This window comes from Perna viridis, chromosome 1, assembly GCF_037379345.1.
Source record: "Perna viridis isolate PV_CMFRI_1.1 ecotype Kerala chromosome 1, ASM3737934v1, whole genome shotgun sequence".
In the NCBI taxonomy this organism is placed as follows: domain Eukaryota; kingdom Metazoa; phylum Mollusca; class Bivalvia; order Mytilida; family Mytilidae; genus Perna; species Perna viridis.
The window spans coordinates 65,374,238-65,613,087 of NC_142445.1; the positions used below are offsets into that span (position 1 = coordinate 65,374,238).

General features: G+C 32.4%; 7 protein-coding genes across 31 annotated transcripts; 4 read left to right on the top strand and 3 right to left on the bottom strand.

Annotated features, from left to right (window-relative positions):
- Window positions 1-32,956: 32,956 nt before the first annotated feature.
- LOC148629884 (proto-oncogene tyrosine-protein kinase Yrk-like) lies at window positions 32,957-73,233 on the bottom strand. Of its 9 annotated transcripts, XM_088559076.1 has the most exons (13): window positions 73,122-73,231; window positions 59,854-59,892; window positions 52,498-52,759; window positions 51,454-51,477; window positions 48,918-49,017; window positions 42,770-42,883; window positions 41,089-41,192; window positions 39,926-40,078; window positions 39,077-39,241; window positions 38,337-38,596; window positions 37,493-37,646; window positions 37,056-37,187; window positions 32,957-36,536 (listed from the first exon to the last, which is right to left on the bottom strand). In XM_088559076.1, exons 3-13 carry the CDS (start codon window positions 52,664-52,666, stop codon window positions 36,328-36,330), a joined length of 1,584 nt encoding a protein of 527 aa, XP_088415202.1. In that variant the 5' UTR covers window positions 52,667-52,759; window positions 59,854-59,892; window positions 73,122-73,231; the 3' UTR covers window positions 32,957-36,327. The 9 variants fall into 9 exon arrangements, with proteins under 9 accessions (XP_088415202.1, XP_088415219.1, XP_088415236.1 ...); XM_088559093.1 differs by lacking the exon at window positions 59,854-59,892 and having other exon boundaries at window positions 73,122-73,233; XM_088559110.1 differs by lacking the exon at window positions 51,454-51,477.
- A 4,311-nt stretch (window positions 73,234-77,544) lies between these two features.
- LOC148629885 (guanine nucleotide exchange factor subunit RIC1-like) lies at window positions 77,545-124,848 on the bottom strand. The gene is made up of 32 exons (XM_088559026.1): window positions 124,641-124,848; window positions 114,849-114,956; window positions 113,007-113,095; window positions 108,711-108,818; window positions 107,541-107,683; window positions 106,950-107,083; window positions 106,294-106,385; window positions 105,829-105,917; window positions 103,333-103,477; window positions 102,837-102,885; window positions 101,560-101,706; window positions 101,030-101,197; window positions 100,597-100,707; window positions 100,136-100,225; window positions 98,674-98,839; window positions 98,219-98,326; window positions 97,665-97,795; window positions 97,249-97,377; window positions 96,907-97,003; window positions 96,313-96,437; window positions 95,479-95,525; window positions 95,125-95,249; window positions 94,011-94,153; window positions 92,269-92,355; window positions 91,775-91,859; window positions 91,287-91,542; window positions 90,646-90,825; window positions 89,227-89,345; window positions 87,470-87,649; window positions 86,457-86,628; window positions 85,051-85,239; window positions 77,545-83,581 (listed from the first exon to the last, which is right to left on the bottom strand). The coding sequence occupies exons 1-32, from the start codon at window positions 124,779-124,781 to the stop codon at window positions 83,344-83,346; spliced, it is 4,191 nt and encodes a 1,396-aa protein (XP_088415152.1). The 5' UTR covers window positions 124,782-124,848; the 3' UTR covers window positions 77,545-83,343.
- A 257-nt stretch (window positions 124,849-125,105) lies between these two features.
- Window positions 125,106-140,579, top strand: LOC148629886 (dynein light chain Tctex-type 5-B-like). Of its 11 annotated transcripts, none has more exons than XM_088559209.1 (5): window positions 125,106-125,260; window positions 131,571-131,689; window positions 133,469-133,483; window positions 137,444-137,654; window positions 138,268-140,579. In XM_088559209.1, exons 2-5 carry the CDS (start codon window positions 131,589-131,591, stop codon window positions 138,469-138,471), a joined length of 531 nt encoding a protein of 176 aa, XP_088415335.1. In that variant the 5' UTR covers window positions 125,106-125,260; window positions 131,571-131,588; the 3' UTR covers window positions 138,472-140,579. The 11 variants fall into 11 exon arrangements, with proteins under 11 accessions (XP_088415335.1, XP_088415302.1, XP_088415362.1 ...); XM_088559176.1 differs by lacking the exon at window positions 133,469-133,483 and adding an exon at window positions 136,103-136,141; XM_088559192.1 differs by lacking the exon at window positions 133,469-133,483 and adding an exon at window positions 136,103-136,141 and having other exon boundaries at window positions 125,162-125,260; window positions 131,574-131,689.
- A 537-nt stretch (window positions 140,580-141,116) lies between these two features.
- LOC148629887 (sorting nexin-30-like) lies at window positions 141,117-178,225 on the bottom strand. 4 transcript variants are annotated; one of them, XM_088559157.1, is made up of 11 exons: window positions 178,081-178,225; window positions 157,235-157,426; window positions 156,834-156,944; window positions 156,156-156,317; window positions 155,656-155,851; window positions 154,212-154,342; window positions 152,625-152,693; window positions 152,116-152,202; window positions 150,861-150,965; window positions 145,929-146,081; window positions 141,117-145,228 (listed from the first exon to the last, which is right to left on the bottom strand). In XM_088559157.1, the coding sequence occupies exons 2-11, from the start codon at window positions 157,424-157,426 to the stop codon at window positions 145,124-145,126; spliced, it is 1,311 nt and encodes a 436-aa protein (XP_088415283.1). In that variant the 5' UTR covers window positions 178,081-178,225; the 3' UTR covers window positions 141,117-145,123. The 4 variants fall into 4 exon arrangements, with proteins under 4 accessions (XP_088415283.1, XP_088415290.1, XP_088415270.1 ...); XM_088559164.1 differs by having other exon boundaries at window positions 178,077-178,219; XM_088559144.1 differs by lacking the exon at window positions 178,081-178,225 and adding an exon at window positions 166,225-166,381.
- Window positions 166,469-172,473, top strand: LOC148629888 (SOSS complex subunit C-like). Its single transcript, XM_088559279.1, has 5 exons — window positions 166,469-166,546; window positions 169,226-169,322; window positions 170,026-170,071; window positions 171,334-171,390; window positions 171,739-172,473. The coding sequence occupies exons 1-5, from the start codon at window positions 166,531-166,533 to the stop codon at window positions 171,832-171,834; spliced, it is 312 nt and encodes a 103-aa protein (XP_088415405.1). The 5' UTR covers window positions 166,469-166,530; the 3' UTR covers window positions 171,835-172,473.
- LOC148629889 (putative amine oxidase [copper-containing]) lies at window positions 177,562-194,533 on the top strand. 4 transcript variants are annotated; one of them, XM_088559048.1, is made up of 6 exons: window positions 177,586-177,710; window positions 182,504-182,661; window positions 188,921-189,043; window positions 190,228-190,277; window positions 190,955-193,080; window positions 193,980-194,533. In XM_088559048.1, the coding sequence occupies exons 4-6, from the start codon at window positions 190,250-190,252 to the stop codon at window positions 194,277-194,279; spliced, it is 2,454 nt and encodes an 817-aa protein (XP_088415174.1). In that variant the 5' UTR covers window positions 177,586-177,710; window positions 182,504-182,661; window positions 188,921-189,043; window positions 190,228-190,249; the 3' UTR covers window positions 194,280-194,533. The 4 variants fall into 4 exon arrangements, with proteins under 4 accessions (XP_088415164.1, XP_088415192.1, XP_088415184.1 ...); XM_088559038.1 differs by lacking the exon at window positions 182,504-182,661 and having other exon boundaries at window positions 177,562-177,710; XM_088559066.1 differs by lacking the exon at window positions 182,504-182,661 and having other exon boundaries at window positions 177,562-177,710; window positions 188,921-189,037.
- A 4,944-nt stretch (window positions 194,534-199,477) lies between these two features.
- LOC148629890 (ferric reductase 1-like) lies at window positions 199,478-224,984 on the top strand. The gene is made up of 16 exons (XM_088559290.1): window positions 199,478-199,597; window positions 212,693-212,886; window positions 213,402-213,535; window positions 213,841-213,938; window positions 214,180-214,396; window positions 215,568-215,762; window positions 216,062-216,157; window positions 217,079-217,250; window positions 217,600-217,728; window positions 218,724-218,839; window positions 219,347-219,433; window positions 219,926-220,006; window positions 220,621-220,720; window positions 221,131-221,277; window positions 221,394-221,479; window positions 222,877-224,984. Exons 2-16 carry the CDS (start codon window positions 212,697-212,699, stop codon window positions 222,967-222,969), a joined length of 1,941 nt encoding a protein of 646 aa, XP_088415416.1. The 5' UTR covers window positions 199,478-199,597; window positions 212,693-212,696; the 3' UTR covers window positions 222,970-224,984.
- The last annotated feature ends 13,866 nt before the right edge of the window (window positions 224,985-238,850 follow it).

Genomic DNA, 238,850 nt, shown 5'->3' on the forward strand with positions numbered 1-238,850 from the left:
GATAACTTACTGTCCCTTTTTGTGTGTGAAAAGACTAAATGCTAAAATGATTTTGTTTTTAGTTCCAATGTTTTGTATAAATATTTACAACTATAAAAATCACTATATTTAATAATTTTGGCGATTTGAGTTCAAGACGGAAAAAGTGTCGCCGATTTCTGTTCAAAAATCCCCCATAATTTCGTTTCCACAGATTTAGGCACAAACGCGTAATTATTTTATCGACAAAGTAGCGTTTTAGATTCCACAGAAGTTGTGCATTCATCTCCATACATAGACATGAAAACAAAACAAAAAACCCTAACAAAGCACGTTCTTTCGAAGAAGTGAAAATGTTAAACTGCAAAAATAAAATTAACAAAAACGAAACAAAATTTAAAAAAAAAAAAAAACTTTATTTTTCTGTGCGCTAAACCACTTCGGAAAGTCAACCCGATAGTGTAAAAAAACCAACTCGACTCGCTGATTTTATGTTCAAAACACAATCGGATCTACTCGATCTTTTTCGCTTCACTAAAAAGAAGGGAGAAATTTACCGGAATTGTATACATACGCGAGTCAAAATAGTTCTATCCACAAGATGGCACTTAAAAAATAGTTAGATATCACCAGAACAATAATTCTTTCCATAATTTGTGGCGCGAAGCTAGGAGCTAAGACAAAAAAAGGTAATGGTAAAACAGTTTAATTCGGTCAAATGCCGGACAGATTATTCCGCCTAGTGCCTCCTAGGTTTTTCTTTTGTGCAACGAGAACGTCTTAGGAATTCCGATTGACCCAAAACATAAATATATCGAGATAACGATATAATTATATCGATATAACAAAATAAATATATCGAGATAACGATATAATTATATCGATATAACGAAATAATTATATTTCGATAATGATATTATATCGAGATAACGATATAAATATATTGAAATAACAATTTAATTATATCGAAATAACGGTAAATATATCGAGATAACGATATAATTTTATTTTTAGATCCCCTGTGGACTTCCGTATAATCGAGATAGAAGTGACCGTGAAGAAAAAAAAATATGAGTTCAGGTATATCGCATTGTTTGTGGTTATATTTTATAATCTCGCCTTTATTAAGATAGTTACCTGAGTCACTTGGGGCACCGATGGTTCCAATAGAGAATCGTAATTTCTGTATGATTCGTTAACCTGAATGAAAAATTGATCGACGAATCAGACAGAAATAATGGTTATCGGGAAAGTTTGGGTGGTCAGAACCAAGGGTGCCCCAATCCCCGGAGATTGTTATTCCCTTCATCCGCACTCTTGTAACTTGGAGCAAATAACACAATCTGTTATTGAATATTTCGTTGCAACAAACACTAAACGAAAAGTCTGAGTAGTTAGCGATAAGCAACTTTAAAATTAAAAATAATGTAATTTATGATTGTATACAATACGGTATCAAATTAACAACAAAACAGAAATAGGTAAAAGCACATCAAAATAATCTATGTCTGCACACATAAAAGAATCATCATGTGAGATTTCAAATGCATGGTGTAATCACATTTTCAAAGGTCAGTGTTTCGATTCAATGTTTGAAGAAGCGAATATAGACTCAAATTATAATATATATATTTTTGACATACATACAAACAAAAGCAGATCTGAGTTTTAGATGATTAACAACATTAAAATGTAAGAATTACGAAAATATAAGATTGTAAACAATATAACACCGCAGTAACAAAAGGAAATTGACAAAAGCATATATGTATCGAAAAAATCGTTTTAAAGGTTAATTATGGCTGCATACGTTAAAGAATCATCATGTTAGAGATTCGAATAGTGTTAAGACCTTTTTAAGTCAGTATTTTGAGTCAATGTTTGAAGAAGCTATTGTAGACTCATAATTTTGACTTGAGTTAACATTGTTGTCATCATTTCTACAACACTGCACACGACTGGTTGTCAGGTTTGCAATAGCAACAAGCAAACCCTGTGATCCACACAGTATTGTGAAGACGTACTCGAGCCATTCAAACTCTAAATAGGCAGCGAGAATTCCTGTTATCCAAAAGCAACCCGACAAAACAAGAATTCGAAGGAAGATTTTTGCCTCTGAGAAAGTTGTCGTCCTGCGCATGTTCCCTTTTGACATTTTCGCCATGTGGATTCTGATGATAATTTGTACAAGACATACGGAATTAATAAGGATTGCGATCATAACAGGACCGGTAAAGAAAATAAGGTTTCCTGGAAATTGAGTTGGGAAGCATAATGACTTCCCGTAGCCAGGAGAATACAGTTTTGGTCCTTTTTTATCTATATAAATAGCAGGTCCAACGAAAAAGAGGGGTATTGTGAGCCCTAAACCTGTCAGCAGACATCTTTTCCTGGTATTGCGGAGATTGGATCCGACATTTCTAGCCTTTAGTTTTAGGAGAATTCTGACTATCTGAAAGACTGCCAGAGTAGTAAAGGAAAACACTGCCAGCCATGAATAGTGCAAGGCAATGCTCATACCATAACAGTACAAATTATCGCTATAGGCATTTGTAGTAACTGTTCCAACCATAAAAAGAAGGTTCGCTAGAACCATAGATACAGCAACATTTTCTAGGTTTGCGAACGGGATCTCTACATGGAAATTTTGTCGTCTGTTTACTGCTACCAGTATGATTAGAGAAAGAAAGGAAATGCTTGATAATATGTATGTTAAAACTGAAAGAATCGATACCATCTTTAAACTCAACAATTTAGGTTTGCAGTCTATAGAAGTGACATTCAGTGACCCATTGTCCTCCCTGCTCACTGAAATTGCAAGATCTTCACAAAATTCGGAGATTTTTTCTTCTGGTATTGTCACGTTGAAAATTGAGAGGTAATATTCGATACCCTCTACAACAAGGTTTTCTGTATAGAACAAAGTTGTAACATTTGGTGAAATTTTGCTGTATTGTTTGTTGGTTTCAAATTTTCGGCCATTCAAATTTGTTTCAATAATTGAAATTTTCTGGTTATTCATGAACTCTTTGATGCTACGAACTTCATGACTGAAGGCTTTCTTTAGTATTGTTGATTTACTGTGGACTTTCAAAACCATGGAGTTGTTATCAATTTTCATTATGACTTCTCCTAAAGTTGTAAAGTTAGCCACATTTTTCACCCAAATGGTTAAAAGACCCGTCTGGATAACTTCAACTTCTGTCGATTTTTCTGGTAGATTGATATTAAAATCTAAATCGAAATCTGCGAGAGAAAACACCGGTAGATGACCACATATTTGATCATTCTGAAATATAAAAAAAAATGATGATGAATATAAATGCTAGATATGGCTGTTACGGGGCGTCGAATGGGACGTGATCTTTTTGTAATCAAAATCAATTTTGTGTACACAAATTGAATTCCGTCATAACAAAATTTTATTTGTCGTACAAAACTCTGTGACACATACTTATTTTATCATCACTTCAATTTTGTAATGACGAAATTCATTTTTTTAGACATGAGACATATTTTAATTTTGTGAGACAAAATTCAATTTTGTGTCAAAAAAGTTAATTCTGTGTCACAAAAGTCAATTCGAATCTGTGTCAAAAATTCAATTATGTGAGATCAAATTCACTTTTGTGTCACAAAAGTCAATTTTGTATCAAAAAAGTGAATTCTTTGTCACAAAAGTCAGTTCGAATCTGTGTCAAAAATTCAACTATGTGAGATAAAATTCAATTTTGTGTCACAAAAGTCAGTTCGAATCTGTGTCAAAAATTCAACTATGTGAGATAAAATTCAATTTTGTGTCACAAAAGTCAATTTTGTATGCAAGTTAGTTTACAGAATCCTTAGGATATGCAAATGTGCAGCATAATGTACACGTGTATAACAAACTTAAAGCATTCACTGCAATACACTGGATAAGGTACGAATGTGCATGATTATACTAAAACCGGTAAGTGAAAGAAATATCGTATAACCCACTTAATCTTGAATCTAAAGATAGACCATTTTAGCGTTTGTAAACAGAAGGGAAAGTTAGACACGTACTATGTTGGTTTCTGTCCCCCGCGAAGCGTCGCTAGGGGATATGGAAATGCCGGGCGTCCGTCCGTCGGTCCGTCAGTCCTCGTTTTCCGCACTTTTTTTGTTATGCTTTCACCAAGTGAGTTTGTTTTTGGTATGTGGCCTTATTATGGATACAGATAACAGATTAAGTTCTACTTTGTTACGGTTGAATGATTTTTACGGAAGTTATGGCCCTTGGACTTAGAAAATTTCTGTGTTTTCCGCCTTTTTTTGTGATGCTTTTTCCAGTTGGATTTATATTTTGTATGTAGTCTTACTATGAGAAGTTACAGATTAATTTCGACTTTGATTACGACTGAATGATTTTTACGGAAGTTACGGCCCTTGGACTTAGAAAATTCCAGTGAATTTACAGTTTTCCGAACTTTTTTGTAATACTTTTATCAGTTGATTTTATCTTTTGCATGTAGCCTTAGTATAAGTTACAGATTAAGTTCAACTTTGGTTACGGTTGATTGATTTTTATGGATGTTATCTCCCTTAGACTTAGAAAATTTCAGTGAATTTTAAGTTTTCCACACTACTTTTTTTTTTCGCGGGGGACATTGGAACGCTGTTCTTTTATTCATCTTGCCCGGCCTGTTCCACTCAACCAAATTGCTTGTGGCATATATCAATAGAATTGGAATGAAATAAGGAATATATCTGTATCTGGCAAAAAAACATGAGGACTAGTGGACCAAAATAATCTTTTGCCGACTTTGACAGATTAACAAGTTTCACCGCACAACATATTTCTAATGATTTTATTGGCTAATCTGACAATTTATTTCTTTTTTCAGCAAAGTTTGGGAGAAATACAATAATATAAATTATCTTGTCAAATTTTAACAAATTTGGTTGCGATTAACAGGTCGGGCAAAATCATTTTATAGTTGAGTTGAAAGGTGTCAGGAAATAATCAAGTGATTCACCAGGGAAAATCCCAATAAATCGAAAGTAGAAATTTAGTATTTTAAAACCTGTTTTATCAAACAAACCTTACAGAATACGTATAATAGCAATTTTAGTCATTTCAAAACAGTTTTATTGTAGAATGCAACTTAAAAGATTTTTTTAAAATTTCACTTAAAACGGCCTTAACCGTCCTGCGTTGCTCGAAGTAATCGGAAACCTGCGTCTGCGAGACCCGCGCTTACTATGTCCAATGAGAAACCTTACAAAATCGTGATGCGAGAATTGATTTGCATATCCAAACTAATTTGCATACAAAATTGACTTTTGTGACACAAAATTGAAAACTTGTAGTATGTTATAAATTTTGCTAATTTGAATTCATTTTTGTTGAACAAAATTCACTTTTGTGTGTACAGAATTGAATTTTGAGTACAAAACCACAAGAGTCCCATTCAGCGCCCCGTAGCTGTCGACTTACCGCTAGTTAGTTTTAGAATGATTGTTTCTTGTCATTGATATAGAATTAAATGTTTTTTCTACTTCCGTTAATACCCATATATCAGAACCTCATATTATTCTCATAATAATAATAACAAGAAATAGTAAAGTGCAATGCCACACGACAGAACCGATGGCCGGTTTAATTACCATTTAATAATATACATGTATTACATATACAGACTCATAAACATCTTTATAATGTCCTCATATAAATATCTAAATATTCCAATGAACGCAAACACTTATGTAAAGCGACCAAATCTCTTAATGCATGATACAAAATCTCAAATAACAAGTATCTAAAAAAATTAACGTGACCGATCGAGTAGACCCTGTCGTGCCGAATGATTTAACTACCAAATCACATAAAACACATAACCTAAAAACGCCATCTATGGGCAGACAATTCAGAAGAAAATAATTTCATTCTAATTCTTAAAATCAATCCATCGAAATAATATGAATATCCATGAAGGATAATAATAAATGCAAAGACTAAACAACTACATTGTAAAAATTTTAGGCTTAGTCCACGGCCAAATCTCTTTGGGATTCGGCGCTTGAGAATTTTTGTTTTGTTTTGATGGCGGTGGTCTGAGCTCATTTTATAGACCCTTTTGTGGTAAGTTGGTGAGCATGCTCAATATACACTTCCGCGAGGTAGAGCTTTGGTAGAACAAAAGAAATTTCCTCGCGGAAGTATATATTGAGCATGCTCTACGACTACCCCAACGTTAGGGATATATGTGTGCATGTAAGATAAAATACACTGCACAAGCAATGTTCTTTAAAAATGTTTTATAGCCATAGTGATGTCAGATGATGTTTTCCTTAGAATATTCAATAGACATTGATTTTGAATTGCAGTAAGATTTACTGCATATGGTTATCGAAGTAGAGTAACAACATGCACTCAATCAACAAATGCAGGCATTGATATACAACTACTGTAACATGTATGTTAAAAACAAAAACATTTTTGATTATTTTTGTTAAGTATTAAAAACAAATGTCTTCTCTTTTCTTTTCTTATATTTGCAGATAGACAAATATGGATGAATCGTTTTATTTAGTATCAAGACATTAATATTACACACGTAGAAATAAGTTTTATTAAATTGTGAAGATTTACAGGATTTAATGAAATAGAGATTCTAAAGAAAAGTCAATGACAGTGTTTTGAAATGCTGAAGGTTACAGACCACCAATTCAACCAATGAGCATTTGGAACGTAGGCAAAAATAGTCCTACGCAGAAATTACCCCTGTTCCTCATAGTGCTGTGAAAAAAGTTCTCATCTTATTTTAAAAATTTAAACAGTTTCTGAAAGGAAAAACATTTCTGTACATTTTATAGGTGCAGTTTGCTTCTTGTGATGTGAAGCCTAATCTCCATAATGATTTTTAAATATACCCCTATCTTGTGAAAACACTGGGATTTCCCATGCTATTTATAGACCCTTCACTTCCGGTGACCAGTACTGCACTGCAAGTCTGCTAACCCCACATGCCATTCTGAGGATTGTGAGCTGACATATGTAGAATCATGCTGATATATAGTCATCTGCAGGTTAAAGTTAAGGTAAAGTCCAGAGAAGCCATTGAATATTGTGAAATTAGCATAGAAGCCTATGGGAAGTGGAATTAGTGGTTTTTAGCCTGAATGGACATACATGTTACGTTGATCTGAAACAAAACGATACTGGCAGTGCCTCTGTATATATTTTATACAGCTGCAAAACAAGTACTATAGTACACAGTTTTTGTCCAGGAAACATTTTTCAGACTACAAATGTATATAACTATTTAGAAGTTGATTAAAATTGTTTGATTCAAGATTTAGTTGAAATATTGATTTTTAAAGTGTAACTGTGAGCCAGCATCAATTTAGTCTTTAAGTCTTCATATACCGGTATTGTAATTTTGTTTTATAAGAATTTCGATTGTTATCTGTTGAGTTCATGACTGTAAGTGGGAATTTTTTTTCCATTATGCAGTTTTATTCTCTTTTGCTAGAGAAATGTTTAATTAGGACTAATGTTAAAACAAAGACCTTATAAATGTAAGTTCTTAGCAAATCTCACACTACCAAGTTGGTCCTAAGGAAGAGTAATTGACAGGCTTTTTAGGGAATTGAAAATGGAGCATTCCCAAACCATGTATATTGGTATGGTGCTGACAGCGGCGTCACCATCGGCGGCGTCCGTGTCGTCGTCTATATTAACTTGGTTTTCGTGGTATGACTTTATAGTTATGGTTGATCAATTGTTATGAAATTTTGATAGACATGTACTAAAGAAATACTCTTATTTGATTTTGAGTTTATGGCCCCTACCATTTTAAAATAAAGGCCGTCCATGTGACTGACAAATACCACACTGTAGGTTTCTGTCAATCTAAAAAAAACTAAAAGTCCAGAATTTTATCAAGCTAACCTGTATAAAGTGAAATGGCCAATCCTTAGAATGACATAGCAAGTTCAACACATCCACGCAAGTACACCTTCAAGGAAGAAGCATTGTAATATGTATATGACTTGTCTTATGTCAATCCATAGTGGAATTTGTTCCTCATTTAAATGTTTAGTAACAGATCTTAATTGATATTTATCAACATGTGAATAATTCAATTATTGATATCAATAAATGGAGAAGTTTTCTAGAAAATGCAAACACGTTCAAGACAAATCGTATGTATGTTCAAATTTGCTTTTCGGGCAATAGCAGTCTGCGTCCATACTTGTCCCTCAATAATGCCAATCTGTGTCCACACTTGTTCCCCCCAAAAAAATGAAATAATAAAGATCAACTGTATATCCAAGACAAGACAAAGACAAATACTTTATTTAACCTCACACACATGCGAGTACAAGAATACAAACATATGAAATACATTTAGATTTCAACTGTATGCCTATACAAAATTAATGATAATACATAATCATCATTTATCAATTTATTCAAGAACATAATCATTTCTTTTCGTTTTACGATAATTTCCATAGGAAATCTTCCTAATTCACCGTATACCATAAAATTTGGTGTACTGTTGCGTACTTTTAAAATTCTTTTACAAATCTGGAGGTGCATTTCTTTTCAATTTTATCTTCAAAATATCTCAAAATCCCAAACCCCAGGTTCATAAAATAAAATAGGTGTTACAAGTGAATTAAAAAGCTTTAGTTGCAGATCAACCGGGAGCTGATGTTATGGATATTCTATATAATGCATGTAAGGATTTTTGTGTTTGACCAGAATTTTTTTTCTTGCAGTGCAAAAACTTCCGTTATAATTTAATACAATCCCGAGATAATAATATGAATCGATACTTTATATCAAATCATGAACCCGTTTGAACTTTCTCTTTCTAAAAATTACAATTTTAGTCTTTTTTGTATTGATTTTTAGTGTCCATATATCACAATATTGTTTAAAAGATTCCAGGGTTCCTTAATGCATAAATAAGAAATGGCTCTTGACATAAATAGTTTATTGTTTCTAAATTTTCTATATTTTGTTCTCTAAACAAATCTCCAGATTATTGAAAAACAAAGGAAACAAAAAAGCGACAAATTTTCCTCATATAACACAGCTGAAAAATGAAATCTGGCTGTGTGTTATATTTTTTTCACGCATGTCTTTAAATTTTGAAACGTTATGCAATTTTCCTTTTATCTTATATTTCTGCATTTTTTTCATAGCCCTGACCTCCATACTGTGTAGAATGTACTTTTAAACTCTACAAATGTGCAAAAGGCTGCTTTTCTAAGAGAAATGTAAATTGTTATTAATGCATGTAGAATATGTCAACCGTAAAAAAACCTTCTGAAACCAGCTTGTGTCTTAGATATAAGGTCAACGTGGTCTGTGTATAATTATTTAGTCTATTAATATCAAAGTAGCAGAAAAAAATTTGCTGAAACTAGAATTAAGCGTTAATCAACTACGATTGTATCTTAATCACGTTCTTCTACCCTTGCCCTTATCATCACCTATTCTAGAATTTGCAATGCAAAGATCAACTTTTTACAAATATTCAACAGTTTGTGACCATAAGAGTTTGGCTTAGACGCGCACTCTGTTGCTCTTTGTAATGAGATATTATATTGTCTCAAACTATCATAGTCGTATATATATATTCTAGGATAACACTATCACAATCTAGATAAAAATATTTCCACCAGGAACAACAAAAACAGACAGTAAACCTGTTTTTGAATTAAAAATCTTCAACTAAAGCAGTACTGCAAGTACATCAATTCAGATTCTACATCATCGAAAGCTTCAATTGACGAGTACTTTGTATTTTCAGTAATATATATATATATATATATATATAGAGAGAGAGAGAGAGAGAGAGAGAGAGAGAGAGAGGCTCAAATAGAACTTGATATTTGAAACAACTGAATAAATTCACTTTCGGTGGTATGAAATTTTATATTTTTCTCTAAAGATTGCTTATATATATACTAATTCCCCCGGAAACCTTCTTACGATTTCGCTGAACTTAGTTATAATACTCGCTGTAAAAAAGCTTTAGCGTCTGTTTTTATTATTAATTCAATTGCATTCTGGTGGAATAAATATAATATTTTAAAAAGTTATATTGTGTAAATGAAACGTTATATACACACATAAAACATAATGATAGTTTGTATAGTATTGATTGATAATGTATGGATGAATCTTGTACACTGGTACATACATACCTCTTGGCTCCATTCCTGGCATTGCAAATCAGTCGTTTGTGATTCTTTTTCTTCCTGTCTGAATGTAAACAATATAGTCAATTTAGCCAATTTTATGTGTAGGCCGGTGGTGTGACCATGTAGCCACATGAGGAGAGCCAAACACATTTCGCCATATTGGTGTGATGTCAAATTCTTATAACACGACCAGTTCCTAAAAAGCTTGTTTTCGTGATTAAATACCGGGTTAATGTATCGTCTACATTCAGAATGTTCATTTTGAATAAGTCCGGTAATACAGTACCTCGCATTAACACCCTCTGGAATTATAAGACGATATGCAAAATTATCATGAAGGTAGTGGAGGAGATCTTTTTTAGACATATGCGTAAGGTCAAGAACTGTTCCAGAAGAGGGTTGTGTTTTCGAAATAAAGACGATATCCATTGGATCAGCGTTCATTCCATTACATATGGCACAATATATATTTCTGTAAATGCGTTTTGTAGCACTGGCTTCGACTGCAGGAGTACCGGTATCTTTCATATGACCGTCTGTGCATTTTTCAATTACGGTTTTATTTCGGTAAAAAGCTGGACAATTTGATATTGTATGGACCCCCCAAATATATATTGTACCAGTGAAAATGCTGACACAAGTGTATTCGATATCAAAACTATTCTCTGTAAAGTTGTAACCCTGGCAGCAATCTTTGTATCGTTCGCATTCTTCGTCACATTGGCAATACCAATTTGGGACATAAGCCGAGTCGCACCTTCCATACAAAACACAGCGGTCAACATGGAGTGACAAAGCTGTGTCTTTAGAGACACGTCTTGTATTTCCGTCGATAGTGGAAGTTTCTAATCCTCCTTTACTACACCGAGACTTCGTTTTTTCAAATGACCTGTTCAAGTCTTTTGTCACCTCGTGAGTGATATTCAATTTTGACATCGTGGTAACAGAATATTGTAAATATGATTTCATAAAAGATGTATCTCTGTCATCAATTGGTTCCTTGCTTGTTAGTTCTTTTTCTGTTTTTGTCATTCTGTCTGTATCCTCAAGTGCCCCGGTTTCCGTATCCCCGTTTTTTGATTGCATACCGAATGTATATATGGACAGTTCCAAACAAAAATAAATATACATAACCATTGCATTCAATTTCATGATGGTGTGCAGGTATCAGATAGAAGTGTTATCAGTATTTATACTATTTGTTTTTACTTACTGTATATAAATTTTATCAATTAAAAAGTCAGTATGAGTAAAATGTATCAGTAAAATGATTGGTTCATAAGAAGCGAATGAAGATCAATAAGGATGAGATAGTTTAAGGTAATTTGTTATGACTCTTCTCAAAATACACTCTAAGCGAATGTAGAATAAGAAAATCTGTTGAAAAAACAATAATGACAAGTAATATTTTTTTTTCTTTCTGAAATGCATAAAGTCGGCTTTGTTCGATTGATTACGCTGAGATAAGATCACCGACAAAACATACCTCAGTGCAACCAGTTAAAGATATGGAAAATCATTCATATTTCTCCATAACAGACGCACATTTTCATACATTATTACATTGCTTTAATGATTGATTGTTGGTATACAACGCTCAAGAAACAATATTTCAGCTCTATCCAGGCGATATATATATAAAATGGATGATAAAATGTACGTGAAATGATGATGAAATGAGAATAGGATGGGACACAAGGAAAATATGGTCGGCGAATTTTGGCTGCCACTGGAAAGGGTGAGGGGGTATGGTCACAGCAAAGTTCTTTTTTCGTGCGAGGAACGTGTCATCTTTCCAAACACGTTGATACGGGGCGTCGAAAGGGACTCTGGTGGTTTGTACTCAAAATTCAATTTTGTACAGACAAAAGTGAATTTTGTTCAACAAAAATGAATTCAGATTAACAAAGTTTATTACATACTACAAATTTTCAATTTCGTGTCTCAAAATTCAATTTTGTGAGACAAAAAGTCTATTTTGTGTCTCAAAAGTCAATTTTGTATGCAAATTAGTTAACAGAATCCTTTGAATATGCAAACTAATTCTTTCATCACGATTTTGTAAGAAGGTTTCTCATTGGATATAGTAACCCCATGTTTCCGATTACTTCGAGCAACGCAGGACGTTTAAGGCCGTTTTTTCAGTGAAACTAAAAAATATCTTATCAACAGATGGTCGACGTTCCATACTTGCTGACCTATTTCTTCACTATGTTCAGATTGATTTCATTGCTTTTATAATTGAAATAAAAGAAACATCGTTCAGCGATATCCTTTAATCTCAGTTTCCGCTTTATAGATAAATTGTCTTTAAACACTTCTGGATTCGAGGCTTTTATTCGTCGCATTTAAGAACTTGCGATTAAGGACACTACAGATACGATTAAGTCAGTATTATATCTTGACCTACTCCTAGAGATTGATGAAAAACGTACACTCATGACCAAACTATACGACCAACGCGATGACTTCTCATTCCGTATAGTCGACTTCCTTTACCACCAATGAATGGAGTTTTATGACACAACTCCTACGTTATGCCAGAGCTTACCGAAACTAAATAGTTGACGATACATTTTTTCGACATTATTGTTCTAAATTGGACACTTAAGTTGGGAGTTTCCAAAAAAATAAAAAAAACAAAAACAAAAACAAAAACAAAAATGGGTCAAAAACCCAAGATTTTTATGACTCGCTTGTTTGAGCGTCTAAGCCTTCCTGTGAGAGCACGTTTGAACAAACTAAACACATTCAGGTATCATCGTATAGCCCAATGTCCCAGCTTTACAATTGTACCAAGAAGGTTGCAGTAACCCTTAGCAACACGTTGGTTGTTTCGAGAAAAGTACAGGATGCCTACCCTACCTGTGCACCTAGTCCAAACTCCAAATTATTGTGGAGTCCTGGTTGCTCTACGTGCCTGTTATTTTGATTATCTTATGTCCTTTGTTAGGCGTGTCTATCTATTTGTATGCCTTCTTGTTATCCCTGATTAGTTTTTGATTACTGTTTCTGGTTCCCTTAATTATCCTTTCATGTGATAAGCTCAACACAACAGAAATCATTTTGGACTTTTTAGGGCAATGCTTCATGTAAGGAATCGTCACATAACCTGAACACTAAGACGACCATTGTAAGCCTTGTCATAGTGATCATTCAACAACAGTTTCTATGAGGATCATTTCAACTATTGAAAGTGTATTTCTATTCATTATGGTTTTCAAGATTTAAACTAAAAAAACACACAAATCGTAATTTTTTACCTTATAAGGGCAATAAGGAGAGGCATACATCATATTCAGACTCTTCAGGCTGAAGAAAGAAATTTATATTCCAGTATCTTCTATAGTCTACTTTAAAATATATGTAGATATTGGTTAGAAATATCAATGACACCCATGTTTATGCTTGATTTACATCATCGACACAGTTTTTAAAATGATGCCTTAATACCCTTCGGATGCTGGTGGCCAATTTTTATCCACTCAGAATATATTCTTAAGAGAAGCTAACTACGACAACGGACGCAAATTAATGAGAACTGCTCATATGTGAGCTAAACATTAACAATGAGAATAACTTGTTTAGCCTTTTCATCTCCAGTTCCTCTAGTAATCATGTATTTATCTATCAACACCATGAAAATTGATTTATTCAACGGGTCATAGTTTCCCTTTCCTCGTTTGTCTACCCCGGACTTGACTTTTTATGAGCAACTCGGCGGGTGTTTCTAGAAAAGCAGAGGACGCTTACTCTACCGGTCCACCGTGGTCCTTAATCCCAGTTTTTAGTGGAGTCCGAGTTGCTCATTTGCTTTTGTTACTTTGTATGTATGATTTTAGTTACTTTATGTTCCTTGTTGTGTATGTCTGTTTTCCATTTGTAGTCTTTGTCCCTGAATTACATTCTTTGGATTACCGCTATAACCTTGGTTCCCTTGATTACTCTTCTACATTGTCGCGATGTCGACTGATGACATTAATGATTCCTTTCAGAGACGCCCCTTCAATGACGCTAATCCGGACGTGACAGATACAACATTGCAGTACTGGAAACGTTGATATGTGTTGCAGGACTTTTGTTTTCTTGTTATCTTAGAACTTTTTAGTTCCAGTGAATCGTAAACATATGTTTTTCAACGTAATCACCATATTTGATTTGAGCAACCGTAGACGAAATCCTTGACTTAGGCAATAAAAGTATCTTATATGTTTTTTCTTCAATCAGTTAATTCGTGTTCACAGGTTGCAAACGTGTAATTTCTGTAGAAAGAAGAAGTTCGTAGAATAAAAAACTTTACAAAGTTCTTTCGAAGAAATAAATTGTTTAACTGCAAAACAAAAACAAAAACATTTGTATTTTGATGAGCTCTTATCGGTTAAACTTAACCCAATGACGTTGAAAATTCCGGTTCAACTCTTGGATTTGAAAAAGTCTTTGCATATGTTTCGCATTCCTACTTGGCTGTTTCTTATAAGATATATAAAAAAATCTGAGTTTACTAAAGAAAAACTAAACGAAACTGTCTTTTCCCATTACACATTCGTTTCAACAAAAAATGTCCACTTGTAGTCATACTTAACATATGCACGTACATGTATTAACAAATTAGACAGAAATAATGATTTCTTGAAAAAAGGGGTGGTCGGAACCATCCTTGCCCCAAGTGCTGGTGATCGTTATTGACTTAATTCAGACTCTTCTAACTTTTGACAAAAAATATGTCACACACACGCACACGCAATAAATTTTCGGTGATAAACAACATTGACATTTATGAATAACGAAACTATAAACAATACATACTACCGAAATAATAAAAAGAAAATGACAAAAACATACATGTATCTAGAAAATGGTTAAAGGTTAATTGTTTCTGTACATGTTAAATAATCACCATGTAAATTATCGCCTTTTAAAAGTCAGTGTTGTGAATCATTGTTTGAAGAAGCTATTGTAGATCCATAGTTCTGAATTGTGTTGACATTGTTGTTATCATTTATACAACACTGCACACGACTGGTTGTCAGGTTTGCAATAGCATCAAGCAAACCCTGTGATCCACACAGTATTGTGAAGACGTACTCAAGCCATTCAAACTCTAAATAGGCAGCGAGAATTCCTGTTATCCAAAGGCAACCCGACAAAACAAGAATTCGAAGGAAGATTTTTGCCTCTGAGAAAGTCCTGCATATGTTTCCTTTTGACATTATCGCCATGTGGATTCTGATGATAATTTGTACAAGACATACGGACTTTCCGTAGCCAGGACAGTACTGACTTGGTCCGTTTTTATCTATATAGATAGCTGGCCCGACAAACAAAAGAGGTATTGTGAGACCTAAACCTGTTAGTAGACATTTTTTCCTGGTATTGCATAGATTGGATCCGGCATTTCTAGCCTTTAGTTGAAGGAGAATTTTGACTATCTGAAAAACTACCAGAGTAGTAAAGGAAAACACTGCCAGCCATGTATAGTGCAAGGCAATGCTTATACCATAGCAGAACAAATTATTACTGTAGGCCATAGATACAGCAACATTTTCTATGTTGGCGAAAGGGATCTCTACATGGAAATTGTGTCTTCTGTTAACTGCTACCAGTATGATGAGAGAAAGAGAGGATATGCTTGATAATATGTATGTTAAAATAGAAAGAATCGATACCATTTTTAAACTTTCAAATTTAGGTTTACAGTCTAAAGAAGTTACATTCAGTGACCCATTGTCTTCCCTGCTCACTGAAATTGCAAGATCTTCACAAAATTCGGAGATTTTTTCTTCGGGTATTGTTACGTTGAATATTGAGAGGTAATATTCGATACCCTCTACAACAAGGTTTTCTGTATAGAACAAAGTTGTAACATTTTGGAGAAATTTTGCTATATTGTTTTTTGGTTTCGAATCGTCGACTAGTCAAATTTTTTTCAATGATAAAAATTTTCTGGTTATTCATGGATTGTTTGATGCTACGAACTTTATGACTGAAGGCTTTCTTTAGTATTGTTGATTTACTGTGGACTTTTAAAACCATGGAGTTGTTATCAATTTTCATTATGACTTCTCCTATGGTTGTAAAGTTAGCCACATTTTTCACTCAAATGCTTAAAAGACCCGCCTGGATAACTTCAACTTCTGACGAATTTTCTGGCAAACTGACATCAAAGTCTAAGTCAAAATTTGTGTAAGAAAACACCGGTAGATGACCACATATTTGATCATTCTGAAATAAAAAAAAAATAATTGTTTGATAAAAATAATGAATTAAAAAATATGGTTTCATGTCATCAATGTAGGGACTAATTCAAATTCAATGTTTTGAATATCCATACAAGATATTTTCAGCGAGTACAATAGTTAATTATAGCTCCGGGGAAAAGTGTTCCTCTTCCCTTGATTCTATGAACGTTACACAATGAGATGTCTCCCAAAATTAATTGGATATATACACACGGAATGAGAGAAAGTTTAAACCTTCTTGTCTAATCAGGAAGAGTGTTGCATCAGAAAATAATTGTCCCATAAAAATAAAACCATGAATATGCAGAACTGTCACGATAGATAAAAAAACCCATGATACATACCTCATGACTCCATTCTTGGCATTGTAAATTAGTTGTTTGTGATTTTTCTTCCGGTGTGAATGTAAACAGTATGGTGAATTTAGCCAACATTATTTGTACGTGGGTTAGGTGACCATGTTGCCACATTTCACCATCTTGGTGTGTTGTCAACTCCTTATAACACGGCCAGTTCCTAAATAGCTTGTTTTCGTGATCAAGTACCGGGTTAATGTATCGTCCACATTCAGAATGTTCATTTTGAATTAGTCCGGTAATACAGTACCTCGCATTAACACCCTCTGGAATTGTAAGGCGGTATGCAAAATTATCATGAAGGTAGTGGAGAAGATCTTTTTTAGACATACGAGTTATGAGTACGGTCAAGAACTGTTCCAGAAGAATGCTGTGTTTTCGAAATAAAGACGATATCCATTGGATCAGCCTTTACTCCATTACATATGGCACAATATATATTTCTGTAAATGCGTTTTGTAGAACTGACATCGACTGCAGGAATACCAGTTTCTTTCATATGACTGTTTGTGCATTTTTCAATTATGGTTTTATTTCTGTAAGAAGCAGGACAATTTGATATTATATGGACTCCCCAAATGTTATTTTCTTTATAGGTAAAAATGTTAACACAAGTGTATTCAATGTCAAATTTTTTCTCTGTAAAGTTGTAACCCTAATCTTTGTATCGTTCGCATACTTCGTCACATTGGCAATACCAATTTGGGACATAAGCCGAGTCACACCTTCCAAACAAAACACAGCAGTCGACATGAAGTTCATGATTGGCATGTGATTCCTTTATTCTACCGTTAGGTTCATTTTCGTTAGATGCACTTGTTGTATTTACTTGGATGATGGAAGTCTCTAGTTCTTCTTCTCTAAAACGAGACTCCAATTTTTCAAATGAAATGTTCAAGTTTTTTATAAACACGTTAGTGATATTTAATTTTTGCGTTTTTGTAGCAGAATGTTGTATACATGATTTCATAAATGTGGTATCTCCATCATAAAATGGTTCCGTGTTTGTAAATTCTTTTTCTATTTTTGCCGTTCCGTCTGTATCCTCAAGTGCCCCGGTGTTGGTATCACCATTGTTTGATTGCCTAGTGAAATATGGTCAGTTTCAAGAAAAAATAAATATGCATAACCATTGCATTCAATTTCATGATGTTGTGCAGGTATCAAATAGAAGTATTTTCCGTATTTATACCCTTTGTTTTTATAAAAAGATCATAAATAAAATGATTGGTTCAAAAGAAGCGGATAATATAGTTTATAAAAATTCGAAAAGCTTGGGTTCAAAATAAAGGAAAGCTTCAGTCGAGAGTTAAAGAAAAACATTTTCTTCCCAATTCCCAAAAACATAGAACACCAAGTAAGTTTTTTCCGCCTTTTGAATGAATAAATAGGCTCTGTTCGATTGATTATGCGAAGTAGGACTGTCAGATATCTCTAAATTATGAGGCACTCATTTTATTATTTGTATAGAATGATAGAATTACAAAGTTTCAAAGCATAAATAAGGTACTATCCAGAAGGTTGGCGGATATGTAGGTTCAACATTTCTAAATGCAGGAATTTTTCATTTTCTCCATAATAGAAGTTGTGCATCTACAACATGTGCACATAGATATGTGCTAAGTTTGAGTAGTGGTGGTTTAATACTTTTTGAGTTAAAGATTCTAAGTTCGGTGCTACCCAAACGTGACGAACAGAGACGGACTAAGTCAAGTAGACGAAGATAAAATAACAGGTAATCAGCAGAGTAAAGAGTAAAGGTTTATTCCTGATTCTTCTGAAATATTCATAGCTCTTATTGTCTCATACAAAAACAAATTATTGTCCCAAATGTATTGTAGGATAGAAAATTGTAAAATGAACAAGTAACTTAATGTTTACATAAAAGCTTAGGTGAAAATTTTGTCTTGCCAATTAATAAAAGTAAATCGAATGTTTAAAGTTTTTGTTCCTTTATATCACAGCATTTACAATAAAATGTATTAACATAAATTTTTAAAAATTAATGTACCTCTAAAATATATATTATTACCAGCAAATAGAAATGATTTTAGCTTTTGTTAAAATGATTAGTACATTTACATGTAAATGTGTATATCTCTGTGAATGGACCCCAAAAGAATAAGAAATATATATCCAATAAAGAGAAACTTGTACATCCACAAGAAATTATTAATTCTACCCTGAGGATCTGTTTGGAAACTTTTGAGAAAAGAGGATGAAAATACACCTGAAGCATATGCATGGCATTTGGATAGACATCTCATGAAACAACAGGAGGAAGTCAAACATGTCATCCCAGTATGAAACATTTGGACAAATCAGTCCTTATCTTTGGTCTGATTTTTCTTGATACCATACCTGTCGTTCAGTTCTCAGAGTAGCAGAATCTCTTCATATTTATCATTTTTTTAAAAATCATTCAGGAAGTATTTAGGGCAGCCCTGTTCATTTACCTTTAGCTTAGAATTATTATCAATCATAACAAAGGGAAGTTATCTGCAATTAAAATATCAGTGTTAATACATACCGAGTTATTTGAAACTTACTGCTCTGTTTTTTGGATCATTTACTTTACTCTCTGACTATTTATTCTTGTTATTGCACAAGATTATCGTCATATAACAACCTTATTTATCGTAATTAAAGAAATGTGAGCTCAAAAATTTGATCTGAATACATTTCAATGATACTATAACAATAAGGAAAACGTAATTAAGTAAATTTCACTTATTTCCTACGTATGAAGAAAATTGAAGTATAGATCTATTGAACTTGGCAGCAGGGTGTAAAAGGTAACAATATACTAGGCCAATTTCTTAAGTCATTTTCATTTGAATGTTTTTGTTTGTTTGTTTGTTTGTTTGTTTATTTTGTTTTTTTTTTTTGTTTTGTTTGTACTTGTGGGAATGGTTGGAATAGAAGCTCTATACTGGACAAAATGAAAACATACTGAAAAGTATAATAGCCCTTTAAATTCTATAATAAACATATCATTCAAACTCTTTGACTGTGGTTAAATGTTTAAAACATCAATGAAACATATTTTGAATTAAAATTTGAAGTTAAGGTAAAACTATTAAGGAAATGCTTGTTTTCACCATTCCAGATAGGTGAGGACCAAACCACTTAAAAAACTTCTTACTGCAGTATGGATACTTGTTGCTTAGCATCATCGCGATTGATTCACTTTTTCACAAGTTGTTGCCCAGATGCTTAGAAAATATTTTGACCCTAATTCCATCTCAGTGAAAGTCACAACCCACAAATTGATCATAGACTCTTTTGTGTGAACCCTTATGTTGCAATGTCTTTTAAAGAGATTTTAAAGAGTAATCAAGGGAACCAAGATTCTAGCGAAAATCAAAAGAACGCAATAAAAGGACAAAGACCACACACAACAAGGAATATAAAATAACCAACATAATATGTACATAAAAACGAAAGTAAATGAGCAACTCCGACTCCACTAAAAACTGGGAGCACGGACCAGGTGATATGGTAGGGTAAGCGTTTTCTGCTTTACTAAAAACAACCACATCTGATACATTACATATATTGTTAATTTAAGTTTTTTTAAGAAGCTTGCTTTTGGTCCCTTTTTGCCTACTTAATACCAAATCAATCAAGACTTTCTTTTGTCTAAATAAATGAATAAATAAATAAATCTTGTATTATAATTTCACACAGATCTATCCAATTTCTTGTCTATTTATGTCGTTTGTTTACTTTAAAAAAAATTAATCTGTTTTTAATTAGGCTTAATAGATCGTAACAAGCAAACTGCCATGGAGTATATATTTTCGTTGGTTATATATTTTTTTCAAATAACTACATCAAATCTTTATTCCCATTTCCTCAAATACTGTGTATGCATCTACAGGAAGGACAGCTTTGGAGCCACTTGAAGTTTTTCCTTCACGAAATCTGTACACCGATTATGATACATCAATTGGCTAGAAATATCCAGTTCATGACCTACAGCAATGTCATTGGCTTGTAGACACCAACGATTCTGCTCGATGGTTCACACCTTTAATGAATTCACGCACTAATCCTTGTAAGCATTTGGTATGTATTTGGTCCCAATGTTTAAGTGACGAGTATGAGATACATATACATTTTGTATCAACACTCGGATAGTTATTTAAAGGTGTATTATATGCTTTAACGCTTTCCGATCTTCATCATGTAGGGAATACAAAAATCGAAATATCTTATGCTGGGAATATGAAGAGGTTGTTGTACAGAAAGTTATGTAGTTATATCCATCCAGGACTTGACGACAATGGATATGGCATTAGTAAGATGCATCGATGCATTAATTTTAAAATGGTTGAACAGTGGTACGTCATGGCTTATCAATTTGTACCGTTGGTCGTACCGTTTCTTAGTTATATTCATTTCCTTAACGATTCTCAAATATATCACATGTTTATTTCTGCCATAAAAATATATTTGGTGCCGTATTTCGATTAAAAAAACGCTTGATTCTACTTTTAAGATTCCGAATGTGTTTCTAAACAATCATATTTATAGTGTCAAGAACTTAATATTACATGAAGATGGAGATGATTTGAATACGTAATTTGATGAGCTTGTCGCTACCGCTGCATTTGTATCTAAAACTCGTTCCAAGAACGAAACTCTAAACAAATCGTCTCATAATAAACCCGCCGCTCAGCAAAACAGTTTCATTTACTAGTATTTACTGGTATTGTAATGATTCCCACAGTTCCGTGAACTGGTTTGGTGAGAACTCACCAGTCTTTTCTTACAACGACGCAGTGAAATCTTGTTTAGGGCTGGTCATCTATATAAATATTCTTTTGATCTATTACAGTTTCCTTGATATTGGCTGATATTGGCTAATAATACTCATTTTTCATTCGTCCTACAACTTGGACCCTTGGAAACTGTAGTATGCCTTATCATGAGGATATTTATTTAACAGTTAGAAATTTATCTATTAAGGTTTTCAATGTGTTTACTGAAAACTAAAAAAAAAAAACTATATTTTTTCGCATGTAAAGCACATTAACTCAAACATGTCGTCCTGTAACTTCGGTCAAATGGAGACTTGATCTTATCATATGGATCATTTCAACAACTGAACGTTTCTTCCTATCTACTACGGGGTTTTAGTCATAACACAAAAAGAACATTTCAAATATCCTGATTGCCTTTGAAGGGCAATAACTCTAATAAGTAGTGATCACTCAACTTGCACTTGGATACTATAATGACTTCTTATGAGCCCCATTTGAACCATTGAATATTTCTATCTATGCGGAGCAGAGTTTTCGGAACTATGCGGATTTTTCGTACCTTGCTAGATTTCTTACAATTAGAAGCAGCAAAGGCTTACTCTACCGGTGCACTTGGTCAATAGTTTTGTTGAGTCTGGGATTTTTGTTAGTATTTGTTTGTTATTTTGGATATTTAATGTTTTTGTTGCGTATGTCGTTATCACTGGATTCTGTAAATTTTGATTACAGTTTGAATCTTGAACCCTTGATTTACCTTTTAATTAATAAGCTAAACACCACAAAATTTGTTATTTCAGGTCTTCCAAGGGCAATATCTATTATAAGGAGTCGTCATACAAATTTGACACTGTGGCGACTTTTGTAGGTCTTGTCATAAGGATCATTTCAACAACTTATCTATTTTCAAGTTAAGAACAGCTCTGCCTTAATTCCAGGCAGAAGATTAAATTAATGATTCAGGTATATCCTAAATTAAAATTTCTTTGGATTGGAAATTTTTTATTAGCCCTCATACATAATTTTATTCGACAATAAGAGCACAAATGTTGATCTCTGGGGATATTAACAATTTGAATTCAGTTACATCCTACTTTAGAAAAGTGCGGGAAAATTTCCGGCCAAAATTTTTATACTACAGCCAGTCAAAAAGCATACCACAATATAAAGCAGATCCATGACCAAGCTTATCATTGACTAAATTGAAATTATATTTTCGAAATCCTCTATGTAATCAAACATTTTCGATGTTTTCGCAAGGTCGTCTGATGACAAATGAAGGACAATAAAATAACTACCGAACTGATAAACTTAAAGCAAAATAAAAAAGCTAGTGTAACAAATAACAATATTAGGGTAAAAACCGGAAATTTTGAAACCCCTGCAATTATCCTGATTTGGTATAGACATTTCCGAAGTGAAATACTGGGTTTAAACAAGTTTTATAGCGATTACACCCATTACGAATATTTTCTGGTGTATTACAATAAAAGGGTAGCAATAAATTGCCATCGGATAAAATTGGTTTAATCAGTAGTCAAAACAGAAAATGTAAACAATCAATAAGTAAAATAAAAGGAACAAAATACAATTAAAATGCAAAGAAGACATCAAGCACAAAATTTCTCATGAACTTTGCGGATAAGACGTGTCAAGATTAAGATGAAAATAAGATACAAGTAAAAAGTACGGATATTATGACAATCTATCATCTATTATCTGTTCGTCAGAAAAGAATGTTTTTCAATGAAAGCTGGATATTGGAAATAAAACTATGAGCCGTAGTTTAATAACCTTGGTACAAAAGTCTGTTACACAGGCTTTGGTGCATTTAGATCTCAAAATAGTGACTACTAGCTCTGGTATATATATATATACAAACGTCTCAGAATGTGACGACTCTATTCGCTACACTGCTCCATCGGATCAAATTGATACAGGGAAGATATGTAAACGTATAAAAAGATCTGAAAATCATCGTGTACTAAGTAACAGCCCTAGATTAATCCTACGAAGAGGAATGACTCGGCCAGCGAAAGCTATATTTTTATAGCCTAGCTGGCCGAGTGGTATAGGGCGCTGGACTTGGTGCAGGCGGTGTTGCCATAGATGTCACAGCGGTACGAGTTCGAGTCCCGCGGAGGGAACGACCAAAACTTTGCATCGCAAATTTGACAGTTCTAACATTGTTGGGAATTTTTCAGACCTTTATATATATATATATATATGTGGCAACATCCCTTTAGCACCTGCGTTTGGAGTGTTCATATCACAACTCATACGTTATGCCAGAGCTTGCCGAGACTACGTTACGATGACGTATTATCTTTAAACAATCCTAATTTCGGGGATTTGATACATCGCATCTACCCAAAAGAACTTGAGATAAAGGATACTACAGACACTGTGAAGTCAAACGTGATGACTTTTCATTCAGAATTGTTAACTTTCCTTTCATCTGTGGCAACATCCCTTCGTCTCCTGCGTATGGAGTGTTCATATCACAACTCATACGTCATGCCAAAGCTTGCCGAAACTACGCAGACTTTTTGTATCGCGCTAGAACTCTAACAAATAGGCTTCTGGAACGGGGTTATGTTGCTACAAGATTGAAGTCATCACTACAGAAGTTTTATGGTCGTCATCATGAACTCTTGGATCGTTATGGTGTATCCATCAGCACCATGAAAACTGATGTATTCAACGGGTCATAGTTTCCCTTTCCTCGTGTATCTACCCCGGACGACTTTTTATGGGCAACTCGGCGGGTGTTTCTAGAAAAGCAGAGGACGCTTACCCTACCGGTGCACCTGGTCCATGCTCCCAGTTTTTAGTGGAGTCCGAGTTGCTCATTTACTTTGTTACTTTGTATGTATGATTTTAGTTACTTTATGTTCTTTGTTGTGAATGTCTGTTTTCCATGTCTGGTCTTTGTCCCTGGATTACATTCTTTTGATTACCGCTATAATCTTGGTTCCTTTGATTACTCTTCCATTTGTGGTCTTTGTCCCTGAATTACATTCTTTTGATTATTGCTATAACCTTGGTTCCCTTTATTACTCTTTCACAATTTCGGCGATTTGAGCAACAGTAGTTGAACTCGTTCATTTAAGGGCTAAAAGTTTGTAAAAAATAAATTCGTCGAGACCAATATCACCGATTAAAATATTTCAGTTCGAACCCTTGTTAAACTCACAATAGTTTCGCTTCCACAGGTATTTTTGCAAACCCGTTATTATCTTATTGAAGGTTAACGTTTTTAAATGAGTTTTAGGTTCTACAAAATGTTGTGTTTTTTTCATCTCGATACATATACATGAAGCAAACAACTTTTATTTGTTTTATCCACTAGCAATATCGGTGATTTCAGAATCAACTCTCTGATTCTAAATGATGATTACAGGCACTTTGGGCAGGGATGATTCCTTACTTTTCTGGAGAATCATTATTTCCGAGTTAATTATTAATGAACGAATCAAACAGAATGAATGGTTCTCCAGAGAAGGTAATGGTCAGAAGCAACCGTGCCCCAAATACCAGTGATCGTTAGGAGACGACCATTAGATTCTTAAGGGGTTGGTTGGTATTTATTTTATCAGGTCAGAAATTTTATTTCCAGCCTGGTGCAAGTCATCATAATCCTGGCTAGAATATTTATTTTCCATTTATTTCTATGTGCATATCCGGGTTACCAAAATATGTGGTATCAAAGCATTTGTTACTTTTTATGTTTATTATTAAAGACATTATTAAATGTTTCTCATTCTGTATAATATAATGCATAGTCTCTACTGTGTCCGACAAGTGGCATTCATGGACCTGATATTTCCCAAATTTAGCGGGAAATGTTGAGAGGAACTTTTTAGGGGACAGACTCGCATATCTATGTGTAAGTATGAAATCTTCATTGGCAATATTCAACTACACATTACCCCAGTAAAGCCATCTATGTACACAAGATTCCAGTTAATTGCATACCTGATTATTGCATATTTCTGTTAATTACATAGCATTTTCAGAGAACCAAATCATTTCCCATCTCTTTCAAGTTAAAAGTTCCTCTTAACTGCATAGGTCTAAACAGATATTTCTGTTTATTGCATATTTTTCCCAAAATGTAATAAAAAATGACACTTTCTGGCCTTAACGATGCATTTTAACAATACTCAATTAAAATGTGTAGCTAATTCAACTATTTGATATTATGTTGTTATATCAAAATTAGTCAAAAAGTCATATAACTTTATTTCTTTGTTTTTAATTACATTATGTTGGTTTAATCAATGTCATTACTCCATACCAAATTCCTGTTAATTGCATATTTCTTTTCGTACAAAATAGGAGTCCAGTGTATTTAATATCGCCAACTGAGACTATTAGGGTGTTGTATACAACTTATGGAGTATTTAAACATGTATATTTTCTAATTCATGAAACCATGGCGAACGTAGCGAGCAAAATTTTTTGATAGGTTTTCCGAAGGTCAGAATATTTATTTTCTAGCAATTTGCAGTCGTCAGGTATGATGAGACCAGATTATTTATTTCCTACATGATCAGAGACAGGTTATTTATTTTCAAAATCTGAAAGCCCCCCCCCCCCTTTAGAATCTACTGTCCCCTTACTGCCTTTTACCAGACTCTTGTAACTAGCAAGCTATGTTAATAATATTTCATTGCACACACACACACACACACACACACCCTTGAGTATTTGGTGATGAATAAAAATAACTTAATATATAATGTTAAGATATAATTGTAAACATTATGACACCGAAATAACAAAAGAGAAATGGACAATCTAAGCACACCAAGATTTTTTTTAAAAAATTGATAATGACTGCACACGTACAAGAATCACTATGTAAGACTTCGAATGTTCCCTTTTGACATTTTCGCCATGTGGATTCTGATGATAATTTGTACAAGACATACGGAATTAATAGGATTGCGATCATGACAGGACCGGTAAAGAAAATAAGGTTTCCTGGAAATTGAGTTGGGAAGCATAATGACTTTCTATAGCCAGGAGAATACAGTCTTGGCCCATTTTTATCTATATAAATAGCAGGCCCAACAAAAAAGAGAGGTACTATGAGCCCTAAACCTGTCAGTAGACATCTTTTCCTGGTATTGTGTAGATTTTTCTACATTTCTAGCCTTTAGTTGAAGGAGAATTTTGACTATCTGAAAGACTGCCAGAGTAGTAAAGGAAAACACTGCCACCCATGAGTAGTGCAAGGCAATGCTCATATAATAGCAGAACAAATTATCGCTGTAGGTATTTGTTGTAACTGTTCCAACCATAAAAAGAAGGTTCGCTAGAACCATAGATACAGCAATATTTTCTAGGTTTGCGAACGGGATTTCTACATGGAAATTTTGTCTTCTGTTAACTGATATCAGTATGATAAGAGAAAGAGAAGAAATACTTGATAATATGTATGTTAAAATAGAAATGATCGATACCTTCTTAAAATTTTCAAATTTAGGTTTACAGTTCAAGGAAGTGACATTCAGTGACCCCATGTTCTCTCGACTCACTGAAATTTCAAGATCTTCACAAAACTTGGAGATTTTTTCTTCGGGTATTGTCACGTTGAACGTTGAGAGGTAATATTCGATACCTTCTATGTTTTCTGTGTGGAACATAGTTGTAATATTTGGTCATGTTTTCCTATATTGTTTGTTAGTTTCGAATCGTCGGCCATTTAAATTATTTTCTAGAATAGAAATTTTCTGGTTATTCATGGATTGTTTGATGCTGCGAATTTCATGACTGAAGGCTTTCTTCAGTATTGTTAATTTACTGTGAACTTTTAAAACCATAGCGTTGTTATCAATCTTCATTATGACTTCTTCTAACGTTGTAAAGTTAGCCACATTTTTCACCCAAATGGTTAAAAGACCCGCCTGGATAACTTCAGCTTCTGTCGATTTTTCTGGCAGATTGATATCAAAATCGAAATCGAAATCTGCGTGAGAAAACAATGGTAGATGACCACCCATATGATTATTCTGAATATAACAAAATATGATATGACTGTCGGCTTACCGCTAGATGATAAAAATGTCTTCAATTTAGGATAAATTCAAATTCATGTTTTGAATACTCATATACCAGTTTTATTGCGAGTAGCATAGTTTACTTCCTGGAATCGTGATAATCTTTCCTTTATTGAAATATCATGACTTGGTGAAATATTTTAGATATATTTTTGTCATTTTGTTTATTTTTCAATATTCATAAGGTAAGGTTCCTTCAGCAAGGGGTATTCAAGTTAATCACGTTACTTGTTGTAAGAACCCTTATCACCTGTTTTTGATATTCATTTAAACTGGATTTTCGTGTATTAAATATGACTTTTCAAAACTCGGAATACCATGTTTTCCATTTTTTTTTGTATAATGCTAAATCATTTTTATATTGAAAAAGGTCTTAATAAACTATTTTCATGATTCTATTAGTTAAGATACTCCTGACATGCTTTAAGCATAAAAATGAAATCTTTGGATATGCATAACTGTCAAAAAAGCTAGAAGAACTCTTGGTACATACCTCTTGGCTCCATTCCTGGCATTGCAAATCAGTCGTTTGTGATTCTTTTTCTGTCTGAAAGTAAACAATATAGTCAATTTACCCAACAATATTTCTACGTCGGTGGTGTGACCATGTAACCACATGACTAGAGCCAAACACATTTCTTCACCTTGCTGTGTTGTCATATTTTTATAACACGACCAGTTCCTAAAAAGCTTTTTTTCGTGATCAAATATCGGGTTGATGTATCTTCTACATTTAGAGTGTTCGTTTTGAATTAGTCCGGTAACACAGTATCTCGCACTAACACCCTCTGGAATTATAAGACGGTATGCAAAATTATCATGCAGGTAATAGAGTAGATCTTTTTTAGACATACGAATTAAGTTATAAACTGCTTCTGGAGACTGTTGTGCATTTGCAATAAAGATGATTTCCATCGGATCAGCGTTTATTTCATTGCATATGGCACAATATGCATTCCTGTAAATGCGTTTTGTTGAACTCATATCGACTACGGGAGGACCGGTTTCCTTCATGTGACTGTTTGTGCATTTTTTAATTATGGTTTTATTTCTGTAAGAAGATGGACAATTTGATATTGTATGTACTCCCCAAATGTAATTTTTTCTGCCAGTGAAAATGCTGACACAAGTGTATTCGATGTCAAAACTATTCTCTGTGAAGTTGTAACCCTGGCAACAATCTTTGTATCGTTCGCATACTTCGTCACATTGGCAATACCAATTTGGGACATAAGCCGAGTCGCACCTTCCATACAAAACACAGCGGTCGACTTGGAGTTTATTATTGACATGTCATTCCTTTATTCTACCGTTAGGTTCAGACAAATCATTGTTTTTATATAAATTTATTGTATTTCCTTCGATAGTGGAGGTTTGTAGGCCTCCTCCACTAAAACCAGACTCCGTTTTTTCAATTGCCTCGTTTAAGACGTTTGTCATCTCCTCAGCGATCTTTAATTTTTGCGTCGTAGTAATAGAAAATTTTAGATATGACTTCGTTAAAGTGGTATCTCCATCATTAAATGGGTCCGTGTTCGTTAGTTCTTTTTCTGGTTGTGTCGTTCCGCCTGTATACTCCCATACCTCTGTTTTGGTGTCCCAATTGTTTGATTGTCTTTCGGTTGCAAAAATAGACATTGCAAAGCAAAAATAAATACACATAACCATTGCCTTCAGTTCCATGATGATGTAAAGGTATCAAATAGAAGTATGTAATCTCCGTATTTATAGTATTTGTTGCTACTAATAGAAATTTAAAAAAGACAATATAAATAGAATGAAAGGCTCAAAAGTAACGTATGTGGAATACTAAGGATGAGAAAGTTTATGACAATTTGTTTTGCTTCTTTTCAAAATAAGGAAACACCCAGGGTGGTTGTAGAAGAAAAACTATTTCTTAAAACTGTAAATCTGTTTAAAAAAAAACATGGAATGACAAGTAAGATTTTTTCCCTTTTTAAATGAAAAAATAGCTCAGTTCCCGAGGAAAAATGTCAATTTTGTCCACAACAGGAGGCGCACATTTTTATTGTCTATACAAATACAGTACTAAGTTTTGTATATACTATCAAGAAGGTAAAGCGGCGAAAAATGTTTAAGTGCCACATTTTTATCATGTCAAAAATGAACGAAAAAAATATCAAATTTATCCATAATAAGGGATGCACATCTTCAACATGAGCACATAAAAACCACCCTACGAATAGTAGCGCTTAAAGATTATAAGATCGGAACATCCTCAAACGTGACGAACAGACATGAGGGTGGAGTGTGGTCGATAAGTAACTAGGCCTGCTTTTACCGCTTGTAACATATGTATAATACTTTTTATGTTACTAAATTTATCCATTTGAATTTTTAGTTGAATTTTGATGATCAAACCAAGAGGAAATGAACGAACAGTGTCCAAAACTAAGAATTTGAAGTGGATGTCATCCATGAGTATATCAGCAATATAGAGATGGTAAAGATAATGTGTGCAGTGCTGTGCTTACCACAGGAACTTTTGTGTCCTATTTTTCTTAAATTATATCAGTTTGATTCTTTATCTTATGAAAAATTACATTTTTGTTAGTTTCCATACCCATTTCGTCAAACTTTCTCACAAATGTACATTATGTCACTCACTAATGATACTACCACAAAGGGTAGAAAAGTATATAATAGTCTATCATTTTTTAGAAGGCGATATGATGTATTATAAATTAAACAGGTATACTGGTTGTCGAGAAAAATGTTTGGTAGTGATCGGAACCATTCATATGCCCAAAGTTCCTTTGTTTTAATTGGAAACAACGGGCGGTTATCGCGGCATGTGTTTCAGAAAATTCTGTGTATAGACGACAGACACACTGGCATTTGTTTCAAAAATATATATTTATATTATCATCCAACTAGTTTACTGTAACTTGTGAATTTTTATTGCTGAAGCATGTGCATTACCTGTAGATAAAGACCTCAAGGAGCAACAATCTACAGTAAAACATCCCAGAACCAATCAGTCGTCACTTTGGGTCTGTTATTCTGTCATATCTTTCACGTGGTAGCAGCATTTCTGCATATTTTATCATCTTTATAGAAATCGTTCAAAAAATATTCTGGGAAGCCCTAGTTATTCGTTTACATTTGGCTTAGAATTAATCAACAATTATTACAACAGGAATGTCATCCATTGTCAATATATACGGAGTTAATTGAAACTTGCAGCTCTGTTTTAGGACAATTTTCTCTACACTTTTACTATTTATTCATGTTATTTGATTTGACTCATATTACAACCTTATCTATCATAAACAACAACATTGTAATTACATTGCTAATAGAAGAAAAAATTAATCCAAATAAATTTTGATTATATTTTAACAATAATGAAAACTAAATGAAGTAAAGAAGTAATTAAATGTATTTTTCAATATTTGGTCTTATTAAAGTACATTGTAGCAAGGTGTAAACTGTCCATTTCTTAAATCATTTTCATTGAAATCACAGAAATGTTTTATTGTATTCATTTTTTTACGGGAGTGGATGGAATGTAAGCTCTAAACAAAGTAAAATGAAAACATTCTGGAACCATAATAACGTTTAAATCTGTTATAGCCACCACAGCATTCAAACTCTTTGACTGCGGTTAACACAGCACTGAAAATGGTCAACAGACTTTTAAATTGTCAATTAAGGTAAAAGTACATGTAATAAAATTGTGAAATTGCTTATTTATTCCAGAATGGTTAGGACCAAAACCCTCTTGAATACTTCTTATTGTAGTATGGAGCCTTGTAGCTCAGCTTCATAGAGATTCATTCATTTTACACAAGTTATTGCCCAGATGCCAAGAACGTGATTTTGGCTCCAAAACCCATACAGTGAATGTCAATCATGATTTTGGTATGAAACCATATGAAACCACTAAACTTTAACCTCCCACTAAAATCAACCAAATCAAGAAAAATAACTCTTGCAATGTGCTAACTTTATGTACAATCTATATGAATTTTATCTCAAAAGCACAAAAACCAAATGAAAAACTGAGACTGGTTATGTGATCTATAACGGTTTCTGAACAAGATATAAAACTGAATTTTGTGGGTTTTTGACATGCATGAATCACCTTCTCACTGATTTTTAGAAAGACAGCTTCGTAAGTTATACTATTTTGTTAAGATTTAATGCTTGCTTTTAGCCCCTATTTGCATACCTAATGTCAAAATAAATTGAAACCTTTCTTTCGTGGTGTTAAATCTTGTAATACAATTTCACAAAAACATTTAGCTGAAGCAATAATCCCAACATTTAACTGAAGCAAACATCCCTAAATCAAAATAAAACACTTGTATTTTCCGGCCAAAGTTAGGTCACAAACCCCAAAACAGTATCTAAATCTTCCTTTTGAGGCATGGAACCTGTGGTACAATTTCATCAATATCTATACACTAATACTTAAGATCTCTCATGTAGAAACCAGTCAGATTCTTATTATGATGTACAAGAGAAGAGGGCTTTTTAAATATCAAAAGACAATGATTCAGAATATGATAAAAATTCCCCAAAAATCAACAAAATTATGTACAGATTTTAAGAGTTTTTTCCCCTAATCTTAAGATTTCTCGTATTTTTTGTAATTTCTTTCAATCTTACTATTTTAATAAATCAAAAACCAATGTTCCGTATTTATTTTAATTTTTTTTTTAGAAAACATGAGTTTGTGGTCTCTAATGAACGAAAATATTTTGGAAAAAAAAATTAGTATGTGCCACCAACTGCTTGGGTCTTCTGCAGAAGTAGTCTTTATTTTATAAACTGCATTATTGGTCCCTACTTTTTTGAAAGTTGAGACCATAATCCTTACATGTAAGTCATTGCACAAAAAAGAAGTGACTACGTGTCATTGAATGGCTTCACACCAAATAGCACCATACCATTATAGAATTCATATTAAATTGCAGTAATACAAAAAAAAATAAAATAAAAAAACATCTTTTATCACAGATATATGTTTTGCCTGCTGTACATGGTTATTGTTATTGAAAATTTGCTAGTGACATTTTTACTAATTTTATAGGTTATGGACGTATTATACTAAGTATCTGTGATAAAGTGATGTTTAAGTAAAATATAAAACATAAAATTTCAGGCAAGAGGAATTGTGATGGTTATACTAATGAGGGCTCCAACCACATACCAAGTATAATTAACCTAGCACAATTAATTCATACAGAACTGATGTAATCTTAAAACATAGAAATTTTAATGCATGGATATTGAAACCATTGCCAATGCTACAAAATACCTCAGTGCCGCCTCCTTTGATATATTAACAGGGGAGACAAAAACAGTAATACTTGGCTGTAACAAAAAATATTGAACACATTTATGAATTTTATATATTTTATACAATATAAGAAAGAATATACTGTTAATATAAGCACTTGTAATGAAAAAAAAATAAATAACAATTCTCAATAATTAAGTGATAAACAAGACAATATTGTTATCCTCTTTGTTTTATTCTTTATTTGGTAAGTAGAACTAAATATCTCAGGCCTGACAGAAAAAGTTTCTTCGATAATGACATTGGAGGAATCACACATAATGGCAAAATATTGCATTTCAAATTAAATATTCAATACTGAATGTAAATTCACCTCATTTTTTTCAAATAAGTTTGTTTGAATATAACCTGACAGAAATCTTTCAATTGTAGTTATAATTAACTACCAAATATTGAAGCCTCCATTGGCTTAAAGTTCTGAATTATATCAAAAATACACCAAGTAAATTGCTGCTAATTATAAATATTTCAGAATTCCTACTTTTTATTTTTATATTTCAACAGATAATGATTTAAGACTGATGTGTATCATTAAATTGGTTAATTGCTCATTACAGTATCATACTGAAAAAATAATTACTGATGTCATACCAATGGGTTTGCAAATATTTACTAAGTAGCAGAATGTCTTTCAAAATAACAGTCACTGGTAGTCAATATCAAAAAAAGGTCTTTTTTTTTAAAGTGGAAAAATTGGCATAAGATATGACGTCAAAATTCAATTTTCTTATGAAGTCATTATTTATGTTTTTTCTCTACACTTACAACTTTTTTTTTGTAGAATTGAGTACAGATTTTACACAGGAAGAATGCCAAAAGTTTCATGTTGTAAATTTTATTTTCATTAGTCACAGTAAAAAAGATTCAAAAGGTCTCAATATTAACTTTAACATTATTCACATAATTGCGGAGATAGGTCTTATGTTTTTTTTTTTTTTAGAATAACAGTAAATTCAGATATTGCAACATTTACATCAAACATGAATCATCCGTTGATTTGTGATAATTACAAAAAAAAACCTTTTGATTTGTAAGTTTCTGTCTCAAAGAGATTTGTACACAGAATTGATTGCAATATTTGAGAGAAAAAAAATTTTAATAGCATGAGTAATGTTATATTTTTGTTTTATCTAATAATTGCAATCCAAAAGTTCTTCAATAAAATCACACTATAAAATGCATTCAATAATTTCTGAATTTTCAGCAATGATATGAACAGTATGATTGTCCCTATCAACATACAATAAAACCTCAAATACAACAACAACAATTTAAATCGAAATTTCTGCAAAAATAAAATTCTCAAAATTTGATGTGTATAATACAATAACAGTGCTATCAAAATCTTCTCTATAAAAACACATTTCATGTCACAAAATGTTCTTGCAATAAAGTTGTTGGTGTCTTGGACACTGGGTATTAACACAAGCACACTTCAAATGCATCCAGCAGTGAGCACAAAGTGTACAGGAATGAGCTGACATGTTTTAAACTGACATAAAAGAACATTATAGAAAAGAAGAATAGGTGAAAAACATCCAATTGCGGTGGTCCATTTCAGAAAAAAATATGAAATTGATTATTCACCTGCTTGGCTCAGAAAAAAATTGCACTATCATCCAAACTTTTCAGTAGATTCTATAACTACCAAAAGACCATCGTCAACATAAATATATCAATAAAAACATTGACTTATTACTAATGCCTAGTTCACACATACATAGAATGCACATTCAATGCAACATAAAATGTGAATTCAAATCCACAAATGCATTCACACAGACTGAAGATTTTTAACATCAATGGATTTGAATAAAAGTAATACACATTCTAATTCACATTGAGAAGCACATTCTATAGCAGTCTGAACGTAGTATACTGAATCACCAGCTCCTGGTAATTTATCATCATTACTCAGTATCATGATGTGATGTGAATACTACAAATAGAATTTTTATCATGTGTAATAGAAGGGTTAGTCTTAATTTTCACTAATTTGGAAAGGACAAGATGTGTCATGGTATAGGAGCTGGACTTTGTGAGTACTATTTGTTGCATCGTTTTGTACCAAAGGGAAAAAAATAGGTACACCAATTTAAAAAATCCAAGTTTACAGTACTTATACATGTAATTAGAAATGAGACTCTAGTTTAATCATGGTTTGGAATGCATTAAAATCTTCTTTTCTATGTACAACATATTATAAAAACCATCACTTCTTAAAGTTAAAAAAAACAATAAGGCAACTATCAAATATAATGACAATAAATCGTACAAAAATATTCTTCTATAAAGCCGTTTCGATGTAAATTATGCTAAGACGAATGTAAATACACGTAAGTTTATAAACTGTGATTAAAATTTGATCATTGCATAGACAAACAATTAAAATAACAATGAACTACTTACAAATGAAGATTTAAAACAATTAGAGAAAGTGCTGTAGAAAATCATTATAAACCTGCATGATAAAAGGCAAAACTATTTGTGTCCATATTTGCACTAATGTTAAGCTTCCATTTGCACATTAGAGGGATCAGTGGAACGTTTCTTTTAGTTACATCCCCTTCAAAGAAAATGAAACATATCAATGAAAAACAGCCATTAACTTTAGTGTGTACAAATGATTAATTAAGGTACTGTTCAAGGTCATCATATAATATGTAACTTCATCCATGAGAAGATTTTTTTGTAAAGGAAAACTACCCAACTGGTAAGAATGACAGGACAACTCTAGCACATTATAAGGGACTAATACATAAACAAAAGTGAAAAGGGTGATAACCAGCCAACCTAACAATGCTCCATAACATCAATGATTTTAATTCCAAACAGTAACATTTATATGATAGCCATCAGCCAACTAAAATATCAGTTATAAGTTCATCTGCCTTAGAAAATACATAATTTGATATCTTTAGTTACGTCATGATAATGGTTGTTGTAACCCCTAATTGACTAACATTTATGGGTGATCAGGGACTTTTGTATGGAGTACATACATCTATTTCAGAGCCGAGACACTAAAAGTTTCGTTTAAACATACTCTCCTTTAAAGTAAGGTTTTTACTATATAACATTTGGTCTTTGATGCATTCTACAATGACGAAGTTGATCTAAAATACATTATCCTAAATGCCTAGATAAAGGCAGTAGACCAACTTTGTAGAAAGATTATCACTGTTACAATTAGGATTAATCATTGTTGAAGTAATTGGTCTTTTAAAAAAGAACAAAATGTGACTTGGTTTGCCCTATTTTACACTAATGACAAAATCCATTTGTGATTTTAACATAAACCGAACTGTGTTGTTCAAGATGACCACATATTATGGATTTACATCAAATTGGCTAAGTTGCAATGAATACTGAATGTACATAAATGGTCTTGTCTACCCAAACACACTAATAGTCATCACTTTCTTTATAATTTGGTTCTGCAGATACGAAATAGTCATCGAAAAAGTTAAATAAGTATTCAAATGTCGGTCTGTTTGCCGGCACTTTATCCCAACATTTCTTCATCATGTCATACATAGTTTCAGGACATTTGCCTGGTTTTGGTTGTCTGTATCCCCTCTCGATCTGCTCCAATACCTCTCTGTTTTGCATACCTGAATGTGAAAAATAAAATATTCAAATTTTTAAGCCTTACAAATTTACAACCAGTAGTTATACTCTGTACAATGTGCAGATGGGGCAAAGATGGTCTTGGCACTATCAAGTCAGAATTTCAAAATGACATATATAGTGTGGAGAAATCATTCAGTACTGTGTTAGTTCCCATTTCTCTGATTTTCGAGGGAAATGAAAAGACCCTTATATCATATGTACCAGTACTTAAAAAAAATTGTAAAAGATGTGAGATTTTATATGCTTCTCCATATATCTGAAATAAAACACTGCCTGAAGCCTTATGAACTTATAAATTCTCTCCCTTTCTCTTCTAAACTGAATTCCTATAACTTTACCAGAGGTCTGAGCACATGCTGTGTTAATCAAAATTCTCTCAAACACAAAAATTATTCAGATCATAAATTAAATATCAAAATCCAGCTGACAGTTCAGGAGAAGCTCATTGCATGTGAATAATGGATTGTAAATCACTAAATACAGCCAGCTTGTCTACTTACCAGGATATGGTATTTGTCCATGTGTAACCAGTTCTACCAGCAATATACCATATGACCAGACATCAGATTTAATGGTAAACTTTCCATACAAAGCAGCCTCAGGGGCAGTCCATTTTATTGGGAACTTTGAACCTGCAAAATCAGATCATTTTCTTTCATCATTTTATTGGTTACCTTTCATTGATTAAAATCAGATAAATGGAATTAATTTCTTAAATAATCTATACTGTAGTAATGGAATGATTTATTTCTCCTTTAATCGAAATTGGGAAAGCAAAACAAAAAAATCTTCTTTACAATGCACCTTACTAGTACTCCCAGGTTCCCAACACGTTTATTGTCTGTACCTGAATCCTGCCTTTTTATTTAAAATTTGATTCAAACCAACCACCAATAAAAATGAAATTGACTCCTTAAATGTTTCTAAGAAATCTTACCATGTTTTGGGTTATACTCATCATCTTCTATAATTTTAGCTAATCCAAAATCGGCTACTTTAGCTACATTATTATCACCAATCAAAATATTCCTAGCAGCTAAATCTCTATGTATAAATTTCTTGGACTCCAAGTATGCCATTCCACTAGCAATCTATAAAAAGATAATGCAAATTTTTACCCTAATGGTGCACCTGGTCCATGCTCCCAGGTTTTAGTGGAGTCCGAGTTGCTCATTTACTTTTGTTACTTTGTATGTATGATTTACGTTACTTTATGTTCTTTGTCCCTGGATTACATTCTTTTGGTTCCCTGGAATACTCTTTCACAAGTGTCTAATTATTTTTCTATTTGCGTATGCATGAAACAGAATAAAAACACAAAGACAGTTTTAAAAAAAGTCTACGGGACAAAAATAAAATGGTCTAAAAATTAGAAAGTACACATCAATGTATGCAAGTTAACACCTGTAAAGAAAAAAAATGTATTAGTTAAAACATAAGACCTGCAACAGATTAATTGATTAAAGCTCAAAACGAGACTACATCATATATCCTGGTACCCATCTTCCTTATTTTCTGGGTCACGGACGTGTTTTTTGTTGTTGGTTTATCATATAAACAGGGTCATTTTACTTGAAAAATCCTTCTTACACACCTCATTATCCAAAATAAAATATGACATACCGCATTTTTACTGTACTTCTAAGTTTTTTTGTTTTTTTGTTTTTTAAATTTTAAATCAGTGATTAATTTAAATGATATTTCCTGTTTCCAGTTTAAGTGTTCACAAAATGTCCTTATAATCGATTCCACAAATCACCATGGTAACATATCAAAAATACCTGTGCTGCTATATCAACTAATTGTGGGAATTTTAGAGTTGCTCCTTCATCTGATCTCAGATATTCCAGTAAACTTCCTTTGGACATGAGTTCAGTAACAATATAAATAGGTTCTTCATCAGAACACACTGCATATAGTCTCACTAATTTGTCGTGTTTGCATTGTTTCATGATTTGAGCTTCTGCCAAGAAAGCATCAGTGGACATTGTTCCTGGTTTTAGTGTTTTAATGGCAACTGGTGTAGTCCTGTTCCAAGTACCTATAAATTTATTAAATAAATAAAATAATTTTACTTGTCCACCTCAATTAAGAGTAAATAACCATACATTGCAATAAACATTGGATACATTTATTACTGTTTTCATTTCACAATTATTGGACAAACCTTTTGATACAGTTTTCTATATCAGCCTGTAGTAGTGAGAACAGAAGTGGTTGCTATAGCCTTGTTTTTAATCTACACATAAAAGTGAAATTTAGTTTTGAAAGAAAAATTTTAACTATTACTTATTTTAAACATATATATTTCATCAAATTTAAATAATATACTATGTAGACTGTACTTACACAGAATTAAAGGAAGAGGAAAACAATCTCAATTTTGCTGATATATGGTGTATTGCTGATACATGGTGTATTGCTGATATATGGTGTACTAAAGGATCAAATAGTCAGTATTTCTATCTCCAAAAAAACAAAACAATGAGCTTAAAATATTTTTTTATAATCTATTAACTACCTTTCCAGACTTCACCAAACTGTCCGGCACCAAGTTTATTTTCTAGAGTAATTGTTTTTCTTGATATTTCCCAGGCATCTTTGGTATCTCTGGACAAATCGTCCATTACAGGTTTTGGTTTCTGACATGGTGCAACTAACTGTCTACATAGACCATCAGCACTCTCTGGAATAAAAAAAAACAACACTTAGTTGAAAACATTAGACATTAGACCACAGAAATCCCCTGCATTAAATAACCAAAATCAAGACTGATGCATTTTATGAACACAAGCATTGTGTAAAATCTTAATTTAACAGGTTGGTTCATTAATAATCATCTGAAAATGAAAAGATGAAAATCAAAATACTAGTACATTGTAAAGACATATAGATACCAGAAAGCAATAAATCTACTCCATTCTACTATTTTCAAATTCATGTACATTTTTACAAACATCATCCAAATGGTCTTTTAACACAGAATTTGTAAATTTGACTTCTGTTTAAAAATGGCCTATGGTTAAATTTTAAAATGTTTTTTTTTTTATTATTGCTAATAAAATTATTCATACTTTAGAAATATATTAAGAAAGTTGTAAATAATAGTTCCCACAAAGTCATACAATGACAACATGACATCTACTGTTTTATTCATTATTTCTACAGTTTATATGCAGATATTGTTTCAATCAGTGGAGGATCAAGAAACCTCCAGAAAAGGGGTGTCACTAACTGACCTTAAGATTTGGGGGGGGGGGGGACAATCCAGTTATTTCTGATTTTTTTTCTATATAATGAACCAAACTTTTATAGCATAAGAAGGGGTCTAAGCCCTCTGAGGCCCCTTGTTTCACCTATGACAACTTACGTGAATAATGATTGACAAGATCAGGTAATGAGTTCATCACACGTCTAGCAGCAATATAGAATCCTGCATTATTATCCATGTTACGGATCTTGTAATGCTTGACTGTTGGCCCTTTAACCTCATCATTGTCTCTAACAGAGAGTACATAATTCCCTGTAAAATAGACCAACATTTCAATAATGATTCCATAATAATAAATTATTTATCTAAGACAGAAGAGCTTAATCTCACCCATCAAAGGGTATTATTTAATTTGTTTCCTGGCTATGCTGAGTAAGAAAACACTGAAGCCTTACTTGAGGATAACTAAAATTTCCTGGTTTTGCAATTTAGAGTGGTGTTTGATTTCTTTTCTCCATTTTAAAATGAATTATGTTGTATTAAGTATGTAAATAATAAAAAAAAAAAACTAGCTTGCTGCTAGTTGTCAAAAACATTCCATTATGATTTCACTAATGTTGCATGTTTTATCTCACCATGGATGAGAGATTTAGAATCCAATAGTACTGAGAAATATCAAATACCCAAGTGTAGGTTATAAGTTCAATAACAAGGCTCTGTCAGAGGGTCTCCTAGTCTTGCATTATCTAGCAGATTCTTTTTCTTACTTCTTATATTAGTTATGTAATTAGAATACTTGTTTCTTAAAGAGAAATAAATATTTTTGTCGCAAAAGTGGGAAATGCAGAACTTTCATACTTTCTCACTATAAATTGTCAAAGGGAAGGTGTTTATATCTAGTTGAAGGGAACTTCAAATATATATTGCACTTTGCTTTTCATTTCATTCATTGACTTTTATGTACTGTGGCAGAGCTATTGACTGTTAGGTACCAAGTCTTGTGGGTTCCACTGTTCAGTTACTATTTTCATTCAAAACTTTGATGCACAAGAGGAAGTAGTAAAAGTTACTAGAAATCCAAAAATCAAAGAAATTTTTGCAAACCATGAAATCTAAAATTCACGAACAAAGTGACCTTCACAGTAACACTGCTTTGCATTTATCTTGGGTACTTATCAAAATAATTCAGTCAGGTCAAAATTTGTTTTGAAAGTTCTGTGCAAAATTCTGAAAAAAAAAACAAAATATATATGACATCTGCTACTTACAGACAGAAAATTTTTTTAAACTGAATATGTTAGAGCACTATATTCACAAATTACCTGGGCTAGTTTCACTTTCTCGAATGAGGTATGAACCTCCATCATTTTCTCTACTACAAAGCAACCTTTCTGTTTCCTTCCTAGAGAAAGCACCCATAAACCATCTGAAAAAAAGATATTAACTATAAACCCTCTCTAGAAAAAGCTCCTATAAACCATCTGAAAATGAAGATATTAACAACAGACCCTCCCTTGAGGAAGCTCCCATAAACCATCCAGAAATAAAGATATTAACTATAGACCCTCCCTAGAGAAAGCTCCCCCATAAACCATCTGAAAATAGAGATGTTATCTATAAACCCTCCCTAGAAAAAGCTCCCATAAACCATCTGAAAATTGACAAGCTTTACTGTAAGAAAATGAGATTGACTATAATTGGGCTGATGGTCAGAGGGCAAGAACCAAGAAATAAGGGGTGCATGGACGTAGGAGTGAGTGGGTTTGGAAGTGGATTTTAGGAGAGGGGATTGAGGAAAAGAGTGAGTGGGTTTGGAAGTGGATTTTAGGAGAGGGGATTGAGGAGCAGAGTGGGTGGGATTGGAAGTGGATTTTAGGAGAGGGGATTGAGGGGCAGAGTAGGGGGATTGGAAGTGGATTTTAGGAGAGGGGATTGAGGAACAGAGTGGGTGGGATTGGAAGTGGATTTTAGGAGAGGGAATAGAGGAAAAGAGTGGGTGGGATTTTCTTACTGCCTTTTTTTAAGTTGTTTAAATTCACCAAGTAAAGGATGGAAGTTTGAATAACAGGTAGAAAAGGTATGAATCACTGTAAGACTCTGAAAATTTACATAATGGACCCTGTCAGTGTAATATCAATTTAAGGAAAGATTGTCAATTGAGACACCCCAATGGGCACTACTTAAACAAAAGCAATACTACATACTGGAAAAACTACTCTCTTATACTTATAAAAAGAAGAGTAAAATGAAGAGCTGACAAAAACATTGAAATCTATAATAGAAGCTAATTTCCTTATTTACATTACACTAAATCTAGTTTCACTTTCATTATAAAATTAAGAATTCAAAACCAACTAAAAATTTCAGTCATCATATTCTAATCCCTATATTTATTTAATATTTTACTTCCTGGTCTGCCATTTTGTAAACATTATAGAAAACATATATATTGGTATTACTCCACTACTAAACATGTATAATATGCTGACAATGTCCCTGTCATGAATTTTTTTATCTTAAAGATTAGCCCTACATCTTCCAATTTAGGGTTCTTAACATTTGAAAGCCATTACATCTGTTGAAGCTAAGCTTACATTCTATGTATTTTTTTTTAATTCAAGAAGCTGAACAAATCCATAGATTTATTAAAGAATAATCAAGGGAACCAATTTTATAGCAGTATTAAATAATGAGATCATCTTTAGCTGTATATGTATGCCTTAATAATTTACAGTTAGGTAGTTAAATAGTCAATTTATAAAGAGAGCACAAGGGATACTTCAAGATTATAATTTCTGAATTGAAATAAGCATTATTGTTCCCTAGAAATTATGAAAACTGAAGTAAATTTCCATTATAGTACATAATCATCATTTTATCTGTCTTCTGAGCTTCAAAGTCTACACAATTCTTGTTCACAACTGGTGTTAACTTGATTTACTGGGTTAACTGACAAATTACCATAACATTTGACCTTGTATCATTCTGGCATCTACAACTTACTCATAAGCATACAAGGAGTCTTCTTTTGCTACATAATTCCTTGGTACATATCCTTCAGCTTTTGTGTTGTTGTATCGCGAGTCAGAGTGTCGGGCAAACCACCAATCAGCATCACTAAAATACAAGACAATATAACAATAATATATCAGGAGTGAAACGGCTACTAAAATACAAGAAAATAAGTCATAGTATAAATTATAAACAGGGGAATAATTCTACTGCAGACTTATAAGTGTAAGGTCTCACTAACCACTTTCAGGTCAAATGGCCACCCCCTATGTAGTACAAAACACACTGAACCTAGACCTATGGATTGTAAGTGCATTTGTGTGTATTCTGATCAAAAGTAGTCAAAATTAAGCTGAAAATATGTACTTTAAAATCATATTTGTAATTTACTTCAAAAGTGTAGGAATATTGATAAAATATTTGAGTAATTTGCCTCCATGCTGTCAGTTAACAGAAAAAGTAAAAATGGGGCTTTTCAGTATTTCTTATTGAAGTCATAATATAACCATGAGTAGGTACTGATAGACATATGTATTCAAATTGCTTGTTAGGTTGTTATAATGGTTAAGATATAGGATCTTGGTAGAAATCATTTCAAATAAAAATAAGGAAATAGCCAAGGATAGCCTTGACATTCCTGCTTTACATTATTGCATTATTTAAAGAAGTTTAATGGTAAAATTGCATGTTTCTAATTTTAGGATATTTCTAAAGAAATTATATACAATAGAACCAAACAGCCAGAAAAGGTTCATTTAAATTCAACTGCATTTGGCAATTTAATTTTCTTCAACAGAAAAAAATCTGAGTCACTTGAAAGGCTGACTGGATAAGACTTCAAAAATATAAAAACAAATTTACAAGCAATCAATTTTTTTTTATATTTTAGTCCCCTACCAACTTAAAGTCACATTTTGCAACAAACTGAACACAGTATTAATATTTCCTGATTTTAAATAAGCAGCCTTAGAAAAAATGTCATAGTAAAGTGTGAAGTGAAGTAATTTTGGCAGCTCTGTTTTGTGATTAACTACCATTACAAAATGTTCTCTAGATTGTCATATTAAACCTTCAATTTACATCAAATCAGAGAATAAAACAAGACAAATAAAACAGAAAGGAAAACTACCTATGGTTTCATGGTATATTTATTTGTGAATATCAATGTGTTTTATTGTTCTTTTACTTTCAATGCATTTGGCTTGTCCTGGCCATAGTATTTTTTAAATGCAAAAAATGCTGAAACATTCAATGTGAGGAATATATTTGTAGATCAATGATCATTGGTGAAGCTACTTCCCTTAAAAATGCAATATCAAAATTTAAATATTTAGGTACATAAATGAAAATAAAACAAAGTAAGCAAAAATAAGCACAAAGAAACTTACAGTTTCGATAACCTATCCCTGATTTTTTGAAACTTTGTATTAAGTTTCATCATGACAATTTCTTTTGAACGTTTTCTTTTTCATTCTATCCATTCCATTTTGAAACGACATTCAATTAATTCTCAAAGTCCTGTTTTGTTAATATCAGATTATTAATTGGATTAATGGCCAGAAATATCTACATACGGATACATAATATTAAAGTAACACCTACAAGTACACTTGACTTACCGTAATTATTATCAATCAACATAATCATAATCAATCAACGACATTACTCATTGACATCATGTACATTTCAGACTTACGTGCAGATTTAAAAAAAAAGTGACTCATCTGACCTGGTCACTTTGATTTTTACACAGTTTTAGTATTCATTTTTATTTTTAATATAAAATATAATAAATTGGATAATTTTAAAAAGTTTCCTTTTTCAGTGCAAAAGACTTATTATAAAGATTTGTTTTTGTGAATTTTAATAAACTAATGTAAGAGAGAACTATCAACATATAATTGGATTTTCGCTTAATATTTTCTAAAATGAAAGCAATTCCATCAAAAAATTAAATAGTCTTCAATTTTAAGCCATAATAAAATAAAAATAATAACAGTACTTTTCAAAATACTTTTATTATTATTATTTTTTTTTTTTTTTTTTTTTTTTAGTTTATGGCAGAGGAGACATTTTTTGAAACTACTTCTTCCAATAAAAACTGAACAATATAATCAACTAACTAATGACAAAAATATCCCACTCTTAACACTCAAAATAAAGCCTTAACCACACAGTCTCAATTTAACACAAATGTTATTTGGTCATATATACTTTTAAAATTTTATTTATGAACCCTGCTACCTAAATTTGGGCAAGTTTTTTAAAATAAAAAACATTAGAAATGATGATTTTTTTTCTTCTCTGTCCCAGAATTTTACTTATCATTATATTTCATAACTGCATGCAGTAATCAAAATTTATGTTTGGGTGACAGTTGTTGAACATTGCTTTTAAAATTCAAACTTGTCAAGACAGAAAAGGTCTCATGGTGAAAAAAAAAAGATATACAGAATGTATGAACTTTGAATGAAAAATATTAACAACAGTTGAGTTTTCTTTTCTGTCTCCTACCAATAGGTTTTGTCAAAAAAATTTGTAAAACGAAAAATATATTAAATATGGCCTAATCCATGATAACTTTTTAAAACCCAATGCATCAAGGTATATTTGTACCTATGTTAATGAATGCATGATAAGAAATTTGTATAAGTGATTTAAAGACAGATGCATTCAATTTACAATTACATTGTACAAACAAGTGCAAAGTGCATTGCCAACACCTTAAAAATGGTACACATTTTAAAGGTCAATGATAAAACAGCCATAAATTCAAACAATAGTTTAAATACTGGGGTATTCAAAGATAAATAAATTTACATGTACCTGTATATCACTTAAAATTGAGGAAGTAAAATTTCTATTCATGTTTGAATCAAGGAGAAGAAATGAATTAAAATCTGGAAAGCAACGACATTAACTAGGGTTTTGATAGCTTATGAAACCAGATATAAACCACCTTTTTACAGCTAGATTAAGGAAAAAAGAAAGCTACAGTCACAATTTAAACAGGAACTATTTTTATTACAAAAAATAAATGTGCTCAACTAAAAACTAAGCTTTAATTTTTTCCTTTTCCTAAATTAGGACATTTGAATCTATTGACCTTACATTAAAATAACATCACACTGAGTATATATTATCAAACCAGTAATGAAATAAAATTATATCAAACAATTCAGATCATCAAAACTTATAAACTATTCTGAAATTTTACTTATCATATACAAGTCCCGATTTGCTCTGACCCTCAAACCCTCTTCTGTTTTATATGGATACTGATGTATCAGGTGACAAATCAATATCCACTTGAAATAGCGGAGGGCTGCAGGGTCTGAGAAAATTTCGACTAATCATACATATTTTCATATGTGCATGTACTTTCATGATTTCCATCATGGAGTAAAATATTAGCTATCATCTACCACTAATTGCCAAAAAATGTTCAGTTTAAAGCCCTAATGTTACTATCAAAGTTTCCCATTAAAACCTTGGTCAAAGAAAGTCAAAAAGCATGAGTGGAGACCTGAATTGTGATTCTGAAATCCACCTAACTAGATCTGATTATTATAGTACTCAACATTTTGTGTAAAGACTGAAAAAAAAATCCTTTTAATTTATCACATTTCAAAATTAAAAGAGGTATCAGGGGACAGACTGAAAGACAAAGAGAAAAACATTTGTCAATTTTGAGGATGCTTACCCTACCGGAGCACCTGGTCCATGCTCACAGTTTTCAGTGGAGTCCGAGTTGCTCATTTGCTTTTGTTACTTTGTATGTATGATTTTAGTTACTTTATGTTCTTTGTTGTGTATGTCAGTTTTCCATGTCTGGTCTTTGTCCCCGGATTACATTCTTTTGATTACCGCTATAACCTTGGTTCCCTTGATTACTCTTTCAATACCAGTAATACATGTTGGTATCACAATATAATAGTAAGGTTTAAAAACTAGTCAAATTCAATTCCCTGTTGGAGCATAAATCTAATGTCATGGAGTTCTCATATAGATTTAATCCAAACTTATCTTCAACAAAATATGTCAATAATTTTATTTGTTTGAACAATGATATGGGTAGATTAGTCTGAAGACTAGAAAAGAAAAAAAACTCCAATCCTCATAAATGTACATGTTTATGTCTCTTAAACAGACATATAGAAATTGTATTAAACCATAGTAACAAGAACATGGAACAAATTGACTGAAATTATACAACAATATCAACTAAAACAGTTATAATGGTTAAAATGAGACAAAATGTTTTCCTGTTTAAAACTAAGGTACATATAAAGCCTAAAATAACTAATGAATTACAAAAAAAATGGAAAAAAATCTTTTCTTCCATAGTAAAAATATTGTATTAAATGGATCATAAAGTTATAAATTTCTCCAAAATGAAAAAAATAAACTTCAGTTTACCTTACTCTAAACATAAACAATTATTTATGCAATATTAAAATATGCTGGACTTGGTGTCGGCGGTGTTGCCATAGATGTCACAGAGGTACGAGTTCAAGTCCAGAGGGAGCAACCAAAAATTTGCTTTGCAAATTTGACAGTTTTAAACAAATAGGAGGGCACACAAAAATAATCTTCCAGTGCAAACTTATTTCTTATTATTGTTATAAAAATGAAGGAAAATATTCTATAGTTTTAATTACATTTGCCTTTGGATAACTTCTAAGCTTGCCAGGCTTAATAACAGTATGTGACAAATGCTCAATCTTTACTTCCAAAACAAAAACTGTACCTGTAGTTTTTGTGTATTAAAAAACACTTTTCAAAACACCTTTACACATAGACATACACCTATCCTATACATGTAATGGGATTTCCCCTTTCTGATAACACCAGTAGAACTGTCATATCAATATTCAAGATAAAATTTGACAGATATGCTTCAAAATATAAATCTAAAAAAATCAATATGAAATCATTCAGCAGTATTTAAGCAAAAAGTAGGATAAGCTTCTTTGTACCTAGGAACATCCCTCCACCAGAATTACTTATCATATTACCCTCTAATATCTTAATAGTGTTCCCTGCAGATATTGAAAAGGGCAGGGTAATCAAGGTTAAATAAAAGGCACCTTAGCATGTTAGAGGCAAATTTTAAGGCACATCACCCTTTGGGAAAAATTGACAGAAAAAGGCACTGCACTTATAAAATCCATCAAATAGGGCAGATGACCCATGTTCCCCCAAACCAACTGCAGGGAACATAGGACAGGGGCCCATGCCCTCCTAAAACCAACTGTATGGAACATAGTACAGGGGCCTCCAAAAACCAACTGTAGGGAACATAGGGTAGACCACCCATGCCCTCCCAAAACCAACTGTAGGGAACATAGGGCAGACCACCCATGCCCTCCCAAAATCAACTGTAGGGAACATATGACAGATCACCCATGCCCTCCCAAAACCAACTGTAGGGTACATAGGGCAGACCACCCTTGCCCTCCCAAAACCAACTGTAGGGAACATAAGGCAGATCACCCAAGCCCTCCCAAAACCAACTGTAGGGAACATACGACAGAGGATCTATGCTCTCCCAAAACCAACTGTAAGGAACACTATTTAAACACGGAGAATGTCAAAACTTCATTACACTTCACTGGACTTAATAAAGCAGAATATGATTTTAAACAAACTACCTTTATTATTGTGGGGTTGAGTGATAGCTATTGTTATCCTGTGTATTCTCGCTTTCCTCATATTCAGAATATTCATAATTAGCACAAAATATCTTTTTCAACTTCATCTTGGGCAATATTCTTCCTTTGTGTGGTAATATAATATACAACCCTCAACTGCAGGTAGTATGTGTATAATGACATAAAGTAACTTTAAAGTGATTCTAAATTCAATATAATCTAAAAATATCCTTATTTCACAAATGCTTTAATTTTTTATACAAATTCATGGGATGTTCTTTTTTTTTTATAAAAAAAACATTCATTAAGCAGTCATTTTTCTACTTAACCATAATTATATTTTTTGTAATAAATAAACCTATATGCATATGGAAGATGTTTTTCTAAATAGCAGCTTTTTTCATAGAATTTTGTGTTTTCAGCTGTTATAAAGTATAGCTTCCTTGTTAGTGATTGTGGATTATCATTTATTACTACAACTATACCTGTCATCCAGTAATAACAACAAGTCTCCTTTCTTGAAAGACAAGTCATCTTCAGCTCTGGCATCATAATCATACAAGGCTCTTAATGTCCCCTTGGTTCCTTCAAAGACAGAAATCATTCAACATTATACATGTAAATAAGTTTTTCCCAGGTTGGCTAGCCCAAAATTTCTAAAAATGATTAAGTCTGTTTCCAATGTAAAACTTTAACTATTGTTTATTACTTTATTACCCTTGTTGAAAAGCTCATTGTGACCTTTGTAAGTATTTACAATTTTGGATTCAAGCTTTATGCTGGTGCATTTGTTATGTTTCACAATGTCTGTTCTACTGTCCAAAGGACAAACTCTAGCTGCTCTGTACATTTTTACTAAGGGAGCTCATGTCTTTTGTCAAGAACCAATATCTAACACTGATAAAAATATATTTGTCATCCAAAATAAAATTGGTCACAGTTCTCATCAGTATTAAAGAAATATCAATCTCAGCCCAGCGATTGTATGATGCTTTGATTAGATACCAGAATTATGTCAACCCTTTTAAACTCATGTCTTTTGTTCAGTATCAAACACCTTTTCATCTAAAAATATTATGCAATAAAATTCATATTGGTATTTTAAAACTATAAATGTTTTGTTGGTTTTTCTATGGGGAAACACAATTACTAAATCCCTGTAGGATTCTACTATAGATGTCAGCAAGGTAACAACTGGCATAGAAGTCACTAACCAGTTCCAAGGGCAACATACATAGAGGACTCCTTATGTACATGTACATTGGAAATTAATTGCAATGTTTCAGTTATTGCAAAAAAATGTGAAAGGGGTCGTAAATGCAATAAAATACGTCCTTTTAAATATGACTGAAACAGGGTTTCATTAATATTGCATAAATAAAAATCATATTATTTTTTTAAATGTGTGGTTTTTTACCATCAATAACATAAAAATGAAAAAAAATAATTAAAGTTTTGACATAAAAAAGGAACAGAAAATTGGTAACCAGTCTGAACTAAATTGACATAATCATAGAGAAAAATGTAGAAACAGGAAATACGTAAAACAAACAACAACAATAAAACTGTGAAAAAAATAGCATTCTGTTGGCGTTCAATTCATGAACAAATTTCTGAATTTACACCAGGTATTTACTTGTATCCCACATGTTGACCTTATTACATATAAAAAGTTCAAACTACATGTACTATAATAAAAAAAATATAAATGTTCAACAATATATTTCAAACAAGTGTCACAACATATCACCTATGGTAAAAGGAGGGGTCACAAAAATTTCAATTTAGTATTTTATTTCAGACTTATATACTGTATATTTTTACAACATATTTTGGTAGATGTATTAACAGTGGGATGAGGTACAAGTGGCAAGCTTAAACAGTACCATGTTCATCACTTCCTGTACTACTTAACCAACAGATGACGAGGAGAAAACTAAGTGTCATCATGCTAAATATCTGGCAACTATATATGTGAATAAAATTTTTTTAAAATGTGAAAACTTGTCAAAATCTATTTTCAGCACTATATATGTACTAAATTAAACTAATACTAAGTTGTTTTCACTATTCAAAACTGAACAATATTAACATTTTGTGTCTTTTTCTTCCCTTTGGTATTAAGACTGATTGAAAATCTCACAAAAAAAAGACTAGATAGTTTATATCTATATTTTTCGGTTTTTGTAATCAATGGTCAAGATAAAATAACTTGAGAGATATCAAAAGGTTAAGATGGAAAGCACAATTTCTTTCCAAAGAACTTCAAAATGTTCTAATTACAATATTTTTTTTTCAATTTAACACATCATTAATATAATGAATCTCAAAAAAATAGAAGTAGTAGAAAAAACATTCTGTTATGAAAGAGGAAGTAGAAAAGGGGAGAAAGAGACACAAAAACAGGGGAAATAGTAAGAGTGAAAAGAAAAAAAGTAAAAAAAACTTCTGAGGAATTCAGAATGCAAATAATCCAAGAAACAAAACTTAGAAACAAAAATACTTGATTCTGAGAATATATTTAACTTCCATGGTGGCTTCAATCAAAATCTTCTATATTGGTAATATCACAAACAGTTATGAATATTCTCAGACTTGAGTAATTTTTCAAGTTTTGTGGCACTAGGGCCTGAAATGCAGGTTTCAACTCTAAAGTAGAGAACAGGTTAGGGAGAGGAAAATAGGTAAAAGATTTAAATATTCAAATTATAGAGGTACAAGACTGAGAGGACATTTATCTCAACCAGGAAGAGTATATATATAGATGGGATCAAAGGTCAATATTATTCCTAGTTACATAGCACCCTTCCCATAAGCATTGCACTCTATAAAAAACTGTTTACAAACACTATCAACTATATGAAGGTTTGTCCACAGGTATAAAACAACATGTACTGCCTGCAGGGTGTGAAAATAAAAGCGTTCAACTGACTAATATTATTTATAAGCAAATACAAAATAATAAAGTTTAACTCTAAAGCTTTTTAAGCATACATATATTTCTGAAGATGTTACCCCTACCTTTATCATCCTGGCCTGTAGCACCTACAGTATTATGAGAATTTTTATCTTGATCAACAGCTGCTCCATTTGTAACAGTTACTTTCTGAGAAGAATTTTTTTTCTTTTTTTTCTCCTCCTTTGGTCTCTGCTTTGATTTTGAACTTTTGTTTCCCATTTTAAAATGACACAAAACTGATACAACTTGTCTACTTCCTTATTTGTGTATTGAAAATTACATGTACAACTACATATTAATTTAAGTGTGTGTGTAGTCAACAATGACCAGTTACAATTTAAGTTATTAATAGCATCCAAGGTGGTTTAAAATAAGTAGTTTGGAAATTTTACATGGATGTAGATTTTACTTGTCATAATTCAGGATATATAAGAAATATACTACATTGGAGAAGAAATGTTTTACATCTTGATGCTTAAAAGTAAATTTGTACAGGTTCTTAGTAATTGGTCTATTCATGTTGTAAGTTGTTCTTACAATTACACCTTGCTTATTCTTCAACATTCGAGATTTAAAACCTTTTCGTGAAATTAAACCCTTATAGAGATAAATAAAAAAAGGAAAAAAAGGTTCATGACTTCTTGATCCCAATTCAAAGGTAAATTATATACAAAATTCAGATAAAAAGGGATGAAGAAATATAACATTAAAATCTGAAATAACAAAACCAATTATATACTATTAATTTTTTCTAATGAATAATAAAGGAAAATGCTAATTTCTCATACAAAACCCCCTTTGATAATTACCTTCTTATAATGTTACCTTCATCAGTAAACTCCAACTTCATGAAAGTTTAAAACAAACCTAAATTCAGTGAATTCCACCTAATTGCATACCTGTTTATTGCTTAATTTTGTCGATCTTTGCAAGCCAAGGGTTGTGGTACAGAGGACATGACCAGAACCCTTGTCTAGTGAAGATGAATTTTGTCAGACAAACAGGGTATGTGATTATATGCCATTACGGAGAAATCCTCCGTATATAATAGTGAGCACACTCCAAACAAAGCCAAATAAATAGATTAAATGACATATAATACCAACCAGCAAGTTGGGAGTCTCCAGCAGCTGTATTATTCCTTGGTATCGTTGGATCCTGTGTGTATCGCTTGTTTTCTTTCTTCTGTGTGTTGTCAGTGGTACCACTTTTACCAGAAATGTCATTGAAGGACACAGAGGTATCTTCTTTAGGTTTTGAACAACAAATTCCCATGTTCTTTTCAGTTCACATTAGAATTCCTTTGTTATATAAGAATGTATCAACACAGGATTTATAGTACATGTACTATCTTTTAAGTTTCGGCATCTGAAACCATAACAAATGACAAAATTATTAATAAATTATACAATAAAAAGAAGGAGAGAGTGACACAAGCACTTTCCCAATAAAGATGCAAAGTGAATATAAGTTATAATAAAGATATACACCACCATACTCTCATTTTTTATGGGGCATTTTGAGCAAACAATTATTTCAGATAGCATGCCAAGGATTGTGTGCCAAAATAAATCGAAGTTCTGAGTTTGTTGTTCTGGAAAAAAATAATTATTAAAAAAAAAACTAACCAAATTTCACTGCCAGTAAGGATATAAAGAAGTTTGTTCAATATAGGCTCATCAATAGAGAAAGAGGTCATAGGTCAATAATTTTGGTCAACTTTCTAAATAACCTCATTTCTTTAAGCACCAATAAGGTTGAATAAAGAGCTGCGCTTTAATACCATGATACGCCTGTTGCCATTTTAACTTGTTCTTATGCTTTTAATGAAGTTATATGATCAACTAGAAATACTGTGAGCCCTGTCAAATACCCTCCCCTCACCCCACCCCCCCCTTCCCCCCCAAAAAAAGTAGTTAAACAAATGGACAAAAAATCTGGCACTATCATAACAAATGGTCCGTTCTCAACAATTTTTCAATAAATAAATTTCCTTGGCCCTTTTTTAAAGAGTGAAATTTCATAACACGGAAAAGTAAAACTTGATATTTGTAAAAATCAGAAGGGAACTTACTTCAATAAATATGAACAACTCACCAAAGTTTCATTAAAGTAGGTGAAAGTGTTTTTGAGTTATTGTCTGAAAACTTGAAAATCCCCCTTTTCTTAAGTAAAAAAATTCATAATATGGAAACGATACATCTGAAATTTATAAAATCGAAAGGGAGCTTAAGTCAATAGATATGAACAATTCATCAAAGTTTCATAAAAGTTGGTTAATGCGTTTTCGAGTTATTGTCTGAAAACTTGAAAATCCCCCTTTTTTTAAGCAAAAAAAAATCATAACATGGAAAAAAATATCTGAAATTTATAAAAATTGAAAGGGAGCTTACGTCTATAGATATGAACAATTCACCAACGTTTCATGAAAGTTAGTGAAAGTGTTTTTGAGTTTTTGTCGAAAGTGTAGATGACGGACCAACAGAGGGACAACAGTATACCATAATACGTCCCGTCTCTAAGATGGGCATATAAAAAGTTGTGAACTAAGTCAAAACAGTGCCATATTAATTAAGTTGACAAACTTTTCTTCACCACTTTTGTACTTCAAAAAAACAAGATTCAGTAATCATCAATTTCAAACAAAATTGGTTTGGACCATTGTAGTTATGTACATATTTGGTACGGACCATTGGGGTATGTACATGTTTGGTTTGGACCATTGTAGTTATGTACATGTATGGTTCGGACCATTGTAGTTATGTACATGTCATCTTGCTAAACCATTTGAGTACCTGTTTTTTTTTTTAAATTGTAAATTGACTCAAAATTATTCACATTTTAAAAATTGATTTTTACTTGGACATTAATGAAAATGATTTTCTCAAAAGCAAATATCAATACATTTTACAGATAGATGTGGAATTAGGATCGATTACAAAAACAGTATACTTAAGATGGACAATTAAGCAAAAACATGCTTAAATATATCTCTTATTCCGTTTATAAGACTTTCATAATTCCCAACAAATATTAAATTAAGTTCTATTTAAAAATACATAACAGTAAACATTTTGTAAAATCTGAAGGAAATGATTAGACACTGATTTCAACTCAAGGTTAATTTAAAAAAAAAAAAAATTTGTTCCAGACTGTCCACAGACTTCAAATATCTGTAAAGTTTCACAAAAAAACATGTTAAACCAATTTCACATCAAAGCAATGTTTAAGCCACCGATTCCATGACACAAAAAATACTTAAAAATCTTCAAAGACAGGAAATATGCAAGGTCCATTTTGTACACCAAAAATTTGCCTAGTACAAAATACATGTTTCAAAACACACTTAAGATTTAAATTTACTTCTCTGTTGGAAGAAAGACTTACACATGATGTACCAAATAAAAGCTAGAACACTTTAACATCATACCAACCAAACCTTAATATTTGTGTTAAGTGCTTGAGACGTTTATTCATACTACTTTAGGCATTTTGTACTAAAACAAAGAGAACATTACATGCATGGTTTCTCAACTACTTTAGAGAAACACACATAACATGTTGTAAGTGCATGTTATATATAAAACATGTACAAAATGTTTATAGATATAACAAAATGATTAGACATCAGATTGTTAGTTTGACTGATGGTTAAAATAATGTATACTTATTCTGTCAACGTAATGTAGCTTTTGAAAAAATAGTTTGCATATCTTTTAAGGTTAGAAGTACATGGTATAAATTGATTTTCACATTATATAAATTAATTCTATCAACCAGCATGCATGCTGGTATTTGAAGGAATTTCAGTGACACAAAAAGTCAAAACTAAGATTTGACAAATTTTTTAATCGCATCAATCCTCAGGCCAAGAAAAATACAACTTACTCCTAGTCTGTCTAGTTCAACTTGTTGCCTAGACCATCCCTAAAAACATTTTGTTTATTGACCCAATAAAATTTTAATTTTTTTCTGCAAAATTCTTTCAAGATAAGGTCCATTTAGGCCTCCTTCAGTTCTAAAGTTCTTCTTCCAAAACTGCACGTAGATAAATTTAAGAATCTTAAATAAGATGCTTTGCTGAGCACAGCTACATCCACAGAGGTTACACTCAGAACAGACGTGGGCAAATTATATGATCACAAAATCCAAACTTGAGACAGCTTTTGATTAGGATTTAATGTATAATATGGGACCAGAAAGGAAGCAGTCAAGTAACTTAAAATACATTTTTTCTTGCAACAAGACTTTTAAAGGATAAGATGAACAGACAGACGGATGGACGAAGTGCTTTCTATAATTTTCAGAATTTGTTTCTGTAGGATATAATAAATAGAAATCAAAAGCCAAAATAAACAAAAGGCTCCAAAGAGCCTGAATCACTCAACTGGTTAAATGTTTGCCTCTCAAGGGCAAGAACTCTTATAAAGAGTTGTCCAACAATTCTGACTTGAAGAAAACTTTGGTAGGACTTATCATAAGGATCATTTCAGCAATTGAAAGTTTCTTTCTTTCTTAATATAGTTATCAAGATATTGGTTGAAAACAATTAAAATCATAATTTTTTGCCTTGTAAGAATTATTGTCCTTGAAAGATGGAAAATGATGCTTTTTTTTTACAGTTTTTTGCTAATATCTTGAAAAAATAAATAAATTACTGATTAACTTAGTTGGGAATACTGTGTATATAAGAAGGCATTGCTCAACAGCTCATACATAATGTTAGGCCAAATGAACAGTATTATTTACTAATTCATTCAGTTATATTCCTGAACTTTACCATCTTCCTTTAACATGGAGTATGTTTTTGCAGAGTACACTTTTCTACTTCTAAAATAATTCATGATTTTGAAGTATACTATCTTTATTTTTCATAACGGTCTCTAGTTGGCCATTACCTAATAACAGGTCTGATGTTTATATATGTTTTATTTCCTCTATTCCACAAATGTAACAAAAGCTATCAAAATCTCAAAAGATGTGCAGGCCATTGAAAAAAATCACTTTCTTTCTAAATAATATATTTATCATTGTTGCAAACCAAACTAAGATCTAGAGCAGTAAAATGAAATATTGATATCATTAAATGTAATAATGAATTAAAACTGACAAATTTTAAATAATGGAAATCTACCCATAAATAAAACAGAAAACAGAAAAAGGATGGCGGAAAATACTTCCTAATACATTAGCAAACCCATAGAGATCAAATTTCAGTTGTTTTATTTTCAATCTTTATACATAAACTTTGCAATATACATCACTGCACTTAAGTTCTTTTTCTAAAAGTAAAACATTACTTAAACAACACCAAAGTCACACAATAAAGTAAGACAACAATAACATGTAAGAGAAAATATACAAAACAAAACTCCAGAAACGAAACTAACACCTATCTCTAATATTAAGTAGATCACGTAAGTACATTGTAAAAAAGTATATTTGTAAATGTAACCAAAATCTTGTTTAATTCTAAATAATTCACCTTAAGCCTAAATTTCCAAAGAAAAAGACCTACCACTAAAAAGTTATCAATCCAAAATTACCTCAATGAAAACCATGCACCCAATGGTGACCTCCTTCATACCAGGAAGTATATAAAGATAGGAGTTTAACCAAATGATAATGAGACACCAAACACTAAGTATTTTACATCCTATACCAGATAAAACAGAGGATTTGTATTTAGTTCTCTAAGTACATGTATGTACCACAGGAATAGTGGTTTAAGGGAGGCTGGCACATGGAGTGAATATACATGTACCATTTAAAATATATACCAAAAATCATATCAAATAAATTTGGCAAATTTCCAATCACATGTGTGTGTGTATATATATATATATAAGTCTAAATTGTACAACGATAGCGATAAAGATGTTAACACACTATAATAAAGTATATAATGGGCAAAATTTTCAGTCAACAAATGACCTTCTTCAGTACCTTAAATAAACTGAGTGTGTATGTATATATATATATGTGTGGTAAATCAATATGGTCCCCTTTAAAGTGATTCATTGACAATAATTAATTCAGCTGAAGACATACATGTACTAGTATAATTATAGAAGAATTTACAAAATATACCAAAGCATTAAAACATTAGAACATTTCTGAGGCATTAAAATCCAAATATATAGCAAAAATGTTAAACTTTTAAAACCATTAGTTCTTATATGGAATCATTTGGGATTTTCATAGGCCTTGCTTTAAAGATCATTTAACCATTTTAAATTCATTTCCGCCTAAAATGGTTTTCAAGTTTAAAGCTAAACACTATAAAATATATCATTTTTGGTCTTTCAAAAGCATTTACTCTAAAAAGGAGTAGTCACCCAACCTGGACCTTACAAAATTTGCATAGGCCTTCTCATAAGGATCATTTCAACAATTTGTAGTTTCGTCCAAACTATTATGGTTTTCAAGTTATAAGCCAAAAACCACAAAAATTGTCGACCTTCAAAAGGCAATAAGTAGTAGTTATACAACTTCAACATTCAAAAGAAAATCTTTAAGCCTTGTCATAAGGATCAGTGATAGATCATTTATATCTAAATGGTTTTAAAGTTATAAGTTAAAGATGACAAAATTTGTCATTTTTGGTCTTTCAAGGGCAATACCTCTCATAAAGAGTTTTCAAACAACTTTAACCAAATTTAGACTTTTTTTGGCCTTGTCATCAGGGTCATTTCAACAATAGAAAATTTATTTTTCAAGTCAAAAGCTAAAAACCAACAAATTTGTCCATTTTTGGTCTTCAAAGGCAGTAACTCTAATAAGGTTTATCATATTTCATCAAATCTATTAAATATATTTTAAGTTATAAGCTAAAAATCACAAAATTGGCATTCATGACCTTCCAGGGGCAATAAAGTGTTGCCATACAACTTAAACCACATATTGACTTCTGTAGACAAAGAACAAACACATTTATTTTCCAGAATCACTAATAGTTTTTGAGAAAAAGACATTTTGTATATACATGTAAATATTGGTGACTTGACCCCTGTGGTCTAAAAATATATTTTACACATAATCTACATAATGGAAATTAAAAATTTAAAGCTGAATTAGCTGTCATTTTCATAAATTTTTGTTTCTGTTGAAACATACCTTAATTATAAACTATTTCTACTAAATTATACTTTTCCTGTATAATTTCATTTGATATCCACAAGTAAAATGCATTAAACACATGAAATAGGAGTCCACATATTTATTGCAATACAAAAAATTCACCTAGACAAATTTGTATGCACGTGACTTTTGGTGACCTTGATCTACGCATGTGCTGTAAGGGTTACTTCTTTAATAACAAATCTGACTGCAAAGCAAGGAAGACTGAGGGACTCAAGCCGTAAAAGAAAAAAGTTTGAATATAATGCAAGGATTGTGATATAATTGTGATATAATGTTGCTCAAATATGGTCATTATTTATTTGAAAACTAATCAAGAAATAGATGAAATTAAATGATAACAAGACATGTGCTTACACGCATATCCCTTATTGTTTTTTTTTACCAAGGTTAAAGTATTTTTAACCCAGGTGAATGTCCTGTCAACAGTCTTCAGAAGTAATGGCAAAAAACAAGAGGCTCCCAGGAGCCTGATTTTGCCTTTCAAAGGCAATAAATTTAACAAAAAATTGTCCAACAATTTTGACTCAAAAAGTCTCTGGTAGGGCTTATCATAGGAATCATTTCAACAATTGAAAGTTTCTTTTAATCTATCACTGTTTTCAAGATATTGACTGAAAACTGTTAAAAAAAAAGTCATTTTTCCCCTTTCAAGGAGTCAGGTCTCACTAACCACTTCTGGGTCAAATGGCCAGACCCCCTTCCCATGTAGTACCAAAAACACAATGAACCTAGAAATATGCATTGTAAGTGCATTATTTGTGTTTACTCTGATCAAAAGTAGTTAAAATAAAGCTGAGAATGTGTACTTTAAATTCATTTTTGTAATTTACTACAAAAGTGTATGAATATTATGTACATGTGTGAGTGATTTGCCTCCATGCTGTCGGCAGAAAAGGTAACGAGAGGCTCCCAGGAGCCTGAATCGCTCACCTGGTTGAATTTTGCCTTTCAAGGGCAATAAGTTGTCCAACAATTTTGACTCAAGAAAATTTTGATAAGACTTATCATAAGGATCATTTCAGGAAATGAAAGTCTAAATCTATCATAGTTTTCAAGACATTTTCCCCCCATCAAGGGCAATAACTCTTATAAGAAGGTGTCTGACAAATTTTATGCCTGAAGACTTTTGTAGGCCTAAGAATAAGGATCATATCAGCAAGGAAAGAATTTGGCTAAACCTAACCGTTTTGGAGATACATGCGAAAAACTACTGTCTGACCCCTATGTTCTATTTTAGTAACAGCGTCCATGTTTTTCGACAGATAAAAAATCCCCATACTAGTTCTATGCAGCATACCCCAAGCAACATTCATACCTACCAAGTTTGGTTCCAATTGGTCAAGTAGTGGAGAAGACTTCTGAAAGAAATAACATAAAAATAGCAAGAATCGTTGAAAAAGGGCAATAACTCCAACACGGCTTAATAGATTAAAATAAAAAAATTGACAGCATATAGATCTCATCATGCTGAACACTTTTACCCCTGTGTCCGAATTTGACTAAACCTAACCGTTTTGGAGATATATGCGAAAAACTACTGTTTGACCCCTATGTTCTATTTTTAGTAACGGCAGCCATGCTTTTCGATGGATCAAAAATCCCCACATCAGTTCTATGCAGGATACCCCAAGGAACATTCATACCAAGTTTGCTTTCAATTGCTCAATGTTTTTCGACAGATCAAAAATCCCCACATCAGTTCTGTGCAGGATACCCAACAGAACATTCATACCAAGTTTGCTTTCAATTGCTCAAGTAGTGTCAGAGGAGAAGATTTTTGAAAGAAATAACATTAAAAATAGCAAAGATCATTGAAAAAGGACAATAACTCCAACATGGCTTAATGGATTAAAACCATAATTTGACCACAGATAGATATTATCATGCTGAACACTTTTACCCAATCAAAGTTTTGTAAAACCTAACCGTTTTGGAGATATATGTGAAAAACTACTGTCTGACCCCTATGTTCTATTTTTAGTAACAGCGGCCATGTTTTTCGACGAATCAAAAATCCCCACATCAGTTCTATGCAGAATACCACAAGGAACATTTATACCAAGTTTAGTTCTAATCAGTCAAGTAGTTTCAGAGGAGAAGAGTTTTGTACAATTGTTGACGACGATGATGGACGATGATGACGACTGACATCAAGTGATGGCAATAGCTCACATGGCCTTTGGCAAGGTGAGCTAATAATTTGATCAGAGCTATCGATCTTCTCTGATTAAAAAAAAAAAAACATTGTTTTCACAATATTCTGTAGGTATTATCAACATTTAATGCTTCAGCTGCATTACTACAAACTTGTGACATTGAATCAGCAAAATTCAGTAGAATCAAAACTGAACAAATTTGGCAGCTAATGCAGCTTTAAAAAGATACCTAACAGATGCTGGTGAGCAAATTTAAATCCACAAAATAGTTTTGATGAAAAGATATTTAAAGAAAAGTTAACAATAGATGATGACAGACTCAAAAGAATAATCAAGGGAACCAAGGTTATAGTGGTAATCAAAAGAATGTAATACACAACAAAGAACATGAAGTAACTAAAATCATACATACAAAGTAACAAAAGCAAATGACCAACTCAGACTCCACTAAAAACTGGGAGCATGGACCAGGTGCACCAGTAGGGTAAGAAGTGATGACAATAGCTCACTATTGGGTTTCTGTTCTAGGTATTTAAATCAGTACAATTGGAAGAAGAAACAAACCTTGGTGGTGCAGTGGTCACATAATTGACTTGAGTATCTAGCCACACCCAACATCCATGTTTTTAAACAGAAGGCTCCCAGGAGCCTGAATCGCTCAGCTGGTTCAATGTTTGCCTTTAAAGGGAAATAACTCTTAACAAGAAGCTGTTTGACAATTTTGACTCATGGAAGACTCTGGTCTTATCATAATGATCATTTCAGCAATTAAAAGTTCTTTCTATCTATCATAGTTTTCAAAATATTGGCTGAAAACTGTAAAAAAAAATATCATTTTTCACTTTTCAAGGGCATTAATTCTATCAAGAAGTCATTCAAAAATTTTGATCAATTGTCAGCATTTGTAGGCCTTAAAGTAAGGATCATTTTGAAATTGAAAGAATTTGGCTAAAACTAACAGTTTTGGAGATATATGAGAAAATTTCTTACTGACCCTTTTGTTCTATTGTTAATAAAACAGTGGCTATGTTTTTCAAAATATCTAAAATCTTCACTTCAGATATATGCAAAATACCCTATGGAATATTTGTAACAAGTTTGTGCCTAATTGGTCTGGTAATTTCAGAGTTCAAGAATTTTGAAAGAATTAACATTAAAAATCAGAAAAAATGTCGAAAAAGAGCAATAGTTCCATCATGGCTAAACTGATTAAAACGAAAATTTGACATGAGATAGATCTCATCATGCTTAACACTTATACTTTGATGTCAGAATTTCACTAAACTCATGGATTTATGAGATACATGTACATGCGAAAAAAAATTCTGTCTCCTTTGTTCTATTTTTATTAATGACAGCCATGTTTTTCAACGGTTCTGTCTCCTTTGTTCTATTTTTATTAATGACAGCAATGTTTTTCAACGGATCTAAGTTTATTTAGAATACCCTAAGAATCATTCATACCAAATTTGATTAAAATTGGTCAAGTAATGACAGAGGAAAAGATTTTTGAAAGGAAAAATTTTAAAAAGAGCAAAAAAGGTCGAATAAGGGCAATAACTCCAACCTGGTATAACAGATTAAAACAAAAATGTATCTACAGACAGATCTCATCATGCTGAACACTTTTACAGAATTTGGCCAAACCTACAGTTTTGGAGATATATGTCTTCTGCCTGACTCCTATGTTCTATTATTAATAAAGGTAGCCAGATGTAAGAGTTAACTCAGCCTTAAAGAATAAAAAGACTGAAAACATTCCAAATTTATTGAGTGAAATCAAAATCCTTTACAAATGAATTATACTGATGACGGAAAATCCTATGTTTATCACAGTGGCAATGAAAATATAGCTCAAGAACTCTAGAACCCCTATTATTTGAAATTTTTGTTAGATTAATAGTCCAAGCAACTATGGAAAGGGAAACAGGAAGTTTTGTTGAAAAGTGCAGGTGGTAATAAAAACAATTCATAGGAAATCTCATCAAATTTTAGTCAATGCAGCTGTGTTTGACAGACAGAGAAACAGTTGGTTCAAAATGTATGAAAGTTATTCAGCAGGCAAAAATAGTGGACATTGGCGCCAGGGGGTATCCAAATAGGGGTCACCTGGGCCAGGGAGTATCCTAACAGGGGTCACCTGGGTCAGGGGGTACCCAAATAGGGGTCACCTGGGCAAGAGGGTACCCAAATAGGGGTCACCTGGGCCAGGGAGTATCATAACAGAGGTCACTAGGGCCAGGGAGTATCCTAACAGTGGTCACCTGGGCCAGGGGGTACCCATATAGGGGTCACCAGGGCTACAGGTACCAAAATAGGGGTCATATGGGCCAGGGAGTATCCTAATAGGGGTCACCTGGGCTACGGGTACCAAAATAGGGGTCATATGGGCCAAGGACTATCCTAATAGGGGTCACCTGGGCAGGGGGTACCCAAATAGGGGTCACCTGGGCAAGAGGGTATCCAAATAAGGGTCACCTCGACCAGGGGGTATCCAAATAGGGGTCACCTGGGCAAGAAGGTACCCAAATAGGGTCACCTGGGCAAGAGAGTACCCAAATAGGGGTCACCTGGGCCAGGGATACCCAAATAGGGGTCACCTGGGCCAGGGTGTATCCAAATAGGGGTCACTTGGGCCAGGGTGTATCCAAATTGGGGTCACCAAGGCAATAGGATATCCAACTAGGGGTCACCTGGTCAAAAGGATACCCAATTAGGGGTCACCTGGGCCAGGGGTATCCAAATAGGGGTCATCTGGGCAAGAGGGTACCCAAATAGTGGTTACCAAACCAAGGGGATACCCAAATGTCACTAAGTTTTTCCACAATGTCTTTGACTTAACATTCTCTTTCTTGTGTGCAAACACACCTTCTAGCAGAGGTGAATAACCATGCCAAGTTTTATTGCTTAACTCCAAAAGATGTTAAATAAAAGAGTGAATAAGATATTGAGACTGACAAACAGACACATGGACAGAAAAACTTATTACTATAGTAGGGCTCTTGACAATATTACTAGTAGTTGGGCTAGCTTTAATGAAACAATTTCTAGAGTAGAATAAAGAATTCAAATATAACATTTAACAACTTTATTTGTTCACAAGGAGTTGAAAACACAGAGACCTTGTTATTAAGCTGCTGTTTTCTATTTAATTTATGTTCACTGTATATTTTAGCCTAAAAATAAAATTTTTAAGACAATTACTATGATTGGTTGTATATTTCAAATTATACCAGTAACTTAACACATCATAGACATAGAGAATAAATAATAGAAATGCCTTTCTAAATAGTTTCAATATAATCTTAAGATTGAATTCAAAATGACATTTCATGTACTAGCAGATTTCAATCAAATTAAAATTAGACTTATCAGTCACTGTAACACTCCATTCTACTTTCTATTCAAATGAGATTTCTGGTCAGCCAATCAGAATTCATGTCATGATTTTTAAAGCATCATTCAAAGAAAAAAACGAGGATTCTGAAAAGGTCGTCTGAACAGAAAGTAAAATAAAGTGCTGTTATATCCTACATGCAGTGACTGAATGGAACAATTGATAGGTCTAATTTTTATTAGATTGTAGCAGATGATGTAGTGGGGATGATGGCAGGGCTCTTGAATTTCTACTTTCCCTCGGGGAAAATTGCATTTGTATTAGTTGGTTTTCATGCCAAATTTTGTGTGGAAATCAGAAAATTACTGAAATGATAGAGCAATGCAAGGACAATAAAGTCAGAACAAAGAATCATTTTACAATCTTGGATGGCTGAATTCAAAACATCTCACACCCAAAATGTCACAAGATCTTCCCAAACTTCAGAAAAGAAAATTTCACACTGCTTAAAATAGATTTTTGGTCTCAAGAATAAGAAATCCTAAAAAAAAGACTTAAATCTTCTCACAATATTAATATAAGTTCTTTAAGAATATAAACATCTTAAGGTTAATTTGAATGTAAGAGTACTTAACAATAATTTGCCCAATGAAAAGGATGTAAGTGATGTTTCATGTCTTCCTTTTAGGTACAATTAAGTAGTTAAACCTCACACAAAAAAATTCTTAGTATCAATGTTAAAAAAAACCCAGAGGTATAGCCCCTAGTACCACAGGTGCTGTTAGAGCAGTACCAATAATTTGCATCTGTATGGCATGCACTATACAACATTTCTGTAAAAAACTATACTAACATGACATTTAATGATTCTGCAGTACCATGCAATAAATTTTGGGCTACTACATCTCTGAAACAAGCTATGTAAACTGAAAAAAAACGAGAGCAGTTCTCCGTCCCCTGGCTTACAGCAAATATTGTACTTCTTAAAACTTACCCCTAATTACTTGAAACAACTTAGCTTCCTTGAAGAAGTAATCAAGGGAACCAAGGTTATAGCAGTAATCAAAAGAATGTAATCCAGCGACAAAGACAAGACATGGAAAACAGACATACACAACAAAGAACATAAAGTAACTAAAATCATACATACAAGGTAACAAAAGTAAATGAGCAACTCGGGCTCCACTAAAAACTGGGAGCATGGACCAGGTGCACCGGTAGGGTAAGCGTCCTCTGCTTTTCTAGAAACACCCGCCGAGTTGCTCATAAAAAGTTAAGTCCGGGGTAGACAAACGAGGAAAGGAAAACTATGACCCATTGAATAAATCAGTTTTCATGGTGCTGATGGATACACCATAACGATCCACGAGTTCATGATGACGACCATAAAACTTCTCTAGTGATGACTTCAATCTTGTAGCAACATAACCCTGTTCCAGAAGCCTATTTGTTAGAGTTCTAGCACGATACTAAAAGTCTGCGTAGTTTCGGCATTAAAGCGCATTATCACATATGACCTTGAACTTTCACCTACTGACCCCAAAATCAATAGGTATCTTCACAGCCCTATTGTGATTAAATGGTATAATTTTCGTGACAAAGCAAGAAGCCTCCAAAAAATATGCCAAGGAACCATATTACAAAGAACAAATTGTATTTCTTAAAGTGCATATGACCTCAAACTATGACCTACTGACCCTAAAATCAATAGATATCTTCTTAACCCTCTAGTGATTAACAAGATAAGTATCATAATGAAGAACAGAATCTTCCAAAAGTTATGACCAGGAAACCATGTTTCAAAGAATAAATTGTATTTCTTTTAAATGTGCATATGACCTTGATCTAACTACTGACCTCAAAATCAATATGTATCTTCCTAATCATTTAGTGGTTAACAGGTATATAAATAATTTTCATGATAAAGAACAAAAGTTTCCAGAAAGTATGCCCAGGAAACCATATTTAAAAGAATAAAATGTGTTTCTTAAAGAGCAATTAAGGTAACAAAGATTCTAGCAATAGGATAAGCATCCTCTGCTTTTCTAGACTTGTTCATTAAAAGTCAAGTCCAGAAGATGAGAAGAAAACTATTACATGTTGAACAAATCATTTTTTTATGATGCAGATGGATACACCATAATGATCAAAAGTTATGACGACCATAAAATTTCTGTAGTGATGACTACAATCTTGTGGCAACATAACCCTGTTCTAGAAATCTAATTGTAAGAAGTCTAGTGCGATACAAAAAGTCTGTGTAGTTACGGCAAACTCTGACATAACGTATGAGTTATGATATGAAAACTTCAAAACTCTTAAAGGGCATATGACCTTGAACTTTGACCTACTGACCCCAAATACAAAAGTGTCAAGGGTATGATGTGTAAGGACAAATACCACTGGATATGCTAAAGCTGCTCACCAATGGGTAGAGCAAGAAACCCTGTTAACCAAACTAAAATATTTACTTCCTCAAAACTCCTTATGATCACTATAACGGTTAAATGTGAAAGCACCTACAAATGTATCATAGATTTTGCTTAGTATACTTCAGGTCATTTATGATTAACAAATTAAGCAAAACATAGAAAGTCCCTTATTTGTTTAAATTTCATGCATTCTAAGCTCTTATTTCTATAGCCATAATCAAAATCAACTGTCATCAAATATCTTTGTTTCTACTAAACATTAATTCTACAGAAAACTGTGCTGAAAAGTAGCAAAAATAGCAAAAATCACTAGTTTCCTTAAAAAGTCCCTAATTATAGCATCATCATTCCACAGTCCCAGATAATATAAAATGTATAGCCAATTGGATAGTGAAAGTTACACAAGAAAAATTCAGGAAAGCACATACTGTTTCTCCATGTTTTACTGGCAATACACCTTTTTAATAGATTTTGGCATTAAACTAGTTATAACAAGAGCACAAACAAATGCCTAGATTTTGAAATCATGAATCACCAGTACTTACATTTTAAACAAGGAAGTTTTACATTCATATGAACGTGATGGTGACAGAATCTACTTTATTAAACATAAAAAAACCCAAACAATTTATATTTTATGAATCTGTAACAAGGATCAATGGAATTTATAACTTGATAAGGAAATATATCATATAGAATATCAACATGTTTATCATTCTCAAGAGATGTGCATCATTATTGTAAAGGGTCAGGTATATTTAACAGAAGTCTTATTCTCTTGTAAATGGACTTTTAAAGTAAATAATGACCAGTGTTAGATGAGGTCATTTGCTCTCGTCTTTACTCAAAATAAGGGCATTGGCAACAACACAAGCAGTTTATAATTTTGCAAGGTCTCACCCCTTCTATAGTTTCCATTGATTTACATGTTAAAATAGTTATTTTCTATGTGTCACTGAGATATCTCAGGACAAATGATGTCTTCAAGTTACATACCATTGCGAAGCTTGAAAAAATAAGACTTTCAAAATCATTTTACCAATGGTACAATGACCACACAAGTGAACAATATTTATACACTTTTGCAGTATATTAAAAATGTTAAGAACACATTCTCAGCTTTGTTTTGACTCTTTTTGATCAACATGCACTTACAATGATTAAAGCTAGGTTCAGTGTGTTTTCAGTACTACAGTGGCCAATTTACCCAGAAGTGGTTAGTGACACCCAATGTTTTGTCATAAAGACAATTGTGGAAACTGATCGAGGCATTCTCCCTGGCTATAGGTAGATTGCCTACTCAAAAACAGCATTTTGCCTAAGAAATGGGTATTTACACTTGTCCCTTATAAAACTGAGATTTTGAACACTAATAACAAAAATCATCATTCCTTCTCTCTTTCCCTTAAACTTCAGACAACAGATGGAATTTCTGAATACTAATGTAAGAAATCCAAGGTCTTCCTTTGGAACTTGTGCAAGAACCTATTATTCTACGTTGTTCAGTTTTTGATATATTCAGTATCACAACACAGTGACTTAAATATTATAACTGGAACAAATTCAATGTATTATACCGATCTTTGAGGGTAGAAATATCATAATGTTATACCAGATACAGATCTAAGTAGGTATATCCTCCCCCTAGAATGGGAAAAAATATTATATATAGATATGATTTTCTATCATTTTGGAATTTCCATTTTTTTATGGTATTGCAAACAGTAATACAAAATATTTTGGAGTCACCTACCCACTACAACAATGCTTGAATCTATAGCAGTAACAGGGAGAAGACAAAAGAAATGTGAATCAATGCCAGTAGTACTGAGCTAGGCAATGGTGTTCTGGAGGGGGCTAGGCAATGGTGTACTGGAGGGGGCTAGGCAATGGTATACTGGAGGAGGCTAGGCAATGGTGTACTGGAGAAGGCTAAGCAATGGTGAACTGGAGGAGGCTAGGCAATTGTGTACTGAAGGAGGTTAGGCAATGGTGTACTGAAGGAGGCTAGGCAAGTGTGTACTGGAGGAGGCTAGGCAATGGTGTACTGAAGGAGGATAGGCAATGGTGAACTGAAGGAGGCTAGTCAAGGGTGTCCAGGGGGAGGCTACTCAACGGTGTCCTGAAGGAGGCAAGGAAATGGTGTACTGGAGGAGGTTGGGCAATGGTGTCCTGGAAGAGGATAGGCAATGGTGTACCGGAGGAGGCTAGGCAAGAGTGTCCTGAAGGAGGCTGGGCAATGGTGTACAGGATGAAGTTGGGCAATGGTGTACTGGAGGAGGCTAGGCAATGGTGTACTGGGGGAGGCTGGGCAATGGTGTACTGGAGGAGGTAACGTAATTCACCAATCTAAGAAGTGTCTCTGACACACTCGAAGATGAAGACAAGGACATTAAAATGAGGATAGAGAAAGCCAAAACAGCCTTCAACAGAAATATATCTTTAGTTCAGAAGTGTTTTCAATGTATTTAAACACTAAGCAAATTAAAAAAAACTACAGTATGGGTTTTAAATTTTCATCTATAAGGTCATCATAAAAAAATTCCAAGATTTCCATCCAACATTTTTTTCAAATTAGGGACAGGGGGACAAAATTCACTTTTTAAATTTTTTTTATCCATTTAAGTGAAAAGAATTGTACTAAATTGGGGGCAAATCGAAATAAGATTTTTTGGGGAAAGTGAAAAATTTGGGTCAGGAGGGGATGAGAATCTACTGAGTGGGATTGTCTACCTTGCATAACAGAGTTGGTAAGGTGAATGGATGATAAATACTAATATAATTTGTTAAAAAAAAATGCTTTGTTAAATCACTGTCACAACAAAGCTTTATAATATATATTTACTAGTGTTTATAATTATCATACAGGATGTGATTTGTGCATGTCAAAACCAACAAAATTACATTTATTTAGACTGTATAACTAGTCTTAGTTTATTATTGTGTGGTTGCATACACACTGTATAGTTTGTGTGTGAAATTGGCATTTTGTTAACAAGAATTAATGTTCTTGATTGGTTTTTGTAGTTTTCTAAAAAAAAATAAATATCCACATACAGAAAAGATATAGATACTAAATAAGCACAAGAAGACAGAAAAAAACATTGGTGGTTTTTCTATACCACAATCCTCCTCTACCATTTGCAGTATCTGAATTTAATATGAATTTGTACTTAAATCCATATCAAGTAATTGACTGTTCAAATATTAAGTTTTTAGATATTATCCCAATATGAAAATTAATCATTATTCACAAAATACATCGGGTACATTTGTTTAAGAGTACAACAGTCATTCTTCCTTTCAAGTGATAAAATGAAAATAAGTTTGATGTGGAGAGGACTATGCATCTTTAACTTTTATTGGTTTACTTTGGTAGTTACATCTCCTTTTGTACAATACATGTACAATTCCAGTATTTGATGTTTCAACAAACTCCTTTTGCAATATTTCAACCATATGGATCTAAATTTCATCCTTTATATAATTACTTTGTTTCACAAGCATGGTATCACGTTGTTTCACCCTAGTAAAAGATTCTACTTGAGTTCGTTCACCTTCCAACATCGATAAACAGATCTTTATGAAAATTTCGGCATAGGTATATCTCACCAGGCTGATCAATTTTACCCCGCATAAAATTGGGCTACACTCTGGTTTTTGAGATATTTCCACAAATCCACAATTTTTAGTAATGATAGCCAGAGTGTCCTGGAATTTCCTTATTTGCTCTCAAATGTCCAAATTTATAGTTAAATGTCATATTCAAACGGCAACCGCCTCATTGGTCCCATGGTAGCATGCTTACCTTGAGTAAGAAAGGTTGTGGGTTCCATCCATAGCTGAGACACACCAAAGATTTTAAAATTGGCAGTCACACAGTGTGGTGTATATCTATGTCAGGGATAAGTCATGGTACAGGGGGTATACCTTGGTACTGTATACTTTATATTTTGACAAAACATGAATTGAAATTCTCATAGAAGTTAAGGTGTCCTGTGGATATTACTGTATGGATGATAAATTTTAATTCAATATTACCAATTGTGTGTGTCTTACATAAACATTACTCTATTTAAGAAAATATTAACTCACATAAATTTTGGGAAATTTGTAATTCATTCTAGTTGAGGCAATTAGATTATTGTTCTCTTTTGGTCTTATACTTCACTAGAAAGTTTTAAAATTAAAATTTCTTTTTGTCAGTCAGTCACAATCCCAATAAATGGACAACATATAGATCTTATTCTACCTTGAATCATAGAACTGGAAAATTCAAAGATAGAAGGAAAGGACTAAGGAGGAAAACAAAAATCACATTTTTAGATAGTAAAATCTTTCAAAATGGACAATATGTTTACGTGATGCATTTAATGAAGTTTTAGATTTTAAGTGTAAGTATTTTAAGAATCAGGCAAAATGGAAAAAATCAGAAACATGCATATCAAGAGCCCACTGATCTGACAATGTAATATCACTCAATGATGCTTTTTTTAATTGAAAAAAAAAAATTTGATCTCTGCATCAATGGCTTTGCGCAAAAATAGTCCAATGGAATCTTAGAAAAATGAGATTTTTGACAGAGTTAACTGCCCTAAAAAATGTTCATTTTCAGTGCATTTTAATGAAATAGTAACTCAAAGGTCCAGCATGATATGGAAAATCTTGCATGTTTTCCCTGATTCTGATCATGCAAATAGTAAATTTACACTATCTGAATAAGATTGATCAATCATGTACCCTATTCAGATGAAAGGAAGTAGAACTTTGAAAGGACAGATTGGTGTACTGACAAAGTTTGTAATGATGATTTTTCTCTCTCAGATTCTTAAAGGATTAAAGTTTTAAAAAAAATTAAGTTCAATTTTTTATCCTTAAAATGCATAGTTTATAAAATTTTAAAAAGACTGTATATTACAAAGGAGTGCAAAACCAAAAAAAATTCGAAACTACTGGTACCTTCAAACTTTTGATGATGGTTGAAAGAAAAGATGGTCAACCCCTATTGCCATGGTGATTTTTTGATCTCTGAATGAAAGTACTGCAACAAAAAATGGTTTTTGAGTCCTAGTTTTAACAGAAATTACTGAAAAACTTGAAATGGTTAGTATTGTCGGCTATGGAAAAATAAATACTACCATTTTCCCAATAGACTTTTAAATAATAGACACTTATCCTTATAAGAAATACGAAAAACTTCACTTGTTTTAATTGACTATGTGCCAACAAATGTGAGATATTTATCAATTATGGACTTTTAACAAAGTAAATATGTTGTATATGGACCGGTTCAGATTATATTGACCAAGGAAGAACACAGATTGTATAGAGCACAAGCATCCTATTGTTGTATATGGACCGGTTCAGATTATATTGACCAAGGAAGAACACAGATTGTATAGAGCACAAGCATCCTATTGTTGTATATGGACCGGTTCAGATTATATTGACCAAGGAAGAACACAGATTGTATAGAGCACAAGCATCCTATTGTTGTATATGGACCTGTTCAGATTATATTGACCAAGGAAGAACTCAGATTGTATAGAGCACAAGCATCCTATTGTTGTATATGGACCTGTTCAGATTATATTGACCAAGGAAGAACTCAGATTGTATAGAGCACAAGCATCCTATTGTTGTATATGGACCGGTTCAGATTATATTGACCAAGGAAGAACTCAGATTGTATAGAGCACAAGCATCCTATTGTTGTATATGGACCGGTTCAGATTATATTGACCAAGGAAGAACTCAGATTGTATAGAGCACAAGCATCCTATTGCACCTGTTAGACCCAGTCCAGGAACTGTGGTTCTTCTGGGGCCTTGATGAAGAGGTAAGGTAAGATATAGGGTGAATGGACCAATTTCAAGATCAAACATTTCAAAATCAAATTAATTGCATAAAAATCTATCAACTTATTTGTGCTTCTGAATTTTATCAATAGATAAAGGGAGGGACAGAGATCAAGGGACATTAATATATCGTGATTCCTATCCATGTAATTTTATATGTACCCCTTAACCTAATCCCTTATAAGATTTGGTGCTGGAGATATTGTTTTGTGGTGGTCAAAACAAAAAATATCTCCAGCGCCGAATCCCAAGAGGGATCGATTACCCCTTAACCCATTTTTGCAAAGATTGCACATTACAAAAAAGTAAAGTAAAATGACTACCAATAATTCAGATAAAAACTGGATGTTAAATTTGACTGCAAACATCTCTTTGTCGGAAAGATTATATACAAGTATGTGACAAAAGCTTGACTACCAGGCGCGTAGCTGCCGTTAGGCAAAAAAGCTTTTGTCTGCACTTATTTTTGCCAATTTTTTTTTTTTTTTTTTTGGAGATAAAATACATCCAGGAGAGGCATAAATGATGCTCTAAAACGCTATCTCCGCAGATCTTCGGTTGGGGGAGGGGCTTCGCCCCCTGGACCTGCTGGGGATCTTAAGCGGCCCCAAGACCCCCTGCCGTAATTTTGCCTACACTTCAATTTGGCCTCAGCTAAGCGCCTGACTACAAGTACATGTATTGTAGTTTCTGTTTCAGGACTCCGACGACTGGCCGCATAATTTCGCATTCTCAAAATTCGGGATTAGATGTTCTGCATTTTAATGTTAGATACTTTTCCTAGTAATTTCTAAGACAACTTACCATTCATATAACAGCAGATATTATCTTCCAGACAAGAGATTGCGAGCAGGAAGTTTTGTAAAGTGGGCGACTTTAACTAGGAAGTAAACACAACGAAGGGGAGATAAGCCACATTTTCCCGCCACCGAACACAATAAGTCATATGAAAACATTTGAAATCTTGTTTTTGAAGGTTATCACTCAAGAACAAAGGATATGAGCAATAAAATAATCATTTATTTTTCTTGTCAAATGTTCCCGGTTATGTCTACAACTAACTAAGAATTAAACATTCCCAAATGATAACTAATGGATTTATTATCGAATTCAACAATATTTTTAAACATATCATAGACTTGTAATTAAATTAATTTAATCATATGTCTTTGATATCATATATTAGATTCAAATATACTTTTTTGTATATACATTATGAGTGATTGTTTAAACCCAATATCGTTCACCTTGCATCTCACCCTTATTTCTCACCCCTTTACCCTATACTGCACCCCTACACAGACAGGGGCGTAGCTAGGCCTGTTTTAGTTGTACTCAAAATTACGGCGGGGGGTGGGGGGTCGCTCAAGGCCACCAGTGAGTCCGGCAAGGCAAAGTCCTGAGGGAAACTCCTGAATTTTAACGATTTTGGAGCCAGTTTTTCAGAGCCTATACTACGTTCATGGTATGCATATGTGATAAATTTTGGGATATGGAAAATCAAATTTACTTTTCAATTGGGGAAAATACGGTCAGTACACAAATAGAGACTTGAAAAAAAAAACAACATTATGTATTAAAAAGGATTTGTCATTGCATAAAACTTTTATTTCATCTGTAAAATGTGTGTTTTTATTTTTGCTACTTTTCCGAAAGTACGCAACTGCGTATTTGCGTATAGGCAGCTACGCCCCTGACAGAACACACTTGAAGTATAGTTGAAATATGATACACTGAACATGACATCAAAATCTGCATCAAATGCTCTATCAACCCTCGACCGATATTCCCCACAGGCCGGTGGCCCTTGGGATGGTATAGGAGTCTCATGTTGATACAGAATTCAGTATACATCATATGATAAGTGTTTGTTTTTCACATCATTTTTACTTGTGATCTTTGTAATATTGAGGAGCACTATATGTTAGTTTTAAGAGCACATAGTTTGCCATGATATAATGTAAATATCTGAAGTACATTTTTAAGATTTTATTTGTGTTTAAGAGAACGGCCTTGCTCCCACTATCAACTATGCAGTCCCACAGGTATATAACACGAAAAGGGTGATCCCAGATTTGGGGGTGCCTTGCTTCAACTCATTTTTTTAAAATTAAAATCTAATATATTACTATTTACTGCTGAGCAATAACTTGACAAATGATGAATCTAATAAATAAACACAAGTATCACCATCAAATACTTATAATCAAATCAATACAAGGATTTATACATCCATAACTCTACAATTGTTTGGACTGGGGAGTTGAAGTTTAAAAACGAAACATTCAACAAAAAATGTCAAAAGAAGACAATAACTCCCACAGGAGTCAACCTATTGTCACGAAAATATCTCCCTAGTTAGATTACATCATACAGAATACGTAAACCCGAGGCAGAATTTGTACAAACCAAACTTTTTTTAAATTGCAAAAATTTGCTGCTTTATCCCTACTGTCGATTTTAAGTAATGACAATCGTTTTCAAAGGATCAAAAATCTCAATATCAGTTATGTGCACAATACTCTAAGAAACATGTTTACAAAGTTTAGTAAGAATCTTTTTAAGAGGATGTCCATGTAAAATTTAGGCAGTTCCTATGTTATTGTTGGCACAGGGTAAATTTTATCCCACTGAATTTTTTGTTCCAATGTAATGGATATATCATATGTATGTCAAATAGTATTAAGGTTGTTTTAATCAACAATGGATGGTTCAGAAATTTATTTTAAAGTTCTCTAACAAAGCAACCAAATTTTTCTTCAATTTCTCTTTTTAATCATTGCCAGTAAATCAAAAATTAAACATTCAACTTTTAGAAAGGATGCATTTGTGATATAATATGGAGGAAAATTTTTGAAAACAAAATTTGCCATGTGCCACCCACCAACTGTTTTTGTATGGTCTCCCTTTTAATACTTTCAACACAAAAATAGCAAATAAACATCAAAAGGGGCAATAACTCCAACATTGGTCAACAGTATTTACACATGGACAATTTCACCACAGAGTTACATCCTGCTGAACAATTTCACTCACCTAGTCAATTATAGTCTGTTTAGCCTTCTAAAGCTGGACTTTTGACCCTGCAGTACTTTGCACAAGAATCATTTAATCAAAAGAGGGCATCTTAGTTATCCACCCAGTTTTTATATTATAAAATGAATCTATCATATTTTTTTTTACTCTTCAAGGGCAATACCTCTAACATAGATCAATAGATCTTTATGTAAATTTCAACTATTGGTCTGTCTCACCGTGCTGATCAATTTTATCCCATGAAAATTTGGCTTAACTCATTAGTTTTTGAGTTATTACCACAGGAGAAATTATGGCCTTGTCTGTCAACAGATAAAAAATCTCCACACATAGATTAAGGATATCCTAACAAACACTCATGCCATGTTTGGTTACAACCTATCCTGTAGTTTCAGAGGAGAAGATTTTCGATATTGGAAATGTAAAGTTTGGATAAAATCCATTTCAGGACCTATAACTCAAACATCTGTCAACAGATCTTTCTAAACATTTCAGCACAGGTCCATTCCCCTATGCTAAACAATATTACCAACTGCCAGATTTTAGCTAAACCCAACTCTCTTTGAGTTATTTGCAATATTGTGGAATTTGGCCATTTGGTTTATTTTTAGTAACAGCAACCATTTTTTACGCAAGATAAAAAATCTCCATGTTACGATTGTTAAAAATGTTTTAAGGAACATTCAAGCTAAGTTTTGTTTCAATCTATTCTGTGGTTTCAGAGGAGATGTTTGAAAAAATGAATGGATGATGATGACGATGACGGATAGTGATGGAAATAGTCCACATATCCCTACAGTCCAGGTTAGCTAAATATGTCCTTTTTTTGCTTCTTAAGGGCAATAACTCTAAAAATGTTAAAAATTGCTATTTCAGGGGCCATAACTGCATTAAATGCAATTCAATTTTAATTAAAATTCTGACAAATGAAAGGTCATTTCCTCTTTATAATGGAGAAATAACCTTCAAGCCAACTGCTATACTTTTCAAGTTAATATGCAAAAGAATATGGTAAGAAAAGGGAGAAGTACTTTTAACTGGGTCATAAGATTTACGTGTAATTTGCAGGGAAGATAGGTCTCATCTGGCTGAAGAGCCCAAGAAATCGTAGTGTTCTTTTATTTGTTACAGTTTTTGAAAGAAGAGGCTCCCAGGAGCCTGAATTGCTAACCTTATTAAATTTTTGTCTTTCAAGGTTAGTAAATTTAAGAAGTCGTACAACATTTTTGACTCAAGAAGACTTTTTTTTATCTTTCAAGGGCAATAACTCTTACAAAGAATTGTCTGACAAATTTGATCCCTGGAGACTTTGTAGGCCTTACACTAAGGATCATTTCAGCAATTGAAAGAATTTGGCTAAACCTAACGGTTTTGAAGATATATGCAAAAAACTACAGTCTGTCCCCTATGTTCTATTTTTTTTGACGGATCAAAAATCCCCACACCTGTTCTATGCTGGATAACCCAAGAAACATTCATACCAAGTTTGGTTCCAATTGGTCAAGTAGTGTTAGAGGAGAAGATTTTTTAAAGAAATAACATTAAAAATAGCAAAATGTCAAAAAAGGGCAATACTCCAATATGGCTTAACAGATTAAAACGAAAATTTGACCACAGATAGATCTCATCATGCTGAACACTTTTAACCATGTCAGAATTAGCTTAACCTAACAGTTTTTGGACATATATGAGAAAAACTACTGTCTGACCCCTATGTTCTATTTTTAGTTAAGGTGGCCATGTTTTTTGACGAATCAAAAATCCCTAAATCAGTTCTATGCAGAAGACCCCAAGGAACATTGGTACAAAGTTTGCTTCCAATTGGTCAAGTAATGTCAGAGAAGAAGTCTTTTGAAAAATTATTAACAACGATGACGACCAACACTTAGTGATGGCAATAGTTCACATGGCCTTTGGCCAGGTGAGCTAGTAAAGGGAAAAAAACTGGTGACAGACCCCTAAGGTCTATTTTAAGAAACAGCAGCCATGTTTGTCAACTGATCAGAAATCTCCATTTCAGTCCTAGACAAAATACCCTAAGGAACATTCAAACCAAGTTCAGAGGAGAATTTTAACAAAGATGGACGCCAAATGCCAAACACACAAATGGACAGACAGATGAACAGATATGAGGATCAATATACACCCCTAATCCTGACTTTTCAGGCATGGATAGAATAACAAGTAAAGACTTTTTCATACATTTATTATTTGTTGGTCACATTACAATTCACAAACATTTTTATGAATGAATCAATGAGTGGAAATGCATTTTCTGTGATGAAGATAAATTTTAATAAATGAAAGCCCAGTCTATTTTGCATTTACAATACAAACTAAAATATTTGGCTAAGTTTGACATCTCAATGATGCAATAAAAATGAATAATACACAAAAATAATATACAACAATAAAGTAAGACATGTAGTGATACTTGTATTACCCTGTCAATAACAACCTTACTTTGATCCATTAACTAACTGCATGTATGTACATATGAATAGTTTTGGTTTATGTAAGTACATTTTCATAATGGTAAAACAAAGAACATAGCTCAGCAATACTGTAATAAAAGTGCTTTTGATGACATACAAACTTTTCAAATTTTAACGGTGGACAGAAAAAGCATAAAATATTCCAAAATAGGCTCATTTAATAGTAAGAGTGAAAGTAAAGTAACCATGAAAATTAAGTTATACTCCAATTTTGCTATTTGAGCATCCAAAATGCAATGACAGTATATTTAATTGATGATGTACTGTCACTGACTGTATGTAACTCATTATTATTTAACTATGGTAAGACCAAATCTATCCCATGAACATGTTCATTGTACACATTATATCTAATGAATTCAAATCTATTCCATGAACATGTTCACTGTACACATTATATCTAATGAATTCAAATCTATCCCATGAACATGTTCACTGTACACACCTAACGACAAGGGTAATAATCTTCAAGGTACTAATCTTCAAGTTTTGCCAAAGGGTCAAAACCAAAAATATAGTTTCTAAAAAGAAATGTGGAACTTTGTTGAAAAATCAATACTGGTAATAAAAAAGCTCCATAGAATTAAAAAGAATTAAAAAAAAATTGTGTTAACTTTACTGTTTACAAAGATTAAAACCAGTACAGTATACATATCCAGTATTTAGATTTTTACATGGAGGTAGGTATTGCTTGTTGCATTTGTTTTTTTTTTCTTCCTTTAAAAATCCATAAAAGAAAGTTAAAGCTTGCTAAGAAAGAAAAGAAATAGTTTCAATAGATTTACCAATCAATAACTACCCTTTCATTTCCTCTACACTATTGTCATAATATCATATGGTGGGCATAAAATGTGGTAATTTTTAGGCAAAAAAGTAATTTTGGAATATCTTATTTTGGAAAATGCCAAGTGGTTGACTAAGTACTTAAGCCCAGAGTAAAATTTGGCAGAATTTATTTTGGTGTTTTCAGACAGACTGCTAATATGCCTAAATTAGCTGCTATAAGGCAACCTGATGTTTAGTTGCACAAAAATCATGTAGCCGCCATGTAATTGCTTGTCAGATTTCTGAGTAGGTCATGCTTTTGGGTGACAATTTAAAAAGACAGTTTTTAAAGCAGTCTTTGGTTTCCAGCAATTCTTTCATTCAAGTAAATGAGTAAAATTGTTGGAAACTCTGTTATTTCTAAATATAATGGCAAACTTAAATGAAAATTTTACATGTTGAAAGAAAAAATTTCAAATTGAACTGTTATTCTATCAATGTTCAATAAATGTTCCATTACTAAAAAAAAATGTCTTTAGCCTTAAAACTAAGTATCACATTCTCTATATACAAATAACCTCACTATTCTAACATTTAAGGGCAGATGAAAGCTCTTTTATGTTCTGATTACATATTATACCAAATGTAAATACTGGATAAGTTATTTTCATCATTTAGATCACTTGTAAACTACACCCCATTCTGAATGAACAATCTCTTCAGGTGTTTGGTTTAAAATACATTGAACCTGATATGAAGGAACTTTAAACCAGTTTCTGTTTAAATCATAAATGGGGTTAGATAGGTTACACCCTATAATGTCCTTAAGACTGGAAATAAACTTTACCAAAAATATCCATCATGAAGGGGCAGACAATTCTGTGGTCCAACCAGGAAGTAAGAACAGAGAGTATCATTCTAGGAATAATTTCAAAGGGTATGATTATTAAACATTTTAGGTAAAAATAATTATATTCAATTGGAATATAACTTTTTTTCGGTTTAAGGAAGCTAATCATAGTAAACTAGCTAAAACAGATTTTTTTAAATCAAGGAAAGTTATGAGAGAAATAATTCTTCATAGTCTTCTAAATGGCAGATATATATATACCGGTATCAAAATAAAGGGGGCACTGCACCCTTCCCATCTTAATTAAGGTTAACTTGGACACTGAACCCTTCCCTTCTAAATTTAGACTAACAATGGCACTACACCCCTCCCTTCTAAATTTATGTTACCTGGGTCACTGCACCCTTCCCTTCTTAAGTCAGGGTAACTGGGACACTGTACCCTTCCCTTCTTAATTTATATCAACTGGACCTGTCCTTCTAATTTTAGATTAACCCAGGCACTGCACCCTTCCCTTCTAAATCAACACTAACTAGGACACTGTACCCTTCCCTTCTTAATTTATATTAACTAGGACACTGCACCCTTCCCTTCCAAATTTCAACTTTATTGGGACACTGCACCCTTCCCTTCTAAATTAAGATTAATTGGGGCACTGCACACTTCCCTTCTAAATTAAGATTAATTGGGGCACTGCACCCTTCCCTTTTAAATTAAGATTAATTGGGGCACTGCACCCTTCCCTTCCAAATTTTAAATTAATTGGGGCACTGCACCCTTCCCTTCTAAATTAAGATTAATTGGGGCACTGCACACTTCCCTTCTAAATTAAGATTAATTGGGGCACTGCACCCTTCCCTTCTAAATTAAGATTAATTGGGGCACTGCACACTTCCCTTCCAAATTTTAAATTAATTGGGACACTGCACCCTTCCCTTCCAAATTAAGATTAATTGGAGCACTGCACCCTTCCCTTCTAAATTAAGATTAATTGGGGCACTGCACCCTTCCCTTCTAAATTAAGATTAATTGGGGCACCTTCCCTTCTAAATTAAGATTAATTGGGGCACTGCACCCTTCCCTTCCAAATTAAGATTAATTGGGGCACTGCACCCTTCCCTTCTAAACTAAGATTAATTGGGGCACTGCACCCTTCCCTTCTAAATTAAGATTAATTGGGGCACTGCACACTTCCCTTCTAAATTAAGATTAATTGGGGCACTGCACCCTTCCCTTTTAAATTAAGATTAATTGGGGCACTGCACCCTTCCCTTCCAAATTTTAAATTAATTGGGGCACTGCACCCTTCCCTTCTAAATTAAGATTAATTGGGGCACTGCACACTTCCCTTCTAAATTAAGATTAATTGGGGCACTGCACCCTTCCCTTCTAAATTAAGATTAATTGGGGCACTGCACACTTCCCTTCCAAATTTTAAATTAATTGGGACACTGCACCCTTCCCTTCCAAATTAAGATTAATTGGAGCACTGCACCCTTCCCTTCTAAATTAAGATTAATTGGGGCACTGCACCCTTCCCTTCTAAATTAAGATTAATTGGGGCACCTTCCCTTCTAAATTAAGATTAATTGGGGCACTGCACCCTTCCCTTCTAAATTAAGATTAATTGGGGCACTGCACCCTTCCCTTCTAAACTAAGATTAATTGGGGCACTGCACCCTTCCCTTCTAAATTAAGATTAATTGGGGCACTGCACACTTCCCTTCTAAATTAAGATGAACTAGGACACTGCTTTGTTTAATTGCAATACTGACGTGTAGCGGTGTTTATTTGCAAAACTTATAAACAAAAATTAGAACCCATGAAACTTAAATCTGACAACACTCTTTACAAAAAACAACTATCCAGTTTTGATACTTCCAACATACATATCTTTTATAAAAGGCAATAACATAATCCTTTCATGTGAAATATTATAAATAAACGTTTTCTTTGAAATGTGAACATAATTTTATGTCTACCAGATCAAATGGAAAATGATGTGACAAGGAAATAAATCCTAGTTAAAGATAAATACTGCATTATAGTTATTCTTCTTCAAACATACTAATATCCACAACATGTGTGATGCCAAAGTAAATAGTCATATCTTTAACAACTTTTCATTAGTTCCTGACAAGATGCACACTTCCAAATAATGATCTAACACTTGATAAAAAAATGCAGACAATGCAAAATGAAGTCCACAACCAAATTTTCATAAAAGATTGTCAAAATCCTGGTAAATTGTAAATTTTGATGTTTTGATCTAACACTTCATCAAGTTTCATAAGAATCCAGTAAGTTATAAAGGATTATTTGTCAGACAGGCTGACTTGACTAGACTTGCTTCAAGTCCCTCTGCATTAATACTTTACAAGTGGTATATATCTACTCACTTTTCACTATCCATCTGCTTCATACAAACTTTGTTTGTTGTTGGTTTAATGATGCATTGTTTTGATATTTCATATTAAATAGTCTAAAACATATTCATAGAGGATAAGAAACACACTGAATTTATGTCAACTACTAGTAACCACGTATGTGAAATTGGCTGTAAATTTCTTTTTCAATTTACAGATGTGGTAGAAAATCCCTTCAACCATGTCTTGATCTAATTTTTATCTCAACTATTTGGTAAAATAAACATTTTAACAAGGTCTCCAAAGCTTCCAAAATTGAAAACTGAAATTTACCCATTTCAATGAAAATCATTTAAACAACTTCTCAATATTTAATAATTAGTTTTAAAAGCCAATACGAAAGTGAAAGTTTAAAGTAAAAAATCATAAAATCATAAAAAATACAACTAAACTTTGAGGTATTGAATGTCAAACTTAATAATACCATTGACAGCCAGAAGTCAGATATCAGTCATGGACACTTTATGAGTTACAATCAATGACTATTGTTTAAAAGCACTTACAAATGCAATGTCAAAAACAATGAAAGGCTGTGAGTCAATTTGAGCAACCATTCTATGAATTAATAAATAAATGATAACAAATCCATTCTTGGAAATCATAATACATGTCACTAAGTACTCAAAGATAACATATTTTCCATCTTTGATATTTGTTCATATCAATAAAAACACACTTAATAAATAAAAATAACATATTACAATTTTGTTTTAATATGTACTGTCAAAATAAATATTACAGCGATAGGCTTTTTCCACTGATTGTGCACATTTTATATTCCAATATTCTTACTATTTTTTAAACAGAAAAAATATAAAATCACACAACATAAAAATTAAGGGTTGACCATAAAAATAGTTGCCCAAATCAGCTTAGCTAACCTACATAGTACCATTAAAAAGTCTTCATTCTGAAGACAAATATATAAATCTTAAAGAAAATACACACATTAGAAATATCACAGACAATAAGTAATGGTCCTTACATCTTCCATATCACTTTAACACAGCTAAAATCACACATCATGTTCATCCTCAATTCATACATTTGGATATCTAAAAATCATTGAATGCTATTCAAGTTTCAACTTCCTTATATCTTCAGTAACTTTTTATCTTGAATTATAACACTGATTGATTACTCAATTCTTTCAAAATTGGAGTTTGTTGACTAATAGAAACATTATAGCACAAGACTTTTTTAGCTTTCAAGCACAGTTGATATCAAACAGCATAGCACTATATTGTCCTGGAGGACAACACTGAAGTAACATCAAATTTTGACTGAATTTTCTCATTCATACATTTATAACAGTATCTGAAAACAATGTGCCCCATTTCTGACCTCAGCTTTTACCTAAAAATTGTTTCAATGAATTTATCACATTCTGACTTAATTTGTCATGGAAGTACTTGGTCCATAAACCATAAATAATAAAAAAATATAAACAAAAGCTATGATACGGCACATTCGCTTGGTTTGGCCTCTTTCAGCTTTTCTAAATCCCTTTCTGGGGATTCTTTGTCTGAAGTTCGTATTTCCTGTGGAATAGGTGATAATTGTTCATCACTAATAGGAGAGGTGTCAATAGGAGTTGGGTTTAACTGTAATGTCGGTGGAGTTTGTTCTACCAGCTTTGAAAGTACTTGAATTTGTCCTCTGATGGCATGGAAAAATGGTTTGTATCCCACACTGTAAAAATCCAATACAACATATAAACAGGAAGTCAATTATTTAATTTATTTTTTTATTTTTTTTAACAAACTTCATGTTAATGTTAAATGTTTAATTTAATATAAATATATAAACAGGAAGTTATTTTTTCATATTTGTTCTTTTATCAACTACAAGGAGAGAAAAAAAAATTCTGACATTTTTTAAGGAAAATGAAATCCTACATGGATTACTCCTACACAGACTACTTGATATGACCATGACATATTTAAAGATATGTTGATGCATGTCATACAAAAATGACTTTATCTAAAATAAAAAAAAATCTGCATCTGCAACTTTTGACTTCCTCATCAAATTGAATAAAACAATTATGTATGTACCACAATAAGAGGTCTCCAGCTACTTGAGAAAAACAGGGAAAGTTAACTTCTTCCTCTGATAGACACTAGATTTTAAAGTTTTTGACAAATTATTTTAGTACTCGAACACACACCATTTTGGTTTGATTTATAACTTTAAGAGTAATCAAGGGAACCAAGATTCTAGCCGAAATTAAAAGAATGCAATTAAGGGAACAAGACCAGACATGCAAAACAGACATACACAACAAAGAAAAATAAAATTACCAAATTAATACATACAAAATAATAAAAATAAATGAGCAACTTGGACTCCACTAAACACTGGGAACATGGACCAGGTGCATCGGTAGGGTGAGCGGCCTCTGCTTTTCTAGAAACATCAGCCGAGTTGTTCATAAAAAGTCAAGTCCGGGGTAGTCGAAAGAGGAAAGGAAAACTATGACACGTTGAACAAAATTTGTGTAGTGATGATTTCAATCCTGTAGCAACCTTACCATGTTCAAGAAACCTAATTGTAAGAAGTCTAGTGTGATACAAAAAGTTTGGGTAGTTACGGCAAACTCTGACATAATGTATGATCAGATTTCTCTGGTATACCTGTTTACCTCAGACAGTGGGTACATGATTGTGGGAGATTTCCCACATTTCAACTATTTTATATGGGAGATTTTGTGTGATCAATAAATGAGTTACAAGCAGGTGGAAACCACAACAATAACTTTACTCAAAAAAGTATTCATGAATTATTGTGCATTTAAGGAAATGCAGTCACACTTGTTCATTTTCAAAAGGCCTTTTCCTAGGAGATTTTCCATTTTTATATTGCCGTATATAATGCATGGTATATTTTTTAATGCTGGACTTTTTAGCCTCCTGTGTGGCAGACACATTCTTGAGGAAGAGGGGGTTCAAATCCAGGAGTCTTTCACAAAATACAGGTGGGCAAATATGCATGACTGGTAAAATACCACAAAAATTTTTCCCAGTGACCTAGTAGAATGAGCACTGACGTTACTAAATGCTGATGCTTGTTTACAAATTTTCATGAGTGAATAGTAGGATTCTTTGCAAAAGCCAGTACAGTTGACCAGTGATTTCTAAATGCTATCATTGCAGACTCACCATTCTGTATCCGACCAAAGTTCCAAGTAAGACAAGCCTTCTCTCATTCTCCCAACAATCTCTAATGGTGTATCTGTCATACTGGCTGTATTTACTGTCCTTACAACAGCTAAGGCATCTCTTATCACTATTGATATCAACAATCCCCACTCTAAACAACCTGCTTCCAACATTATCTGTAGTAAGTACCTGTACAAAGAGCATTAATTTTATTTTAATCATAACATGGGATTTTTTCTATGTACACAGACAAGAATATAACTACTCAAACAATGCTACTGTGTAATACAAAATGCTTATTATTGAGAAAATTAAAAACATGCACACATTATATGTACCCCCCTCCACTCGTACAGGAAGTTAATATCAGACAGCATCAAAAATTGTTATAATGTATTCCCCATCTAAAAAAGCCACATACCAAATTTGAAAAAAAACATCAATTGGGAGCAATTAGAAATTTGAATGGAAGGAAGGAATGAAGACAGACATGGTGATAATTCATTGAGTGGGAATGTAAAAATGTCCATACCAATTTTTCATCAATGAAGTTTCAAAAATGTTCATGATGTTATTTGATAAAACCACTGTATAATAATGAACTTACTTGTAGTATATGTCAGTATCCAGATTATCACCAGTGGTTGGGAAGAAATAATGAGCAAGGACCATTTAAAATTTTTCCTTAGAAATCAAAATAATAAAAAAAAAATCTTTAGGGCTAATCTCTATGATTTCACATAGCATCTTTAAATCTCAAGGAGCCAATTTGATTCCATTTGTTGAAAGAGTAATCAAGGGAACCAAGATTCTAGCAGAAATCAAAAGAATGTAATCCAGGGACAAAGACCCGACATGGAAGACAGACATACACAACAAAGAACAAAAGATAATACATACAAAGTAACAAAACAAAATGAGCGACTCAGACTCCACTAAAAAATGGGAGTATGGACCAATTGCACTGGTATGGGAAGCGTCTCCCCCTTTTTAGGAACACCTGCCGAGTTGCCCATAAAAGTCAAGTCCAGGGTAGACAAAAGAAGAAAAGAAAACTATGACACGTTGAACAAATCAGTTGATGGTGCTGATGGATACATCGTAATGATCAATTATGTCCATACAACTTCTGTAGTGATGACTTTAATCTTGTGGCAACATAACCCTGTTCTAGAAGTCTAATTGTAAGAAGTCTAGTGATACAAAAAGTCTGTGTAGTTACGGCAAACTCTGGTATAATGTATGAGTTGTGATATGAAAAGTCCATACGCAAGTGCTAAAGGGATGTTGCCACAGATCATGTCAGATCCCAGAAACTAGGATTGTTTTTCAAGAACATAGTAAAGTCTGTGGTCCCTAGCCAAACAAATTGCTGGTATGTACCCTACTGCAGGATGATTCATTACCTTAACTCTAGTTCAGACTGATGTGGACCTTTGTTGGCTATTTCTTGAGATAATAATTCTAGTTCAGGTGACAGAGATTCCGACTGTGAACTATTTTCAGTCATGTAGTCAAATTCTCCCAGCAAGGAACCATTGTCAGATATCTCCATAGTTGCTAGACTACTGTCTTCAGCTAAAATAGAAAATTTTACCTCCACACAATTTCAAAATATGTAAAGCTGTAACTCATTATAATCAAAAATCAAATGGCAACAAGAGAATCAATTCTTTCCATTGAACAACTGTTCATTTTTGGTACCTACAACAATGATTTAGAGCTCTTTAAAAATTAAAGACTAAACAATGCATTTTTAATCATTGATAGCAATTTAGTATTCTAATTTTCTTACTTTGCACCAATTCCTTTATTCTAAGATGTGCATAATAGAGAAACAAATGAGCAAAAAACTTGTATGTGCTCACTTCTCCCATTTGTCTTTGACAGGGAGAAGTTCTCATTATTGATAAGATACAATGTAGACAAAAATGTCAAAGTTGTATTTTTTTAACAGAAAAACTTCTCCTTGACAATGTACCAATGATTAGGTCCTGATATTTAACAAGTTCTAAATGGACAGTATACAATTATCTAAAATATTGTCAAATTTGAACTACAACCATTCTAGTGAGCATTCAAAAAGCACTGACTTTTATCTATAAATAATCTACTGTATTAAAACACAGACCTAACATTTTTTTTAAGTTTAAATTGTATCACAATATTTTGTTTTCTGCCATTAAATCATTTTTTTTAATTCTTATATTTCAATGTAAGACAACAACATAATGCTGAATTGACAAGGTTGCCACAGCATCACATTTTCCCTTGGTTCTAAGCCCTATCCATATTTCCTGTTTTATGTTAAGTCAGGAATTAGAGACATACTTCAAATAGAAGAAGATTTTAAAAGTATAATTATTCAAAGTCAAAATTTACAGAACAAACCACGAGCAGCTCGCCTTAAATGACCTACTTTTTGACATTTGTGGTTTGAGGAAGATATCATCAGATAGAGACTGAGAGATATTAGGGTCACTACACTGTGACTTCAGCCTGCCTGGCGATGATGTGATTAATCCTGTCGTCTTTGTTTCATCTGCTGTCGACACATCATCATCTAACAGTGATAATGATCCTAAACTTGACATGGATACTGAAATGAAAATTAGCACAGGGTCTGGTTTCATAAAACATCTCAAATTGAGATTTCCTTCAATTCTTCCTCAACTAAAATTTCAACCTATCAGATCATTTGAAAGTGAAGATTTGAGGAAATTCTGACCTAGAGATTTTTTTTATGTAACACAGGCCAGGTCTAGTATCTAATAAATTTCTAATTCGCTGAATTTATCAAGAAAAGCTAACTGACCTGTGTGAATATAATTTAAATTCACTATTTCACTAAATTAAACGTTTACTAAAACATGCATCATAAAGTATTAAACACACTACAATTACCATCACATACTCCTCAGATCTAGTTGGAAATTTTTGCACTGAAATTGGCAAATTTTAAAAACTATTTATTGAGATCTTTTTGATTTAGGATATTTGGTATTTATAACATCTAGTACAATTAGACCAAATGTTTTACACATGTAAAGATAATCATACAGACAGGCCTATGGAATGTTTCTTACTTACCCCTACAGACAGGCCTATGGAATGTTTCTTACTTACCCCCTACAGACAGGCCTATGGAATGTTTCTTACTTACCCCTACAGACAGGCCTATGGAATGTTTCTTACTTACCCCTACAGACAGGCCTATGGAATATTTCTTACTTATCCCTACAGACAGGCCTATGGAATGTTTCTTACTTACCCCCTACAGACAGGCCTATGGAATGTTTCTTACTTACCCCTACAGACAGGCCTATGGAATGTTTCTTACTTACTACTACAGACAGGCCTATGGAATGTTTCTTACTTACCCCTACAGACAGGCCTATGGAATGTTTCTTACTTACCCCTACAGACAGGCCTATGGAATGTTTCTTACTTACCCCTACAGACAGGCCTATGGAATGTTTCTTACTTACTGCTACAGACAGGCCAATTGAATGTTTCTCACCCGTATAGACTGACAAATTTAATGTTTCTTACTTACCCTTACATACAGGCAAATCAAATGTTTCTTACTTACATCCTACATACAGGCCAATTGAATGTTTCTTATTAACCCTTATACACAGGCCAATTGAATGTTTCTTATTTACCCCTACAGACAGGCCAATTGAATATTTCTTACTTATCCTTACAGACATGCTAATTGAATGTTTCTTACTTACAATATACAGACAGGCCAACTGAATGTTACTGAATTACATCTTAACGACAGTCATATTGAATGATTCTTACTTACCCCTACAGACATGCAATTGAATGATTCTTACTTACTCCAGTAGACAGGCCGATTGACTGTTTCTTACTTACTCCTGTAGACAGGCCAATTGAATGATTCTTACTTACTCCTGTAGACAGGCCAGTGAAATGATTCACACATTTTTCACATCAAAAGCATTTTGACAAACAGATAAAATCATTCACTTTTTTCAGACATTCAAGATTGCTGGAAGTTCAGAGAGGGCTGTCTTAAACATGTATGATTGAGTTTCATCAAATATCAGAGCTTGGTAGTCTAAGATTGTTGGTTATGCTTGATAAACATGTATAACAATAATTATCAAAAAAATCTCTTAAAATGGCATGTAAAAAGAGAAAACTTACTGTTTTTGAATTTCATTTGTTGGAACTGGGCATATGATAATACAGGTAATGGCCATTGGAACTGATGATGTAAATCTCGTAATGCTGATACAAAATCTTCTACTTTTCCCATCTTTAATCTGAAATAAATTGATATCAATATTGTTTCTACAGATTTATGAATTACAACATATCAATTTGCATTACTAATTTGTGAAAAATAATTGGATTCTCATTTTGCAGTACAACTTTAAAGATTTTAGATTTTTATATTAATATATATTTACACTTATATAATTATTATAAGGGCAACTGATCAAAGGGGTAAACCCTAAATATGATTACAAGTGCTGGAGAACACCAAGATCAAACAAGTGCAGGGAAATTGTTCTGTTCACAAGTAATTATACTTTCTGCTCATACACAATAATCCATTGATTGTTCTATTAGAAAGATTTTTTCACAAATTAATTGTAATTTTCAATTAAATGTTTAATTTTATGATTGTCAGATTGATATTCCAAATAATCAGCAATGTCTAATAAACTAAATGTCACAAGAAAAAAAGTGTTGTGACATTTTGTCAGTAAAAGTTCAAGAATGAAAATACAGAATTTCTTCCATGTGTGAATCATTGAAATATATTACAGAGGAATGTTTGATAAATCACTCCAATCAATATAATAATAGACAATATCTTGAACAGTTCACTTTTCCATACATTTAATGTTCTACATTTGCATTTGAACAGAAAAGAAATCAGTTGCAAGTCAACTTTGTGCATGGAGAATAAAGAGCTGCACTTTAAGAGCATGATACTCCGTTGCCGTATTAACTTGTCCTTATGTTTTAATAAAGTTATATGATCAACTAGGAATACTGTAAGCCCTGTCAAATACCCTCCCACCCACCACCCACCCCCCAAATAAAAGTAAATAAAAAATGCACAAAAAATTTGGCACTATCATAACAAGTGGTCTGTTTTCAATGATTTTTCAACAAAAAAATTTTATTGGCTGTTTCTGCCATTTTTTTAAAGAGTAAAACTTCATAACACGGTAACATAAAATTTGACATTTATACAAATCGGATGGAAGCTTATTTCAAAAGATATGAACAAGTTAGTGAAAGTGTTTTTGAGTTATTGTACGAAAACTAGAAAATCCCCCTTTTTCAAGTATAAAAATTCATAACACAGAAACAATAAATCAGAAATTTATAAAAATGGGAGCTTATGTCAATAGATATGAACAATTCATCAAAGTTTCATAAAATTTGGTGGAAGTAATTTTGAGTTAATGTCCGAAGTGTTCACGATGGACAGACAGGTGGACAACAGTATACCATAATATGTCCATTTTAGACGAACGTATAAAAATGTTCTTTTTGAGCATTAATTCACAAAATACAAATGGATTTTAGGAAATAGAATGAAACTACCTCTCTTGTTTCAACCAGGCCACAAAATGGAATCCTTCAATATTAGCAGCAAAGAACCCAAGGTCTCTGAGTCTGTTTTCTTCTAGTAATCTCCTAGCATGCCTACACAATAAGGCATCTATGTACATCTGCTCCTGACCAGGGGCTGGCTCTTCTTTAGACTTAGGTGGGGGGCGAAGGCTGTAAATAAATCAAAAGAAGTCGTAAAAATTCTGAATACAATGGTCTTTAAAAAGGCACACTGCATTAAATCTTTTCCCTTATAAAAAGTCAGAATCTCAAATTATTTCTGGTTTTTAGACGATTCTAATTTGGCAGAGTTATTCATCAATAGTTTAATATGTTGATTAAAACTGTAACCAAATCTAAAAATCAAATAACACATAAGAAATATATTCTTTATATACAAGTTAATTTACAATCAATGCACATGACATGAATGTCTAATCGATAACAAACTACTGCTGAATACATGTGGTAACTAACAAGACGACTTACAGTATACAGAATTCTGAAATATTTAGTGTATTGGATATAACAGATTTTACTGTAATTTTACATATATTTAGATACATAACTTCCCCCTAATTCATTTAACACATCTTTTCATAATTACGTTCATTTACATTTTTTACTCTTACCCTCTGAACAATGGGTTATCTGACATGGTATGTTTCAGCTTCTCTTTGCCTTTAGGTACATTCTGTACTTCAGATCCAGTGACACTTGAACTCCTCACTCGATTCAAGTTGCTGACATTGCTCACACTACTAAAGCTAAAACCATCTGTATCAGGAGGTGTGATTGGCGGACTAGAATAACCAGAAGGATAGGAGGAGCCACTGTTTACACGACTAAGAGAACCAGACAATTGGAATGATTCAACTTCTTGAGGGTCTGAAATAGCAAAGGTTAAATGCACAAAGAACACACTATATAGAAACCTTATGTAAAGTGGAGATATCTCATGTAGAATATTGTTAAACCAAAAACTTTTCAAAAACTATTAGTTACATAAGTCAACAGTTCATCAACATTTTCAATTTAAAATTAGTGTTTTCTAAATAAAAAACTTAATATATAGTTAAAACTGGGACTCTTGACAATAAATAATCATTAATATTCTTACCAATTGCTTTAAGAAATCTAACAATATCTCTGGCAAGCTCCCATTTACCATTTTCTAAAGATGAATCTAACAACAAAGTGGCATGCTAAAAATTGAAATAGACATGTTATTATATACTTGTTCATTCCTTTAAAATCGTTTTAAAAAATTTATAAAATGAGTGAGTTTCGGATACTCATTTTTATAAATTGAAGCCCATCAGAAATAATCTTTACCAAGGAATCAACAAAAGAGAATGCCTTTCAACCTACTAATAGTTTTTAAGTTCTGTTTTTATAAGATAAAATTAATTGATTGATTGGTATTTGTTAATACTCCTGAGGTCGATTTCACAAGATGTTGTATGAAAATGTAAAATTGTAAAATTAATACAAAGTGCATAATTGATGATAGTATTGTGACGTCATTACTTTTTTTTTTGTGGAAAGCACAGTACCACTACTAAACCACCAAGATGGTTGCTAACATTTCAGAGAAAGCAAAAGGCTACCTACCTGTTTACTGACCATAGGTCTTTCTAAGTTCTGTAATATTATAAGATAGGAAGCAGCTGTTTCTAATTGATTTTCTACCAAGCACATCTGCAAGGAAAGTTACAGGAGAAAATTGTTATTTTTAAAATAAAAAGAAAAGTTGGAAACAGCAGTCAATGACTTCAAGAAACATATTATGCTTACATTCAACAATGGAGAGTTGGATTATATTCCTGTACTCAACAAACTACACAAAATTTACAAATTAATACTTTCACTCTGTAATAATTGCAAAGAGTAATCCAAAGCAGAAAGATGTTATGACAAAGACAAGATATGTTAATAAGAGAACTAGTTTATCACAGGAGCCCCCGCCTCATTTGTTAGTAGTGTTTTTTATTTTTGGAATTCAAATGTGTCTGTAATACAGTAATGATGCCCCGCTCGCTAGATTTGCCAAATTAGGAACATGTTTATTTTTGTATGAAAACATGGTTTGCCGATTCAGAAATCCTTCCAAGACTTGTGTTATTCATGGTCTGGGGATCAATTTGGGGATCAGAATTCCTAAATGTATGCATATTTACATATTGTATCCTGGCTATATAGTATCATGAAATTCTGTTTGGTATTGTCAGACTAGTTGCAATGAGAAAAAGAGGACCGATGGACGTATTAATGGACACATAAAAAATGTTAATACCCCCATAACAAACCCCTCACTTCGTTGCTTGGGATATATTTCTGACAAAAATAACAAAGTCTAACTATCACCCAGTTCCATAATATTTCAAGATCCCATGACCTTGCACACCATCATTATGTGTAGAAACATCCTGCAAAAAATATTTTAGATGTAGTTCAAAAACTACAGAAAGAGATAGCCATACAAACCATATAGCCCTAATTTTTGAGGAAATTAAGTAAGTTTAGCTTTCACAAATTTCTGTAATATTTCATGAAAATCAAAATTCTTTGACCCTGCACTCCTTCATCATGTGTGAAATATCCTGTACAATATTTTAGACATAGTTCAAAAAATGTATGAGGAGATAGCCGGACAAGCCATGATCCATATATTTCTGAGTAAAATGACAAAGTGTAACTATCACCAATTTCCCTAACATTTCACAAACATCAAAATCCTTTGGCCCTGCACACCTTCATCATGTGTAGAAATATCTTGTAAAATATTTTAGATGTAGTTCAAAAACTGTATGAGGAGATACTGGACAAAGCCCTGTTTCTGAGTAAAATGACAAGTGAAACTATCCCCAATTTCCGTAAAATTTCACGAAAATCAAAATCCTTTGACCCTACACACCTTCAGCATTTGTATAAATATGCTGTAAAATAGTTTAGATGTAGTTCAAAAACTGTACAAGGAGTTCGCCATACAAGCTATATAGCCCTATTTCTGAGTAAAATGACTTAGTGTAACTATCCCCAATTTCCGTAATATTTCACGAAAATCAAATTCCCTTGGCCCTGCACACCTTCATCATGTGTAGAAATATCTTGTAAAATATTTTTGATGTAGTTCAAAAACTGTATGTGGAGATAGCTGGACAAGCCATGATCCATATATTTCTGAGTAAAATGACTAAGTGTAACTATCACCAATTTCCGTATTATTTCACGAAAATCAAAATCCTTTGGACGGACAGACAGCACGACAGATGGACCAACGGACAAACGGATGGACAGGGGTAAATTAATATGCCCCCACATTTTGTTGCGGGGGCATAAAAATGAAAACTGACCTCAAATAGATCTTTGGGATTACCGACAGTGGAGAATAGATAAGGCCACAAGGCTATCTCTGTTTTCCTGGCACAGTGTACAACAGTCTGTAGATATTCAGGGAACTCCTGGATAAATGCTACAACTCTAGGGAGTAGTGGATCTGGAAAAGATAACAATACGCATACTGAAATGGCATGACACGTTTACTTTCGAGACATAGGAGGTCTCTAAATAGTGTAAAACCCTGCACAATCAATGTAATGAACAAGTCACTTTTCATTGCATTCATTGATTGTAAGCGTTCACTAATTATGACACCAACATAGTCAATACTACTTCTTAAGAAACGCCTCTATTTTATAATGGACTTAGAGTACTACATATGAAATATGTTCGGTTATTCTATCGACACTCCAAAGTAATGTGTTGTTATCTTCGTTGAAGATGGGTTTAATCATGAATTTTTAAATTATAAAACAATTTACTATAAAGAGGAATTGAATTGAGAACCTGATATATCCCATTTCTGATGAATGTGTTCAAAGTACCAAAAATATCAGTTGGCTGTATGATGCATGTAAAATGGTTGTTCCACAGTGATTTCGGCAAAGCATTGAAGGACATGATCATGCTAGCAAATCTACACTGAAATGTCATTCACAAAGAATGAATAGTGTTTCAGTGGACCATGATTTGTCCATATTTTGTTAGACTAACCTTAGTGACCTATTTCAGCATTTCTACCATGATTAAAAGACCTATATCTACATCAATGATGTTATATCATGACACGATTCCGTTGGTTTGTTTATTTGTAAATGCGGTTCAATTTTGGTTTTCCAATTATAAACATTACTTCATTTTATAAACAATACATATATTTAAAAATATCATTGTTAAAACAGTTGAAACAACTATACCTTATTGTAAAAAAATAATATGGGGAGGTAATTGGCAGAGCCAAATATTTGGTTTTCCTAAGGAATGCTTCACTGACAAAAATGACTCTTTCGTTCTGTACAAAGAAATAACTCCTGGTTTAACATGGATAGCCACTATATTTGTCAAGATTTTACACCTAATTAATGCTCACAATACAGTTGATTAAAGAAACATCAAACTAACACTTACCAGGAATAGGATCTTTAGATGTAGCCTCAGCCTCTAATACCTCATGTAACAATAGCTCTAATACATGGGCAAAATATGGCAACTCTGTACAACATCGGGCAATGTCTAATGCATTCACTCCAAGACTGAAACATTACACAAATTAGCAAATGTGATCACAAAAATTAATCTGCCTTTTTGGTAGTAAGTGTACTACAATCTGCTAAATATTGTTTAAGTGCTTCATCCTTCATACACAAAAAAAAACTTCAATATGTCATCTCTTCCTATTTATTTTATAACAACTGAACTTGACTGAAACAAAAAAAAAACACTTTAAAGCAACAAATATAGATGATTAGATATGATACTTACTTTCTTCTTAACAACTGCCTTAACACATGGTGTAAATAAATCTGGCTCTGAATGAAAAGAAAGGCATAATAAATGTGTAATGAAATTACAGTAATGGGACAATTCAAAGTTAATTTATAGGTTCCAACACCATTTCACATGGAAATCAATGAGGGTAGGAGCAGTTTCTTTTTAATGTTAAAACAAGTGACAAGAGACCTTTTTATTGTGTTCAGTCTGACAAAATGATGAGGAAGGTGTTTTCTTTCGTCTTTCTTGTTTTTATTTCATTTATATGGTTAGTAACCGTATTTTTAATCCAGTCTGTGGTGGAGAATGAGAGGTTTATATACATGGCTTTTTATATGGTAACTATATATTTGGTCAAAGTCTGTGGAAGAGAATGGGAATTTTTGCTCATTTACATTTGTTACTTTGTATGTGTTAATTTATGTTACTTATGTTCTATGTTGTGTTTGTTTTCCATGTCTGGTCTTAGTCCCTGGATAACATTCTTTTGATATCTGCTAGAATCTTGGTTCCCATGGTTACTCTTTATATACATGGCTTGTGCTATTTTTCATTGAGATTTGTCATATATATTTTTGGTTTTCTCTATGGTGGAGAATGAGAGGTTATGCATGGTATATACTGTTCCCCTTGAGATTAGTGGTTTACCACATACTTACAGTTCTCTCTATGGAGGAGAATGAGGTTATGCATGGTATATACTGTTCCCCCTGAGATTAGTGGTTTACCACATACTTACAGTTCTCTCTATGGTGGAGAATAAGAAGTTATGCATGGTATATATTTTTCTCTGAGATCCATATTAGTGGTTTACCACATACTTACAGTTCTCTCAATGGTGGAGAATGGGAGGTTATGCATGGCTTGTCCTGGTTCCCCTGGAGATTTATATTGGTATGTAACTGCATCTGTAGCAGCTCCTAATATCACAGCATCTTCAAATAATACAGCTGTAACATAAAATTCAAACAATTCAAATAAACCAAAGCTGTGAATCATTTTCAGTATATATTTGGTATGACTAAAAGACATGAAAAAATCACATGCTTCATTAAAAAATTGATGATTATAAGGTGTTATTATTGGAACAGTACAAGTTCTCAATTTATATTCATTGCCTTTTCCAGTAAAAATGTAACAAATGAAGGCTGATAAATGATCAAGCACTAATCTTGTCCAAGAGCTGAGTATGATGTATACAAGTTCATCAAATAAATAGAGCCTCCATTTCCTAAAGCCTATTCTTGTAATATCATATGTGTTGTAAACAATTAGCCACCAGTCCAATGCATTATTATTTAGACAGATAAAATTTGGCCAAAACACTGTAGTGTCATTTAAAGGAATATTTAAAACAGGACTGTTGGACTGGTAGAAAATATGTTTTAAGAGTACTTGTAGACTCATATATATAGTTACCTAAAGGATAAATATCTACTCTAAATGGTAGCATGATCCTCTTTGACATAAAGTTATGAGTTTTTGATTCATCTCTGGGATATAATGGTAACCAAACCTGCAAAAAAAGAGAAATATTTTAAACAATAATTTTTGGAATTAATGAATCAGTTTTCAATCAACAGCACTAGTTATAATGACCTTGTACTTGTCATCAAAATTTGCTGTCTCAAACTATATGTAACTTAAATTATTTTTTAAAAAAGTTTGAAACTCTATCCTCAATACATGAATTATTTTTACAGCAACTTGGAATGCTTTCACCAAAAAATGACAGTGTCTGAATAAGCAAGCTAATCCTACCTTCATTCCCTGTGCACCACAACCTAACCATAATGCTTCCATCAATTGTATTTTACCCTGGTTAGCACGTGACGTTGTCCACATGTTTTCAACATTAGTGGCAACCATAGCTGGTGGGCTGAATGGTAACTGCAAAAATTTTAAAAAATAAATGACAAAAAAATAAAAATGAAAAACTTTTCAATCAATCTGAATGATATTCCTACTTAACCAGCTACCCACTTCTTGTAGACCACTGGTGGGTTCAATGGTAACTGTAAAAATAAAAAAAAAACAAAAAAAACAAATGACAAAAAAATAAAACTGAAAAACTTTTCAATCAATGTGAATGATATTCCTCCTTAAGCAGCTACCAACTTCTCGTCCAACTAAAACAATATCCACTCGTTTCAATACTTTAACTACATGTAACTTACAGATTTATGTTTAGGTTGATTACTTTCTTTGATTCGAGGACCACTGTTGTCACGTGGAAACATTAGTAACTTTCCAGCAACATTCAATAATAAACTTTCTGCTTCTTTGGCAATCTGATGATTTTTAGCACCTAGAACATCAAGGTAATAAAACTTTAATGATCTACAAAACCCAGTTACACATTGTATGTCAGTCAGTTTTAACTGTCAGTTTAGTTTTACTTTAGAATCACAACTACCATCCAGTTTAGTAAAAGATCTGGGTCCAGGACTAAAGTACCATACTAGATTTTGGAGTGAAGAACTCATTCTATTCAGACTGCTTAGAAAGATTAAAGATGAATCAAAATCATTCTATTTAACAAAAGTATGAAGCAAATATTAACATATAAGCATTAACTTCCAAGAGCAAAATATTTGTTTTGTATAGAAACTGTAGATCTCTGATCAGGTCATACAAGTATACAACACATTTTCTTCTTTCCGGAAAGGGAATATAATGCAACAAGGGATAAGTAGTTAATATTAGTTTTAAACATGTATTATTTACTTACCATACTCTGTTTTGAGAGAGGATAAAGCCAACCCAGTAACACAAACAGGGTGAGGGACATAGTTGTTCAGAGAAACTTCCTGCTTTTTGTTTATGTCAACTGCAGGATCTGTAAGACAGAAAGTCATTACACTGACCAATTAAGTAATGTTTAACAAGCATAATAAGATTGTAATAGTCTATCATTTTATAGCAAAGTATTTTAGAGGAATAATATATTCATGCACTGGTTTTACAAAATGAAAATTAAACAATCTATGTATTTTTAGAGAATAATATATTCTTGTACTGGAAAAATAAAATTAAATTTCACATCTTTGAACTAAATGTAATGTCCTATTGAATATAGCTGAACTGTTTAACATACTCTAAAACACAGAAGTTTCTTCTTACAAGTTTACATGCATTTAATTTGATATATAAATAAACAGTGGAGTAAATACTGTTGGTACTTACTTGACTGAGTATTCTTTCTTTCCAGATTAAATAACATTATATGAGAGTCTATACAGAAAACTATGAGTATATCCCTGAAAATGTTTAATAATAGAATCTGTGATGGCACCTTCACTGATGTGGAGAATGTGTTGTCAAGTTTACAACTCCTTGGGTAGCACCTTATCTGTTAATATAATAAATAGAAATTAAAGAAGTTTAGTGAGCACCTCCATGCATCCACATATTGGACTGAAAAAAAAACATATATAAAAAAAAACTCACACACCAAAAATTAGCTTAATATCAGCAAAAGTTCAGAAAAAATGTGTGGAAAGCTGTCATTCCTAAGTCTGAGGGCTATAATGTCCATATAAAACAGCAGAGCTGAATAAAACAAACTTTATCTGTAACAGTGGGAGACTTTCCATAAATCAGCTTAATATCTAGTGTGCAGAAAACTTATGTTGGACTAATGGACATGGGTCAAAAACAGTATATTCTTCACAATTTTGTTGAGGGGTTCAATAAAAATTAGTGGTTCTTAGACTTGATTTTCGAGACTTGAGAGTTAGGAATTCCATGAAAACTGATTTGTTCAACGTGTCATAGTGTTCCTTTCCTCCTTTGTCTACCCTGGACTTGACTTCTTATGTGCAACTTGGTAGGTGTTTCTGGTAAAGCAGACCCTACCGCAGCACCTCTTCCATGCTCCCAGTTTTTAGTGGAGTCCGAGTTGCTCATCTATGTTTGTTACTTTTTATGTATTATTTTGGTTAATTAATGTTCTTCATTGCGTGTGTCTGTTTTCCATGTCTGGTCTTTGTCCCTGGATTACAATTTTTTGAGTTTTACTACATTCTTTCAATCTCCATTAAAAGCTTGGTTCCATTGATTACGCTTTCATGAGTGTAGCACAACAAAATTTGTGAAAAGATAATGCACTCCTCTAAAGAGTGTTTTTGAAGTATTTTTTTTTTAAAAAAACACTGATTTTACAGGTTGTCTACGTATAGTGTAGGAGACAATCTTCATTATTACCCACAACTGTTACTATGTTAACACAAGTGTATATTCATATCAACTATGACAACTTCGAATGTGGTCACATACAATGTAAGTTTAATCACATGCAAAGATCTGCCATTGGTCATCTTCACATCTGCGATTTCCAGAACAGTAAATGTTGAATAAAATCTTAAAGTCAAGATTTTTTTTTTATATTTTACTATCTTTATTTAATAACCAATTTTACAGTAATGTCACATAATTTATATTTTGAACTTTAATGGTACACATGTAAACACTTCTTTTTTTCTTCATCCAAATATAAAGGTAAAGCCATTGTTCTGGACAGTGTCTTCGAGCAATCACTTGTTTTACAGAGAAAAAAAACCATATAAGATATTTCAAACAAACTCTGATTGAATGGAAATATTGAAGTGATAAATAAAACAAAAAGTTAGAAAAAGGAGAATCTTACTTCATCTCTTTGTCCCACAATGTTATAACAGGCAACACATATAAAATCTTTCCACCACGACATTCCACCAGATACAACCAAATCTCTCTCCTAAAAATACATAGAGAATAACTTTAGTTCTCATTTTCTCACTATCAGTAGAAATAAAAATGTTAACTCACTAATGTTTTTGTGCAATGCTACACTATGAAAATATTTTCCAAAGTAGGCAAAATATCTTCAAATCTCACTAAATTCACCAAAATTTCAACTTGAATTATTCTATTAAACCTTAATAAAAGTGAAAAGAACCAGCAAACAACCCCATGTTGACCTTTTTCGTACTCTTAAAAGGCACATTACACATCCTACTTCTGTTTTTCTTTTTTACAAAATTCCTGTAAAATGATTAAAAAATGATATTTTATTCAATATCATATTTTCTACCAAAATGAAATATGCTTGTATAAAAGACAGCTTACCTGAGTCTCATTGCCAAATAGTTTCCATTTCCTATTAGAACATGTATAGTGTGCCAGTCCTGTCTTCCCAGCCACAGCTACACACTGACCAGACTTATCTACTGAGGCATACTGAAATATTACAGAGGTTTTTCCTTTTCATGAATTGGATCAGTATATTTCTTTGTTTACTACCAGTAAGTATTTTTCTATCTATAATATTTACAAAAAGCCAGAAGAAATTTTATATCCAATTACTGGTTTTTCAATCAATGCTTTTTATTAATGTTCATAACCATAACTATGAGGCAGTTGCTGTTTTGTAATTAATCTATTGATATGGCAATATGGGTAGCAATAGGGTCTGAGAACCCAGAAATTATTAAAAGTTGGCCTAATGAATTACAAATTACTAAAAAACAAAATTGAAAATCTATTAATATGTGTAACTTACCCGTATGGGCCAATTTGTGGCAAGATAGCTGTGTGATATAGGTATCATTTGCCACAGTTTATTGCCAACAGAAACATGAGATTCAAAATGACTAGACTTCTGTGAGGTATCTCCTATATTTATGTATATTTTATCCTCTCCTTGTAAAAACACATGTTCGTGGTTTGCCTATAAGTAAAAACAATTATTATATTCAGGTTTTACACAAGCTCTATGGATATGATGTGGCAAATTGAGTTAACTGTCCACGCATTAGCAGAGCTATAATCAGGTATTTGCCACAGTCAATTTAACAATGACACCATCAAACCTTCAAACACAAGTAAGTTATCTCCATCCTAATGCAACAGTCAAACATATCAGTTAAAATTACCCTTTAATTCTTAACATCTGTGCAAGCCTAAAAAAATTACCACAATCATGGTCTTAGTAGATGAAACAAGAGGATGGTTAGCATTTTCCATTTTCAATCAAAGACTTTGAAAGATAATTTAGAAAGAAATGACAGAAATGGATAAACTGAATCTTACTGAACAAGGATTAACAGTGAGAGCACTTTTGACAAAGTGAATCTGCATAACATGTGAACACTCTGTGTTGTCGTTGTAATCAGCATGTTGAACTTCCTTACGATTTTTACACACCATCCATAGCTGGTATCCTTCCAGACCCCATTCCTTAAATATATTAAAATACATATACAGTAGGTGTATTAGTGGAGAAGTGGAAAACATTATGTATGTAGTGAACAAAAGGATAGGAAAAAGCTGCAATAAAGTACATATTATTTGTGTCTCCAATTATTTATAGCAATATAGTCTTACGGTATTGTAAGGCATGAGGATAAATCAGTACACAGACAGACAGACTATACACCGTTATAAATGTAAATCATATATTAAACAAAAGATGTATAAGGTGTGTATTAACTTTAGCAGAGTTTATCAAGCCAACAGCTGGCTACTGCTATCTTTATAAAGATGAATTGATACTATATATTCCATGAATAGTTTTCAAGCATACAATGTCAATTTAATACATGGAAAATATTTTTTTTTCTCCTGGAATTATATATCTTTAAAAAATATATGAATAAGTTATTTCTATTATCAGCTAAGAATACAAAAGAAACTGATTTTTATCACATTTGATATTTTTTACAAACATATCAAGAGTATTTCAACCATCATAGTATAAATAAAGTATAATTCATAGGCTTTATTTCATATGAAGAGATATTTGACATCATTCTTCTTGTCTCTACACAATAAAATCTATTATTTGGATGCTTGCTTCTCTTAAACAGAACACACAGAAAAACCAAATGACTAACCTGGGTACTGAACTTTACATGAATTAATTTTTGTTACAAGTAAGCACAGTACAATGCAGCCTTCACCATCAAGAATTATTAGAAAGTGGGTGCATCTAAGTCCCCCCCCCAAAAAAAATAAAATCATTTCTACCAAGTATGGTTACCAGTGGTCAAGTATTAGCAGAGTAAAGTTGACAAACAAATCAGACCCTGCTTTGTATGGCAGGCAAACTGAGACATAAACATCGACACAAAAGTTGGTTGAAATGACAGCATATAAAAAAAGTAGAAAGATATTTACTGTACCAAAATTTAACAGCAACTACAAACTATGTTTGCAGGTCATTACATTCAAACTGTTAAAACTTTAAAAGTTCACTTGTGTGCCAAAGCAACATAACACATATATAGTGTAACCTACAAGTATGTTAGAAACATCCTTCTTTCTAAAAATATACACAAAACTGGTTTTTGATACACATATACTCTTACCATTGCTTTCACTGGTGGAGGAAATAAATGCTGACTGTTGAAGGGGAAACTGCAAATGAAAATGATTCAAAATTTTATTTATTCATATATGTCTGAATACGAAAAACGATAATACAATTAGAAAAAAATAAGCTATGGTAAAAAAATTCATGTACAATGTACAATGAATCAAAGGTTATAATCTTTTGAATGTACTTTTCTCTCACAAGTTTTGGTTCAACAGTGGGTTAATTATATAAATTGGATTCAGTCCTTAAAATTCGATGTATCATTAGCAGCCATTTTTAGGTGTTACAGTCTGGATTTGAGAGGGACATACCCAATATAATTTGTAATATCAGTGGTGATACTATTGTTGTAGAATTTGAAATTCAGTTCATTATACAGTGTCAGTATCTTAAGACAAAAGTACCATATAATATGTCTTTTTAACGTTATCAGAGAACATTCATTGTAGAAGTATTAATAATAAATGGCTTCAATAATATTCACATACCTATATTCCCCAGCCAATGAACACACTAACAATGAACCAAAAACACTCCAAAGTGAGTAGCCACCATTTTTCCAACACATTGCCAATGCAGTGCCATCTGGTGTCCATTTCATACAGTGAACAGAACCAGCTGTTTGTGCTGCATCTACAAAATAGAAAATCTGTGAAATAATGCTTACAAAAGATATCCCATTTCCCAATCTTTAGTAAATTGAAAAATCTGTGTAATCAGACAGGAAGTTTAGTAGCTAAACCTGAAGTCAAATCTCATGTGGTATACTTATATAAAAGTTATATTAAAATATCAAGCGGTTGTGACAAGTGGTAGCAGTGAAAACTGTGTGATGGACAGATGGTTGCACAAGAGTAACACAGTATACTGTAAACATTCATTTTCAGGGGTTACTACTTTTTTAGGATTATGTCAAAGGAACATTATTACAGTATCAATTTTTGCAGTTTCAAAAAATTAATAGCACTTGATAAGGCTAAAAATCCATTTACATGTATAATTTTTCATGCTAATCTGTCAACCAAACACATATAGGAAATTAGAACACTGCAATTATTATTTTAACAGTAACCCCTTACTTCTAAAGGGGGACAAAAAAGGAAACATAAATTTAATAACTTTCATGTCACAATAAAATCATTTTCTTAACTACTGACTCATATAAAAATGTGACTTCTGAGATTTCTGAAATAATGTTATGTATTTTTTTTTATAAGTTTTTTATTTTCTTCCTTTGAGAAGAATACTACCTGAAAATATCTAACCTTGACCTTTGAACAATGCATAACACTTGGATTTGTGTTTTTATTGTAATAATTATACTCTCTGCACTGTAACATATCTAGCTACTGGGGTGCATTGAATGCATTTCAAGAAAAAATAAATTCTGCAAATATATATGCTGAACAAAAGGAAAGTTTAATTGCCCTATTCCTCAGTTTCCAAAAATGGAATACATACTATGGCAACTTTTAATATATAAAGACAATATCAGGGCTTAAGAGTTTCTACCTCACAATTTTTATAATGTTGACTTTTCAATTTGACCTTAGGACCTAAAATCATTTGATATCTTCCTTGTCACTCAAGCTTTTATCTGTACAAGCATCATTTAAATCAACTGAGGCCAAAAAGTACATGTAATATATATACTAATGGTTCATCTGACAGTTGTAGATGAGTTTGGTACACAAAGTAATATGGAAAAACTGACATTCAAGCTGAGTGGATCTTAAAACAGATCCCATGTCATTGTTTGGAATTGTGATATTTTAAGACTTTCTTTCTTCATGTAGAAAATGATTAAACACATCAAAATAATATAATACAAAACATTATGACTGACAGCAAAACATTACAATAATTTCAACACTAGAACATCTGTTTAACAAAATCAATTGTAAAACTTCTACTTTTTTCTCTTGTAATTGATAAAACTGTTTTGTAGATATTCATTGGACTAATAATATGTCACATATGTTTGATCTTCATTCAATTAACTTGATTTTTTTTTAAATGTACAAGCTGACTTAAGCATTGATATTGAACAACTTTATATGAAGTGTAATATGTGTTTCTTGTTTTGTACATACAGTCAGGAGGCCAAATTATATAGCTGCTTTAGACATTTGTTACTATTTTGTTGTAAAATAGTAAAATTTTAAACAGAATTTTCTGAAAGGCAGTTGGATATACGGACTTTATCCTGTGTCCAGCGAACTAAACTTTACCAGAAGTTACATTGCTATAACCATCCTACCACAGGGCAGGCTACAGCTGGCCCCAAAACATCATCATACACAGGTATTCTATACCAGTAGTAATACTGCTATAACCATCCTACTACAGGGCAGGCTGCAGCTGGCCCCAAACATCATACACAGGTAATCTATACCAGTAGTAATATTGCTATAGCCATCCTACCACAGGGCAGGCTACAGCTGGCCACAAAACATCATCATACACAGGAAATCTATACCAGTGGTAATATTGCTATAACCATCCTACCACAGGGCAGGCTACAGCTGGCCCCAAAACATCATCATACACAGGTATTCAATACCAGTAGTAATACTGCTATAACCATCCTACCACAGGGCAGGCTGCAGCTGGCCCAAAAACATCATCATACACAGGTAATCTATACCAGTAGTAATATTGCTATAACCATCCTACCACAGGGCAGGCTACAGCTGGCCCCAAAACATCATCATACACAGGTATTCAATACCAGTAGTAATACTGCTATAACCATCCTACCACAGGGCAGGCTGCAGCTGGCCCCAAACATCATACACAGGTAATCTATACCAGTAGTAATATTGCTATAACCATCATACTTAATAGGTCATACCAAATCACAATTAACAATGCACAACAAAAACAAATAAAGGATAGAAATCAGCATAAATTCCTATATATTCTCTGATCCCTCTTTTCTGATATTTGTAAATTACTACACTGTATTATGTACATCAACTTACCAGGATAATCTTTACTGGATACCAGTAAGTTATAGGATATTTCAAGGGTACCTTCTACTTCATTGACAACATATACAACACCAGCACCACTGTCAAAATACACACAAATTCTGATATTCAAATGTATGATATATCTTTAAGAAAATATTAAGTTACCATGTTCCAGAAAAGTTCACTTTCAGATAAATTTGAAAGTAATGTAATACATTGTGGAACTGTGTTCAAAATATATGGTGATTAATAAATAATTATGCAGATTGCTTACAGTATCATAACTGGATTAACACCAATAAAATAAACAACTAGACTAAAATACAAACTAAATTGGGTAAAAGACAAAAACAGGTTTTAACGAGAGACTACTGTCTTAAGTTTCATCTAAACAAGACCTTGTGTGTGTCTGTGTGTGTGTGTGTTATAATATATATATATATATATATATATATACTGTATGTTATTTATTACCTATTACAACCAAAAGCCATGAGTCTATATCTATGGTTAACTGCTAGACATACAGCATCCTTCAGATCCTTTACCCATACACCTTGAGCTTGCTGAAATACAAATACCAACAGTAGTTTAAAAACAGGCAAGAATTTAAACAATGGCTACATAAAAATAATGCTAAAATAAGTTATATCTCTTTGGCCAGAAACATGGAAGTTATTTCATCATTTATTGTCCTTACCACATGAAATTATTGTGACAAAAAATGATGCTGAGACATTCATAATAATGACATTGTAATTTATGGTTACAGAAACTGATTTCACAAACAATGTCTTGGTTCAATGATAAAACATTACACAAGATATGACATAAAATATAGCAATTCCAATCACACCACTTCTAGTACAAATGAAGCCCTACAGTGATTTACCCTGGCTGAAGGAAGAAATTAAATTGGCCATTCTATCACATAGCCTGAAAACAATACATCAACTTACAGTGTTCTCTACCAGGAATAGTAGAGGTATGAAAAAAAGTATGAAATTATATCCCCTTTATGATAAAACCCTATGATAGATGTGCTTTTAGACATCTTAGCCTTGGGTTAAGGCAGTATTACATGTATAGATCTTCAACCATATATCCTTTATAATAAGTGAAGTACTTACAGAGTTCTCTACCCTGGATGATGGAGGTATCACAAACATAGCCCTTCCTGATGATAAGACCATAACATAACCTCCTATTATAGGACTATACTCCATGTGAATTACATAACCATCTGATTCAGTGAGTTTGGCAGCTGGAAATAAAAAAAAGATGAGTATACAGAGAAAAATTTCAATGAATACCCCTATCTGTTCAGAAATCTTTGATAATCAATTATAATTCAGTTTAGTATAAAGCATATGGAATAACTCTTGTACAATCAGTTAAAAAAAAAATATGGGAAATAACCATCTACAGCCTCTTTGTGACACTGACTGTCTACCTAATATTTGTAGGATTTATCACCCATTTGAAGTTTCATTTTCTTTGTAGCAGGCTTGTGAAGATTATACATGTATTTTTGAAAAAATTCCCTCAGATAGTGCTAGACAATTTTTTTTAAGTGGCATACTCCCTATGTCTTAGAAATTATGCTGCGGCTTTCAGGCAGATATATTTTAGAAGAAAATAATGAAAGGTTCATCGATAAATCCAACAAAGGGGATGTAACTCTGTAATAATGATATTCCAAGAATGTGCTATTATCCTACCTTTGGTATGTTGGAAGTCTATAGATACAGGTATATCCCTGACATACAGTGAATTTTTCTCACTCTTGGTCCCATTCCATTTAATTCTGTTTAAATGCCCATCTGAAGTAGCAATGACTAGATCTTCTCGCACACATAAACAACTAAAAAACACAACAATATTATTGTATGGCAAAGATATACAATTATATCTTGCAATATTGTTTTGTAATGTCAGAAGTGTTTCTAATATTTTTTTAGTATTATTGAAGAATATCTTGCTCTTCAGTAAATGTTATTGTATAAAAAATTATGAATACCTTCACTCAATTAAAGGATGAAGTACACTAAAGGATGTTTATGAATGTACCAGAGATACATGACAGAAAAATAAATACTGGTAACCTCAAAATATATTACTAAATGACCCAGTTCTTATATTGTGTTTAACTACAACCTCCAAGAAGGGACAAAAATTCATCCTTTGTCACCAGTGATAATTTCTATATTTAATTTTTCTTCTTTTTTAAGTATTCATATCTTAACTTTTGTTGCAGTATATTCTTACAACATAATCAATTCATTAAAAAATGTAAGAAATTATTCCATAAGTGAATGAAAAGAGTATTTCATAAGTCTACCTATTTGATGTAATACACATGTGCATAAATGTACATACATGAATGAACAAGATTTTAGAAATATTATGTATAATTCTACAACTTGTGGAATAAAACAACACATCTTTATCCAAATTGCACAAAATATATCTACAGGTATACAGTCAATTGACAAAGTTTATTAGTATTATATAATACTTAGTTAACAACTGCTGACATATTATTTTCCAATTACATTCAGGTATTGTTTTCATTACTGAAATTCATATGAACAGTTGGGTTGTGCTTGTCATGTAATAACGTGACCATGGAGTGTCATTGTAAATTAAGACCTGAGCTTTTAAAACAGAACAAATGCCATGTCACAAAGGGTACATGGTTTAGTATTAATTTTACTCTCCATACATCAGTTTTCATTCTTTTAAATTAGAATCTGAGAAAAAGCAGTATTTGTTGTACTTATAAACTTGAAACAAAAATATATATACCAATATAATTGAGTTATTTTGATCAAAAGTATTTTCATTTTTTCTCTTATTTGTGATACTTTGGTAAAGATTATCTCCCTTACCATGTAATACAGGCCTCTAGTTTGAGCTGAGAACATGGTCCTATCTTGATGGCTGGTACACTGTCACTATCTGGTATACCATTTATATCTTTCTTTGTATTTAAAAATCTAAAACATAGATATCAATATGCCTCTTAAAGTAGCAAAACTACAACAATTAAAGACTAAAGGAAGCCTGAACCCCTCACTTCTATTCAAAATAAAAACTGCCTTAAAAAAAAAACTGTCAGAGAGAAGTAACTTTTATTAGGAGTCTTCATGTAACATAAAAAATATGTTAGAGACTTTAGTGAGTTTGATTTGGATAAAAGTTAATGACCAAAGGGAAATAATCAAAAACACCACAATTTATAGCTAAATATTTACATACATGGAAAAAAGCAACCATTTCCATGCAACTATACAACTTTTTGTGCAATAAGAGAAGACTGTGAAATTCCTGTGTTTTATATATTTTGTAGCAAATGCATGCATGCAGTATCATTTGTGAACATAAGCATTAAAGTCTTAACACTATATCCTGCATAACTCCGGTAATTGGAAATTTCAACATGTATCAGTAGGTAGATTTAATCAAGCAGACCTCCAAAGAATGATTTCACAGAGAGGTTAGTATTTTTGGAGGGATAGCAGAAATGTCCATACATGTAAACTAGTATAGGGGCACCAGAACATGCAAAGTAAATGTAAAAGATATAAAGAAATTTACATCTACAATTCAATAGTGGTATATTCAGAGGGAAGGCTAGGTGAGTTGTTGTCTCTCTGACATATTCACCATACCTATTCTCCCCTAAATATGGAAAATCTGAATATATTTGCATACAATATTGATATACACAAGGTTACCACTCAAATCCTAGTACCCAGTATTAAAAATGTGCATTTTGTAAATGAATTTGTGATTTTTCCAAAGATTTATCCAATAACATTTTAAGCCTTGCTCCACTGGCCAATTGATTATGTAAACATTCCCTTTAATCTGAAATCTCTTGGGTCTACCCTGATCATTTGGATGATTTTATTAATAGATAGACAATGGTATACCATAATTAACACACAAATGACAGGCACATAAAAATTCAAAAATTCTAACACGGAGAGTGAAAAGTCATGTCAATCCATACTAAACATAAATGTGGAGGTAGATAGAATAATTAGGTAGTGTAGAATATACTGGGTAAACACAATGATATCTGATGAAATCATGTTACATGACAGACATGTTTCAATCCTAATACTTCATACTAAAATACATCTCAACATCTTTCCTCATGTTAAAAACTAAGACTATTTTATTTTGCTTAGCTGTGAATTATTTAACAGAACCCTTTATCAGTCTGTGCTAAGCTGAACCAGTCATAAATATTTTTTCCTTGTTAACAAATATTTACATTATTTCAGATGCCCCATCCAAATAAATTTTCACAAGACTCATACATAGAGTTAAAGAGTTAGTGGCAGACCATTTATAAAAAGGGTACACATGATATAAGATTGTTGCATTTTGAACAAAAATAAAGTAGTACATGTAAATTCAAATATGAAAGTTTCATTAAAAATGTTTTATGCATACAAAAATATATTAATAAACATTTGAAGAATTAGATCAAATGACAACACATAAAGTACAGTATGTCACATGAAAGTCTGTACTTTTCTTTAAAAAAAATCTCCCATTCAATCATGTAATAACATGCATGTAACAAGCCAAGAGTATTTGCAACACTCTCATGGCAATGCCAAACTTGCCAATTTCTGAGAATAAAATGGAATAGATAAATTGTTTTTATCAATTGTTGCAGTGCATGTGTACCAAATTCCATGTCAATTTGATGACCATTTGCCTTATCAATGAATCTTTCCCAGAACAATCCAATCTTAATGCAGTAAACATGTATTAGTTACATGTATATTTTTTATATTTTATGGTAGGTAAAAATCTCCATTTTCATTTACTTGCCTGACAGAACAAAAGCCAACAAGGTTTATGGACTCTCTGATTTCATGTACATACAATACATTTAGAGTCTACATGCAAAATAAAGGGTAAGGTAGGGAGGAATCCCATGCAGACAAGCAATTAACAGCCTAAGCACCAAGCATCTACCATTAAAAATGCATGTAATTGTAAAGGATATATCAATTACAAAAATATTTAAGTGGTCAGGTGTATTTGAAAAAAAAGGCACACCAAAACACTTTAAAGATCAATTTTGATAGAAGTTTCTTAAAATGATCTTGTAATCAATATCAGATGTGGTTTTATGGAGCCAACCAAAAAAGTGGAAATTGCTGAAGCTGAAGAAAATATCAGGTCTGCAATAATTATTACTTTCTCCACTAAAAAATATTATGTGGTCTGAATATAGCTGAAATATTGCTGCTCGGACGTTAAACCCCAACAAACAAACTAAAAAATATAAATGACAGACATAATTCTAGAATTACAAGAGATGACAAAAATTTATCAAAATAATGAAGGGAGTAAAAAAACAGACAAACAATGTGAATTAATTTAAAAAACTAAAACTTCTAAAACAATATAGCAATGCCAGTTGTTGTGTACATGTAACTCCATAAATAAAAATCAATGTATTATCCACATATTATCATTTCATAGCCGTAAACATTAAATTACACTTAGCAGGTTTCTATCGATTTAAGGATTATTTACATACTTAGACAAAGGGGTAAACTTTTCACAATCTAGCCAAGCACCTTGATTCCATAAGTTTTACCTGAACAAACGTTTGAGGATCTTCTTTCTAAAATGCATGACTATCAACAGGTCTTACATGTACATGTACTAATACTAAAGTACTCTTTATAAACTTAACATAAAAAATATCTGTAACAAAAACTTTTAAATTCTTCAGTCTGCTCTAGCACACTGCGATAAGCCACTAGCTTGATAGAGAGATTATGATTGAAAAAAAAAGGAAATTTTGATTGCTTACATTAAAAATTATTGTTACAAAAGTTGAAACATGCTTTTAGTAATAACATCAGTTTGCTTAAGCCGTAAAGCTCTTTAATATTTCTAGTTTACATTACACCCAAAATGCTCTCATTTAACCCAAAACACACTGGAGCAAATTGATGATCCATGATGCATGTTAACTTCAGATAATCTTAGTTACAGGCAATAAGAAGTAAACAAGAACTTTCATTAATGTAAATAACCACCTGTACATGGAGTGAAAAATATTAACAAAACAACCATAAGAATTTACATGCTATGAAGTTCTATATTGGTATTAAACCATGTAGACTCCTCTCTGTTAACTGCCTGGGAGTAGATGAGCATGTTTACTTTTTTTTATTTCCACCAGGAAAATTCTTTAGTTCTACTCCAAATCCAACCTCACAGAAATGCATGTTATGCATGCTCATTGACTATTCCAGTTACAATAGAAGGGTCTGTTGTGGAAGGCAAAATATCTTAGATTAGTACTTCACATTCCAATTAAACAGAAAAGCACCAAAGGAAAATGTTTTTATTTTCTAAAAGTAGGGCATTAATGGAACATTAAGTGATGCCCCACCACATAATGGTGATAAAAGGGGGATGACAAAATGTTTAAAATGATCTAACTCAAAAAGAAGATTTTGGATTTTGATGAGTTTAGAGACAGTAGATAACAGAATTCCAACAATCCTAGTTTTCTAAAGGGAATGGAGTTCATAAATACAATATACTAGTATACCATAATTACAATATACTAGTATACCATAATTACAATATACTAGTATACCATAATTAAACAAAGCTGCAAATAGCAAAGTTGTACAGGATGAAAAGACATTAGTCTTCAGCTATACCAAAAGAAGGCATCCAGTGGTGGGGAGGGGGATGTTGGCATCCCTCTTTTTAATTGGAAAATTTGTCATATACATGTGTAAAATTGATAAAAAAATGGTAAATATTGTCCTAGCATCCCCCCTTTTCCTGAGGGACTCTGGCTGGTAACCTTAAATTTCAAAGTGTCTGGGTCCACTCCTGGGCCATTATGGTGGAGGGATTTAAAAGTGAACTTATCTTGAAATCATTAAGTCAGACATGACTCAGGATTCCAGCTAGAGGTCTTCATGGAACCTCAAAAATACACCCCAAAAACAAAACAGGTCTTACTATGGCAAGCAATGGTATGAAGTGCACCTTTAATAATCTTTACCATAAATACTCGAGTTACCACTCTTCACCAAAAATACTCAAGTTACCACTCTTCACCAAAAATACTAGAGTTACTACTCCTCACCAAAAATACTGAAGTTATAGTATTGTCAACTTACCTGCCATCTTGTTGTACATATAAACAATGATGATTTGGTACAGATATGTCTAAATCTACACGGAAAAATATCACATGGTGTTTGCTGGTCTGAAAAAGAATAAAAAGAATTTAAAGAATTTAGCATGAAGTATGTGTGTACCAATTTAATGATGATATTTCTGCATTCCCCCTTTAAAATAAATTGCTCCAAAACAATAAAACTAGATTATATAAAAAGCCTGAATCACTCACCTAGCTTGATAAGCAACATTCTGTAAAAGTGGCCATGTTTTTTCAATGATAAAACATCTAAACTGTCATTTTGTGCCTATCATAAGGATCATTTCAGCAAAAAGAAAGTTTCATTCTATCCATCAGTTTTCAAGATATTGGCTAAAAACTGAAAAAAAAACCTTTATTTTTCACCTTTCAAGGGCAATAACTCTTACAAGGAGTCATCTAACAACTTTGGTAGTTGCAGATTTTTGTAGGCCTTGTAATAAGGATTATTTCAGTTATTGAAAAAATTTGGCTAAACCTAATGGTTTTGGAGATATATGCAAAACAACTACTGTATGATCTCTATGTTATATTTATAGTAACGGTAGCCATGTTTTTCAACGGATCAAAAATCCTCACATCAGTTCTATGCAGGATACCCCATGAAACATTCAGACCAAGTTTAATTCCAGTTGGTCAAGTAGTGTCGAGATTGAGGTTGAAAAATTTTTAACGACCAGGTGAGCTAAAAACATAATCCTGGAATAAAGACCAGACATGGAAAACAAAGACACACCAAACAACATAAAACAACCAATATAATACATGTATATACAAAGTAACAAGTGGCTACCATGAGCCTGAATCACTTACCTGGTAAGTCTTTCAAGGGCAACAAATTTAACAATGAGTTGTCCAAAATATTATGATGGCATAAGCTTACTTGGATACAAAGAAAAACCTTAAAATGGTAAAAAACCTTTGATCAAATTTACACAGACGATATTTTCCATGATATTGAACATTTAAACATTAATCATCATTCTACTTATGTTAACTGAATAACAAGTGCAAAAAATATGCAATCAACAGATTTTTCCCAAATTTGCACCAATCATAGACCTTAAAATACTTTCACATATATATATATTTTCTTTAATTTACATTAATTATCAATTTTCTATTGTAATGTTAACAACATATGCACCAAAAATAGATATTGAAATACTGAACATTTTATTAATATAAATTTATCATCATTCTGCTTTTATTTCCTAAATAACAGGCAAAAACTGTCAAACAAGGTAAAATTGGCTATAAATGACAATAACTCCATAATTAATAAATTGATTATCTTGAGATTTTCAGGAAGACAGATTTCTTGGAGCCAAAAAGCCTAAAATTTCACAGATTTCTGCTCACTGTTATGATTTTTGAGATACAAACAAAAACATAAGGTGATACCCTTCATTCTATTTCCAGTAAAAGCAGCCATGTTTTGTGGTGAGGGACCATAACCGATATAACTTCGGGAGTAGACATGCCAAGGATGATTGTCACCAAGTTTTATTAAATTCTGTACAGTCGTTCCAGAAGAGAAGATTTTGAAAGAAAAGTTAACGATGGACAATGACAACGATGACAATGGACGCCAAGTGAGCTAATAAAAAGCGTACATCTTCAAAATTTATTTAAATACTAGCAAACTTTTAATAATATGCAGGTACCCCAAACCTTGTAAACAGATGGACGGATGAACAGACTGATGACTGACAAAGTCTAGCAGATGTACAGAGTACTAGACATTTTTTCATTATTGGATATCCAGGTGAAATTTAAGGGGTCTGAAAAACAAGCATACCATGACAGCTATCATGGAAGAATCTGGCTTCCATTCTGCTAATGTGTAGGCACCAAGTCTGTCTAAATCTTCCTGTGATTGAGTGTAATTCACAATCTGAACTGGCGGCTGCAAAAAAGATGTACAAAATATTTCTTCCCATCAATGTTGATCAATATAACTAAGTTCCATGTGGGCCCAAATGTTCATAATTCATACTTTTTTTATATTTATTTATTTATCTATACAATGTAATGGTAAGCAAGTTAAAATGCACTGGTCAACTGTAAACATTAATTTTAATTCTACTTTTATAGTTAACATACAAAGAAACAATTTTCTTAACTCCTATAAACTATGCAACTGAAGTTACAATTTCCTCCTGATTCTTTTAGTTATCTTTTCTACCCAAAAAAATAGTTCTCAACCAAAAGTTAAATTTTATAAAGGAAAATTGAGATATGACTAAAGCAAAAGTGTTCCTCAAGAATATAAGTACCTGGTATGTGTCAAAATTACAAGATTTAAGAGAATTGATTTTAAACAGTTTAACCTTTGAACCTTTGATGATGTTTATTTTAGTTGATAATCACAAAGGAGTACATATATGTTCAGAAAATATTAAAATCAGCTCCAACAAAAGTGCTTCCAATAAATTTGAAAAATTGCATAATTCACTAGTTGAATATGTGAATTCTTTAAGAACAAAGTCTCATTGCTTTTAATGCATGTGTTGCACTAAAATTGTAGATGAAAATAAAGCAGAAAAAGAAAATTTAGCCGCATTGTGTTAAAATAGCTTATTTCAATAGATATTTTTGTGTAGAAATATAGAGCACATTTACCAACTCTGATATTTATACAGAAAAAGCTTCCTGTACCATTACAACTCCTGACAAAGTTTTTGTTGTTCACAACTTGCATTCTATATTTTTGGAATAAAAAATATCCTTAATCCTCCCATTTTTTGAACAATCCTTTGAAAGTAGTGTAGAAGCACAATTCTGTGCCCACCTTGCGACTACATTATGACACAACGGCTTGTATTTCCTGTATATTAGTACTCAGGTAATACTTAAGCTTTAAACAAGGCTAATAGAAAATTTCAAAGTAAGTTGAAACTTCGGCAATATAGTAAGCCCGAAACTAGTGTCAGAAAATGTCCCGTAAAAATTGTATTTTTACAGGTAAAAGTTTTTCATCAAAGGAACTCAATAAGCTACACATATGATGACAATTCATAAAAAAAATCATTCCTAGCAAAATTATGCAATAAACTGCAATATAGAAGAGTTGGAACCAATTAAAAATCCTACATACATATAATACAGAATAGAAATACTAGAGAAAGGATACAAGGAGAGGAAATCTATAACACAATTTGTAGCCAGTAGCTCTAATTACATGTTAATGAATGTGGTAACTTGATAAGGAAAAGACTTAAAAAACAAGTGGTTATCAAATCACTTTTTCAAGTTAACATGTCAGTATGACAAAGTATGTAATAAACATCTATCTTTTTAACACATTTATCTAAGGTTCAAACAGTTGTTTTAAAAATTTATATATACTTCCTTTCTTTATTGTTTATGAGCACATGTTATATTTTCTGCCAACAATATCAAAAGTAGGCAGTGAATCACTGATTTCACGACATGCAGTGTTTCCCTATCTTGAGCTGTTCAGTAGTATCACAGTTTTCATGCACTGCAACAACAATTCAATAAAATTGAACTCCTCAAAGCAGAATTTTGTTTAAAGTTATTAGAAAATGTCAGTTTAAATTCTGACGACACCACATGTAAATCAATGCATGAAACAGTGCAAAACATGAGGTCTCAGAAATGACAAATGAACCATTCAAAAATGAAATGTCTGCTCATAATTTTGAAACAGTACAGATCAAAAGGGTTTTACTTTCAACAAAAACAAAGCATTGTGCTCTAATATTATTCTTACCAAATTTCATTGCATAAAACATTAAACCTTGTATAAAGCACTGGATAGCAATGTGAGATAATTGTCAGGGAAGATACTGACATATATGTATGTCTAAGTAACCCTGCCTAAAGAAGGTGTTCAATTTCAAAAACTTCTACTGAGTCAGCAGAAACTTGAGTTAAAAATTAATTCATTTCTAAACAACTTTTCTGACAATATACTGTACATCTTAATTTCACAAACATTTCTCTTTTGATAAAAAGCATGATATATCTACACACTAGAAAAAAAAAACATTTCTATCTGTCAAAGACAATGTAAAGCAATCAATCATATAGTGATATAGGTGACTACTATAGTTTTAGCCATGTATAGTTTGGTAAAACACATTACTACACTATGGATATTCATACTGTTACTACAATAAGCATGGATCATTACAATAGCAATTTTTTTTATGATATTTCAAACTATGCACCAAATGTTGTACAAGCATTGATTAAAACAGCTGGTATTATCTAAATTCCAACACTTTCATTTTAAGGGAGGTAAAGGATTAAAAATCAGGTTACTTTCATATATATTCTGCATAAATTTGATAACATAACTCAGTTGTTATAAAGCAGTTAAAAGGTCCACACACACTTAGCTTAAAGACCTGCAGTTTAAGCTTTTTCAGAGAATAAAATAGAGTTAAAAAATGAGAAACAGAAGTACTGTGGATGATCTTAAGTACTGACACATATACCTACATGTGGATTCTTAGACCTTTTCCTACTGATACAATTGTATGTGAATGCAATACATCATTCATGTAATTTTCCCAGTTTGACATTACTTTATACTCATCAGTCAAGTACAAACAAAGGATAACTAAAGAACCATAAAACATTTATTCATCCACAATACAGCTCAATAACGAAATTTCATCTAAAATAAAATCAATATACTTTATTCAAAACTAATGAAAAGAAAAGTTATTAAGGACCAATTAACATCTCCACAATGAAAATTGTTCCTTCTCATTTACATATAAAGTAAAAACAACAATTCTGGCCTTGAAACAGAACTCACTAACATAAAACATTTTAATGAAAATAAAAATGTCATAACCTGAATCCTGGTTCAAACTATGTACATCTTTATTGTATTATGTAACTAAGGTTAATTTACTACCAGTCCTCCTTTAGGCATAATACTCTATAATGTGTAGGGATATTCCCTCAAGTAAAACATAATGTCTTGCATGTATATATAGGATATCCTGTGGTAAAAGCCAGGACAATAGTCTTTTTCGAAAAATACCTGTATGGCAACAATCAAACTACATGTAGCAAATTGTGACTTAGAGGTGTACATGTACTACTGCACTTATTGTGACTTAGAGGTGTACATGTACTACTGCACTTATTGTGACTTAGAGGTGTACATGTACTACTGCACTTATTGCTTACATAGGCACAGTCACTAAAAACAGCTCTCAGTAAAAAGCTAAGTATATCCAATATATACCAAGTATCAAAAAAACTCCATAATTAAAAGCAAAATACAAGCCTCAAAGAAACAAAGTCAATAACATGATGTCATATGATAGGGAACAATACCTGATAAATGCAAATCAACTCCTCGACAAAGAAAAATCAATAAATTCAAAATCCTACCGGAGTTCAGTTAAAAAACTCAAAGGTGAATACAAAGTCCAAAACATTCCTTCCCTATTAAACAATACAGATGAATTCATAGTAAATGAAAAAGAAAAGGCAAATCTGCTAAACGAATTCTTCTGTTCGATATCTAACATAGACAATTCATACCATGATCCACCACATTTTGGAACTCGATGTGTAAATAATCTAGATATTGATCAAATTAACCCCAATGAAGTTCAAGATGTTCTTGACACGTTACAGTTAGGCAAAGCAACTGGCAATGATTATATCAGCCATCATATGTTAAAATATACTGCTTCAACTGTATGTTATCCCTGTGTATTATATTCAACAAATCACTAAGGGATGGTAAATATCTGTGTACCTGGAAATCTGCTAATGTACTAGCTCTTTTCAGGTTCAAAATAAGGTCCAACTAATTATAGACCAATTTCATTATTAAGTTGCGTTGGTAAAGTCTTCGAATGTGTTATTTACAAATATATGTATAACTTTCTGTTAGATAATTCCTTAATTTACAGGTTCCAATCTGGATTTATGCATGGACACTCTACAGTTCATTTATCATAATATTAGTCTAGCTCTTGAAAAGAAACATGTGCATTGTTTTTTGTGATATATCAAAAGCATTTGAGCGTGTTTGGCACAAAGGCTTAATTCAAAAGAAAATGGCATATGGTATTTCTGGAAATTTATTAAAATGGATTGAAAATTATACAGCAAACACGAACCAAAAGGTATTGATAGGAAATTGTCTATCAGATATAGGCACTATTAAAGGAGGTGTTCCTCAACGGTCAGTGCTAGAGCCGCTTTTTTTCTTATTGTACATAAATGACATTGCTGACAATACCACAAGTCTATCCAAGTTATTTGCTGATGATACATCACTGTCATATGCCTACGGAAATATAAATCAAATTGAGGAAAACATTAAGTCAGATTTAGAAAAAATAAATAACTGGTCAAAAAAACTGGCTAGTAAATTTTAATTCCCCTCAAAAAAACAGAATATTTGTTATTTTCTACAAATTGGCAACTGGATGGACCATGTACTAGATTCAATGATCATTTGATTGAATGTGTTAAAAATCATAAACACTTAGGTGTTACATTTCATTCAAATTGTAAATGGACTTATCATATTCAAAATATAGTAAAAAGCGCTTCCAATCAACTTTCCATGATGCGTAAATTTAAATTTACTCCTAGTAAACAGAACCTGGAAAAAATTTACTTTGCCTCTATGGTACCCTTATTGGAATATCCCTGTGAACTTTGGGATGGTTGTACACAAGATAATATGAACAAAATTGAACGAGTGCAACATGAGGCTGCAAGAATTGTTACTTGTCTTCCAAAATATGCAAATATATACTCCTTATATTCTGAAACTGGTTAGAAAACCCTTCAATCTAGAAGAAAAAGAAGGAAACTTAGTTTGTTTTATAAAATTCACCATCAAGTTAGTCCATCTTATCTTAATGACTGTTTATCACCATATCAACAAGATGTAAGGCAAAGAAACTTGCAAACTGATTCTGACTATCGGCAACCATTTATAAGATTACAGTTATTTTCAAACTCTTTTTTCCCTTTCGCGATTAGACTTTGGAACAATTTGGAATCAAATATACGTATTCTTCCAACCATTTCAAGATTCAAAAAAGCAAACCGATTTGAAATATATAATAAACCTCCTTCTTATTATTTCACAGGTTGTAGATTATATAACATTCTACACATGCAACTTCGACATAGGTGTAGTGCCTTGAATTCAGATCTATTCCGTGTTAATTTTGTAAATGATCCGGGTTGTGTCATCCAAGCCCAAAATCAAATCCCACAATATGACACCTCTATAATAAAGTTTGTGTCAAAATAATACATTAAGTGGTGATGACAAATACAAAACTGTTACAAACAAAAGGCTCCCAGGAGCCTGAATCGCTCACCTAGTTGAATTTTGCATTTCAAAGGGAACAAATTTAACAACTGAAAGTTTCTTTCTATCTATCATAGTTTTCAAGATGTTGGCTGAAAACTAAAAAAAAAAAAAAAAAAAAAAAAAAAATCATTTTTCATCTTCCAAGGATAATAACTCTTACAAGGAGTCATCTGACAACTTTTATCCCTGATGACTTTTGTAGGCCTTATAATAATAATCATTACAGCAGCAAAAAGAATTTGGCTGAACCTAATGGTTTTGGAGATATATGCCAAAAAGTATTGTTTGACCCCTGTGTTCTATTTTTAGTACCAGTGGCCATGTCAAATCAAATATCTCCACATCCATTATATGCAGGATACCCCAAGGATCATTCATACCAAGTTTGGTTCCAAATGATCAAGTAGTGTCAGAGGAGAAGATTTTTGAAAGAAATAACATTAAAAATAGTAAAAAAAATGTCGGAAAAGGGCAGTAACTCCAACATGGCTTAATGGATTACAGTGAAAATTTGACCACAGATAGATCTTGTCATGCTAAACACTTCTACACACATCAGAATTTGGCTAAACCTAACGGTTTTGGATATATATGTGAAAAACTACTGTCTGACTGTTTAGTTCCAATTTGTCAAGTAGTGTCAGAGGAGAAGAGTTTTGAAAAATTGTTAACTATGGACAATGACGACCTTTAGCCAAGTGAGCTAAAAATACATGGCAGGCAGGCAGACTGATGAATAGATAGACACATAAGGGTAAAACAATTTCCCCCATAATTTTGCATTTGCTTATTAAGAAATTATTTATACCATTAAACAACCAATAGCACAAATGTAATAGAGGAAAATGGTGACACAAAGGACTATCTTTGCTTTGTCAGAATGCTGTAATGCTGTATATCTGTAGGTTTTTAAGATCATAGTACAATGTTTATTCAAAATCTATTTTTAATAACACACTGATACATTTGCAAACTTCATTTTGTCCATAATTTTTTTTTTTATTTTAAATCTAATATTAAAATTTTATATGTAGCTTTATATTGTGTATATTAATAAATGTACATATCTAAAAGGTACATGTAACTTTATGAAGATGACCTTGGTAAAACATTTCAAGAAACACAAAATATATTATCAATGGTGTGGTTGAAACTATATAATGAAGATTGCTTGTTAAAATCTTGCTGTGATGAAGCTTTAAGTCATATAAAGTACATACAGGGTTCATAAGGTGATGCAGGATGTGATACATATTTTGACATGTGATACATGTAGTTAGTATATATGTACCTTGCATTAAAAGAGCACAAAATAACACTAATCTGTTTTTATATGACAGAATGAAACATTAGACTCTAGTTACAGAATCTTCAACATGCACATGAATGATTGAAATGATGGTCCAAACACAGTTTTTTTTTCAACTGCACAAAATGTCATAACAATGAGATGTGAACTGCAAGTATAAACAATTAAATTTACTACGTAATGAGTCTTCTGATTGGTCCATACATGTTAATTATAGTGGGTAAAATTAATTAGGATTAATTACTGTGACAGCATTAATGTTGATTATTCTGTAATCTGAAATTCAAATAGTGTAATCCCGAACTAACTACAATGTTTTGTTTTAGAATCAACTCTTTATTTTGACTGTCTTTTAATTGTAGACCATATCCTGCTTGTATAACAAAGTTTGGAACAATTAAAACTTGTTCCTTAAAGGCATCATAAACAGCCTAGAGATAGTTATACTGCATAACTTGGTAAAAACTGAAAACAATCCCTTTATATATACATTTACTAATGAATACTAATATACATGTACATTTCGACTTTGCAATTTTCATGTCACGAAGCAAAACAATGTTTTAATATTCATTCTTAATTATGGAAATTTTTTTAATGGTATCCAGATCTTGAAACCTTATATCTAAACACTAATGTGAATCAATAATAATCCATCATATACATGTATGTGTACTGTCAGAAAACACTTCTTGTCATTTACTTAAAAAAAAAAACATTTCTTTCTCATGTACTCAATTATTATTTTTTATATCAAAGTACTCATGTACTGAATCAATTTATATCGAATGTTTGAATTTTTACGTCTCAAATAATCATCAAATTGCATTCTGATTACAAAGGACATTACAAAAAGAACACACCAATTGCATAATGCATTGATGCAGTGTGCCACTTTACGTAACATTCAGGTTTGATGACGGTAAATACATGGAACAACTAGATAAATGAACACAAAACTCTCCAATATACTACGTAATTGAACTACACACTACTAGTTGGCCTTTTCCAGTTTCTAAATATTTTCAAGTCGAATTTTAATTTATCGTCCTCCAGGTCGAAACAGTCTTTCGAATCATCCAAACTTAAGCCCCCACAATCATTGAAATAAATCATGTTCTAAGATACATGTCCCTCTCCACTAGCTACATTCCTCAGTTGATGAGCTTTATAGCTCTAGTGCTACAAGTTATCGCATAGACATCTATGTGTCATTTAAAGTGCTTAGTTTCTTAGGCATCTAGTTCCAGACACACGTACATTAACATAAACGCCAAAGTCTAAGAATACAATTTCAACAATTATGTATGTTGCAGACAACTCTAGACATGCACTGGAGCACCGACAGCTCTATAATCTTGCTCCATTTACACATGGCCAAAATAGCCAAACAGAAGGATTATTAAAAGAAGCAATATCACCAGGCCACAGACTGACCCCATTCCTGATAAATTCATCATCGAAATTCCTATGCCATCATTTAAGCAAAATTTAATTTTTTATTTGTCATCTCTGGGCTTCCGATGTCACGAGGCGGAAACCGTAATAAAAATACATGATACTGTGCATAATGGTTTCGGTGATTATGCTACTCTTTTGTAAAACACTTGGCAAAAAAATGAGTGGCAAATGATAGCATGGAACCCCTTTCATTATATAAGTTTCTTGATCGGAACTACTGCCCTCTTTTTGTAAGTATATTTGAATCCCAGGGTCTGGATGAAATTTCAGAATGTAGCACCAACATTTCGACTATTTATAGTCTCGCAGGGTGTTCATTTCTATCTATAGTATGCGTCTAAAAATAAATAGAAAACTTGAATATATTGACAGTGAACAACTGATTGCATAGGAATAAATAGATACTGATAAGAGATTAGAGGTCAACTATTTTTAATTGGATCGCTGTTAATACATATGTACAATCCTAATTAATCAGCATAGTTAAGTTCGCAGAAAAAGTTGTTTATCGAGTTTGTTTATTGGCGTAAATATCATGGAATTAAATTTTATATATTAGAAATACCTATAAAATGGACCTATCTATCTGCATTTGAACATAACTGGGGTATGCCTATGGGACTATTTTATTGCAGTAGTGAAAGATAATTGCAGATGCTATCAGGCTTTACAAATCTAAAGGCTCTGGTGACTGCTATATCAATTCTGATCTTCGATCTTAATTGATAATAACTATTCTTGGTGTTATATGGTTGCACCAACATCAACCTAAAGGTTGAAATACATTTACAAATGAAATTGGCCCCTTATTTTCGTGAAAACTGATGTTTGAGTCAAAGTAAACTTTCACTTGCTGAACCAAAGTGTAAAGTTTAATAGCCTATATTTATAGCTTATTTGTACTGCACATTTTGGTCAAAACCATTGGTCAAATTAGGTGTTTCTTTCTGATTTGTTGGGTCTAATATTTGTGCAGGTATTACAAATTATACAAAAATTTAGCTATTATTGCAAAAACTTGAGTTTTCAGCTTGTAATTACTCAACCAGAACTAACTAAAATAAAAAAAATGAAATAATATATCTAAATGAAACATTTTACAGAACCAAAATTGGATATAAAATAAAAAAGTTTTGAAAATTGGGATTCTAATCATGAAATTGTCAATTGTTTATTTAGTTATTTATTTGCCAACCAATTTGACACTTAATGATATGCAAATTAGTGAATATTACATCAATAATGAGACTGGCGAACTCCCCTGGAGTGTAGATGATAATAAGAGCAGTCATTTAACTGGTGTGTATTGACTGTAAGGGTCACTCAAGAGTTGAAGAGAAATTTATTTCATAAACTGTTCCTGTCAGTATCACAGGGTTTTTGACCCTGTAATACATAGTAATCATATACCATTTAAAATACAATGAATATGAAATAGCTAAATATGTGCCTGTGACAAGTTTTTTCTTCAATACATTGTTTACCTTGCAGTACCAAATACTGACGGTATCCTCACAAATAATGGCAAAAAGCATCCTATCGCAACTACTGATGATATACTGAAGAGGAGGAGAGTCATGTTGAGATTCTTTCAGATACTTTGGCCAACCGATAGGAAAATACATGATTTTTTTCTTCAACTTGATTCATCCAAGCAAGCGACGTCACTTTTCTGAAGCCATCTTTGACAGTCTAAAAACGAAAGTAAAAGAGGAAATGATTGGTGGATATGGGAATTCTCTATCCAATTGGAAAATAGTTTACAAATGGGTGTCATAAATAGCACAGGGGTGTTTCCCAAAATATGTGACATGAACGTTAAAAAATAACCGTTTACGCACATACATATAAATTGTATAATCGCACAGTATATTAACATTACAGTTGAATAGAAGTGGCCATTATGTCTTGAAAAGATACGGTCTTTTATTTTTGATGCTATTTTTTCTTTTATGTACAAATTTTATGAATTTATACGTAAACGGGCACCTGTTAAAATTCGGAATTCATTTTCTAAACCATTCGTGTCTCATTAAAAGCATCACAGTCACTTGGCAACTCTTTGATACATGTGAATTTGAGTGAATATTTTTTGTTTGTTTATGTAAGTAGACTATTACATTAGAAATTATTTTTGATGTCTTGCTTATGCAGAAGGTATTTTATAACTGTATGCTGTTTAACACATGGATAAGAATTACTAAACTCTTAGTATATTCACCGACACCGGCCTGATTAGCAGATTACCGAGTTTCTGACAGTTTGTTTTTCAGGTTTGTCATAGATAAATATTTTTTTTGCATGGCAAGTTTAAGGAAGTTCAGAAATGCATCTGTAATGCATATACATACACTCAAGGAGTTAGGCTATATATAAATCCTTGATTGTATACATTGTACATGTACATGTAAAAATAAAATGGGGATATAAAGACGGTTTACTTGTAATTATATTTAGCACTAAAGTTATACATATGTTCAGGGACGTTATATTACTCTATTCTAATTAATATTCCCTGATTTGTGTGAAATTTTTAAAAAAAATGTATTTCAGAAAAAAATCTTGACTTAAATTCAGAAGTACAGTTTTTATATATAACCTAGCTGGCCGAGTGGTCTAGGGCACTGGACTTTGTGCAGGCAGTGTTGCCATAGTTGTCACAGTGGTACGAGTTCACGTCCCGCGAAGGGAACAACAAAAAATTTGCTTTGCAAATTTGACAGTTCTAACATTGTTGTGAATTTTTCAGACCCTTCTATGCTTACATTATCTTCCTTGTATCAATTTGATCCGATGGAGCCGTGTAGTGAATTGAGTTGTCACATTCTGCGATGTTTTTATATTTGCTACACTGCTCCACTGGATCATATAATTCAAACCTCTTTACAGAGCTTGAGGTTGCCTTGAGAACACGAAGAACCTTTAGTATAGGAAAGTTCTTCGTGATGTAATTTGGTTTTGGTTGGCAAAAAACCATTGAGTGGCATGGGGCATCAACTATAAATCATGATAACTTTTTCATTTTTTAAGATTATTGAAAAATTATTTTGGTTCCCTTCACTGCCAATAAAACTCTTTATCCATGAAATTTTTAAATAAATAATCGGTAATTAGACTACATGAGCATACAATTTTAAAAATTATTTTATATGAATATAGAGGTTAACATATAAATATCATTTCAAAATTATTTTTCAAGTAAAAGAGTTATAAATTCACATACAAAATATGAATTATTTGATCTAAATGAAACAATTTACAGAACCAAAATTGGATATAAGATAAAAAGATATAAAGTTTTGAAAATTGGAACTCTAATCATGAAATTGTCAGTTGTTTATTCAGTAGTTTATTTGCCAACCAATTTGACACTTAATGATATGCAATTTAGTGAATATGACATCACTAATGATATTGGTGAACTGTCCTATAAAACACACATCATGTGTGTTTCATCCTAATGGTTCTTCATATGAAATGTATTCACCCCCACTTTGAGAAGACATCCCGACATTTTGTACCAAATTCCTTAGTTAGGAATGTTTATATAGTACCTACCTACATTTTCACAAAAAATCCCTTTTAAAATATCTTATGTTAATTCAGGCCGAATTTCCTGAAGCTGTATATTATTTGTACCCAGATTAGAGTAAATTGTGTGGGATATTTTTTATCACATTAATTACCAGGGTTTGTTTCAATAATATGAAGATTAAAATGCATCTATTTTAGAAACATTTAGGCTCCTTCATTGAATCCCTTTCTGTCAGTCATTATAAGTTCTATGATTAACACGTTCATTAATAGATGTACAACTTCCAATGAATGTATGTAAAGCTTTCTATATATGTATATACACATATACATGTCATGTAAATAATGAACAAAATGTACATGGGTTACATCACATGTTTAGTTAATCAAAAAAACACATGTTCAATGTAATTTCTTACCAATACTAGGAGAGGTGGGACTCTAAAGCTTATGAAGAAACTATATGTACATGCAGGACATAAACATACTTCACCTGTGTATAATTAACATTTGATTGTCTACCTTGTAGACATTGGTACCTTATTTCTGGTTCACATCCAGGGAACTTGTATTACATTGTATCCTATTTTATTTTTTTCCCCAATATTTAACCCATGCCAAATAGTACATGATATTAACTTGAAACTGATAGCTGACATCATATTTGGATGGTAAAGTGATGGGGTCTGTAAAGAATATAAGTAGAATTGATTTGGCAAAAGACAACTTCAAAAATGTCAGCTCAAGGCCACCCATGGGATTTCAATGAATAAGGAGGAAACCCTCACACCACTGGGCGTACTGCAGCTTGCCCCAAAACCACAATATACATAGGTACAGCAATATAGTTGCCTGTACAAATGTACATGTATATACTCCAGTAACATAAAGTAAACCAAAAGTAAAGACAAAACAGAAAATCCTGACTTGGAACAAGTGCAAAAAAAATTAATGGGGTTAAAGTACTTTGGTGTGATCACAACCTTTCTTTTAAAACAGGCCACTGTGGAAAAAATATTACACAATGAAACATACCAAAAAATAGTTCTAAAAGGACTGAGTCTCTTGTTAAAAGATTTAAGAAAGAAACTGATTATATGTTATATTAATGCTCAAACAAAGGACTACTAGCAGTTAACTGACATGCAAACTCCAGACCAGTTTAAATCTACAAAAAGTTATTGTCCTCATTGTATGTAATAACCATCCCATTTCTTCCCCTGCAGGGTTGAGAACCATGGTACATCATAAGTCATGAAGTAAGGACACAACCCAGTTAATGCAGAAAACTACTTTTGAATATATAGTGTGTTAATTTCTTGGTAAAGACCCTATGAGCAAATCAATGTTAATACCAAGAAATGTTGTCTGTAACAATTTGTAAACAATATCATAACTACATGTATATGTATGTCCATTACGAATTGGCCTATTCAACAGTATATTCAACTAATTCCATGCTATGTGAAGAATATTGCCATGAAATATAGGGTGGGAGATATCTGCACATATAACATATAATTGTTTAAAAGTACACATTAAATACATGTAAATACATATACATGTACATGTAGTCCCTAAAAATCTTGCATGGAAAATAACTAAAAGCAAGAAAAACAAAATTTAAGAATCATTCAGTCATTGGTGAAGATTGTATATAAATAATGGTTTTGGAAATGCATACCCAAAGAACAGACAGTCATTTTCATATAGGGGTGCACGAATGCAAATGTGACTCACTTTTTACAGTGAGAGTACAACAAAAATTTTGAAAATTTTGACAAATAAATTTAGAATAAAAAGATTGAACGCTGAATGTAAATAACTCTTAAAAACTACCGAATATACTTATTTTGAAGTTTTGTCATTGACAACTTCTAAAGAAAGATAAATCTGTTGCAATAGTAAATATTTGTTTTCCTTATGCTTATTGATTTACAGTCCTGAGCTGTTTGTTTATTCTACAAGACACTTAGTATTTAATGTTACTATATAGTAATAAATATTTTCCTATTCAAATCAATAGAAAACAAAGCATGCAATATATCCCGGTATTTGCATGCAAACTTTCATTCGTATCTGGAAAAATTCAGAGACTTTCTGAATACATTTTTAAATTTATTGCACTGTCGTCTGCTAAAAAATGGCAGAATGGGATATTGACAGGTTGTAATAAAAATGGCAATGACCTCTTTATTTGGGTCAACATATTTCCATTTTTGGTGACAGTTATTGTGATTCCATTTTTCTTTCAAATAATACAAACAAAAAATCCTTTCAATTTTACTACAATTGATCAAACATTCATAAATTCATATTGCACTAGTTCATATATTTATTATGCATCATATTTTGAACTAGTGCAATAAAACACATATAACATTGTGGAAATTTCCCCGTGCAGGTCCGGGTGTCAAAAGAATAGGCCTGCAGCAGCGCTAAGCTTGTCGTAAAAGGCAACTAAATAGTGCTCAGAACCATAGCCAGGGGTTAGGGCGCTTTGCCCACAGAGCAACTGGGTTGTGTGCCCCAGGTGGTGGAATGGGGTACCCCTGGCGTGTTAAATGCTGGGGTTGTCAGGCTATAATACAAAAAACCTGCCGCAAACCATATTGGTGCACCGTGTTGGGAAAGATGCCACGTTCCTCACACGTTAAAGAAACCTACTTTGGTATTCTCCCGGAGTAGGAACCATAGGACTCTGCCACAGGAGGCTAAATTGCCCGACCTTACCCACCTCTCCCTATTTCCAGTGGCAATCAAAATTTGTCGACCCCATTGTCCTTGTGTCCCATCACTTTTTCATTTCATCATCATTTCATGTTCATTTTGTCATCAATTTCATGTTCATTTTGTCATCAATTTCATGTTCATCGTCTGAATATAGCTGAAATATTGCTGCTCGGACGTTAAACCCCAACAAACAACAAACAAACATTGTCAAATGCATTATATCCAACAAATTAGTATAATGTTAACTGAAATATTTATTACTATATAATAAAAGGGTTATTGCATGAATACTGGTGAATATTGTCCCTTGCAGAATATTATATGGCACTCGCAAGCTCATGCAATATAATATTCTGCTCGGGACAATATTCACCAGTATTCATGCAATAACCCTATATACTTTTACTATACAGAATATATTTTACAAGTAACAAGGAGGGTATAATCTATTAGAATAACTTGTTAAAATAAATTGGTTTAAAACACAAGAAGACTTATTGTAGTGGCAATGTTGGGGACATTTTTCATGACCTTATAAACTGAGCTATAGGTGACCATTTAAATTTACATGGTAAGTACTAAGGGACCCTTTGAGTGTATGAAAGTATTTTAACAGGTTGATAAAATCTTGCACAGTAAACATGAGATGTATTTGTTTGATCATAAACTAATTTAGGTCCAGTTATTCAAAATATTTATCTAGCTGAGTAAAGTTCCAGAATGAATAAGTGCTATGTATTTTGTATTTGCTAGATTAAGTTTTGAACACTCAGTTTTTTATCTTAATTTATTGTATCTGAGTTATTAAAGCTGATATTCATAACTAGGCAATGATTAGGACAGGGCTTACCATAAAATACATGTGTACATAGAGCTTTATACAAATATGATATAAAATTGGCTTTTAAATTGTACTTTTTCAAAATTATCAACCTGATAACTCAGATGTGCAACTTAATGTTCTGTAAAATAACTCCACAAAATATATTGAAAAATGTTTAATCATTGACTTTAAAAAATAGTTTGAGCTTCATGTGCTTTAATTATTTTGTTAGGATTTACCTTAAAAACTGCCAAATGTACATGTAATTGACATCTCTGAAATTACTGAATTCTTACATGTAAGAAAAGTAAACCGTTTTTAAGTAGTAATTGATAGTCAGGGATATTATCAATTCTATTTGTACTTAGTATTTTATAAAGACATTAAAAGTAACAAGAATTTCTAATTTCATGACACGAAATTAAATTCTTCACATAAAATGATTCCCAAACCCAATCTGCCTCTACAGGTTATGTTTTCATTAGAAATTAATATAAAACTGAAGCAAGTTAAAACACATTTGAGATTTATACTGCTGTTAGTTTACATGGGTTGGTAACTTACAATATTGGGAGGTTTAAATTTTCATAGTTGTAATTTTGAATTTCATAGTTAATCTTTGTGGGAGTATTTCAAGATAGAATTTGTAGCTGCTCTTTTTAACAGTAAGTTACAACTCTTATTACATAGCAGATTATTTATAATCAATTTTATCAATTTATACAGACCATATACATGTAGTAGAAGATAGGTTTTTTTTATTAATGACATACATGTATTTCCTATATAATTTGATTTATAGTCACTGGATTGTTGCCTGATTAAAGTATTACTTAAGGTACATCTTTATATAAATGAGTTTTAATTCTTTGATATTACCCTCAAAGAGGTGTTGCATTTTGATTGATTGACTGTGGTTTAATATCAATAAAAAAAGGAACAGATATGGTGGTAGATATATTTTAGGGTGGTGTGATTAAATTTTGCTTCTGTTTTTAGTCTCAATGGCAGATTTTCGTTGTTTTTGTATATAAACTTAATTTGTAATTTAAAACCAGGCCCTGGATTCTTGCCTGGGTTTCTACTATTCTAGTTCAAGGAAGCAAGATATTATCTGTCAGACACAATTAGATAATATTCAACCAACTAGCAGTAACTTTTTCTTCTGAGTTCTCTCCTTTAGGGGAGAAGAAGTGCTTACCAATAAAAAAGAAAAAAAAAATTATTTAACTTCAACCCAGGTGTGCACACTTGTCTTATAACCGAGAGATTTGGAATTCAGTTGAATTATATTAAAAGTGTAATCCATCTGTTTATATTTCAGTAGTATCCTTTCTAAAAAATGACTGAGACAGCCCAGTCAAAAGCAGCAAGACTGCTGAGGAAACAAGGATCAGTGTCCTCTCTTTCGAGTAGTGATGTCTACAAAGTACACAAAGTTGGGTAAGGTTTGCTACATTGACTTCTGTTCAATTAATCTCTGAGGGTACATATGATTTTTATAAAGGAGAACAATTAATGTAGTCTTTTTTCAATATTAGGTTGCATTGGATTGCTTTTATTATATCACCATATTTTTTTTTCATGTTATATGTACCATTGTAGAAGATAACTCTTGATTTTTTTTTAGTGTACATATCTTTCTGAAATGTCTTACTCTAAACACTAAAATGTTGAAGAAATTGCCCAGTAGACAAAGACCATACAACTAACTTCTGATTAATAAAAAAACGAATTGGACACAGTGTTGCCTTCAGTATGAAAAAATAGTTCTATCAACATGTGGTTATTTTTAGTTATAAATGTAACTAAGGCTGCAACTTGTTATATTGACTGATGGCTTATATAGAACCATTAAAACAAACAGAAAAAACAAGACAACAGATCTATTTATAGCAGCATTACCATTTACCAATAACAATCTACTATTGTGTAGTTCCATAGTTTACAGTGAAATCTGTCTAAATCGAACCCTGAATGAACTGGAATTCTCTCCCGTTTTTGTAATTTTAAATGCAATTTGAACCTCTTTAAACTTAAAATTTGGACAAAACCTTGAAATGGTTTGGTTTAGACAGGTTGTACTGTACTTTATTTGATCCTATTTTATTTTTTATACAAATATATACATATATGTCTATAGGTAAAACATTGTGTTTACCCCCTGTATCAATAACAGGATATGTTTGATAAAGTTCCATTTTACTGTTTAAATATGTTTAGTGCATTCAATTTACCATGTATAATTTCAGCATTGTTATGTAAGGAAATCACCACTCAGATTTCACACTCTCAATGAATATAAGCACTCATATTTATATAAGTATTAATGGTTTCAAAGTACTTTCACATTTACTCTATAATGAAGTTTTTAGCATTCATTTAAAAAGTACTCCAGAATGAATGAAAAATCCAGTTGTATTTCCTATGTAAATTTTTCTTGGTGGGCTTCATCAGTAAATGCATTTGTAGTCAAAGTTCTTTGTTGATCAAAAGGGTTTGTCATTAAACTTGGTAAACAAAGAGTTTAATAAAATGGTCATTATGGAAAGTAAATTGCAGTATAATTTCTAGTACATATTATTCATCTATTATTTAAAAAGACCTAAGGATTTAAGCATTTACTGATAGAATGAACAGTGGTAGTCACTCACATTATATAAAAGCATTTTTATTAAAAAACCTTTATGTTCAAATAAAAAAAAATAATACAAAGCTTCTTACATCAATAAGACTTTGTCAAAGCACAAAATTATACCCACAAAAACTAGTTTCACAATACCGTTCAAAGAATAAGAGTGGAGCTTTCATTTAGATATTAGAAATTGTACAAAAACTGACTGTGTTTACCATTGAAGAAATGGAATAACATGGATTCTAAGTACATGTAGTATAAAATAATGAGGTATAAAGAATATTTATTATTGAAAGGATTGTTTTCACAATGTGTCCAAGATTCACAAAATAACCAACTTTAGGCCAGCTACAAAGCAGGTTATTAACATGGATAAAATTGTGTCATAGTTGGTTATACAAGCATGACTTAGCAAAACATTAAAAACAATTCATATTATTTTCTTCCTATAATCAGAACCAACTTAAAATTGATCCTAAATCAAATAATTTTGAATCACAAAATAACCTTGATGTACAAAGAGATCCAACCAATCAGAATGCTTGTTACAAATCAAATAATATTCTATTGGTTTATTTTGTAAATAGTGGAAGCCCTAGGAGGTAATCGAGTACACCTTTTTACCACGATTAATTTTTTTTCTTCATATTTCTTATATCACTTTAAAGTCACAATATATATTTTATGTACATGTGCAATAACTAAAACATGGAATCAAAATAACTTTGCTATACCTTGTAGAATTAAGTCCTCAATTGCATTTAATAAAATTATATTTTAGAATTCTAGAAGTTACCAATATTTTGTGTTTGTAGGTACCTGTATATACTCTCTGTCATTGAATCATATATCACAATATACTATGTATCAAACTTTTTTTTAGTATAAAGTGTATTATTGAGGTTTGTAACTTATTTCTGAAAATTATAATCTAATTAAAAGTGAATCTTCAGTATCAAGCCACTTTAATATTGTACTCAGTAATGTGGATCTGGTAACATCCTGTCACTGAGGTCACATCAGATGTAAATATTTTGTACTCAGTGGATCTGGTAACATCGTGTCACTGAGGTCACATCAGATGTAAATATTTTGCATTTTCATACATTTTAGAATCTCTTGACCTCTTTCTAAATAATTCAGGATTTTAAAGACAGCCATTTGATTAGTCAATTTGTTTTATCCTGGTACAACCTCAACAGGATTTGTTAGTATGGGAGGGATCATAATTGAAGATTTAATTTTATTTAGACTATTATTCAAAGCATTTTTGACATTATACTTACATTTAATTCTGTAATTAAAATTTGGAATAATGTTTGTTGTTTGAAATTGATTTTGGTTAAGTTTTAGTGTAATTTGTATGTAGCCTTTATTTGAGTTGTTGTTGGCATTTTTTGCTTATTACCTATTTGTTTTGTTTTGTTTAACCATAGAATTCAGTCCGTAGTTATTTCACACAATGCACCAGTATCAGATAGTCAGGAAATGGTGGAGAAGTATGATATTTATTGTTTGTGGGAGAAGGAGACAGATCAACTGATAGATGTCATTTTTTCTTTAGTAAAGTCACAGGCTATTGAGTCAAGGATTGATTTTTTTTCTGCATGTATATTACATCAATACAGCCTTTTGTGTACATTTATACATCTGCACATATAGTAACCATTTTTGTTTTAATGTAATTTGGCATATTTTAGCTCACCTGGGCCTAAGGACCATGTTAGCTAAAGCCATTACTTAGCAACCCTTGTCCTAGCATTGTCTTTGTCCGTAACATTTTCTTCAAACATCAATTTCTCAAAGTTGGGTTAAAGTTGTAGAACCATTTCTAGTTAGCATTATTGCCCTTGAAAGGCAAAAAAAAAAACCAGTTAATTCATAAAGGCTCCTTGGAGCCATTGGTTTATTATATATTTTTTTATTCAATATATTTTAAAGAGATATAGGAAATATTTGTGTGTCTACAGAAAACTGCTTTACTGTTGTTTTTATAAATATTACTATCTTGTACTCAAGAGCCTGTGGACAAATGGTTTGCTTTGGAATTTTTTGATATAGTTACAGATCATTTTATTTTGAAAGGATTTAGAATTTAGTTATCATATTTTATAGTGGCAATGTAGGATTAAAGAAGTCTAAGGAACTTGTACAAGGGTAAATGGGGTACCAGGTGCATGGACTGGATTACTAATACAGTAGATTTAGATACTAAAGTATGTGTCTTCTTCATAATCCTGTAAAAAAGACTCCTCAGTAAAACATAATTTTAATCATTAAAGCTTGCATGAAACATACCATTTATTACTGAAATGGCCCCTTGAATGGAAAATGACATCAATGGAAATATTTGAATAAGAAATATTCTTAGATGGTTATTACATGTATTTATATAATTATATACATATATCTGGTCTGTAATTTCTTTTAATGATGATAGGTTTATTTTGATAAACATACATTTTAAGATTTTTTAAATTTTTTTTATGAATGTTTAAAATAGAATATTAGAACCAATAGATTATTGTGATTTAATTTGTCCTTAGTGGCATTAAATTTCTACCTTGGATACAAAAATCATAAATTATGATATTTGAAAACAACAGATTTTGGATATTGAATGTCCTAAACCAGACTCAAAATAAAAACATTTTTGTTTATAAAGAAGCAGAAGTTGTGCTTGCATCTGTATTACCTTCATTGCATGGATAATGTGATTATAATAGCCTACATCAAATAAGACAAAATCTCAAGGTAAACATTTTTTGTTGTGTCTACTATCAATAACATGCATAAAAACTTCAACTTAAGAGTAAAGTAATTTTTTATTATATACAACTAAAGAATTATCTCCCCTATATATATTTAAGGAATATGGTATTTGATTCAAACTGCTAATTTCTTTTTTGATAAATAATTGTACTTTATGCCAATTATTATCCTTGACCTAGAGTGTCTCCGACCACTGTGTTTTAAAAAAAAGTTTTTAGAAAAATACTTTTACAGGAAAAAGGTGGTTGGTTTAATTGAACTAGATTTCTTTCAGGTTCTGTATGGATATGTCTGATTTTCTTTGACTAACTAATGGTCTCCTTTCTCTATCCAATGTCATTACCTTGTTTCCAAAGATTAATACAAATCAGCAACTGAAAACAAAATGATGCTTGTATATCTCTTTGAAGCCCAACATCATGCTTAATATTTATCTCAATTATTTTCAGATCAGCAGAAGGAGGCAAAAAAATTCAAAATTCTAATTTGTATGTAAAAGATTATTTGTGTGCTGTTAAAATGTTTGCTAGTATAGCTTAAAAAACCATGCTAGCCTTCCTTAACTTATCCCCCCTCCCATTTCTTATTCTATATGATCACAAAAAATGTTGGTTAGTGTAATGTCATAGGCGTGGGAGTCTGTTGACATTAATTTGATGTATCAGCCCTAGATTTGTGTCACAGCATCATCATGACGCTGATATATCATCAACGTGATATGAATTTTCTAAAATGTGTATATTATTCATAGGTATATTTGTGTTAATACCAACAATATTCTTTATCCCATATATATATATATATATATGTATATTGCTCCCTCTATTTTTACTACATAGCTTTCAACCCTTATTCATGAAATTGTACCAGCTGGCTATAACTATCAACCTTACTAAATACATGTATCTGCAATATGTAAAAAAAATCTTTAAATGACATGTAATTTAATCAAACACCAATTGATGTGGTTCAAATTACTGTTATAAAATTTTAAATAAAGGTTGGAAGTTTTAGTGTTGTGCAAAAATCAATCATATCTAATGAGGAATGCAGTAGTTTTCTCTCTGGTGGTATTCTCTATTTAAAGTAAGTTACTGTTTATCTTTAAGAAGCTTTAGATAATAGAATTATAAAACTTATAAAATATGCTAGTCCTGGTCTTGTTAGTCAATAGAGTAGGAATTTACAGCCAGTTAAACAGTTAACTTCAAGGAATAAAGTGCGTCTTCTCTTGATTGAATTTACTCATTGAAATATCTTAATTAACCTGAAGATTTTAAATTGCAATTATTTGATAGGTTTTTCCAGTCTCGGTGTGTTAAAAAGTTTAAATATCCCTCAATTTCCCCGTTAACCCTTATGGGAATTAATCAGATGATACATGTATTGTCATTTATCCAAAGGAAGACCAACTCAATTCCATGAACATTATCATCGTTTGTGTTGTGTTGTAACTGTTAACAAGTTAAAATACTGTCGTTTTCCTTCCTTTTTCCTCATGATCATTCCACCATTTGTTATCATTTATAAATCCATGCAGAATGTTTTACATACTACCTCAACCAATATATGAATACAGCATTTGTTACCTAGCAGAATCAAGCGTCAAGTTTATTAATTAACTTTTGTGTATATTGTTTATTTCATCATTCATTACACAATGCATTTAGTTGTTTTATTTACATTTTCCATGTTTTTTTCATATTTCTGTTATTATCTTTCCTGACCTGGACTTATTATTTTTACTTTACTCGGAGTTAGTTTTTTTATCTTTTATCTCTATTCTGTAGGTCTATGAGTACTGTATCTTTTATGGATGACCCAACACATGATGACCACAGACCCACAATGAAATTTGAAAACACATACCAGATGGCCCCTGGGAAAAAATTTCCATCTGGAAAAGTAAAAAATATAATCAAAGATGTCTTGGAAGGCTACCTTGCTGAGGAAAAATATGAGCCGGAACTGTGCAAACAGATGTCTAAAACAATATCAGAAGTAAGTTGACAAGTAACAATTTGATTTCCGAATACATGTATCTAAACATAAGCATGTTACCTGTGAAACATTCTGTGGTTTAAACCACTGGTTCAAAGCCAAGGACAAAAAGATGAATTGAACTTGTGAAGTGTTGAATTTTGCAACCTTATTTACACTTTCACTTTACATTTTCAGATTAGTTGAAATCTATCAAACACACTGTTAACTGAAAACATTTTTTTTTTTTGGTTAAAACATAAAAAGTAAAAGTGTTACTGGATAAAAGTATTTATGTGTTACAATCATTACTTATACATTACTTCATTACTTATACAGTTCATAGGACAGTTGTATAATGAATGGGAATGAAAAAAGTTATATGAATTAGCAAAGGTTAAGAAAAACTCTTGAACTTCATACACCTGATTTTCATGGATAAAAAGGAAAATTAGAGCTTACTGGCTTATAAACCATGTCAACTATGTAAGTCCTATATTGGCTGATATTATACAGGTGTTAGTTTTCATTGGAAAGGAAAATGACTAAAGTCCTTGTTTTATTATCAGAATTGTTGAAATTTACATTTATCAAAGATATTTCAGTTAAAATAATCAATACCTTTTCTTTTCAGGTAATCAAAGCCAGAGTAAAAGAATTGATGATTCCACGATTCAAGATCATTTGTATCGTAGATATTGGACAGTCCAATAACCAGGCATTACTGATGGGTTCCAGGTGCTTATGGGACTCTACTAATGATACATATTCATCAGCAGAATTCAGAAACAATTCACTGTTTGCCATAGCCCAGGTTTATGGTGTCTATTATGAGTGAAGATTGCAAGATTCTCTAAATAGTTTTGAATGAATTCATTTCTGAGGATACAGAGCTTATTTATTTTTACCTTATTTTGTGCTTAAGTATGGGGTTAAAAAGAAAGACCAGACGTTTACATATTGATAATATGCAATTATTGGAAACAGATATTATGTCTTCTTATTTATACATGTTTTGTTTACATGTACCATGTATATTTTTTGGTGTATCATTGTAATTTGATATCATTTATTTTTATTTATTTCTGTCTGAAGTGCTATTTTCTGTCATGTGTTTAAATAAGTGTGATATTTTGGACACATATCTTCTATGTTATTTATTTAATCTTTAAAACCAGTTATCCTGAATTATTTTATGGAATCAGTTCTCACTTGACTGCACTTTTTTTCCTTGCACTCACTGCCAAGTTCATGTGTCAAAAATCACTTATTTGTCAAAGTTAGTGCTCCAGCCATTTTATACATTTTTTGGTTCTCTTCTTTTACACACACTTGTTAAACATATCAGTGTTCAATTTCACAAAAAGTCTTTATCGTAAAATCAATTGTAAGTTATGACATCACATCATAATTTACTATTATGACATCAAATCTTACAATTAGAACACTTTCGAATTTTTGTGTAATTGTCCTGTCTTGATGTTTTCATGAATGAATGCATTTTCTTTATTGGATTGGGTAACTATGTTTCATTTTATGTATGCATTTACTCCAACAATCTTTATACTGTAACAAGAAACAATTACTCATTATTTACTAGTGAAAAGTTTTATGCATGTAAACAATATCCAACACCTATTTTTAAAGAAAATTGTTCTGTGGAATATGAATTTTCATTTTACATTTTCTTTCCTTTATACAGCTCTTGATACCTTACATTGCATTTTATTTTACAGCGAGTGAAATAGTAAACTTGATTTGGTCTTCCCTTGAATGACCATTACCTGATAAAATGGCTTGGTAGTCAACAGGACAATGGACAAGGAGATATAAATTTTCCATATGTATTTCATTCTGTGTCTGATAAAAAGTTATACCTCATTGCCAATTGTACTATCTAAGATTATAGTCATTTTATAAAACTCTATTTCCTGAATTAAACTATTTTACTTGTGGTAACATTGAAACAGTGTTTCAAATATCTATACCTAGGTTACCTTCATTTTATTTATCCAATAACAAGAAAAACTTTGCAATAAATTCATGACAATCTTTATTCTTTTATTTAGTATATGCTGTGCACTGGTTTATATATGTGTATTCTTACATCATCAATTTTTATATCATGTTCATATATACTAGTTTTTTTTAAACAAGATTTGTGCAATTATGATTGTGTATTATAAAATGCAGTTTGTTTAGGGTATAATATGAAGTTTATAATTTAAATATTAAAAGGCTTAAGTGATACAAATAAGATATTAAGTCATTTCAGGAATTAATGGTCTTCAAAATAATCAAAGAATTATTAAAATAATGATTACAAATTTTTTTTAAGGTTGTCAGTTTTTTTTCTTAAAATATATAACTTTGTCACAGACTGCAAAAACTGCTAGTTTTATTTAATAAAGCCTGTCATTACTAATACTAGGATGTCTATCAGAAATATATGTGAATATAATTTTTATTGGGAGTCAGAAAATTTTGTATTGTTTGTGATTTTGAAATTGTTGATGCTTTGTCCACAGAAAGTTATTTTGGGAGTAATTCATGATAAAAATTCAGACTTATCTTTCCGTCCATAAAGAAGTCTGATACTGTGATATTGCTTGTTGTAAGAATCCGTCCACAGTATTATGAGTGCCTTTTTAGGAAACTGCTGAAATTTGCAATACATGTACTTCATTGATTCATTGGAGTATACATTGTATTAATTTTGTGGTACATGTGTGATTGTAAAACATATTTTAAAATTTTGTTTTGATTTTGAAAGATTGAAGGTGAAATTCTTTCTCCTGCTTGTGATCATGAAAACAGTTTTTATGATTTTTATAAGGAAATTGTAAATGTATTTTGAACAGGAGCTCTGAGGATGTCAACAAAAAGTTGTTAATGATTTCACACCAAGAAATTACTCCACTAATTAAAAAAAATTACAAATCATGATTGCCTGTTTTTATTTGCTTATTATAACTGAAAGTCATAAATCTCTTTAATATAATCACTCATATAGTATGATACCTACTACACATATACCATTAGGTTTCTGAATAGATTAATTGAAATCTTACATAACAAGAAACTTCTAAGAAATCAAACTTACTGGAGTTGACAGACCTCCAATTCAATATTATTGAAATGGAAAAGGGCAATAACTCATGAAATGTATCTTGTATATTTTTTATTCAAAGCATTGTGTTGAAAACAGATTTTGATGTGAGGTAAAAACTTTTTGAATTATTTTCCACAAGATTATGTGATGTTATCAATGTAGAAAATTTGATTAAAGGGTTTGTCCTGGTTTGAACATATCACAAAAAGGTATCCTGTGGGATACAATAACTCTCCCATTATCTAATACAATATGCAGTCTAATGTCAATATTTCTGGATAGACAGACAGTGTGATTAAAAAAACATTTTAATACAATATGGACTGATTCCATCTAACTCTGTATAGTAGTCAAACAAGACCAAACCTAGGTAAAATTCTGACACTTTATTGTCAAACTGTGTATTTGATAACAGATAAATAGGATTATACACTAGATTGAGACAGCTAACATTGATAGAAATTTTACCATTGTATCATTTTAAATCAGTTTTCATATTCATAGAGAATATAAGTATATAATCTATTAATAACTTACTGAAAGTAAATTACTTCCTGTTTTCTGATATGTCTTGTATATGATCTGATAAAAATTTGTTTATTCATCACACGAAAGTGTCCTGAAATCTTGAACTTTCAAATGCACAAGTGTCACATTGGTTAGCTAACTAGATACAATGTCTTTCAAAGTATAACTGTCCCTTGAATTAAAAAAAATTCAGTCTCTATAACCATTATTCTGCTTGGAAGAGAACATTCACAGGAGGTCATTCCAAATGAACAGGTTTTTTTGTGACATATCAGAAAACTGACAGGAATATTAAACTAACTATGTGATTGTTGGTTTACAAGCAATACATAAGGTTCTCTACAAGACTTATTACCACACATTTACTAAGATTTTGGCAATTAGTAGTGTAGATTGAACATATTATATGGATCAGGACTGTTTCAGTTAAGATCAATAGACTTCTGGTACTCGTAAAATCAGCAGACAACAGCTTAATATGAAGGTTCAACAGTTATCATCAGAGACAAAATACATGAACATGAAAACAAAATGACTAGGACCAGTATCTGGTACGTAATGTTTTTTTACATAAATGTCTCAGAATGTGACATTGTAGCAATGGCATGACTCAAGACAGTAGATTTGAAACTTTTCACTGAAGTATTTGAACATGGCAATAATTACCAGTGAAGGAATATCTCGCACCAAATTTATGGAAATTTTCTTACATCACAATATCTTAAAAATAGCTGTGCAGTATACATGAGACATTAACTGAGTATTCAGTAATAATTCAACAGAAAAAAACATAAAATAAAACAAAATTACATTTAATATAAAATGCTAACTAACATCCTGACCTGACTAAATGAAACTCATAACTGTGTTTTGAACAGCTTGTAGACAGACTGACAGACCTACAGACAGTGCCATAACATAATAAATCTGTTAAAAAAACAGATATAAAAACAATGAGATTTAAGATTACACAAAGTCAATCATAAATAAAATGTCCTTTAAAGGCAAGTGAAACAGAATGATAATTTTTAACAATTACAATGAATACTATCGAATTAACAATAACAGCATGATACATATACATATATAGTTACTCTGTTTTACAGTTATAATTGCACTTTGCCCAAATTCATCTTCGTACAGAATAATCAGAAAGAAATGAGTTCATTTTTTTTTATTTGTCTTCCTTGAAAGACTTCATTTACTCTTCATAAATACCTTTGACCCGTTTTGGAAGTTTCAATATCTAAGTGTTATAATCAACATAAATGGAAATCTGAAAGTTGAAAAATCAGTCTCATTACAATTAGATAAAACTCCAATCAGCGAGAATAAATGTATTTTCCCCCCTTTCTTTCATTTTGATGCCAATTTTGAATTGTATGAAATAAAAAACAAGAAACATGACCCATACTGTGTCTGGACCTGCATCACCATTATATCATGTTTGTCAGCACATATTATCAATACACATGTATGCACAAACACAGTTTGAATTAAACATGTTCTTATGATGGTATATACTGCTGAAAAAATGGCTCAATAAGCAAAAATCATTAAATATTTGGTAAATCCATCCATGATCAAAGGTGCATATCTTCAAGATTACACAAAAAAGGTACTGTATATGACATAGAGTGGCAAAAAAATGGCAAAGTTAATGCATGAATATATTGACCATATTTCCCCATAATAAAAAGATGTACATCTTCAATATATTTATACTCAAATGTGCGAAGTTTGAATAATTCTGGGCCCAATCTTTTGAGTTACACTTAGTACCCTCTTAGCATGACAGACAGAGCAGTTACTAGATTGCTTTCAGCATTGGTGATGCAGGTAAAAACTGGCCATCTAGTCAGACTTTAAATGACTCTAAAAAAACTGTTAATCTAAAATATTGGTGCAATTGTTGTCATATGAAAATACATAACATGATCAAGAATGAGATTAATATCAGTACATTGTACTAACTATTTAGTAATGCAACTTACATATCCTTAATTGTCATGGATTTGAGATCTGACAAGCACATAAGAAATAAATTTATTTTCAAGTATAAAATAATCTTTAAGAGTTGTTTCCAAATAAATAACACTTCTGTTTAAATTGTTTGAAAAATGAAGTATACTAATGCTGATTTCATTTTAAAATGCTGCGGCGAGCAAAATTGCAAACTATTTACGTAAATGTATAATGCAATATTGACTGACTGAAGTGCCTATCTGATTGCCATGCATACAAAACATTTACTCTATTCCAGTATTTAATGATTGTAAAACCGGTTAACTCAGTCAATTTTTTTTAATAAAAATCATCTAATATTTTCTCCTTTTTTGTCTACCACACATGCAACTCCTATCCTATAATGAATATTTTTCGGACTGTTTCCCAGTCTATTTTTGTTGGTCCCTATTTCTTTATTCTAATCACAAGACACCAGTTAATACGCTAACATAAAATTTACTTTAAAATTTGAAAACAAAATCTTTGATTAAAAAACAAGTGAAAAATGTCTACACTTTGAATCTTTAAATGTTTTTTTTTTATTATTATTATTCAAAACCTTAAAAAATGTTCACAGTTGAACAACTTGACCCGATTATTTATATAGACTATCAACAAAAATACCTCTACTCTACACAAATCTATAAAAGTATAAATGGGTGATATGTGAACAACATTTTCAAACAACACAACCTATGTAGCAGTGATACTTGTCTCGTATTACTAAGAAAACTTATGACATTTACATCAGAATCTGCATACACAAAGGCATCCAATCATTCTTAAAATGTCAGGCATTGTAGCTGGCTAGATATATCCACAAAGATATACAATACTTACTGAGACCTAAACCTCAAACATTGACAAGAACCAATTTATTTTCTAACATGAACATTTACATCTTAACAAAAAAAAATTTCTCTTTGACAAAATAATTTGTTCTCTATAAGTGGATGTTCATTTTCCACAAATTCAAAATAAATAGAACATGAAATGAAAATCTAATATGGACAAGTATTTAATCTTTGTCCACTTAGGTTTTACTGTGTGAAAATAAGTAGGTTTTCAGTGAAATTTCTAATAATTTATAGTTATATTCCACAATTAATGTGGCATAATGTATCACTTTTTTTACAAAAAAACAAAAATCACATACTATAACAATTCAAATGGAATGTACATTACAACAAAAGTCTCAAATGACTTATCAAGAAATCTCAAAAAGGTGAAGGATACTAAAAACTTAATTACTGTGACCTATATCTGTACCCGTGAGTCACCTTTGACCTTTATGACACAAAAAAATTCAAATTAAGAACAATTTTATCAAGTATAAGTCCTCCAAAATAAAAGAGTGGATAGCTATTGATTGAAATGTTTTGACTATCATAACTAAAGGTGGGATAAATAATAATTGATGCCTGCTCTGTACAGATTCATCATCATTGTTGAAATAATTGGTTCTTACAGTAACTTCTATTTAGAATTTGCTGCTTTTAACTTTACAATGCAACAAAAACCCATGATCAATTTTCTTCTTAGGCTAAATATTAATGTACAAAATAAGCCTACACTCTTTTCATTTAAAAATAAAACTAAATTTAGCATGATTGCAAAAAAAAAAACAAACAGGTGTTGGTCCTAATTTTCATACTTATCACAACAAATTAAAAAGTTCTGGAAGAAAAATTTCTACATGTACACTGGAAGTTTGATTAACAGCACACTCATCATGAAAATCACTAAAATCATGATTGTTTCTTTGTGAATCATGATTAACATTAGTATCACTGGTTTGACTAGAAATGGTTTCTACAATGATTGTAATTGTTTCCATAATTGACTAGGAATCTTCAGGCTGAGGTGGAGGATCAGGAACTTCTGTCGTTAAATATTCAAAATCTTTTGCTTGGATCTTTCTTATTGCAGCTTCCCATGATTTGAGACACTATAAAAAAAAAACAAAAAAAAAACAATTCAATAAACAAACTTTTAGAATGGACTTAATATAAGAAAACACTTTTTTTCACAAATAGTGGATATTTGGCATTAAAATGTTACTTCTTCACCTTTAGAATGCTTTACATTATTAGTTTTGACATTTCATTTGATACAATGTAAATTGAATTTTGTATCAGCTATACATCAAGGAACCATGCTCAAAGACTTCACAATTATAAGCTAGATATAACATATACATTGTGGGTTTCAATCACCTTCAGAAATTCTGAGTATTTGATTTTCTTTCTATATTTGTTTGTCATTTCAACTGTATAATTAAGGATTATAGAGTTTTTGCATGAACATTTTGGAGTATTATCCAAAGTAGTATTTCATACTATATGAGTTTATTGGTGACAAGGGACAATATTCTCAAATATTCATGCAATAATCCTTTCTTGTATAGCACAGCTTAAAATTTTGTTTTACTGCTTTTTGTAATCCATAGTCAAGAATTTTAAGCTATATTTCCACTAGTGCAATATGGAAAATAATTGGTTACTTTCAATAGTAAATATCACCATGACATACACAGATAACAACTGATTAATGTGTGAATGACCCTTGATATACACACCTTTATAACATCCTATAACATGTAAATCCTCATGAACTGCAAAGGAATACCATTACATGTTACTACTAACCTTTTCATAATATGTGATTTGTCTATCACATTGTGACATGAATAACTCTTTGAGATCTTTTTGTTTATTTTTATGCCACCTTTCCATGTCAGCTCGAAGGTCTGTGTCAGAGCATACGGTCTTATCATTTAGTTCCTCCATTTTCTTTGTTAACTGAAAAATAAAATTGGTGTTCATTATTTCAACTTTAAGGTCTAGAGCAACTGTTAAACTCATTGTTTGACCTCAAATAATACACGGTCAACTTATTTTGTACCATGCAGCAGGTTCTACTGCCAATTTTTCTTATTTATTCTGTGAAGAAAGATTTAAATAAAAGCTTTTTACATATCTCACAATTCATTTAAATGTATACAAAAATTAGTAACCTTTCATTTTTAGGCTCAGATAAACTTGCAAATATAGGGAAAATGAAAACCAGGTGTTAATTATTGGATTTGTGGTTCATTGTACACATCCTTTTGTATTGGACAAAACTGATTTAAAAACACCCAATATATGATAATAAAAATTGACTATAATATACTTCTACACAATAATAGGATGAGAATATAACAATTAAGACTTAACAGAATATTTTTACCATTTGAACCATTAAATGAAAAGAAATAAATGTCATTACTATACAGATACAGTATCAGGGACATTACTACATAGATACAGTATCAGGGACATACTATACAGATATAGTATACAGATACAGTATCAGGGACATTATTATATAGATACAGTATCAGGGACATTATTATACAGATATAGTATACAGATACAGTATCAGGGACATTTCTATATAGATACAGTATCAGGGACATTATTATATAGATACAGTATCAGGGACATTATTATATAGATACAGTGTCAGGGACATTATTATATAGATACAGTGTCAGGGACATTATTATATAGATACAGTGTCAGGGACATTACTATACAGATACAGTATATAGATACAGTATCAGGGACATACTATACAGATACAGTATATAGATACAGTATCAGGGACATTATTATATAGATACAGTATCAGGGACATTATTATATAGATACAGTATCAGGGACATTATTGTATAGATACAGTATCAGGGACATTACTACATAGATACAGTATCAGGGACATTATTGTATAGATACAGTATCAGGGACATTATTATATAGATATAGTATATAGATACAGTATCAGGGACATTTCTATATAGATACAGTATCAGGGACATTATTGTATAGATACAGTATCAGGGACATTATTATATAGATACAGTATATAGATACAGTGTCAGGGACATTATTATATAGATACAATATCAGGGACATTACTATACAGATATAGTATATAGATACAGTATCAGGGACATTACTATACAGATACAGTATATAGACACAGTATCAGGGACATTACTATACAGATACAGTATATAGACACAGTGTCAGGGACATTACTATACAGATATAGTATATAGATACAGTATCAGGGACATTATTATATAGATACAGTATCAGGGACATTATTATATAGATACAGTGTCAGGGACATTATTATATAGATACAGTATCGGGGACATTTCTATATAGATACAGTATCAGGGACATTACTATACAGATACAGTATCAGGGACATTTCTATATAGATACAGTATCAGGGACATTATTATATAGATATAGTATATAGATACAGTATCAGGGACATTATTATATAGATACAGTATCAGGGACATTATTATATAGATACAGTGTCAGGGACATTATTATATAGATACAGTATCAGGGACATTATTATACAGATACAGTATCAGGGACATTACTATACAGATACAGTATCAGGGACATTTCTATATAGATACAGTATCAGGGACATTATTATACAGATACAGTATCAGGGACATTTCTATATAGATACAGTATCAGGGACATTTCTATATAGATACAGTATCAGGGACATTATTATACAGATACAGTATCAGGGACATTTCTATATAGATACAGTATCAGGGACATTTCTATATAGATACAGTATCAGGGACATTACTATACAGATACAGTATCAGGGACATTTCTATACAGATACAGTATCAGGGACATTTCTATATAGATACAGTATCAGGGACATTTCTATATAGATACAGTATCAGGGACATTACTATACAGATACAGTATCAGGGACATTATTATATAGATACAGTATCAGGGACATTACTATATAGATACAGTATCAGGGACATTTCTATATAGATACAGTATCAGGGACATTATTATACAGATACAGTATCAGGGACATTATTATACAGATACAGTATCAGGGACATTTCTATATAGATACAGTATCAGGGACATTATTATACAGATACAGTATCAGGGACATTATTATACAGATACAGTATCAGGGACATTTCTATATAGATACAGTATCAGGGACATTATTATATAGATACAGTATCAGGGACATTATTGTATAGATACAGTATCAGGGACATTATTGTATAGATACAGTATCAGGGACATTACTACATAGATACAGTATCAGGGACATTACTACATAGATACAGTATCAGGGATTTTTCAGTTGTTCCATATGTAAACAATTTTGATTATTCCTTCGTAAAATAATTTCTATAAATTCACTTCTGAACTTTCACCAAAACATCACAACACAAAAATCAACATAAATCCGCCAATCACAAAATTTTAAATTTATGTAGATAGGTTACTAATTACTTATTGTGAATTATCACGGTATACTTACCCATGCCAAGAACACTTGAAGACTTAACTCGTTCACTGAACAAGTTCCACACACTTCTTTAAATCAAGATGTTCTATGGCACTCATGATCATATTTCAGTTTTTCACATTTTCCAATTAATTATACTATTAATATTGTAATATCTCAAAATCAACAAGACATTGCATGCTACGTTGTGCTAAGAATACCCCCATTCAAACATTTATGTCAAATTTAGCATCCAAGAACTACATGTATACAATAATTGTAAGACTAGCAAAAATATTGTAGATAATTTTCTTTAAAAAAATCAAGAAAGTGTCTATCATGCTATGTGCAAGTCATCAAGCAAAAGCAATGTATTAAATATCTAAGAATTCCCTCCAATAGGAGCTGAGTAATCTGTTGTGAAAATTTCCTTAGGTATAATCTGAAAAATTACCAAGTTGATCGGTGAAAAGGAAGTAGAACAAAAGGCTCCCAGGAGCCTGAATCGCTCACCTTTTTAAATTTTTGCCTTTTAAGGACAAAAACTCTAACAAGGAGTTTTCAGACAATTTTGAATCTATTTGATTCATTGGACACATTTGTAAGCCTTATAATAAGAATTATTTCAGCAATTGAAACTATTGCCTAAACCTAACAGATTTGGAGATGTATGCAAAAATCTGCTGTCTGACCCATTGTTCTATTTTTAGAAATGGCAGCCATGTTTTTTCAGCGATCAAAAATCTGTCATTTCGTTAAGGATACTCTATAAAACAAAAATGCCAACTTTCATTGAATTTAGCAGAATGGTTTCTGAGGAGCAGATTTTTTAAAGTAATAACATCAAAAACAGCAAAAAATGTCCTAAAACGGCAATAATTCCAACATGGGTCAACGAATTTTCACCAAAATTTGACCACAGATACATCTCTTCTGCTGAATAATTTTACCCCAATCAGATTTTGGTTAAACCTAACTGTTTAGGAGATATATGCAAAAAACTATGTTCTATTTTTAGTAACTGCGGCCATGTTTTTCAATGGATCAAAAATCCCCATATCAATTCTATGCACAATACCCCAAGGAACATTCAAAGTAAGTTTGGTTCCAATGGGTCAAGTGGTGTCAGAGGAAAAGAGTTTGGAAAGAAATAACATTAGAAATAGCAAAAAACGTCAAAAAGGGGTAATAACTCCAACATGGCTTAATAGATTAAAATGAAAATTCGACCACAGACGAGTCTCATTATGCTGAACACTTTTACCCCTGTCAGAATTTGGCTAAACCTAACTGTTTCGGAGATATATGCAAAAACTATTGTTATTGTCTGACCCCTAACAGTGGCCATGTTTTTCAATGGATCAAAAATCCCCACATCAGTTCTATGCAGGATACCCCAAGGAACATTCATACCAAGTTTGGTTCCAATTGGTCAAGTAGTTTCAGAGGAAAAGAGTTTTGAAAAATTGTTAATGATGTCGGACGACGACGACGGATGACGACGGACACCAAGTGATGGCAATAGCTCTCATGGCCTTCGGCCAGGTGAAAAAGGGAGACAAATCATCATGCAAAAGCAATTTGCTAAATATCTAAGCATTCCCTCCAATAGAAGCTAAAGAAGAAATGGATGAGCAAGAAATCTGAAAACATGGAGACATGGTGCAAGTCATCATGCAAATGTGATATATTAAATATTTAAGCATTCCCTCCATCAAAAGCTGAGAAATCTGTTACAAAACATGTAACAGACAGACGGAAAAGATGACTGCAATGAAATAAAGCCCTCACTCATTAGAGTGGGAGTACAATAATAATAATGAGTGGGCTAATAAAAAAATTATCAAAACCAAACATTACCAATTAGAATAAAAAGCACACTTTGTGTTGTGCAGACTTCTATGAGTATCAGTATATGGTCAGATTATATTTTGACAGGCAATTTTCAGAATTGAGACTTAAAAATTGTTCACAAAAACAAACAAATGGCTGTGTTATTAAAGCAGCTGCTACAAATAAATATGGGGAAAAAAGAACACACTAACAGGTATATATAAAATAAGTTTAAATACAATGTAACTTTACATTTTAAGATGACATTTGTTATGTACTCATCAGTAAATAGGGTGAACCTGGTGTAACATACAACCTGAACAAAGTGGACAGACAGACAGTTAAACAGATAACCAACAGAAATACAGGAGTTTTTTTCTACTTTAGGTGATTACTTCATTTATAGTTTGTTCCATTTTATCTTGCTTCTGTTGCTTGACATCTTCAGGATCTTTACCAAGGAATGCACCAATAGAATAAGTCTGGTCTGATATCTTCAGCTGTAAACATTAAAAATTCTTTTTTGTAAGAAGCGGAAGAAATGTGTCAATAAGACATAAATTTCCAGCCAAAATACAAAGCAGACCTTCAATCAGGACACAAGTTTCAGACACAGTACAACTAATAATGCTGAGGAAGCCTGAGGCTGCACACCAAATTTGAAATCATTTCCACAAATAGTTTCCAAGATTAAGCTAACAAACAATAACAAAACATTAATACACTTAGAGAGAAACCCAAAAAACAAACCCTGTTGAAAGTCTAAGACAAGTATCATCATTGCATACCACATTCAAAATCATTTATATGAACAATCTCAAAGGTTAAGCTGATAGGCAGTCAAGCATAAGGCCAGCAACAAAAACTAATGTCCCTAATGCCTAAAGACAGGAACACAAAAAATGTCTCCCCTTTCCAACTATGGGAAACCCAATACAGTAAAACCGAAAACAAAATTGATCTTTTACATCTAACTGTTAAACTGGATGACTGAGTAAGGTTTTAGTCTGATCTGATTGGTAACTATAGTATAGGGGAAATAGTGAGCATGAACATTATGACAAACAGACTGACAAAGTATGCTCTCCAAAGAAAAAAGAGCAACATAAAATTCATGCTTGTACTTTTTGAATGCAAACTAAAAGTACATTATATGTAATTGTACATGCAGTGAAAAAATAGATTTTTCAAAATTAAAAAAAATTCTACAGCAAAATAATATTTCTGCATACTTGGCTTAAGCTGATAATACATATCATCAAAGAATTAAAACTGCATAAGAATGTATTTAAACACCATTCTTCTCCTCAGATAAACACCAATCTAATTAAAATTATATATTGTTCCGTTCAGTCACTTCATGAATGGAACATTTGATGGATATAATTTTAATTCAATTGATAAAAACACTGACATGACAATGAGACAAACAAATAAACAGGAATTCTGCTATACACAAAAAGGCAGTTGAAATTGTATTTTAAAGGAAATAAAGTTTATGTATAAAGAGAAGAGAAATACTGATAGCTTTATTTCATACTTTATATTCTAAATAACATTTAATTAAAAAATACTTCAAAAACCTTTAAAATTTAAGCTTGTTGGATGCCTATAATAATAACAACTGAAGTTAAACTTTCTATTAAGTACCTGTTCACGTTCATCCTTTCTTTTGTTCAATTCATCAAGAGTGGCATCATACTCCATCTGTATTGCATCCCGTCGTCTTAACACAGCCTGATACATAAAAATTTGGAATGATGATATGGGGTTATTGTTTGAAAAGTTGAATATTATTGCCAAGTAGATTTTAAAATTTTAAGTTCTTGAAGTGCAATGTACATGTATACCATATATTATATTATATTTCAAACTTTTCATGCATTGACTATTTTATTGTAAAGCCAATCTTTAAAGCCTGTGAATTTGACATTTCAGATCAAATGACATTTGACATTATTCTTGTTATTTTCAAATACAATTACATATTTAGTCATCTCATGATTGTAGAATTTGGATTTGAGTATTTTTCCCAACATGCAAATCTTTTCACATGTAATATTATTACAACTTTGTTTAGACATAAACAAACCAAAAAACATTTGTCGGAAGATGCTGAATAAAAATGCAAAATCCAATATACAGTCAGTAATTCAAACCTTGATTGCATCTGTAAAGAGTATATATTCTTTTAAAGGTTGGGCATAATCATCTTCATTAGCATCAATCTGGAAGTTGAAATATTGAAATACATATTTAGCTTTAAAATAAGTCAATAATGATAAAATTCTCACAAACTGTGTTAAATAACCAAACATTACAGCACAATAATAATTATTGAAAAAGAGTTGTACACAATATGAAAATAGCTTTGAAACAAATACATGAAATTTTTCAGCAATAAAATACACTGGATACATTGGTACAAAAACTGCTCTTTTAAACAACAGTTACCTGCAACGTTAATGTGCAGGTACTTTTAGTAAATCATATATGCATGTATATAACAAGGATGGATATGATGAATATGTCGAAGAGACAACAACCCCAATAGGATAAAAATTTTCAGCTCAAGGCCACCCATGGGTCTTCAATGAACGATGAGGAAAACTTACACCACAGGGCAGGTTGCAGTTTTCCCCAAAAGAACATTATACACTTGTACAGTGAAATAGTTGCCCTTATAACAGACTCTAACAACATAAAAGAAAACTGAATGTATGTTTATTTATGTGGTGTATGTTAACCATTTAGGGGTTACATTATGAATACATTAGTTCATTTTGCCACAATAAGTTTCTAAGTTAAATACAAATTCTTAAGGATAACAGTTTTATGGTCTATGAAAATCCTACCAGTTTACTGTTTTGACTTATCATTCCATTAACAGCAAACAAGAATCTGGCTTTAAAAATTAAGTGTCAGTCTCTCTAAGAATCAAGACAATGGGAGGGACATGATATGGAATTACCCAGCACATTGACAGTATAATTTGACTATTTTCATCATTAGAAACATGGAATAAAGACCCAATTGGTCATTCTAGGTGCAGATAACTCTGTCAATTTTCTAACATTCTAAAGAAAATTTCTACACATATCCAGCGATGAAGAGATCAAATAACCATTTCAAAAAGAAAAGACTTTCTTGAGTGAAAGTATAGTCCATCACATTTCTATAGTATAATCGAAAAAAAAAATCTTCCCCTTTACTAGCAATGCAAAATTCTTACCACATATGACCACCTATATGGTAGGAGTGCTTTGGTAAAAGAAATAGCTCAGCTAAATGTGAACAAAAATAGAAAACATGTGCTTTTGGCATATTTTAAGCTTGACATGTGTTCAATCCAGTGTGGGGCTTTTTTTTTTTAAATCAGATTAAAACACCTAATGACATGCTTAAAATAGATCAAAAACACATTTTTCTTGTTTTTATTTATATTCAAATGGGTATTAGTTTTACCTGTCCACTCTTACAAAAGATATGGACATATTAATTGAAAATTTTGCATTAGGGGTAATAGAAAACTTTTTATTCCTGGATGAATTGCTTCACGAGTTTGTATGATATTGAAAATATGCCAATTTTTTTTTATTTTTTCGACAAATATCTTATCTTTAGAAATTGTGTTTAATACACTATAGAAATTGAATGGACTATATATTGACAGAACAGTGGGGTTTCAGCTTGCCAATTTTGCCTGATTCTTACGAAGACTTTTAAATATACTACAAAAGTCCTACCACTTCTCTCATATACTGGCAACACTTATCAACAGCTTCAGACATGGCCTGTAAGGCAGGTACCAGTTCTTCTTCTGAGTTAGACCATAATGTATAGATTGGACCCCATTCACTCATCTCTATCAAATATTCTGTAAAAAATAGCAGACATCTTTATCACTCTACTAAAGATTTATGAAAGCAATACAAATGTCAATTTTTCTTCATGATATATTACAAAACATTGTAATCTGAGGTTTGACATGTTATATTCATTGAAATCTAAAATTTCAATACTCTTCATTAATTTCAAGAATTATTTTAAAATTTTTTACCATCAAATTTTTGTCTTTCCAATATCAAAAAAAAAATTATCATGAATTTTGCTTTAAAAATACGCATATATATGTAAATTATTAAAGTGCAACCTTATATAACACTCTATACAACCATGAGTTCAATTATAGTCAGCCAACCTTCAAAGTCTTACGATGCACTTTCATATTGTAAACAATACTGATAAAGAGCGCAGTTAAATTATCAAAAGTATCAAAAGTAGCATTTTATCCAATCTTTAAATTGTTGTACAAAAAAGGAATATTTTCAACAGTTTGTACATTGCAATGATTTGGTTTTAGTTTTCCAAAAGTCATCAATAAATTTTGATACAAACTTGAAGTTGATAATTAGCAAAAGTACAAGTTTATTAATGTTAGATAAATTAGACATGTCACAGTTAAGGTGAAGTACATTGTACAAAGTTTTTAAGCATAGTTTCTTGCTGACCTGAATACCATGGATACATCAAAATAAAGTAAAATGTGTTTCATTTTCAATGGCCCAAAGGCTACACACTTTAAATAGTCGCCTCTAATGGCATATGAGGAATCAAGACTTTCCAGCATCAGCACAAACTGACATATTTATAGCTCCTTTTTAATGACCTTAATATCAACATGATGATGCATATGTTGTCATGCTAGGTGTATCCCTACTTGTACAGCATATTGTATTTTGAAGGACCGATAACTCCTGAACACAGGATAACGGCACTGGTCAATAATCTTCCGAGTTCTATTACCGGTTTGACTGTACGACTTTTGCTGACTGCAGTTTACCCAAATTTTTTAATGAAAGCAATCAAAAATGAAATAAACAAATCTAATGAAATGTATTGTAGATGAACATTTTTTCTTGAAAAATCCTTACATAAGTCGAAGTGGACGATAAGTCGAGGCTGACGCTTTGCTGAAAAAATATTGACTTATAGTCCGGATAATACGGTTCATTTCCTCGCCAAAGTTGATATCAGACTCTCATAGCAATCAAAATAAAATGCCCCATATATATAAACCACATGCCTAATTTGAAATCAATCCATATGGAAGTCGGGAAAATTAATACAAAACATGACAGACCAACAAAGTGATTCCAATGTACCAACCACTTGTTGTGTATAATTTACCTGCATGTTCCTTCGCAACTCTCTGTGCTATTCTGTCCATTACACCAAGTTTCTCTGATAAGGCATGTACATAGTCATACATAGTGACAAACTCAGGAGGTCTGTTTTTATTCATATATGATGCACTGATATTATGTAATGAGTCTGTAACTCTACTAAGTAAACCAGTACCCTGTTTCTTGTATGCTTGGAATTCCTGAAAATAATAGATTGGCAAAACTGAAGAAAACTCTAATAAGGGCTATCTATACCCAAACTTTCACTCACTGACCTTGAAATCTAAATAGAGATTTTCTTGTTACTAAAACATCTACTGAAACCAAAGTACTGCTACAGAAATAAAGTTTATTTTAAAACTGTTTTTATTTTGTTGGTCATCACTAGTTTATCAATCCTATGTATGAACAAAGACTCAATGAGTCATGGATTTAAATACTGAAAATCGTTCAAAATAAATCCTACTCATATCAATAGTACACCAGAAGTAAACTGATACATACCCAAGCTTTAGCTGTTAGAAAGACTTGAAAGTTTTTGTCAAATGATAAGACAGGATGATCTGATAAACGTTTTAGAAACTTCTGCAAAGCTGCTTGTCTGACTCTCAAGAACTCAGGACTAAAACGATCTAATCTTCTCAAACTGTGTTTCTCTGGTAAAGGCTATGTATGAAATTAAAAAAAAAAACAAATGTATTAATTGATTCCAGCTGTTAGCCTTTCAAATACTTCAAAGATTACCACTTAAAAGAGAGCATTGTAAAATATTTATTGTAACATTATTAAGTGGAGATCTGTATTTATCTAATGCACACTATATTACATCATCAAAGACTACAAAGGTAGAGTTTAGAATCATAATCTAAGTAAAAAACATAATTTACTGGAATTCAGTGTGAAAGTTTACTTGTTGGACATTCTTCTACACCTTTAAAGAGTTTTTGATATTTTATCTATGCACATTTTGGAGTAAAAAGAAAAAAAATCCTGGAAAAATATGGCACTTACATTTTTATCTGGGAGATTTTAAATATTTCATAAATTTTATGGGAGTCCCCCTGCCTAATGTGGAAGGCTGAACAGGTATATACTTCACATTAAATATCAAATAGATGATGAATAACCTTCTGTGTGATTTAAAGATGTAACTATAGTTACAGGTAAAGTAGATAAACTCACAGGTACAAGATGGGTAGGATAGGATTCTTCTAATCTTTGTCTTAACCAAAGGAAGTCATTATATCTCCTTCTCACTGAGTACTCACTGTCATCATACTCACTTCTAGTTGTCTAAAACAATAGCATCTACTAACTTAATACTTTGTACTACAAACTACATATGTATAACATAACTACAGGTATATCAAATCTCAATACTTTTAGTCAACTTAGTTTTAAAATAAAGTTTCACTTTCCTATTAGAATTAGAATGAAAATAATACATTTATTTATATTTTTTTGGCATCTGATGAAAAAGCTTTACAAACTCTGTAACATGCAATATTATACTACATGTATCTGTGAGTCATACAAATGTACTTCAAAACATGAAAAATTGTAAAAATAAGTAAAATGTTTACTTTTGTACTTATTCTAAATGTTACATAGGACTCCATGGTCCCAGTATGTTTCTCAGGGTCATCCACATGAACAAACAAATCATGAGTGTCATCTTCAAGGTCATCAAAGTGACTCAAATTTGCAATAAGGCTTGAGCTTCTGGAAACACTCATTTCTGACTTAGCAGAGGCATCAAGGCTTAGACTTTCCATCTAAAAAAATTTAAATATCTTAAGCAAGAAGTTGTTACTGTATATTCATATTTACGGTTTTAAAATAAATATGAAATGTGAAATAAGCCCCTAAACAAGAGGCTCCCAGGAGCCTGAATAACTCACCTAGTAATTTTTTTTTTTTTGCCTTTCAAGGGAAATAACTCTAACAAGGATTAGCCTGTAGTTTTGACTTTGATAGGACTTATTATAAGGATTATTTCATCAACTGAAAGTTTCTTTCTATCTGTTAAAGTTTTCAAGATATTGGCTGAATACTGCTAAAAATATCATTTTTTGCCTTTCAAGGACAATAACTCTAACAAGGAGTCATCCAACAACTTCAATCCTCGCAGACTTTTGTAGGCCTTATCTTGAAAAATTGTGAAGGAAAACGATAGATGCCAAGTGATGGTAATAGCTAACATGGCCCTTTGGGCCAGGTAAATTAAAAATGAGCTAAAAAAATATGTTCAAAAATTTTCATTTGATATTTAGTTTGCAAGACAATTTCTATGAGAAATCTGTCAGATTTAGAGAGAGTTTCAAGAATTTTACATTCTTTCAATCTTTAGTAATAAGTTGGTGCATAAATTTTTATTCAAGAAGAGATTACAAAGGGGATAATCCACCTGCAGCTTTGTAAAAAAAAATATTTTTCACGTATTACTGTAAACAAGAGACTCCCAGGAGCCTGAATCGCTCACCTGGTTGAATTTTGCCTTTCAAGGGCAATAAATTTATCAAGATGTCGTCCAACAATTTCGACTTAAGAAGACTTTTGTAGGACTTATCATAAGGATCATTTCAGCAACTGAAAGTTTCTATCTATCACAGTTTTCAAGTTATTGGTTGAAAACTGTAAAAAAAAAACGTCATTTTTATCCTTTCAAGGGCAATAACTCTTACAAGGAGTCTTCTGACAGCTTTACAACTTTTATCTCAGAAGACTTTTGTAGTCCTAATAATAAGAATCATTTCAGCTATCGAAAGAATTAGCTAAACCTAACAGTTTTGGAGATATTTGCAAAAAACTACTGTCTGATCCCTATCTTCTATTTTAAGTAATGGCGGCAATGTTTTTTGACTGATCAAAAATCCCCACATTATTTCTGTGAAGGATACCCCAAGGAACATTCATTCCTAGTTTGGTTCCAATTAGTGATATAGTGTCAGAGGAGAAGAGTTTTGGCAAATTTTTAACTAAGGACAAAGACAGGTGTCCGGTAATGGCAATAGCTCACATGGCCTTCGGCCAGGAGAGCTAAAAACATCATTTTTCACCTTTCAAGGGCAATAACTCTAACAAGGAGTCACCTGACAACTTTGATTTTTGTAGGCCTTATAATAAGGATCATTTCAGCAATTAAAAGAAATTGGCTAAACTTAATGGTTTTGGAGATATATGAGGAAAAACTTCCGACTGACCTCTTTGTTCTTTTTTTAGTAACAGTGGCCAAGTTTTTCAAATTTTTGTTCAATTTTTATGAGGGCGGCAATGTTTTTCAACAGATCTAAAATCCCCACATTAGTTTTATGCCAAATTCCCTAAGGAACACTCATACCAAATCTGGTTCCAATATGTCTAGTAATGTCAGCGGAGAAGATTTTAGAGAAAAAAATGAGTAAAAAGAATAAAAAGGGCAGCAACTCCAACATGGCTTGATAGATTAACACAGAAAATCTTATCATGCTAAACACTTATACCCGTCAGAATTTGGCTTAACCTTACGGTAATAGTTTTGGAGATATATGATAAAAACCTCTGACTGACACCTTTGTTCTATTTTTAGTAGCTTCTGCTATATTTTTCCACAAATGAAAAATCCCCATAAAAGTTCTATGCAGAATACCCTAAAAAATATTCATACCAAGTTTGGTTCTGATTGGTCAAGTAGTTTCAGAGGAGAAGAGTTTTGAAAAATTGCTAACGATGACGGCAGACTCCAAGTGAAGGTCACAGTAACATACATGTACATGTAGAATCAAGAGAGCCAACTTAAAATCTATTCCATATATTGCATAAGTAAATTTTTAAAATACATTTAATTTACACATTTCTTCTGTAAAATTTTCCTTCCTGACATCCTAACTTCTAAATCAAGAATGTTTACAAATGTAGCAAGGTGAACTCCAAAAGTTAATTTAAAATTTATTGTAACCACATTAATTATGGATTTTCTATGTACATTTGTGTATTGAAATATTATTTTTTGTAAATTTATATTAAAAAAAAATAATCATGGGCACTGAAATTTTCATTTGTATTACAAAGATCATTAGGTTTGGACAATAAGGATTAATTGATCATGGTATAGGGATTTTCTATTGTGAAAGACTTCATGATACACAGAAAAAAAATAGTGACATTAGAGACTTTAGTTTTAATGATGTTTAATTTGTGGCATTTCCTCTGATAGATTATAGATCAAATAAGTGCAGGGTTCAACACTAACAGTAGTCCCGTAGTCACATGCCTATCTAATTTGTACGAGGGCTACCTTGAAATATCAATGGGTAGTCCTTTGGCCTATCTCAATTATTTCTTAAAATTTCATTAGTCCTAAGGACTACCTAATTTATCTACCACATAGTCATATCACAAAAAGTTAGTGTCAAACTGATGTCACACTGAAAAGTAGAATACAAATGTACTGCATAAAAATCACACTATTTAAATCACACAATACAAGTTTTAGTCAAGAAGTGATATTAAGTCATTTTTTTTACAATAACAATAACATTGCAAATTCCAATTACTGCTGAATTTATGTACAAAAATCTGTGTAGTGCCCACAAAAGTACATTTACATGTATATGTACAATGTACTTAAGTGTTACTGTTATAATGTACCAGTAATCCATCAGGTTGGTACCAAGTCCTGAAATTGGAATTATCCCCATTTGGAGTACTACCTCTCATATGGTGTGTTTTTTACCCACTGTGAAATTAGAAAGTTAGGAAAATCATAAATGTCATTCAAATCTAAAAACTGGGAATATTTAATGTATTTGAAGTATCTTTTCTGAAGAAGGTACATTTCTAATTATAGTACCTAAAAGGTTGCAGGCAATGAAATACAAATATTACATATTGCTTAGGTCTGGTACTTTCGGAAAACTTTTAGTGGATAAATTGCTTTCATATGGCACATGCTGTCTCTTTACTAAAATCTAATCTGACTGGTAGAAAACAGTAAATTAAACTCAGAAATTCATTCTTAGCAGTTGGGCTGGCATATATAACAGGGTACCATAAGGCTCTTTATTGGTCCCTTCATTTTTAATGTATTTTTTAACCATATCTGTTTCTTTCATAAAATATGGATCACTCTTTAACTATGCCGACAACAATGCTCTGTCATTGTCAAGTCCAGACTATGGAAATCTTATATCAATCCTTTAAATGGAGTCAAAATTGGTTTATAGAATGGTTTAAACAGCACAAAATGCAGGCAAATCCTGACAGGTTTCAGGTAACAGCAGTTGGGAAAAAATCTTTCAACATAAACCCAACAAATGAAGTTCAAATTTCAAAATTAACTTGTGAAAAAGTAGTCAAATTGTTGGGTATGGAAATTAACAATCAGCTGAAATATGACATCCATATTGGTAATATAAATGTAGAAAAGCAGCTTAGCAACTCTGTGTTCTAAAACAACTGGGTCAATTTCTTTCCATACTGAATAGAAATACAATTCTTCATACATTCATTCTTAGCCATTCTAATTGGGTAATAAATTTATCAAGATGTCGTCCAACAATTTCGACTTAAGAAGACTTTTGTAGGACTTATCATAAGGATCATTTCAGCAACTGAAAGTTTCTATCTATCACAGTTTTCAAGTTATTGGTTGAAAACTGTAAAAAAAAAAACGTCATTTTTATCCTTTCAAGGGCAATAACTCTTACAAGGAGTCTTCTGACAGCTTTACAACTTTTATCTCAGAAGACTTTTGTAGTCCTAATAATAAGAATCATTTCAGCTATCGAAAGAATTAGCTAAACCTAACAGTTTTGGAGATATTTGCAAAAAACTACTGTCTGATCCCTATCTTCTATTTTAAGTAATGGCGGCAATGTTTTTTGACTGATCAAAAATCCCCACATTATTTCTGTGAAGGATACCCCAAGGAACATTCATTCCTAGTTTGGTTCCAATTAGTGATATAGTGTCAGAGGAGAAGAGTTTTGGCAAATTTTTAACTAAGGACAAAGACAGGTGTCCGGTAATGGCAATAGCTCACATGGCCTTCGGCCAGGAGAGCTAAAAACATCATTTTTCACCTTTCAAGGGCAATAACTCTAACAAGGAGTCACCTGACAACTTTGATTTTTGTAGGCCTTATAATAAGGATCATTTCAGCAATTAAAAGAAATTGGCTAAACTTAATGGTTTTGGAGATATATGAGGAAAAACTTCCGACTGACCTCTTTGTTCTTTTTTTAGTAACAGTGGCCAAGTTTTTCAAATTTTTGTTCAATTTTTATGAGGGCGGCAATGTTTTTCAACAGATCTAAAATCCCCACATTAGTTTTATGCCAAATTCCCTAAGGAACACTCATACCAAATCTGGTTCCAATATGTCTAGTAATGTCAGCGGAGAAGATTTTAGAGAAAAAAATGAGTAAAAAGAATAAAAAGGGCAGCAACTCCAACATGGCTTGATAGATTAACACAGAAAATCTTATCATGCTAAACACTTATACCCGTCAGAATTTGGCTTAACCTTACGGTAATAGTTTTGGAGATATATGATAAAAACCTCTGACTGACACCTTTGTTCTATTTTTAGTAGCTTCTGCTATATTTTTCCACAAATGAAAAATCCCCATAAAAGTTCTATGCAGAATACCCTAAAAAATATTCATACCAAGTTTGGTTCTGATTGGTCAAGTAGTTTCAGAGGAGAAGAGTTTTGAAAAATTGCTAACGATGACGGCAGACTCCAAGTGAAGGTCACAGTAACATACATGTACATGTAGAATCAAGAGAGCCAACTTAAAATCTATTCCATATATTGCATAAGTAAATTTTTAAAATACATTTAATTTACACATTTCTTCTGTAAAATTTTCCTTCCTGACATCCTAACTTCTAAATCAAGAATGTTTACAAATGTAGCAAGGTGAACTCCAAAAGTTAATTTAAAATTTATTGTAACCACATTAATTATGGATTTTCTATGTACATTTGTGTATTGAAATATTATTTTTTGTAAATTTATATTAAAAAAAAATAATCATGGGCACTGAAATTTTCATTTGTATTACAAAGATCATTAGGTTTGGACAATAAGGATTAATTGATCATGGTATAGGGATTTTCTATTGTGAAAGACTTCATGATACACAGAAAAAAAATAGTGACATTAGAGACTTTAGTTTTAATGATGTTTAATTTGTGGCATTTCCTCTGATAGATTATAGATCAAATAAGTGCAGGGTTCAACACTAACAGTAGTCCCGTAGTCACATGCCTATCTAATTTGTACGAGGGCTACCTTGAAATATCAATGGGTAGTCCTTTGGCCTATCTCAATTATTTCTTAAAATTTCATTAGTCCTAAGGACTACCTAATTTATCTACCACATAGTCATATCACAAAAAGTTAGTGTCAAACTGATGTCACACTGAAAAGTAGAATACAAATGTACTGCATAAAAATCACACTATTTAAATCACACAATACAAGTTTTAGTCAAGAAGTGATATTAAGTCATTTTTTTTACAATAACAATAACATTGCAAATTCCAATTACTGCTGAATTTATGTACAAAAATCTGTGTAGTGCCCACAAAAGTACATTTACATGTATATGTACAATGTACTTAAGTGTTACTGTTATAATGTACCAGTAATCCATCAGGTTGGTACCAAGTCCTGAAATTGGAATTATCCCCATTTGGAGTACTACCTCTCATATGGTGTGTTTTTTACCCACTGTGAAATTAGAAAGTTAGGAAAATCATAAATGTCATTCAAATCTAAAAACTGGGAATATTTAATGTATTTGAAGTATCTTTTCTGAAGAAGGTACATTTCTAATTATAGTACCTAAAAGGTTGCAGGCAATGAAATACAAATATTACATATTGCTTAGGTCTGGTACTTTCGGAAAACTTTTAGTGGATAAATTGCTTTCATATGGCACATGCTGTCTCTTTACTAAAATCTAATCTGACTGGTAGAAAACAGTAAATTAAACTCAGAAATTCATTCTTAGCAGTTGGGCTGGCATATATAACAGGGTACCATAAGGCTCTTTATTGGTCCCTTCATTTTTAATGTATTTTTTAACCATATCTGTTTCTTTCATAAAATATGGATCACTCTTTAACTATGCCGACAACAATGCTCTGTCATTGTCAAGTCCAGACTATGGAAATCTTATATCAATCCTTTAAATGGAGTCAAAATTGGTTTATAGAATGGTTTAAACAGCACAAAATGCAGGCAAATCCTGACAGGTTTCAGGTAACAGCAGTTGGGAAAAAATCTTTCAACATAAACCCAACAAATGAAGTTCAAATTTCAAAATTAACTTGTGAAAAAGTAGTCAAATTGTTGGGTATGGAAATTAACAATCAGCTGAAATATGACATCCATATTGGTAATATAAATGTAGAAAAGCAGCTTAGCAACTCTGTGTTCTAAAACAACTGGGTCAATTTCTTTCCATACTGAATAGAAATACAATTCTTCATACATTCATTCTTAGCCATTCTAATTGGTGCCCTTTGGCTTGGCATTTCTGCTCCAAAACTAACAATAAAAAATTAGAGAAAGTACAGAAATGAGCACTTCGATTACATCTCATCATAGTTGGATTTACTACTGAGAGCTCAGCTTTCTACTCTACAGGTCCGTCACATCAAAAACATGGCACTTGTAACATTCAAAATCTTAAATAATATATCTCTAAATAGTCTCAATAACCTGGTCAGTAAAAAACAATCAAACTGTTCTATCAGGTACAGCAATATTTTGGATATCCCACGGGTAAGGACTTCTTTTAGCAAAAATTTACCTAGATATGCAGCTATTGTATTATGGAACAGCTTGCCTGAATATTTCAGGACTGAAAGTAGCTTCTTACCATTTAAAAGAGTGCTTCAATCCTGGAATGGCTCAGAATGTAGATGTAGTGCAGTGCATGCAAGTAGTCGTATTTTTTATCACTCCTTTTTTATTTTTTATTTTGGCTAACATTTATTTCAGTTGCTAATAATTGTACTGCTTGTGCATGCTAAACTGTGTGCTTTTAAATTATTTATATGTGCATGATTATTTGTTTTTATGTTATGTATATGTTGTTTATATTTGGTGAAAAGCTCAAGAGAGCTATGTTTGCATGTTATAATCATGCCGAATCGAAATTAAGTTTTCTATGTCTAAAAAATAATAGAAATAAAAAAAAAAAGAAAAAAATTCATTCTGTGCAAAGTTACTCAAAATACCACAAATATGCCCACCTTTTTCACACTATTTCATATTAAGAATACTCGATCCTTTAATGGTTAAAAAAAAAACACCACAAAAGGAGTAATACCCAAAAAGCAGGGCTACTCTTAATCTCAAGACTTGTTCCCAATCTGTTCATTGCATGCAAAGATAATTATGATGTTGGTAGGGAATTTATTAAAATCAGACAGAAAGTGAACAAAAAAAAATAGGCACTTGTCCTCCCTTGTTTTTTAGAAATCAAAAACTGAAGGTTAAACAGATACATGTATCTTCTTTACTTCAAATTTTTTTAGCAAATTAATTAATATTTTATGCAGCAGGGGAGCATGATGTGACTCACCAAATTCGACTCCCCCACCAAGGATCAAACCATAGACCACATGATGACTAACCAGATTCGGCTAAAGAATGAATCTTTTAGCAAAAACAATTAACTGGCTGTTTAAATCCCATTACCTACTATAATGCATGTAGGCCATCCTGCCACACTTCCCCCACCTCAAGAGTCTTTGTACCATAAACAACTCTTAACAACTAGCTCAATAGTTACACAAACCCAGTGGGTTTTTTAGTTGGGCACCAAATGTAATGGGAGAGCATGATTTGACTCGTAAAATTATACTCCCCAACTGAGGATCAAACCCAAGACCACTCGGTGACTAGCCAGCAACAAACTGATTCAGCTTAAGAATTAATCCTTTAGCCAAAATAATTAACTGGCTGTTTAAATCTCATTACCTACTACAACGAAGGTAGGCCATTCTGCTGCACTTCCCCCAACTATAGAGTCCTCATACCATAAACAACTCTTAACAACTAGATCAATAACTACATAAACCCAGTGGTTTTTTTAGTTGGGCACCAAATGTAACAGGAGAGTATGATTTGACTCATAAAATTACCCTCTGCCACCGAGGAGCAATCCCAGACTCTCGGTGACAAGCCAGCAACAAACTGATTCATCTGAAGTCAGTTAAGAATTAATCCTTTAGCCAAAACATTTAACTGGCCATTTAAACCTACTATAGGTAGGCCACACGGTCACATTTGTCTGACTGATGTAGTATTTTGTTTTCAAACATTTGCAGTTTTTTTAAACTTTGACTTTTGTACAAAGAAATCATAGATACAAGAGTAAATGTTATGTAAAAAAAATTAAAAGTTTAAGAGGACATCCTATAAGATTTTGCCGAAGAGCAGTAAAAAATAAATAAATAGTTTATCTGGTTCCACTGCACGGTTATATTTGTAAGATATCCGCCCATAAAATTGTCATTTATTAACATAAATTAAAAACATTTTGAGCCAATTCAAGAAGCATGATCGTACTTCAGCATCGTCGTTTATGTCTAAGCCACTTATTAAGGGATCTTTAAACCCAATTTGTCCTTCAGATTTTGATGGAGATTCGTTTTCCCCATCTTTAGAGCCTGAACTGTAGCCCGTGTCTGCCATCCTGAAAAAAATATTCCTTATAACATTGGAAATTCAAGTACCAAGTAAGAAAATGTTTGATTGGTTCGGGGTCAATTATTAGACCAATCAGATTTTCTTTTATGAACTACGACTTTTATTCTCAAACATCTAAGCGACATTCTAGTTTATACTAGATATACATGTAGTAGGCTAGCCAAAATGTCAGTTGCCCAAGGTACACTTATATGTTCACAGATTACTAATAACTATAATCGTGTAGCTTAAAAACTTAATGCTTTTAGTAAAATACCATAATTCACAAGATCCGAATTGGGTTAGTGCTAACAGTTCTGAGATTTTTAAGAAACGCTGGCGAACAACATGAAGTGCACACTCCTCAGTTCTCTGCACATAATTGGGGCTCATTGGAGCAGCTCATCTGACTCTACAAATCAATGGTCAGGGTCATAATTAGTCCGAATTTCCGAATCTGACAAATCAATATCCAAATAAAAAAAGAGGAGGGTTGCAGGGTCAGAGGAAATTCGGACTAGGTCATAATCCGTACAAAGTTATTTGCTCTTGTTTATAATATAAGTTCCACTGCCTGGGACTATATAATACTAACAATTACATTGTAGTATAATAAGAACTTAAAGTCTGTGGCCCCACACCAATATATTTTTTTCTAGATTTATTCTCTTTTCTGAAAACCTGGGTACTTCGATATCTAGGTGGTGTAGCGAAGTGGTGCTTTATAGGTGCCTTATAGGCTTTGGTTAACTTACATAGAACCCTGAAAGATAATTAACAAAAAAAATTATACTTTTAAATGATCTTTGGTAAAAATTATCCAAAGCATTTGAAAAGTAATGTCTATATTCAAAGATATTTATAATTAAAAAGAAGGATTTGGTAGTTCCAAATAGATTACGGTCAATTTAAATTCCTTTCATTAATTAATCAAATTGAAGTGATGTCACACCGAAAATGAGAATTAGATGCAGGTAGTACAAATGATTGCAAATACTTAGTCCTTTAACATAAGACTTTGTAGTGCCACAAAGTGCACATATAAACATCCAAATACAATATGTATAAAACGTCCTGCAAAGGGATGTCTTATGTAATAGGACTATAACAATATGTACTCATTGCACAGAAGAAATTGACGTTGAACAGGTTGGGATTAAAACCTGAAATAAGGAGAAACGCCTTAATTGAAGTATATACCACTCCTCATGTGATGAGGTTTTTTTTAACCTTTTATAAAAATTAAGTTTTCAAAATGCAAAAAGTTAATGGAAATTTAGTTACAGACCCCAAAATAATGTAAAATATTTCAAGGCCTGCATCTTTTTACACATAAGTATAAAAAAGAATACATTCTATAGACAAAAAGCTTCTCAGTGAGTCTGACTGACTGACTGTAGTCGATAGTTGACTGACTTTACAGGGCCTAATCTAGACATTGTTGACAAGGAGTACATTTTTTAAAAATTTTAGTAAAATCTATTAAAAAAAGAATAATGTTGACATTTTTGTCTATGTAATCTATTACAGAAATAATCTCCCTGTCAATTACAAATGGGAGAATTGAACACAAATATGTTTTTTGTTCATTTCACCCTCTAGAGTAGGCCCTGGCTTTAGTCAGACTGCAGTGATTTTTCTAGTGCATTGACAAAAGACTTTTCAGAATGACGAAAATGATCTAGTCTCATTTTGTCACCTGAAATCTATGAAAGTACAAAAAACATTAAGAACTGTAAGCCTAACATAAGTTCAAGTGGCAAAAATGACTGTTTCATTACCCCAAGCTAATTACAAATTTCAACATGTGTCAACAGTCCCCTAATTTCGCCAATAATTCTAATCAGGCATATGGAGTGAATGTTGATCTTTCAACTTTAACTCGAGCATGACTTTAATGCACACGGTTAAAGGTCTATAAAGTTCAAAATCTAGTAAAAATTTCTGCTGGAAAAATTCTTTCACCACTCTTTAACTTTGTATCAAGATGATATGAAAAAGTATCTATCATTTATTTTTGTACATCAACTTGAGTGTAAACTAAATCTGGGTAATTTGGTCACTGCCCAGGTTTTAGTACATTTTGTAGTTGCATTGTGGAAATATTTACCATCTTGAAAATACCATTTATGCTATCAATGAACTCCCCAGAGACCTATTCTAATTATAATTATAACTATGAAATCATGACATAAATAGTGCTCTTTAATATGTGCTAAAAATAGAATCTCATGTAGGTCATGAGGCAATACACCGGAAATACTTATTTGAAAATATATATATCTGTTCAGTGCATGTAGTACTGGTGCATGTTAAGGCTGTTGAACACATGTATCTAAATACAAATGTATCTGCACTGTGCTAGATGTATCTTTGTTTCTACAAAGGGTGGCCTTGCAGTAAACAGCATTTTTTTCAAAATTAAAGACTTAAAATTATGTTGGGCATGATTTAGATTGTATGGTCCCTGATTAAGTATAAGAGGATTCCTATTTTTGATGATTCTTAAAGGCTGGGGAGTCTCTGTTTTAATTTAATCTCAGGTGTGCTATTGAATTGTCTGGAAAACATGGTTGCATGATAGTGAGAAAAAAAAATACGCTTTAATCATATGCAATGTACATTTCAGTTTTATTTAATGCCTTTGCACAGTGCTGTAAATAACAGATAATACTGAAGTATCTTATGTCAGATGCAAATACTACTTTAAAAAGTATACCATTAAAATGGTCCTTATTTTCTCGTGTGAAAGTGACAAGCTTTCAAAATCCTGAAAAAAATCCTGAGACTGAATGTTTCAAATATAATAATTATTTCTGCTTTTTACTTAAATAGTTTTTTTCAGCCACACTTAGTATTTTATAATGAAATTTGTTTTCAGAACAGAAGAACAGAAAGATTTTAGAGCAGTTAGAAGAACAAAAGAAAAGACTTAGAATGGGTGGTCATCCTGGACCACCAAATCCTGTGGCTATCAAGTCAGTCAGACACAGTTTTTATAACTAAATCCTGACAGTGTCTTTTGTGAAGAAAAAAACAAAAAAAAAAGACTGCTGCATAACCAATCAAAGAGTCAGAAATTAGATATAACTTGAAGTGAAGAGCATTGCAACCATACTGTACCTTTCTAATATAAAATAATAAACTTTTTAAATCTATCAATTCCAGTATAGCAAAATGTGTAGATTTGTTTCCCCCCTCCAAGGTTAATTTATAGATGCTCTTTGTTTTACAATATATTTCTATTTTATATCACACTCTTATTGTTTTTTGTTTTTTTTAATTTGTAGAAAAAATATTTTCTTCTTCATCTGAATATTCATTTTCTTAGAATATCCTCTCAGTCTGAGTTGTTAGTTTTTTCTTCTGGCTTATATTTGTATTTTGTGAAAAATTTCTATGATTATTATATCATTTACATAACATTAATTGTTTTGAAGTCCTTATTTTCCCAGCTTCACAATTGTATGTACCTTAAAGAAACCTTTTTTTCTGGGAATACACTGTGAAATTTTGAAAATGTCTGTATTTTAAAATGTAAAGTAATAGAAATCTATGAAGTGGTGAATTACAAAATGTATACAATACATTGTACAGGTTCATTTTCGAAGTAGGAAAGTACTCATTTAGTTTTCCAAATACTTCAAATAATATTGAAGGTTGTTTTATATATACTTTTAGTGCTCCACAACCTGTTCAGCAGCCAGCATTACCTCCAAATCCGTCTGTAAGTCTGTATATTTAGTTTAAGAAAGAACATTTCTTGCAAACATTCATTTTCAGTATGATACATTAGAACTCACAGTATCTCATTATTTACTGAGCTGGAACATGTATGCTATTACAAACAAATTAAACTGTTAGCTATAGTGTGAAGCAAAGGTTTAAGCCATTCCATAATTGGAATTAAAATTTGTTATCAATGCTTTTTGATTTTTTTTTTTTTGGTAAATATATATAGTATTTTGGGGGTTTTCAATCCTTCAGGATCAAAATACCTTATACATGTATCACTGGTCTGTCACTGGAACTTCCCTACTATTTCTGAACACTGCACAAAAATATATTCCAAATGTAATTCCTTTTATAGCATTCAGTACCTCTTATATAACAAGTAAATATGTTTCTTGCAATTTATCTGCTCAATAATATTCTATTATTTATGCAAATAAAATTTAGATCTAGTCTTCATATCAGCTCAATATTTGAGGGACTCCTTTTTGGCCTTGATAGATATTTAGTAATAAATTTACATTTAGGGAATTTATTTCTTGCAGTAATATCTCTGGAAGGATAAAATGTGTTTAATATTTTAATTTTAACACACTTATAAGTCAAATTATCCATCCTATCATTAGCATTTTACCGTTTATAAACAGGAAGTGAAGAGCAGTGATTTTAACCAAGTAAAATTGGCAGGAAAATTCAAATTGATAAAATGTCTAGATTTTGAAAATCTTGTGTTAAGGAAATTATTTTATTCAGCTGATATTGGTTTTATTTAAGTGTAATTTTTATATAGGATAAATACTCTGTTAATGTAGTTTTTGAATGTAAATACACATTAACTTTTGGATAGTTTTAAAATTGGGGGGGGGTGGGGGGGAGGTGTAATGGAAAAAAAAATTGTAAATGTGTGTGAAGTTGGATCAGTAGTATAGATTGACTTTCAGTTTATATATATTAAGAAAGGACAGTTCTTAATAGTACATGTATTTTAAATGCAATGTATGATCACAGTTTTATTTACCATCGTATAATCTTTGAAATTTTGTTCATGCTGCAGTTTTCACAAGTATCAAAAACTGGCAGTGCCATCAGTACTTTGATTTCTTTTCTGTATTTAAGTAAGATTTGAAATTAAAGTTATGTTATATTTCATTATTTAGTGAATTATTGCAAAATCTAAAGTTGTAGAAATTTCATTAGCAACTTCCTTTCATTTATATATATAAACATGTATAGATTTTTTTTATAATTGAATTCCAGTCAACACTTGTGATGGAAACACATAATATGACCCCAGCACAAAGAGCTGCCCTACAGGTAAATTACTGTATTGTTTTTCTTCTATAATATACTGCTTTTCTTCAAAGTTGTATTTTTTTTTGTTTTTGAATTCTAAAACCTAGTAGCTAAAGAATCTACATGTATCTTCATAAACTTAGTTAAATCCAATTTATATAAATGACCTTGTGTTGTTTTGACAGAAAAATGCTAATTAAGCCATCAGTGACACATCTAGAAATCTTAGTTCAACAATTAAATTCAACTTCTCAACTTATAACGCACATGCAGACACAGACACACACACACTAACATATACACAAACACACTTTTAAAAGATTTAGTTTCATTAAATCATAGACATTTTTTTTCTTTTCACCTTTTCAGCATGCCAATGCAAATTCCTTTGGATATTTTATAACACAGGACTCTTCCTTTGGTAATCTTATACTGCCTGTCATACCCAGATTTAAGGATGTATGATGTCCAGAAACTGTCAATAGTTAACATTACCATAGTGTGTTCAGAAGGTCATATGACCTTGATGATGTATGCTGTATATCTACAAGATGAAGTGGCTGATTTTCAATGAAATTTTTGACAAGAATGAGAGTACTGGGTTCTTGATTGTTTTCAGTTTTGTACACGTCTTCAGATAGACATATTATGGTATATTGCTGAATGTCGGTATGACCACATATACAATAAAAAGAAAATAATTTGATGTTAAAAATGAATTGGTACTATTTTATTATGATAATTGAAGTCCACTCTCTTTTGTTTGCCATTGTCTAATTGGAAAGAGTGAATAACCAAAATATGATAATGAGTGCTGAAGAACATCTAAATTTAATGAGTGTGCAGAACTTATTCCACACATGAGTTAATTCTTAATGCATTCTCAGCATGAGTGATTATATTTTGGTTATTGGTTATTCACGATAACCAGTTGATTATCCTTTTTATTTTGTAGATTTCCTCCATTTTTCATTGCTATTTTCAGCATGAACTTTTAACTGCAGATTGATATTTATGTATGACATTCAGCAAGAGAAAGTCTGAGTGAAATTACCAATTTATTTCACAGTGTCATTTATTGAAAATAAATTTATGCTGGGAACATTCGGTTAATCACTGTTATCCATGTAATAATTCTATTTAATTGGATTTTCAAGAGGAATTTTATTAATTTGATATTGTATTTGACATTTTTATATAATCATACCACAGTATGTGAATTCAAATATATTACTAATTATGAGAAGTCTGAGTCTGTAATCTACAAAAATGTATTTTTAGCTCACCTGGCCGAGCTGTTGCCATCACTGTGTGTACATGGCCGTTGATTAAAAAAATAGACCATAGGGGTCAAATTGCAGAATTTTGCAAATAACTCAAGAACAGTTGGGTTTAGCTAAAATCTGGCTGAGGGTCAAAATTTTTCAGCATGATGGGACGAACCTATGCTAAAAATTTTCGGAAATATCCATAGATGAATGAGTTATGGGACCCGGAATTAATTTTTTCCTGAAGTTTACATTTCCAACTTTGAAATTCAACTCTTCAGAAACTACTTGACGGATTGAAACAAATCCAATGGCTGCAGTTACTAAAAATAGACCTTAGGGTTAAATTACAGAATTTGGCACATAACTCAAAAGGATTTGCATTTATCTAAAATATAGCAGGGAGTAGAAAGGTTCAACTTGATTGGATTGACCCATGCTAAAATTTTCAGAAAGATCTCTTGAGGGATGAATGAGTTATGGGTACTGAAATGGATTTTTTTTCCCAAATGTTTGTATTTCCAAATTTGAAAATCTCCTCCCGAACTACTGAATGTACCTTACAATATCCTTAACAATCTTTGTATGTAGATTTTTGATCTGGCAAAAAACCATGGCCAGAAATACTAATAGTAGACTAAAAGGGTCAAATTGAAGATTTTTGGAAATAACTTGTAAAAGAGATTTGTTTTGTAATATGAAAACTTGGTAAGTAACTAGGATGTTCTGTATTGATTAAATGATTCTTGTGACAATAGTGCAGTAATGTCAAGAGCTCAGCTTTAGAAAGCTTCAAAGACTATTTTTGACCAGGTGAGCAATTTGGGCTCTCTAGAGCCTCTAGTCTTAATTTTTTGGCTACAATGAAATCAGATATATGACATATTTTGAAATTTTAATATACTACAAGAAACCCATTTTATTCCATTGTTGCTGCAATGAGTTGGGGAAATATTCATTTTTAGTTTACCTCAACCAATCCAACCAAATATTTGTTGGAAATGCTATTCTTATTCTTATTGAGGGAATGATTTTCTTGTACTGCAGAGGTAACAGTTTATTAATCATTGCCATATCTGCTTTACAAAACATGGCTACGATATAGCTATAAGAAGAACCACTGGGGTGAAATATCAATGTACATGTACTTTAGATGTAATGGACCTTTTTGTGTTGAAAATGTTCATATATGTCACCATATCACCCCTTTCATTGCATCAAGTAATTATTTTCCCTCACGGAATGTGTGTACATGTCCCAAAAATCTTAAATCGATGAAGTTGAAGAACTTATTGATTAACATGCAGGGGCGGATCCCAACACTTTGAATAGGAGGGTTGCAGCCGAGGTTCCTCAGAAAAGGGGATGGCGCTAGGACATTGTTTGCCATATTTTTTTTGTCAATTTTACACATGAAAATGACAAATTTCCAATAAAAAGGATGGGTTCCAACCCCCTGCACCCCTCGGTTATCCGCACTGAAAATGTAAAACCTTTAGATGTGGGTGTTTAATTAATGTATAACAACTTTTTTAGAATGATTCATACTTTTATTTGAGCATTAAGTAACTATGTAACATTTTCTCAGTCTCACTTATTTTGGAAAGACATAAGTCATAAAAAATGGTTTTTATCCCCAAAAAATGTCGAAAACATCAACAACCACAGATGCTATATATATTTAAAGGAACGGGGCTTCAGTGATGTTCTTGGTATAGGTATAGCAGTGCAAATAATTTCATTCCAGCTTTATTAAACACAAACAAATTACTACGTACTTTCCCTCGGTAATTCCATAGAATTTTGGACCATGCTAGAATTAGTGCCACGACTATTCTGGTCAAATTCTTATACTAAACGTGTCAAATATGTAATCGAAGTTAATAACTCTTGCAAGCTTGAATGGTGTGTTCATATTCGCTCCCATCAATTTAGGGTTCGACCTCTACGGTCGTATTCAGCTGCTCCCCGCGAAGCATTAGTCAATAATTTGTCAACAAAAATAGATAAAAGAGTGGAAAATTCAGACTTCGGCTTATATCTTGAAAAACCATAATAGATAGAAAGCAACTTTCGTTGATGAAATGCTCCTTATGATCAGATCTACAAAAGATTTAAGTGCGTCATAGTAAGAAATGATCCCATCAGGATTAACTGCCCTAATAAGTAAAGCCTGTGCCATTTTTGCTTTTTTTTAAATTTTAAGAACTGTGGCCGATAGGGGGGAGGTTTGATTTAGATACTGGAATATTCCTAACATCTTCCATTTATAAGGCGACAAAAACGAGTTCCAGACGAGCGATTCGGGGCCTCTATTTATCGAATCTCCATTTTGTCATGAAACATTACACAAAGTCAGTTTTCTTGCGGCGGCCCATGGGCACAACACCAACGGTAGCACAAAAGCCGAGACCACTTAATTTTCACTTAAAATAATTAAATCAAGTCGTATGCCTATCGTAAGCACTTTCTGGTTAGAATCACTTTGGTATGCTATTTCCATTCACAATTACATTTAGGTAAGGACGCGTAGCCCAAACAAAAATAAAGTTCAATTATTGTCTCGGTATCGTTGAGGCATATTCAGAATGTTCTCTACCCTTGCTTTCATCTTAATTTTCAACTAGGCTAAAATTAGAGGATTATTAATGAGTTCCCTCAAGTCTGACTAAACTGCAATCTTGTGGAATTTCAGAATGCTTGAATCCGTTTTCAACCTAATCAGTAGTGTTTTGCAAGTCGCTTTTGTAGTTCACTTAAGCTTACGTTTCGTTTTTGTGAGTCTCGTTCCAGTTTGGAAAGAATTCGTGAAGAGACAACGGATTTACATGCCGGTCGATGAGTAAAAACACTCTTTTTTTGTACAATATTTAGCCTAGACCATATAAAGTATATACATGTACTTATTTTTTTAATGTTATTTGTACTTGATTATGTGCTTATGTTCCGAAGATATACATTCTTCAAACTAAAGGTCCTATGATTTAAAAAAAACAACTTTGGTAGGTACTCTTAAAATGAATTTATAGCCCATGTGCAAAATGTGTGCATTTTTGCCATAGCTTTATATGACCAAAGGTCCCACATACCTTCCCCAAAGATAACGGTATTTTAGAGATGTAGATATTTGACCCTATGCTTTAAATGATGTCGTGTCAGACAGTTAAACAATTTTCTCTTCTTACAGACCATTTCCCGTCATCATTTGTAAAAGCTATTAAAAGTCCTTAGGTCGCATATTTGATAACTGAAACGATGCGAAGGTTTAGAATTAGGACTTCATATGTTCAAAAATTTATACAAAAGGCTATGGTTTCCATGAACAATATTAAAGCGTAAGTTCCCGATTTTTTTCAAAAAGTGTGCATTGCGATTTTGTAAGAGATCACGAAAAACGAACTCATCATTGATAAAAAAAAAATGCTTCGTTTTAAAATGCATTTTAAGTTGCGATATTTGACGCATGCTTCCTCCTGACCACCAAAAGTTGGAAACCCACACATAAAATGGTACATCTGTTTTAAACACGTAGTGATTTCACTCATCTTAAATGTGTACATGTTTCTGTCACAAGAGGAAAAGAAATAAATAACCAACGAAAATTAAATGAATTTGTAACTTACTAAAAGACCATCTTCGACTGTAGTGAATTGAGCGAACGAATTAAAAAATTAGAGAAGTCATCTGTCAGGTTATGATCGTAGGTGGAGGACGTTAAGTATTAGGAGCTATTCAGTTCATTTTTGTCTTTCTTTTTTAACTTCATTATTTTTTAAGGTGAGGTCCAGGCGCGTAGCTGAGGCCAAATTGAAGTGTAGGCAAAATTACGACAAGGGGTCTGGGGGCCGCTTAAGGCCCCCAGCAGGTCCAGGAGGGCAAAGCCCCCCCCCCCCCGAAGCTCCGCGGAGATAGCGTTTTAGAGCATCGTTTATGCCTCTCCTAGATGTGTTTTATCTAACAAAAAAAATGGCAAAATTAAGTACAGGCAAAAGCTTTTTTGCCTAACGGCAGCTACGCGCCTGAGGTCCCTAATTGAATGTTCTCAAACGAATAACCACGAATAAGTTCGAATGTCCAAACGAACTTGTGCGTTTCCTGGGCGTTTAACAAAATCGAAAGTTTCTTCCCAGTTCATTGGCCAATTCGTTAAAGCGTAAGAACCCAATAATAACATGGCTATGAAACATTATCTTTTTTTATCATTTCTGATATATATTTATTTTATTGGAAAACACATCCGTCACGATACGATAAAATATAATAAAAAATCTCCCAACTTCATCAAAACGAAGAAGTCACTTCTGCAATTCACTGAATCATAGATTATGCCCACAGGCCTTTTGGGACCAGGATTTTTTTAATCCCCAAAAAATCGTTAAATTGTTTTGTTTCCATAATTGATTTATTACGTGTCTTCTCAGACATGCCCGCTTGCAATCTAATGTTGTTTATAAAATGCCAAGTTTTGCATCTAAATAGAAAGTGGACATGTCTAAGAAGACGCATAATAAATCAAATATGGAAACAAAATGATTTAATGATTTTTTTGGGTTTAAAAAAGAATCCTGGTCCCAAGAACATGTGATTATGCCCTGGTAGAAGACCTGTCCACTTAATTGTGTCTTTCTTTTTTTAAGTGCATATAAGTACTGAAACCTGTTACGTTCAATTTACGAAGTGTTCATACGGGGTTTTTAAGATTTACACGGAGTTTATATATATATATATATATATATATATATATATATATATATAATCAACTCAACTAAAACGGGTACATTTTCAACCAGTGCCTTTGTTGTAGTAACAACTTGCATGATTTAGTGTGTACTTTAATAAGGAGAACGTGCGTGTGTGTGTATGTATTTATGTATGTTATTTTGAAAAGGATCGTCTATTAAATGGTCTTGCAAAATATGAAACATGGTCATAATTATTCACCTGTAAATACGCACCTCGCTTCTATTCTATAAAATATAGCTTGCAACCTCATTCTCGTTTAGTTATGTGGTTATCGAGCGGGATATGAAATAAACAAGGTTGTAAAAAATCATACCGTCGGGGAATTTAAAGGTAAGTTTAAGATCTTACATTTGCTCAACCTCTTACCGGTTAAACTATAGGTCCTTTGATTTTCAAATCTTGTTTATTTACTTCTTTTGAAGATTTTGCACATTTAACTATTTAGGGGCGGATCCAGACACTTTGAAAAGCAAGGGTGCCAGCCGGGGTTCCTCAGAAAAGGGGAGCGCTAGGATTTACTCATAAAAATGACAAATTTTCCACTAAAAAGGGGGGGTGCCAACCCCTGTATCCCCTGGATTCGCCATTGGTATTAAAAATAAAACGGGCTTCGTTATATGGTAATTGCCATATGGGGATGGTTGTTTGTTAGAGTTAATGAATTTATGAAGAAAACGAAAGGAGTAGCTACAATACTTGCGTTAATGTCCCTGTATCTACCAACTGATTGCAAATACTGCTCAGCCAAGTCTTTTTTTAAATAGTGGCTCTTAATGAACGAGGTCTTAGGCAGTTTTTACTTTTACTTCCTGTACACATCAGTCGTACATAAATAGCACACACAAGTGTTTAAGATGGTTTTTTTTTTCTTATCTCAAAATTATCATAGTGTCTGTATTTAATCATTATAATCGAAGTAGGGTTCACACCGGTCAAAATGTAAAAGTGAATAATACTTGCGGCTTTTGTCTGTGTATTTTGTTGTGTATATGTATTTGCTGGACCTGTAATGGGTGTAATTTGCAAATAAAGTAAATTTAACATGTAAGTACCGGCAAGGATGATTTATATCACATTATCCGACTAAATGTCGCACTGATTTTTTTTTTGTATGTCAGTGGCTATTGTTTTCCATACAAAGTTCTGATCTTGAAACGCCCCGTCAGTTACACAAGCGTTTTTTTGATATATTTGATGCAGCGTAGTTATAATTACCATATCATAAAGCATATAGCTCCGGCATAGAACATGCTAACTTTGCATGGCCTATAATCTCAGTTTCCGCTTTATACATGACGCATCATCGTTAAACAATCTGGTTTTGGAGATTTGATACATCGCATCTACTTCAAAGAACTCCAGATAAAGAATACTACCGACACTGTGAAGTCAGCCTCGTATCTTGACCTACACTTAGAGATTGATCGTAAAGGAAAACTATTGACTAAACTACAGACAACTATGATGGCTTTTCATTCAGTATTGTCAAAGTTCCTTTAATCTGTGGCAACATTCCTAGAGCACCCGCGTATGGAATTTGCATATCACAACTCATACGTTATGCCAGACTTTCCGCATCTACGCAGACTTTTTGTATCGCATTTTTTACAAGTAGGGTTCTGGAACAGGAACAGGATTATGTTGCTACAAGATTGAAGTCATCACTACAGAAGTTTTTTGGTCGTCATCGTGAACTCGTGGATCATTATTGTGTATCCATCTGCACCATGAAAACTGATTTATTCAACGTGTCATAGTTTTCCTTTCCAGGAAAATACACCGGACGACTTTTTATGAGCAACTCTGCGGGTGTTTGTAGAAAAGCAGAGGTCGCTTACCCTACTGGTGCACCTGGTCCCATCTCCGAGTTGCTCATTTGCTTTTGTTACTTTGTATGTATTATTTTAGTTACTTTACGTTCTTTGTTGTGTATGTCAGTTTTCCATGTCTGGTCTTTGTCCCTGGATTACATTCTTTTGATCTCCGCTAGAACATTGGTGCCCTTGATTACTCTTCTACTATCTTTTGACCGGCTTCAACACGCTGAATATGTCGCCAAAAGCCTTGTTGAAGAGGATATAGAATATTGTTTTCATCTGCATTGTTCATGATTGCACTTACTATAACACGCTCTAAGATTTGCAGCAAATGCATGTCAAGGAAATTGGTCTATATTTTCAGGATTATATTTCTTTTAAATTGGAAAGACATGAGCTGTTTTCCCGTCAGAGGATACTTCACCAGTATTTAAAGATTTTTGATGAATTAGACTGAGAATTTGTGATATATCAATGGCTATTTTCTTTGAGAACACGAGGTTTGATCTGGTCAAGTCAGCAGGCTTTTGATAAGTTTTTTCATCTGCCATGTATTTTTTATCATTGAATTCAGATTCTGAAATATTACATCAGATTTCTGTTTATCATCTGTAATAAGCTGACCATTTTTCTTAAGTGGTCCAACTCCCACATAATCTGTTTTCTTACACTTGGTTTATGACCATTTTTTTTTCAAAGTGGAAAACCTCCTTGTTCTTGTTTTGGAGTGACTATATCTTCTATGTAATGCCAATAAGACTGTCTTAACAGTGTTTAGATTTTTTGTACCGCGCTCTTAGGTTGTTTCTACCAGATTTTTTTAAGTTCATGTTTAGGCGGTCTCGTATTTTTATATGGTTTAGCTCAGGTGTTATCCAATCAGTCTTTTTTTCAAAGCTTTTTTTGTGAAATATATTTGGCTATCATCAGATTCAATTGTGTTTCAGATTCTTGTCAAAGATCTTCAACTGCTAGGGTGTCAATTTTACCTTTGATGTTACCATATAAATTATGTATTTCTGTTATCATGTCTTCCCATATGACCTTACTATATATTGACATATTACGAGGTGTTTGCATTTGCCTTGATGGTGTGGCATTAAATTCTATAAAGACAATGTCATGATCTGATTCTCCAGGTAACATTTCAGTACGAGTTACTTAGTTATACGTAGGTTTGTTATCATGAGATTATTAACTGTATTTTCTTCTCCAAAAGGTTGATTAATCAGTTGTACTTAGCCGGTATCATCTAGTGTGTTTCCGAAGTTCATAGTGAACTTTCCGATGACTGGTATTTGATTTAAAGGTTTTGTTGTTCCAGTCCCACTGAGGCAGATTAAAATCACAACCAATAAGCAGAGATGCATTTTTAATTTGTGTGGCTCTTCTGATAGATTTGTTGTAAACCTTTGTCATCCGATGTTTGGATTATAGAATGCATACATATTAAGAGTTCCGGTGCCTTTGATTTCTATTCTAGCCCAAATAATCTCACATTTATCATCAAGTGATAGATCTTCTACATCACTTAAGTGGTTATTTTTATAGCAATCATGACTCCCCAACCTACTTATATATGTGATAATATTGTCGGCTTGGATGACATTATGATTTTATTCGGGGGTTATTCAGCAATCCGAGGCAGTAGCGGATCCGGTAAAGTGGGTGGGGGTAAAACACCCCACTTTTCAACGAAAAGGGGTTTTGTAAATTTTTGCAAAATTTGGGCAAATATGATCAGATGATAACTTAGTCCAAATAGTTATGCCGTCTTGGGAGGCTAACTGTTTATTTTGCTTGGTCGCCTCAGACAGGCATAAACGTCAGATTAAAAAAAAATGCCTCAGCGAATGTCATGATTATCTGGACTAATGATAATTTGAACCACACCTTTTTAAATAAATTTCTGGATTAGATATACCCTTTTTGCCTCCACTTGTCTACCCAATACATACTTTAATTTTCAATACCGAACCGTACATTCCGTTTTTCAAACGAGTCAGATAGTGAAACCCTCTCCTTGAATGATTTCTGCAGACCTACAATATATAACTGACTGGTACTTGCATTAGAACCATTATCTGCCTGTTTGCTGAACAATACGCGCAGCATTGTCAGCCAGGGTTGAAAAGTATCTAAATATACAGTTTTTTAAAAACATTTGACTTTAAACCGAATTTTTTGTATACAAAATATGCACCAAAAGAAAGCCGAGCTAAGCATCTTTACTGCCTCTTTACTGTGAAAGCAATAAAAAATTGTTAACCTTAAAAAAAATGGAGGAAACCAAATTTATACCCTGTCCCTTCAAATTGCTTGGTAGGACCTTAACAGTTAAATTCGTATAACTGGAGAGCAAAATAAATAGTTCTGATTTCTAAAGGTTTTTAATTTTTTGGAATGGCAATTACTCTTTCCGTTGATTTTTTACCACAAAAAAATGAACAATTTCCAATTATTTTAAATTTGTAGATTTAATTGAATAGTTTTTTTTTATTAAGCCACCAAATCGACACCCCTGTTCATTATCAGGAAAAATACACCTTTTGCAGATATGGAAGCAAATATTTGAAAATACATGCTTCTTTGTCGCTTTTTCTAATCAGAGGCTTACACAATCGATACTGTTTAATTGGAGAACTCTTACGGCATTAATATGATGACGGAGAAGTTATGTAAAACCGTCAAGAAAACTCGAGTGGATATTTTTGTTTAAAGTTTTGTTCTATCCTTCTATTGAAACCAAAAGTTTCAAGTTTTTCCATAAGAAATAATAGAAGAACTCAAATTTAGACCAATAGCGTTCTCCTATGATAATCCTTAGCACGTGCAGCTCAACTATTTATCCCCGACACGTGTATTTTAATTTATTTTTCATGTTACAATTTTAAAAAATGATTGCACAATCACAATTAAAACACATCATCTGTATTTTTTCAGGATTGACATACTTTACACACACATGGATATTTAATGTATTGATTAGTCTTCATCATTATCATTTTTGTCAAGGAAGTCTATTTGTAGACTGAACTTGACTTTGAGATCGTCGGCAACCAAATTACGTAACCAAAGTAGACATTTCGACATATAACTACCAAAATAACACTCCGCGGGTTATTCTCCTTAATTGAAAAGTTTGCATTAAGATATTGCTCCGCCGCCGATTATACTCCATGTCAAATATGTGATGTTTACTTTACGTATGACATGGGGGTATAACGATATTAAGGCTATTTAATATGAGTAGAACTGCAAGATTTCAATGATTATATGATATTAACTATTTAAATTTTGACTCAGAAAGCTGGACTATTTTGTCACATTGACCCGAACATTCGCAGGGAGGAAAGCTCAATCGAGATTGGCCAAATTATTTCTCTCGATCTGACTCTATTAATGAAGATGTCGGGAGCTTCTAATGACGGATTTTCGGAGCTGCAATGTAACCTTTTTGTGTAGTAAGTATAGATTACAGTGGCGGATCCAAGGGAGGGTGCCAGGAATTTAACTTCTGTACATAAAATGCAAGCAGTGTGTACATATATGTTAATTACTACATGTACATGTACATAAATAATATAAAATGGTAAACACTCATGTACATACATGTAGCAAACAAAGAAGTATAATAAAATAGAAAATAAACAGAATTGTTATATTAATTTGTTTTTAAAGCAGAGACATAAACAATACCTCTGTTTCAACGGTAAAAATGAAAGGAGGTCTTGAACTATCAAAAAGGAGGGGAATCCAGTGAAATAAAGTAATGTCCTTGGGACGCGAGTGGACACATGAGCCATGACATTACACATACACTTGTACATGTTCCTAAAATCCAAACTTCCACACCGACCTTAATCGCATACCCTATATCAGGCCCATAGACATATATGGCATACCCTATATCACATCCCTAGACCTGTATCACATACCGTATATCACACTCCTAGACATATCTCGTACTGTATATCACACCCCTAGACCTATACTGCATTCTATATCACACCCCTTGACATATACTGCATTCTATATCACACCCCTAGACCTTTATTGCCTTCTGTATATCTCACCCCTAGACTTATATCGCAAACCCCTAGACCTATATCGCATACCGTATATCACACCCCTAAACCCATTGCAAGTACCCTATATATCACACACATAAACATATATTGCATACCTTATATCACACGCCTAGACGCCTAGACCTATATCGCATACTGTTTAGGACCTATATTGCATTCTTTAAATCACACCCATAGACCTATATGGCAGACCCTATATCACACCCCTAAACCCATTTCAAGTACCCTTTATTAACCAACTACCCAAAATACGTTAAAATATGTCAAAAACTGACCAATTGATATGAATTCAAACCGGGCATCTATACGGGGCCAATATGGATGAAACCAGGACCAATACGGCATCATAACTTCCTCTCGTTTGACACCGAATAGGATTTCATGAACTTTGATCACCAGGACTAAAAGCTGCAGAAACACAAAAAATATCTTCCATTTTATACAAAAAGAATATTTAAGACTTATAAATGCAAATAAACCTACATGCACATGTTCTTGGTAAAACACGAAAACTTTTCTTCAAATCATCTAGTTGAGTTGGTTAATAAAATTGTCAATAAATATGTAATTTCATATTAACCGTGTTGTAGGTTTCGGTCGATCATATTGGCCTCGACAGCCGTATTGGCCCTCGGTGATGCCTCGGGACCAATACGACCGCCTCGACCAATATGACAGACCTCAAACCTATAACAGGGCCAGTATGAAAGTACATATTTATTAACATATGTAGATCTTAGAAAGGCTTTTGATACCGTGTGGAGAAAAGGGCTTTTCTTTAAAATTCTAAAGAATAAATTCCCACCGTTAATATCAAATATTCTCATATCAATGTATACAAATACATCATTCAGAATTAAATTTGATAATGGTCTAAATCCAATCTTTCCCTCCAAGCGTTGAGTGAAACAAGGAAATATTGAAAATATTAAAACATCATTTTTAAGGTTAGAAATTCAATTGAATTTTTCATATTAAAAAAGTGTTTTGTGATATTAGAAATCTTATTTGTAATATTAGAAATTGAATTTGTAATAATAAAAATCATTTTTTAATATTAGAAAACACTTATTTTCTAATATAACTAACTCATTTTCTAATATTACAAATTCCTGATTTAGTAATATTATAAAATATCACACATTTTGTAATATTACAAATTGAATTTGTAATATTAGAAAATGAATTTGTAATATTAAAAAAATCATTTTTTAATATTAGAAAATTCTCATTTTTGTCCACTTGCCATACTTTTATACCAATTTTTTTTATATTATAAAGGATTCAGAATCGTGATTGAATACGACAAATCCATTTTCTAATATTAGAAAATCAATTTCTAATATAAAAAATAGTTTTTTTTAATATTAGAAACTTAATTGAATTTTTAATATTAAAAAAGTGTTTTGTGATGTAAGAAATCTAATTTGTAATATTAGAAAATGAATTTGTAATATTAAAAAAATCATTTTTTAATATCAGAAAATTCTCATTTTTGTCCAATTTGGCTTGCCATACTTTTATAGCAATTTTTTTATATTACAAAGGATTCAGACACTTGGACAACTAATACCAAAAGGTTACTAGATACCTTGGGCTTTGGCTATTTAATGAATAACCCAAGTGCACTAAAAATAAAGTTACCAATGATTAAACGAAGAATATCAGATCAATATTTACAAGAACAAAATTCATATATCAATAATTCAAAATTATCTTTTTAAAGAAAACTTTCTATGTCTGGAACTAGACCAAATTGTACAGATGATTTGTCTAAACTGGCCGAGTGATCCATGATATCCAAAATAAGTCCTCATCAGCTTATGATTGAGAGAGGAAGACACCTCAATATTCCAAAAGACAATAGAATATGCCCCGTATGCCATATTAACATTGAAGACGAAGAACATTTCTTATTTGTGTGTGATTTATACAACACGCTAAGAGATGAACTAAAACTGAAAATGTCTTCTTTATATAAAAACTTTGATACGTTTAATATTATAAAAAAAAACTAAGTATATTTTTTAACAGTAAAAATCCTAAATTACTGAGGTTGTCTTCCAATTTCATATCAGATTGCATGGGAAAAAAAATAAGTCTTATCAATTGATATATAAATTGTATTTTTATAGCCCTTTATAACTTCAATTCAGTAAGCTACATTTGTAACTTATACATTATATAAAACACATGTTCAATATGTTAAATTCATGTAAGTATAAGATTGGCTAAAACCACTTATTGTAACTGTGTTAGAGCTAAATAAAATATTTATTTGTATTTGTATATTTCATACCTTATATCACGCCTAGACCTATATCGCATACTGTATATCACACCCATGGACCTATATCACATTCTCTAAATCACACCCATAGACCTATATGGCATACCCTATATCACACCCCTAGACATGTATATTCCATATCACATATCATACCTTGCACAGAACACAATTGAAGTACATTTTGTATAGATAAAATGTAAGAAAGAATGAACATAACATGCAAAAATCTGTTTGATATGCAGAATCAACCCTCGACCTATATCCCCCACGTTCCACTGTTGATACTGCATGTGATACAAATTTTGGCATGCACAATTCAGTATGGAATTTAAAGAAATTGTAATACAATGTACATGTGTATTATATCCATGTGGGTCATAACTGATTATCAATATGGTTCTTTTTTGGTACATTGTCAATATATACCGGATACATTTATTTAGAATGCAAATCATAAAGTGAGAAACAAGATGACACAGTTATGTTAGACGTTACGCGCGCTGTTCGTACTTGTTTCAAAATAGCGGCGTAATCGACCATTAAAAATGGGATAAAACTAATTTACCTGTAGTAATCTATCGAAGTATGAATTATTCTTAAAGAATATGGGTGTAGCAATATATTTAGTTGGATAAATGTCAAAATAAAGCGCCGTAGTCATGTACATACATCCTAAAAATGTTGAAATCTGTAATTGTTCAGCTGTCCCAGGTAACATTTTAGTCGCATGAATAATTTCAAAATGACATAGAAAATTTGTTTTTTTATAATAAAACGAATTTAAAAGAAAAAATGGCAAATATCTACGTTTTTTAATGTTGTTTTATTTTGACGTCATGGTGACCTCATTCCCCATCAATTGTTCAGAAATACCAAGGACAAAACTGTCCCACAGAACACAACAGAACTAGTACACAAATTCAAACAAAGAAAAGGAGTATCATATATGGACAGAGGTACATTCTTTTTACATTTAAGTAATATTATTTTACTCAAAGTCATAAATTTCAACATATTTTAAAAGAAAAACAGTTTTACGAAATACGGCAACTTTTGTTGAGTCTCACAAATTGTCACACATGCTCTTTTTCGCATTACGGCATTTTATGCAAAGTTCACGTCTTATTTTTATATTATGGCTACATTCCGTTTTCCAACGGCAACTTTTTTCTGAATGGTATTTTTCTCAGCTTTTCATTAAGTCCTAGACTTTTAATTTCTGATTCTTATTACTCTTACAACAGCATATTTTACAAATCTTACAAATTGTCACAACGCCATAAAAATCACGTTTTCAATAACGGTAAAGGCGACGTTCCGTCAGTGTGGTTGGCGAATTTTCCGTGTGAGTTTACACTTAACAGCTACAATTCGCATTATCAAGTTAGAATTTTATTCAAAACAACAATTAAAATGCGATATTGTCTTATTTTTTAAGAAAACCAGTGCAGTTTCGAAAATGTCATTCTTATAGTAAAAGACACACATCTAGAATCACCATTAAATTAAATATATATGTATGTTGCTGAAAGTTTTTGATTATAAAAATATTCGCAACTAGGCCTATGAAAGCCTTTTTTTTTATTTTTATCATCATAGTTTTCCTAGTGATAACGTTAATACACGGGTTCGGTGAAAAAAAACTATCATGAGAAAGAAAGGATATGGGGAAATGTTATATTAAATACACAGCACATAAACCATGGCAGGAACATTTTTTTGTGTTTCCTCCCCATGAAAACTTTCAACAGGAGAGAATCAAACAAAAATATTACTGAATGAGGCACCGACACAAATATTTTAATTATGTCTTTAGAAAAAGAAAGGACATGGGAATATGTCACAAATACAAAACTCACTTACAATTTAATGTTAATTTATTTCAAGAGGATTACTAATAATAGTATTGCTCTCTTGTTTATTTCTTTATAAAAGCAATTTATAATTTATAATACATTATAAACATCAGACTGAGTTCTTCAAAGCTATTCTAGATTGCATGGTGCGGTTGATCATTAGCCACAGAAAGTTGTGATTTTTTTTCGTGGTTATTTATCAGACAACTTTTTATCAAAGAAAAATAGCGTCCACATTTCCTCTGATTTTCCCCAAACACGTCGTAACGTTGTGTTACCACTGTAGGTACGAACAGCGCGCAACGTCTTAGAAATTCTGTGGCCATGGAAGTGCATTGAAAATATGTTGGACATCAAGGCTACCAAAAGTAGACATTTTCTAAGTGCTGATTTTCTTACAAGTACAATGTACTAGGTATGTGTTGAAGGTATACATTATTTATTCGTATACTTGGTATGTACACAGTTATTTAAAATTTTCAAAACTAGTGATAGGTATACTGTTTTTATTGCTAGTGTAGAACAGTGTAGTCATATTTCTTAGCAAAATTTGCAGTTTACATTTGTATGTCTGTGAACAAGAAATTTACACTGAAAACTACAAAAAATACATGTGCATGTACTCTAATTATGGTTACTGGCATATGCAGCACAGAATCAAAGATCTCATTCATGAAGGTTGCTTATGAATAAATCAACATTCACGGATTAATCCAGAGATTTTGAAATGGGGGTTCAAACATCATTATAAATCAGCAGGTAGCTAAAATCATACATGGAAGAAGCCCTAAAGCAATATCCTTAGCAAGCTTTCCATTTCCTGTATTTAGATGGTTTCTGTCTGGTAAATTTAAAGTACTTTTAACCTCATCACTTCAAACCACTTTTTATGATCTATCTGGTTATGAGGGGATGTTGTTTTAACAATGACAGGTGATTAGCAACTTGTTCTACTCTTACTTACATGTATGTTACCTGTTATTAATAGTTATTGAAACAAAGATGTGCTCATGAAATACACTGTACATTTTTGTAAAGTTTGTTATGTTATTTCAGATAAATTTGAATTATTTTAGAAAAAGAAATGTTTATTTTTTCTCAATTAATACAGCTGATAGAGATATTAAAATTTTAAAACCTAAGAATGACGAAATATAGTAGATATATAATATATTGACTTTTTTAATGTAGGACAAAAACTATGAATAATAACAGAAATTTTGCAAATTTTCAATCGACCAGTATTGATCAATAATGATCAGGAGGTTTAAAAACAAGTAAAAACCTGGGACTGTTATAACCACATAACCTTTATTTTAGCCTGATTTGCACGAAATTATATGTACATGTAACAATATGTCCCAACAATAGGAGGTTTCTCCATATCATATGGTTAAAACACATGTATATTTTCATGAATTTACATCGTAACATTTTGCATATATCAGACATTGTTATATGATTTTTTTCCTTGGTTTCTTTTCAGTGGTTATCACTTAAAAGTTTCACTAGATGAAGTGAGAAGAAAGCAAAAGTAAAACAGACCATTTCTGTGCTGGGACACTATTTAAGCATGACACGAAGTTCATGATTCTCAAGTCTGGTACATGTATGTGTGTAGCATGAAGCAGCTGTAAATGTATATGTCAACATCTCTTAATAAAAAACTATAAAAAACATTAGCACTTATATATTTGCAAAATATAAGAGTTACTTGAATTGTAATCTTATACATTTTAAAAAGTGAAAGAAATGCACATACATTATTGAAGGCAGACAGGTATAAAACACTCAGCAAATAGTGATTCATCATAAAAAAGTGGTACTCATAGGGTATGGGTTCACTAGTGACGTTTTTGTTTTGGAGAGAAAAAAAGATGGATTTATACTCAAAGTGCATGTGTGATTAAGACATCATATTCCCTGTATTCACCACATACCATTTACTTTCCCACTTATTGGGAATTTTAAATTGCTCAAATCTATGAGCTACAAAGTTGTTTTTAGTTTAATGATCTTTAAACTACATAGTATTTTTTTACAACAAGAGTTTTTATCCTAGTTTGAACTGAAAAATTCCTAGAGAAAGGTAATCATTTGTTGTACATACCATAGCATAATCTAGACAACAACAAATTCTAGTTTTAATTTACTACAAAAAAAATCGACATCAAAGTGAGCACAAGCAAGGAAAAGTTTTTTGCTCATTTCTCCCTTGAGATTGGGCCTTTGTTCAACTTCCTCCAGTCTGCAGTATTCATTTCTACTTCATGCATCTCCAAACCGAAATTTCAAGGTTGAGGTCCATTCTTTGAAAATTCATCGAATATTGATAGTCAGTGATTCTCAGTGGAATTCATATTTTGTAAGAAATGCTGATTTAAGTATTAGGAAATTTGAGGACATCAACGTACGTGTACAGGCAGGAATACCAAAAGCAATAATACAAAAGAAGATCCAAAATATGTATTGATAAACGGACTGTATAAATATACGCTACGTTATTAAATTAAATGGATATTCTATAAAAGGACTAAGTTTTGATCGGTTTTTTAGCTTACAATTTGGTTACATGAATATTTTTGAATGCTTTGAGGTATTCCTTGATTCAGCACCTCAGCACTTTGATTTTCATCTTTTTCAAAGATAAAAACAAAATTACTAATTTACAGCATTAAAATTCAGACAGTTAAAAATTCCCATATTAATTAAGCTGTCATGTAATTATTGTGGTCTCTTAGCATCCGTTTTCTGAGACCAGTTCTTTATTTACTTCTATTTCGCTTATTGCAGGACGAGTATTCTGTAAGAGATTATGACATCATACGAACTTGGGACTGCAGGTATGAGTTACGTATAGTCCGTTTCAGTTTTATAAATATTAGAAAAATATTTCCCAGAATTCGTATGTACGAATTCTAAGAATTTTGTTTCTAGAAGATTTATAAAATTCACCCGTAAAACCGTCCGGTAAGGGTGTTTGTATAACATGTATATGTGACAACTTTTTACAACCAGAAAATTAAATTTGTTGTCATTCTGTGTTAATATTAAATGTCTAAAAATTTCTTGAAAATAATTTTTATTTTAATTTTTATGTGATTTTTTTTTTATTCATCATGAGACTTATCAACTTTTCTACTACATAGTTATGGATATGTTCGTATTTTTGTTAGCAGTTATATAGTTATCATATATGTTCAAAATTAAAATATCGAGCCTTTGGACGTGAATTTCGAGACTGAAGAAAAACCATAAGGAACTGCTCGCAATGACCCCCCCCCTTCTTTATGTTAAATTTTAACGTTTAATAGCAGACCCCTTTAATGTCTACTTTGTGGATTTTGTGTTAAATTTTGTGAATTACTATTTTAAATTTAACATCACAAAAGAGTTCTTCTAATCAATATCGGAGCACAAACACTTTTAAATATTTCGAGTTACCGAGTACTAGTCTATTTCTTCTGCTTAGTAAAATGAGGATTGTTAAGATGTGAATTTTATTTTTATTTTTAATTAGAATATACCAGAAACGGCAACGTTTTAGGAGGTAGATGGCGTTTGGTAGCTATATTCTTTGTGCTTTTGTCTCTTGGTTTGACTATAGCACTCATAGTTGTAGCCGTAAAGAACAGGGACGAGCCACAAAACAAATCCCCGAACGTAGGGCAGTGTGAAACGTCAACAGAGAAATCAACGAATAAAGAAAAATGTAGTACGTCAACCGCAAGTTATGGGAAAATCAATCTTGACATATCTGACAATCCGTCCGTGTTTGCTCATTTGACTGAATCAGAAATTCGTGGTTTAAGACAATACTTACATAGTGTACCAGATCTTAGACTCGTAGATTTCTTAAACAATCTTAATAAAAGTTTCATCTTCATGAGCGAGATTTATTTACCGGAAAAACAAGAAGTATTGAATTACTTAGATAAGGGGGGATCAAAACCCCCACGAGAAGCCCACGTCGTACTTTACAGGGGAGACGAACAACCACCTTATATAGAGGAGTTAATAGTCGGCCCATTACCAACACCAACATCGCACAGACCTATTCCGAACAGACCTGGAAAAATTCCCTTTGAATATCGACCACCGTACTTAGCTGGAGAATATTCAAGCTTATCAAAGTATGTAAAAGAAACGCTTGAACCTCGATTTAAAACTATGCTTCTAGAACTATATGGAGGATCATTCCTCAACTGTGATGACAAATGCTTGAATTTTGCTCAGCTTGTACCTATAAATCCACTTTTCACAAACAACAAAGAAAGGAAAATGTGGTGTGGATTGACACAACGTGTTGAGTATGATCTGTTGCATCCCCTTGACTTTTACATACTGGTAAATATCGATTTCACCACTTACTCGATTGAGAAGTTTTGGTTTAACGGCACAACGCTTTCTACAATTGACGACGTTTTAAACTATTACAATTCAAATAAAGCTACGATTCCAAAAGTTGCTTTTCCTCAATACAGTTCTACTCTGTTTTCTGTTTCAACCCAACGCGGGACTCCACCTATGGACCCACCCCTTCAAAATCCACAACAAGTCTCACCGGAGGGCAAACGATATAACATTGACGGGCGCCATATTGAATACATGTTTTGGACGTTTGACGTCCGGATGGATACTATACAGGGACCTTACATTTATGATGTGAGATTTAAAAATGAACGCATAGCTTATGAAATAGGGCTCCAAGAAGTATCTGTTCTTTACTCTGGATATTCTCCGATCGATGTCTTTGCTCAATTGTTAGATAGTATGACCTTTATAGGAGTCAATGCCCGTGCTCTTTACCCGGGCATAGATTGCCCAATTGATGCTACGTTAATTCCGGCCACATTCGATCTTGGTGATAGAGATCCTATAACATTGTTTTCTTCATTTTGCGTCTTCGAGTTGAACACTGGGTCACCATTACGTCGGCATCAGTCATATTATTTCGAAAACGGAAGGTTTTACTCGGGCATGGAAAATGTCGTGCTCGTTGTAAGAGCTGTTCATGTTATTGTTAACTATGACTACATTGTAGATTTCATTTTCTACCCAAACGGAGCATTAGAAATCAAGTTAACAGCTACTGGGTTCGTTAAGTCAGTATTCTACACACACAGTGATGCACCACCATACACCGCAAGATTACAAAAGAATTTGGGGGCGACCATTCATCATCATTTATTTAATATCAAAATTGACATGGATATAAAAGGTTCATCAAATCGTTTCAAAACACTTCATGTGGAGACTGAAGAAATATCAGACAAATTCACTGGAGGAAACACGAAAATACAACAAAATAAGTTCTCTACCTCAGTAAAGAAAACTGAATTAGAAGCTGCTTATCTTTACAGTTTCGATGCACCAAAATATCTTGTTATGTACAATGAAAACAGTGAAGACACATATGGGAATAAAAGAGGCTATCGAATATTGAACAGGGGTATGACCAAACAGCTTTTACCAGAAGGCTCAGAAAGCGAATTATTGGTCAAATGGGCGCGGTATCAAATGGCAATTACTAAACACAACGACTCAGAACGAACAAGTAGCTCTCTATATGCTTCCAGAGACTTAAAGGACCCAGTTGTAAACTTTTCCAGCTTCATTGAAAACGACGACTCGATAATAGACGAGGTGAGTGCAAAGAATTGTGGAAAATATCCATGAGATGACAACTCCGGCGATAAAATTCTCTAGTATTCAAAAAGGAATAAACTAATTAGCTTTCATGATCGGGACATTTTTATTGGAAGTTACCAAACCCTAAAGTATGGTAAAAGAGGAACGGATATTGTGAAATGAAATTAATGCACCAGCGTAAAACCTAAATAAAAAATAGTAAATACTTTCAGAGATCAAAAAAGGTCTTCAATAAGTGTAAACACATCTTTAAGTAAGCTCTGAAAGTCTCGGACAACAAAAGTAATAAAATCCACGGTAACATAGCGACGACAATTCTTCAATATAAAGTGAAAAGAAAAATAACGACACAAAGACCCATCAACAACCAACATCTCCTGACTGTGGACATACGCATGTCTGTAGTGGCGTTAAACTGATATGCCTTATGAAACTAGTTTAACGCCACCACAGACATCACAACTATCCCCGCTTTAATGTAAGGTAAAAAGTGAATTGAAACAACAAAGTGATTTAGGGTAAGTACCTAAGTGACAACAATCCCAATAACAGAAACTGAAGAACATTAAATGGTACCACCCAGCTTCCGTGTGTGATAGGACTCACTCTGGAAAGTATCACGGTAAAAAGTAAACAAAACTATAGAACAAATTTAGTCATTAACTATAAACACATTAAACTGTAATAGAACTACATGTATTCCATAATTGTACCACTACATTCGGATAGAGTAATTATCTACTGAGTATATTTCAAAACAGCTGACACATTAGTTCAGCCAGCTCGTCATTTATCAAATAAATGTAACTAATTTTTAAGTGCCTGTCTTAGAGCAAGAACGTTTACATATTTTTCGTAACTTTATTGTAAACTGTTAGTAAATTTCGTTTCAGGATTTAGTTGCTTGGGTTACAATGGGACAGTACCACATCCCCCATACTGAAGATTTACCTATGACTACTACCCCCGCGATGGATGCAAGCTGTTTCCTTCTTCCCTACAACTATTTTGAAGAAGACCCGTCTATGGCTTTTAAAAACTCCTTGCGAGTGGAACCAACACAGCGAGGCAAGAGAGGCTCCAGTGTTATCGTTGAAAGATATGGTGCCAAACAGGGCATTGATTGTGTTCCTGAACATACAGATTTTGATGCTTTAGTAAAGATGTTTCCTTCGTCTTTAATAGACAACTAGATCAAGCTATATTCTATGCTTAGACATACCATTAAATGAATTATTGGTCAATTAATGTCATGTTTCAATGTTTAAAAGTAGCAATTTTATATGACTTTTGTCCTTTCAAAGAACATTAAGAAAAACTACTGTATCAATGGAGATTATATTTACTGTGTTCAGCTGTTCGTAATGAATGGACCTGAGAAAGTTAGAATACGAAACCTCGATTTTCACGAACCTAAATGACCACACTCTATAAACATTATTTGTAATTCTTTTGTCTGATTTCACTTATATATAATATATATATATATATATAAATTTTTGGTCGTTTCCTCCGCGGGACTCGAACTCGTTCCGCTGTGACATATATGGCAACACCGCCTGCACGAAGTCCAGCGCCCTATTTTAATATAGTCTAGCTGGCCGAGTGGTCTAGGGCGCTGGACTTCGTGCAGGCGGTGTTGCCATATATGTCACAGCGGTACGAGTTCGAGTCCCGCGGAGGGAACGACCAAAAATTTGCATCGCAAATTTGACAGTTCTAACATCGTTGGGAATTTTTCAGACCTTTCTATACGTTTACATATCTTCCCTGTATCAACTTGGAGCAGTGTAATGAATAGAGTCGTCACATTCCGAGACGTTTGTATATACATATATATATATGTATATATGTAAAAATACAACTTCTCCTAAAAACTCAAAAACTCATGTTTTTTTTAAGTCTTATGCTATTTAAACAATATATGAGTGTCATACGGTCTAAGTGTATCAGGGGATATAACTCCTCATCGACTGTGTATACGTCTACTTATTTAATAGGGTCTAAGTGTATCAGGGGATATAACTCCTCATCGACTGTGTATACGTCTACTTATTCAACACGGTCTAAGTGTACCGGGATATTACTCCTCATCGACTGTGTATACGTCTACTTATTTAATGCGGTCTAAGTGTATCGGGGGATAATACTCCTCATCGACTGTGTATACGTCTACTTATTTAACACGGTCTAAGTGTATCGGGGGTGTTACTCGTCATCGACGTCTACTTATTTCATTTTGCAGTGCATTTGTCAATTTCTTTCAAAAAAAACAACATTTTTATAAAAAAAAGAACTTCTTTTTCGCTACTAGTTTTTTTTTCCTGGAAGCAAGCTGCGTTCCGTTAAATTATTATATTATAATGTATTATTTTGTTGTTTGTTTATTTTCAAAACGACAAAAAGGGGAGAGGGTTAGCGTGTATTTTAGCGCAAGTGTTGATTTATTTTTTGATTTTACAATGATAGAAAAAAAACAAATGTGCCAGCGGTATAATTTAAATACAATACAAAATAGTAAAAACTTTCAACTGACAACGTTTGTACAATTTTCTCATCAGCTTTAATGCGAGTGATTACTAGTGTTGATGCACCCACTTCATATACTGTATACACACATTAATGTTCATCAATGCAGTTGTTTCTACATTAATATATAAGCAATCTATATAATTATACCTTATATAATAAAGGATTAATTCTGGATGAAATTTAATCGCGTGACATATATTAATTTGGATATTTTTTGTTTTAATCGCGAGAAAGGTTGGAATAACCCCCAAAATCCATGCCATCAATAATCCTATTATTCACCGGTGAATAATCCATTCAAAATACAAGAGAATGTGAATAACCCATCTAGCACATTTGAAACCATGCATTTTTTGTCAGTCCTTTGTTTGTTCGGCATAATAAAACAATTACGCGCTCTAATTCTCTGAATATTCACCTCCTCAGAGGATCGTAATTGTATAGTATTATATATAATCTGTTGTAATATTTTGTATAATTATTTTCTATCATGTATTAAGTTTCGATGAAGTCTCCGGTGGTTGGACGTCTTTTTATGCATTTATTACTATGCATTTATTACAAGGAAGTAAATAAAACTCAAGAGCTGAGCTTATTTTGAAAAATATCAAAACGGATAGAGATACGTATCTAATCTTATGTTACATTTAATTGGTTTACTTTTCGTTTGGTCAATATATAACGATGAAATCATTTAACGGGACCGAGTGTAGATCATTTGCTCACGTTTCAATTACTGGAGAGATGTCTTAGATTCTCTAGCTGTGTGAATGAAAAATCAGCGGGACAGTAACATGAATATCCTTCTGGTAAAGCCTATCTCTAGAAAATGGTTACTATAACAAAAACATATACAATTATAATGAAATTATTAAACTGACTCGGGTTTCGCTAAACAAATGACTTCTATCTCAGTTCCCGCATATGATCTTTAAACATTCCTATTTTGAGTAATTTTATACATCGCATCTATCCAAAGAATTTTATATAAAGGACACTACAAACACTATGAAATCAGCTTCATAGTGTTTGTAGTGTCCTATCTATGGAGATCTATGGTAAAGGAAAACGTATGACCAAACTGTACGACAAACGTGATGACTTCTCATTCCATTTATTCAACTTTCCTTTCATCTGTGGCGATATCCCTTCAGTACCTGCGAATGGAGTTCTCATCCGTTTATTCAACTTTCCTTTCATCTGTGGCGATATCCCTACAGTACCTGCGAATTGAGTTCTCATCCTTTTATTCATCTTTCCTGTCATCTGTGGCGATATCCCTTCAGTACCTGCGAATGGAGTTCTCATATTCTGAACAGAGCTAGTCGTAGCTACACGGACTTACTGTACCGTGCTCGACTTCTTACAATTAGGCTACTGGAACGGGGTCATTTCGCTACACTAATGAAGACGTCACTACAGAAGTTCTATGGTCGTCATCATGAACTCGCGAATCGTCACGAGTTCTACTAACACGTATTGCCATTTCGAAATTGACAAGTGCATTTTCACATTAACATGTTAAAGGCATTACGTGTAATAGACACGGTCTCTAGACTTGAACTGGCATATAAGAAAACCAGAATATGAGTTGAATTAACACACAAATAAAAGTAAGTCAACAATATCCTCATTACCTTTTCTTCTCTATATAATATAGAGAAAGGTAATGACAATATCTATATATATCGGCATAAAAAATTAAAATAAAATAAAATCGAAGCGTCATCAATGGGATGATTCAAATACGTCAAAATCCCAAAACATATGGCCTGAACGTGAACATATGAAACAAAGACGATCTACATACATAACGTAGAGAACCGAATAAAATAGAAGAAACATAAAAACTGAAGATAAGGGATACAAAAACTAAAACATTAGCAATATAAACTCCCACAAAATAACAGGGGTGACATCAGGTGCTCTGGAAGGAAAGCAGGACCTGCTCTACCAGAGGTACCCGTTATATTACAAGTGATAATCTAGAAACAGATCTGTCGTTAATGATTTCGCATATTTTAAATATTTTTTTCACTGTACAACTTTGTGTACCTTTGATATATATTTAATGGACCAAATTATTCTAATAACCTTATAATTCCACGCACCTTCTGACCTCCATCCGTTTAATACGTCATCCCTCTCAAATATTTCCACCCTTTTTCTGTAACTTTTCACTATATTTAACCTGAACCGTGTGTTATATCAGTAATGGAGGATGGCAATGGATCGTCTAATGAGGGAAAGTTAACTCCCTTTATCAAACGCGTCAACAACTTTGTACCCGGGAGATTTCATGTAAAAAAGAAAATATTCCATAATGAAAAGCGGGTGTCGTTTTAAATAGAGATCAATTGAGTGTTAATAAGGTTTAAAGGTGCATAGATCATCGACCATTACAAGGGCATTTCACGAGTGAACGACAATTTGAAGAGACGAATTGAGTGTTGATGAATTCTTTGGCACGATTCAGCATTGCACAATGATGCGGCGTTTTTTTTTCCGATTTTTTAAACTTTGTTTATGACTCCTATAAACACTATCGCCATGATTGTTGATTGTACTTACACTGCTGAGACTTTTTACGCGAGACACAAATGGACCAGTTGTACTAGTAGTGTAGCGTAATATGTTTGTTTTTACTCTAACCGTACATATCTTGCTTCGTATAACACCAAAAAAATCAAGTACATGTATAACCAATGAAATGGCAGACGTTCGTCTTGTCTCTCTAGAGTAAATTTCGAACGTCAGACGCTATTCGGAGCTTCATGAAATGTTTGTGTAAAGCTGTCATTATTATGTTACCATTCAGGACACACCATTACAATCAATAACACGAATTACACCATTACACTGATCAGGAAAAAATGCTGCAAAATAGAATTTTAATATGAATCATTAAAATAAAAGAAATTATATTTGGGACAAGAACAGACTGTGCATTAACTGGGAAGACAAATTTTGCTAGGACTGCTTCACTTAAACCTCCTTCGCAGACATATAACTGCTTCCTGACACATTATGTACCAATCGGCTAACTAATAAGCTATGTTATACAAGGTGTACACACTTTCACAAGGCATCACCACTATCTGCTATTTCCGTTTAATTAATTTGTATTAAAAGGCGTGATTTGGTACTTATTATTGCAGAAGTTTTATGTCAAAGCTTTGAAACAGCGAATATACAACCTGTACATTGTGTCGCACTCAATTTTCTCAATTTAAAATCAAAAGATAATCGCTAAGATTGTATTCAAAATTAACTTGAACTTGATAAATGTTAGAACTTTCTTTACATTGGGATAGAAACCGACACGAGTCGTGTCGTTGTGTGTGTCGAAAACTTGACGTCACTCGCGTGTTTTATTAATCAGAACTGCGGTCTTCGTCTCATTGACATTTCCCTCATGACTTTGCTTTACTGTTCATGGACCTGTCAAATAATTGGCATAAAAAAAACAAAACAACAACAACAAAAAAGAAGAAGAAAAAAAAAGAGAGAGTGAGAAAAAAGCAAGTAGCATCCCTAAAACCTGAGAAAAAAAGAAAGCGTTAAAATGACGTAATCTGTGGTAGTTTTTGGTGTCTTGACATTCAATTCGGGTTTGTACACAGAGTGCAAATTAACGACAGTGGAGTGTAAAACAACGTTTGTGTAGAAGGATAAAAATCCCCTTTCTGATTGCATTGGTCCACTGTAGTTAAATAATATTATCATTTATGTCATAATAAATATACATATAACCTCGTCCCCAAGTTGTCATTGATGATTTTACAGCCGCGGGCTGTGTGACGATTTATTCGTAGTTACGCCAATCACTCTCTTTAGCTGTTTGTCATACTGAGCATGTCCGTGGAATAAGAAGTGTTTTCCATATGTAGTGATTTTACGTGAATTATCTCGGATGCTGGATTATAAATTGATAATATCACTGAAGAAACTAAAATTTTCGCACCTGTCGTTTTTACAGGTAAGTTCATTTTCAATAGTTATGAAAGTGACAAAATGTATTTGTCTATATGCTAGTCTGTCAGAATTATTTGTTTTATCTGTTAATAAAGTCACCCTTAATAAAAGGTGGAAAGGAACAAAAGAAAATTGTATTTTTTTTTTCTGTTTCCAAATCAAGGAAACAACGATTTGCACGGTAATGGAAGGAAATAATTTCCAAAAATGTAAAATTTGTTCTAAAAATATCTTTTTTTCTATTGTATTATTAATATAAAATATATCATTAAAATGCAGAAACAGTTAAAATTCTGTAATTATAGATTATTATTTTGGCAGCCTCACAGAAGTATATAAACCGACTTGAATCGATTAAACAATATAATTTTACCATTGAAAAGTGTCCGTTTTGTTTGTTCCTCTCACGATGAACGTTTACGTTAAGCCAACCACCATTCTTAAAAAAAAAAACAAAAACAAAAAAACAGCAACAAAATATTCAGAGCAAACATGAAATTCGATAACATACAGGGTGACTTCCGCATTGGTTATAAGCCATACCATGTATAGTCTTTAGCCCATTAGGGTTATAACATATACACATTCCAGTGGTTGAAGACGAAGAAGATGTATTGTCCAATGTCACAGTCTACTTGATGTATGTAAAGAATATGTACATAAATGTTTTATTCTGGACAATAATCGGACATTTAATGTGCATGTCTTAACCTTAGGCTAAAATCGTCAAGTTTCTATGACATGTTTTAAAGACCATACTCATCTTCTTCACCGAACTTCTTCCGGAAAATTAACGTATTTATAATTAGTTTTTTAGGACTAAACATAATTTCAAAATGTACATTTGTGTAGCATAACGATAAATTTGTCAATTTTTCTAGATTTTTTGTTTTTGTGTTATGACATATCGTTTTAACATAATAATTTTTAATAATTTAAAAACATAAAATTCCGAATTTTGAGAATAAAAACAACAGTACAAATAAGTTGGTATCTTTTCCTTCATTACTTCATGTTTTTGTGCTTTAAAGTTACAAGAGTTATACACTCTAACTGTGACACGAAGAGACCACTGTTATGAAAAACCACGAATTTCTAATGAGTTCAGTGTAAAAAGAAAGTGGTATTTAAGGTCGTCAATAAATATTTAGCTGTTTAGTATATATTGTGACACAATCAGTATAAGATTTGAGATAACATCTAAAACCGGGGGGCATTTGTAACATATTTGTAGTATGTACCAAGATGCACTCCAGACCTGCTACACTAAATATGCATTTATCCATCTTTAGTTGACGAACACACAAGTCGAGAGAAAGTATAAAATTATTGAGACTTATATAATAACATCTTGAAATGGTTGACTTGAACTCGGTCTCCATCCCACTGTGGCGCTAAAACAACAATTTAATCATTTATTAAAAGTAACGCATTTTCTTCAGCAGTTTGTAAAATACACAACTGTAGACATTTACATGTTTCAGTGTTTTGTTAATGTTAAATTCCGTTTTTTTTCAATTCGTTATTTAGCATGTAATTAGAATGATACAAAATTCACCTGTTGCGTGTTCTATAATTGGTTTCACCTTCTTTTTTGTGCTTCGTATGGTCGTACACGTTTTACGATATTGAAACTTGCGATTTTCTCTATAATTTACTTATTGCGACTTCTCTTAACAATGGCATTTGTAGACTATATGAAGGGCATACTGTGGTGGATACTGGAAGGGCATTTCAACCAATAACAGATCAAGCTAACACGAAATTAACATTTTTTTCAATAAGGAAGCTGGGAGGGATGTTCTTACCATCGATTTCCTTGGGTCCGCAACTGTGCGTAATAGTTTCAAGCCCTGAACCAAAGAAGGTATCACGTGGTCTTTATTAGAACAGAAATGTCGAAGATGGAAGACAGATATTCCGGTTTGAAGTTTGATTGATTTTATGGAAAATCCTACCATTTGTAAAATAATTGATATAGTCTTACGATCTTTCTGAGCAACAATTATTTCTCATCTTTGAAGATCCCTACTAGATCCACAAGCTTATGATAAGCCTTAAATTTATGTTCAAAATGTTATACTCTCTTAAGCCTTAGTGGAGCATAAATATTTGAATGCCATTCTGCATTGAAAGTGTAATTTTTATTCTTAAGCCAAAAATTGTTAAAATGCCCATAAATTGGAAAAAAAAGATAGCGTCATTGTTTGGACATTTTTCAATTGACACTTAAAATTACCAATTACCATTGTTATTTATACTTTATGCATTACAGGTGCAATCAAAATAAACCACTAAATCAGCAGCTTAAAACATTCCATTCACAATGCTCGGCTATTGTCTATTTAACCCGTCGTTGATATTTGGTTTGACATGTTCACTCATAAAAACCTTCTTCGTTACAAGGTGCTGTTTCCGTGGAAATCACGACATAAAAAGTTATGTTTCAGAGTATGTACAATCAGAGGTGAACTCCAACATAAAACAATTTATTGTAGTGTAGACTAATGTCTCAATGTTTTTAGTCACTATAGGACTGTGTTATGGACGTTTTATTGGACGTTTCCTTTAATATAACTTAATACGACGAGCAAAGGCATGTTTTAGATATTTGAAAACCATGAACAAATATTTCCCGTGCTTACAATGATAGTAATGGTATCAAGTAGAAAAAAACTGGTAGATGGTGTCTACATCTTTACATGTTGTCAATTCACAATGATACACGCATGCTAGACCTATTTTCTATGATTGTGTCAATGTAAAAACATCGTTAACAGACACCTTCTATCTTGTTTACTGTGACTCAAAATCAAAGGGAAATGAATTGTACTATCTGTAATTGAAAACGTTTGTCAGTTTGGTTTGTATTTTTTTCTTGTATTTAGGATACAATGTTTACTCATTAGATTGTTTACTTGAATGTTTGTGTGTACATGGGCGGGTTTATGTTTCTGTCTGTAATGTTTGTGTGTACATGGGCGGGTTTATGTTTCTGTCTGTAATGTTTGTGTGTACATGGGCGGGTTTATGTTTCTGTCTGTAATGTTTGTGTGTACATGGGCGGGTTTATGTTTCTGTCTGTAATGTTTGTGTGTACATGGGCGGGTTTATGTTTCTGTCTGTAATGTTTGTGTGTACATGGGTTTATGTTTCTGTCTGTAATGTTTGTGTGTACATGGGCGGGTTTATGTTTCTGTCTGTAATGTTTGTGTGTACATGGGCGGGTTTATGTTTCTGTCTGTAATGTTTGTGTGTACATGGGCGGGTTTATATTTCTGTCTGTAATGTTTGTGTGTACATGGGCGGGTTTATGTTTCTGTCTGTAATGTTTGTGTGTACATGGGCGGGTTTATGTTTCTGTCTGTAATGTTTGTGTGTACATGGGCGGGTTTATGTTTCTGTCTGTAATTTTTGTGTGTACATGGGCGGGTTTATGTTTCTGTCTGTAATGTTTGTGTGTACATGGGCGGGTTTATGTTTCTGTCTGTAATGTTTGTGTGTACATGGGCGGGTTTATGTTTCTGTCTGTAATGTTTGTGTGTACATGGGCGGGTTTATGTTTCTGTCTGTAATTTTATGTTTGATTTTGTTAAATATGTCCTCTATCAGGTCAAGCAAGTGTATCGTTGAAATTTCTCATTTTAAATTTAGAACTAAGGACTATTCATTCCTCACACCTAAAATATTTCCACACTTTTCTACCCAAAGCTGTAGTTAATCCTTCCGACTTCATTATATTATTTTATTTCAGTTTTTCGTGCCCAATATTAATATTCGCAAAGGAATAATAAATAAATAAATAAATAAATAAATAAATAAATAATTTTTTTTTAAAAAGCTACCAGTCACTTCCGGGTTATATATATTTCCAGTAATTGTACTTCGGTCTCTGGCTTGTTGATCGGGGGAAAAGGACAAAGGTTTGTGATGACTATGATGGTCTGAACCAAATTTACAAATATGATAATTGACATTTAGTTTTTGATGCGGCTTCAGCTGTTCTCACAGTTAGAAAAAACCGTAATTAAAAAGAACATAGAACTCTATACACAAAGTTCAGTTCTCAATGTACTGCAAAAATATCCTCTTTGTTAGCCACCAATGTAGGTTTTGTGTTGTTGAATATTCTTTTTTTTTTGTCGTTGGGGTCACAACTCAAAAGTTTATTAGTCGAATGAACTAATTATTTGTACTTACTAAAGAATATACAATTAGTTCTTCCTTTGTTTTAAAAGACGGATTGAATTAACACTGTCCTTACTTTTATGATAATGAATCGTGTATGAGGCATATTCACAAGTAAAATACCTTGACAATACATTACAATAAAATTTGTGTTGTCTGAGACTCCTGAGATGAATAGACAGAAAATAAAACCATTTTCTGGTTTAATTTATGAAAAAAAATGAATGTTTAATATAAAGTCACAATGTATCATCATTTGAATTTTAATGAAATAAATGGGTTTCATGACATACTTTTGCGTTTGTGTGATTTATTTGTCTACTGTAAAAAAAAATAAAAAAATCAGATTCTGTAGACGTCGAATATAGTTAATATTTGGATATTTTCCGTATTAGTATATCAAATTAAAACAATCTCAATTCATCTGCCAAAAATGTCGAAGGCTCAAACGAAGAGAAATATGTGGAAAAGCACAGGCAATAGGGAAAGAAACACTGGTAGAAAAAAATCACAGACACAAATGAACCAAAATTGTACACAGAAGAGAGGCATCAAGAAGGAGCAAATGCATCCAGAGGGAGCAAAGGCATCCACAGGGAGCAAATGCATCCAAAGGGAGCAAATGCATCCAAAGGGAGCAAAGGCATCCACAGGGAGCAAAAGCATCAAGAGGGAACAAAGGCATCCAGAGGGAGCAAAGGCATCCACAGGGAGCAAAGGCATCCAGAGGGAGTAAATGCATCCAGAGGGAGCAAAGGCATCCAGAGGGAGCAGAGGCATCCAGAGGGAGCAAAGGCATCCAGAGGGAGCAAATGCATCCAGAGGGAGTAGAGGCATCCAGAGGGAGCAAAGGCATCCAGAGGGAGCAAATGCATCCAGAGGGAGTAGAGGCATCCACAGGGAGCAAAGGCATCCAGAGGGAGCAAAGGCATCCACAGGGAGCAAATGCATCCAGAGGAGCAAAGGCATCCAGAGGGAGCAAACGCATACACAGGGAACACATGCATTCAGAGGGAGCAAAGGCTTCCAGAGGGAGCAAAGGCATCCAGAGGGAGCAAATGCATACAGAGGGAGCAAAGGCATCAAGAGGGAGCAAAGGCATCCACAGGGAGCAAAGGCATCAAGAGGGAGCAAATGCATCCAGAGGGAGCAAAGGCATCCACAGGGAGCAAAGAAATCCAGAGGGAGCAAATGCATCAAGAGGGAGCAAAGGCATCCAGAGGGAGCAAATGCATCCAGAGGAAGCCAAGGCATCAAGAGGGAGCAAAGGCATCCAGAGGGAGCAAAAGCATCCAGAAGATACGAGGTTCCTTCTCCATATGAGACACTCATCGTGCTGCCTGTTATACCTCTATATATCATTTGATCACCATATAATGATACTCAGTACTCAAGAGTATTTCACTTTTAAGGAACAAGTAACGATAAGATTTGTATGTGGACTAGCTGTAAGAACATTTCACGACATTGTAGAATACAAACTACGACAGAACGTTTCATTTCGATGGATTGCAGATATTATTTGTTTAAATAAACTCTTATCCGTAAATTACCTAAGTTCAACCGTCATGTAAATATTTTAGACGGTTGTTCATTTCAAGCTTTTAAAGTGTCTAAAGTTTAAAACGTATACGTTTTTCCCCTTTTATTTCTTCATTACTACAGCATTGCTTCGTATATTTATTCGTAAATTTTCAAGTATCCAAACAATACATATGTCATTATTTTGTTCTTTAAAGACATTAAAAAAAATCTCTTGTATTATAATCTATTATTATTTATGAAAGTCTCTCCACTCACCTGACAAAACTACACAAGTAACAGCTATTTGTACGTACAACAAATCTACTGTCTGGTACCTATGTAGGGACAGGAAATCTACTGTCTGGTACCTATGTAGGGATAGGTAATCTACTGTCTGGTACATATGTAGGGATAGGTAATCTGCTGTCTGGTAACAATGTAGGGACAAGTAATCTATTTTCTGGACCCTACTGTATGGTACCTATGTAAGGATAGATAATCTACTTTCTCGTACCTATGTAGGGACATGTAATCTACTCTCTGGTGCCTATGTAGGAAAAGGTAATCTACTGTCTGGTACCTATGTAGGGACAGATAATCTACTGTCTGGTAACAATGTAGGGACAGGTAATCTACTGTCTGGTACCTCTGTAGGGATAGATAATCTACTGTCTGGTATCTATGTAGGGATAGATAATCTACTGTCTGGTAACAATGTAGGGACAGGTAATCTATTGTCTGGTACCTATGTAGGGATAGATAATCTACTGTCTGGTAACAATGTAGGGACAGGTAATCTACTGTATGGTACCTATGTAAGGATAGATAATCTACTTTCTCGTACCTATGTAGGGACAGGTAATCTACCGTCTGGTACCTATGTAGGGATAGGTAATCTACTGTCTGGTACCTATGTAGGGACAGGTAATCTACTGTCTGGTACCTATGTAGGGATAGATAATCTACTTTCTGGTACCTATGTAGGATAGATAATCTACTGTCTGGTATCTATGTAGGGATAGGTAATCTACTGTCTGGTAACAATGTAGGGATAGGTATGTTTTACTTGTCAAGTCGTTTATTTATTTGTGTTATTACGACAAATTACAAATCATTTATGTCAGAAATATATTTTGTGTGTTCTAAAACGACGACACCAAAAGTCATGAAAGACCGTTAATTAGCAGTTAAGAAATAACACTACTTTTTATTACTTTTTTTTCGCGGTTATTTCGTAACCGCAAATTTCTTCGTCCACAGTATATATGTCCTTTTTTTTCAAATCGATAGCTTTACTAAGCAAATTTTTTACTCTTCAAAATAAGAATTTAATCATTTTTTTATCGTATAGATATATTGATTCTTCATTCATAATTGAAAAAAAAAACATTAATTTTAAAATCTCAAGAAGAATCTTCAAGTTCGTTTGTTTTTAATTTACAATACAAGTGACGCTGTCGAATTATACAGAAATATTTCGTATACATGAGTATAAGGACTATTCTACTAATATTAACAGTAGTTCCTATCTTCAACCATCAATCGTTTAAAAGCTGAGCATCAAACTGAACGAGTGCACCAGAATCATTTATGCTGCACTCCTTGTAAGCTCGTTAATGCTATCGAACCTAATGGCCACACTACTAACATCTCTACATCAGTCTGACCCACCTCCACCCCTACATATACCCGCAAACATATGTTTTATTATTTTTTAGTAAATACATTTGATATTTATGAACGTTTGATATTTTCTAACACATTCTGTTTGTTGTATCAATTCATTTAGTGTTTTTTTTTCACTTTTGAGTAGCATGTTCAAAATGACTACTGATGTATGAATTGTCATTTACCTATCCTATATTAAAAGCAGCTACTATACACAATATCAAATGCACTCTCTGTCGATGACAACACCTTGATGCTCTAGAGAGATCGTTTTATCTTTCCAAACCAAGAAAATGATCAAATACTGTTAACGAAGTATGAACTAGTTTGTGTTTTTTTAATTTATTTTATTTTGTTTTGAATTAAAACTTATGTTTCCGTTATGTAAGATTATCTTTAACATGGTTAATCTTGCTATAAAAATAGAAATAGCAGTGTCAAGCCCATGACTTTAGAGCTGTAAATTACTTATGTAAGTTACGTTTTTATTATGATTTACGACAAGGTTGTCCATATGCTTCTAGTCATTAAATGAATCATTGAACACGAGGTATTTGACAATCATAGGATCATTTTTTTTTATGAATGTAGAAATTTGACTTTGCATGTTTTACGATTAAAAATTTAAAGATGACATAAAAAACTATTTATTAAGTGATATTTTTATTAAATGATTTAATCCTTATTTAGCATCATACACTTTTTCACAGAATTAGTTTTTAAATTTGAATTCTTACAAAAGTGTTTGAAATACGAATTGACTACTTAAGTAGCTGCCTTTGTAAGAATCATGCAAAATCTGAAAAATGTGATGCACCCCAAGAAGGCTACATATTTTTATTTTTGTAATTAAGTTGTTTTATGGGTCTATATTATGAAATGTGTAATTATTTATTCAAATCTACCTGCCCCTAAGAGATAATCAACATTAAAAATCCAATAGATTCTATTGTATTTGAGTATCATTTACAGAGTTATCTCCCTTCATTTTGAATTCTACAGTGCATTCTATACAATTTTTATCTTCTATGAGCACGGGTTATACGAAAAACCAAATGTTAATTTCTGTTTACTGATGCATTTTAAACAAAATATAAAAAATAAAAATATGTAGGCTTTTCAACCATGTATCACATTTAGCATGATTCTTAGCTGGAGTGCTACTTAAATGTGCAATCCACTGATGAATGATTCGGTAATAAAGCGACATAACAAACAGACCTTGAAGATTGACACATCAGTTAGTACAAATATATTTGTCTCATAAGATGTATTGTGGAACATGAAATCAATTAAAACAAAGTTCTGCTTATAGAAAATATTCATGCTTTGTTTTCCAAGCGTTCGAACTTTGACCTGTGTATATACATTAGGTATGTTGTTACATAATATCTAATTCTTATACAATAACGTTCCAAAGCGGCATTATATTACATGTGCATTATGTTTTTTTACTAATAGCTAATTGCCTTGGTGCAACAAAAGATTACATTATACATAGAAATGTACATGTTGACATGTATGCTTATTGCAGATACTAAACATAATCACAATTAATAAAGGCTAATAACAACATTACCTAAGTGATAAACTCTAAGCCAATAGCAACTCGAAAGATCTTCTGGAGACCCTCAATTTAAGATTATTATCAGAATATAATAGCATTGAAACCTTTGTTTTTTCAACATTTTATACTTCTTTTCCCCATACCCAGTTAAAATCCCCACTCAAAAACATTTTACATCGTTGTTTCTCAAAAAAAAAAAAAAAAAGAAGAAATGGTAACTCATCTGATCCGAAAGAAAAAAACATCGTTCAGCTAGGTCCTTTAATCTCAGTTTCCGCTATTTAGATGACGTATTATCGTTAAACAATCCTAGTTTCTGGGATTTGATACATCGCGTCTGAAGTCAGCCTCATATATACTCCTACATCGTAGGAGGTTGGAATTCCGTTCCTCCATACCCCAACCTCTTACTTCCGAGCGCCATATTGCATAACGCTCGTTCCGCCGATCTTTGAAATCGGCAGAATTATAGTTTAATATTTGCCATTCAAAACATTATATATAGTTTCTTTACCATAACACGACAGAATGTGGCTAAACTAAAGAAAAACAATTGACCTACCTGATGAGAAAATCCAGCTATCCTAGAAATCCTTTGTAAAAGCAATTAAAATGGACTTCTTATTTGGTTTTTAGCTTTGAGTGTGTAATTCCGGTTGATAAAATTACGGATTTTAAAATTTGCGAAACGAACATATCAAATTAACCAAAGAATTGCCTTTACCAACTTTAAGTTCGTTTTGTCAAAAATGTATTGTATTCCGTAAAATAAGTGACCTAATTCAAAATAGCTGGTCATTTTGACAACTGTCTTCATTTCAATTGTTTTCTAGGTATTTATCAAATATTTAGGATTTTTATCGCTCGTTTTCCGGTAAATTAAACTTCTTTTATGTAAATATAAGACTTAAAATATTTTAAAACGCATGTTTAGCTAATTCACACTGGCGGTGGCTTTCAACGTGTCAGATGCTAGAGGTTAGGACGGCACCAAGTTAGAAAATAGCTTGCCAGACAACCTCTAGCATTGCTGGAGTACCTCATATATTGACATATACGTAGAGATCGATGGCAAAGGAAAACTATTGACCGAACTATACGACAAACGCGATGACTTTTCATTCAGAATTGTCAACTTTCCTTTCATCTGTGGCAACATCCCTTCAGCACCTGTGTATGGAATTTTCATATCACAACTCATACGTTATGCCAGAGCTATGCAGACTTTTTTTCAAAAACTGGGAGCATGGACCAGGTGCACCGTTAGTGTAAGCGTCCTCTCTTTTTCTAGAAACACCCTCCGAGTTGTTCATAAAATGTCAAGTTCAGGATAGACGAGAGAGGAAAGGAAAACTATGACACGTTGAACAAATGAGTTTTCACAGTGCAAATGTATACACCGTAATGATCCACGAGTTCATGATGAGTTCATAAGCTCTGATTGTTAGCTACTGCTACCGATTCATATCTAGATTTTTATCTCACTCTTACCTAAATATAAATGACGGCAACACAAAAAGGGTGTAAAACGTCTATACAAAACCCCTATATATTCGTACCAAATGCGCAATTTGCAACGTCAAATTTATTTATGGTGAAACTCGTCACGTTTGTTTTTCATATCTGACATCATTTTGTTCAGTTTTGATTCAGTACTCGGTTGGAAATTCCCTATCTTCCCCTTATATATAAATACCGCAACATACATAACCACAAACAAATGAAAACAGAAAAAAAGTATAAACGAATTTGATTAAAGTTAGTCACAATGATAATTGGTTGTCTTCTGATTTTTCGATAAGTTCAGCGTATCATTTTAAGCAGTGTTGCTGTTTATGTGTCTATAAGATGACCGACAAGTAGAATAAACAGATATGAAGATATTTGATTATAGGCAGTCAAGAGGGCTTAAATCATACTCTTAGTTCTTTCACAAAAGTAAAATATCCTGATTTTTTAATTTTAATGGCATATTTTGTATCCATAATTAACATCCTTCCTGTATTTACTTATTTCCTTATTTTACTTTTTCATTTTACGTTGTGTCTGTCTATTCAGTTTTGATATGTAGGTTCATTGTAGATTGGCTCTGTTGCCTGTTTTGTAGATTGGCTCTGTTGACTGTTTTTGTAGATTGGCTCTGCTGTCTGTTTTGTAGATTGGCTCTGTTGTCTGTTTTGTAGATTGGCTCTGTTGACTGTTTTTGTAGATTGGCTCTGCTGTCTGTTTTGTAGATTGGCTCTGTTGCCTGTTTTGTAGATTGGCTCTGTTGATTGTTTTTGTAGATTGGCTCTGCTGCCTGTTTTGTAGATTGGCTCTGTTGCCTGTTTTGTAGATTGGCTCTGTTGATTGTTTTTGTAGATTGGCTCTGCTGCCTGTTTTGTGGATTGGCTCTGTTGCCTGTTTTGTAGATTGGCTCTGTTGCCTGTTTTGTAGATTGGCTCTGTTTCCTGTTTTCATGTTTTGGCCATGACGATATTTGTCTACCAAGTGGAGTAGGTGAAAGCCCTTAAACGTCTTGAGTTTAGTATCTATTTCACTTTAAAAATGGTTTCCGTACCTTTATGTTACTGTTAAAACCATACTGCATCTTCATATCATTCTATTACTTTTTACAACACTTATGACAATGGTAAAATATACTAACCAGCAGATTTAAACTGTGTGATAGAACAGATCAAGAATACTATTTTTTTTATATAGATATGAATAAAAATGTATGACTTTCGAATTTATTATGCGTTTTGATTAAATTTTGAATAATTATGAGACATATGACTAATAACGTCTACCAGTAAGAGGAAAATTTAAATACAAATCAAATTTTACATTCCTCAGATTGTGGCATTTAGATTCATAACTATATCTGCAATGAGTCAAACATAGTTTTCTGGAATCTTGCATGTGTTTTTGTTTCGCGGAGCCTTTCAGCTTATCTTGGTTAATTTTCCCTAAAGTACCGTTTTAACAAAACTGAAAATGAGAAGTCTAACCTTGGCTGACTGTCGGTGGGTAGGTTTTGAAAACTGCAAAGTCACTTTATCGTAAGATTTAAGAACACCACAAAATAAGGAAACAAGTGACCGCAAAACACATTTGTTAATACTGTCATCAACAATCAAATTGACAGTTCATAAAATAAGTTGGCTGAATGTTTAAACTGTAACGTAATCCTTGGGAAGTTGATGGACATACGTACGGGGCGCCGAATGGGACTCTTGTAGTTTTGTACTCAAAATTCAAATTTGTACAGACAAAATGAAGTGATCATAAAACAAGTCTGTGTAACATAGTTTTGTACGACAAAAATGACTTTGTTATGACGGAATTCAATTTGTGTACACAAAATTGATTTTGATTACAAAAAGATCAAGTCCCATTCGGCGCCCCGTAATATGTGCAAAATATTTATTACAAGTATAATTCAAATAGGTATTGTTTGAAAAAGTAAATATTTTGTCGAAAGGAAGAATTTCATTATTTATATATTAATTCTTTTGCCGAGAAATCAGGACATATTTTAGGTATAATAAATTGTTTTATGCCATGTGGATCACTGTTCATGAGGAAAAAGTTAATTAGTTACCGTACGATAGACCATAATTTCATTTACTGCTGTATCAGTTTGATACCATAGTGACACTTTCTTTAAAAAAATACTCTCCGAATCTTCAACGGTTGAAAAGTGGAAAGGAACAGCCGTTTAGATATAACATTCTTAAATTGGACAAAGATATTTATTGGATACTCTACCCTATCCTTAATCTAAATTTCAACCTAAATTAGGTCCACAATGACTTCTATTTTGCATTGTAACATATGTCACTATTTCTAGAAATTACTAACAGTTGTTTGACCGGTTACAACAATCATGATATTTAGTATATTTATAACAATTACAATTTCTTGACGTAACATTATGATCTAAAAAAATAAAACTCTAATTGTATGTATGACTTTATATTTCCGTCAAAACCCCCGCTTAGATGTTTATAAATTTACAAGATAAGTAGTTAAGACAATTATACATGTACATGTCACTGTCAAATTAATGTGATAATTTCAGCCGTACACAACTCAGTCGTTAGGGATTTAAGAATAGTGCCTTTTACAATTTAACCACATCGTTGTAAAAATTGTTTTGTTCCACAGAGTAATGAAGTCTCTCCTGCTTTTGATGTCGAGTTTTCTGGTGGCACGAGTTCATGGATATTCTTCTGGTGCTCCAGCATTCAAATGTAATGACATGACACCATCACACAGTGGAATACAACCCGATATCTCCCCACCACCGTACACACTGCTGGCTAGTTCTACTACTTACAAACAGGGAGAGATTATAACATGTACGTATTTGTTTCTAAGTACAGGTTTTCCTAATAATCATGCAGATAGCAGTTAGTCCACAATTTTCAACTTTCTTGATAGAGTGACTACATCAGGTATGTAGTGACTAAGGAACTACTCATTACGGAGGTTAAAAACCGGAGAAAATAAATAAAGCTCGTCATGTAGCCATCTTTCAGTGAAAAAAAAATGCGGAAATATTTCTCACTAGAATTTGATTAAACTTTTTAAAAAGTTATTTCATTTTTCCAAACTTTATACGTATTTTTTACCACGTGTACAATATAAAATTCTCGTCAAGCTCATAATTTCTGCCCTTAAGCCCTATGCACAAGTATTCGACACTACCCTCAGATTGACATTTTATGCCATCAATGACAACAACATTTTACCACCTATATATGTTGATACCAGAACGTTACTGAATATAATTTAATTAAATTATATGATCATTGCATTGGTAAAAGACACAAAAATGCAAAAAACGTCATGATTTCTAATCTTTCCTTTTTAGTGACACTGCGATCCACAACTGGAGCGTCATTTACTGGTTTCATGATTGAAGCAAAGGATCGTGCCACAATGACTACAATACATGGTCGGTTTTTGAATTTTGCAACGGGAAAGGTTCTTAACTGTGGTTCATCTGTAAGTTTATATATTTTGATATTCATTTTAATATAGGTTGCATTGAGCTGACATTTTCATCCCTGTGGGTTATTGTTTCCTTGACATATTCACCATATTTGTTCTTCTTATTTATAAAGGTTTAATATAGATAGTGGACGTAATGAATTTGTGATTGTTTCTACATAAACGAGTTATTACTGTGCGCGTGCAGTCCAAGGCACATCTGATGAATATTCTTTGTCTCTGTGACCTACATAAGATCGTTCTTGTACAATTTGAAATTTGACTGCTTTTTCATACATGTCATTGCATAATTTTCACAGAATGCTGGATCAGCTACACACAATAACAAAGTACCGAAGTACACAGTACAAGTTAACTGGGAGCCAACACCTGGTACGACAGGATCCGTTGTTTTCCTGTAAGTGAAATTCATATAACAAATCATATGCTTACAAATTAGTAGAGCAAAGGGATTAGAAAATACATTTTGTGTTTTTGTTGCTGTCGGTTATTTTTTAAAAGCTTTGACATCAAAAACTCTTTTCTATTTTTTTTTATGAAAATATATTCATAAAGAGTGAATTTTCATTGATGTTTTGTTTTATGTGTTACACGTTAAAAACTTATAAGATACTTACTTAACGTCCCAATTTTTACAGAGCAACAGTTGTCGAATCATACACCGTATTTTGGATAAACATTATGACACCTGAAATTACCGAGGCCAAATCGGTAATCACAACGGAATCACTAACTACCACACGAAAAGAAACAACGACACAGGTACCAGTAACAACAACTAACCAAGTAACCACTACAACAGTTATTGTACCACGAACTACTACCACTACTACTACAAATGTAACTCCTACACAAGTATGTACTTACAATTTTAATGTGTTGTTATATCCCGTTAACAGAATAAATTACAGGGTTATAGGGTGTCATCTAATTATCTGTTTCTTATACTTACTACGAGTGGTAAAGTAAAATATATATATATATATATATATATATATATATATATATATATATATATATATATATATATATATATATATATATATATATATATATATATATATATATATAAACGAGGCTAACCATTCACTTTCACTGGTTTTAGCCTTATTCGTATATCTTTTTTTTTAATCTCAAGTCAGTGCAGGTACTCCACCTGGTATAGAATTAAAAAGAATGTTTTGAACCAGATCATATTTTTTATGTAATTCGATGTAAAACATTTTGTATCTTTTTAAAAATATTTCTAGGTACATATAAAACATATAGAAATATATTTACTTGACTTATTTTACTTTTTGAAATTTTAAAGAAAAATATAATTTATTAAATTGGTATTCCCAGCGTTTACGAAAGTACTTAGTACAATTCAAACATATCGATCAAAGTCGATCCTTAGACATACTGGCAAGTAGTAATTTATAGCAATTAACTAACATGTTACATTTTTATCTATTATCTAATAAACGTTTAACATACGTACGCCATGTTCAGAAAAGAAACCTACAGGGCAATAATTAGAAAACATTAAATTTAATTTTCTTTTATGTGGCAGTTGAAGGTTGACGTTAAATAAGGATGAATTTTATTAATTACTTTATTACGAAGTCTGGTTTTAGGCGACTCAAACTTTCATTTACATACTTACATTCACAAACGATTGGATATTAGACTTGATTTTTACTTTTTTACTAAAATATGTAATCTTCGTTTTATCATCAGCATTTCATATGTATAGTTGAAACAATTGGTGTCACAAGTTAAACTCTATAGGTATTACTATTAACAGCTAAAAAGTCGCGTCTGTGTTAATTTAACAATCTAACAGTGCCTTTATCTATATCATATGTTGTGGGTTTTTTACAATTACATAAATTAAGGAATTAAAAGTTAGCATTACTCTTGTAAGACAATAATTTCATGCTGTTTATACATGGACAACAACGGCTAAGTACAAATGACTTTGTTTCATTACCTTGTTTATTTTTTTTTAAAATTATTTGACAAATTTACATTATTTTAACAGGCGTCCTTAGTATTGTCACCAGATGAGGAATGTGGTGCCACAAAAGGATGTTTTTCTAAGTGTTCTGGAGCTGCATGTGATTATATTGTCACATGGAGAGATAATGTCGACACAGTTGACTTCGAGTTAGCAACTGTAGTGCTAAATACAGACAATAAATGGATTGGCATAGCATTCTCCACTGATCTAAAAATGGTAAACAATGTTTGAAGAATGTTGCATGTACATTTTTTTAATTAGGGTAAATTTATACCTCAACAATGAAGCGGTAGAAATATCTTGTCTAAAAATGCAGTTTAACTTTTGAAACATTCATTTTTTGAAACACTGAACCCTAATACCAGAATTTTCTTAAATTCATAAAGATATAACATAAATAGCATGATACATTTTATCATTGATTATTTTATACAAAAACGTTTTATTGGTGTTATTTTTAACCCCATATTTAATACCGCAATAAATGTTCAATTTCAGCTTATTTTTTCTTGCAGGGTGGCGACGAAGTAGTTGCCTGTACTAATATTGGTGGTAAAACTGAAATAAATAGAAGCTTCAATGATGGGAAGAATAACAAACCTGTTAGCAATGTAGGTATCGTTAATGAATTAAATACACAAATACCAGTCATATATATTGCAAATTTCGATATGCTGTACATGTATTTTAAGGTGTAACCTCTCATCAGCAGCATTATAATCAAATATATAGGAAGATCTAAATCCAAAAGTTGGTTGTATAAAAGAAGTATTGAAATATGAAGTCAAATACATCACCGAGAGGTTCTACCATGTGCAATACAAGGAATGAATCCGCAGTGTTTTAGGCATTTTGACATTTTCAATACTGCAGATTTTGATAAATATGATGAATAAAATCTGATATAATTCAGGGTCAAATAAATCTGACTACTGGGTAAGTGAATACCCTCGGGGACCTTTACAGTGGGAATGAACAGTTGTTTATTTAAAATACACATCCACAAAAAAAACTTGATGATACGATTGAGTTATGTACGAAAATAGTAGGAATCAAAACATATATTCTTTCCTATAGTAACCATAATTGGTATAAACAAGAGATCTTTGTTATTATACACTTCAAATGATGTCGCCCTTTTATTTACTTATTTATAAAATCACTTTAATGTACATCAAAAACCAAAGTTAGCCGTCTTTCAGTAATTGTAAAGACGCGCATACAAATATCACGAACTTATTCTGTTAAACTATTAAATACCGTTAACTTTCACTTGTACTGATCGTTCAAGGCAGGTAATATTGTAAGTAACATTAAAAAGACTTTCTATTACTTTGTCGTTCGTATTAGAAAACAACATGTAGTAAGTCGAATGTGAGTTCTTAAAAAGCTGTTAGTCATTAGCAGTCTATATAACTGATCAAAATGTAGAAATTAAATATGAATGCATTTAAAGAGTGTATTGTGTAAATATCTTAGTATAGTTCACATGTATTATTTTACCTTCCTATTTTTTCTTACATTTATTATAGCCTAAGGCTGGCCTGTCAAATACAGTCGTTTTCATTCAGAATGGAATTTTCAAATGCAGCTTCAGTAAACTTAAGCGAATGAGTCGACAAAAAAGGCAGGCTGCTAACTCTTATTTTGTCGACTTAGAGAATGATTACAATTTAATGTTTGGAACAGGTTCAGCATATTTAGGTAAAGTAGTTCTGGTTCTTTCATGTCATACTCATCTCTTTGTGATAATATTAGCAATGCAAAACATTTTCCCACGGAACTTATAACAATTATGCTTTTCTCCTATACAAGCATAATTTTGATAATACTTAAATATATATATTATTTTGCATGATACATAAAATGAGATTTGTAATATACTTATAGATTTATTAGGATTATTCTAAAAGATAGATTTAATATTGGATGAGTAACTGTGCAAAGTTTACTGATTTGAGTGACTTCATTGTATATAATACTCCTGAAGCAGCATCCTGTATTATTCTTGTTTGTTAATTGCATCTTATGAAATTATTCCATTTTTTTTCAGATTCACAGACTGGAGAAGCACGGAATGGAATGCATTCAGTCAACCCAGATATAACTCCTGGAAAAGTAGACTTCCAATCATTCTCATTTATTGGAGAAACAGCTAAGCATCCTCTAGTTAAAATCCACGGTAAAATAATTATTTATATGGTTTGATTGAGTACAAATAAAGTGACCATTTTACTCTTGATTGGGTCTAAGATCTTGTAAATGACGGGTAAAGAAGATCGGATATTATTATAAGCAATTTGTAATTATTATGTTAGAATGAAAATAAATAGACAAACAAATCCTTTCCAAATGCCAAGTCAAGAGGAATAGAAAAACTCAGGATCTCTTCTCTAAAAAAAGAATCAAACATGTTGTTTTAACGTTAAATTGTTCTGTTACCGTGGAATTGAATTTGTTGTCGGGGCCTTTCAGAGCTTACTTAAAGATGTAAACACTTGTTGAAAACATTTTAGTGAAATCTGAAAGTATTTACTGTTTTTAATTTAGGCTGTACACTGGTGCATTTGTCGCGTTTCACCATATGATCCATTCTTTTTCGTTCCTTTCTAATATTTTTTTAATTATTGCTCATTTCAACCAAAATCAATTGATTAAGTTTTTGTATTGTTTTCATGTTTTTCAAAGGTACTTTTTTGCCTCAAAATATTCATGTGAAAAGAAGTATACGCTTCATGATGCATTAAAAAACAACTCAAAACTCGTGATGCTATTGTAAACATATACATAATACACATGACGCATTGATAGATCACCTTGAAACAGTTTGAACGTGATTGTACATTGTTAATCATGATGTTCAGGTTTTTTCCTGCTATCAAATAATGTTTTAACTTATCTAATGGCACACTCAATGATTTCCTGTTTTTTTTTTTCAATTTTGTATTGATGTCAAATTACATTCATGCATTTTTGCTCTATAGAAAGAACTATTTGTTCTTAATTCTATTTCTTTTATTTCTTTTTTGAAGGCCAACCAAATAGGTATTTCTGAATGAAGAAATCAAATATATATGTTTTAAACAAGTAAATATTTTATCGTAATCTTATTCCGTTATGTTTTATGAAAGATCACTTCGTTTTTTATGACTAAAGTACTCTCTAATGTTTTTACAGCCTGTTTAATGATCATAGCATGGATATTTTGCACCAGTATCGCTATAATGGCTGCAAGATATTACAAGCCAGTTTGGTCCAAAACGTCGTTATTTCATCAAAAGGTTTGGTTCCAGGTGTGTACATTATATCAATCACTTTAATATTAAAGTGTCAAAAAATGATCAATACTGTGCCTTTATAATAGGGAAGCGAGTCTAATTTATTGCGAAGAAAACTAAATGTTATTATGATTGAAAATATTGTCAGAATGGAATTCCCCAACTAAATGAGCACTTCCTCAGTTTACTAGCCAAAGGCTAATTATTGTTATGGTGAATTTATATCATTTTTTATGAAGTCAGACTTTCTTTTATCTTTTACTAAAATGACATCTGATTAAAGAACTGCAAACACATTCATTGTTGACCAAATAGATTTACTAAGTATTTTCGCTACACTTACATGGAAAGAGAAACTATGAGTTTACGAATGTGGGTTAATTTGACAAAACTGGAAAACAAACATAATTATATTTCTTTTTTTTTTTGTAATAAGTTTGTATTAAAATACACATTCTCTCGTGGATCCAGATTCATGATAGTGAAAACGCGATAGTCATGTTCTTTTCTGGTTTATATTAGATACACCGGACATTAATGGTGACAGCTATGGCCCTTACAGTTGTGGCATTTATTATTATTTTTGTTGAGGTGGGAGGATATAGCAAGGTATGACTTTTTTTTAATGAAAACCACAAAAACATAAACAATTAAATACAAACTAGTTACTGTTTATACTGATGTTGATTAGAAACATATGGTGCATGTTGAATAGTTGAGACATACCTATTGTCAGTGTTTTATTGTATTTGTACATAGGGACAACTATGTTACGCTAAATATAATTAAAATGTATTAAATTAGCAGTGCGTGGTCAGATACCGTGTAGAAAGGAAAAAAGGAAAAAAGATCACATGAAAAGAAAAAAAAACACCGTTAACAACTTAAAAAAAAACCCGCATTTTTTAATAGTCAAGAACAGATCTTAAAGTTTAAGGGAATTTTACGATACATACAAATGATTATTATTTTTTTAAAATTAAATGTTTTTGAATGTGTAATGATAAAAAAAAATAGAACCGCTGCAAAAATATATATAATTTCATCTTGTTTATTAAATTTTGTCTATAACCTTTCATGCATACTCTTTTTTTGCTACAGGTAGCTGCGTCGCTAGGAAAAGAATACCTTCCTGCTCATCCAGTACTAGGAATTATAGTCACAATCCTCTGTATAGTAAATGTAAGCAAATCTAATGGTGTTTCGAAAAAAATAATCTCCAGCCTTATACAAAATAAACGAATCTAAATATCTCTGCTATGAAATGTTTAAAGATACTTAATATAATAAGAGTAAAAAAAAATACCGAACACTAATCCGGTCCATAATCAAGTCATGTCCAAAATATATATTACATCACCTGAGCAGTTCGTACCGCCATGGTCCTGTCTTGGTACAGGCAATTCAAACGAAATGGTGGGTTAAACTCCAGGTTTTACAGCGCTATAAACACAAGTGCTATCACAAGCGTATATTTTTGCGACAAAATCAAGTGTTCAGCAATGTTTAATATATTTGATTCGGTTTTGCCAGTCACAGTTGTGATTGTGATTGTGATTGGAGTACAATAGTATGTCATGTTAACGCATTAAACTGCAATTCAATTGTGTAAATCGTCAATCTATTTTTGAAAATGGTTAATTTACGGTTTAAAGTCCTACTTTCACACAGAAAATTTAAAGCTATCACTGCATTCATCTACCCAAAAACAAAATGATAGTGTTTTATATACCAGTAATTGGTCATCACTTTTTGTGTAAAAGATCTTTCAAATGTTATTTTCATTTATTTTGCAGCCAATTATGTCACTATTCCGACCAGCACCAGATGATAGGAAGCGACCTATATTTAACTGGGCTCATTGGGCAGTAGGGATGGCTGCTCAACTGTTAGCAAGTAAGTTGTTTCAATTGCTTTAATTTTTCCGTTTATATTCTACAAATGTATTATATCAATCCAAAATCATTATAAGTTAATATGTTGAATTGTCTATTTGCAATAAAAAGACATGAACAAATTTCAGTTTTAAGATACACAGCCAGCTTATTCTTGTCCTGTAAAGCTTATTAAATACCCATAAAAAGGAATATAATTCTTGTCCTTTAAAGCTAAAGAAATTCCATTAAGAATCGAGGATGATACTTTTCATTAAAATGTAACAATGCAGTTCATTGTATGCCCCGTTTTTCTAAATAACATCTGCTGTAATGACAAAGTCAAATCACTAAAGTCAGCTAACTAATGTTTTAGAAATTGAAAATGTAAGCAGAATGTTATATATTGATCGATTTTTTTATTTCTTTCAGTAATAACAATAATATTCGGTGTGGAATTACAGAAATCAACTGCACCAAAGTACACAGTATGGGTTGTTGTAGGATTCGTCATTTACTATGTCTTAATGGAGGTTATACAAAAGGTTGTTGATAAACTACTTGAAAGGAAAACAGAAGGTTTGTTTCTTTGTATTGTCTGTACCTTATAATAAAATACGTTTTGTGTTTTACCATTAGTGACTATACATCCTTCAAATTGATTTATCATAAATATGTATTGTATTTTCTTATAGAGCATCCTGATGCTGTTGAAATGAAACAAAATGGAGCTACTATTACACAGCCACCAGCATATAGTTCTAACGACAAAAATAAAAAGGTATACAATAGGTTTTTGGTTGGTTATATACAACTTTGCAAAGACATTTTAGATGTGTAAGACAGACATAGGATACAAATGTCAAAATACATACTAAAAAGGGTGTGATTTAACATGACAAGTGAAATAGCCAAATTTTAAAACTACTAGTATTTGCATAGCTTAAATTTCTTTTTTTGCTGCTCATTGTCCGCAGTCAAGAAATATTTTATAGACAGTTTTAAAAAGTGTTCTTTCAAAAGCTCTAGGTTATCAATTCATCATATTTTTAGCTCATCTGGCCAAGTGAGCTATTGTCATCACTTGGCGTCTGTCGTTGTTGTTGTCGTCGTCCGTTAGCATTTTTTCAAAAATCTTCTCATCTGAAACTACTGAGCAGAATTATATTAAATTTTGCACAGATATTTCTTGGGGTATCTTGCACAAAAGGTGTGTTTAGATATTTGATCCGTCGAATAACATGGCCGCCGTTACTAAAAATAGAACAGGAACCAGACAGTATTTTTTCGCATATCTCTCCAAAACCGTTAGGTTTAGCCAAATTCTGACATCAAAGTAAAAGTGTTCAACATGATTAAATCTATCTGTAGCCAAATTTACGTTACAATCTTTTAAGACATGTTGGAGTTTTAGCCCCTTTTACAGTTTTTTTTTTTTTGCTATTTTTAGTGTTATTTCAGTAAAAAATGTTCTCATCTGACATTACTTGAACAATAAGAATCAAACTTGGTCAGACATTTGTTTTTCGCATATATCTTCAAAACCATTAAATTTAGCCCAATTTTGACAGGGTTAAAGTGTCCAGCATGATAAGATCTATCTGTGGTCAATCTGTTAAGCCATGTTGGAGTTATTGCTATTTTTCGACGTTTTTATTTTGCTTTTTTTAATATTATTTCTTTCAAAAATCGTCTCCTCTGACACTACTTGACCAATTGGAAACAGACTTGTTATGAATGTTCCTTAGGGTATCCTGCGTGGAACTGATGTGGGGATTATTGATTGGTATAAACACATGGCTGCTGTTACTAAAATAGAACTAAGGGTTCAGACAGTAGTTTTTCGCATATTATATCTCTAAATCCGTTAGATTTAGCCAAATTCTTTCAATTGATGAAATGATCCTTATTATTCGGCCTACAAAAGTCATCTTTTATTCAAAATTGTTGAACAACTTGTTTAATTCAGTGCCCTTGAAAGACAAGATTTAACCAGGTGAGCGATTCAGGTTCCAGGAAAGTCACCATTGCGATGATATGCTGGGGAAAATAGTAGAATGATTCCAATTTTAACACGAACATTATCTACACAGTTTATTTTAATTAAAAATATCTGAAACAAATAGTGAAGAATGCACATTGAACTTGTTGCTACACAATGTTAATATTTTTTTTCAGGATACACTGCTCAAGAAATCACTCCTAGCTTTACATGCTATTTGTACTTTTGCGTTTACCTTAACGCTGCTGTTATTGGTTTCCATGTACTGAAGACAACGCATTAGAGAAAACTAATTTTGTGCATTTTCCTATATAGTTAACGGCAAAGGCGGTTAAAGACATAATATATCAGGAACTTGATCGTTACTATATATCCTAATGTCCCAAAATGGAAAACAGGATGAACAGAGGAACGAATACATCGATAGGAAACTTCGTGGATATTTTGGTGTGTTATGTCTCATTTAAGTTGCTTGTTATCTTTAAGCATTTTTTTTTGGGTTGTGAATATTTAATATTATGCTACTGAATTGTACTATTTTAACCCTACAAATATGCCTTATTTTTATTTAAAATCAACTCGCAAATCACGAAATTGGTATTATGCCTGCCTGTCTTAATATAAAAAAAAATGATACGCATTTAACAGTGTCTTTTTATATATGGTAAAGTTTTTTTTCAAATGATTTAATTGAAAATTTTGGACAAATTTTATTATTGTCTAGTTGTAAAATTTGATTTATTACTTTCTGATAAATCACAACAAAGCGATCTTACAATAAACAGCCATTTTAAATGATTCAACCTGATACTGACATCACAAAGGAATGTTATTAGTTTAGTTCAAGTACGCAAGAAAAATTGCAACATATGTTAAATGTTAACATATATATTGGACCGATTTCGATATTTTAATGGTTGCGTTCATATGGAAACACAATTTTGGTCTAAAATCATAATAATACCGTAGTCTTTTCTTTTAAAAGTCCTGTGGAAGTCATATCATTTCAGTTTTATTTTTATTAACATTGTTCTTAATAATATACTACTGTTTTACTAAAGATATGAACATTTTCAAGTGTGCTTAAAATAAATACAACATACATGTACACAGGTGCATTTTGTAAAATAAATACAACATACATGTACACTGTACACAGGTGCATTTTGTACGAAATGTTTAACATTATTGGATATTCAGTCAGTCAGAAAATAATGTTTTTTTATATATAAACATGCGTTAACATGTTATGTATTGATATTTGTTTACTATGAATATAAATTTAATTATTTTATTTTATCGAATTAGGCATACATTTCGTCATCAAATAACTGCACGTGTTTTTTTTATTTATCTTTGCGTCATTTCGAATACGTGGGTATGATTGAATGTGAAGACAAACAATGTATAACATTTATTTTTGGTTTGTGGCGTTACTTTTGTTCATACTATTACATTTGTCCCATTAAAATCAGAGGTAGATTTTTCCAGAACGATGGAACACAATTTGCAATCTGCATAGCAGTGATCAGAACTTGCTTTCCGAACATATAAGAAAATGCTTATAATTTCATGACCGGAACTTGATATCAGCAAGATCCAAAACTTCTGCTTTTAGAAAAGCCTTTTATATTTGTTAACTATTATATTTCCCGACTTTGACATTTGAACCTGAAACAGTATTTGTAGTTTCAGATGGAGGTTGGAAATTGTTACTTCATGTATTCGTTGTTCATTTCATGGCTTTAATCATATGCTAGTAAAACAACATTTCAAGTAATATTTGACATGAATAAGACTACCTGCACCATGACACTTTATCATAGATATTCACATTAAGTGGGTCATTGTTTAATTGGATGTGTGTGTGTGTGTATGTGTGTGTGTGGGCTAATATGATGGTATGTCAATGAAACTAGTACTAGATTTACTGCATAGTATTCATCTTTCGATTTGCCATAGCGTTGTAAGATATGACGATTCTTGTTTGATGCCGCATGTTCAACACTAGATCAATAAGTGATACACTATTGAGAAAGTCTGAAAAGTCTTAACTCTTGCTAAATATTTTGTATTGCAACTCGTATGACATAAAAATGTGTAACTTTAAAAGATGTAAAACGTAAATGATTGAGCCTTTTTGTGTTCAGATCAGTTATGAAAGCACTTTTCTTATTGTTCATTCCTCTAGTGTTGATGCTACAATATCTCATGTTTAACGGAAATTAAATTGAATGAATATCGATAGCGCATATTCGTTAACAATAAAAGATGTAAATGTGTAGTATTTGTTGATATCAGGAACTCCCCGTTTGAAAATGAAAGCAAACCGAAATGTAGGCAATGTCCGTCCTGCATTCCTTCTGTATTTGTTCTCAATTTCCATAGTAAATACGGCTTTAACGCTTATATTTTAAGTAATATTTGGTATTGGTAAAATGCTAAGAACAGTGTTATCAAAATGCCGCGGTAATTACCATGATTACAATTCCATAAGGACAAACAGTTGAGTATTGGATACTTAATCTTATGTCACTTAAAGGAAATTTACTGACCCAAACTCTTGCGTAACAATCATTTGTAGTGTCTACATCTGTACAATGTTACTTTTCGTAGACGATACATTCTATATATAGTTTTTCAAATTGCTATCGCGGTATATCATGATGCCTATAGATAAATGCTGAACAGAAAAACACATTGATATGCTGAGATCAGTGGTGGATGTTTTTTCCTCAATGTCGTAGAAGAACTAGCAGTCCTTGGCTATTACATTTGGCAATATATGACATTGAAAATAAAGCTATACGGCATGACTCTTTTTAGCAGTGTTACTAAATATGTTAAATAGTTGGTTGTGATACATATCCACTTAACATGTTTAAGTATTTTTGAATTCTTTTGATAACCGCTGTAACCTTGGTTCCCTTGATTACTTTTTCACACCACTGGGTCGATACCGCTGTTGGTGGATTTTGTCCCTGAGGGTATGATCAACCCAGTAATACAATTTTAAGATTTATGGTTTTAATAAAAGGAATGAAAGAAAAACTGGCTCGGACGTCGCCCAGGATAAAAAAACGTCTGAACCTGACAGTAGATCGGACACACTGTTGTCTTGTAAGACTGTGGTGTTCCCAGATGGGTATCTTAGCACGCTCACATCTGGCATGGATAGTGGCCGACCATTCCAACAAAAAGTACCCAATTACACGTTCAGTCTGCAGTCTATCTATTCCAGTACAAAAATTCTGACTATTTCAAAATAATCAAACCATGTTCGATGCATGACTTTAAATAATATATTTGACTACAACGATGACGTACCACATACTACTATATCAAAATGTGGTATTAAAATTTGCAAAACATACAACATTCCAAATCATCTTCCAAATATACAGAAGATGTTTACAAAACTTTTAACTTCTACACTCACAGCTGTCAAAGAGGGTCTACAGTCCTACCACAACACTTGTTACTCCCGTAGTGGTATTAATTCAATGTGGATCCTGAAAAAAAAATTCGAAAGATCTTTTGGAGACATTCAGTTCAAGACTATTATCCGAATATAATAGTATTAAAACCTATGATTTTCCACACTGTCTGTATACTTCTATTCCTCATACTCAGTTAAAATGCTGACTTAAAAACATTATACATCGTTGATTATCCAAAAAAAAGATGGTACACCTAGATACAAATATATAGCTCTTGGTAGAGATTCCTCATACTTAGTAAGAAAAAAGATTTCAAATCGTCTTCTTAATTTACCGAAAAGATGTCAAAATGCATAGATTTGTGATCGACGACATATTTGTCCAGTGTGTTGGACTGACTCTTTCTTTTTCAACATTCCCATGAGAACAAATTGTGCTCAGCTACTAACTGATCTATGATGCTGACTTCATAACTTATTTGACCCAAAAAAGGAACATCGTTTAGCCTGATCCTTTTCTGTTGTGAATTTGTTGAGAGAGAATGTAAATATCTTTTATATGCTGTGGACGTGTTTTGAAATCCAAAGTGCGAATACTACATATTATTGAGCATCAAAGATTTACAGAAAACTAAGATGCATTGGATTTATAAGTTAAATCTAAGGTGCGTACTTGATTATCTAAGATATGTTTTTGTAGTATTGTATTTGTAAACAACTGAAATTACGGTTTAAGACCAACTTGTAATATTTCAATATTAATACTGATATGTACATGTATGCATACAAATTGCCTGATTTTGTCGGTATTTTTTGTGTGAAAATTTCCATTCTATGCTAATCGTTACAACTGGTCACCAACTGATATGTTTTATTATTTACTTACTTCGCTTAGAAGTAAAGAGTATATTTCAAAAAATTGCCATTTGATGAGACTATTTGTGATTTTTCACTTTTGAATTTTGCTCTGAAAGTCGTTTTGGTGATAATGAAGTTGCTGAAATTTGTAGAATGAAATTGAGAATATTTCTATGTATCAAAATGAAAGTGTTTAACAATATGCATGTAGAATTGAAGCAAATGTCAAGAAAGCCCGGAGAAAATTTTAAATTATTTATTCAACTTGTTAAAGAATATGCTTTGTACGGTTGTCCAGATTTTGATAATAGTTAAAGTATTTATAACAAAACTATCATCAGTAGATACCTTAATTAAGGAACTTTTGTTGCAAGAACATTGTAAGCAAACTTTTGTATACAAACCGATACTGTGCTATTCAGTGATACTCGCAATTTCGGTGTTCGTCGACTTGCTGATTCTGACAATGTCATTGAAAGTGGAAATGCATGTATAGACAACGACTATACACGTAGTAGTAGTTCTACACAAGTGACTTGCAATTTTCACATGGAAATTGAACTTAAAACATGCAGTTCTTCTTTCTTGTAAAACGAGCTAGAAACAGAGGAAAACACTTTTATTTGTGATTCAAAAACTTCGAACTGCTGAAAATATGAGTAGCGTTTATCAGTTTAACTATTTTATTGAACAGTTGAAAAAATTGTGCAGGATACTGCGGCAAAGATCGTATGTAGATTTACCGAGACTAAAGAAGTGGATTTCTGAATGTTACTTTTTATGTTCTAGTTTGAACTACATGTATAAATTTACATAAAAAACAATGTAAATGAATTTATTTGCTGACTGTTCGTGAAGATTAGATTATGTCAATTACAAGTAGTAAATATCTAATATATGTGAAAATTCGGTCAATCTGATGAAGTCTTCCTCTACAATATATATTCATGTACTTGTAATCTATTTCGAGGACGAAATATTTTTAAAAGGAAGAACAGTGTTGTGAATTTTTGCATGGTTTACGTTTTACGTTTTATTTATACTTTATTTCTCGTATTTTGCTAGTGACGTTGCATGTTTGTTACGTTGACGTTGAGAGAGAATGTAAACGACTTTTGCATGCTGTGAAAGTGGTTTGATTTAGTAGTACAATAAAGTTAGATCATTTCTGAAAATTTGGTCTCATTTTGTTGAAATAAAGCTGTGTTGAGGCAGTCCGCACAGAGATTTCTGTTGTTTTGTCATAACGAATGTGCATATTTTTGAAATCCTTGGTGTGTGGAGGTTCAAGTCATTCATTATTATTTTAGTGAATATTGTTATAAAATCCAGTAGCCATGGTAACATACTTTCCAAAACTAACAGCCAAATACTATGTTTTATAAAATATCAGACACTTAGACAATACCACAGGATAAAGGCATGCATGGAGTAGGTGGAAAAACGGTAAAAATAATAAAACCCTTTTCGATTCATTCTCTCACAATTTTAGTTCCAAAGGTTCGTGCGAAATAAGGTATTTTGAAAATCAGCCATTTGATACTGAGGAGAGAACTTAATACGCCAGGGGACTGAAACGTCCCGGATACCATTCTTCATTTAAATTACACCTGTTTACAATTACTTACATTACATATGTCTATGCATAAATGCTTAACTACATTTAAACAATAAATCCACCAAATTTCAACTTTTAATTTTAAGTTTTACAAAATTTGACTGGGTTAACTTCGTGTGCGAATCAGTGCGCCTTAATGTAACTGTATAGTGCACCTTTATGCCAAAGTTAACTGTTTATCAGTGCCTGTACATGTATACGATAGTAATGTTGATGGTGTGAGGATACAACCGAATACATATTTTTTTTCTATATTGAACTTATTCAACTTTTACGACCGCTCGACCCGGATGATAATTGTTACAATACAACACAACACAATTTAGCAACACTTTTTTAATATAAAAGATGTATTGTCTTTAAACAGTCTTAGTTTCGGGTATTTTATGCATCCCATATACCCTAAAGAACTTGCAATAAAGGACACTACAGATACTGTGAAGTCAGCCTCATATCTTGACCTACACTTATAGATCGATGGTGAAGAAAAACCCATGACAAAATTTCCTAATTTTCATCTGTGCGAACATCGATTCAGCACCTGCGCATGGAGTTTTCATATCACAGATCATATGTTATGCCAGCATTTGCAGTACCAAAGCGGAGTTCTTGAAATCGTTCTCGACTTCTTACAATTAGACATTTGGAACAGGGTTATGTTACTACAAGATTGAACTCATCACTACAGAATTTATATGGTCGTCATGGTGAACCCATGGATCGCTACGGTGTACTCATCTGCACTATAAGAACCGATTTTTTTCAGTGTTTCATAGTTATCCATTCCACTTTCGTCTACCCTGGATTTGATATTGTATGAGCAATACGGCGGTTGTTTTAAAACACTGGAGAACGCGTACTCTTTCGGTGAACATGGTCCCAGTTTTCAGTTGAGTCCGGCTTGCTTTTGTTTTTTGTGTTATTTGTGTTATTTTATGTTCTTTGTTGCGTGTGTCTAGTTTTATCTTTTGTATATATTCTTTTGACATTTTGCTCGATTCTTGGTTTCCGACATTAGGGTTCAGTAGTTATGTTGTTACCCTTATTGATTACTTTCTTAATGTTTTATTTTTCTTCAAATGAGATATTATGTTTCGTTTTATTCAAAGAATCGTTTAACTTGTCAGGATAGATAATTTGCCTTTGTAAAGAAAAGAAAATGAAGAAAGAAAAAACTATTTATCTCACAGACCCTACTTTTGGATGCTAGGTCCTTAAAACCTTATGTTGACCTCTCCAAAATGTAATCACTTTGTCCTTTTCGAATAGAACCAACGATGATGACGTCACTAGTCTCTAGAATTGACCTTTAATGAGCAGAATGTAAACGTGAACTGTCCGCCACGAGCAATTTTTCCTAGTGTTTGTGCTGTTAGTTTTTCTCTGTGCACTTTTTTGTTTTGTTGTTTTCATAATTATTCGCATTTCTATGAGAAGTACAGGTAGGTAGTTATGGTATTTTTCTTTCATTTTGAATACATAATTATATAATCGCTTTAGAAAATAGAAAGTCATAAGTATTGTTATTTCCGATATGCTGTTCACGTGTTTCAAGGGGTCATCAGCAGCATAATAATCAAATATATAGGACGAGTCACATTTTTAGATTTAATAACTTGAAAGAAGCAGTTACAAATTAAAACCTGGTCGTTGATAAAAAAAGATAAAAGTAAACCTATCAAAGTCTGTAATAAAGAATAGAAAAGTTGAAACAAAAATTACATTTATTTTAAACAACAATGATAAGTTTTATGTAGTATGAAATTAATAATTATAATACATTGGAAAGAAGCAATATCTTGTACATTATATTTCATTTACTCAGGAACAGACAACGTCATTACTAATTGAACACTTGATTTACTTACAAGTCACAAAGTTACAAATGAAGAGTTCAAACGTCAAAATCAACATTTAAGCGATATTCAAACAAAGCGTAATTGATATGAGAAATATTTTGTATAACAACTGTCAGGTGCAGACCACCAGTCTCCAAGAATATTCATCATTACTGAAATTTACAGCATCACAGAATTCATTCCTAGTATTGCACTTGGTAGAGTTTCTTGGTGCTAAATTTGGCTTTAGATTTCGATATTTTTGTTTTTGAGTATTTTATGAACACTGTTTATATTTGGATCTAGATCTTCAAAGGTATCTAGTTTTAATTTTGCTTAAGAGAGATGAATCCATGAATCACGTGACACACCGAAATTTACAATATTAATTGGATTGTTTATAAGTTGACTCTAAATAAATATTCAATGCGATCTTACACAGATTTAAATAGATATAAACAAATCTTTGATACATGAATTTTTCTTAATATCAGGGAATCTTTTTTTTTCATATCCAAAACAAATAATATTTTATATCAGAAAATCATGAGATAAATATGTACAAAAAATGTATTTTTATATCATAAAATGATTTATTAATTTATAAGACGAAAAAACTAAAACTAAATTCCATTAGCTCCTTAATATTGTTTGCTTGCATTCCCAGGGTCAAATACATAACAACTGGCGACGAGAAATTAGAATACGACCCTACACAATCAAAATACACAAGACTAGTGGAAATGGATAAAATCTAATTTATTCCCAAGAAAGCTGCATTTCTGTACTGATAGCCCGATCATTTGTCTTGCCTCGTGCATGGTAAACAAAGATTATGCGGCAAAATCATCAAAAATAGCAGCATCAATAAGCCAAATAGATCCATAAGATGCGAAAATTGAACCCTGGGAATCATACATTGAAAGACTAGACCAGTATTTCCTTGCAAATGAAATAGACGGGGACAAGAAAGTACCTTCACGTGTATGCCTTATTGGTGGTAATATGTACTCATTACTGAAAGACACAACGTTCCCGCAACAAAATCATATAATGCTTTAACAAAACTAAAAGAAGACCATTTATCACCTAAACCATTGAAAACTGCTGAACGTTCCGTTTTGACAAAGGAGACCAAATAGAGGTGGAGTTTATTCCTGAATACCTAGCACAACTCAAGAAACTGTACATATATTATGACTTTAAAGCTGAATTAAAAAATCTACGAGATCGACTTTATGTGGTATCAAAAACCCTCGTATCCAAGGACGGTTAATTTCTGAAAAGGACCTCACATACGACAAAGCTGTGAAGTAAGCTATGCTATGGAAACCGTTGCTAAGGATGCAGTTGAGGTACAACAAAAAACCAGTACAGAAGTACACAAAATCCAAGCACGTCGTAAACAAAAAGAACACTCACAATTTACAAGCAAACCATCATCGTAATGATATCGTTGTGGTGGCTCTGGTCATGCCCCGCAACCCTGTAGTTTCAAGGATTCTGTATGTCACTATTGCCATAAATATGGCCACATCAAGAAAGTGTGTCGTAGTTGAAATCCACCGCCCCAAAATCGACTCCCAAAGAAGAAACATAATGTTCATGCTATGGAACCAGATGACTCTGAGGACAATTACATTGCAAGTCTAGAATCAAACAACATGAAATTGGTCCAGACGTAATATAGGTTACGCCAACTGTCAAAGGTATTCAGCTTAGAATGGAACTTGACACTAGATCCACAGTTTCTGTAATCACTGAAAGTGATTTCGAAAGAACATTCAAAAGCATATCATTAAAAGAGTCAAGCTTGACACTCAGAACATATTCTGGCGAGAATGTTAACCCAGTAGGTTGCACTCAGGTACAAGTCGACTATCAAGGTCTTTTATCAAGGAAACATATTCCCTGGTGAAAACGTGTACATCAGCAAGGTTGCAAGAACACAATGAACAGTAAGTCAATGTGTTCTAAGATGGAATAGGCAAGGTAGAAGGAATCTCCGCAAAGCTCTCATTAAAGAAGAACGGCCAGCCCAAGTATATAAAAGCTCGCACCGTGCCATTTGCACTGCGTAACAAAGTCGAAGCCGAACTAGATAGGATAGGAAACGAGAGAACATTGCCTAAGGTACAACATAGTTAGTGGGCAACACCTATAGTACTGATTATAAAAAAAGAATGGCTATGTTAGGATATGTGATGACTTTAAAGTAACCGTAAATCCCATATTACATAGTGACCAATATCATCTGCAAAATAATGACGGCATTTGGATGGATTGAACGGAGGCATTGATTTCTCGAAAATTGACCTTACCCACGAATATATTCAAATTACCAGAGGATGAAGGTAGTAAGGAGATGCTAACAATCAACACCCATCGTGGGCTTTATCGTTTCAATCGCCTAGCTTTTGGTGTTTCATCTGCTCCTGCAATCTGGCAAAGAACCATTAACAAATACAGATTGGAATACTAGGTATACAATGTATTCTAGATTACAACAGGGGAAAACGATGATCAGCATCTGAGCAATTTGAAAGCTGTCTTTAAGAGGCTGGATGAGTATGGACTGAAAACAAAATTGAACAAATGCAAATCTTTCAGAGACAAAATAACTTTCTGTGGTCATGTTATTGACAGGTAACTTCATAAATCCTCAAACAAAGTCGAAGCACTTAGCAAAACTCCTGATCCACAAAATGTATCTCAACACAGGCCAGTTTTTAACCTAATTTACTAAGGCAAATTTCTGTCGGACTAAGCAAGTAAACTTCGTCCACTATACAAATTACTTCAGAAGGATACACCGTGGAAATAGACTTCAGAATGTGGAGAGGTGTTCGCCAAGATGTGACTTAGTGGTTTCTGATACTGTGCAAGCCTATTACTATCCTCAGCTACCGATGTCACTTGCTTGCGATGCGTCACCATATGGCTTAGGCTGGGTAATCTCGCATACTTATTCAAATAGTTCCGAACATTATAGCAACTGCAGAAAAGAACTATTTGAAGATTGACAAGGAAGTTCCGGTTTGGAACAAGAAAGTAACCTGCTTTTTGTCAACTTATCAAAGATGGTTTGGATTCTGTACAAAGGAGGGAGGGGGAAATTAGCTCCATATTATGCAAGGCAAAACGAATTAACCATAAATCAAGGTTGTGTAATGTGGGGACTCCGTGTGATCATACCTGTCAAACCTAGGCAACAGGTGATAAATCAAATTCACGAAGTATATCTTAGTGTAGTTAAGATGAAGGTTATTGCCCAAAGCTTCGTTTGGTGGCCGGGTATAGATCGGGAAAACCTTGCTAAATCTTGTCGAGGATGTCAGCAAAATCAAAATGTGCCGCCAACTGCTCCGTTGAATGCATTGGAATGGCCAACAAAACCTTAGGACCGTATAAATATCGACTTTTTATAGACCATTTTAAAGATCCATGTTTCTCATCATGGTTGACGAACACTCAAAGTGGCCCGAAGTTATCAAAATGAATTTTACGACATCCGTATCCCTGAGAAATGGACTCCCGTCACGTTTAGTCAGCGATAACGGTCCACAATTTACATCAAAGGTATTCGAACCTTTCAACGAATGAAATTTTTAAGTAGGTCAATGAGTGCCAAGGCTATGTCAGTTTTCAAAGACCTCGATGTAGCAAAAACATCGTTTACTATACATGACAAATATGTTGTCGTACCAGAAAACAAAGCCCAAAACAACATAGTTTTATCTGCAAACCATTTTACATCCAATGTTTATTATCAGAGGTAGACGTAGAAAATAATAGCAGTGATAAGACATATACTGCTACCACACTCTCCAAAGCAGAGATTGTGGAAAACCATAAATCTGTGCTATCCTCTTTTGGTCTCTCTGGATTCCTAAACTCCACAAGAATCCGTACAAACAACGTTTCATAGCTGGCTCTACAAAATGTACCACCAAACCTCTTTCAAAACTTTTATACTCACAACTGTCAAAGAGGGCATGCAGTCCTACTACAACACTTGTTACTCCAGTAGTGGTATTAATTCAATGTGGATCCTGAAAAATTCGAAAGATCTTTTGGAGACAATCAGTTAAAGACTATTATCTGAATATAATAGCATTAACATCTAAGAATTTTCAACACTATACTTCTATTCACAATACTCAGTTAAAATCAAGACTTAAAAACATTATACATCGTTGTTTTTCCAAAAAAGATGGTACACCTAGATACAAATATATAGTTCTTGGTAGAGATTCCTCATACTTTGTAAGAAATAATTCCAAATCATCTTCCAAATATACAGAGGAAGATGTTTACAAAATGATGAAATTTTTAATCGACAACATGTTTGTCCAGTATAGTGGACGTGTTTTTCAACAAACGGTCGGCATTCCAATGGCAACAAATTGTGCTCCATTACTTGCTGACCAATTCTTCAATCTTATGAGGCTGACTTTATAGCTGATCTGATCAGAAAGAAAGAATATCGTTTGGCTAGATCCTTTAATCTCAGTTTCCGCTATTTAGATGACGTATTATCTCTAAACAATCCTAATTTCGGGGATTTGATAAATGGCATCTACCCTTGAGATAAAGGATACTCCAGACATTGTGAAGTCAGCCTCATATCTTGACCTACACTTAGAAATCAATGGTAAAGGAAAACTATTGACCAACCTTTACGAGAAAAGTGATGACTTTTGATAATTCTGAATGAAAAGTTTCATCTGTGGCAACATCCCTTCAGCACCTGCGTATGGAGTGTTCATATCACAACTCATACGTTATGCTAGAGCTTGCCGAAACTACGCAGACTTTTTGTATCGTGCTAAAACTCTAACAAATAGGCTTCTGGAACAGGGTTATGTTGCCACAAGATTTAAGTCATCACTACAGAGGTTTTATGGTCGTCATCATGAACTCGTGGATCGTTATGGTGTATACATCTGCACCATGAAAACTGATTTATTCAACGGGTCATAGTTTTCCTTTCCTCTATTGTCTACCCCGGACTTGACTTTTTATGAGCAACTCGGCGGGTGTTTCTAGAAAAGCAGAGGACGCTTACCCTACCATGGTCCATGCTCCCAGTTTTCAGTGGAGTCCGAGTTGCTCATTTGTTTTTGTTACTTTGTATGTATGATTTTAGTTACTTTATGTTTTTTGTTATGCATGTCTGGTCTTTGTCCCTGGATTACATTCTTTTGATTACCGCTATAACCTTGGTTCCCTTGATTACTCTTCCATGTATATGAATGGCGTACGACAGTTCAAACCAAGTCCTTATCATCTAGCAAGTAATGGATTGGGCGAGCGTTTTGTTCAAACTTTTAAACAAGCAATGAAATCCAGCTCTAGAGATTCAGGAACATCGTTGAAAAAGGTAGCGCAATTTTTATTAGCTGATATGAACAGTCCTCGTAGCACAACGCATGAGCTGATGATGGGGAGAGAAGTGAGTAAACGAATAAAACTGTAACCGGGAATTTGAACTTGGCAATCAGTAGTAGTTCGGAACTATCATGAATGAACAATGTCAAGTGGGTTCCAGGAACTATTGCACCTAGAACTGGGCCCGTGTCATACCTAGTACAGATTGACCCTACAACACAGTGGAGAAGACAAACTGGACAGATTGTAGATTCACGTGTTCCTGTTGAACAACCTGATATTATACAATAGCTACCAATCTGGACACTGATCACATAAAAATCGTAAGCGAAGAGGAGCAAATATCTCCATAACCGGTACGTCTTGCCAAATTCTGACAAAGCAAAATTCTTCAGCATGCTATGATCTCTCTGTAGTCAAATTTTCGTGAAAATCTGTTTATCCATGTTGCAGTAATTGCCCTTTTGACATGTTTTGTCATTTTTAATGTTATTTCTTTCAAAATTCTTCCCCTTGAATAAATTCTGGCCAATTTTAACCAGACATGGTATGAATGTACCTTAGGGTATCCTGCACGATCAATGGAACCAAGATTCGAGCACACATTAAAAGAATGTAATCCAAGACAGAGACCTACAAAGAACCTGAAATAACCAAAACAATACATAAAGAAGAAACAAAAGCAAATAAGCAACACAGACTCCATAAAAAACTGGAACCATGGAAAGGTGCACCGTTAGGGTAAGCGTCCTCCGCATTTTAGTAACACCCACCTATTAATTTATAAAATGCAAGTCCGGGGTAGACGAAGAGGAAAAGAAAACAATGAAACGGGGAGCAAATCTGGTATCATGATGGAGATGGATAAACTGTTACAATCCACGAGTTCACGATTCTTTACCATCGACCTCCAAGTGAAGGTCAAGAAATGAGGCTGACTTAAAAGTGTGTGTAATGTCCTCGAGTTCTTTGGGGGGGGGTATATGCGTTATATAAAATCGCCGAAACTAGGATTGATTTAATAAAATAATACGTCTATGGCGGAAATTGAGGTAAAAGGTGTTCCCTCTTTTGGATCAGATAAAATCATTAAGGTCTTAATGCAATCAATAACTTGAGGTGAGTGTAAATTCCAATATGAAAATGATACTAGAATAATACTGTCCATTTTCAGAAAGTAGACGTTAATAAGAATTAAGTACTAATGATATTTTCTTAAAATCAACACCATATGTATTTTTAAATCTTTAAAATACACTAATCAAATATTTTTCGATTGTCATGATTAACATTATAAAATTTAAATACAACGCAATGCAAAATAACACTCATAACACTCAAATAATGTTTAACATTAAATATACTTCAAGATTTTCGTATATGATGATTAATTCAATTAATTAATTTTCTTGTTTCTTGCCAAGAATTCATATAAAGCTCCAAGAAAATAATTCATTGCAAAATCTGCCAACGATGTCAGAGCATTTTTCGCCATATGAATAATATTTCTGTCTTTACTTATCCTTTCTATAACATTCCAAAGTTTTTGTTGGTCAATTAATATCTTCTCTACAGAGTTCTTTAGAAAAGTTTTGCAGTATGTTCTTTCATAATTTTTTCAACTCTTTCACCGAATGCTTTCTTAGCAGTTTTTATCATTTTAAATAGAATAGATAACTCTTCTTGGGGTTTTTGTAATTTACTTAACTTCATCATTAGTTCTTTGGTTACGATTTGTAAACTTTCAACTTCTTGCAAAGTTTGTCTATGTTTATCATTAGATACTGTTAAATCATTCTCCTTGAAAACCAAGCTCATTTCTTTCATTTCCAAGGAATAAATCACTTCCATTGTTGAATTCTCTATTTCCATAAGGCTGTGTGCTTGACTTTTCGATTTCATATCTCACTCCACCTGTTTCATAATATTTTCATGTCAATCATAACAAATCTTCAATCTACTTTCTAGTGAATCTTATCATATATCTATTCCTTTCTGATATATAAGATGACTGCTTAATTAATCCCTTTCGCTCCTCAATATCATCATTTAGGACTTCGTTGTTACTCAGAATTTCTTCTGATATGTAAACTGCAGGATGAAACAAAAACAAAGCCATGGCACATCCGAGTAATAGAGTTACAAAGACGTCGTTCAAGTTGAGTAAATCATAACCAATGCCGATCAACTTAGTACGTTGCCTCAAACAATAACAATTAAGCATTATTAGATGTCAGTAATATAATATTTTATAATCCTAATACATTTTAAAGAAGCAAGATCTTGCCCATGATATTTCAATAACTCAGGAACAGACGATGTCATTACTAATTAAACACTTGATTTACATACAAGTCTCAAAGTTACACATGTATAGTTCAAACAACAAAGTCAAAAAATATCAAGCGATCAAATATTAAGCGATATTCAAACAAGGTGCAGACCACCAGTCTCCAAGGATATTCATCATTACAGAAATTTACAGCATCACAGAATTCATTCCTGGTATTGCAACTTGGTAGAGTTTCTTGGTACTAAATTTGGCTTCACCTTTTGCTATTTTTAATTTTTCAAACACCGTTTATGTTTCATTTAGATCTTCAAACGTTTTAATGTTGTTGAAGAGAAGTTCCTCCTTGAATTACGTGTAAACTTTACCGAAATTTGCAGTATCAATTGGATTGTTTTGTATATAGTAATTTGACTCTAAATAGATATTCAATGGGATCATACTAAGATCTAAATAAATAAAAACACATCTGAGATATATCAAATTATACCAAGGATTTTCTCTTTTTGAAGAACACATTTAACATTATTAAAAAATCAATATTCATTTGTAATCTATTCTATATCATGATTTACGTTTTTATAGAAGTTAGCAGTATTATAATCCTCATAACATAGGTTTTGTGTGCTATTGGATATTGAAATTGTTTTGCATATTTTTAACGCGTGATATGTATTGATGCTAATTTTTTTTAAATAGTCTGAAAGCACAGATGG

What these genes read in the sequence shown, in the direction of transcription:
- LOC148629890 (XM_088559290.1), top strand. Translation starts at nt 212,697, where the DNA reads ATGAAGTCTCTCCTGCTTTTGATGTCGAGTTTTCTGGTGGCACGAGTT. An exon ending in ATCAAAAGGTTTGGTTCCAG is followed by an intron (nt 218,840 to 219,346) that starts GTGTGTACATTA and finishes GGTTTATATTAG; the next exon opens with ATACACCGGACATTAATGGT. An exon ending in AGGTGGGAGGATATAGCAAG is followed by an intron (nt 219,434 to 219,925) that starts GTATGACTTTTT and finishes TTTTTGCTACAG; the next exon opens with GTAGCTGCGTCGCTAGGAAA.
- LOC148629885 (XM_088559026.1), bottom strand. Translation starts at nt 124,781, where the DNA reads ATGTATTTTCCTATCGGTTGGCCAAAGTATCTGAAAGAATCTCAACAT. An exon ending in CTAGAGGCCTGTATTACATG is followed by an intron (nt 107,684 to 108,710) that starts GTAAGGGAGATA and finishes TGTGTTTTTTAG; the next exon opens with TTGTTTATGTGTGCGAGAAG. An exon ending in CAAACCACAAATGTCAAAAA is followed by an intron (nt 86,629 to 87,469) that starts GTAGGTCATTTA and finishes TTTCTATTTTAG; the next exon opens with CTGAAGACAGTAGTCTAGCA.
- LOC148629889 (XM_088559038.1), top strand. Translation starts at nt 190,250, where the DNA reads ATGACATCATACGAACTTGGGACTGCAG. An exon ending in ATACGAACTTGGGACTGCAG is followed by an intron (nt 190,278 to 190,954) that starts GTATGAGTTACG and finishes ATTTTTAATTAG; the next exon opens with AATATACCAGAAACGGCAAC. An exon ending in ACGACTCGATAATAGACGAG is followed by an intron (nt 193,081 to 193,979) that starts GTGAGTGCAAAG and finishes ATTTCGTTTCAG; the next exon opens with GATTTAGTTGCTTGGGTTAC.
- LOC148629888 (XM_088559279.1), top strand. An exon ending in CATTACCTCCAAATCCGTCT is followed by an intron (nt 170,072 to 171,333) that starts GTAAGTCTGTAT and finishes ATTGAATTCCAG; the next exon opens with TCAACACTTGTGATGGAAAC. An exon ending in CACAAAGAGCTGCCCTACAG is followed by an intron (nt 171,391 to 171,738) that starts GTAAATTACTGT and finishes TCACCTTTTCAG; the next exon opens with CATGCCAATGCAAATTCCTT.
- LOC148629887 (XM_088559144.1), bottom strand. Translation starts at nt 166,350, where the DNA reads ATGGCAGACACGGGCTACAGTTCAGGCTCTAAAGATGGGGAAAACGAA. An exon ending in ACATAAACGACGATGCTGAA is followed by an intron (nt 157,427 to 166,224) that starts GTACGATCATGC and finishes AAATTTTTTTAG; the next exon opens with ATGGAAAGTCTAAGCCTTGA. An exon ending in GAAAGGATGAACGTGAACAG is followed by an intron (nt 150,966 to 152,115) that starts GTACTTAATAGA and finishes TAATGTTTACAG; the next exon opens with CTGAAGATATCAGACCAGAC.
- LOC148629886 (XM_088559176.1), top strand. Translation starts at nt 131,589, where the DNA reads ATGACTGAGACAGCCCAGTCAAAAGCAGCAAGACTGCTGAGGAAACAA. An exon ending in TACAAAGTACACAAAGTTGG is followed by an intron (nt 131,690 to 136,102) that starts GTAAGGTTTGCT and finishes AATTATTTTCAG; the next exon opens with ATCAGCAGAAGGAGGCAAAA. An exon ending in AAAATTCAAAATTCTAATTT is followed by an intron (nt 136,142 to 137,443) that starts GTATGTAAAAGA and finishes TCTATTCTGTAG; the next exon opens with GTCTATGAGTACTGTATCTT.
- LOC148629884 (XM_088559093.1), bottom strand. Translation starts at nt 52,666, where the DNA reads ATGGGAATTTGTTGTTCAAAACCTAAAGAAGATACCTCTGTGTCCTTC. An exon ending in TACAGGCCAGGATGATAAAG is followed by an intron (nt 49,018 to 51,453) that starts GTAGGGGTAACA and finishes CTGTCTTTGAAG; the next exon opens with GAACCAAGGGGACATTAAGA. An exon ending in TAGTTGATATAGCAGCACAG is followed by an intron (nt 37,647 to 38,336) that starts GTATTTTTGATA and finishes ATCTTTTTATAG; the next exon opens with ATTGCTAGTGGAATGGCATA.